Source organism: Misgurnus anguillicaudatus, chromosome 14 (genome assembly GCF_027580225.2).
Source record: "Misgurnus anguillicaudatus chromosome 14, ASM2758022v2, whole genome shotgun sequence".
NCBI lineage: Eukaryota > Metazoa > Chordata > Actinopteri > Cypriniformes > Cobitidae > Misgurnus > Misgurnus anguillicaudatus.
This window is the reverse complement of record NC_073350.2, coordinates 1,838,932-2,127,204: the sequence shown is the minus strand read 5'-3', so window position 1 is coordinate 2,127,204 and position 288,273 is coordinate 1,838,932. Positions and strand designations below refer to the sequence as shown.

The 288,273-nt window shown below is 39.0% G+C and overlaps 4 protein-coding genes and 4 long non-coding RNA genes across 13 annotated transcripts; 6 read left to right on the top strand and 2 right to left on the bottom strand.

The window, feature by feature from the left end:
* Positions 1-8,332: 8,332 nt before the first annotated feature.
* On the top strand, positions 8,333-20,774 carry LOC141369429 (uncharacterized). Of its 3 annotated transcripts, none has more exons than XR_012373097.1 (6): positions 8,333-17,177; positions 17,941-17,988; positions 18,076-18,248; positions 18,339-18,561; positions 18,653-18,875; positions 18,979-20,774. It is a non-coding gene; the product is annotated as an uncharacterized lncRNA (long non-coding RNA). The 3 variants fall into 3 exon arrangements; XR_012373096.1 differs by having other exon boundaries at positions 8,333-17,988; positions 18,339-18,400; positions 18,483-18,561; XR_012373095.1 differs by having other exon boundaries at positions 8,333-17,988.
* Positions 20,775-84,964: 64,190 nt separating this feature from the next.
* LOC129427369 (taste receptor type 1 member 1-like) lies at positions 84,965-164,511 on the bottom strand. Its single transcript, XM_055183802.2, has 6 exons — positions 164,202-164,511; positions 163,790-164,087; positions 162,866-163,615; positions 93,892-94,104; positions 93,686-93,806; positions 84,965-86,886 (listed from the first exon to the last, which is right to left on the bottom strand). Exons 1-6 carry the CDS (start codon positions 164,381-164,383, stop codon positions 85,958-85,960), a joined length of 2,493 nt encoding a protein of 830 aa, XP_055039777.1. The 5' UTR covers positions 164,384-164,511; the 3' UTR covers positions 84,965-85,957.
* Positions 129,433-143,588, top strand: LOC141348988 (uncharacterized). 3 transcript variants are annotated; one of them, XR_012373098.1, is made up of 12 exons: positions 129,433-130,377; positions 130,537-130,618; positions 132,337-132,430; positions 132,509-132,629; positions 132,697-132,851; positions 135,214-135,350; positions 139,068-139,161; positions 140,652-140,978; positions 141,251-141,425; positions 141,524-141,650; positions 142,758-143,110; positions 143,281-143,588. XR_012373098.1 is itself a non-coding variant. In XM_073875732.1 (11 exons), the coding sequence occupies exons 4-10, from the start codon at positions 132,554-132,556 to the stop codon at positions 141,607-141,609; spliced, it is 1,050 nt and encodes a 349-aa protein (XP_073731833.1). In that variant the 5' UTR covers positions 129,433-130,377; positions 130,537-130,618; positions 132,337-132,430; positions 132,509-132,553; the 3' UTR covers positions 141,610-141,650; positions 142,758-143,588. The 3 variants fall into 3 exon arrangements, 1 of the variants encoding a protein (XP_073731833.1); XM_073875732.1 differs by having other exon boundaries at positions 142,758-143,588; XR_012373099.1 differs by lacking the exons at positions 129,433-130,377; positions 130,537-130,618 and adding an exon at positions 130,678-130,998.
* Positions 164,512-165,318: 807 nt separating the features above from the next.
* LOC129456079 (uncharacterized) lies at positions 165,319-175,630 on the bottom strand. Its single transcript, XM_055220910.2, has 6 exons — positions 175,444-175,630; positions 175,227-175,334; positions 173,467-173,566; positions 172,269-172,382; positions 170,147-170,373; positions 165,319-166,628 (listed from the first exon to the last, which is right to left on the bottom strand). The coding sequence occupies exons 1-6, from the start codon at positions 175,614-175,616 to the stop codon at positions 166,379-166,381; spliced, it is 972 nt and encodes a 323-aa protein (XP_055076885.2). The 5' UTR covers positions 175,617-175,630; the 3' UTR covers positions 165,319-166,378.
* On the top strand, positions 175,503-195,969 carry LOC129456076 (uncharacterized). Its single transcript, XM_073876466.1, has 3 exons — positions 175,503-176,001; positions 177,080-177,148; positions 195,860-195,969. Exons 1-3 carry the CDS (start codon positions 175,920-175,922, stop codon positions 195,967-195,969), a joined length of 261 nt encoding a protein of 86 aa, XP_073732567.1. The 5' UTR covers positions 175,503-175,919.
* On the top strand, positions 185,832-186,975 carry LOC129428043 (uncharacterized). The gene is made up of 4 exons (XR_008638827.2): positions 185,832-185,982; positions 186,079-186,200; positions 186,282-186,338; positions 186,666-186,975. It is a non-coding gene; the product is annotated as an uncharacterized lncRNA (long non-coding RNA).
* Positions 195,970-205,945: 9,976 nt separating the features above from the next.
* LOC129453734 (uncharacterized) lies at positions 205,946-209,114 on the top strand. 2 transcript variants are annotated; one of them, XR_012373333.1, is made up of 5 exons: positions 205,946-206,088; positions 207,154-207,217; positions 207,379-207,442; positions 207,834-207,989; positions 208,081-209,114. It is a non-coding gene; the product is annotated as an uncharacterized lncRNA (long non-coding RNA). The 2 variants fall into 2 exon arrangements; XR_012373332.1 differs by lacking the exon at positions 205,946-206,088 and having other exon boundaries at positions 207,046-207,442.
* A 55,960-nt stretch (positions 209,115-265,074) lies between these two features.
* LOC129427881 (uncharacterized) lies at positions 265,075-281,189 on the top strand. Its single transcript, XR_012373094.1, has 3 exons — positions 265,075-266,972; positions 267,095-267,176; positions 276,817-281,189. It is a non-coding gene; the product is annotated as an uncharacterized lncRNA (long non-coding RNA).
* Positions 281,190-288,273: the final 7,084 nt, after the last annotated feature.

Genomic DNA, 288,273 nt, shown 5'->3' with positions numbered 1-288,273 from the left:
AGGATGTACATCACCTGACCTTGGTCCACGGCGGGAAACAGGTAGGACGGGGAAGTAATGTCCGTAACGGACCTGGCGCTTTACTCTCCCTCGGGGACAACACCCAATGCCTACACTGGTGAGACCGACGGCTGGACTTTCTCGCTTCGCACAAGGTTGCACACAACAGACAGTAGGTCTCTCCACACTGCTTCTACTTCCTGTAATTTCCACTATGGTCCTTCCCTCAGCATGCAGGCTCAAGACACGTAGGCGGGGGGGGGATAACAGGTGCGTCCACAATGATATAATGCACTCTCACACACGGCACTTCACACTTCTAGTAGTGAAAAATAAGGCTCATACCTCCACACTGGGTCATTACACTTCACTGGGGAATTTATGTTTACACCCGCGGCCGCAGGCGCTCTGGACGGATGACACGGGTCCCCGCACTACGCTCTGGATATCCTCTGATCCACGGGCTCACCCACCGGCTTCAGTTTCCACGGTAGGGCCACTATGTAACAACACACTCTTCACACGGCAATGACTGTCTATAACTCCAAGTTTTCAACGTAATACATGAGGCATTGGTACTCACAGTTCAGTTGTGGTTATCTCTCCCCTTTAGGGTTGTCCTCTCTCCTCCAGCGATCTCCCAAGAAGTTGCCAAACTGCACACACTCTCCTTCAAAGAGCGTACTTTGTATCGGCCTTCAATGCAGATAAGCACATTCTAGTGAACACACATCACTTTAATCAGATGTATGATACTTCAAACCTGTTTCCATAGCCAGTTCCTCTGTCTTTGTTTTCTCCAACAGGTCCTCTCTCTCTCCAATTCCTCTTCGTCCACTTCACCACTTCAATGTCACTTGCCACAACGCCCGCTTCAACCACCGTCAATATTGGGACAAACAATGCACAACAACTGGTGTTTCACATGCTCCTTATATACCTGCTCTTCCTCTGAATCCTCCAATCAGCGTTCGCCACGCCGACGCTCTCACCTGTCGCTGGTTTCCGCTGATTTCGTCGCCCGGGGTAACCCGGAAGCGCCGGTGTTTGAATAAATCGGTCTGGGCCCATAAAATAAAAATAATAATAATAATAAAATAATCAGGCCCCATATTTACAAGCCTCCACAATACCACGCTTTCAACCAAATGAAAAGGACGAGCAGAGACAAAAATCACAGACTACAATTTTATTGATTAAGTAGTTACTAAAACCACATTGAGCTCAACATTAATAAAAATCATAAAAAGACACTTTGGGCCAATGTGAATAAATTAAGCAAATAGGCTTCATTGTGGTTGGCTCACATGGTCCGTCCACCATAGACTGACCAACACACATGAAAAACAGAAGGATACAAAAAACAATCAAACAAAAAAAATAAACTAACCAAGTTGGTTTTGTTCTCCGATTGCATAAAATTTCTTCTCCGATTGCATTTCACCGCTCAAATAATAAATACATATCAAAACACTTCAAATTGTTTCAAAGGAGGACGCAGACATTTGCGAATGTTTATTAAACACAAGCCAATCTAGTAGACAAATCCAAATCGTAAGGCAAAAGGGGTAAACAAAGGCAGGCAAGGGAGTTCAACATTAAAGCAACACTAAAGAGTTTTTGCTCTTTGATCCCCCTACAGTTCAATTCAATTCAATTCCATTTAATTTTATTTATATAGCGCTTTTCACAATACTCAATTGTTTCAAAGCAGCTTTACATTAATAGAAGCCGTAAAAGCACAGAAAAACGACAGATAGCATAACATAATACACAATAGCATAAGCAGTCAAATTTGCTGCGGCTATGACACGACATTATGAGCGAGCATATTACTAATGTAACGTCTAGAATAAGAAGCTAAGTTAAGCCCAAGCAGGCTACCTCCCCGGGGTAAAACACCCCCTAGGAGAAAAAACCCGGGTTGTTTAGCCGAGGAAATAAAAATAAAAGTCCTAGGAGGGAAAAACCCTTGGGAGATATACATGTATATACACACATATAAACGGATAAGGAGCTTAAGCGGAGATTAAGCAGAGATTAAGCGGATATTAAGCGGGTCCTGCCGGTGGTCGTTGGTCAGGCATCAGCTGGGCATCACATTGAAGGACGACCAGTAGATCAGAGGTGTGCCGACTTTCACATCTACCGGAACTGGGTCTGTTTGTCCCATTGTCCTCAGGGTCAATGGGACCCAGGGACGAGACAGGGAGAGAAAAACAAAATCATATTAGCGTAGGGGCCGTTCACATGTAATGCAAGTGTCACACAGTGATGTGGTTTAATCAGGTTAGAAGCGTAATCGTCCATTTCCATTGTCGTAAATACTGCAGCATAGCTGGCTCTGATTGGATTGTAGGTCTGCCGTAAAGCAAGTTTTTGTAGTTTTCACTCGAACTACAGGACCGCGACCCGACGGTTGGAAACTTCTATAGTACGGTTTTGGCCCCTAGAGGGCTGCAAAGCGATGTGAAAGTGCCGTTCACCCCGTTTCGAGTGGATGAACGACTGAAACTTTTTTTGGAAACATTATTTTAAGGTTAAGAAAAACCTGGTCTTGCTTTAAGAGGCAGTCCAATCCAAACAAACAAGTTACAGGGGTAATCCAAAGACAATAAACAAGAAAACATGCAATGGTCATAAACAGGCAAACAATATACTCAACAAATAAATGCTTGGTATGCAGTGTTAGCTGGCAATACTTTGCGTCTATACTATGGTAGGGTGAGATTAAGGCTGTTTCTCAATTCCAAGAATGCAAAGAACAGACTTGCGTCCTCGTGGAAATCGAACTTGCCAGGCGACCTTGGAAGGTGGAACACAGAACGCACCTTGGAAAACAGAACGCACTTATGAGAATTGAGATGTGTGCGATCTTCCTGTTGGTCACCTGAGCTCCGCCATTGTTTTGCCGCAATGACTTCTGGGGCGTAAAGCGATTTCAGCGCGCAAGTCTGCACTCGATGCATCCTCGATATCAAGAACACATCCGGGTATTTTTATGCGTCCTCTGTACTTGCGTTCTTGAGAATTGAAATGAACTTCGACTATTAATGATGACGTAGAGCGAGGACACGAGAACACAAGATCGCTGAAGAACGCATATTGAGAAACAGCCTAAATAAGGAGCAAACAGGAAATGATGAGAGAAGCAGAGGGTGGCGCCATGTCAGAACTCCGGTGAGGGCTCCCTCTGGTGGGGTGGCGGTATGGATGTTACACAAACCAACCAACCAACAAAAAAAAATCCCAAAAAAGCAAATCACCCACAATGACAAAAAAACTAAACACACAATTTCAGTTCAACACACACAAAATACAACCAGCAAATAAACACAAATCAATAAGATTACATCATAATTAATCTGCTCCGTAAGTGAGAAGTTATCAATGTAAGTGAAGACAAAAGAAATACAACAAATCCCAAAATAACTATTCAATTAATAAACAAATCCATAAGATTGCGGCAGCGAAGTGGCGAACACCATGTAAAATCAAAATCACAGGGTTACAGCGTCTCCAACATGAGCATCGTACAGGCAATAGCAAACGTTCAATGAACTTGCAAGCGCTCAATACAACCATGAGCGTTCACTGCAAACTAATCCGGCGTCTCAAAAGGGGAACGCTGATTAAACCACAGCAAAGCAGCAGCTGGCACTCTGAAAAACATAGAAATACATTCATTTGCTTTTCTTTTTCCTCCCCACTCCTCTCTCATTTATAATCATACCAACAGGGTAGGGAAAAATAAAATTACCTTTTACACTGTAAACCCAGATATTGTCTTTACTCAAACATTCAAGGAAACATCATTAATATTTTTTGTTTTGAAGCCAAAGCTTAAAAAGTTTAGTTGATTTAACTTTTTAGCTTACAAAATCTATTAAACTAAAACATTCAAGTAAAATGAACTTAAAATTATTAGTTCATGTTGTGAGGAATACCCATAATCCTTTGCGCATGAATATTTTGATTATTTTCTGCTTTTTCACTAATTAAAAACTGATAAGAACTTTCTCTACTCAAATATTTGTTAATAAAATGTCATAAAGGTTCAAGCTCTTATATTATTGATGTTGTTTTGTTGTAAATTATAATTTTGTGAAGTCACCGTTCAGGTGATCAGTGTTTCCGTACATGAACCCTGTTCAGAACATTTTATTGTATTAGTCTCCACAGTACTGACAATGTATGTCGAAACACATTTTTTGTGTGTTTCTGTGGAGAATCAAGTTTATTCAATGATTGACTTTAATCAGTCATTAATTTTTGTTATAATACCATTTATAACATCAAAAGTAATATGAAGTGATAAAAACTAAAGTTACATGCAACAGGTTTCCTCACAAATTTCTAGTAATGTCAACTAATCCGGGTTAAGAGTGCAGTAATATTGGAAGAAATTAAAACATTAAGTACATTAAACTTAAAATTAATTGTTATTTCAACCAGGCAAAATTAACTTTTTTAGGGCAACGAGTTTCCATATTTTTTTTTTAATTCAATCAACCTGTATAGGCTTACTGTCATGATTTCGGTCTTACCGGTTTGCTGTGTGCCTGTTTTCCTTTGTTGTCTTGTGTGTTTGTTTCACAGATCCACGTGCATGCCTCTCACAGGTGTTCCCGTTCTCTGTGATTTTCTCACTACTTCATCATCACCTGAAGCTTGTTTGCTCCCCAATCAGCTTTGCGAGTCCGTCATTGAATGTACTAGTGGTGCTTCTGATGCATATCGCCAGATCTTGTCCTGTCTTGTCTATTTCCTGTTATATAATATATATATTAGTCTCTGTTATCTGCTGTCTCACTTTTGCAGACTTCCAGCTGTCCTTGCCCCTCAGTCTTCCCAGCTCAGCAATCTGCCTGCCTATGTATTAAGGAATCTACATCGCTGTTTGGCTATTGGAATATTACAAGTCTCAGTCCACCTGCTCTACTGCTGTGACACAGCTGAGTTTGACTTTGTTACATTGGATTACTGTCACCGCTGAACTGAACTTTGTTATTGAAATACGATCTCAGACAGATTTGACTTTGCTGCTTTTGGAAACCATCTCTGCGCTGTCCAGTACTGTAAGCGCTGTCCAGCGATTATCGTGCTGATACTTTTACTAACTCTGTTCCCTCCCTCTGTCACAGCTCCGGACTGTTTGCTGCTATTGAGCTGTCTAGCGAATCCCTTTTGGGTTTGTGGCCGTGGTCCAGTTCGCTGGTTAAATCTCCATGGCGGCTTAAATCCCCCTGTCCCTGTGGCTCCCTTGACGCGGCGCTCACGGGAGCGGTCTACGTACCCTGCCCCACATTGGGGGCTCCATACTATCATCCCGATTCCTGAGCTGCTTTATTCCAAGCAAACCTGGTTTTAGTTGAGGTGAGAACTGTAAGTGGCTGAGCAACCTGGCTATAGTTACGGATAAATCGCCGATAAAAGTTGGCGAAACCAAGAAACCGTAATAGCTCCTTACAGGATACGGGGACGGGCCATTCAGCGACTGCCTTGACCTTGGCGCGGTCTGGACGTATCTCACCAGCGGCTATGATAAAACCCAGGAACGAAACCGACTTCTGGTGGAACTCGCACTTCTCTGCCTTAACATACAGCTGGTTTTCTAACAGGTGTCTAAGGACTCTGCAAACGTGTTGAGTGTGTTCCTGCATAGAGGGAGAAAAGATGAGAATATCATCTAAAGACAAATTTATTAATCATGTTAAATTCAATTTTTTTATTTATATAGCGCTTTTCACAATTTGGTAATTGTATCAAAGCAGCTTTACATAATAGATGCAGTGAAAAGCACAGAAAATCGACAGATAGCACAACATAATAAACGATAGCACAAGCAGTTAAATTTGCTACGGCTATAAATCAACATTATAAGCAAACGTATTACTAATGTAACGTATAGAAGTTAAGCCCAAAAAGGCTGCCTCCCCGGGTTGAAAAACCCCCTAGGAGAAAAAAACCCCGGAATTTTAGCCGGGGAAGTAAAAAAAGTCATAGGAGGAAAAAACCCTTGGGAGGTATATATATATATATATATATATATATATATATATACATTGAAACGGAAGGAGATTAAGCGGAGATTAAGCGGGTTCTGCCGGTGGTCTTTGGTCAGGCATCAGCTGGACATCACGTTGAAGAACAGCTAGTAGATCAGTTGTGTGCCGACTTTCACATGTACCGGAACTGGATCTGTTTGTCTCGTCCTCGGGATCAAGGACGAGACAGGGAGAGAGACACAAAATCTTATTAGCGTAGGGGCCGTTCACATAGAAAACAAGTGTCACACAGTAATGTGGTTTTAGTCAGTTCGGTTCCGGACAGGCAATACTGCTCTTCACAATTATTTAATTTTGTGCCAATCACTACTGTCCAGGTTCATAAGGCTCTAATGAAATTAGATACAAAGAAAAAGGCAGGAGTAGATAAAATTGAGCCTTATCTCCTAAAATTGGCAGCCGATTTTGTAGCGGAACCTATAGCGTCAATATTTAATTTAAGCCTTGTCTCCAATACTTATACCTAAAATGTGGAAATCAGCAATGGTAATTCCTTTATTTAAGGGCGGGTGATCATGAAGATCCAAATAATTATAGTCCAATATCTAGATTGACAGCTCTAGCAAAGGTTTTTGAATCATTAATAAATGATCAATTAAAACAATATCTGACGGCTAATAATATTCTCCATGATTATCAGTCAGGATTTAGAACCGGACATAGCTGCATTACTGCAGCCATGCTAGTATCAAATGATATTATAACATCACTAGACAGCAAAAAGTCATGTGCTGCCTTATTTGTTGATCTTTCAAAGGCATTCGATTCCGTAGACCATAAATTATTGATACAGAAACTTCAGTCTATAGGCTTTAGTGAAGCAGCTCTGAGTTGGTTTGAAAATTATTTTTCTGATCGTACTCAATGTGTGTCCGTGGAAAATTATAATTCACCATTCCTTCAAGTAAATACTGGAGTCCCTCAAGGATCTGTTTTAGCTCCTCTTTTATTCTCTATTTATATTAATGATTTAGGTTATGGAATAGATTCCGCCAAATTACACCTGTATGCCGATGATACAATTATTTATTCGACTGCATCTTCCTTAAACCAAGCAATAAAACAATTACAGAACGCTTTCCAAATACTGCAACTAACATTGTCGCAGTTAAAATTGGTTTTAAACTCGAAAAAGACAAAATATATGATTTTTAGCCAGGGTCGCTCTAACGTATCGGATATAATAATTACAAATTCAAATGGTCAACCATTAGAAAGAGTAACCTCCTATAAATATTTATGTATATGGTTGGACGAAAGACTAGCATTTGACGTACATATCGATAAGTTGCTAAAGGAGCTCAGGCCAAAATTTGGTTTCTTTTATCGTTTAAAAAATTGTTTCCCCTTTGAGGCTCGAAAGAAAATAGTAGAGAGTGCTTTTTTATCAATAATTGATTATGGTGATCTTCTTTATATGCACGCAACTACATCGCTACTTACAAAAACTAGACTCTGTGTATCACGCAGCTTTACGCTTTGTCTCCGACGCAGAGCCACGGACGCATCACTGTATTTTATACACTTCCCTAGAGTGGTCATCGTTACATCAAAGGAGAAGATTACATATGTACTTATTCATCGCAAAAGCTCTTTTAGGCAAATTACCCTCTTATATATCAAATCTTCTTAATTATTATACAAATATTCATGGTACTAGATCTGGTTCTTATATTCGCTTAAAAGTCCCAAGGGTATTGTCTGAATTCGGCAAATGTGCTTTCTCTTCCTATGCTCCTCGGGCTTGGAATGAATTGCAAAATACTCTTAATTTAAATGCACTTCCAACTCTAAGCACTTTTAAACGTCTTTTACAAAAGGTTTTAATGGATACTTGCAATTGTTTTAACTGATTTGTTGTATTTGCGTTCTTGTTTTAGATCTTTCATTATGTGATTGTTGTAAATTGTGTTGTTGTCTAATTGTACTCTTTTTGTATGAAACTCAATGTGCCGTCGTCTTGACCAGGTCTCACTGGAAGAAGAGATAGAAATATCTCAATGTGATTTTCCTGGCTAAATAAAGGAAATAAATGCCCCTTCCTGTTCCGTCTCATCCCTGGTCTCATATTGCCATTGATTTTGTTACCAACTTACCCAGTTCTGAAGGTAACACTGTAGTGTTAACTGTAGTAGATCGCTTTCCCAAAGCGGTTCATTTTATTCCTTTGCCCAAGCTTCCCTCTGCCAACGAAACTGCTAATGTCATGATCAAACACGTCTTCCGCTTACATGGTCTGCCTACAGACGTGGTTTCTGATAGAGATCCCCAATTTATTTCTCGTTTCTGGCAAGAGTTCTGTAGACAGATTGGTTGCACGGCCAGCTTGTCTTCAAGTTATCATCCCCAGACTAATGGGCAATGCGAACGGGCTAATCAGGATCTAGGTAAAGCGCTCCGCTGTCTGACATCTCAGTATCCGAATTCCTGGTGCCAACAGTTACCCTGGGTAGAGTACACACACAATTCCCTTCCAAGGCTTCCCTTAATATGTCCCCTTTCGAGGCGTCCATGGGGTTCCAGCCTCCTCTTTTCCCGTCTCAAGAACCCGATGTGGCAGTTCCGTCTGCGCTAGCCTTCGTCCAACGTTGCAAACGCACCTGGAGGAGAGCTAGAAATATTCTTCTCCAAGCTTCCAGACGAACCAAAGCCGTGGCTGACCGTCACCGCCGACCAGCCCCTCACTTTATTTGTGGGCAGAAAGTATGGCTTTCTTCCAAGGATCTGCCTCTCCAAGAGCTTTCTCATAAGCTGGCACCCCGTTTCCTTGGGCCATTTATGATTATTAAGGTCATTAACCCGGTGACAGTTAAGCTCAGATTGCCACCTACTCTCGGTCGGGTCCATCCGGTTTTCCATGTCTCTAAGTTAAAACCGGTATTTTTCTCTCCCCTTAATCCTGTTCCGTCTGCTCCCGCCCCTCCCGCTCCTCGGCTTATAGATGGTACCCCGGCTTATACTGTTAAGTCTCTTCTAGATGTGCGCCGCCGGGGTAGAGGCTTTCAATATCTGGTGGACTGGGAGGGCTACGGTCCGGATGAGAGGTGTTGGGTACCGGCCCGGGACATCCTGGATCCTGGCTTGATAAGGGATTTCCGCCGGCGAGGAGGTGAGCCTCCCGATGGCCCGCCAGGTGGCGACCGTGGGGGGGAGTAATGTCATGATTTCGGTCTTACCGGTTTGCTGTGTGCCTGTTTTCCTTTGTTGTCTTATATGTTTGTTTCACAGATCCACGTGCGTGCCTCTCACAGGTGTTCCCGTTCTCTGTGATTTTCTTACTATGTCATCATCACCTGAAGCTTGTTTGCTCCCCAATCGGCAGTAGTATAAAGCTCTCCCTTTCCCCTCAGTCTTTGCGAGTTCTTAATTGAATGTACTAGTGGTGGTTCTGATGCATATCGCCACATCTTGTCCGGTCTTGTCTATTTCCTGTTATATAATATATATATATATTAGTCTGTGTTATCTGCTGTCTCGCTTTTGCAGACTTCCAGCTGTCCTTGCCCCTTCAGTCTTCCCAGCTCAGCAATCTGCCTGCCTATGTATTAAGGAATCTACATCGCTGTTTGGCTATTGGAATATCACAAGTCTCAGTCCACCTGCTCTACTGCTGTGACACAGCTGAGTTTGACTTTGTTACATTGGATTACTGTCACCGCTGAACTGAACTTTGTTATTGAAATACGATCTCAGCCAGATTTGACTTTGCTGCTTTTGGAAACCATCTCCGCGCTGTCCAGTACTGTAAGCGCGTCCAGCGATTATCCTGCTGATACTTTTACTACCTCTGTTCCCTCTCCCTGTCACAGCTCCGGACTGTTTGCTGCTATTGAGCTGTCTAGCGAATCCCTTTTGGGTTTGTGGCCGTGGTCCAGTTCGCTGGTTAAATCTCCATGGCGGTTTAAATCCCCCTGTCCCTGTGGCTCCCGTGACGCGGCACTCACGGGAGCGGTCTACATACCCTGCCCCGCCTCGGGGTCTCCATACTATCATCCCATGCCTTCATTGCCGGGGAACACATCTGGTGGCTGAGAGACTTTATTCTTGCATATTGTTAATAAACATCTCTGCTTTGGAATCCTGTGTTTTGTGTTCCTTACACTTACAGTGTAGCTGGGTTAATTCCAAACAGTGTGCGCCCTTTCAAGAAAGGGGACGCATGCAAACAGACGCCCTATTTGCCAAGTGTATTTTAATTGGCCACGCTACGAGACAATGACTGCAACTCCCCCAAAAGTTTACACATTCACGAGACCAAAGACTGCTGGTTTGATCAGCCCAAAACAAATAAAATTACGGAATATTTTTTATGGTATTATATGGGTTTATATTGCAGATTAGATTGTGACACTGCCACACAAGACTCATGTTTTAACCGCTCAATATATATCTTTTATGATTTTATGTATATTTGAGTTTTAACTAGGTTTTAAATGTAGTCTTAGCCATTTTATCTCTTATTTTAATTTGTGTGTATGTCTTTTATTTTGATATGATCTACCTGTCAAGTAGCAAAGAGAACATGGGGAGCATATGCTAAAGCTAATCCACTGCTGGATTGAGGAGTTTCTTTCATTGTGGATTTACCCTTCCAGACATCTTTTGTGGATTACACTATCATTGGATTGTATATACACTGGAGAACACTTTGCACATTTGGACTTTTAACATGCTTGAACTTTTAGATTGATTTAGGTTTGGTTTTCTTGTATTCCTTTCTTTTAACAGTCTTAAGTTTTAATGTGTTGTTTTAAGTTCATTGTGATCCTTATAAATACACTTATTTTCTTTCATTTCACTTGTTTGTCATTCTTTTAACATTGTTTTAACCTCACACAGTAATATCTGACCCCTTTTAACTATTTGTAACTCAGCTGATAGGTCTGATCGTTACATAGTGGTGGCCCATACAGGGATATTTAAAGATTGTAAACGCTGTGTTGAGAATTGTTAAAAGATGATGAATAACTCTGTAAATCCTGCTTCTTTTAAAACATCTGCTGGTTTTAAGGATGAACAGGTTTTACACAAATGTGAATGTAAATCTTTGCGTGCTGAAGTTTCATATCTTAAAAGTATTGTTTTAAAACTGGAGAAGGATTTTAAAGACTCTGTTGAAAGTAATCTTAACCGTGAAGTGCGTTTTAGAGAGGCTGTGGATTTTAAATTCTGTAAGCTAGAGGAATCTGTGAAGGATGCTGTGGCCACGCTGGAGAGAGGTGGTTGATTGTTTTAAACGGCGAGACAAGAAATGGGCAAAGCTACTGGAACAAAGCAAGCATCCAGAAGCCGCTGTCTCCCCACCTTCATCAACTGCCTGCCCAGCACCACCCACGATCTCCCCTGGTAATCCTCCTGACACCACTCCCACCACCTTGAACACTTCATGAACCGTCAACAGAGCAACTGACCGAGAACTCTGTGCCACAACATCAGCAGGGCCAGATTTCAACTACATCTTCTCCATCCTCCCCTTCTCCAGAGACACATTCAGCAGCACACAGGTTGATGATGCCATGCTCCAGGAGCTGGGGCCTGTTGCACAAAAGTAGAATTAAGACATCCAGGATAAATGACTGAGCTGAGCTCAATGAAGCCAAAACAAGTGCATCCAGGCTTAATTGGTTGCACAGAGACCGTCTCATTTCAGTTCTCTTCGCGAACTTCTGAGCGCCTTGAGAGACAGAGTGCTCACCTTTTATCGCATGCTTAGTAGGGTGCAGCCCTTGAATTGGAACACAGCTTGTGAAGCTTGTGACAGGGACTGCGCTCTTTGGTCATATACTGTTTGTTTTCTGTTGGATTTAAATGATACACAGGATTAAAGGAAGATATTTAATCAGAAAACGGAGTAGGCTACATGGATTGTTTTGACGGACGGACACAGAGCGAGTGGATTGTTTTGTCAGACGGACACAGAGCGAGTGGATTGTTTGTTTGGATACGGAGAGACTGAAACTAAAAGCGAGCTCACACATACTATGGAGTTTTAACACGGGTGTACAGCGCAGTGTGAATATTTTAGTGGAAACAACAATCGCGGATCGTTCTCTTCCATGAAGCCAATGTAAACATCTAAGAATATATGAACATTTGATCTGCATTGCCTAGTTTTGAGTCTTTGCCGGAGGAAAGAAGGATTTATAGGCTACTGTTGGGCTCACCTGATTCCAAACATTTGATTTCAGATTTTGTAATTGTGTTCTCTGAAGAAGTGAATTTTACCACGCACCTTTTAAAAAATGCTTGGCAGGAGGAATTGGGTATCCAGATAGAAGATGAAGTGTGGGCGGAGTGCCTTCGTTCCTGTTCTATTAATTCTAGACATCAGTTAATTCAATTTAAGGTGATGCATAGATTACACTATTCAAAATCTAAATTGCACAGGATTTTTCCAACCATCTCCCCTACATGTGATCGGTGTAAATCTGCAGAGGGCTCTCTTACCCATCTTTTTTGGACATGCCCTAAACTTTATAATTTTTGGTGTGATATATTTAAGTGGTTTTCTGACATGTATGGTTTAATGTTTACACCTGACCCAGAAATTGCATTATTTGGATATTCTGTTTCTTTGTCAGACCATACTGTGTCTGTACAAAGCACCATTATTTAAGGAATGATTATTGCAAAAAGTATCATTCTGAGACACTGGAAATCAGATACTGCTCCTCAGTTTAAGACCTGGTTGACTTGTCTTACGGGGAGTATTACACATGGAGAGAGTCCGGTGGAATTATGGATAACCTTGATAAATTCTACAGTATATGGCAACCATTTCTGGATCATCTTAACCATTTAAATGCTGACTCCGACCAGTTATGTACGGTTTAATGTGCTGTCTGCTCTGCCATCTATTGAATGTTTTCTTTTTGTTAATGCTTTGCCATTTGTACTGCATATCTGTCCTGGTTTTTTTTCTCTTTGTATATTATTATTATCATTATTATGGTTGATGATATTAATAATTTTACATAATCATTTACATCATTTTCTCTTTGTTAATATTATCACTCACTATTTTTTTGTTCTTTTCTTTTTCCTTTAAGCTTTTTTGTAAAATGTAAAATTCTAATAAAAATACTTATAAAAAAAAAGAATACATCCATCACGCACACTACGGTCGCAAAATTCTGGTCACTTGATTATCCCTAGAATATGAAAAGTGTCTAAAGGTGGAAGATCCATAGGTGTGATTGGCAAGGGACAAAAAAGCAGGAACATATACGGCACACCTACCATGACGTGGCGACATACATACGCACGCACGCACACACACACACATATATATAATGAAATACAGTTGAAATATAATTTGAGCTCAAAATTGATCGATCTGGCCAATCGTCAATCTGCGTGGGCAGGTGCCACCCTGATCATTATGTAGCCTTGCCACTGCATCAGACTGAACAAAATCATTTTGTGCATTTAAAGGTAAATACATCCATGTAAGAGTAAAAATAAGTGAATAGATCTATGAGGATTTTTATGTTTTTGTAAACAAATTTGTGCCCTTTTAGTAAAATCTTTGGTTGCATATGATGATAATAATAATAATAAGGCACACAAACCACACAACTTGATAAATGAGATTTGCCATTGGTCAAAACATGTTTAATGTTTAAAGAATAATTAGTGGGGGCATTTAATACAGATTAATTTACAACATTTGAACGCTGAATTTAAAGTAAATACTGTAGATACATTAAAGTTACTTAATTCAAATTATGTTGTGACTTTCTGGAAAGGCAGTCAAGTGCATTTGTCTTATTCATAGTTCTTTTGGCACAGTCGAGCTACGTGTTTCACATGCACACACGCGTGCGCGTGCACACACACACACACACACACACACACACACACACACACACACACACACACAGGGAAACCAGATCCATGAATGTGTGTGTTTGTCATTATATTATTCTGTAATCGCAAGCATTACTGCCAGATTCACAAACCATTAAGAGGAGCAAATACAGGCGTGTGTTCGTCAGGATGACGTTGGATCTGATTCGCGTAACTTATATGCATGCATTACCGTGAGTGATTACAGAATAATAATGCAAGCAAACATTTTAACACAAACGCAACTTTATATTGATATTGCGAGACAGCATTTCACCTCGACGAGAAATCTGATATTTACATTACTGGCATATAATAAAGAACCTATTGTCAATGAAATAATTACAGACCAAAACTTAGGTGCACTCTGTTTAACAGAAACCTGGCTTAAAGCAGACGACTACATTAGTTTAAATGAATCCACCCCACAAGACTATTATTATAAACACGAACCTCGATTAAAGGGGAGAGGGGGTGGTGTAGCTACAATATACAACACATTTTTTAAAGTAAACCAAAAATCTGAACTAAAATTTAAATCATTTGAACTAATGTTGTTAAATATGGAAATAACTGATCGTAACCACAAACAGCTCTCTTTTGCCTTAGCTACAATCTATAGACCTCCGGGCCACCATGCAGATTTCCTTAAAGAAATAGCAGATTTCCTGTCTGAGCTTGTAGTCACTGTAGATAAAGCTCTTATCGTTGGTGATTTTAATATTCATGTGGATAACCCAAAAGATGCATTAGGGCGTGCGTTTATGGATGTTCTAAATTCTCTCAATATTAGACAAAACGTGACAGGGCCAACGCATACTCGTAAGCACACATTAGACTTAATTCTGTCACTCTGACTCAATATTAATGACATCAAAATATCACCTCAGAGTGATGCAGTTTCTGACCATTACCTTGTGTCATACACTTGTAGCCCAGCTAGGGTTATATTAAGTTTAATTTGATTTTTTTATGTGATTGTGCATTTATGATTGTTGGCTGTCCAAATAGTATCATAATTGGGTCTGTGTATACTGTGAAAATAATTGTGTACTTCCCCTTTAAGAGTTTTTGCATGTATAAGGTTTGGTAGTAATGCACTGGCTCAAAACGTGTCCGTGCCTAGCAAGTTTTTTTATTTTTTTGTGATTCGCCGTTTTACCTCTTAATCCCGCCTCTCTGCATATACAGAGAATTATGATTGGATAGAGGGAGAGTTGAGGACTGCCGATCGAAGAGAGAGGTCTGTTTTTGTTTGCTCCTGTAAGTTTGAGTTGGATATAGATTAATAACCACTAGCAAAGTGTGTTAAATGTCTATATTTGGGGGAAAAAGTGTTATCTACGTCGACTATCTACTTTATTTAGTTGTTTGCTCTGTTTAAGAGTAAAAGTTACGTTTACTTCTTCTGAGTCTGCTGTACAGCGTAGCCCGAAGCTACGCTATTTATAGCGATTTAGCACGAAAACATTGTACAGGACTGCTTTTCAACAGTACTGCGGTGCATTCAGTTCATTTAATTATCGTGGCGAAGAGAAATTCATGGACCCATTGTGACGCTACGTTGGACACGGTTCGGAGTGTCGTTGCCATGGTAATAGAGGATCGCGGTGCTGTTCTGTAGAGGAGGCAGAGAAACTACAGACAGATCTACTGCTTTGTAAGAGAGGATTTCGTGTTTCAACCACCTTGGAAGCTATTCAGGTGATTTGTTTATTGTTTTATTTTAGCTCGTAAGAGTGAAGAGGCCATTTTCAAGTTTTAAAGGCCACCACGCCAGAGTCCTGCACGGGTCCATTTTTGGAGACCCGTGTCCGTCCGTACCCGCAAAGTTCAGCACCAGATCCGACCCGTCACCCGTGATAATATCAAAATTAAATCCGCGCCCGCCCGGACCCATTAATATTTGGCCCGTTACCCGACCCGTACCCGCATAAATCACACACGCTAAAATCATTCCAATTAAAGTGCTTTATTTTTTATCTCGTACCTCTCTCAACATCACAACAGTGTCATGAATAGGCTAATGAAACAGGCTAAAGTGTTTTGTGCCATTTAAGTAGCCTATCGGCACAAATGGAACCTGATAACTATACAGAAATAGACATATTAATAAAAAAACAAGAAAAAAGAACAACCTACCTACACAACCCCTGCTGTGCTCCTAAGTCTCGTCTCGAAATGCTTTCTAAGAGAAGACGTTCAGCTTCCGGCTATCAACAGCAAAACTTTATGCCAGAGTCCTGCAACGCTCGCTCCAACTAGGCTACGAAAAGAATCAACAAACTGGTCGCGCACTGTTGTAGTGGTGATGACGTGATGGGTCAAAGGTCATATGTTCCGCGTGTAATGGTAATTAAGCCGGCGGTCAGCGTTTTTTCCGCGCTCGGCGATGAGGGTCGAGAGTTGAAAGAGATTAAAGTTTGGGTGAAATGCTCCGCTCGTCAATGTCAGTTGTCAGTTGTCACACGGCCGTCCAATCACAGTGGAGGAAGGGCGGGACAAGTATCACATCAACCAACCGGCTCACAGCTTAAGTATCACAGCTAAAAAGCGCTTGGCTGAAAAAACAGCCGTGTTTCAAAGTTTGGTGTGCACATCCTTAGACATACAAATTTTGTACATATTTTCATTTGCACTACTACCCGCCCGCGCGGAGTTAATTATCCGCCCGCGGCCCCGCCCGTGAATTTTAGGAATGTCACAATCCACCCGTTGGAGACACTTTTATGCGGGTACCCGCGGGTACCCAACCCGTTGCAGGACTCTGCACCACGCTCCCCAGCAACTTTACAGGCCTGCTACAGGTTAGGGTTTTTGACTGGTTTGTGTGTGTGGGCCCACGCATATGATTTTGACAGAGTTACAATATTGTGTATTCTATTTACCTGGGGCCTGTTGCACAAAAGTAGAATTAAGACATCCAGGCTAAATGACTGAGCTGAGCTCAATGAAGCCAAAACAAGTGCGTCCAGGCTTAATTGGTTGCACAAAGACCAAGCCAGGATGATCAGACACGGATTCATCAAGCCAGGTGAAACCAATCCTCGATAGGTGCGCGCTCACGGCTCACTCAACTAGACCCCGCCACCGATCACAGATTCACCGATTCACCATGGCAACTAGCGGCGTTCTTTTCCCCGTCAGAGGCGCAAATCCATACGAGGAGGTAAAAGACATAATTAAGAAGAAAGGCAACACCGCCACAGTGATAAAGCAAAGAGAAAAAGCGTGGCAAAGTATTGCAGACCGCCTGAATGCGTAAGTAGTGCACAATTACACACTCCCCGCTCCGCTGAAACATCACAATTACAATTAAAATATTTAATTCACATCTCCAAAAACACAATTGTACTCTGATTATGAAACAGTTAATTTTTTTATTGAAATGGACTGCAAATATGAGTGAAATTGTGTAAAGTAACTCCATCACACTGGATAAGGTTTCAATAAATTATAATGAAAGCCTTACATTATTACTACGCTCATTATGTACTCTGCTTCTTATGTTGTCCACCGTTGACTTTTTTTCTGCTTTTATTAATGTAAAGCTGTTTGAAACAATTGTGAAAAGCGCTTTATAAAAATAAATAAAAATGTAATTGAATAAATAGATGAGCTATTAATAATAATCAATTTAATTTATAAAGCGCCTTTCAAAGGACCCAAGGTCACTTGCTCATTGCACTGCAAAAAAATGACTTTCTTCGTGTGTTTGTCTTGCTTTCAGTTAAAATATCAAAAAATTCTTAAATTAAGATGTATTAAAAGTTTTCTTGAAATATACTTTTTCATAAACACTTAATTTAAAACAAATGTTCATATTCCATTGGCTAATTTCCTTATTTTCCTAGGTCATGTTGCTCATCAAGAAAATGCATCTTAATTTAAGTTTTTTTTTATATTTTTACTGAAAACAAGACAAAAATACAAAGCAAGTCATTTTTTGCAGTGTGACTCCATTGAATGTTCTTGTGTGATAAAGAAGGTCTCTCTTTTTGTGTGTGGTGTGTGTGTGATGTAGATTAAATATGACAGGTCAAAATCAAATACAAGAACATTCTGCAGAATGGTAAGGGCCCTGACTAATACTTAATAATGCACAAGCATAGATTGTACCCAGAAGGTGCCTGCTTACACATTGTCTGTACTGTTTTAGCAGTGAAAAAGAATACCCAGAGACAAGGCACGGGTGGTGGGTCACCAAAAGCTGACCTCACCCCAGCAGAGGCCAGCTTTGGAGCTAAATAAAGGCAGGCCTGTTGGAGGGGATCCCTGGAGGAAAAGAGACAAGCATAGGTCCCTCCCAAGATGCCACCCGCTTCATACAAGGTATGTTCTTCCATCTCTACATGGGACACAATCACATTCATATTGAATCTATTTGGACTGTCTGACTTTGGTTTGCCTATTGCCCTGCAGTGTCTGGCAGCACTGTGTTACTATTAAAGCCACCAGCACGAGCACCAGACGATGCTGATCCAGTGAGTACTCCATCAAAGGCATACTATAGGCCTGGTACGTCTTTTCTACTAGCTTCAATATGAATCTGATTAAATGTGATAGGGTTTAAGGCCCCATTTCATCAGCACATAACGGCGATGATGATGAGGAGACCATCTCTCTGGATTCCAAAAGGCATAAGGTATCATGTCAAACTTGTGAAAGTACTATTCAGTCTACAATGGTGAGTAGTCATCATTTGGAGCCATCACAAAATCTAATATCTTTTACAGGACCCAGTGTCATTGGTGCACTGGACTGCACACACATAAGGATAAAAGCCCCCTCAGGTGCCCATGAGGCAGATTTTGTAAATATGAAATCTTTTTACAGCATTAATGTTCAGGTGAACATAACTTTTTGATCTTTTCCATTGAACACTGGCAAAATGGCCTGCCTCAGTCCATGACTCCAGAATCTTTCGGACCTCTGAAATCTATCAGCGCCTATCACAAGGTAAGCCACACAACCCCTATTAATAACCACTTTTTACATAATGGCTGTGTCAAGAATATCACTCTGTTTATGAGGTATTAATGATGAGATTTTGTGTTGACAGGTGAATTATCTGGTGTATTGCTGGGAGACAGGGGGTGTGGCTGCCAGCCTTTTTTCCTGACACCTTTCACAGACCCCCAGGTAGCACAGCAGGCCTACAACTATGCCCATGCCAGGACCAGAGTTGAAATGACCTTTGGCCTCCTGAAGGCACACTCTCACTACCTTCACAAATTAAGGGTCAGCCCTGTGAGGGCATGTGACTTTACTGTGGCTCGTGGTGTCCTCCACAATGTGGCCTGCCTGAGGAAGGAGAGGGCCATGGACTGGGACAATTCGGAAATCTTCCCTGATGACAACAGTGGTCGGCTGCTGAGGGACCAATATGTGTTGAATTATTTTAGTTAGTATGTGTGCTTTCAATTATTATTATTTTTTATTTGGCCTCTTTTGATGTTTGTGCTGTATACTGTGTGTATACTGTTTGTAATACAAGCTTGCAGGGAGGCTACTGCATCCCTTAATTGTCTTGTTTTCAGTTGTCTGAAATTGTCTGTTCAGTTAGTGTGTGTATGGATTTGTCCTGCATTTATATCAGTTGGCAGACATGCAGGGTGTGTTATATACAGACCTTTGAATGTGTATTTATCCTTTGGTTGTATAATTTGCTTTGATTCTGTGCTTTCCATTTTGTAGAGTCACTGTGTGACTTCAGTTTGGAAAGGAGCTGATGGTTTACCTGCTTTGTTTTGTCCTTATTCAATAAAGGAACATAATGTTTCACTTTGTGCTTTTATATTTATATGGAATGTGTATTTTATACGACAGGGTATAAGGGCCACACCGAGGAAAGGAGAAAATCATACATTTGAGGCTGGTTCTTTCTGTGGAAAGATGCATATTGTTTTTACAGTCCTGATACTTATAACAATTCGATGCTGATGTGCCAAAAGATTAAGTATGTCCTTGTTTCTGAAACCATACTAAAGTACAATTCCACGAAATGCCCCACAACTGTTATTGTAACAACTGTCCTCCTCTAAAACAACAAGTTACAATATTACGACTTCATTCTCTGTCTGTTTTTTTCCTCTGTGGCCCTAATGGTCTATCATTTCATATATAGCCTTATAGTCTTTAGGAAACTGTAAATTATCTAATAATAGCAACATCATTTAAAATCATAATTTATCCAAAATTATTAAAATTAATAATCACAAACATTAAAAAAATGACAGTGTGTGTAGTTATATTTGATAACAATGTATATTGGGCAGTGAAATAACTATTGGTTTCCGTTTGTGGTGACTGCTGACTGACAAAAGGGATGAGATTAGATAGATCCTGGAATTTAGCCTGGTCCGGAGCAGGCTAGCTCCACAGAATAGATCTCCATGGTAATTTATACCATAACATATCCTCCTGCCCCCTATCCAGCTTTAGTGCAACCGGATCACGGATCAGTTGAGCCAGGATCACCAAGATATTCCGGCTTAATCCCTTATCCTAGTTTTGTGCAATAGGCCCCAGGAGTTTTGGTTATCAATACTTTTGTTTATGTTCCTGAAGTGATCTAACTATATGTGTAACACATCTGATCACATTGTTTACTTGGGGTTTGATACTTTTAATGCTTGATGCAATTTATTGTAACGAATCAGACATCTTTTGTGAGTATTGTGAAATATAACCTGTGAACCTCTGAGCAGGTAGTTTAAAGGTTTATACAGAGAAAAAAGAAACACACAACAGGTTTACTTTTATTTTTGCTTTATTGATTTTTTTGGGGTACCTATATACAAACAATTATTTTTATATTTCATTTTGTACATAAATAAATGTAATTTAGTTTACTTACCTTTTGAGTTTGTTGAAGTCTGGTGATAACTTACTGCAGCTAGTGTGTACATTGAATAATTTAGATTACCAGTAGACAAAAAATACTTTAGGAAGGAGAGTAATATCCCATTTAAAGAGACAAAAGAGAACCCGGTCCTCCACCTAATTATAGTTTACGGGTAGGGGGCGCTACACACTATACCTCTAGATAGGATCACTCAATCCACAACATGCTACAGATTAGCCAGAACAATAATTTCCACCACTAAAGATAGCTTTATTAGCACTATTCCAGACCTGTCCCAAATTAAACATGTAGCAGATAACTGTGACGATCTAGATATTGTAATAGAAAACCTAAACAATGTCTGTTCTAACACATTGGATGCCGTTGCTCCCATTCGAAAAAAGAGAATCAAACATGGATTAAAGTGAAAAAAATTCTTCTGACTGAAATTTTTTTCAGGCCACGTCATATTCCTTGTAAATAGGCGACACCAATAGCATTCTAAGGGGAGATGTTTTTTTGCCATTAATGCCATATTGAAGTCTACTGTGGCATTTATAGGGTTGCCAACTGTCACTATGAAATGCAGCAGCGGTGCGAGTATGTTTTTTTGTGAATAAACAGTGTTAACACTTAATTACAACATATGATAGGTTTATTGATAGTTTGTTAATTTACAGCTTTACTTTTAACACAGTCCTTTAATTGAACCATTACCTTTAATATCTGTCTAAAACAAAACACTTGTGACTCCTGCACTAACAGTTAAAAACGTTATCCCGTCATGTTAATCTACTTGTGACAAACTAAAAGAATTTATTCTGTAAGATGTAGTTTGCAGGGCATTTCAGATTAAGGTGAAACTGCTAAATAACTCACTATATAAAAATAAATATGAATATCACAACCTTTAATGAATCTTAATTATTTATTAATTGTAAATCTTATTAATTTTGGCATTTACTTATACATTTTTTTTAAATCAAGGTTGGAACTGTTAACATTAGTTTTATGCACCATGAACTAACATCAATTACTTTAATGACATAAACATGAATTAATAAATGCTTATATACTCTATATTTTTCATAGTTTGTTCATGTTATATAATGCATTTAATAATGTGAACAAATACAACTTTTTTAAAAGTGGTACAGAAATGTTTATATCATATTGTTCAGTACACATAAACGAATAATCCAGGGTCTGTTCTGCTCACACAACAGCTTACAGTCACAGCTCTAATACAGTATGTATGAATATAAACCCTGAACGAGCAACTCGAATAAAACTCGTGTAAATAAAATGGTGGCCAGTACGGGGATTTTTTCCTTCCTTAATCCTGTAAAAGCACAAAATACATAGTAAAAGTAAGCTCTAAGTTACCCTTTGAGCTCATTTAAGTTGATTGATAAACACCTGCCTCAGGTTCAAGCATGGCCTTTAAAAGTAACCCTCTTTTACTTGCTGAGCTTTCTAAGTGGTGTAAGGAGGCAGAAATTGAGGAGGCGCATGCTATCTTGCTAGTAGGAGTACCAGCAAACACTGAAGTGTCATACATTGAAGATACTGTGCAAACTGTAAAAGCCCTAGGAAGAGTAAGAGTTAGAGACACTAAATTGGGGCCTAGTCCTGGTTCCCTTTTGATTTTATGTGAGTGTAAGGAGGTCATAGACCCAAACCGTGTTCCAGCTGAACTGATGCTAGCAGATGGAGAACAGTCATGGAAAGTGATAGTGGCGCCTGTTGACATTCCCACTTCTGAGTTTTCCAAAAAATTTGAAATGTTCCTAACTGCTGAAGGAAAAACTATGACTGACATACAGGCATTATTTGCTCCAACCCATGCTGCCTCCCCTGAGTCCATTATACGTGCGGTGGGCGAGCTTCTGGAAAAGACCTCTAAACCTCCCGGTGAAACCAATGCTTACCGACGTTTGCGTACCTTTTCAGGCATTATTCCAGCCCCAGCTGGAGAAGAAAGCCTAGAAAATTGGATAGAACAGGCAAGGCTAATGGCTGATGAGTGTGAGTGTTCAGAAAAAGAGAAACGTAGAAGGATTAGGGAGAGTTTAAAAGGTCCAGCCCTTGACATTATCAAAGCTGTTCGTTTTTCAACTCCTGCGGCAAGCGCTTCTCAATACTTGGAGGCATTTGAAAACACATTTGGAACTTCTGAGTCAGGAGAGGACCTCTACTTTGCCTTTCGTCTCTTACGTCAACACCCTGGAGAAGCTTTATCTGATTTTCTGTGTCGGATAGAAAAATCGTTATCTAAAGTTGTAAGAAGAGGAGGATTGACTCCCCAGATGATGGACAGGACCAGACTTGAGCAGCTGATCCGAGGAGCAGTTGAGGCTGATCTGATGCTTTTGCAGTTAAGACTGAGGGAGAGGAGAGAACAGCCACCCACTTTCTTAGCACTGCTTAATGAAATCAAAGAAGCGGAGGAGAATGAAGCTGCCCGGCATAAAATCAAGGCATCGGTGAAGCAGATACAATTAAAGAGTGAAACTACACTTGACTCATCTGTGGTCAGACAACTCCGAGCGGAGATTCAAGAGTTAAGACCAAGATTTGTGGATGATCCAAAACCAGTTTCTGTTTCTGTGATGAGAATTAATCAGAAAGACAAGCAGGATAAGAAAAAACCTGAAACACAAGAAGAATCAGAGGTACAAATGTTAAAGAAGCAAGTTCAGCAACTGCAACAACAGTTAACAGTTATGAGCATCAGCTCCTCTAATCAGTCCCAACAAGCTCTGACAAATCCAAGGTCAGTTCCAGGGTACAACAGAGAGATGTCTGTTAAGAACAAAGCTGATTTCTTCTGTTATCGATGTGGTGAGGATGGACACATCGCCACTAAGTGTCAAGCACCAGAAAACACATCCCAAGTAATACAAAAGTTGGTTCGTGCGCTTCGGAAAGCTAAAAATGAAAAGAACCAGATGACTGAAGCCAGTACTACTCACATCAGTTCAGACTGTTTCTCTAAAAGAAGTCAAATTGAGGTATGTGGGATAAGTCAAGTTCCCAGGGGTTTAGTGTCACGGTCTTGTCAGACATCTGTGCTAGATGTAGGTCTGAGTGCATCTGACAGGACCGTGGCAGTATCATGTTCTGTGTGGGGGCATGTGGAATCACATTGTTTGTGTGGCTTCCACATGTTCCCGGTGTCTTGTTGCTGTCGTGATCTTGCCAGACCTTAGTATAGGTTCAGGTCTATGTTAGAGGGCAAGATCACGGCAGCATTGTGTGTACGTGGGAACACGTGTGCTTCACATCATGTATGTGTGACACGTGTTCCCAGTGTTTTGTGGCTGTCATGGTCTTGCCTGACTTTGGTTATAGTCCAGGTCGGATGTTGGCAAGATTATGGCAGCATTGTGTTTGTGTGGGAACACGTGTGTTTTCACATCATGTATGTGTGACACGTGTTCCCAGTGTCTTGTCACTTTTACCCTACTCCCTTATGTACTCGTGTCTTAAGTGATTAATTATGTTCACCTGTTCCCCATTGATGTGCTGTCTATATTATGCCCTTGTGTTCTCTGTGTGGTGTGCGTGCGTTGTTGTTAACTCAGTGTTATGTATTCAGTGATTTGTTCCAGTTATTTCTCGTGTTCTACTTTGTGTTCCACCACAGTGTTATTATTTCATATTCTGTTTTACCCCCACGTGGGTTTGTTTTGTTCCGTCTGATTAAAATACATAGTTATTTTCTTACATCTGGTCTGCGTTTGGGTTCTTCTTTTGTTTTCACTTCCCGGTGTTTAACCGGTCGTGACATTTAGTGGGCCCTGCCTCAACCATTTCTGTGGAGTTAAATGGATGTCCTTGTCAAGCTTTACTGGATAGTGGGTCCCAAGTAACCATCGTGTTTGACCAATGGTACTCAAAACACTTATCACAGCTACCACTGCACCCACTCACTGGATTGTCCATCTGGGGACTGAGTTCTTCGAGTTACCCATACAAGGGGTACATCATAGTTGATGTTTTGCTTCCTGCTTCAATCACAGGAGGGAAAGAAAAGGTTTCCATTCTCGCTTTGGTCTGAACCCCAAGGCCCTCAGCAATGTCCTGTAATAATTGGAACGAATGCAAGCTTCTTTAAACGTCTGACCTTGCTCAACCAGGATGTTAATGACAATCAAGTAAATTCAATGAGAATCCAGCTCTCAACCCCCCAGCCCTGCTTAAAAGAGGAAGTTTTTGAGACAGCTGAAGGGCAAGTAAAGTGGAGAGGACCAGGAGTCCTGACTATCCCTTCAGGAAGTGAAAGGTATGCAGAGTGTAAAGTGGAGAGTGAGAAGCCACTGAGAAAAGAAATTTTTCTTGTGGAAACCCCTGCAGAGAGTTCGCTTCCAGCTGGACTGTTTATTCCTCCGACCGTTCTGCCGTCCTCTGCCATTAATGTGAACAACTTCAGAGTGCTGATCTGCAATGAGACCTCTAAAGACATTAGTATCCCCTCAGACACAGTTATCGCAAAGGTTTTTCCCACTGATACTGTTACAGTTACCCCAGAGGTTCCAGCTGTCACAAAAAGGTTAGGTCCTAAAGTATTCAACTTTGAAGATTCGCCGATTCCTGCTGATTGGGAAAAAAGACTTAGAGAGAAACTAGCAGAACGTGGAAACGTGTTTTCAGTTGAGGAGTGGGATGTTGGACGTGCCAAAGGTGTGAGGCATAACATCAGACTAAGTGATTCCCGTCCATTCAAGGAACGATCTAGACGGATTGCCCCCGCAGATATTGATGATGTCAGGCGTCACATAAAGGAACTGTTGGCTGCAGGCATCATTACAGAATCCAGGAGTCTGTATGCCTCCCCAATAGTTATTGCAAGGAAGAAGAATGGAGCCATTCGTATGTGCATAGATTATCGGACATTGAATGCTAGGACAATCCCTGATCAGTACACCACTCCAAGAATGGATGATGCGTTGGACTCTCTCTCTGGAAGCAGATGTTCTCTGTATTGGACTTGCGCAGCGGCTATTATCAAATTGAGATGGCCGATGAGGACAAAGAAAAAACAGCATTCATCTGTCCTCTAGGTTTTTATCAGTTCAAACGCATGCCGCAAGGGATCACTGGGGCTCCCGCAACATTTCAGCGGCTAATGGAGAGAGCTGTTGGAGATATGCATCTGCTCCAGGTCATTGCTTACCTTGACGACCTCATTGTCTTTGGGCGTACTTTAGAAGAGCATGAGGAGAGACTGCTGAAGGTGTTGGATCGGCTGGAAGAATACGGGCTCAAGTTGTCCATAGACAAGTGTCAGTTTTGTCAGCCGCAAGTTAAATATGTGGGACACATTGTATCTGCTGCGGGGGTAGCTCCTGACCCTAAAAAAGTGAACGCCGTGTCAGATTGGAAGATGCCTCATGATTTGAAGTCATTAAGATCCTTTCTAGGATTTTGTGGGTTCTACAGACGCTTTGTTAAAAACTACTCTGCCATAGTGAGACCCCTCACTGATTTGACCAGAGGCTATTCCCCGGCCAAAAGTGGAAATAAAGCAGTACAGAAAGGCAAGTACTACAGTGAGTCAAAGCCATTTGGTGAACGTTGGGACCAACAGTGCACAGAGGCCTTTCATAATATCATATATTGCCCTACACATGCCCCTGTACTGGCATATGCCGATCCAGCTAAACCTTATGTCCTACATGTTGACGCGAGCCTGAGTGGATTAGGTGCCGTGTTGAATCAGGAACACCCAGAAGGCCTGAGGCCGGTCGCATATGCCAGCCGAAAATTAAGTGTGGCCGAAAGTCACTATCCAATCCATCAGTTGGAATTTCTGGCCCTCAAATGGGCTGTTGTGGATAAGTTCCATGATTATTTGTATGGGGCCAAGTTCACCATCCAGACCGATAACAACCCCCTCACTTATGTGTTGACCAGTGCTAAGCTTAGTGCTACAGGACATCGGTGGCTGGCTGGCTTGGCCACTTACAATTTCAGCCTTCAGTACAAGCCCGGCCGTCTCAACATTGATGCAGATGCCTTGTCTCGCTATCCTATTGAAACATCTCAAGAATGGGTGGACCTACCACGGTCGGGGGTGAGGGCCATCTGTCAGCTTGACGATACTTACCACTCTGAAGAATCTAGTGGCAGGTTAGTGGATCAATTGGGGGCTACTTCAAATGTCATTCCGTCAGTATACGTCAGTGTTTCTCAAACTTTTTTAGCCAAAGGACCACTTTATTTTCCAATTTTTTTCTGAGGACCACCTAACAGAATCTCACTCTAACACTCCCCCAAAAAACAACAAAATAGGAATGATAAGCTAAGTTTAAGTTTAATATGCAACTGTTTCAAGTCAAAAACTAATTTATTAAAAACAAATGCAAATATGTTCAGAAATTGTTATATGAATTTTATTTCATTTGAAAAAGTAAATGTGAAATGAGTTGCAGCTTAATATGAACAACAAACTGCACATGTGTAGAAAAAAATGCAATTAAACATACTAAAACTGAGGTGGTGGGTATATGAAGTCTATGATTGTAACTATGGTAACAATAAAATACTGGAAAAAAATGTTCCCCTTAATGTCCAAAATCACTGAAATTACAGGGATTTTACACATGAACAAAAACTAGTACATTACAAAACTAATAGATCTGTGGATTTTAGCTGCTTTCAGTTGATGCTTGATCTTTTATTTTGACTACTCTTTGGTTTAGCCAACCGATCCATTTTTATGTTATTAAAACAGAAAGGCAAGAACTGATATCACAGTTTCGCAAGTGCATTAAAAATCTACTTAAATAAGTGATAATTGTATAAACCAGGGGTTCTCAAAGTTTACATTCAAAGTTCCAAATCTGAATTCTCATCATTTACATACGTCCGGAAAAACTTTATGTAAATAATTTGTTTATATAACAAATCAACACAAATAGTTTGGGAAAAACATAAGTGTATTTTGCTTTTAAACTTAAAATAATTTTTTAAACATAAACACAAGAAATAATGCTTACTATTGCTGCGTCCGAAACCGCCCACTACATACTATATAGTACGCGAAAAGCAGTAGGCGAGGCGAGTAGTATGTCCGAATACATAGTATTCGAAAAACAGTATGCGAAAAGTACCCGGATGACCTACTACTTTCGGTTAGATTTTGCAGTGTGCATGCGATGGACGCTTCACTATCCCATGATGCCCCGGACGAGGAGTTATCCAACGAAGAAGAAGAGGCACGCGCCTGTTTTTGCGCTAAAATGACACGACGTGATGACGACGTATGTCACGTGATGTAACAACATGGCGGATGTAGTACGTCCGAATCTCATTAATACTACCAGGATTCAAAATATACAGTACATACTGTTTTAACGCCAAGTATGTAGGTACTTCATCTAATCCAGTACCTACTATACAGTATGCGGTTTCGGACGCAGCCTATGCTTCTCAATGTCTCAATGAATTACGGTGAAATGACGCTACATCCATAAGCCAGGGGGCGCTCTCGTGCAGAAACTCAATATGCGCTGCAAACGAAGAACCAGACACACGCAGCTTCAGGAAATGTCTTAAGGATATATTTATATTGCTGTTTTTCAAACGTTTTCAGGTATTTTCATGATAATAAAGAATATGTATAGTGATTATGTTTGACGAGTGTTGCTTTTTCAAATGCATGTTTTAAACCACTCAAACCAACAGTGATTTCAGATTGATATGGACTTACTGATCAAAAGCCGTAGTGCATGAAGTAGCTATGCATAATATCTGGGTGTGATGGCTACAGCGTCACACAGGAAATTTTTTAATAACTCGTTTTATTTTCGGACCAGGAATACTCTTAAAGTAGCAAATGCACACATTTAGCAATCACATAGAAATTAATGCACTTGTAATATGAAGTGGACGCGGATCCGGACCGCAGTTTGGACTTTGAGAACCCCTGGTATAAACACTTGCCTAGTTTAGGTCATCTTTTGGCGGACCACTGGGGGGGGTTTGGCGGACCACCAGTGGTCCGCGGACCACACTTTGAGAATTACTGGTATACGTTTATCCTGTGCAGTTGGAAATGGGACACAAGGAGCAGTTGACAAACTCTGAATTGACACTAGCACAAGAGAAAGACTCCATCATTGGACCTGTGAAACGGGAAGTGGATAAAGGAAATACCCTTACTGTAACAAAGAGTTCTAATCCTCGGGAGACTCTTTTACGGCAACAAGGTGCAAAGTTGGCTATTCGACACAATCTCTTGTTCAGAATTACCAAAATTTCCAATGGAAAGAAGAGACAGCAGCTAGTTTTGCCAGAAAAGTATCATATGCAGGTGTTACATTCTCTTCATGACGAGTCAGGTCACCTGGGAATAGAAAAGACTACAGAGCTTTGTAAAGATCGTTTTTACTGGCCACACATGAACAAAGATGTGGAACAATATGTAAAGGAATGTGGACGATGCATTGCTAGAAAGAGTTTACCACAACGCTCAGCTTACTTGAATCATATAAGCAGTAATGGCCCATTGGATCTGATTTGCATTGATTTCCTGTCTATTGAGCCTGATGCGAAGGGAATTGGCAACATACTGGTCGTAACTGATCACTTTACCCGCTACGCTCAGGCCTTTCCTGCAAAAGATCAGCGAGCAGTAACAGTAGCCCAGATTCTTGTGGAAAAGTTTTTTGTACATTATGGCTTGCCAGCCCGCATCCACTCAGACCAGGGGCGGAATTTTGAAAGTAGTCTTATCAAAGAACTTCTTGGAAACCTGGGAATTCACAAATCTAGGACATCACCGTACCACCCTCAAGGAGACCCCCAGCCAGAGCGTTTTAACCGGACCCTCCTTTCCATGCTGGGAACTCTAGATCCTTCCCGGAAGAGCCAGTGGAGCCAAAGCATCAGTCAGTTGGTACACGCCTACAACTGTACTAAAAATGAAGCTACAGGTTATTTACCGTATTATCTGTTGTTTGGCAGAGAAGCTCGTCTTCCAGTGGACATATGTTTTGGATCTTCAGTGAATGGTGAGGATGAGGTAAAACATCAGCAGTATGTTGAAAGATTGAAAAGAGAGCTGCAGCATGCCTATCAGCTGGCATCCGAGAGTTCTTCAAGGCTACAACAAAAGAACAAGAGACTTTACGACAGGAAAGTGAAACATCAAACTCTGCAGAGAGGAGATGGTGTACTTATTAGGAACTTGGCCATAACCGGAAAGCAGAAGTTACTGGATCGTTGGAATTCCTTACCTTTCATTGTCATGGAGAAACTGCCAAACTTGCCTGTATATAGAGTAAAACCCGAGACTGGTACAGGAGGTGTCAGGACATTGCATAGAGACCATTTGTTGCCTATTGGAGATGGAGTGAGGATAAACTTACCTGATGAAAGGAAAGATGTCCCGAGGACAGTGAGAACCAGGGCACGAGCTGTGGAGAGAGCACAAAGAGAGCAATCTGCACAAAATCATTGTCAGTCTGTAGAGCAGGCCTCTGATAGTGATGAAAGCAGCCTGAGTGACTATTTCATAGTGGAGCAAAGGAGACCACTTAACCCAATATTTACCACAGAACTGACCAAAGACAATGTAGAAGTCAGTAACAGCCCTGCTAGGGACCCTAATCAAAGGGTAGTGATGAGAGAAACCCCTGAATGTGAGGCTGAAAACCGCTATCTGCCAACTCCTGAGAGAATAGTAGATCAGGAATTAGAAGGGGGAGAGGGTCAATGCATAAATGTCCCACTAGAAGTAGAAGCTGATAAAGTTGAACTTCGTCCTAAAAGAGAAGTAAGACCAGTTAAAAAACTAAGTTATGATGAACTGGGTAAATCCTCAGACAGGCCCTTAACTCTTGTATATAGGGGTATGATAGTACAAATTGAAAATTCCCAAAGAGTGAAACAGGTTTGCAAAACATGGTGGTGCCACTCAATGGCCCAGTGTTCTCTATGTTCTAGTTTAACTGCAAATCTAAAGTCACAAGCCAAAATGAAAATGCAATGAGTTAGTCTCATGAGGACATGAGTCAATTAGAAGGGGGAGAGTGTAGCCCAGCTAGGATTATATTAAGTTTAATTTGATATTTTTTTATGTGATTGTGCATTTATGATTGTTGGCTGTCCAAATAGTATCATAATTGGGTCTGTGTATACTGTGAAAATAATTGTGTACTTCCCCTTTAAGAGTTTTTGCATGTATAAGGTTTGGTAGTAATGCACTGGCTCAAAACGTGTCCGTGCCTAGCAAGTTTTTTTATTTTTTACCGTTTTACCTCTTAATCCCGCCTCTCTGCATATACAGAGAATTATGATTGGATAGAGGGAGAGTTGAGGACTGCCGATCGAAGAGAGAGGTCTGTTTTTGTTTGCTCCTGTAAGTTTGAGTTGGATATAGATTAATAACCACTAGCAAAGTGTGTTAAATGTCTATATTTGGCGGAAAAAGTGTTATCTACGTCGACTATCTACTTTATTTAGTTGTTTGCTCTGTTTAAGAGTAAAAGTTACGTTTACTTCTTCTGAGTCTGCTGTACAGCGTAGCCCGAAGCTACGCTATTTATAGCGATTTAGCACGAAAACATTGTACAGGACTGCTTTTCAACAGTACTGCGGTGCATTCAGTTCATTTAATTATCGTGGCGAAGAGAAATTCATGGACCCATTGTGACGCTACATTGGACATGGTTCGGAGTGTCGTTGCCATGGTAATAGAGGATCGCGGTGCTGTTCTGTAGAGGAGGCAGAGAAACTACAGACAGATCTACTGCTTTGTAAGAGAGGATTTCGTGTTTCAACCACCTTGGAAGCTATTCAGGTGATTTGTTTATTGTTTTATTTTAGCTCGTAAGAGTGAAGAGGCCATTTTCAAGTTTTAAAGGCCACCACGCTCCCCAGCAACTTTACAGGCCTGCTACAGGTTAGGGTTTTTGACTGGTTTGTGTGTGTGGGCCCACGCATATGATTTTGACAGAGTTACAATATTGTGTATTCTATTTACCTGGAGTTTTGGTTATCAATACTTTTATTTATGTTCCTGAAGTGATCTAACTATATGTGTAACACATCTGATCACATTGTTTACTTGGGGTTTGATACTTTTAATGCTTGATGCAATTTATTGTAATGAATCAGACATCTTTTGTGAGTATTGTGAAATATAACCTGTGAACCTCTGAGCAGGTAGTTTAAAGGTTTATACAGAGAAAAAAGAAACACACAACAGGTTTACTTTTATTTTTGCTTTATTGATTTTTTTGGGGTACCTATATACAAACATTTATTTTTATATTTCATTTTGTACATAAATAAATGTAATTTAGTCTACTTACCTTTTGAGTTTGTTGAAGTCTGGTGATAACTTACTGCAGCTAGTGTGTACATTGAATAATTTAGATTACCAGTAGACAAAAAATACTTTAGGAAGGAGAGTAATATCCCATTTAAAGAGACAAAAGAGAACCCGGTCCTCCACCTAATTATAGTTTACGGGTAGGGGACGCTACACACTATACCTCTAGATAGGATCACTCAATCCACAACATGCTACAGATTAGCCAGAACAATAATTTCCACCACTAAAGATAGCTTTATTAGCACTATTCCAGACCTGTCCCAAATTAAACATGTAGCAGATAACTGTGACGATCTAGATATTGTAATAGAAAACCTAAACAATGTCTGTTCTAACACATTGGATGCCGTTGCTCCCATTCGAAAAAAGAGAATCAAACATGGATTAAAGTGAAAAAAATTCTTCTGACTGAAATTTTTTTCAGGCCACGTCATATTCCTTGTAAATAGGCGACACCAATAGCATTCTAAGGGGAGATGTTTTTTTGCCATTAATGCCATATTGAAGTCTACTGTGGCATTTATAGGGTTGCCAACTGTCACTATGAAATGCAGCAGCGGTGCGAGTATGTTTTTTTGTGAATAAACAGTGTTAACACTTAATTACAACATATGATAGGTTTATTGATAGTTTGTTAATTTACAGCTTTACTTTTAACACAGTCCTTTAATTGAACCATTACCTTTAATATCTGTCTAAAACAAAACACTTGTGACTCCTGCACTAACAGTTAAAAACGTTATCCCGTCATGTTAATCTACTTGTGACAAACTAAAAAAATGTATTCTGTAAGAAGTAGTTTGCAGGGCATTTCAGATTAAGGTGAAACTGCTAAATAACTCACTATATAAAAATAAATATGAATATCACAACCTTTAATGAATCTTAATTATTTATTAATTGTAAATCTTATTAATTTTGGCATTTACTTATACATTTTTTTTAAATCAAGGTTGGAACTGTTAACATTAGTTTTATGCACCATGAACTAACATCAATTACTTTAATGACATAAACATGAATTAATAAATGCTTATATACTCTATATTTTTCATAGTTTGTTCATGTTATATAATGCATTTAATAATGTGAACAAATACAACTTTTTTAAAAGTGGTACAGAAATGTTTATATCATATTGTTCAGTACACATAAACGAATAATCCAGGGTCTGTTCTGCTCACACAACAGCTTACAGTCACAGCTCTAATACAGTATGTATGAATATAAACCCTGAACGAGCAACTCGAATAAAACTCGTGTACTTCACACAGAATGCCTGTAATCATAGTGACAGTTACATTAAATGACTGTACCCTTTATCAACAAATTATTATTTTACAATAGAGGCAGAGCTGAGGTGCTATTTTCGCAATGTTATGCACTTAAAACAACGCATTGTGTGCAACGTGCGTATATTACACAAGAACAAAATTCAAGCTCACTAAGGATAAACAGTCAGTGATGAAATAAGGATAATAAACAATAATGTATCTTAGTAAAGGTAAAAATTGATTTAGTCAGTGAAAGATTAATTGTTTGATTAACATTAGTGACAGATATAAGCAAAAAAGGTAACTTACCCTTTTTTCTGCTGTTTACTTTCTCCTAAATCCTAAATGGTCGTGTTTGAGGATACTTGCAAAGAGGGGATTTTTGACGCATAACCTTATGTGTATTTAAGGCCAATAAAGCGGCAAAAATACTCACAAGCTCAAAGAGAAGCGAATGCGCGACTTGCTTATTCCCCTCATACAGAAACAGCGCGCACATTTAAGACTGTTGTTATTGTTTCAACTTGCTTTTATATGCGGATACATGTACAAACGTCAAGATTTCCTGACCACGCGCACATGCAACTGCAAGAACTGACAGGTGGGTGACATCAAAGTACTGCGAGAGCATTTCGGAAGCAGTCTCGTCTAATGAGTTCTTGGTTCGCTCTCACGGGATTTTGATGTCATCTTTGCGCCACGTGAAGTTTACCCATGAGTTTAACAAACTCGTTGTATCAGCAAGTGGTTAGATCAGCGTAGCAGTAAAAAACAATCACGTACGAGACAAATCAATTACCCCCAAAATACAGGACCCTAGGCTTACTGTGCAAAGACACGTAAATGGCTGTTTGAATTTCTTAGCCCACGAACTGAAAGCTTGCCAATCTTCCTCATTTCGCTAAGCCATGTTAATCTCCATTGGTTTTATACACCTTTATCGATGTACAAAACATCAGGTCCATACCTTTCTGCATTACAAGTATGTCCATGCTAGCAGAAATAAAGTTACCTCAGTTTAACGTGAGATACAGCCAGAAAACCCGGAATGGATCTGGTGTGTAGTGATTAGAACGCTTACAGTGGAGAGAGGAACGTGATTTGGCTCCACTCCAGGCTTTGATCACATTCCACTTAACAAGGTGAATACACGGCGTCTTTATGAAAAGATATTTTAATAATTTTGCAACTGATGGAAATCCGTCGTAGACTCGCTGCAATCGACGGAAATCCATCGCTACGACGGAGAACTTTAATACATGATCAAAGAAAAACCGCCAGCTCCATGGTACAGTATGACCATCACACCACAGCACTCAAAAAGGCAACTAGGAAAATGGAAAAGAAATTATAGAAGCACAAAGTTAGAGGTATGGCGTGCAGCACGGAAAGAGAGTATTAAATACTACAGACAGGCTATTAAAACCACCAGATCTACCTATCTTAGCAAGCTTATAAATGAGAATCATAATAACCCTCGTTTCCTCTTTAGCACAGTTGCAAAACTGACTAGAAACAAAGAACAAACAGAAACCAATAGTAAACTTCAACACAATAGTAACGACTTCATGAACTTCTTTTCTAACAAAATTACGGCTATAAGGGAAAACATCATAGCTACCCAGGCAGCCACCACTCTACCTATTAGTTCACTTAACACTAGACTACCATACGAACATCTTGATTCATTTAAACCTACTACAATAGATGAGCTCTCTAGACTAGTTACATCATCCACATCAGCGTCCTGTATATTAGACCCCGTTCCCAAAAAACTACTTAAAGAGGTATTCCCTGTAGTGTCAACCCCGGTTCTAAATATCTTTAACTCATCGCTAGAAATAGGATACGTTCCAACAGCTTTCAAACTAGCAGTTATTAAACCGCTGATTAAAAACCACAGCTTGATCAGGGAGAGCTTAATAACTTTAGACCAATCTCAAATCTCCCTTTTCTTTCGAAAATATTAGAAAAGGTAGTGGCAAGCCTATCCTATCCTGTTCTCGTTATACATGTTACCCCTAGGAGACATTATCAGGAAAAATAACATAAGTTTTCACTGCTATGCGGATGATACCCAGCTTTACATCTCCTCACATCCCAGCGAAACACACAAGTTTTCTAAGCTAACGGACTGCCTTAGCGATGTTAGTGACTGGATGGCACATAACTTTCTTAGGCTGAACTCCAATAAGACAGAGATACTTATTATTGAACCGAATCGCTACAAACATAATATGTCAGATTACAAGTTGCACATAGATTGCTGCACTGTGGTGCCATCTTCCACGGTTAGGAACTTAGGTGTGATGTTCGACAGCAACTTATCCTTCGATAGTCATATCGCCAACGTCTGCCGCACAGCATTCTTCCATCTTAGAAATATCTCGAAAATACGCCATATACTGTCTACATCTGACGCAGAGAAGCTTATCCATGCTTTTATGACCTCTAGAATAGACTATTGTAACTCGCTACTCGGGGGATGCCATGCAAATCAAGTAAACAAGCTTCAGCTAGTTCAAAACACTTCCGCAAGGGTACTTACTCGATCTAAAAAGTACGACCACATAAGCCCAATTCTGGCATCTTTACACTGGCTACCAGTTAAATATCGCATATAATTTAAAATATCACTAATCACTAGGGCTGTCACTTTTGTGAAAAAATCATTTTCGATTTTTAATATATAAGGGTTCATTAAATCGATTGTAAAATCGATTTTCCATGTCTAAAAAAGACGTTTCCATTTAACGCCAAATAACAGACAAATGTAAAGAGAGCGCCTGAAACGCACAAGTCAGCAATAATTCTTATTCATTGTCATTAAGTTTCGTGCAGAATAAAAAACAGCAACAGTAGTGCAACATTCTCTAAAAGAGTGGACTGCTGCCATAAATGAAAAACATTACTGCAGGTTCAACCGGCTGCTTTTATGATTTAGGCAATTCAAAATTTATTTTAAATAATGATTCGATCCATTTCAAAGAACTGTTCAAAAATGAAACTTTAAATAGACTTACTTGAAGTTGAGAACATGCTGTGTATTTTATTAAACGTAACCGACACTTAGGCGGCACTAGGCAGGCATAATGAAATGCGCAAAAAGACTAGGGCCATTACAAATTATTGGTCAGGAAAACAAGTCGATCAACATTTTAGGGGTCAAGAGCAGAGCGCTTTTCATTCACTATGTCCATCTGTTGAGAAGACGCACTCCGACCGCACTGATGTCCCAGGGAAACTCGGGTACTTCGTTGCCAGCTGCGTATTTCGTACTGCCAATCTTCCATCTCAAAAGCGGGTCGCTGTCAGCTCGCAAGGGTGGCTCCATGTCATAACTCATCATCTCCTGTAAGGTCACAATTTCAACGCTGTCTCGTGTTGCACAGGTTTACTGACGTTGTCCTCCATTTTCTTTGCAAAACACTAGATGCAGCGATTGAAAGCGTGAAACTATAGGTGCGTAAAATTGCTGGGTATTTTCTGTTTAGCTTTCGCACACCTACTGCACTTTCGGAATTCTTTATTTTTTTTCTGCTTGTTTGTGAGTTTTGTTACTCTATATTTTTAACTGTTTAATTATTTTAAAATTAATAGTGTACATATTTGGTCAAAATCGATTGCCTATTTTCGTTTTCGAAACGTTTTTTGGTTGGTCCGATCGATTGTGCAATCGATTTTCGAACGAAAAGTGACAGCCCTACTAATCACCTACAAAGCCTTAAATGGCCTAGCACCCTCATATCTTAGAGAATTACTCTCAGAATACAATCCATCACGCACACTACGGTCGCAAAATTCTGGTCTCTTGATTATCCCTAGACTATCAAAAGTGTCTAAAAGTGGAAGATCCTTTTCCTACTTAGCCCCTAAGCTCTGGAATGATTTACCAACCGCTGTCCGAGAATCAGACACAGTCGATCATTTTAAATCTAGACTTAAAACTTTTCTCTTCAACAAAGCATTCGCATAATTTGTCTAGTAAAGGTATTTAACTCGAAATAGTTATTTGTACGGAACAAAGCACTCGCGGTCATAACACAGACCAACCAAATAAATAAATAAAAACCTTATCTTAACATATGGTCGGATTGCGATTTTGGAACTTTCGTGTGTCTTGTGAATAGGATGCCATACAGACCCGTTTGCCACTGAACCTGCATTAACGACGACAGTGGGGCCTCCAGCCTTAGTCAAACGGGTTGGCACGTATGGTTGGGTTGTGATTTTGGCATTTTCGTGTGTCTTGTGAATAGTTTGCCATACAAACCCGTTTGCCACTGAACCTGCATTAACGATGACAGTGGGGCCTCCAGCCTTAGTCAAACGGGTTGGCACGTATGGTTGGGTTGTGATTTTGGCGCTTTCTTTGTATTGCGAATAGTATGCCATACAGACCCGTTGGCCACTGAACCTGCATTAGTCAAACGGGTCGACAGGTTTCATTTTCTCTTAAAGATCGGAAGGTGACCCTTAGTTACCATATATACCGTCGCAGTGGGCCCCCAAATTGCAAAATCCTCAACTGTGGATAATATAATTATGCCGCAATAGTTAGTCTGTCTGAAACTAAGCTGCTTAAACCACATCACTGTGTGACACTTGCATTACATGTGAACGGCCCCTACGCTAATATGATTATTAGGGGAGGTAGCCTGCTTGGGCTTAACTTAGCTTCTTCTTCTATACGTTACATTAGTAATACGCTCGCTCATAATGTCGAGTCATAGCCGCAGCAAATTTGACTGCTTACGCTATTGTGTATTATGTTGTGCTATCTGTCGTTTTTCTGTGCTTTTACTGCTTCTATTAATGTAAAGCTGCTTTGAAACAATTAAGTATTGTGAAAAGCGCTATATAAATAAAATTGAATTGAATTGAATTGAATAGCGGTCTAATTTGAAACGGACAGTTTTGTAAAAGCAGCAAACACCTGGCAGGTTCTCTTAATTTCTTACTACTAAAATGCTGTTTGTCTCTGCCTATTCCTTCTATCCATGCCCAGCGCCACTGATTTAAGTCCTTTATCAAATAGGTCGTCTTACCCAGCCTAAGCTTCATATACATACTCTTCATCCTGCTGACAACGTTAACTTGTTATGACATCTCCGCGGCCGCGCGGCATCTGCAGCTGGATCTCAGCCACACCTCAAAGACCCCTCCCCATTCTACTTCTGATTGGCTAGTTTGTTAGTTTGGTTGAGAGTGAAAGATGTGTTCCTCTCATTCTATTTGTAGGCAAATGCATGATTTTTTTTATTCGCAGCCAGAGCCAACACCACACGCCGGATCTGACTGCAAGCTCTTTGGTGAGCTCTGCTTTGAATTGAAGTTCGATCGTGACTTTGCTTAGCCTGTGGTTAAAGACAGCCTGTGCCGGTGTTGCTCCTCTGTTTTCAGGGTATGGTTTCATTAACCATTTCAGTAGAGGATATCATTATCGGCACATCAACATCTTGAAATCTTTCTGTGCTGTTAGGAAACAGTGTACCACTTTGGCCCCTCTGATAAAGTGATGAATTTCCAAAGACTCTGGCCAGCCTACATTGATGTCCCAGAACCTCATTCGATGGTCTACCACCCCTTGTAGAATGACAGAATAAAAGCCTTTACGGTTGTAGTAGTCTGCTGGGCTGTCTGGTGGACATGAAATACCAATGTGGGTTCCATCAATAGCCCCAATGGACACGAAAACCCCAATGGACACGAAAACCTTGAATAATGACCTTGAATTCATCTTCAGAAGGTGTTTTGATGTACACTTGGAACAATTCCTGTACAATGACCAATGTTACATGTTTTGTTACCATACAAGCAGTGGACAATCCAAATTCTAAATAAATGTGAAATTGACCTGAATTTCAGGTTTGTAGCAAGCCTCCAGATACATATTGCAACTTGCTGTTCCACAGACAATGGTCTTCTAAATGTGGTGATCTCTCTTTCGAGATGTGGTCTGAGGATATCACATAGCTGCATGAATGTGGTCCTCTTCATCCTAAAATTCTTGCACCATTCAAAGTCTCTTCAGGTGATTAGGACATCCATCCACCACACACACCAGATCAATGACGTATCCAAATTCTCCTATGACATGAAAGAAATGAAGCATTACACAACCTATTCTACAAACAAGAAGTTATAATCATTATTTAAGCTCATGTATTACATTTTATACAGTATGATATCAGTACATATAATTATACATTTTATAAAAGTTAAAACTACACAGAAATAAACAAAAATATTAGAGATACTACTCAACACAGTTGGTGACAGTTAAGTGTAAAAAAAAATGTTTTGGATAAACAGCTCTTACGTGCATGCGTTTGGATATATATATGGAGAGAGAGACTGAGTGAGAGTGAGTGTGTGTACCTGCTAATTATCACGTTGTGGGGACCAATTGGCCCCACAAAGATAGGAATACCAGTATTTTTGTGACCTTGTGGACACATTTTGAGGTTGCAGTAGGGGTAGTGTAAGGGGGATAGAATATACAGTTTGTACAGTAAACAACCATTAAGCCTATGGAATGTTCCCACTAAGATACCAAAACAAATGTGTGTGTGTGTGTGTGTGCGTGCACTTACCTTGACCACAAGCGTGATTGATGAACTGCAAGCAGAGAGATGATTTCTGAATGCCTCCGGATAAATTGATGTCGGCTGAGAGCCCGTTGTCTTCGAAAAGACTTTATATAAGTATATTTGGGGCAGACAGACGCAAGTGCGTTTCGGTATTATTTCTTTGAAAACAAAAGTAAAGATTTAAAAAAATAAGAACAAAAGTCAAGCAAGCAATTCTATGCATTTTGGCATCTTCTCGTTTACAGCGGTTGCCAAGCAACATGAGTACGTGCCGGCTGCAGCTTGATGATGCAAGCGCACCACCAATTTATGTTAACTGGTTAACTGAGCATTGCATTCACAAGTCATAAGCATATTACAACAACGTGATCAACTAAATACATTTAGTAAACTTTATCATTCTTAATATTCCCTAATAAGACAGTCTTTATGACGTATATGCAGTCTACTAATTAATTTGAGAAACGGCCAGCATTTCACCTCCACGAAAAATCTTGTGACATGATTAATTTCGCAAGATCTCGTCACACCCCTAATATTTATTATTGATCTAATATTTATTACACAATCTTTGCACCCTTCATTTGAAGTGGATAATGTAACATTAAAGTTACTTAATTCAAATGATGTTGCGACTTAAACATTCCTAGGTGTCTGGAAAGCCAGTCAAGTGCACTTGTCTTTTGCATCAGAGCTCCGCGTCCGCCAGCTTTTTGTCATCATATTATTCTGTAATCAAACGCATGCATGCACCAGAATAACGAACCATCAAGAGGCGCGAATGTATGCGTGTGTTCATCAGGGTGATGGTTTGTGTGGCTGCGTGCGTTAACGCATTACAGAATAATATAATACAAGCAAACATTTTGACACAAACGCAACTTTATACTGAAATCGCGAGACAGCATTTCAACTCGACGAGAATTCCTGTAACGCTTTTATACACTCCTTATATTTACATAGTCAAAGCCATATCTATGGTCAAAGCAGCAAGCAAATGTCTTCGGTCTCCGCTGGGCATCTGCAGCTGGCTCTCATCCACACTTCAAAGACCCGCCCCATCCTACTTCTGATTGGCTAGTTTGTTAGAGTGAAATATGTGTGGCTCTCATACTACAGATATTTGTAGGCGAACGCATGAACTTAAACTGATATTTTTTTACATTCGTCCCCAACGCCGCACGCTGGAGATCCGGCACGGTGCCGGAAAACTTTAAGCCCTGATACTAGAACGACATGTTACGTGCTCCTTTTTAGTTTTAACAATGTCAGACTATGTAATTTGCTCTGGTCCCCTCCCCGCCTACCGGGGGGATGAAACTTACAGTAGATTAGTGTCTCTTCATGGCTGGATGTCAAAGTGGTGCCCTCAGCATAACATAGGGTTTATAGACAATTGGAAGCATTTCCGGGGAAGACCTGACCTGCTTAAGAGAGATGGCCTCCATCCGTCTCCGGAAGAAAAGTGCTATACAGTGTCGGCACCAGAGAATACAGAATGAGGGGGCCTCCTATTTTATTGGTGGGGCACCTGGTTCATCTTATTATTTTATTATTATTATTATTACTACATGGCACTGTAAAATGCTTGGTACTGATTGGCCACTGGCCACTCGCAACATTCAAAGGTATTTTATTCCTTGAACAACCGCCTGAAACACAGCCTCACCCGGGTACTGCGAGTGCGAGCGAGTCACGTTAACAGGGACAGTTTAATACCTACGAATTAATACAGAATAAATATGCATAATTAATAACGTATATGAGATTGTATTTACAATGATTAAACCGAATGTTCCTCTTTTGACTTTTAACTTGTTTTAACGCGTCTGGAAACGTTTTGCCAGAAGGTTTGCATTTCTTAAAAATAAGCTAATAAAAGACATCAAATCAAAATGTTATGTCTATATATTTACTCATATAGCAACTAGCCGTGAAATTAGCAGGATTGATACAGCCAGCCAAGTTGTTGTCGCAAATAAATCCCTCACTATAGTAAAACCATAACTTATAATGACGTTAAAGTGCAAGACTGGATAACTCACGCAAATAATAAAGACCAGTACATAACCAAATAACAGCAAAAGAAAACAATGTTACTGACATATCTAACACCAGAATGAACTATGCGTTTACCTTCAGAAGAGCTGCAGGCGACGAGAGGACTTTTTAAAACTTTTTAAGAAGGTCCTTTTATTTGTCGCAAAATTTCTTCGTCTTGCTCAAATGCCAAGACTTACAAGTATACATTATTTAGACATAAAATGAGTTGGCGATTGAGCCCCCGAACGTGACAGTAACTTTCAGTGCAGACAAAACACTGGGGATACCTTTAAGAATTTGTGATGTTTAAATGTAGTGGCTGCCTGTATGTAACTGGCTGACTATGTTAGCATTTGTTACCTTTTTATCATCCGCATCGGCTATATTTGTTTACACGCAGTGATGAGCAGACAATGTGGTTCCGAAGCACATTTTTTTATTTCCAACGAAACAGTCTCCATCGCTTTCTTATCAGGTTTACATCATCTGAACACCCGGGTGGCAGGGCAAAACTTGCAAATAAACTTGAGATAAACATGAAAACAGCTCGTATTTCCTTCTGTGTATCACTATTAACAATGCACATGCGAACACAGCGCTCCTCGACTACATTACCCAGAGTTCAGCACGGTCTGCACTACAAGCCCCACATTCTTAAACATTGTGGGTAAGTATTTTAATTATTATTTTTTATTAATTATACTCCGAATTTTATTCAGTATTCATTGTATAACCAAATGTATTTGCAGCACATTTTTTTAATTATTAAGTTCATTGTTATTTTGAGAAGTAAGGGGGCACAGTGACTCAAGTGGCCGGGCCATGCCCCCTAGGGCCCGCTCGTGGCGCCGACACTGGTGCTATACTCTCTAGAAATCTGACCAATAGTCTTACTTTTGATATTGTCTGACTATCCAGGGCCCAGGTCAGGAAACAGACAGATCGGTTACCCATCAGTCTGTTAGCTGCCTTTGAAGAAGTTTTATTTTAATCCCAATCTACATTAATATGATGAATATGAGTTTACCATTATAATCACACGTAATTTGTTTACTATGAAGTTATGCAGGTCATGTGTTATGGTGTGTGGATCAGGAGTTTGTTTGCCATGGGATTGCTATTGGAACCCAGCTGTGTGTCTTCATGTTTCAGGGCACAAAGGATTTTAGTATTAGCAAATAGCCAAGGGTCAAATAGGTTAAGGAAAGGAGACACTGGTCTGGTCTGGGGACTGTCATGTGATTCTTCAAGTTACAAGCCTGAACAGAAACATATTGTTAAAGCATATGGAGGGGAGGGACAAAGACCATATATATTTACCAAGCCTGGCTCAGAGCTTCAGACTGATTTGGAGAATGCCCCCAGAACTTCACTCGGGTTCTGGGGAGATTCCTCAGGCAGGCTCGGCTTCTTATTTTGTCCGGAAAATAAAAGTCTATCTCTTGAAATCAGAACCTAAGACTGAAGATTGTTTAATTTGAGGAAAAGGAAAACCACAACATTTGGTGCCGAAACCCGGGATAGAAAAGAGCTGGACAGTCACACCGCCTGGGCAAATCTGACGAGCAACACAAACAGCGTATGGCCATATACAGAAGGTAAGCACTTTTTGCTTATTAAATTAGGTTTGTGTTGTTTGGCAGACTTTGCTCAACGTGGTGAGAAATTTAAGCTCTTCTAAATTTAAGAACCATACATGTGAACTGGGTTTTGATTTCAAGGGTACAATCTAATTAAGGCATGCATGCATGAATCTGTGTTAATTACTTTGGCTTTGAGGATCAAGGTGAATTGAAACAGATTTTAAGTTAAGAGAACGCGTAAGAGTTTTGTATGCAAGGTTGCATATGCTGCGTCTATCGGGGAAAAGGATGACGTAGAGGTTTAAGTTAAGAGAACGGATAAGAGTTTTGTATGCAAGGTTGCATATGCTGCGTCTATCGGGGAAAAGGATGACGTAGAGGTTTAAGTAAAAGAGAACGCGTAAGAGTTTTGTATGCAAGGTTGCAAATGCTGCGTCTATCGGGGAAAAGGATGACGTAGAGGTTTAAGTTAAGAGAACGGATAAGAGTTTTGTATGCAAGGTTGCATATGCTGCGTCTATCGGGGAAAAGGATGACGTAGAGGTTTAAGTAAAAGAGAACGCGTAAGAGTTTTGTATGCAAGGTTGCATATGCTGCGTCTATCGGGGAAAAGGATGACGTAGAGGTTTAAGTTAAGAGAACGGATAAGAGTTTTGTATGCAAGGTTGCATATGCTGCGTCTGTCAGTAAGTGGATGACGTAGAGGTTTAAGTTAAGAGAACGGATAAGAGTTTAAATCGTTATGTGAATTAACGATTGGTTATTTGTTGAATGATTTGTGTTTGAGTGTGTATGTATGCAGCTGCATAATGTGTGTTAGTGAGAGAAATGTGAACGTGAATCTGGTAAAGCAGGGAGAGGCTTTCCCTTGGGCAGTTGGGCTGTTAAGGGGGGTATATCCTGTGAGTATAGGGTAAATTACTGTGTTAGAGTGTGGAAGAATGAGCCCTAAAAAATAAATAAATAAATGCTAATTGGTTATTACTGAAAAATGGTTGGGTTAACAATTTGGTTTATAGGTTATCAAACATACATTTGAAAATTAAGGTTTGGTAAAAACAATTGACACCAGATGGGACATCAAAAGGAGCACAGAACCTGAGACCACAGCTGGCTTTCTCAATGGACAATGCAATCAGGTGGCCACCTACAGAGATGAGCAGTTTTGCTTGTTAAAAGATTGTATTGTTCACCTGAGATGGCTCGGGGTGGTCAAATCACAAGTGCTGGTCAAATCACAAATGCTCTTCCAAATTTAAGAATAAAAAGGGGAAATTAAAGATTACTAGATTAAATGATAAGAATAAAGGGTTTCATTTTCAAAAGGAATGTGTGCTAGGACAGTCGATGGTTTGTTGTGTGAATGAGTTGTATTGTATTTTTGTCATTGAGTGGCTTGGATAAAGAGTTAATGTTAAGTTGAGAAAATGCCTAAGAAGTTTCGCGAACCTGAGTGTTACCGTGTCGGGGCAGACACGTTGGGGTTCGGAGAGAAGAGTTATTAAGTCCTGCAGGTCAGGTACGGTCTATGTGTTATTTGTCTTGTTGTTTTGGAAGGCCCGGGCTGAGGAGAGATATTGTTTTTGTTTTATTTGTCAGGTCGGATTGGTAAATTGTGTAAGTGAATCTTTTCCATGTTGATGGAAGTGAAGTGGAAAGATGAACTTGGCCAGGTAGTCTAGATAGAGTTGTTTTATTTTATTTGTGTGAGAATGCAATGTGTCTGGGATATAAGGAGTCTGAGTGTGAATGTATGAGATGGAAAGAGTGGGGGCTGAGTGAGTAGTGGGTGTGTCTTTCTTCTGTTGCTCTGTAGAGAAGCACAGAGAGGTGTTGTGTTACAGGAGTGAAGATTGTTTAAAACTATAAAAAAGGGGATAAAGTTTGAAAGTATGTGAATAAGAGTAAGAATATGATTATGGATAAGAGACAGTTACAAATGCTGGGTATTAAAGATTAGAATTGCAGACATTGTGGTTCTGAGGTATTGTAGCCAAAAATATTAGTTATTACAAAAAGTATACAGCTAATTCTAGAAATTAAATAATTCATTTAAAGGATTGATTAAAATAAAGAAATTGTCCTCAATAGGAAAAGATTGCTGTCCAAAAAAGGACAGATGTTGGTGATGTATTTGATTCTATTTGACAAAACACTACAAAATATTATAAAGGAAATTTTATTTTAAAGACACATTGGAAATCTAAGTAACAATTTGGGGAATATATAAATTGGATAAATAAAAACAATAAGTTTGTGAAGGGGTTAAATGAGAAATAATTATAAAATATAAGGTGTGTTATATTGCAAAGAAAAGATTATGGCAGTCATATTAATGAAAAAATAAGGATTAAACAATTGTTGTGTGGAGAATTAGAAAATAAAATAATTGGAGTTCAAATGAGGAAACATTTGATGTGGCATTGTGTGAGGAGAAATACAATTAAATAAAAATATAAAGTAATGAAAGATAAGAGGAGATAATTAACAGACAAAGAAATGCTCAAAGGGAGAAGGAGAGAAAGAGAGAGAGAGAGAGAGAAAGGGAGGGGGAAGGTCAACTCCCATAGCTCGAGGGAATTGTGAGATTAAAATCTAGCAGGAAGACAGAAGTAAAGCTTTGAAAGAAAAACAACAAATTAGAGAAAAAAAGAGACCAAGTTATTAAAGGTGGAAATAAAGAGGAAAATAAAAAGGACAGGAAAATTATTAAAAGGTGAATGACAGAGATAAATTATACAAAGATAAATTATTACAAAATGAAGAGGAGTCTTCATCTGATGATTGAAGGTGGTCACAAAATAAAATTTATTTTAAATCAAAAGGCAATATTTTGCATGGGTCAAGCTGAAACATTGAGGGGCTGATCATTCCCATCCTTTGACATTCAAGAAAAGTGAATAAAAGCTGGCAAGAAACAGACAATGAAAAACTGTGTGCAACAAAGTGTTGGAGGAGCAAAGAGGACTATGTGAAGCAGTGAAGGGGGGCACTGCGCTGACAATTACAAAGACAAACACCAAAAAGACTGAGTGGAATCCAGAAGGAGACTCACAAAGACAATAATGTTCTTGGAGACAAGAGAACAACTGGACTATACTTTTTCTTCTTCATACAAGCCTTTGAGTGAAAGAGGGGGAGAGTGAAAGCAGCCGTCCAATGTTTAGTTTGTAATTATAGGGACACAAACAATCTTTAGGGGAAAATCAGCTAGTCAAATTTAAAGGCTGATCAAGAATTTATGTTGTTAGGTGTGACTACCTTTTCTGAAATCAAATCAGACTCCTATTAATCTGACAGGAAGAAATGCATAATGAAAATTGGGGGGGTTTGAATTTGGTATTCTAACGAGGAAGTTAGAACTCCAATGATGGTACTAAGCTAAAAAGCAAATATAAATGGCATAGAACAGCTATGGCAGAAAGGAAAATAAAATAGATAAAAGAAATAAATTGAAAAAACACCATAGGATATTATAAAAGGTAAACAAGAAAAAGCTGTGAGAATAGAAAAAAGAAATAACTAATTATTGTAACAAACATACGATTTAAGGAAATAAAACTAAATTGTATCTAGTCACGATTTAAGAGCAATTAATGACAAGAAAAGATTGATGATCCAAAAAATTACATAATTTGCTTACAAGTGTTTCTCCATTTGATAAACATTTTTACTGTGAATTAGGATTTGCATAAGAAGTAGATACTTGCATTTACGTATTTAATTATAAGGGAAAATATTATACAGGTTTAGAATGGATGAACTACTATTACAACATGCGGAAAGTTAATTTGGTTGATTAATGCTAAAAAGTTGATAAAATGATTGGTTGTTATTGAGTTATAGGGACACAGGAGAACAGTTGATTTGCCAGCATGGGCAAACAGATGTGGAAGCTAAAAAGGGTCTCAGAGTGTCAGGAGATCTTTTTAGATTGTATAGAAGTGAAAAATCTCAGTCATAAATATTATTATCATAGATGTACATGGGGCAAATAAGTGGAATGAAAATAAATAATTTGATTCATGAGAAGAATAAGGATTTTGAGTTGAGATAAGAAGGGAAAAATTGATGTGACGGATAAGAGAGAAGAAAAATTTGACTATCATCTATAATCACAAAGGATGGTGGATAAAAAGGTATAGAAAAGGAATAATCATCAAAGCCATACTTAACAAAATGTGTGAAAATACTAATCATAACAGAACTTATGTTTTACCTAAACTAACAAACGTACACCTTTAACACTGCATGAAATATTCGCCGATAGACCTATGCGTATTGTAAAAACATCTGGAATTAAGTGTTATATGAACAAACTAATTGTCTATGTATTGAGTTATTTGTATACAGAAAAAGCTGAAAGGAGTGGAGGAGGAGATGAGAAACATGACTCCTTGTGCGAGATGATCTAGCTTATCTGAGGTTCGAGAGGTCGGAGGAGGCCAAACACGGCCACAGGGCGCCTAACTGGGGGAGACAAGATGAGACCAGCTCCAGAATGTCCAAGTGGGAGGAGCAGCCACTGTATAGCAGAGCTCGTAGGAAGGAGAGAAGGAGAAAGAATGCCAATGATATGAAAGAAGAAACATCAAAACCAAATCAAAGTTAAAGCAATTCAAGTATACCGACGGATGGAGAGCAAAGTTTTGAACACCGAGAGGAAAAAGAGAAATTGTCAAAAGAAATTGAATTGAAAAAAAAACGAAACTGATTACTACAGAAGATTTGCATTGCTACAGTCAATTAAAAAATGAAGCTGATTACTACAGAAGATTTGCATTGCTACAGTCAATTAAACTTCCTGGCGATGGACTTTTGCCTTAAACGAGGCACAGTGAAAGATCTGCAATAATTTCAAAGGAACAGACTCTGAAAGAAAGACTGAAAACATAGAGACACTGAACAGAGAACATAAGGTGGACATTTTATGGGAAACATCCCAAAGATAACAATGATACAAATGGGGAATATTTAAAGTTAAGGAAATATGCTCACAAAGTTGCTTTTTATGCTTTAAACTAAACCAGCTTTTAATAAGGTAATAACAATTTAAAGTCCACATAAATAGGGTGATAAATTCAACAAGAATTCTTATGGGTTACGAGAAAAAGTTTAAGGTCAATTTATCTGGATAATATTTAGGTCTTTTGGGAAATTCTGAGTTTAAAAATACATCTGGTAGGCCACAATTTGAAAATTTGTGTCAATGGACGTAAATAACAAAACACTAAAAATAAAAAAGGAAGGATAGATATTTCAGAATGGTACAGTAAAAATTCTAAATGGTACAGTAAGATTACAATCAAGAAAATATAAGCCTTATGGAATTATAGACTTAAGGAAATTAAATAGGAAATGTTTTATAACAAGAATTTTGAATGAATCAACTAAAAAACCGCTAGATCTATTGTGAAGACATAAGTATAACTTAAGGTGTAAAAGGGAGAAAAGAAATGCTATTAGAAGAATATTATAATCAAATCAGAGCAACATATACAATGAAGATATTTGAAGATCAAATAATATCGATTGGGAATTATTCTGGATTGGTAGAAAAAGAAAATATTTGACCTCATTGGGAGGGAGAGAAAAAGTACTTAAATATGAGGGAGACAGGAAATCACTACAAAAGAAGGGTATTTAGAATCTTTATAAAAGGATGACCAAAACAATTAATCATAAATTATATGTAGATTCTGTTGATCAACCAAATGGATACCAAATTAGATTAAGACATGGGTTTAAGCTAAATAAGGAATTTAATAAAGTTTTGTCAGAATAAGAATACAGAACAAATAAATTATGTACAGTACTACAATCAAAAAGTAGATTATTAAGTTTACAAATAAGGCATTAATTAACTTAGGATAACAACTAGATGCAGCCATTAAAAATACATGATAACATATACTGAATCAATTTTAATTAGAGGTTAGTGGGTAAATGAGGCATTGGTGTCTGGTTAGAGAACCAAATGAAAGTTAAAATATGATGGAAAAATTTACTTGAAATCAACAAGAATGTTATCAGGAATTACGTTACAAGACAGTAATGAATTTACAAATAGTAAACGAGAATTCAAGCACCTCCGATAAGGATGGAAAAAATTAATTTAAATTGTGATCAAGAATTATTATGGATGATTTACTTAGTTATATTATGGGTTATTTCCATTTACTAGTTTTATTTGAATTAATTACATGTATGCGTGTAATATGCAATCTTTAATTAGTTTATTATTGGTTATTTACATTTAATTGTTTTATTTGGAGTAATTTACTTTCATTTGTGTTGCAATCTTTACTTAGTATATTAGTGGCTCACATTTTCTTATGTTATTTGAATTAATCTACATTTATTTGTGTTTATTATGCCATCTTTACTTAGTTTTATTATTGGTTATTGCTCTTTACTTTGTTTATTTGAATGAACTTACATTTATACTTGTTTATTATAATTAATTTTTACTTTTTATGCTTCAATTCAGTATCAATTAGTTATATTTACTTGTTTTGAATTTGAACACTGAATCTATAACATTTAATTTGTGTTTATTATGCATACTTTACTTTTGTTTTATTATTTTTTACTTGGATTCATTAACGTTGACTTTACATTTACGATGCTTTATCATATACTCTACATAGCTAAAACGATAACTGTAAGCGTAGAACCAATTGCGCACAAACTGTTTAGGGCTTAAGTACTTTTACTTTTACATTCAAGTCAAAATGAGAATGGAAAGATGTTTGTCTTATTGTCCATAGTTCGAAGTGCAGTGGCATAATTTAGTAATTGGTAAGGTATAGTGGCTTTTTTTTTAGCCACAAGATATTAATAATTGAAACGCTGAATTATGAAACTGCACTCCGGATTAAAATAAACAGGAAAGGTGAGGCTAAATTAAGCCTCAGAGCGGGGATTATGAAGAAGTTTTATTTTAATCCCAATCTACATTAATATGATGAATATGAGTTTACCATTATAATCACACGTAATTTGTTTACTATGAAGTTATGCAGGTCATGTGTTATGTTGTGTGGATCAGGAGTTTGTTTGCCATGGGATTGCTATTGGAACCCAGCTGTGTGTCTTCATGTTTCAGGGCACAAAGGATTTTAGTATTAGCAAATAGCCAAGGGTCAAATAGGTCAAGGAAAGGAGACACTGGTCTGGTCTGGGGACTGTCATGTGATTCTTCAAGTTACAAGCCTGAACAGAAACATATTGTTAAAGCATATGGAGGGGAGGGACAAAGACCATATATATTTACCAAGCCTGGCTCAGAGCTTCAGACTGATTTGGAGAATGCCCCCAGAACTTCACTCGGGTTCTGGGGAGATTCCTCAGGCAGGCTCGGCTTCTTTTTTTGTCCGGAAAATAAAAGTCTATCTCTTGAAATCAGAACCTAAGACTGAAGATTGTTTAATTTGAGGAAAAGGAAAACCACAACACCTTGACATGTCACGATCACATATATCCCAGCACATAGAGCCTTTTTTTACCAGAGTACCAACACATCTCGACTGTGTCTGTTCCTCGAACAAATAAATACAGAGCACCGTTTACCTCGTCTCATACAAATCTTATTAACATAAAATTAGAACACAATACATTAACAGATGAAACTCAAATGTTAAAATTCGGCCTTCTTAACATTAGATCGCTTACCAATAAAGAACCAATTATCAATGAAATAATTACTGACCAAAACTTAGATGCACTCTGTTTAACAGAGACCTGGCTTAACCCCACAACTGTCACACCACCCTTTTGAGTGGGGGGGGGTGAAAAGTTGATTTGCACTTCAAATGAATATAACTCTGGCATTTTTTGGGCTAGAAGCCTAATCTTGGTCTTGTTTTAAAGAGCCAGTAAGATGACAATTTTAAGCATCCTATCACTATTCATAAGTCCCGGCATGCAAGGTCAAAAAACACTGTAATTTTCTCAAAATATAAATTGGTCACACTTTATTTTACGGTGTCACTGTTACAGTCTTATTATACATTTAAGTACTAAGTAATAATCATTAATAACATGTACTTACTATAGGGTTGGGGTTAGGATAAGGGTTTGGTTTAGGGTTAGTTGCATGTAATTATGCATAATTAACTGTTATTACATTAATAATTACATGTATCATGTGTAACAAAGACACCGTAAAATAAAGTGTTACCTATAAATTTAAAATTACCCCATTTCTCAGAGATCCCCAAACGATTCGTGTGAAGCCATTCAACGACTCAGCCTGCCTAAACCCCACCTTTCAGTAGCCTACTCTGCTCTGATTGGTCAACTGACAGAGTGTCTTTGCACACAATGCACAGATCACAGATCAGTCTCACAGACCACAGATCAGTGGCACAGACCATGGGCGAGGCTAGCCCCTTTTTAGGGGTGCTTCAAGCACCCCTAAAAAAGAGCTCAGCACCCCTAAAACTTGGGGCAAGAAATTGTATTATTCTAAAATGTTCGTTCGTTTTTGACCAGGTTAAATAATGTCCAAAACATACTCCGTAGTTTGTGGTTTAAAATGTATAATAAGGTTGAAAATAAAAACCTCCCCGCTTTTGGTGTCATCCTCTTCTTCTACTTCTCTGTACCTGCATCGCTTAGCCCGAAACACACGCAGAGTGAGAATCATTTAAAAGTGTTGTGATACAACTTTTTTGTTCAAATCTTACAAAATGTTTACGTTATGTTTATAATGAGCGAGTACATCACGAATCAATCTTTCAAGCCGTGTTTTTGTCTTATAATGAATCACCATGGTACACGTATAATAAGTGTTTATTTTCGGATTATTTTAGTCCGGCGGGTACCCGCGCGCTGCGGAGTAGCAAAGTACCTGGGTGATTCGTCCATAGACTTAAACGGAGAGAAGTAGCGCCGGTTACAATGTTCTTCCGTAAGACGCATGCAGTGCGTCTCAGTGGGTAGTTGCATACGTGTGTCTCCGTTGTTAAAGTTTATTTTATGATTTATCGTTAATTTGAGACTTATTTTAACAATCGGGAGTCATGTAAACATGACATCACGTGCGTCTTTTCTGGTCAGTCGTCATGAAAACATGGCGTTTGGAACAGAGTGAAAACAAACTACATATCACTATATACCACCAGTAGGCTACCGGTAAGTTATGCGTGAAATCACTAACTGTCTGACTATCAAACTAGACAACAAATATTTTTTTAGTTTGTCACATGTAGACTAATATGAAGGGGATAACGTTTTTAACCCTTAGTGCAGGATTCACAAGTGTTTTGTTTTAGACATATAGTAAAGGTAATAGTTCAATTAAAGGACTGTTAAAAGAAAAGCTGCAAATTAACAAACTATTATTAAACCTACCATATGTTGTAGGCATAAAAGTTATAAATTAGGAGATTTGTCATTTTGACAGGCTTAAAACACTGTATATTCACATAAAACCATACCTCTAGCTCACCATTAATTAGTAATAAAAAGGTTGGCAAAAAAAATGCATCTGAAAACTCATCAGATTGATGCTTTAAAATATGTTATTTTAAAAAAAATTCTAAGGGGGAGCATGCTCCCGGACCCTAGAGGGGTAATATTTTTCTAATCTTTTTCACCCCTGACCCATTTTCATGCCTGAAAGGTCTCCAAAAAAATCTTTATTTTGGAGTTAGTTGAACCAATGTTAAAATGATAGCTATTTTACAATAGACATATTATTGGTTTCTGTAGGAAAAAAGAGCGGGTGGTGGCAGCGGAGCTCATTGGGTGCTCAGCACCCCTAAAGCTCTAACCCTAGAATCGCCTCTGGCACAGACCAACAACAGTGCAACATGTATTGACCTCGTGCTAACATGATTTACTGAGAAGACATTGTCAACATCAATACACATCATTCATCATTAATCCAAGCAATAAAAACGACGATTCAAACTAACATTTTACACTCATTTAAGCATTTATCTAAACTAACCGGGTCATAGCAAAACCGTAAATAAGCATGCATTAGCCGTTTGCTAACATGACTCTCTGACAGTAAATTAATAGTTTAAACACACAACATCATTCGTCATTAATTCAAAAAATACAAACGACGATTGAAACTAACAATTTTACACTCATTTAAGCATTTATCTAAACTAACCGGGTCATAGCAAAACCGTAAATAAGCATGCGTTAGCCGTTTGCTAACGTGACTCTCTGACAGTAAATTAACAGTTTAAACACACAACATCATTCATCATTAATCCAAACAATACAAACAACGATTGAAACTAACAATTTTACACTCATTTAAGCATTTATCTAAACTAACCGGGTCATAGCAAAACTGCTTGCTATCGTGGCTCTGACAGTATATAAGTTAGAGTTTAAACAACGATATCATTCATCATTAATCCAAGCAATAAAACGACTATAGACATTTTACACTCATTTAAGCAAGTATGTAGCTATAATCATACTTACAGGTTGTGGTTAGGATACGCATGTTGTTCCAAATAAAGTGGGTACTGAACCATCTTTCATTGCCAAACGTCTAAATCCCTCCGTTAAAAAATAATTTTAACCACTGATTCTTCACAGCCAGACACGTTTAGTATATCCCTCCTTGAAAAAGTCTCCTTTGGTAGTGAAAACAACAAAAGCTGAAAACAGCGTGAGCTGATGTTTACACTCACACACTAGCTAGCTAGTGGGCGGGTCATAGTTTTCGTTTCTCCCGCAGGCAAGGCTGTAGGCGGAGATTAGTATCTCATGTGACGTGGATAAGTTTGTGTGACATGGATAATATCAGGAAGAAGACTCACTCCCTATAACGACTCATTTCAGCGATTCAGAGTCGACTCCCTGCTTTAGAAGCCAATGACTTTATTAATCGTGCACTTTTTGGTTCAACTGCTTTACACGTTGTTTACATTGATGGACAGCTACACGACACACTGCAATAAAGGTTAGTTTCGATTTTGGATCTGTGTGGCTCTTTAAAGAAGACAATTTAAGGGGACATGTGACATATAGTAGGATTATCAATGTTTTAGACGCACTCTTAACATAAATGAATCAATTACTCTCCCTACATAATTTATTTTATAAAACACTGAAAATATCTGTATTCTAGAGGCTTAGACCTTTCCAAAGAAAAACCGCCAGCTCCATGGTATGACCATCATACTGCAGCCCTTAAAAAAGTAGCTAGAAAAATGGAAAGAAACTACCGCAGCACAAAGTTAGAGGTATGGCGTTCAGCATGGAAAGAGAGTGTTCGACACTACAGACAGGCTATTAAAACTGCCAGATCTACATATCTCAGTACACTTATTAAAGAAAAATCATAACAACCCTCATTTCCTATTTAGCACAGTTGCGAAACTGACTAGAAACAAAGAACAAACAGAAACCAATAGTAAACTCCAACACAATAGTGATGACTTCATGAACTTCTTTACTAACAAAATTATGTTTATTTGGGAAAACACAGAAAATATGCAAGTGTCACGCCCAGGGGCTGGCTGTGCTTTGACTCAAGCCACGGCCCTTCTCAACTTCCACCTCGAGGAGGTCCCCAAAGCCAACCCAATGACCAGACAACAACGAGAGCAGGTAAAATTTAAAACAATCTTTATTTATTAAATATTTAAAAGAAATGGGGAATTGGGGAAAGGGCAATTTAAAACTAAATGTTCCTTCTGGCTCTTCCCTCCAGGGGATCTGTAGTGCTGGGCCAGGCAGGGGCAAGGGGCAGCGGGGATGTAAGTGACCGCAAGCCGGGGGAAGGGAACGTCAGGCTCCGACCTGGTCCCTGCTAGCCGTGGCGCCCTCCTTCTTCCTTCCTGGAGGCAGAATAAATATTTGTGTGACTGGTGAATGGATTCTTCACTGCTTGCGTACCTTTCTCCGTTCGTTTTCTCTCTTTCTCTCTCCACAGACAGCAGCTGGGACACAAGACACAGTTAATTCAACTTGGCTTTCTCACCTCTTCGCTGCCCACAGCCTACGGTAAGTATGAGGTTTGTTCTGTTCGTTTTCCTGGCGTTCACTTTCTCTCTTTCTCTCTCCACAGACAGCAGCTGGGACACAAGACACAGTTAATTCAACTTGGCTTTCTCACCTCTTCGCTGCACACAGCCTACGGTACGTATGAGGTTTGTTCGGTTCGTTTTCCTGGCGTTCACTTTCTCTCTTTCTCTCTCCACAGACAACAGCCGTGTGCGGTGCCCTCCTATTCAAAATGGATAACAGACCTGGGGGTTATTTGGTTTAATCAGGTAAGCTCGGCGGACTTACGGTACTGGATTTCTCTCAATAGGTCAGATGGGACATGTAGTTTCCCAGGCAACGTCGTGGGCGAACCCTCTCGACGGGCGCGTTAGTCACAGAGGGGTGTACACGTCGCACCGTCACACCAAGGCCGAGCGCTGCCCTCTCACGTCACCGTAAGGCGATCTTCCACCGGACAGGGGCGCCCCTTTGTAGGGACCTCGGGACGAGCGAGATTCCCTACACCACGTTCTCTTCACAGTAAGTATTACGTAGGTCAAAATATCCACAATGACATTCTCTAGTCGTACTCACATATCCACTGGTTTCCCAGCTCTTCACCGCCGCTCTTCAGCAACCCCCAGGTGTCTCAACAGGACTCGTTTCAGGGCACCACTCCGTCACTCGTAGCTAGAAGCACACTCACGACGTACAGTATAATAATGTTCCACCAGGGCCGACAGCCTCTTCGTTCTCCCAGACAAAGTGTATGAAGGCGGGGGTTTGTCTGACAAGACACACACAGCAATACACAGCAGAATACACAGCACCACGCTATAGTGAAAGTTTCCAGAGCACAAAGACTCACCCACCACAATCGTGTACACACAAAGGACACCCGTCTTCGCCCACTTTGCCCGAGTCCGATTGGCGATGGATCTCGCGGCCTTAGTGGTGGTCTCGTCACTGTGGCTGGCTTCAACCGAAAAGTCTCCTCGGCTCACCCACCACGCTTCCTTAGGGGTAGGGCCGCTCTCCTTTTCCCGGAGGGGTTTACTAGAAGACAGGTTAGTAATATACACAGTGTTTGTACAATAATACGGTTACTCACTCATCAGTTTAAAGTGTTTCTCTCTCCTTTTTCTCTGTTCCCTTCGACCAGCAACATCAATACTGCAACAGTACGTCTCTTCAAAACACTTCTATAACTTCTCCACAGTTAGTACTCACACAGCTCCGTTTCTTCTCCTCTTAATGTGTCTTCCTTTGCGTTGTTTACGTTCGTCTTTCAACCTTTAAGGTTTACACTTATTTCCAAAGTCTGCTTCAACTTGAGAGAGAGAATCCGACCGCCACCAGTAGCGCGTCGAGTGAACCCACACAATGCCAACAGTCACAATGCCTAACAGTCACAAAAAGCACCCCTAACTGTGATTAAAGTTGATCTTAAATACCGTTTGGTTTGGCGTATCCTCCAATCGCCGACCGCTGTGGTTCACTAGGCACAGCTGTACTCAATTCGCAGATTTTCCTCCTCGCGGCGCTACCGGAAGTTCCGGTGTTCTCTCTTTCCGGTCCGGGTGGAAACACTTCCGGGCGGAACCAAAATTCCCAACTTTTGGTTCCACCCCTAAAGATCGTCACCTTGTGACACAAGCAGCCACCACTCTACCCAATAGTACATTTTCCACTAGATTACCAAACGAACATCTTGAGCCATTTAAACCTACTACAATAGAAGAGCTCTCTAAACTAGTAACGTCATCCAAATCATCGTCCTGTATACTAGACCCCGTTGCCACAAAATTACTAAAAGAGGTATTTCATGTAGTGTCAGACACGGTACTTAATATCTTTAACTCATCTCTAGAATTAGGATACGTTCCAACAGCTTTCAAACTAGCAGTTATTAGACCGCTCATTAAAAAACCAAACCTTGACCAGGGAGATCTTAATATCTTTAGACCAATCTTAAATCTACCTTTTCTTTCTAAAATATTAGAAAAAGTAGTGGCAAGCCAGCTACGCACATTCGTAGAAAATAATAATACATATGAAAAGTTCCAATCAGGATTCAGGCCCCACCATAGCACAGAGAAAGCGCTGCTTAGAGTTACAAATGACCTCCTATTAACATCCGATCGTGGTATAATCTCAATCCTTATATTACTAGACCTTAGTGCAGCCTTTGACACACTAGATCACAGAATCTTACTCAATAGACTAGAAAACTATGTTGGCATCAGTGGTCAGGCGTTAGCCTGGTTGAGATCGTATCTAACCAATCGATATCACTTTGTTTATGTAAATGAGGAAGAGTCATATCACTCCCCCGTTAAATACGGCTTACCTCAGGGATCAGTTCTAGGCCCTATCCTATTCTCGTTATATATGTTACCTTTAGGAGACACTATCAGGAAACATAACATAAGTTTTCACTGCTATGCGGATGATACCCAGCTTTACATCTCGTCACATCCTAGCGAAACCCACCAGTTTTTTAACCTAACAGACTGCATTAGTGATATTAGTGACTGGATGGCACATAACTTTCTTATGCTAAACTCCAATAAGACAAAGATACTTATTATTGAACCGAATCGCTACAAACATAATATGTCAGATTACAAGTTGCCTATAGATGGCTGCACGGTGGTGCCATCTTCCACGGTTAAGAATTTAGGCGTGATGTTCGACAGCAATCTATCTTTTGATAGTCATATCGCCAACGTCTGCCGCACAGCATTCTTCCATCTTAGAAATATCTCAAAAATACGCCATATGCTGTCTGCATCAGATGCAGAAAAGCTTATCCATGCTTTTATGACCTCTAGAATAGACTATTGTAACTCGTTACTCGGGGACTGCAATGCAAATCAGGTAAACAAGCTACAACTGGTTCAAAACGCCGCCGCAAGAGTGTTTACTCGATCTAAAAAGTATTTAATCCGCTTACCCGCCTCCTATCCCTACTAGAGCCCGACCGATTTATCGTTTTGCCGATTTTATCGGCCGATATGAGCATGTCGCAGATATATCTGTATCGGCGTATAAGCCGCAGATATGCGCCGATATGAACGTTTGTTACAGAACACATTAAATGCATTTGAAAGATGTAAGTACTTGTTTGTCCAGCAGAGTGTGCCATACTGGTTGCTAATGGCGACCCAGATCACTCACTGTAGTGACACCAGCCAATCCCCCACCCCCTTCACTTCAGTCAGTCAGTCTCTCAGTTCAGGTGGCTGCAGTCACGCAGTGTCTTCTTCACAACATTTTTACACCTGGTATTAAGACGCGCTTTGGTCGATTGGATTATAAATGGACAAGAGAGACGCATTCCCGCTTACATTTGGTGTTTTTAATCTGTCTCTTTGTCGACTTGCGAGTTAAAACGCAAGCGGGAAAAATGACGCGAGACGGAGAAATGACACGTTTAAACTACGCGCAGCCGTGCACTTATATAACACTATATGAGATTACTGCTGCTTGTGTTGTTAGTTAACACGCTCATTTCAGAGCAATTGATTCAATAAGCTTGCGCAACTCTACACCCTTGCTAAATAAAAGAGGCGGAGCAAAGACGCATTAGTTTTATTAAAGTCTAAAGTTTGCACGGAACCCTGGGTTTGTGTTATAAAAACGTTGTGCACAAGCACAACATTAAACATAGCGTACATTAGTATGTGCTCCGTCAAGCATTGTCTTCGTAACTGTGAGTGGCTAACTAATTTGTGAAGTACACAACTTACTGTAAAGCTAATATTAATAAATGACTTCATACGTTTCTCTTTATAACGTTATTCTCGTCAAAACTGCAAATGATGCAAGTTTTATGTATTTTGTTCTCTTTGTGTTTTAAAGTTATTTATAATAAGTCAAGTTTACTGTTTAGTGCACTGATATCCAACTAATTTTGGATAATAAAGTTTATTGTTAACTTCTTGCCTATAGTACATACTGTATCTTTGTCACATCAATATAAGTGTTGGATCACCACATTTGTGAGTGATCACCACATTTGTAAGTGATCATTGCATTGCATTGTATTTATTCATAGTATATTATGTTAAAGTATATAGTGTATTCTATGTACAGTACTTTAGTATAATATACTGTAGTATATACTGAACTATAATGTACACATAAAGAATATCGGCCGATATATCGTTATCGGTCTTTTTTTACTCCCTAATATCTGTATCGGCATCGGCCCGAAAAAACGCATATCGGTCAGGCTCTAATCCCTACCGTATATAAATATATATTCATTCCTCCCAAGGGTTTTTGTCCTTCTAGGAGTTTTTCCCATTGTGTTTTTTCCTAGGGGTTTTTTTCATCCCAGGGAGAGTCAGCCAACTTTGGCTTAACTTAGCACATTACTGTATACGTTACATTATTAATATGCTCGCTTGTATGGTTTAACCTTAGCTGCTATCTCTACTGCGTATATTATCTATTGATTTTCTGTGTTCTCCTCTACATCTTCTCATGTAAAGCTGCTTTGCAACAATTAACACTTGTGAAAAGCGCTATATAAATAAAATTGAATTGAATTGAATCATAAACAAAGTCAGTGGTGGAGCCAGAGGGCTGGTTGGGGTGGCAATTGCGGACGTGAATGCTTCAGCGGTGCCGCAAGAACCGACAGCCAGATGACGTCAAAGTTCCGCGAGATCGATTTAAAAGCAAACTCCTGCGTAGGATTTAGCGAATCGCTCTCATGGTACTTTGACCTAATCCAGCTGTCGATTCTCCGCATGAAGTCAAACAAGCCTATTGGTTAAACTGACACACAGCTCCTTTGTGCTCCAAAACATAATGCGGCAGCACACACAGAATCGATGAAGAGCGTTTTGCTGGTATGTACGGCTTTTATTGGTATTAAATTAAACGAAGTACTGTTTTAAACGGGAAGTAAGGGAGACGTTGCACTGTACTTCAATACTTCAATGAGCATAAAGGGCTCGTTATAGTTGTACGTAGGTCCTACAGCCTAGCCGCGATGGCGTAGGTTCAGCGTTGGTTTTTATTTACACTTTTGCATCGTCGTCCGCGTCGACGTGCAAACACACGCGCAGACCGCTGGTTGGCAATATCCATGCGTGTAACCACAGCAGCACTACTCTTCTTCAAAGAAGAAGCTTGGCAAGTTAACCCACAAACGAAGAAGAAACAGCAACTTGTTGTGTATGATTTGAGAAAACCAGCAATGATGGAAGTAAATAAACAGCGACTTTTGTTGCAGTTTGAGTTAAATCACTTCTCAACTTGACCATTCTTTGTTTTCACCATCGCAAAATGGAAATACCTATGACGCAGTTTTTTTACCTGACGGGAGGGGTTCTGGTGGACCAATCACAGCGCTTACGGTCCACGTAGAACTGACGCGCTGTTAAAATTTTTGCGAGGTGCATGTCAGGCTACGCAGAGCTACGCACAGGCTGCGGATAGGCTACGGCGTAGAACTTACGCACGACTATAAATCGGGCTTTACTAGTCTTGTGAAACTGACTAAAGGTCTTTACACACCGGGACGTTTTTCGTGCGCGTTTATCGTCGACGTCTAACGTCTCGTGACTCAAGAACGAGCGCCAATGTGAGTGCGCACACCCACGCGAAAAGCGCGAGGCGCAAAAGCGTAATTTTCAGAAAAGCGCCTTGGACGCGTTTCTTTGGTTTGACGCGGCGCGTTAAAAGTTGGCCGACCAATGAGATTGGCGGTTTTGTTCACATGCCTGGCACTGCTGAAGTTCCAGTAAAACACGACTTGGTGGCGCTCAAGCACAAAATGGTCTTGCGGAGCACGTGGAACAGGTAAACACACAAAGAAGATGCATCGAGGCTGTGGAGGTTTATGAAGGTGTCGGAGTTCCTCACATCATCGACTTAATTTCGAAGGTAACGTGATATTAGAACATTACAATACATAGCTGTGTGGGCTATATGATTAGATTAAACTTTTTTGTCATTACACAAGTACAAGGCAACGAAATGCAGTTTAGGTCTAACCAGAAGTGCAAAAGCAGTATAAAAAGTGCAGGGTATCAATAATAATTGCATAGGTGCAGGATTATGTAATACGATGTAACAACTTACTATGGGTGGTACTATGAACATAATACTATGAACATAATATACAGAAATGTACAAATGCATGTGTACATAATAAACTAAACAGAACAGTAGTGAAATTAATATATTAAGTAGTGCATGAATGGATTTGGATTGTGACTAGTCAGTTAAGAGTGCAATGGCTTAAGTTATTGTGAAAAATTATTCTAATATTCTGTACACAGGGGTGCAAACGATGCAATTGAAGTAGTCCAGCAGTGCAAATGAACAGGGAGTATGAAATAGACAGTCCAGTAGTGTACTGAACAGACCAGTAGTGCAAATCTACATTATAACTATGCAAGTAATAAAAAATTATTATTGGTGCATTACATTACGATATGTAATGCACTGACATTGAACACTTCATACCATGGCATGTTCCCTGTACACAGTGATATCACGTTTTGTTGTTTGCACCATAGTATTTCATTGTGTGTAACTGGAACCTGTTGTACACAAACGTGGACAATTACACTGCTTCATGTTCAAAGAAAAATATTTGGTTATTATATTCATTGCTTCTTCCTAATCCCAAATAGCTTGGAGAAATCTAAAATGCAAGCCAAACCAAAGGTGGGATTTTAGGAGGCTAATTTGTGTTCTGTGTATAGGTAACATCTGCTGCATTTGTTCAGCCAGATAAAATACCATGAATCTAAATTGCATTTGTAATCAAATATTGACCTCATGGATATCGTGGCATGGCCCTCAGTGTGAAAGATTGTTTCTGATGAAAACTAAATTTATCTTTACAGTGTTCACAGCAATATTTCTGCTAAAATGATGTGAGCAAAAGCGAGGAGGCCCCAGCAAGCAATCTTCAGGATCATCCAGCACCAGCCGTGACAAGGTCCAATCTAAACAAAAGAAAACAGTCCGAGATGAACCTCTGGAGATGTACCTCTTATCAAAAGATGCTAAAGGGAAAAAATTGAAAGCGAAGCACAGAAGAGAGAAAGAAGAGCACAGAAGGAGCGCTCTGCCAGTTTTGGGTCACACCTATAGATGTTTATTATATTCCATTTTATTTAGTTATTTTTTTAATGTTTGTACATTCAAGAAATACAGTTTAACATAGGGCTGGGCCAATAAACGATATCACATCGAATCGCGATGAAATTCAAATCGATAACGATTATAATCTCCTTATCCATTTATATGCGTGTATATACATGTATATCTCCCAAGGGTTTTTCCCTCCTAGGACTTTTTATTTCCTCGGCTAAACAACCCGGGGTTTTTTTTCTCCTAGGAGGTTTTTAACCCGGGGAGGTAGCCTGCTTGGGCTTAACTTAGCTTCTTCTTCTAGACGTTACATTAGTAATACGCTCGCTCATAATGTCGAGTCATAGCCGCAGCAAATTTGACTGCTTATGCTATTGTGTATTATGTTGTGCTATCTGTCGTTTTTCTGTGCTTTTACTGCTTCTATTAATGTAAAGCTGCTTTGAAACAATTAAGTATTGTGAAAAGCGCTATATAAATAAAATTGAATTGAAAAAAAATTTGAATTGAATAAGCTCCGGACATTTTCACTCGATATGGTTGATCCAAGAGCCAATCACACAGCAGAATGCTACAGCAACGTGCACGTGCACGTCAGTACACAGTCCTACTACCGCACTTTGCAAGCGAACTCGAGACGACGACAAAAGTGAAACTAACCTCGGGTTAACATCAAGAAATGATGAAATTGTCGACAAAAAAGGTAGCACGAATTCCGTAATATGGAAGTGGTTTGGTTATCTGAAAAGTGACGAGGCTCAGATTAAAACGATCTGTAAAATATGTCGTCAGTTTGTAAAAACCAAGACTGGCAACACAACCAACCTATTCCATTATGGAGCGAGATATGCGTCTTTATTACATGCGATAAATTAAATGATCTGAGAGAAATAAAACGATTTGAAAGAAAAAGTTATCACACTGATAGCAAAGAAGCATTTCATGAGAAAAAAAAGAATATTTGAGAGAAAAAGTTTTCATACCAATAGCAAAAAATAATAATATTTGAGACTAAAAAGAAGTTTTGAGAGAAAGTATTTAAAAAATATAGAACATAAAAAATATAAATTTGAAATTTTTTAAATTATTTCTGAGAAAAAAATCTCTCAAGTATATGTTTTTTGCTATTAGTGTGAAAACATTTTCTCTAAAAAAAAAAGTGTTTCTATCAAAACGCTTTTCTTTGCTCTCGATGCAATTTCTTGCTCTCGTGTCAGGATTTTGCTTTCTCTGTGAAAATTGTGTCATGGGCGGGGCCACGTTCCTATTGGCCAGTCGGGTAAGCATCGTCTTGTCTTGGGAATCGAACAGAATCATTACACCATTGTTCGGTTCACCTAGATAGATGCCGTCTCTGCTTTTTAGTTTAGAACGGACAATCTAATGTTTGAGCAAGATGATGACACACAACTCGATGGACAGCTGGCTGAGCAAGCCCACAGCACCGAAGACCAAACACAAAAAAACGAAATGGCACTCCCATTCATGAACGAATGTGCACTACATTACCAGCTTGCTAATCGCTAACTAGCCATCATGCTAGGCAAACCCGCAAATGTCAAATGGATGTCCTGATTCACTCCTTATTTAGCGAGCAGTGATCTAGTTTCTACCTTTGCACTTGCTAGCCTCAAAGCACCTGAAGAGTAATTGCTTGTTCATCATATACAACCTCCTGTTTAACTTTCAACCAACGTTATTGTGCATGGAAGGTGGCAATGCCACCCGTCCCGTATTTACAGGCAAAATGACGCGTATCAAATCAATATGGGACGCAATTTGTCCCGTATTTTACATACACTCTTAAAACGAATGTGTTAAATTGAGACATCTTTCTTATAAGAACAACACATCTGTGTTTTATTTACATGAACTCAAAATCAATACAAAATAACACATAATGTTTTGAATAGTTTAACACAAAACAATGTGTTAAAATGAACACACCCAGTGTTGTTACAAACATAACACATTATTGATATTGATATTTGATGATCCGATAGGTGAACACAGCTGTCAATCACCTTGTGCCACTACATGTCAATCACCTTGTACCACTACATATGGATCTGTTAATTTAATAAGTTAAATCTCACAAGTTCCTCCAAAGCTTATTTTTTGTGATGGTGGTTGAGGAGATTCCCCCTTTTAAATGTAAAGCGCTTTGAGTGTTGCAGAAAAGCGCTAAATAAGTGTAACAAATTATTATTATTACTTTGTTACCCTATTTATTATTGTCATAGCTGTGTATTCAATATGACCACTTAAGTTGTGATATTGAGAGACTGAGTGCATCTGTTCACACTGATTTCAATAGCAGCTATCTTATTATAATGGTATCAATGTTAATATTTTTATGAAAACAAAAAACACATTTAAGTTATGATACCACCACTGGCACGTACATCGGGACTGTGGTCACCGGCGTAGCCCCGACGTGTGTGGCCCCCCGCGCTGCGGCAGCTATATAGGCGTCCCTTATTTTTCTGTACTTCCTCCATGCACACTAACGTTGGTTGAAAGTTATACAGGAGGTTGTAATATGAACAAGCAGTTACTCTTCAGGTGCTTTGAGGCTAGCAAGTGCAAAGGTAGAAACTAGATCACTACTCACTAAATAGGGAGTGACTCAAAACATCCATTTGGCATTTGCAAGTTTACCTAGCATGATGGCTAATTAGCGATTAGCAAGCTAATAATATAATACACATTCATTCATGAATAAGAGTACCATTTCATTTTTTAATGTTTAATCTTCAGTGCTGTGAACTTGCTCAGCCAGCTATCCATCGAGTTGTGTGTCATCATCTTACTCAAACATTAGCGTGTCCGACCGTGCTCAACTAAAAGCAGAGACGGCATCTATCTAGGTGAACCGAACAACGGTGTAATGATTCAGTTCGTTTCCCAAGACAAGACGATGCTTACCCGACTGGCCAAAAGGAACGTGGCCCTGCCCATGACACAATTTTCACAGAGAAAGCAAAATCCTGACACGAGAGCAAGAAATTGCATCGAGAGCAAAGAAAAGCGTTTTGATAGAAACACTTTTTTTTTAGAGAAAATGTTTTCACACTAATAGCAAAAAACATATACTTGAGAGATTTTTTTTATCAGAAGTAATTTAAAAAATTTCAAATTTATATTTTTTATGTTCTATATTTTTTAAATACTTTCTCTCAAAACTTCTTTTTAGTCTCAAATATTATTTTTTTTTTGCTATTGGTATGAAAACTTTTTCTCTCAAATATTCTTTTTTTTCTCATGAAATGCTTCTTTGCTATCAGTGTGATAACTTTTTCTTTCAAATAGTTTTATTTCTCTCAGATCGTTTAATTTATCGCATGTAATAAAGATGCATATCTCGCTCCATATTCCATCACCCAGTGCTTTAAGTGGCCCAAAAGAAGTGCCGGTACTCTAATTTTCTTATTTTTTGCTGACTGGACTTCTATATTGAACGGGTTTTATATTCAGCAGTCAACAGACGAGCTTGTAAAAAAATAATAAATCCTTATATAAGTTTGTGGATTTGCTTGAGCTAAAATAGCTATTGAACATACATAAAATGTGCAAAAGGTAGATATATAAGTACAATTTTCAGCATGGTCAAATGCTAAAACTAGTTGTTCAGATAGAAAGAGCTTAAAAACAAAAACTTTAAAATGACACCAAGACCATGTCTATGGGTTCAAGAATAACAAAATACTGGCAATTTAAAACTAGAAAGTCATCACTTTATTTTGTCCCATTGTTTTCCATTTTGCGGGTGGTAAAACTACTGTGCGCGTCGTTCAAATTCATTGAAATTTCGTTGGGCAGTGTCCCAAACCAAAAAGGGCACCAAGGGGGGTGGTACTATTAGTTATATTACTAGCATCAACTTAGACAAGTGATTATAATGGGAAATATAATAACAAGAATTAAAGGGTGACAAAAAATATTCAATATGATTTACCTGCTGGGTTGATGGATCTTTGAATCCATGTTTGCAATGTTGAACTGCCTTTAGAAGCAGCCTCCCTTTCCGTTCTCTGTCTTTATTTTGTGAAGGCATTTGTGGTTTTTGTATTTTTGCCTACAAACTGTGCCAACAACAGCAAATTTAGTGTTTATATTAACTTAGATCTGATCGGTAACATTAAATCCATTAGACAAGCGATAATAGTAAGAATGTGGATATTTTGTTGTTGTTTGCTTGCTAAGTTGTTAGCACTTTTACATTTTACAAATACATAAACAAACTCCCAAATGAGTAATTCTGCGGTTTAACAGCTGATATAATGTAATAAATCTACCTGTTAATGCAACGAACTTCAGAAACTGTCGTCCAGGCAGAGAGTGGACACAGAGATGCTGCAGAGCGGGCGGGAAAACACGAAGTGGATTAGCGGAATCAGTGGATCTTTAGCGATCTTTAGGATCTTTTTATAGATCACAACCTTTGCGTGCGAAATTATGGAGGATAAAATACGGGAGATTTAAGGGAAAATACTAATACAGGAGGACGGCAGGAAAGAAGGGTAAAATACGGGACTTTTCCGGCCAAAACGGGATACTTGACGGGTATGAGTCACACCTCTCCACACCACGTTGAGGCTGACTGACAGCAAAGGCGACGCATGCGCTTTTAACTTGTAAACTCAAGGGTGTATGGGTAATGTAGTCTCTGCTCTCGGTGGGACGAATAAGGAAGTGTACATTGTGAAGAGCACTCTGAAAAGCGGCAGCGCAGCCAAAGGATTAAAACCTATGATTTAAACAGATGTGCAAATGAGCGTTCCGGTACGCTAAAAGCACGTTCTGGGCTCAGGTAGAGGTGGTGGTACGCTCAAGAGCTATTTTTAGAAGTGGCGGTACTGAGTACCGGGGCGTTCCGGCCCACTTAAAGCACTGCCATCACCTAAAGAAGTATCACCCAAACGACCACGCCGAGAGCATGAAAATGCGGGCCGATGCTACTCCGTCAACAAGCAGGGCTAGCAGTGGGGCTGTACCGAAGCAAAAATCGATCGTGTCATCCTTCGTGGCTATTACCCCCTATGAGAAGAGTTCCAATAGGAACAAGGACATAACCAGGGCCGTTTCTTACTTTTTAGCTAAAGAAATGATGCCCCTAAGCACAGTGGAACAAGACGGGTTTAGGAAATTAGTTAAAGTGCTTGACTCACGGTACGAACTCCCTGGCAGAAAATACTTTTCGAAAACCGCACTGCCTCAGCTATACGAATAGTGCCGCGAAAAAATGGAAAATTATCCAAGGAACGTGAAATATTTTGCCACTACCTCCGACCTATGGTTGAGCAGAACATCCGAGCCATACATGAGCCTCACTATTCATTACATTAACGAGGAATGGTGTCTGCAATCAAGATGCTTGCAAACGCATATTTTCCGGATGACCATACTGCGGAAATACTTTCTGCGGGTCTGGAGGATGCACTCGCATCTTGGGGCCTTAGCGAGGACTGCCAGGTGTGCATCACAACAGACAACGGCGCAAACATCGTCAAGGCGGTCTCGCTTAAAAACTGGACTCGTCTGCAATGTTTTGGTCACCGGCTACATCTAGCCATTGGTAAGTTAACCATCTAAAAAATTTAAAGTTTTCAGTGCTAAACAGCATATGAGGATTTATAAAACATCCTAATTGATTTCACAGCATTTAAAGCTTTCACGTTTGACTGCATAATTTAGAAAATGCTGTCGTATTCACACTGTCCTTACAAACACCAACTTGCGTGTAGTTGTGTTCTGTAAAGGCATTGATAAATAAATAAATGGTCGTGTAGCCCTGTTTTACGCCATTTGATAAATATGCATGATATATTAAGTATGTTAAGTGCCGTTAATGTTTTAAAATGTAAGTAATGCATCTATTCCACAATATTATGTAATGTGAATTTCTCATAATTCATTCCGTTTTGATTCAGCTTCATTTCTGTTGGCATTAAAGTTATCATGGCATGCTTAAGCCGTTATGTTAGTTTATTGTTGCAGTAACTAACCTTTATTTAACCCAGATTTGTAGGATAAAAGACAGCCCTAGTGTGTAATGTCTAAAAAATATTAAAAACATCATAAAATAATTTTTATCATCACAAACAAGTCATTTTTACACTCATCTTTGCCTTTTAAAGATTCTAAACATGTGCCTATATTGTTTTCTTAATCATCAGAGGGGAGTATGAGAGACCAGAGAATTCAAAGAGCCATGGGTGTGTGCAAAAAAGTGGTCAGTGCTTTTTCCTTCTCATGGAAAAAGAAACGAGAACTAGCGGTCACTCAATAGGAGCTCAAGCTGCCAAGGCACAAGTTGATCACAGAATCACCCACCAGGCAGGACATCGACGTTCTGGAGTCTGTGTGCAAGGCTCTAAACCTACTTGCTGATTTCACTGATGCCCTTTCTGGTGAAAAACATGTGAGTGTGTCGTACCTGAAACCTGTACTGCATTTTTTCAGTGAGGAGGTCTTGAAACCTGTAGCTGATGACTCGGAGCTCACCAAGACCATCAAGGCTACTGTCCTCAGCTATCTAAATGAGAAATATGAAAACGCTGCCACATGATCTTCTGAGCATAGCATCCCTTGTTGATCCTCGTTTTAAGACACGCTACATCAAAGATGACAAGGTTGAGACTCAGATGCTGGATGATTGTCAGACTCAGAGCACATCGCAAGCTGCTCCTGCATTCCCATCCATTGCACTGGGAGGAGGCAAAGGTGATGGTGCTGCTGCTACACCAGCCAAATTGCAGATGATGACACTAGGCAGCTTTTTCAAGAAGTCCTACACCAAGTCTACTGCAACATCTGATCTCACAGAACAGCAGGCTATTGAAGCTGAACTAAATGGCTACCTGCAAGCTCCTGATGCAGACAGCGAGACCAACCCCCTGGAATGGTGGAAGATTAATTCAGCAATATATCCCAGAATGAGCCTCCTGGCAAAACGTTACCTGTGTATTCCTGCCACCAGCTCACCCTCAAGGTCTTTACACACCGGGACGTTTTTCGTGCGCGTTTATCGTCGACGATTAACGTCACGTTTTTCTGCTTTCACACCCAAACGATTTTTACTGGCGCTGACCCGAGTGAGGTGCAATTTCACTCCCTGGACACTAGATGGCGCCTAATACAAAACAGATATATGCCGGTACACAGGGTGGCGCTGCGAGACGTTATGCGTCTGTTCTGACACTCACTTGTCACACAGAAGAAGAGAGCCACTCGCGTGTAGTCAATAACCATTCATATACGATTTTTGGTAAACGGGCAAACAAACAAACATGGCTCTTGAATATATATATAATCTTTGTACAAACAATATCTCCGTGAACTTGAATACATTTTTAAATGAAATCTATTTGATTCGATTCTTTTATCATCAGTTAATATATCAGCATCTCCAGATAAAATTAACTATTTTTGATAGAACACGTTATATCAAAATTAAAACTCTTTCACAAAATATAAGGTAATGGGTGATCCGATGTGTGTACTTTTAACAAATCTTTTACAAGCACTTTCTCTGTTAAGAATTTTCTCAAATTTCCTGCCAAATGTATTGTATTTTGTGATTTGGCTAAAGATTTAAGTTCTCATTTTAACCAATATACTCGTTTTATAGAGGTTGGGTGGGTAGAACAAGGAACCACCATTTTTGTTGTGCCCCAAAATTTTAATACTCCTGCAAATTGGTAAGTGTTGCCTATAAATATAATGATGCAATAATTAGGTATGTAGTTATTACAATAAAAGGTCAACAATACTAATGTACAAGCATAGTGCCAAAATGTCACGTTATTTACAATTAGTTTTTTTAATCAAACATTTATTTTTGTGAATGAACTGCAGTTTGCAATAACAATCAGAGACATGACAGTTTAAATTAAATAAAACAGGATTCAGAAATGTTGGTCCACTCCAGAAAAGTCACAATGACTGTAGTGCAACTGAACGGTAGTGCAAATCAACATTTAGAAATTAGACATTTTCAAATGTATTTCTTAAATGTAGAAACACTTAAAATACATAAGTAAAATGGTATATAATAAACATTAATTTGTGTGAACAAGAACTGGCAGAGCTGTAGAGCAAATAAGTCACAATGATAGAAGTCTAAGTGAACTGTAGTGCAAATAAACATATCTATGAAATGTACATGTTCAACTGTATTTCTTGAATGTATAAACATTAAAAAATAACTAAATAAAATGGTATATAATAAACATCTATAGGTGTGACCCAAAACTGGCAGAGCGCTCCTTCTGTGCTCTTCTTTCTCTCTTCTGTGCTTCGCTTTCAATTTTTTCCCTTTAGCATCTTTTGATAAGAGGTACATCTCCAGAGGTTCGTCTCGGACTGTTTTCTTTTGTTTAGATTGGACCTTGTCACGGCTGGTGCTGGATGATCCTGAAGACGTGCTTGCTGGGGCCTCCTCACTTTTGCTCACATCATTTTAGCAGAAATATTGCTGTGAACACTGTAAAGATAAATTTAGTTTTCATCAGAAACATTCACACTGAGGGCCATGCCACGATATCCATGAGGTCAATATTTGATTACAAATGTAATGTAGATTCATGGTATTTTATCTGGCTGAACAAATGCAGCAGATGTTACCTATACACAGAACACAAATTAACCTCCTAAAACCCCACCTTTGGTTTGGCTTGCATTTTAGATTTCTCCAAGCTATTTGGGGTTAGGAAGAAGCAATGAATATAATAACCAAATATTTTTCTTTGAACATGAAGCAGTGTAATTGTCCACGTTTGTGTACAACAGGTTCCAGTTACACACAATGAAATACTATGGTGCAAACAACAAAACATGTGATATCACGGTGTACAGGGAACATGCCATGGTATGAAGTGTTCAATGTCAGTGCATTACATAACGTAATGTAATGCACCAATAATCATTTTTTATTACTTGCACAGTTATAATGTAGATTTGCACTACTGGTCTGTTCAATACACTACTGGACTGTCTATTTCATACTCCCTGTTCATTTGCACTGCTGGACTACTTGAATTGCATCGTTTGCACCCCTGTGTACTGAATATTAGAATAACTATTCACAATAACTTAAGCCATTGCACTCTTAACTGACTACAATACAAATTCATTCATGCACTACTTAAATATTAATTTCACTACTGTTCTGTTTAGTTTATTATGTACATATCCATTTGTACATTTCTGTATATTATGTTCATAGTACCACCCATACATAGTTAGTGTTTACATCGTATTACATAATCCTGCACCTATGCAATTATTATTGATACCCTGCACTTTTTATACTGCTTTTGCACTTCTGGATAGACCTTAACTGCATTTCGTTGCCTTGTGCTTGTGTAATGACAATTTAATCTAATCATATGGCCCACACAGCTATGTATTGTAATGTTCTAATGTATATATGTTACCTTCGAAATTCAGTCGATGATGTGAGGAACTCCGACACCTTCATAAACCTCCACAGCCTCGATGCATCTTCTTTGTGTGTTTACCTGTTCCACGTGCTCCGCAAGACCATTTTGTGCTTGAGCGCCACCAAGTCGTGTTTTACTGGAACTTCAGCAGCGCCAGGCACGTGAACAAAAGCGCCAATCTCATTGGTCGGCCAACTTTTAACGCGCCGCGTAAAACCAAAAAAACGCGTCCGAGGCGTTTTTCTGAAAATGACGCTTTTGCGCGTCGCGCTTTTCGCGTGGGTGTGCGCACTCACATTGGCGCTCGTTCTTGACTCACGAGACGTTAAACGTCGACGATAAACGCGCCCGAAAAACGTCCCGGTGTGTAAAGACCTTCAGAGCGTGCATTTAGCACAGGTGGTAATATAGTGTCCTGCCACAGGGCAGCTTTAAAGCCAGACACAGTGACAGATTAGTGTTTTTGGCAAAAAACCTGTAACAGTTTTATCAAATTGTGTGCACTAGCTAGAAGTTTAATATTTTTGTTTACGTTTTGCAAATTTAATCTACCTCTTAAAGCCAGACGCAGTGGACAGATTAGTGTTTCTGGCAACAAAAAAATGTAAAAGTTTTACAAATTGTGAGAGTCAGAGTGAGCGTCGTGCATCAGAGCTCCGTCGAGTTTATCATCCAAATCCTATTTTCTGACTACCTTGTTCCTATTTATATAATATAACATATTCGTTTATCTCAAGAATACTTTACCGTGACGACTATTGAGCAGTACTACCACGTGAAACGATTTATCACTGCTAAACACCCAGTGTTAGCATATAGCCCGCTAGCATCAACAAACAGGTGCCGGTTTTAGTTACCATTTTGCCGATCTAATGGCGGACTCATCCACTGTATGCTATTCAGACCTGTCCTCACCTGAGCGGGAAGCTGTGGAGCAGTTGATACCCGGTTATCGCAGATCCTACGCGAAGTACAGCGCCCAGTTCACCCAGGCTCCAGACATCCACAAGCGACCGAGAAGTGCAAAAAGCGAACACCCTACGCGGTGCAGCTTCAAGGACCGCGCTCGAGGGAACGGAGACGCCATCGCCCAGAATGAAAGCGATCGGGAAGCCGTGGAGGAGCCGCTGCCCGGCCGTCGCAGATTCAGCTTGCCTCACATCACACTGGCTACAGACGTCCGCAGGCGATCGGGGCGTGCTGCGAGTGAGCTTCCCTCGCGATGTAGCTTCACGGACCGCGTCCAGGTGACCGAAGACGCCATCACCCAACATGAAAGCGGTAAGACTCCGCTTGTTATTGTAACCTGCATTACTTGCCACATGTACAGTTTAGCTTCTTCCATCAGCACAGAGGGGTTTACTTGTGCTAAGTGTATTGAAGTAGTAAGGCTGACGGAGAAGATTGCAGAACTAGAAGCGCGCATCCAAACGCTAGTTGATGACAGCAATACCGCTAATGCTACAAACGCTCCATCATCTGAGTCAAGGGGGCCGACTAACTGGGTGACTGTCAGGCGGCAAAGTCGTTTCCAGTGCCCACCCAAGACCCCCCTGGTAATTTCAAACAGGTTCGATATTCTAAGCAACACACCGACTGAGACGTCTGTTAAAAGTGCCTTGGTCATTGGAGATTCGATACTTAGGAACGCAAACATTGAGGCACCAGCCACCATAGTCGATTGTATACCGGGAGCCAGGTCTTCAGACATTAGATCAAAACTTAAAGTGCTGGCTAATGCTAAGCGTAAGTTTTCTAAAATTGTTATTCACGCCGGCACGAATGACAACAGACTCCACCAGTCGGAGATCACCAAAGATAATATTAAAGAGATATGTGAAATTGCTAAAACAATGTCAGACAATGTAATATGCTCTGGTCCCCTCCCCGCCTACCGGGGGGATGAAACTTACAGTAGATTATTGTCTCTTCACGACTGGATGTCAAAATGGTGCCCTCAGCATAACGTAGGGTTTATAGACAATTGGAAGCATTTTCGGGGGAGACCTGACCTGCTAAAGAGAGATGGCCTCCATCCATCTCAGGAAGGAAGGGCGATTCTCTCTATAAATCTGACCAATAGTCTTACTTCGAATACAGTCTGACTATCCAGGGTACAAGTCAGACAACAGACGGATCGGCTTAACCGTCCATCTGTTAGCTGCCGTGATATGTCAAGATCACTTATATCCCAGCACTTCGAGTCAATCTTACCAGAATATCAACACATTTCAACTGTATCTGTTCCCCGAACAAATAAATACAGAGCACCGCTTGCCACATCTGGTACAAATCTGATTAATATAAAATTAGACAACAATACTTTAACAGATGAACCTCGAATGTTAAAATTCGGCCTTCTTAACATTAGATCGCTTACCAATAAAGAACCTATTGTCAATGAAATAGTTACAGACCAAAACTTAGATGCACTCTGTTTAACAGAAACCTGGCTTAAAGCAGACGACTACATTAGTTTAAACGAATCCACCCCACAAGACTATTATTATAAACACGAACCTCGATTAAAGGGTAGAGGGGGTGGTGTAGCTACAATATACAACAAAATTTTTAAAGTAAACCAAAAATCTGAAGTAAAATTTAAATCATTCGAACTAATGTTGTTAAATATGGAAATAACCGATCGTAACCACAAACAGCTCTCTTTTGCCTTAGCTACAATCTATAGACCTCCGGGCCACCATGCAGATTTCCTTAAAGAAATAGCAGATTTCCTGTCTGAGCTTGTAGTCACTGTAGATAAAGTCTTATCGTTGGTGATTTTAATATTCATGTGGATAACCCAAAAGATGCACTAGGACGTGCATTTATGGATGTTCTAAATTCTCTCAATATTAGACAAAACGTGACAGGGCCAACGCATACTTGTAAGCACACATTAGACTTAATTCTGTCACTCGGGCTCAATATTAATGACATCAAAATATCACCTCAGAGTGATGCAGTTTCTGACCATTACCTTGTGTCATACACTGTACTTCTAGATAGGATCAGTCAATCCACAACATGCTACAGATTAGCCAGAACAATAATTTCCACCACTAAAGATAGATTTATTAGCACTCTTCCAGACCTGTCCCAAATTAAACATGTAGCAGATAACTCTGACGATCTAGATATTGTAATAGAAAACCTAAACAATGTCTTTTCTAACACATTGGATGCCGTTGCTCCAATTCTAAAAAATAGAATAAAACAAAAACCGCCAGCTCCATGGTATGATCATCACACCGCAGCACTCAAAAAGGCAACTAGGAAAATGGAAAGCCTGGTTTAGGTCGTATCTAACCAATCGCTATCACTTTGTTTATGTAAACGAGGAAGAGTCATATCACTCCCTGGTTAAATACGGTGTACCGCAGGGATCGGTTTTAGGTCCTATCCTGTTCTCGTTATACATGTTACCTCTAGGAGACATTATCAGGAAACATAACATAAGTTTTCACTGCTATGCGGATGATACCCAGCTTTACATCTCCTCACATCCCAGCGAAACACACACGTTTTCTAAGCTAACAGACTGCCTTAGCGATGTTAGTGACTGGATGGCACATAACTTTCTTAAGCTGAACTCCAATAAGACAGAGATACTTATTATTGAACCGAATCGCTACAAACATAATATGTCAGATTACAAGTTGCACATAGATGGCTGCACTGTGGTGCCATCTTCCACGGTTAGGAACTTAGGTGTGATGTTCGACAGCAACTTATCCTTCGATAGTCATATCGCCAACGTCTGCCGCACAGCATTCTTCCATCTTAGAAATATCTCGAAAATACGCCATATACTGTCTACATCTGACGCAGAGAAGCTTATCCATGCTTTTATGACCTCTAGAATAGACTATTGTAACTCGCTACTCGGGGATGCCATGCAAATCAAGTAAACAAGCTTCAGCTAGTTCAAAACGCTTCCGCAAGGGTACTTACTCGATCTAAAAAGTATGACCACATAAGCCCAATTCTGGCATCTTTACACTGGCTACCAGTTAAATATCGCATACAATTTAAAATATCACTAATCACCTACAAAGCTTTAAATGGCCTAGCACCCTCATATCTTAGAGAATACAATCCATCACGCCCACTACGGTCGCAAAATTCTGGTCTCTTGATTATCCCAAGACTATCAAAAGTGTCTAAAAGTGGAAGGTCATTTTCCTACTTAGCCCCTAAGCTCTGGAATGATTTACCAACCGATGTCCGAGAATCAGACACAGTCGATAATTTTAAATCTAGACTTAAAACTTTTCTCTTCAACAAAGCATTCGCATAATTTGTCTAGTAAAAGTACTTAACTCGAAATAGTTATCTGTACGGAACAAAGCACTCGCGGTCATAACACAGATCAACCAAATAAATAAATAAAAATCTTATCTTAACCTATAGTCGGATTGCGATTTTGGAACTTTCGTGTTCTTGTGAATAGTATGCCATACAAACCCGTTTGCCACTGAACCTGCATTAACGACGACAGTGGGGCCTCCAGCCTTAGTCAAACGGGTTGGCATGTATGGTTGGGTTGTGGTTTTGGCGCTTTCTTTGTATTGCAAATAGTATGCCATACAGACCCGTTTGCCACTGAACCTGCATTAACGACGACAGTGGGGCTTTTGGCCTTAGTCAAACGGGTTGGCACGTATGGTTGGGTTGTGATTTTGGCGCTTTCTTTCTATTGCGAATAGTATGCCATACAGACCCGTTTGCCACTGAACCTGCATTAACGACGACAGTGGGGCTTCCGGCCTTAGTCAAACGGGTTGGCACGTATGGTCGGGTTGCGATTTTGGCGCTTTCTTGTGTCTTGTGAATAGTATGCCATACAGACCCGTTTGCCACTGAACCTGCATTAACGACGACAGTGGGGCCTCCAGCCTTAGTCAAACGGGTTGACACGTATGGTCAGGTTGCGATGTTGGCGTTTTTTCGTGATCTTGTAAATAGTATGCAATATAGACCCGTTTGCCACTGAACCTGCATTAACGACGACAGTGGGGTTACAGGCCTTAGTCAAACGGGTCGACAGGTTTCATTTTCTCTTAAAAATCGGAAGGTGACCCTTAGTTACCATATATACCATCGCAGTGGGCCCCCAATTTGCAAAATCCTCAACTGTGGATAATATAATTATGCCGCAATAGTTAGTCTGTCTGAAACTAAGCTGATTCAACCACATCACTGTGTGACACTTGCATTACATGTGAACGGCCCCTACGCTAATATGATTTTGTTTTTCTCTCCCTGTCTCGTCCCTGGGTCCCATTGACCCTGAGGACAATGGGACAAACAGACCCAGTTCCGGTAGATGTGAAAGTCGGCACACCTCTGATCTACTGGTCGTCCTTCAATGTGATGCCCAGCTGATGCCTGACCAACAACCACCGGCAGGACCCGCTTAATATCCGCTTAATATCCGCTTAATCTCTGCTTAATCTCTGCTTAATCTCCGCTTAATCTCCGCTTAAGCTCCTTATCCGTTAATATGTGTGTATATACATGTATATCTCCCAAGGGTTTTTCCCTCCTAGGACTTTTATTTTTATTTCCTCGGCTAAACAACCCGGGGTTTTTGTTTTTTTCTCCTAGGGGGTTTTTTACCCCGGGGAGGTAGCCTGCTTGGGCTTAACTTAGCTTCTTCTTCTCGACGTTACATTAGTAATATGCTCGCTCATAATGTCGCGTCATAGCCGCAGCAAATTTGACTGCTTATGCTATTGTGTATTATGTTATGCTATCTGTCGTTTTTCTGTGCTTTTACTGCTTCTATTAATGTAAAGCTGCTTTGAAACAATTGAGTATTGTGAAAAGCGCTATATAAATAAAATTGAATTGAATTGAATTGAATTGCACTTTCTAGAAGTTTAATATTTTTGTTTACGTTTTGCAAATTTAATCTACCTCTTAAAACCAAATGCAGTGGACAGATTAGTGTTTCTGGCAACAAAAAAAAAATGTAAAAGTTTTACAAATTGTGTGCACTTTCTAGAAGTTTAATATTTTTGTTTACGTTTTGCAAATTTAATCTACCTCTTAAAGCCAGACACAGTGGACAGATTAGTGCTTCTTTTACAAATTGTGTGCACTTTCTAGAAGTTTAATACTTTTGTTTACAATTTGGAAATTTAATCTGCCTCTTAAAGCCAGACACAGTGGACAGATTAGTGTTTCTGGCAAAAAACTAAAAGTTTTACAAATTGTGTGGACTAGTTAGTTGTATATTTTTCATGTTTACGTTTTGCACATTTAAAATACCTCTTAAATCCAGACGCTGTTTACAGATCAGTCTTCCTGGCAAAAAAAAATACAACTGAAAGTTTTACAAATTGTGTGCACTTGACTTGCTAGAAGTTGTATATTTTAATGTTTATATTTTGCACATTTAATGTACCTCTTAATGCCAGACACTGTTGACAGTTAGTCTTCTGGTGGGAAAAAACTGTAATTTTTACAAATTATGTTTACAATAGTATTATGTTTACATTTAGAAAATGTGTAATCTTTTTTTTAAAATAAACTATACAACTTTAAAGTGTAATTTAATGAACCCTCAAATTTTTGTGGCTTCAGTCATTGTTGGCATACTGTTTTTAAGCTGGAAGCATTAACAACTTGTATCGAATATCGAAAATCGTTATCGTTCAATATGGATATTTTATTTCGAGATCACATTTTTGTCATATTGCCCAGCCCTAGTTTAACATGTACATTTCATATTTATGTTTATTTGCACTACAGTTCACTTAGACTTCTATCATTGTGACTTATTTGCTCTACAGCTCTGCCCGTTCTTGTTCACACAAATTAATGTTTATTATATACCATTTTACTTATGTATTTTAAGTGTTTATACATTTAAGAAATACATTTGAAAATGTCTAATTTCTAAATGTTGATTTGCACTACCATTCAGTTGCACTACAGTCATTGTGACTTTTCTGGAGTGGACCAACATTTCTGAATCCTGTTTTATTTGATTTTACTGTCATGTCTCTGTTCATTCACAAAATAAATGTTTGATTAAAAAAAAAAACTAATTGTAAATAACGTGACATTTTGGCACTATGCATATATTTGCACATAAGTATTGTTGACCTCTTATTGTAATAACTACATACAGTATTGTTCAAAATAATAGCAGTACAATGTGACTAACCAGAATAATCAAGGTTTTTAGTATATTTTTTATTGCTACGTGGCAAACAAGTTACCAGTAGGTTCAGTAGATTCTCAGAAAACAAAGGAGACCCAGCATTCATGATATGCACGCTCTTAAGGCTGTGCAATTGGGCAATTCGTTGAATTAGTTGAAAGGGGTGTGTTAAAAAAATAGCAGTGTGGCATTCAATCACTGAGGTCATCAATTTTGTTAAGAAACAGGTGTGAATCAGGTGGCCCCTATTTAAGGATGAAGCCAACACTTGTTGAACATGCATTTGAAAGCTGAGGAAAATGGGTCGTTCAAGACATTGTTCAGAAGAACAGCGTACTTTGATTAAAAAGTTGATTGGAGAGGGGAAAACCTATAAAGAGGTGCAAAAAATGATAGGCTGTTCAGCTAAAATGATCTCCAATGCCTTAAAATGGAGAGCAAAACCAGAGAGACGTGGAAGAAAACGGAAGACAACCATCAAAATGGACAGAAGAATAACCAGAATGGCAAAGGCTCAGCCAATGATCACCTCCAGGATGATCAAAGACAGTCTGGAGTTACCTGTAAGTACTGTGACAGTTAGAAGACGTCTGTGTGAAGCTAATCTATTTTCAAGAATCCCCCGCAAAGTCCCTCTGTTAAAAAAAAGGCATGTGCAGAAGAGGTTACAATTTGCCAAAGAACACATCAACTGGCCTAAAGAGAAATCAGGGTTTCCGCGGGGTTGTAAAAGGTAGTAAAAGGTAGTAAATTTAATAATGCCAAATTAAGGCCAGTAAAAAGTAGTAAAAAGTAGTAAGCGTCATCTGACGAAGTAGTAAATTTTCGATTGCCTTTTGTAATGTTATGATGCCTGGAAATTAGTTCAAATCACCTGCATATCTGGGCAAATAATCAAAGATCTTGGCTTAGCGAAATGATGAAGATTGGCAAGCCTTTCAGTACGTGGGCTAAGAAAACCAAACAGGTAATTGCGTGTCTTTGCACAGTATGACTAACGTAAGGGGTCCTGTATTTTGGGGGTAAATGATTTCTCACGTTACTGATCATCCTCGGCACGCTTTTTAATGCTATGCTGATATAGCCAGTGGCTGGTACAACGGGTTTGTTTAACTCGTGGGTAAACTTCATGTGGCGCCACAACAACCAAAAGGCAGATGACATCCAAATCCCTTGAGAGCGATTGACGAGGAATCATAAGAGGAGACTGCTTCCGAAATGCTCTCGCGGGACTTTGATGTCATCCACCTGTCGGTTCTTGTAGTTGCATTTGCTTGTGGTCACAAAAACTTAACATTTGTACATATATTTAAGCACAGCAGTTTAAAAACAAGTGATTTTAAGCCATTCAAACACAAACAACAGTGAGTCCGCTGTTTCTGTGTCAGAGGAGCACGCTAGTCGTGCATTCGTTTGTCATTGAGCTTGTGTTGTACATATTTTTGCCGCTTTATTGGCTTTAAATAACACGTATGCCTCAAAAATCAAAAATCTATATCCTCATATAAACACGACCATTTAGGTCTTAGGAGAAAGTAAACAGCAGAAACATTGCGCATAAAATAGCACATCAGCGCCTCTATTGTAACAATATTTTGTTGATAAAGGTACAGTCATTCAATTAACAACTGTCACTATGGTTACAGAGATCCTGCGCGAATTCTACACGAGTTTGACTCGAGTTACTCGTTCAGGGTTTATATTCATACATAACGTTACTGTATTAGAGCTGTGACTGTAAGCTGTTGTGTGAACAGAACAGACCCTGGAATATTTGTTTATGTGTACTGAATAATATGATATGAAAAAGTTGTATTTGTTCACATTAGTAAATGCATTATATAACATAAACAAACAATGAAAAATATAGAGTATATAATCATTAATTAATTCTTGTTTATGTTATTACAGTAATTGAAAGTAGTTCATGGTGCATTCACTAATGTTAACAGTTTCAACTTTGATTAAAAAAATTATTAGTAAATGCTAAAATAAATACATTTACAATTAATAAATAATTAATAAAAGATTCATTAAAGGTGGTGATATTCATGTTTTCTTTTTATACAGTATAGTGAGTTATTTAGCTGTTTCGCCTTAATCTGAAATGTCCTGCAAACTACAGCTACCTATATGCCACATGAGACTTCAATATGGAATTTATGGCAAAAAAATCTCTCCTTAAAATGCTATTGGTCTCTCCTACATAAAGTGTTAGGTAAAGGAATATGACTTGGCCTGAAAAATATTTCAGTCAGAAGAATTTTTTTCACTTTAATTCTTTTTTGTATGTTATATATGTCAAAATATGTGTAAATAATAGAAAGGTCGCTGATTAACACTTGCAATTCAGTGTCGTGATGGTTTTAAAAAATATTCTAAAGGTAGTAAACATGGTAGTAAAAAGTAGTAAATTTAACTTAAGCATTTCTGTATAAACCCTGAGAAATGGAGGAGCATTTTGTGGACTGATGAGAGTAACATTTTTCTTTTTGGGTCCAAGGGCCACAGGCAGTTTGTGAGATGACCCCCCAACTCTGAATTCAAGCCACAGTACACAGTGAAGACAGTGAAGCATGGAGGTGCAAGCATCATGATATGGGCATGTTTCTCCTACTATGGTGTTGGGCCTATTTATCGCATACCAGGGATCATGGATCAGTTTGCATATGTTAAAATACTTGAAGAGGTCATGTTGCCCTATGCTGAAGAGGACATTCACTTGATATGGTTGTTTCAACAAGACAATGACCCAAAACATACTAGTAAACGGGCAAAGTCTTGGTTCCAAAACATCAAAATTAATGTTATGGATTGGCCAGCCCAATCTCCAGACCTTATTCCATTTGAGAACTTGTGATGTGATATCAAAAATGCTGTTTCTGAAGCAAAACCAAGAAATGTGAATGAATTGTGGAATGTTGTTAAAGAATCATGGAGTGGAATAACAGCTGAGAGGTGCCACAAGTTGGTTGACTCCATGCCACACAGATGTCAAGCAGTTTTAAAAAACTGTGGTCATACAACTAAATATTAGTTTAGTGATTCACAGGATTGCTAAATCCCAGAAAAAAAAGTTTGTACAAAATAGTTTTGAGTTTGTACAGTCAAAGGTAGACACTGCTATTTTTTTGAACACACCCCTTTCAACTAATTGCCTAATTGCACAGCCTTAAGAGCGTGCATATCATGAATGCTGGGTCTTGTTTGTTTTCTGAGAATCTACTGAACCTACTGGTAACTTGTTTGCCACGTAGCAATAAAAAAATATACTAAAAACCTTGATTATTCTAGTTAGTCACATTGTACTGCTATTATTTTGAACAATACTCTATATATTCAAGAGCCATGTTTGTTTGTTTGCCCGTTAACCAAAAATCGTATATAAATGGTTATTGACTACCCGCGAGTGTAAATACTGGCTCTCTTCTTCCGTGTGACAAGTGAGTGTCAGAACAGACGCATAACGTCTCGCAGCGCCACCCTGTGTACCGGCATATATCTGTTTTGTATTAGGCGCCATCTAATGTCCAGGGAGTGAAATTGCACCTCACTCGGCTCAGCGCCAGTAAAAATCGTTTGGGTGTGAAAGCAGAAAAACGTGACGTTAAACGTTGACGATAAACGCGCACGAAAAACGTCCTGGTGTGTAAAGACCTTAATATTGTCACACCTGCGTGAAGATGCTTAAAACAATAAAAACATGTCATTAATGTTCAGCAACAATCACAGACATTAGGTAGGCTGATGTCACGGAGTGACTTTACACCGGCGGAACCAAAATGGCGGAACTAGTACCGCCCGGGCCATTTCACGTAACACCAGGCCAGTTCCGGCCAACTCCGGGCAAAGAAATCAAGGATTATGGGCTCAAGTGTGCACAGTGAGCGTGGCGAGGAGTGATTGGCCACTGAAGGGAAGGAGAGGCTCATAAATACACTGCCCAGAATACCGGAAGAAGCGTTGTTTATCCTGGTGATCACTGTGAGTGTGGCAGAGGATTGAGGTGGACTTGGAGAGATGTTTTGTGTGGATTTGCAGACTGGGCAAAGATAAGAGCGAGGATTGAGCTGAAGCAAAGATGCAGATAAGTGGGGAAAGTCGATCATACTGTGGGTGAATATTTTGAGAGTGTACACTTGGATTATTGGAGTGCTGTGCATATTCAGTGTTGTCAGTGATCACTTCCTAGGCTGAAGAAAGAGCGCTGACTAGGAAGAGCAGAGTGGTGGCATGGGACAGCTGTCTTTTATATCGGACACAACTGCATCGCGACCGGTCGCTCCACTGACGGGATACCAGTGTACCCCTTGGCATCTCCACCCTCGAGAGAGGTGAGGGGTGAAGGCTGAAATGGCCGGTTCCGGGCGGAAAACGGGGTTTTCCACGACCGCGTCAGCTCTTCATGCACCTCGGGAAAGAAAGGCACCGGGGGCGAGGACTGAGAATCCCTGGCACCCCCGAAGAACCAATCATCGAGGCGGGACGGTTCAGGTGGGGGAGGTTTAGTCCACTCCAAGTTGACCGCCTCCGCTGCCCGAGCAAGCATGGCTGCCATCTCGGGGTCGAACGCAGAACCCGCAACCTGGCCCGAAGGTGGGAGCGGATCCGGATCGACGTCCGAGGCTGACAACCCCCCCTCCGACGTTACGGTGGATATCGCGTCAGGTGGAGGCTCGACAGAGCACGAGGACACCGTAGAACACGGGCCGCTCGACTCCATCGGGACCTCCGCTGGCAACGGATCAGGGCGCTGGGAGCTGCTGGACGAACAAGCAGACCGACCCAGCACCGTTATACGGAGATCATCCTTCGCGAGTCTGGTAGGTCTGCAGATTGTAGCCAAGACAAAAGAAAGCTGTTTGTTGTTACGATCAGCTATTTCCATATTTAATAACATTAGTTCAAATGATTTAAATTTTAGTTCAGATTTTTGGTTTATTTTAAATATTTTGTTGTATATTGTACCTACACCACCCCCTCTCCCCTTTAATCGAGGTTCGTTTTTATAATAATAGTCTTGTGGGGTGGATTCGTTTAAACTAATGTAGTCATCTGCTTTAAGCCAGGTTTCTGTTAAACAGAGTGCATTTAAGTTTTGGTCTGTAATTATTTCACATGACAATAGGTTCTTTATTGGTAAGCAATCTAATGTTAAGAAGGCTGAATTTTAACATTCGAGGTTCATCTGTTAATGTATTGTTTTCTAATTTTATATTAATCAGATTTGTACCAGATGTGGCAAGCGGTGCTCTGTATTTATTTGTTCGGGGAACAGATACAGTTGAAATGTGTTGATATTCTGGTAAGATTGACTCGAAGTGCTGGGATATAAGTGATCTTGACATATCACGGCAGCTAACAGACGAACGGTTAAGCCGATCCGTCTGTTTCCTGACCTGTACCCTGGATAGTCAGACTGTATTAGAAGTAAGACTATTGGTCAGATTTATAGAGAGAATCGCCCTTCCTTCCTGAGACGGATCGAGGCCATCTCTCTTTAGCAGGTCAGGTCTCCCCCGGAAATGCGTCCAATTGTCTATAAACCCTACGTTATGCTGAGGGCACCATTTTGACATCCAGCCGTGAAGAGACAATAATCTACTGTAAGTTTCATCCCCCCGGTAGACGGGGAGGGGACCAGAGCATTAATAATCCGCTCACTAGTATGGTTTAATTTTAGCCGGTGTATGTTGCTACCTTTATTGTCCGGACAGATTTTTCTATGCTTTTTCTGTTTTTTAATAATGTAAAGCTGCTTTGGAACAATCGCCCAATTGTGAAAAGCGCTATATAAATAAAATTGAACTGAATTTTGCATGAAGTCCAGACTATATCATTTTTTCATTTAAATGTATACTGGTTCACAATATTTAATTCTAAGCCCTTTGTTACCTTCAAAAAAACATCTGCACTCGCACAAAAACTATCATGCCTTTTTTGATCAATGTTGGGATCTTTACTAGGGAGTTTTACAGTGTTTGACCAGTGTCTTTTGCAATTTGAGCTCTTGCTCTTACCTCCTATACAACCGCTATGAGCTCTTGACCTTGGCATTGTCAGAAATGTTGTCAAGCTAGTAATAAAATTCCATTAATTCTAGCAGGGTAGAGCTGGAACCCTATGTTTTAAATGCGCAATCACCGTCTCTTCAAGGTCGAAGTAGTCCGGTCAAGGAATCCCCTTTTTGACACCAAAATTGTTGTGGAAAAATTCAGAATGACAGAAAACGTGTCTTTTAACATTTTATTTAAAGCATTAATATGATAAAGGTCAACAATTTTACAAGATCTTAGGATGTTTACTGTGAATTTCTGTCCTCAAAACTCTCATTCTAATACTTCACAATACTTAAGAACTGACCTTGTCTTTAGCAGAAAATTAGTCAGACAGTAAAAAGTGTACATGAACCCTTTTAAATGACTTATAAAATGTAACAGTAATAACAAATACTAATAAAATATAATTATAACAAATTCCACACCCTTATTGTCTTATTTGTTGCTTAATAACTCAGAAAATTGATTCTAAAATGTCTAGTATTGATTTCTCTGTAAAATAACTAGATGTGAATTTTAATATCCCAATTAACTTTTAATTTTCCTTTAGATGATTTTATCTGCATCTGTACAGCATCATTGCTGTGGCTTAACTCCTGCTAATGGTTTGGGTGTAATTTTGAATAGATGCTTGAAAGTATGCAGCGGTGTTCATTTTTGGTTTAAATATCATGATGTAAGATTTAGGTATGAAATAGCTAAAGAGAATTGCATAAACGCTCATTACCTGTGCCAGTGCATTTAAAAGCAAGACATATTTGCTTTTGATAACAAGGTAAGCTGTGAAACACACAATCCAAATCACATAGAACAAAATTATACTAAAAGTTATTGATTTAGCCTCATTGTAATTTTGGGGGAGATCTCTTCCTGTGTAAGAAAACAAGATACACAGGAGACCAAGAAACCAACTCATGAACACAATTATGCTAATGAATATATCATTTGCTTTTTCACAGGTGAGCAAAATATGGTCTTTAAAAGAAAAGTCCATAAAGGCTTTGGTAGGAGAGATAGTTATCCAAAAAATACAAGCAATTAAAAAAATAACAGAAAAAGAAGAAACAAAGATCCACTGGCCATTGTACTTTACCCACAACCTGTGCACATTAGGGAACTTGGTCATTTTAAAGACACAAACTATTTGAAAAGAACGAACAGTCAAACAAGAGAGACAGACAGTGTAGAAATATGTAAATATGACATTTCTTAAGCGACACTTAACAGATGTGGGTTCTCCAAAGAAAAAGAACATACTTAGGCAAGATAAAATCAAACATGCTAACATGAGGAGACACATGCTGCCACCAGCAGACCTCACCACTGGTGTGTTGTAATTTTGTGCAAAAATAACAAGCATGATGATGAGAAGAATAAACAGACATAAAGTAGAAAATATAACTGCGATGGAGGGGATATCTGTGACCTGAAGATAGACAACATAACGCTTCTGACATGTTGTGCTGCCTTCATCAGACCATTCACTCTCTGCACATGGAAAACATGTATAAGGGTCACCTGGAGCAAAGTAATATAATTGTTTGTTAACATTGCCAAATTCAGATTTTTGTGATTATCAAAGTAAAACCGTTAATAAGTCAAAAATGAGTGCAGCACTGTTAAAGACCCATACTAGTGCTTTAAGTGGGCCGGAACGCCCCGGTACTCAGTACCGCCACTTCCAAAAATAGCTCTTGAGCATACCACCACCTCTCCGTGCGCCCTGAACGTGCTTTTAGCGTACCAGAACGCTCATTTGCACATCTGTTTAAAAATCAGAGGTTTAATTTAATCCTTTTCAGAGCGCCCTTAATGTACGCTTCCTAATTCGTCCCACCGAGAGCAGAGACTACATTACCCATACACCCTTGCGTTTACAAGTTAAAAACGCATGCGTCAGTCAGTCAGTGTCAACGTGCTTTGGAGAGGTGTGTGTTTGTGTGTGACACGCGCAACCATAGCTGCTCGGTTGAAGATACAATTTGTATTTATCTGGCCGCTAGATGGTGCCAGATCAAACAATAACAATGATGTTGTTTACTGATGCTCTGAAGCAACGTGGAATTATGGGATTTGTAGTCTTTAACTCAACCGCTGATGGCCATCAATCAGATGAGAACGAGAATTCACGTTGACTGATAAGCAAAGTTGGGTATAACATACTATGTAACGCATTACTGTACTCTAATTACTTTTCCTGATAACGCAGTAACGTAACGCTTTACATTTTAAATGTATGTAATTTGATTACAGTTACCAATGACAACAAAATTACGTTACTAGCGTTACAAATTAAGTGTTGAAAAATTAATTAAAATGTATTTTAAAATGACGTTTTGCCGTTGCTCAGCAACGTCTGTTAACGAGCATGCTCGCAGAGTCAGTTAACGAGCATGTGCATAATCACTCGACGGAGATGCAAGCAAATGGATGCTGTGCTGTGTGAGCGGTGGTTGATCATTCAAGTGGAATACAGACAATACATGTCCAAAAAAGTGGGCTTTGCGCGATGACATCTGGTCTGCCAGAAGCGATTGTACAGGTGTGCTTTTAAATTACTAATGTACAATAAGGTTTTCTTTGTTTAACTATGTTATTTAATCATGAGCTCAATGCGTGCACTTGCATTAATTAATCATATGTTTATTTAAACAATTACCAAAACAACTTTTGATTGTTATATTTAACGAACTAACATGAATATTAACATTCTTTAACTTGACCAAAAAGCCCTCGCGAATGCGATGACGTGTTAAAACTCTAGTTTCTGTCTCCGCGACCGCGAATGTGCATAGATAGATAGATAGATGTTAATAAATGTAGAATGTTTAATGAGAAATGTTAAACATGTGTAACTTATTATAAAAGCTACAAATATTTCTGCATCATTATGTCCAGCAATTTTAGAAGAGTGCAAATCACACCAAAATAGCTTTAAGCATTCAAATATGACCTTCGGTGTCTCGTCTCTTGTCTCCGCCCCCTTCTTCTCTCTGTTAATAGTTTAATCATTAGTTCATTACCCTCACTTGTTTTCTCCTTATCCTGTTTAGTTTTTCATATTTAATGCCATTGTGTTCTTAGTCCTGTGCTCATTCATTTTGTACTGTTACTGTGTGATTCTGTCTAGTGTTAGAATCATAGTCAAGTCTAGTTTAAGTCATCTGTCAGTATGCCGTGTTTGTTCTGCCCCCACGTGGGCTCTTGTTTTGTCTGTGTTATAATAAAGTGTTTTCAGTTCACCCCCGTCATCGCCTGCGTTTGGGTTCATCCGTCCTTGTTTCTGACAGTTTCACTTTGTAGCCTTTTTACATTTGATGTTGTCAAAGTAACTTAAAAGTAAAGTAATTAGTAGTTAAATTACTTTTTGCATGTAGTAATCAGTAATGTAATCAAATTACAATTTTAAAGTAGTAATTTGTAGTGGATTACTTTTTTAAGTAACTTACCCAACACTGCTGATAAGGTAATCAAGTCTTATAAATGTTGCGTTTGATGACATCGTTTATTTCATTATGTAAGTTTATATGTGATGTTCAAAATGAAATTGTTAGTCATATATATAACAGTATTAGTCCAAATTCGATGGTAAACACAGCACAGAATTAAGTTTTCAACTTACAATCTACAGTGATTTTTCACATAATGTATTGACAGTACAAATCTTATTGTGAAGTGTCTTAAAATGACCATTTATATTGCTGTACAATACCTTTTGTTGTGCATATCGTCCGCGGGAAGACGCGCTGATTACAATCTAACTTACACACTAATGTTGTGATCAATATAATAGCATACGTTTTTTGAAGGGTTACGAATCAAAACAACTCACCAATCGCGTAAAACACAAGCAGGATCAGAATCTCTGTCTAGTTAAATGTTGTCGTGAAGCTCTCTCCATCCAGATAATGCAACAACAAATTGATCCTCTCTGGTTTTGTTCCAAACTCTTCTTGGGTCGTTTGGTTGGCCCGTACGCTTACAGGAGCTGACACAACAAGCGGCAGACGGTAAAGAGTTATACATAAGTTCATAAGCAAGCGTGCCGCGTAGCCCGACAGGCGCTATCGCATAGTTCCGCATTTGTCCACAACACTGGCTGCGTCCGAAAACTCAAGGCAGTGAGGACTGTGAGGACTTGCCTCGCTGCCTCATGAGGAAATGACTTCGGACTCGGAGGCCTGAAGGCAGCTCAGAGAAAGGCTTTCCGACGCACTTCAAAGGCAGCGTGTTTGAAATATAAACAGAGAGCGCCTTTGTGATAACTAATCACATATTTGAAAACTACAATACTAATTTCTCGCTAGAAATGCAATTCAAATGTGTAAAAAGTGAAAATATACGTTTATTTACACAAAATTTGTGCTCCAGTCGCTTCCTTGGCCGCCATTTTATTTTTTCGAACTTGACCACTGTTGTCATGTGGTTTATGTCAGTAAAGGCGGTGACAAAGGGTCACATGAATATTAATGTCATTGACAGGAGACTGCACTGCCCCGTAACAATGTTTTTAATGTAATTTTCTCACGATTTACAAGTAGTTGAAAACATTACAGATATTGATAGTAATCAGCTGGACAAAATATATAACACTGGCCTAGTGGTTTTTGGACATTTTACTGCAAATTATGAAGTAGTTTATTTTAATCCAAATATGTGCATCATGAGTTTACTAATATAATCCAACTATGCAGTAGTCTAAAGAACCATCTGGACCAGCTGTGTGTATTCAGGTTTCATGGTAGTTTAAAGAGCCATCTGGACAGGCACAAAGGGTTTTAGTATTAGCAAACAGCCAAGGGTCAAATAGGTCGTGGGAAGGAGACACTGGTCTGAGGAATGTCATGTGGTTCTTTAGATTGCAAATCCTATATTGTTTTAACCAGGGTCTTCAAAGTTTTTTGGGTCGGGGACCCCTTAGATGAGAGAGGCATGGAGCAGGGACCCCCTAATACTAATGTGTGAAACAGAGATATTTAAGTAAGCAGTAAGGTACGAGAGGCTGCCTTTTCGTATTAGGCACAACGCAAAGTGGAGTAAAGTACAACTGATGACAAATCAGAATGAAGTACTGGAACTGTTTTATAAATAGAAACAAACCATATTGTCACACAGCCATACTATATTAACATGCACAATTTTTTTGTTAAAGTAGATTTTGTTTTTATATTAATATAATAATAATAATAATAATATTTTAAGAGATTTGCAGTGTAATATATTTTCATTTTACTGTGAATTGGATAAGGGCTTTCAGTTTATAAAAATGACTGATCATGGTGAATGGCACAAATACTCTCTATTTTGGTGGGGATAGAGGTTGTGCTACTTTATAATTTTGAGGTCTGTTGCCTTGCTCGTGTATCATCATTGTCACGAGTTTGAGTAACGCAGGTTTATTTTCTGAATAGCTTCATATCAGACACAGGAGAACAACATGCAATGAGTCCGCGCGCATCTCTTTGGGGCAACTTTTTGAGAGGCGGATTGCAACTTGACTATGAATCTTGCACAAAGCACCATCACGGCACGCGTTTCATTCATTTTTAAATGCGAGCGATAGTTTTGTCACAGTTTAAAATGCAGACGCGGTGTGTTGTACATTTATTTGCCTGTTGAATTTGCGCTTTTTAAATCTGACCCTGTGAAACTCCGTTCAAGTTCAGAAATATAGATAAGACAACATGTCGCATTAATTCTAAATTAACATTCTGAAAGAAAGACACACATAAGATTTACCTGTTTTATGTTGACTTTTCTGTCGTTACTGCTGCTTCCTGAGTGGACATTTATAATCTTTAGATATTTTATTTTGGTCTGCTGGCTAAACTGAAAGCGCGCCTGCAAACCTATGCGGCCACGCACGTGCACAACTTAAAGGGGACATGTAACGTTTTGTACATATATTTTACATTTTTAATCAACAAATAGCTTGTCGTTAAACATCATTTGGCTGACCCCCTGCAGTTCCGTCACGGACCCCCTGGGGGCCGCGGACCCCCGGTTGAAGACCCATGGTTTTAACCATGAGGGGAGGGAACAAAGACCTATATATTTACCAAGCCCTGGCTCAGAGGGTCAGACTGGTTTTGGAGGATCAGAGTGGAGTCCTGGGAGGATTCACCAGGGCGGCCTCGGCTTCTTATTTTGTCCGGAAAATCTCTTGATTTTCAAAACCTCTCTTGAAATCAAAACCTAAGACTGAAGATTGTTTCATTTGAGGAAAAGGAAAACCACAACATTATCCTTACTGAAAAATCCAGCTAAGACCAGCATAAGCTGGTGAGCTGGTTTTAGCTGGTCCCCAGCTTGGTTTTAGCTGGTTTTGCTGGTGTAGGAAGCTGGTTTTGCTGGTGTAGCAAGCTGGTCTAGCTGTGTTTTGGTCACATTTTAAGCTGGACTTAGCTGGTCATGCTGGAATACCAGCTGGCTCACCAGCATGACCAGCTTTGTCAGGCTGGGAGGACCAGCGTAAACCACCTTAAACCAGCTAAAACCAGCTACCAGCTTGTGCTGGTTTTGGCTGGATTTTTCAGTAAGGATCTTACAAATTGCACCTTTAAAATGAAAATACAATGAACACTTAATATGCCCTCCTTGTTTTAGACTCTGAGTAGTAAAAGAACAAGGTCAGAATCAGAGGACTCGCTGACTGACATCCCACCAAGCCAGAATGATAGCTGCAGGTCAGACGCATGCCTTGCAGGTATGTGATAATCTCCACTGTCGCGGCTGTCAGTTTGGTTCACCTCGACGCAACTTCGGATTTCCTCAGGCGATGTGCAGAAAACATTCTTGAAATTGTAATATACATTTAGTTTGATTGCTAAACTACAAGTGAACGAAATTTCAATGAATTTGAACGACGTGTACAGTAGTTTACCACCCGCAAAATGGAAAACAATGAGACAAAATAAATGACTTTCGAGTTTCAAATGGCCAGTATTTTGTTATTCTTGAACCCATAGACATGGTCTTGGTGTCATTTTAAAGTTTTTTTTTCAAGCTCTTTCTATCTGAACAACTAGTTTTAGCATTTAACCATGCTGAAAATTGTATTCACATATCTACCTTTTGCACATTTTATTTATGTTCAAAAGCTCTTTCTACAGTAGCTCTTTCTAATGGTATTTTTTCAAAATCCTTTTGCACATTTTATTTATGTTCAGTAGCTATTTCTAGCTCAAGCAAATCCACAAACTTATAAAAGGATTTATTATTTTTTACAAGGTCATCTGTTGACTTCTGAATATAAAACCCCTTCAATATAGGAGTCGAAAAAATATAAAAAAATAAATAAATAAATAAATAGAGTACCGGCACCTCTTTTGGGCCACTTAAAGCACTGACCCATACCTAGAATAAAGTAGGCAGGTGGTTGCATAAACTTAAATGCTAAGATATTAAGGTGTCATTGATCACTACTTGAGGTACACTCTAAAAACGAATGTGTTAAAACAACCCATGTTGTGTCAAGTTAACTCTTTCCCCACCAGCATATTTTTTTACGTTGCCAGCCAGCCTGAAACATACAATATATCAGTTAACTCATTCACTGCCATTGACGAGTTATCTCGTCATTTATGAGTTCATATTTAACTAATAAATATGCCTTTTTGGACGAATTTCAAAGTGAAAGTGTAATACCGCTTTTACCACCAGATGGCGCCAAATCGAATTTATCAAAAACAGAAGTTAATAAGAGTTAATGTTTTATTTTAACTGCCTTTATGTTTGATAGTCATTCTGAGTCTGATCTCTAACATAAATTCGTTTACAAAAACGCAATTTTTTAAGCTTTTTGCTCAAAATGTTGTATTTTTGAAGAGAAATATCCATATTTCAGTGGTTAAATTAAGTAGAAAAAGTAAATATATAATGAAACGTTTTTTCCCCATTTTGTTTGTTTGTTTGTTTGTTTATTGTTTGTTTGAAAGCAGAGGGTGTGTTCTTTAATTTGATATAATTTGTATGTTTATATATTTATAGATAATTGCATTTTTGTGAAGGAATTTTGATAAAGATCAGATTCAGTGCGATGATCAAAACATACACAGAGTTCTAACTGTTTGACCTAAAGGGGTTGCACTGGAAAAACCCGTCATTGGCAGAGAAGCATTTTCTCTTAATTGAAGAGGTAATATATCAATGGCTGGGAAAGAGTTAAGGACAAAACATTTAATGTGTTGTCCTTAACTTGACACTTTGTGTTGTTTTAACACATCTTGGGTTGTCCCTTTTATTTATTTGAACACAAAATCAACATGAAATGACACATAAATAATAATTAACACATCATTTCTTAGGATGTACTTACGAGAATCATTAACATAGCTGTTTTGCGGGCATTTTTTACACAGAAAGCAGCAATCATGAGATCCCATATGTTCTCTTGAAAATCCCTTCTCACACTCAACAGAGCAGTTTGAGAAAGGAACCTTAAGAGATAGAAAATATGTCATTCAAGACAGATAAATGTTAATATAAAACCTGCAAGGATATATAATGTACAAGGTAACTCACAGAAGCCTTGTTATGCCAGGGCAGAAGAGCATTGTAGATGGTAAAGTTAATTTCTGGATATGTGTCATAAGTGCCCACAAACTCAATCCACTGAGGGTTTGTTTCAGTGTGCCAAAGCACAACTGCATAGCTGACATCTGGATCACCATTAGCATCATATTTCACCTGACGTCCATTAAGAGAAAAATTCACCTTCTTAATTTCTTCCAGAAGCTGTTGTGAAGAGTAGTAAAAATAACATTAAACATAATTCTAGAAAATTGCAATTTGCTCGGTAGGTCTGCAACAGCAAAATCAGAGTAAATATTATGTAGGGCATCACAGATTAGGGGCACACAGGTACTTCAAGTGTATACGTATACATATTTGTTATTTTCCTTTCGAGGGAACTTGAGCTGCATTCCCAAAGTTACGCAACAGGAATGTCTTCTGTGTGATCGCATCTAACACATCATCTGACCATTCACATACATGTCACAGGCGGCCGTTTTCATTTTTTTGTGCCTCAGTTTGTCAGTCGTCAAAGATTGAGCGGTATATTTTCTAAACAGCAAGGATTAATTTGTGCCGAACCTGGCACCTTTCAGATTAGATCCTCTGGTGCTACTAAACACGCTCATGGTGAATTGTAGCTTAAATAGATTAATGAAAAATCAAGTATATTAACAATAACGTAATCAAAAACGTTCTATTCCCCTTTGAAATATATAAAAACATTTAAATTAGCTATACAATATATCAATGCCATGTTTTAGAGGTGCTCATAAAATGTTTACTTATTTGCTATTTCCATGATAATAACCAACGTGTGTGAGTGAAAAGGGAAGCTTGATGCTTAATTCAAAAGTGTGCACCAATGGCGAAAATATCTTAATTTCTAATTATTTTAAACATGGACAAACGTTTGAAGATAAAGAGGCCAATTAAAAAATATCACAGAAAACAATGGTGTGCTGACACTTTTACCCGAAGATGTTGTTAACATAGAGCAAGGAACAAGGAACAGAGGTACAGTCTTGCAAAATTATCACTGCCAGAAGAAAATTTGATATACCATGTGTATATATGATTATGATTATATATATGTATATATGAAATATGATTTATGGCCCCTGATTTACGACCTAACACCTAGGTGTGAAATTTGTCACCTTATGAGTTGTTTGCTTCCTGTAATAAAGTTTTATGGCGGCAATTGATGTTTATAATCCAGTGTTGTAATGTAACGAAGTAAAAATACTTCGTTACTGTACTTAAGTAGAAATTTCACGCATCTGTACTTTACTTCGCTATTTAAATTTATGTCAACTTTCACTTTTACTCCACTACATTTTCTAGATAAAATGTATACTTTTACTCCGATATATTTTCACTAAGCATATTCGTTACTCGTTACAACAAAATAAAATCAGAAGAAATGTGTGCGACCTCAATAAAGGAGGTTTTAGCGAATCAGTGCTTCTAGATTGATTTACGCTCCGCACACTCTATTTCACGCGCACTCTATTTTAGCATAGTGTTGCCAAAGGATGAGGAAGCACAACTGTAACTGCAACGAAAGCACCTCCCGTTATCGTAATCGACCACCCCGACGATGAACAGGGTGAGAAAGCTAACGTTATACATCCGTGGCTGTATTTGTAAGAAATGTTTTTTTTGTACATTGGAATTAAAGATTCCGGATTACCAAATAAAGTGCCTCTTATGCCTAGCGAAAATCACTTACATTTTGTCATTTAAAAACTCCCCGTCCAACCTGAAGAATCACATCAAGGTACGTTAAAATAATAGTTATTAAGTAAAGCCACAATGTCAATGTGATTAAACATTAGTTATTATAAGCCGTATCATGTATCAGATCTGTCTAATGTGATGGCCAGGCGCATGTTTAATAAACGTCAACGTTAACATTACACCGCTGATTTTCCCATGGATTTATTTAATTCACAGAGAACTCTCAACTGAAACACGCTTAACTGTTTATGGTAACATTATTGCATAACTGCAGGCCGAATATTCCCTCCGGTAGGCTAATGTTAGATTGAGAAATATTTGTTAAAAACATGTTAATCAGTGGCAGGTTAGAAAGAAAGTGTTAAGCACTGTATTCACGTCTTCAAAAGCATCATACGTTTTGTCAAACTTGAGATTTCCTTTTATGTTAATTAACTTAAAACTCAGTGGTTATAGGAAAATGTTGTGCTAATGTTATACATTGTGAATGTACGCTTGCATTGTTGATAAAAGTCACAGTGCTTTCATTACCACACAACGAGTTGGCATTTTTTCTTAGAGTTAGTAGAGCAGCTAACTTAAAGGGATACTCCACTTTTTTCAAAAATATGCTCATGTTTTGAAAGAAATAAGTTATGTATTTTTCATTTTTACCTGAAGTTCATACAAAAGTGAAATTTCTGCTTTTTTATTTGATGTCAGCTCTAAAAAATATGCTGTTTGCTCTTTGAACTTAAGAGAATTGTGCCTGAAAAGTCCTGGAAAAGACAGATTTTTATTTGATGATTGAGATTAAGAAGATAATGGGAACCCTGAATATGCTTTACTATAAGAAAGCCACAATAAAGTTCACAATCAAAGTTCTAACCGCTTGCTTTAAAAAAAAAAAAAAAAACATCTGATATATACTGTACTTAAGTATCAAAAGTAATTTTCTGATATTTAATGTACTTAAGTAATATTTTAAAAGACAACTTTCACTTCTACCAAAGTCTTTTTCTAGTACAATACTTGTACTTTTACTCAAGTACTGCTTTCTAGTACTTTATACAACACTGTTATACTCAGGAAATTACTCAGGACATGATGTTTATCCAGGTGTCCTGTAGTCTCTGTTGTTTCACGCCTCCCCTCTCCTACGTGAGTGTTTAAAGAAATCATAAGTCAGTAAAAAAGATAACTTAGAATTTTGTTTGCCAGAATGTTTTGCTTTTAAGCATAATGTCTGTGAATAAATCAATACACATGATTAAAGAAATAAGAAGACTTGATGAAGAAACAATGTTAAATTAAAACTGCAAGCAGTGATGGAAGGGCCCTCGCACACATGACACCGCCACGCCGTGGCATAAGAATTAAAGGGAACAGTAGTTAAATAGGCATTTAAGCATGTAAACATATGTGAACCATTTAAAAGTGTAGTATAATGTGCCACATTTCCTGTTGCTAATTACAAATGACAGCAAGGTAGCAACGTGTAAGATAGCATGAGAGAGAGAGAGAGAGAGTGAGTGAGCGAGTGTGTGTGAGTATGAGTGACTACATGTAAATATTGGCACGTAGATGTGTCAGTCCAGGACTCTTATCAATCATGTGAAGTTTGGGACAAATCCGACATTGCATTATCATTGTAAACATGTTACTTCCTGTTACCAGCTGGTGGCGCTATGACCATAACTGACTATTGGCATCATAAGTGACTATCAGTGATGGGAGTAACGCGTTTCTGTAACTCCACTACTTTTAGCAGTAACGAGTATGTAACGAAGTATTTTTTTTAATCAAGTAACGCAATTACAATTACTGAGATTTAAATGAGTTCGTTACTCGCGTTACTCTATTTTGTAAAAAATAGACAAGACATATCTGACGTCGCAGGACCGTAGTTGGCAGCGCAATGATTCATTACACTTCATCATAGCTGACAGTGCATATAGAATGAACATGAAAAATCTAAACGGGACAACATTTGTAAATAAACACCTTTGTTTAAAAATTGTGCGCAAGTCATAATGCATTCGGTCTCATGTTTGTAAATTATCTTCACCAAGCAATCACAGTATGACATCAACTTGCATTTGTAGTCCACAAAGGTCATAAATCTAAGAAATGTTCATATATTCTTAGATTTTTACATCGGCTTCATGGAAGAGAACGATCTGCGATTGTTGTTTCCACTAAAATATTCACACTGCGCTGTACACCCGTGTTAAAACTCCATAGTATGTGTGAGCTCGCTTTTAGTTTTAGTTTCAGTCTCTCCGTATCAGAACAAACAATCCACTCGCTCTGTGGCCGTCTGACAAAACAATCCACTCGCTCTGTGTCTGTCCGACAAAACAATCCACGTAGCCTACTCCGTTTTCTGATTAAATATCTTCCTTTAATCCTGTGTATCGTTTAAATCCAACAGAAAACAAACAATATATGACCAAAGAGCGCAGTCCCTGCGGCAAGCTTCACAAGCTGTGTTCCAATTCAAGGGCTGCACCCTACTAAGCATGCGATACAAGGTGAGCACTCGGCCTTTCAAGGCGCTCAGAAGTTCGCGAAGAGAACTGAAATGAGACGGTCTAACCTTCGGAGGACCCATAATTTGCCTCATCTGCTGCACGCGCATCGCGCCTGTCAGCAGGACACAGCGGAGACGTTTGTAACTTATTAAAATAAATATGAAATCAGAAAAATTATAATTTATTTTAGAAAATATGACATGTTGACACAATTGTCTCCAAATTTTTAAAGAGACACTACACAATTTTAACACATTATATATTTTTGTAAACATGCAGAATATATGTCTAAATGGTCTAAATGATATACATAAATAAACTAAGTTTACATATTAAGATAATTTCTAACAAAAATATTCAAAGGTTGAATCTAAAGCAAAATAGGATCCTACAGTATGTGACATATTAGTGTCTTACGTGTAAAATAGCTCATCCATATCATTTTACTGTTTGACTGTTCAGTACTGTTCATATTTACATTTAAAAAGCAGACATAAAAGTCTTAAAAGTTACTTTTCTAAGTAACTAATTACTTTTGACATACATTAGAGTAATTCAGTTACTTTTAAAAGAAGTAACTAGTAACTGTAACTAATTACTAATTTTCAGTAACTTGCCCAACACTGGTGACTATTGACATGTAGATGTGTTCAGTCCAGGACTCTTATTAATCATGTGAAGTTAGGGAAAGATCGGACATTGCATAATCAGTGTAAACATGTCACTTCCTGTTGCCAGCTGGTGGTGCTATGACCATAAGTGACTATTGACATGTAGATGTGTTCAGTCCAGGACTCTTATTAATCATGTGAAGTTTGGGACAGATCAGACATTGCATAATCATTGTAAACATGTCACTTCCTGTTGCCAGCTGGTGGCGCTATAACCATAAGTGACTATTGACATGTAGATGTGTTCAGTCCAGGACTCTTATTAATCATGTGAAGTCAGGGAAAGATCGGACATTGCATAATCAGTGTAAACATGTCACTTCCTGTTGCCAGCTTGTGGCGCTATGACCATAAGTGACTATTGACATGTAGATGTGTTCAGTCCAGGACTCTTATTAATCATGTGAAGTTTGGGACAGATCAGACATTGCATAATCAGTGTAAACATGTCACTTTCTGTTGCCAGCTGGTGGCGCTATAACCATAAGTGACTATAGACATGTACAGTGGGGCAAAAAAGCATTCAGTCAGCCACCAATTGCTCAAGCTCTCACACCCAAAAAGACGAGAGAGGCCTGCAACCCCCGTCAAAGGCACACGTCAACCACGAGAGACAAAATGAGAAAAAAAAATCCAGAAAATCACATTGTCCGACCCCCCAAGAATCCACTTGCAAACCATGGTGAAAAATAAGTATTTGGTCAATAACAAAAGTTTATGTCAATACTTTGTTATATACCCTTTGTTGGCAATGACAGAGATCAAACGTTTTCTGTAAGTCTCCACAAGGTTTTTACATATTGTTGCTGGTAGTTTGGCCCATTCCTCCATGCAGATCTCCTCTAGAGCAGTGATGTTTTGGGGCTGTCGCTGGGCAACTCAGATTTTCAACTCCCTCCAAAGATTTTCTATGGGGTTGAGATCTGGAGACTGGCTAGGCCACTCCAGGACCTTGAAATTATTCTTACGAAACCACTCCTTCTTTGCCCGGGCGGTATGTTTGGGATCACTGCTATACTGAAAGATCCAGCCACGTTTCATCTTCAATGCCCTTGCTGACGAAAGGAGGTTTTGAGTCAAAATCTCACGATACATGGCCCCATTCATTCTTTCCTTAACTCGGATCAGTTGTCCTGGTCCCTTTGCAGAAAAACAGACCCAAAGCATGAGGTTTCCACCCCCATGCTTCACAGTAGGTATGGTGTTCTTTGGATGCAACTCAGCATCTTTCTCCTCCAAACACAAGAAGTTGAGTTTCTACCTAAAAGTTATGTTTTGGTTTCATCTGACCATATGACATTCTCCCACTCTTCTTCTGGATATTCCAAATGCTCTCTAGCAAACTTCAGACGGGTCCGGACATGTACTGGCTTAAGCAGGTGGACACATCTTACTGATGTTACTGATGGTAGCCTTTGTTACTTTGGTCCCAGCTCTCTGCAGGTCATTCACTAGGTTCCCCCATGTGGTTCTGGGATTTTTGCTCACCATTCTGGTGATAATTTTTACCCTACGGGATGAGATCTTGCGTGGAGCCCCAGATCGAGAGAGATTATCAGTGTTCTTGTATGTCTTTCATTTTCTAATAATTGCTCTCACAGTTGATTTCTTCACACCAAGCTGCTTACCTATTGCAGATTCAGTCTTCCCAGCCTGGTGCAGGTCTACAATTTTGTTTCTGGTGTCCTTTGACAGCTCTTTGGTCTTGGCCATAGTTGAGTTTGCATTCTGACTGTTTTAGGTTGTGGACAGGTGTCTTTTATACTGCTAACAAGTTCAAACAGGTGCCATTAATACAGGTAACAAGTGGAGGACAGAGGATCCTCTTAAAGAAGAAGTTACAGGTCTGTGAGAGAAAGAAATCTTGCTTTTTTGTTATTGACCAAATACTTATTTTCCACCATAAATTGCAAACAAATTCTCAAAAAATCAGACAATGCGACTCTCTGGATTTTTTTCCTCATTTTGTCTCTCATAGTTGAAGTGTGCCTGTGATGAAAATTGCAGGCCTCTCTCATCTTTTTGAGTGGGAGAGCTTGCGCAATTGGTGGTTGACTAGGTACTTTTTTGCCCCACTGTAGATGTGTTCAGGTCAGGACTCTTAGCAATCATGTGAAGTTTGGGACAGATCGGACACTGTATGCCTGAGTTCCAGCAACCTGTTTCATAGCGAAACATCAAACTTTGGCTGGCCGAAACAGACACAAATTTTAATATAGAATCAAATCCTACGCAATTTAGCACCACAAAGGCCTTAAGATGAGACTCGCCAAATATGATGATGATCCGACGAAAACTGTAGGAGTTAGTTAAAGTATGACTGCTGGAAATGAGAAAAACTGAGCCAAAATCTGAGAAATAATTCAAAATAGCTGACTTCCTGTTTGGTGTAGGGCATTGCTCCAAGAGACTTTTTTGTAGGGCTTGTAATAATACATGAGCATACCGAAATTCGTACATGTAAGTTAAACACAGTCCAAGGGCTGCTTCATTCAATATTTGAAAGTGGCGCTAAAACATGTTCCTTCGGGTTGCCAGCTGGTGGTGCTATGGCTATAACTGAAAATTGTTATGTAGATGTGTTCAGGTCAAGACTCTTAGCAATCATGTGAAATTTGGGACAGATCGGACATTGTATGAATGAGTTTCAGCAACTTCCTGTTTCATTGGAAAACATCAAATTTTGTCGGGCCAGAACCGAGACAAATTTTTACGTAGAGTCAAATCCTTCGCAATTTAGCATCACAAAGGCCTTAAGATGAAACTCACCAAATATGAAGATTATCCGACGAAAACTGTAGGAGGAGTTAGTTAAAGTATGACGCCTGGAAATGACAAAAACTGCGCCCAAATCACAAAAATAACTCTGAATAGCTGACTTCCTGTTTGGTTTACGGCTTCGCTACAAGAAACTTTTTTGTAGGTCTTGTCATGCTACAGAAGCGTACCGAATTTCGTAATTGTAGGTCAAACACAGTCCGAGGGCTGCTTCATTGAAAATGTGTAGGTGGCGCTATAGAGCCATTTTCCCACGTCTAATTCCAAAGCCTACACCACATGTAAATTTTCATCACTCTTGACATCTGTGCAAAATTTCATGAGTTTTCGAGTATGTTTAGGCCCTCTAAAGTCCCGCTGAAGTCGGAGAATAATAATAATAAATATAGCTGCAAGCAGCAATGGCGGGCCCTCACACGTTTTTTTACCGCTACACGGTGCCTCCGAGAAAATGATGCACGGTGGGCATGTGCATCAAGTGGGTAAATATCAGTGGACTATTTCATGTTGCTACTGATCCATTTAGGTACTGTAGGTAAAAGAAACCCCACATTTTAGACAAACGGGGGTGCTAGTGAGACACTAAATTGACACGCCTTTATCTGACGTTTTGTCAACACTTAACAGCCGACAACTCTGATGTGTGTGCCAAATTTAAATTTAATCTAAGCACGCCAAGAGCCTTAAATATGCCTGAAATAAAAGTAAAGTTTGACGTGTTGCCATGGGAACAGTGTTCGAGATGTCAAAAATTCCTTCGGAATTTAGCATCTACAATGTCTCAGCATCATGTTGACCACTTTTGGTGTCAATCGCATGAATCCCATACGAGGAGTATTCAAAAGTTCACAGCATGTAACTGTCAGTCTTAAATATGTGTAAAAATGAAAGTAAAGTTTGACACATTGCCATGTGAACAGCGTTCGAGATATCAAAAATTCCTTCACAATTTAGGGTCTACCATGTCTTAGCATCATGTTGGCCACTTCTGGTGTCAATCGCATTAAATCCCTAGAAGGAGTATTTAAAAGTTCACTGCATGCAACTGTAAGGCTTAAATATGCCTTTAAAATGAAAGTAAAGTTTGACGCGTTGCCATGGGAACAGCGTTTAAGATATCAAAAATCCCTTCGCAATTTATCATCTACAATGTCTCCGCATCATGTCGACCACTTTTGGTGTCAATCGCATGAAAATCCTAGAAGGAGTATTTAAAAGAACATCACATGGAACTGTCAAAAAAATCCAGCCTTGTGACTGACACACTTCCTGGTGCCTGGTGGTGGCGCTATAACCGGGAGTCACAATAGGCACATCGATGCGATCGGAATCTTCAGACGAACAAACATCCCGCATGGCATCACAATAAGAAATGTTTTGCCTTAGATATTAGACACTTCCTGTTTCTCTGATTTCGCCACAACTTTGTCGCCTCGCCATGGCAGAACCATTCGAGATATCAAAAATCCCTTCACAATTTAGCAAGTACAATGTGTCGACATCATGATCACCACGTTTGGTGTCAATCCCATGAATCCCCTGGGAGGAGTATTTAAAAGTTCACCGTATGCATTTTTTAAACAATCCAAAATAGCCGACTTCCTGTTGGGCGGAGCTTAAATGTTAGAGGGTGAAAGTTGTTTGGGTCGATGAGATCTATATGCGTACCAACTCTCGTACATGTGCGTACATTTTTGCCCGATCTGTGCCCCAATGTTTGTTTTTGCATTACAGGGGGCGCTACAGAGCTCCCTTGCCACGCCCGAGTTCCAGCCTTTGCCGGGTCCTAATGGCCGACGACTCTGACATCTCTGCCAATTTTCAATAGTTTTTGAGTATGTTAAGGCCCCCAAATTGCCCCGAAACGTAAAAAAAAATAATAAAATAAAATAAATATAGCTGCAAGCAGCGATGGCGGGCCCTCGCACGTTTTTTTACCGCTACACGGTGCCTCCGAGAAAATGATGGACGGTGGGCAATTGCATCAAGTGGGTAAATATCGGTGGACTATTTCATGTTGTTACTGACCCATTTGGGGACTGTAGGTAAAAGAAACCCCACATTTTGGACAAACGGGGGTGCTAGTGAGCGACTTAAGAGGCACACCTTTGTCTGACCTGTTTGTCAACACTTAACAGTTGACAACTCTGATATGTGTGCCAAATTTGAAGTTATCTAAGCATGCCAAGAGGCTTAAATATTCCTGAAATAATAATAAACTTTGATGCGTTGCCATGGCAACAGCGTTCGAGATGTCAAAAATCCCTTCGCATTTTATCATCTCCAATGTCTCAGCATCATGTTGACCATGTTTGGTGTCAATCGCATGAATGTCCTAGGAGGAGTATTGAAAAGTTCACTGCATGTAGCTGTCAGCCTTAAAGGAATAGTCTACTCATTTTCAATATTAAAATATGTTATTACCTTAACTAAGAATTGTTGATACATCCCTCTATCATTTGTGTGCGTGCATGTAAGCGCTGGAGCACGCTGCAACGCTTCGATAGCATTTAGCTTAGCCCCATTCATTCAATGCTACCATTTAGAGATAAAGTTAGAAGTGACCAAACACATCAACGTTTTTCCTATTTAAGACGAGTAGTTATACGAGCAAGTTTGGTGGTACAAAATAAAACGTAGCGCTTTTCTAAGCGGATTTAAAAGAGGAACTATATTTTATGGCGTAATAGCACTTTTGGGAGTACTTCGACTCGCCTGAAAAGTCTGCTCCCCTTCTCACTCTCAAATTGGGAGAGGGAGGGTGTTACTGCGCCGAGTCGAAGTACTCCCAAAAGTGCTATTACGCCATACAATATAGTCCCTCTTTTAAATCCGCTTAGAAAAGCGCTACGTTTTATTTTGTAACACCAAACTTGCTCGTATAACTACTCGTCTTAAATAGGAAAATGTTGATGTGTTTGGTCACTTCTAACTTTATCTCTAAATGGTACCATTGAATGAATGGGGCTAAGCTAAATGCTATCGAAGCGTTGCAGCGCGCTCCAGCGCTTACGTTCACGCACACAGATGATAAAGGGATGTATCAACAATTCTTAGTTAAGGTAATAACATATTTTAATATTGAAAATGAGTAGACTATTCCTTTAAATATGCCGGAAAATGAAAGCAAAGTTTGACATGTTGCCATGGGAACACCGTTTGAGATATCAAAATTCCCCTCGCAATTTATCATCTACAATGTCTCGGCATCATGGTCATCATGATTGCTGTCAATCGCATGAATATCCTAGAAGGAGTATTGAAAAGTTCACTGCATGCAACTGAAGGGCTTAAATATGCCTTTAAAATGAAAGTAAAGTTCAACATGTTGCCATGGGAACAACGTTCGAGATATCAAAAATCCCTTCGCAATTTATCATCTACAATGCCTTGGCATTATGTTGCCCATTTTTGGTGTCAATTGCATAAACATTCTAGAAGGAGTATTTAAAAGAGCAACCTTTGTGACTGCAACAATTCCTGGTGCCTGGTGGTGGCGCTATACCTGAGACTTACAATAGGCACATCAATGCGATCGGAATCTTCACAGATGAACAACCACCCCGCGTGTCATCCCTATAAGACATTTTTTGCCTTAGATATTAGACACTTCCTGTTTCTCTGATTTCGCCACAACTTTGTCGCCTTGCCATGTCAGAACCGTTTGAGATATCAAAAATCCCTTCGCAATTTAGCAGGTACAATGTCTCGACATCATGCAGGCATGAAAATCCCTCACCTTTCGGCAAAATTCGCCGTTTTGAAGGCCAAAAAAGTGACCCACGTGAATAGATTCGATGAGAAAACATTTTTGGGGGGGAGGGGGGGGTATGCGCGCGGTGTTTGAAGACGCGCCCTTCGCCGTCATCCAAACATGTATCCCAGACATTAGATTTGTTTGTTCATGCTGCGCTGCAAAAACCGACAGGCAGGCAGGTGACATCAAAGTATCACGAGAGTGAATCGAGAAGCCATAAGGAAGTCTGCTTTCGAACGGCACTCGCGCTACTGTGATGTCATCCGCATTTCTGTGTTCTTCGTCATACAAGCTTGTTGAAGATGTGTAGAGCGACTGCCTTCGGGACGTAAAGTCAACACAAAACGCTGTAAAACTATCATTGTAGAATTCTAATGCGTCAATCAATTAAAACAACACATCTACATAGACTGACACTGCAAAGTGACCTAAAAGATTTTTGTTGGAATGGATTGGAACGAATTATGGACGTACTCCACATTGGTCTACTAGTCTACGGCTGTAAGTACTTAAATGTAAATATGGTGAAACTGCAAAAATATTCCATGAAATGCTGTAATAAGAACATACTGTTACTAATACAGTTCATAAGAAAGTTTGCCGTTTACAGTAACATTTAAGCGATTTTAGACTATTTGAGCGACAAAGATGCTAAAGTGAACTGTTTTCAGTGCGCATACGCGCACAAACTCAAAAATCACGCAAACGCATATTGTTTTGGGCTTGACAGGAGATATACGCACAAACTATATTGTAATACCACAGTCTCTGAAAGTATTCTCATAAAAACAGTCGTTTATTATAAGTGAGAAGTTGATCATGTGTCAGTGTATAGATCGCTTCTCCGTTGTTAAAGGGACAGTACGTCGTATAAGAAATGCTTATGTTTGAGTCATTATGTTAATCATACTACAAAAGACAAAAGGAAATCACTTTTATAGCTTTAAAAAGATTAATTATATTTAATTTATAGTATGAAAACAGTGTTATGTTAATTTGATACTGTTTTCTACCTAATCAATAATGTTAGATCTTACTTTATTCGTAACTTTGTTCTTTTCTATTTTATATGCTTGTAATGTCTTGATTTGTTCTTATTTTATTTTCCCACATTACTTTTTTGCTTATCTGAAAATTATTCAACCCATGACTCAAAACCATAATGTAATTCATTTAACCAGTACTATATTGTAAAATTAAGTCATTTTAAATTAGATGTAGGCCTTCAGGTCCCCCCTATTGCAAAACCAACTTAAAATTGTATGGCCTTGTGACTGATGGTCTGATTATGGCAAAATAAAATTATTGCAGATGTAAAATAGTAAGGGAATTCTACTTGTTACAGCTTTCCACATTTATCAACCCATTTAATTAAATATGGTTTCTGTTACTAGTCAAATGTTTACATTTTAAATCTAAGGGGCTTTTTACACCTGGTCACTTCATGCGTTTTCTCTGATCGGATAGCTATCTGATCGTAAAAAGACAAGGTGTAAATGCCCTCTGAAACGATTTCGAGACGGATTTTAATCCGATCGCTCAAACCACTTCAGGAGGTGGTCTGGGACGCATTTCAAAGAAGTGTAAATGCATCTGGTTGATGAAACCACATACGTCGCTCTTTACTCCTCCCAAACGTAAACACGTCACTCGCAAGTAAGCTGGAAAAGCGCCAAACAAACAAAGATGACACGCCTATTGCTTTATGGAGTGATGACAGCGGGTAAAAAAGCTTCCTAGAATCAATATGACAAACTGTAATGATATTAAACAAAGAAATAAAACTTTAAGAGAGTTTTGTGAATGCTTTTCCCGTCATGGACCTGCATTAAATCACCGCGCTGTCACTCTCCTGCTGTGCTGTACTGCGTGCTTCAGCTCATGAGCAAGGAGAAACGCGCGTCCCCTGCCCAACATACAGTAAAACATACAGTAAGTGCTGCATATTGATGCATAACGTCATCTTAAGTTTTTTAAGGCGGAGTAATAAATAGTGTATTTGCATTTTGGGCGGGAGTAAACGATCGGATTCATATCTGTTTTGCCACGACGCATTTATGTGGCCAAATGTAAATGGAACAGTTCTAACAAATCAGATAGCTATCCGATCAGAGAAAACACATGAAAGTGACCAGGTGTAAAAAGGCCTTAAATTGTCCGTCAGAATTAAATAATTGAAATAATGGTCATGTATGTTATGGTGGGAATTTTGTTTCTGCGCATGTGGAGGGATGTTGAGTTCCTTCCTTCTTTTTTGTCCTTGGCCATTCACATGCCTGAAGAATAAATAAGTTAAGTTACAGCATGTTCCCTTATGAGCCCATAATATTTATTCTGGGGGGGTCCTCCCACCTCGCGGCACCATCAGAGGCCACATCGCCCCTCGAGTGCCCTTCTCACCTTTTTCACCCCTGACCTGTTTTCATGCCTGATCATGATCACCACGTTTGGTGTCAATCCCATGAATCCTCTAGGAGGAGTATTTAAAAGTTCACCGCATGCATTTTTTAAACAATCCAAAATGGCCGACTTCCTGTTGGGCGGAGCTAATAGGTTAGAGTGCAAAAGTTGTTCGGGTCGATGAGATCTATATGTGTACCAACTTTTTTACATGTGCGTACATGTTTGCCCGATCTGCGCACTCCTGTTTTCATTTTGCATTACAGGGGGCGCTACAGAGCCCCCGTGCCACGCCCTTGTTCCAGCCTTTGGCTTTCGGCGATCACGGACGACTCTGATGTCTGTGCCAAATTTCAAGAGTTTTCGAGTATGTTAAGGCCCCCAAAATGCCCAAAAGTGTTGAAAAAAAATAATAAAATAATAATAATAAATATAGCTGCAAGCAGCGATGGCGGGCCCTCGCACGTTTTTTTTACCGCTACACGGTGCCTCCGAGAAAACGATGCAAAGTGGGCATGTGCATCAAGTGGGTAAATATCAGTGGACTATTTCATGTTGCTACTGACCAATTTGTGTACTGTAGGTAAAAGAAACCCCACATTTAGACAAACGGGGGCGCTAGTGAGCCACTAAATAGACACACCTTTATCTGACCTTTTTGTTAACACTTAACAGCCGACAACTCTGATGTGTGTGCCAAATTTAAAGTTAATCTAAGCAGGCCAAGAGCCTTAAATATGCCTGAAATTAAAGTAAAGTTTGAAGCGTTGCCATGGCAACAGCGTTCGAGATGTCAAAAATTCCTTCGCAATTTAGCATCTACAATGTCTCAGCATCATGCTGACCACTTTTGGTGTCAATCGCATGAATCCCCTAGAAGGAGTATTCAAAAGTTCCATGTATGCATTTTTTAAACCATCCAAAATGGCCGACTTCCTGTTGGGCGGAGCTAATAGGTTTGATTGTGAAAGTTGTTCGGGTCGATGGGATATACGTACCAACTCTCATACATGTGCGTACATGTTTGCCCGATTTGTGCATCAATATTTTTTTTGCATTACAGGGGGCGCTACAGAGCCCTACTGCCACGCCCTTGTTCCAGCATTTTCACAGTCCTAATGGCCGACAACTTTGAGGTCTGTGACAAATTCCCTGTGTTTTCGAGCACGTTAAGGCACCCAAAGTGCATGCCAAGTGCTTAAATATGCCTGAAAATGAAAGTAAAGTTTGACGTGTTGCCATGGGAGCAGCATTCGAGATATTAAAAATCCCTTCGCAATTTATCATCTACAATGCCTCAGCATCATGTTGACCACTTTTGGTGTCAATCGCATGAAAATCCTAGGAGGAGTATTTTAAAGAACATCGCATGGAACTGTCAAAAAATCCACCTTTTGTGACTGCCACACTTCCTGGTGCCTGTTGGTGGCGCTATACCCGAAACTCACAATAGGCACATCGATGCGATCAGAATTCTTGGCCGAACATACACACTGCGTTTCATCCCAATATGACATTTTTTGCTTTAGATATTAGACACTTCCTGTTTCTCTGAATTCGGCATAAATCTGTCGCATCACCATGGCAACACCGTTCATGATATCAAAAATCCCTTCGCAATTTAGCAAGTCCAATGTCTCAGCATCATGTTCACCACGTTTGGTGTCAATCGTATGAATTCCCTAGGAGAAGTATTTAGAAGTTCATGAATTACACATTTCCTGGGGCCTGGTGGTGATGCTATACCCGGGAGTCACAATAGGCACATCGATGCGATCGGAATCTGCAGACGAACAAACACCCCGCTTGGCATCCCAATAAGACATTGTTTGCCTTAGATATTAGACACTTCCTGTTTTTCTGAATTGGCCATGAATTCGTCGCCTCGCCATGGCAGAACCGTTCGAGATATCAAAAATCCCTTCGCAATTTAGCAAGTACAATGTCTCGGCATCATGATCACCACGTTTGGTGTCATTCGCATGAATCCCCTAGGAGGAGTATTTAAAAGTTCACCGCATGCATTTTTTAAACAATCCAAAATGGCTGACTTCCTGTTGGGCGGAGCTAATAGGTTAGGCGCAAAAGTTGTTCGGGTCGATGAGATCTATATGTGTACCAACTTTCGTACATTTGCCTACATGTTTGCCCGATCTGTGCACCAATGTTTTATTTTGCATTACAGGGGGCGCTGCAGAGCTCCCTTGTAGAGCCCTGCAAGCCCGTCGGGGCCCGACGGGGCCCGACAGGCTAAGCCAATTTGGGCCGGGCTCGGGCCGTTTATTTTTTTACAGACCGGGCTCGGGTCGGGCTTGTTTTAGCGTCTCTCCTCATTGTGTGTGTGTGTGTTTGCATGTGTAGCAGAGACAGCGTGCATCTGAGAGTGCACATCCGAGAGAGAGAGAGCACGCATCAAAGAGGGCATGCATCAGAGAGAGCTTAAAAGTGATTGATATTGGTCTCGGGTCGGGTCGGGTTCGGGCTGAAAAAATTGCAGGCATTGTCGGGCTGGGGTCAGGTAGGGCTTGAACACTACGGGCCAGGGCCGGGTTAGGGCTGGAGTTTTTGGCCCGTGCAGGGCTCTACTCCCTTGCCACGCCCGTGTTCCAGCCTTTGCCCGTTCGCAATGACGGACGACTTTGACGTCTGTGCCAAATTTCAAGAGTTTTCGAGTATGTTTAGGCACCCAAAATGCTCAAAAGTGTTAAAAAAATAAAAATAATAATAATAAAAAAAAGAATAAATCCGAGCAAAAACAATAGGGCTTCGCACCTTTCGGTGCAGGCCATTCTGGCCTGCTCCTCGGTGCTCGGGCCCTAATAAAAAGAATAATCCGAGCAAAAACAATAGGGCTTCGCACCTTTCGGTGCAAGCCATTCTGGCCTCCTCCTCTGTGCTCGGGCCCTAAATATAGCTGCAAGCAGCGATGGCGGGCCCTCGCACGTTTTTTTACCGCTACACGGTGCATCCGAGAAAACAATGCACGGTGGGCAAGTGCATCAAGTGGGTGAATATCAGTGTGCTATTTTATGTTGTTACTGACCCATTTGAAGACTGTAAGTAAAAGAAACCCCACATTTTAGACAAACGGGGGCACTAGAGAGCCACTTAAGAGACACGCCTATGTCTGACCTTTTTGTGCACACTTAACAGCCGACAACTCTGATGTGTGTGCCAACTTTTAGGTTAATCTAAGCACGCCAAGAGCCCTAAATATGCCTGAAATAAAAGTAAAGTTTGGGGCGTTGCCATGGGAACAGCATTCGAGATATCAAAAATCCCTTCGCAATTTATCATCTACTATGTCTCGACATCATGTTGACCACTTTTTGTGTCAATTGCTTGATTATTCTAGAAGGAGTATTTAAAAGTTCACTGCATGCAACTGTAAGGCTTAAATATGCCTTTAAAATGAAAGTAAAGTTTGACACGTTGCCATGGGAACAGCATTCGAGATATCAAAAATCCCTTCGCAATTTATCATCTACTATGCCTCGGCATCATTTTGACCACTTTTGGTGTCAATTGCATGATTTTTCTAGAAGGAGTATTTAAAAAAACATTGCATGGAACTGTCAAAAAAATCCAGCTTTGTAACTGACACACTTCCTGCCGCCTGGTGGTGGCGCTATACCCGGAAGTCACAATAGGCGCATCAATGGGATCGGAATCTTCAGACAAACAAACACCCCGCATGGCATCACAATAAGATATTTTTTGCCATAGATATTAAACACTTCCTGTTTCTCTGATTTCGCCATGACTTTGCCGCTTCGCCATGGCAACACCGTTCGAGATATCAAAAATCCCTTCGCAATTTAGCAAGTCCAATGTCTTGACATCATGATCACCACGTTTGGTGTTATTTGCATGAATCCCCTAGGAGGAGTATTTAAAAGTTCACTGCATGCATTTTTTAAACAATCCAAAATGGCTGACTTCCTGTTGGGCGGAGCTTAAATGTTTGAGGGCGAAAGTTGTTTGGGTCGATGAGATCTATATGCGTACCAACTCTCGTACATGTGCGTACATTTTTGCAGAATCTGTGCCTCAATGTTTGTTTTTGCATTACAGGGGGTGCTAAAGAGCTCCCTTGCCACGCCCGTGTTCCAGCCTTTGCCCAGTCCTAATGGCTGACGACTCTGACGTCTGTGCCAAATTTCAAGAGTTTTCGAGTATGTTTAGGCACCCAAAATGCCCAAAAGTGTTAAAAAAATAATAATAAAAAATATAGCTGCAAGCAGCGATGGCGGGCCCTCGCACGTTTTTTTACCGCTACACGGTGCCTCCGAGAAAACGATGCACGGTGGGCAAGTGCATCAAGTGGGTAAATATCGGTGGACTATTTATGTTGTTACTGACCCAATTAGGGACTGTAGGTAAAAGAAACCCCACATTTTGGACAAATGGGGGCACTAGTGAGCAACTTAAGAGGCACACCTATGTCTGACCTGTTTGTCAACACTTAACAGTTGACAACTCTGATGTGTGTGCCAAATTTGAAGTTAATCTAAGCATGCCAAGAGGCTTAAATATTCCTGAAATAATAGTAAACTTTGATGCATTGCCATGGCCACAGCGTTCGAGATGTCAAAAATCCCTTCGCAATTTATCATCTACAATGTCTCAGCACCATGTTGACCACGTTTGGTGTCAATCGCATGAATATCCTAGAAGGAGTATTGAAAAGTTCACTGCATGCAACTGAAGGGCTTAAATATGCCTTTAAAATGAAAGTAAAGTTTGACGCGTTGCCATGGGAACAACGTTCGAGATATCAAAAATCCCTTCGCAATTTATCATCTACTATGTCTTGGCATCATGTTGACCACTTTTGGTGTCAATCGCATAAACATTCCAGGAGGAGTATTTAAAAGAACATCACATGGAACTGTCAAAAAAAATCAACCTTTGAGACTGCAACACTTCCTGGCGCCTGGTGGTGGCGCTATACCCGAGACTCACAATAGGCACATCGATGCGATCGGAATCTTCAGATGAACAAACACATGCGTGTCATCACTATAAGACATTTTTTGCCTTAGATATTAGACAATTCCTGTTTCTCTGATTTCGCCATGACTTTGCCACTTCGCCATGGCAACATCGTTCGAGATATCAAAAATCCCTTCGCAATTTAGCAAGTCCACTGTCTTGACATCATGATCACCACGTTTGGTGTCATTTGCATGAATCCCCTAGGAGGAGTATTCAAAAGTTCACTGCATGCATTTTTTAAACAATCCAAAATGGCGGACTTCCTGTTGGGCGGAGCCAAAATGCTACAGGGCGAAAGTTGTTCGGGTCGATGAGATCTATATGTGTACCAACTCTCGTACATGTGCGTACATGTTTGCACGATCTGTGCATCAATGTTTTTTTTTTCATTACAGGGGGCGCTACAGAGCCCCTGTGCCACGCCCGTGTTCCAGCCTTTGTCTGTTCGCAATGACGGACAACTCTAACGTCTGTGCCAAATTTCAAGAGTTTTCGAGTATGTTAAGGCACCCAAAATGCCCAAAAGTGTTAAAAAAAGAAAGAAAAAAAAATACAAATAAAAAAAAATAAAATAATAAATTCGAGCAAAAACAATAGGGCTTCGCACCTTTCGGTGCAGGCCATTCTGGCCAGCTCCTTGGTGCTCGGGCCCTAATTATAAATCCGAGCAAAAACAATAGGGCTTCGCACCTTTCGGTGCAAGCCATTCTGGCCTGCTCCTCTGTGCTCGGGCCCTAATAATAATCCGAGCAAAAACAATAGGGCTTCGCACCTTTCGGTGCAGGCAATTCTGGCCTGCTCCTCGGTGCTCGGGCCCTAATAATAATAACTCCTTGAAGAACAATAGGGTCCTCACACCCCGGTGTGCTCGGGCCCTAATAAAATAAGTTGTAATAGTATTTAGGTTAGGTTTTTTAAAAGAGGTACCGGTTAGGAGCTCAATTGAATAAGCTGTCGTCTTCCTGTCTTGAAAGTTGTAATGTAAATCTTTCCTTCCAAGCCAGTCATCGTCGTCTATCCGGGTCACACCCCAAGACCTCTGATACGTCGGTACAGTTCAATAGAATAAAAGTTTAGGAACTCGGTTAGGTGTTAAGACATTTTCCCTACAGACATGCAGTCTCTGTCCCTGCATGATGTCTAAATATTACTTCCTTGCAGTCTCTGCCATCTCCAGCCAACATGGTGCCATGGCTTTACAATAATCAATAGATGGAAGCTTTAGGACCTCTGCTAGGTGTTAAGACATTTTCTTCCCTGCAGACTTAGTGGCTACTCATGCCAAACGGTCCATGCTTGATATTTAAATTCAACTTATACTGTCGTCATCATCCAGTATGGGGCCAAAGAGTTGGCTCGTTAGATCAACGTTTCAGAACAATGCTAGGGCGTGTAGACTTAGTGGCTACTCATGCTAAATGGTCCTTGCTTGATATTCAAATTCAACCAACACAGTCGTTTTCATCCAACATGGAGCCAAGGAGCTAGGTCGTTAGATCAACGTTTCAGAACAATGCTAGGCCCTGCAGACTTAGTGTCTGCTCATGCCAAACGGTCCTTGCTTGATATTTTAATTCACTCTTTCTTAAACACACACCTTTTTCTTGGGGAAAACAGATCGTTTGATTTGGAATGTTTCAATGTAATTTCATTTTAAAAAGTAGATTTAAGCATAGCATTGCTTATTCCTTTGTATTTTAGGTGTTTACACAAATAAAGTCGTATACATATCGCTATAAGTTTGTGTTCGCTATAGTTCGCTATAAGTTTCGCCCCCACAACGAATTAAGCAACAATTTGTTGATCGAGTGACGGGCAGGGTTATTGCAGATCTTTTCAGGATCGAGCTGAATACCCTCTTTCTGGTAATAGTCATCAATGTATGCATGTTTATCCTCCTTTGTGATGACATGTGAAGGATAACCGGAGGCCTGATGTTTAAACTGTAAAAATGTTTTCACATAGCCACAAAACAGTTAGTTACAAAACATAGCTAATTCTCTCCTCTCCCCCTCTGCAGCTGTGTGTTACAGATTGTAAGCATTTGTACGACCACCAAACAGAGCATCACGTGGTTTCAGTCTTTCTGGTGCAGAATAAGAAGACATAAAACTATCACATCCGGGTCAGTCTGTTTAAGCTTTCGCCACTGACACTCCCACATCACCTCCATGTCAATATTGTAGGATTCTTTCAAAACCTCATTTCTGTCGTTAAACGTATGGTAGAGGGTACCATATGGTATTTTGGACTTCTCGTTTATGCTGTCAGGTTTAAAACAAGACTTACAGCCGTGAAAGTGACATCCCGCGTATTCACACCCTTTCTGCACACCATCGCTTTGGACATCTATCTATCGAGGTAGAAATTACCAAATTTCATTTCACCGTGATTCAGAGCGTGATGCATGTTGACATCACGTGTCTTTTTCACTCAATCGAAGCATTCGAGAATGTCTTGTGCCGGGGGTGTCCACTCCTGCTCCTGGAGGGCCGGTGTCTCTGCAGAGTTTCATTCCAACCCTAATCAAACACACCTGATCCAGCTAATCAAGGTCTTACTAGGCAGACTAGATACTTTGAGGCAGGTGTGTTGAGGGAAGTTTGAGCTAAACTCTGCAGGACACAGGCCCTCCAGGACCGACTTTGGACACCCCTGTCTTGTGCTGATGCATGTATGCATTGTTATGGGTCAGAGCTATAGTATCAGGTTTTAGAAAGTGAGTTTTGAACACACCCATACAACATGATGCTAAAGTCGTAAATCTGAAGGGGTCTAACTTTGTACATGCAATGAACTCTTTCCTGTACTTAATACATGCATCCCGAAGTAAGACAACATCATTCATACAGTACAATCCAATCTCTTTTCTGAAGTCAAAGACCTTCCCTTCAAGTGTGTCATACCATTGATCAAACTTTAGCCTGGCACTATCAGTCATTGTAGCATAGCCGTAGTAGTTTTTTGCAGGGTATGGGCCTACATAGTATTGATTCTGCAATGTATTGAAGAGATGGGGGAAGTAACCCTTCTCTGTAGTGGTCAAATTAAAGGCCACAGGTGTCTCTGACAATGCCATAGGCATAAAACTGAACGAGTCAATGAATCGTTGTTTGTAAGTCTCATCGTACATGAAGGTCAATCTACAACCTCGCATGATAATGTTAAGTTTGAGACCCGCCCTGCAGAAATATTCTAGGACTAAGAAGTTATCAAAACCTGCCCCATTGTGAGCCACACATGTGTGGTTTTTATATCTTGGCTGTCTGAATCTGCAAATTAAGTTCTCTACACAGCCTTCACCTGCACTTTCAAATTTCTCACCGTTAAAGGTCAGGGCACAGACATTAACAACATGCTTACCATTATCACAACGGGTTTCAAAGTCATAAAATATGTAGCATTCGTTAACCTCTTCGACAGATATAGGATGTATGAAACATTCATGTTCACCATCGTGACTTACATCCTCACCGCAATAGAAGCAGCAATCTGCGGGACATTCATGTGCCTTGTCAGGTTTACTTGCTGCTACATGGTACCGTCTACCGCATTTAACGCAGTATTTGGTGGTATCACAGGGCGATCTCCCAAATGCATCAGCAGAGGGCTTTTTATGATCATAAAAACAATATTGCGATTTACAAATTCTCAAACAGTCTGGACAGTGTATTGTCTTTTTAGCATGTTTGTAGCATTGATTGTCATTACATACAGAACATGTATATTTGCAACCGTGACCCTGTCTGTTTGTGTACCCTGTGTAACAGTACTCCCAGACATACGGTGATCCAACAAATGCCTTAATACGCGTTATCATGTGATAATGGCCATCATGCAAGTACAAAAACACTGTCTTTGTATGGGGATCATCATGGGTCTTATGCTTCTCTAACTTGCCCTCACTTGACCTGTAAAACACCACAATCTTCACATCCAGCACACTCTCAAACTTTGTAATGTGATTAAAACCCACACAGTCTTGAGGGGTTAGACCTGCAGCAGTCTGTATATCCATGGCCCTAAGTTCTAACTCCTCATTCTCTGCATCGGGGTCAAGAAAGCTTGCTAAACATTGCAAAACACAACTTGTTTGTAAAGTTGGTAGATGAGAACAAATTAGGGCTGCACGTTTTCAAGTTTTTAATTAACCGTTAAACGACACCCTTAGCGGTTAAAACTCAGTTAACCATATTATGCGCAAGGCAACCCAGAGATACAGACACACGAGAAAGGGGTAGTTATTAATTTTTAACACCTTTAATAACTGGTTGGACCACATTTAAAACTAAATTAATTTATAGAAATAAAACGCACTGGTAAGGACAGAGAGCTTAAGTATGTCACTGACTTTTGCGTTCGCGGGGATGGTAGGTTGGGCGAAGGTACTCGCAGGCTCCGCGGCCGCCTCTCTATGATGCCCGGGTGTTGGCTGGGTTTGTCGCGATAGTCTGTGAAACGGTGATTGCCGGTGCTTTAGCCTCTCACCGGTTAGATCACTTGCCCACCCCAACACCGTCTTTCACCATCGTTTTGATATTTTCTTGTAATTAAATCATTTAGCTTCGTTAGAGAGAGCAAACACTTATAACTTAATGTGTCTGCTGCATGAATTCACAGCGGACCTGAACGCACGTCACAGAGCAGCAGGTGTCAGATTTCATTTATTTCTGTCAGAGTTTGCGAGGCGAGCTGAATACCAGACGATAGCAGAAGCCTCGTGCTTACTCGTTTTTGTTATAATGCACATATATGATGTTTAATATAAGCGAGATAGTTTTGTTGTATTTTTTATCAAGAAAAATAATAAACCCATCATTCAAGCAGTGCTTTATGGAGGAGTAGCTGGTTGCACTGCTTTGACGAGTTCTGCGAGAATTACCTGCACACATTGACTCAAGCACTTAATTAAACCAGCTGTTTTTTCACAAGCACGCAAATTCATACGCGATTTAATGCAGCTTACGCAAGCGCTGCATTTAAACAATTGCGTAATTCAAAAGTGAAAGTAAAATGCGCACGTCTGCATGCATTAACCGGTGGGAAAATTCTGTCAACGCAGCAACCCTAGGTTGTACATGAAGTATATAAGCACTGCATTGCAATACTTGCATTTTGCCCTGTCATTCTCGATTTTAAAGTGCTCCCACGCTGTGCTTTTCTTTGCCCGCTTCATATTAGAAAACTGCTACTACTTGTGAACAAGAACAAGTTTTGTTCTTCAGACATCTTCTGGAGCACTTCAAATATAAGTCTGTTCAATGCCTCTTGATCTGTAGACCTCGAAATTAAGGCAGCGATGCCTTCAGTCTGTCTTCTCCCTTGCGCGGTCAAACCCATCAACAACTCATTGTTGAAATGATCCAGATTTGCAGGTAGAGATGTTTCAAAAATCACAGAAGATTCATCCTCAACACCGGCTCCAACCACACGCAGCAGATTAACCACCGCAGATGTCTGCGGGTCCAGAGACGATGTCAGTACGGTAGTAGCTACCGGTACTATCGCATCACCGTTAGCTTCTGAGACCCTTGCCAACGCTGCAGACCAGGAATTTGTGTCATCTCCTAACAGGTTTTCTGTATAGAAATCTGTTTAAATACAGTAAGATTAGTACACTACAACACAGCAGTATTTAAACGTCAAATATTTAGCTACATAATCACACTTACCAACTGTTTTAATAAAATCTGTGGTAGTATCCCGAGGTTGCGCATCAGTTGCGCATCAGAGCACAGAGCGAACGGGCCTGCTTTCGTTTCTGACTAAGACTAAGTCTTGAAGATTTTGTAGAGGTATTCTGTGGTACAAACCCTGGCTGTGTAACTAGTAATGCTGCATCTACATGTATAAAACAGAAAGAAAAGTTTTTCAAAAAGAATTAAGACACATGTAGCAGTCAAAAATACAGATTAAAGAGAAGTAAAGATCACATAATATAGTTACCTTGCAGTTTACAGCCCTCATTAACGCTTTGAGAGCCCTCATTTATTGCTGGGGCATTTACTATTTGGTATAAAAGTGTAAAATATAAGTATCACATTTTCAGAAAAAAAACAGAATGTATAATTAAAATAACACAGTATTACCTTGCAAATCGCTGTTCCTAGTGTCGCTTTGCTCTTCAACATTTATCAAAGTAGAATTCACTAATTTGGAATAAAACGTGTAAAATAAAATATACATATATAATGTATAAATGTGTTTATATAATCATTCAGGAAATTTACTTGAAAATATACTTAAAACACTTACAAAGTTGGTCGATCTGGTCAAAATGTTGGTAGGTGGGCAGCGTTTCAAAAATTCCTGCATCGTATACATATACATTTAAAAGCCTGTTAAATGTTAAAAATAAAAACAAAATAAGAAAAATGAAGATAACTTGGTATATCAAACTTCATAAATAAACATATAAAACAAACAAAAAAAAAAACTTACCAGTGAGTCCTGAGTCCATTGTTTGAAAAAAAAAACAAGGCTGCTTTAATATAACCGAGAGAAAGAGATGTCCTTGCGAAAAACAGTTACTGCTGTAAGGGCCCAAATGAGAATCCGACCTTTTGAACTACGGAGGCGGGGCTTACCAGACTCAGGAGGCCGTACCCCACATATTTGCATGGCACAGACCCCACCCTATATTTTATTTGTTTTTTTAAACCTTTTACAAATAAGATTATCAACTAGAAATATAAGCTTCTCTAGTAAATTATAAATACTTATACATTTATAATGTAAAGAATATATCTTCATTAAAACTGATGGGAAAAAGAATGAACTAGACAAATGGCAGAACATTTCACCCACGCAAACTTATAGCGATATGTATACGACTTTATTTGTGTAAAAATTACATTGAAACATTAAAAATCAAAAGATCTGTTTTCCCCAAGAAAAAGGTGTGTGTTTACGAAAGGGTGAATTAAAATATCAAGCAAGGACCGTTTGGCATGAGCAGACACTAAGTCTGCAGGGCCTAGCATTATTCTGAAACGTTGATCCAACGACCTAGCTCCTTGGCTCCATGTTGGATGAAGACGACAGTATTGGTTGAATTTAAATATCATGCATGGACCGTTTGGCATGAGTAGCCACTAAGTCTGCAGGGAAGAAAATGTCTTAACACCTAGCAGAGGTCCTAAAGCTTCCATCTATTGATTATTGTAAAACCATGGCACCATGTTGGCTGGAGATGGCAGAAACTGCAAGGAAGTAATATTTAGACATCATGCAGGGACAGAGACTGCATGTCTGTAGGGAAAATGTCTTAACACCTAACCAAGTTCCTAAACTTTTATTCTATTGAACTGTACCGACGTATCAGAGGTCTTGGGGTGTGACCCGGATAGACGACGATGACTGGCTTGGAAGGAAAGATTTACATTACAACTTTCAAGACAGGAAGACAACAGCTTATTCAATTGAGCTCCTAACCGGTACCTCTTTTAAAAAACCTAACCTAAATACTATTACAACTTATTTTATTTAACATTGTTTCTTCATCAAGTCTTCTTATTTCTTTAATCATGTGTATTGATTTATTCACAGACATTATGCTTAAAAGCAAAACATTCTGGCAAACAAAATTCTAAGTTATCTTTTTTAATGACTTATGATTTCTTTAAACACTCACGTAGGAGAGGGGAGGCGTGAAACAACAGAGACTATAGGACACCTGGATAAACATCATTTCCTGAGTAATTTCCTAAGTATAAACATCAATTGCCGCCATAAAACTTTATTACAGGAAGCAAACAACTCACAACTAAGGTGACAAATTTCATACCTAGGTGTTAGGTCGTAAATCAGGGGCCATAAATCATATTTTGACACATGGTATATCATATTTTCTTCTACTGACCCCACAAAAAAGCAGTGAAATAAACAGGCCTGTTTATGCTCTTTATTGTTTTTGATACATGTAGCCCTAATAAATAAGATTATAACACAAAAAACTAGTCTACCTCATACATTTAATTTAAAGCAATCAAATGTAAAATAATACTGCATAGTCTGCATAATTTGTGCAAATGTAAATGTTACAAAATAATACTGCATAGTCTTCACTGTATATTTTATAAATAGATTAATCCTTAACATAGAAGTGAATCAGTCAAGTAGAACAGTGAGTGATTTGTTCTTTGTCAGTGAGGGATTTGTTCTTTGTCATTTGTTCTTTTAATAATTTACACAAACACCAATGCAAGATTTATTTATGCTTCTTTAAGACCTAACGCGCACTGAACCAACACTGTAAGTACCTACACTGTTTTTTTGAATTTGTAAATAAAGGTAGCATTATCTAAGTATGTTTTACTACCAAATACTATTTTGTCTTTCTGCTTCAAAATGTCACGTTTATTTTAATGTCTTACTGGCAGTTTCTTTTTATTGTTATTCATGTATATTATGTATATGTATATTATTATTTGTGCTCAAATACATTAGTAAATTGAAATCAATTGGTGGAACCAGGGAACTACACTAACCTTTTCCACTGGTGGCACTTGCGCTACCAACTTTTTCAGTTACTGGCGCAAAATATGATTTGGTCGCACATATTTTCTTCAAGTTATCTTAAGGCGCTCTGGATAATAATGAGCAATAATGAAACTGTATTGTATACAGATATGCTTTTTATTTTACTTGCCATCTTTTAAACCACATGCCTTCTTGTTTTCGTAAACGTTGCAGTGTTTCCCACAGATCTGAAATGTACTCGTGGTGGTAGCCGGTGAAAAGGGCAATCATTACCCACTGACAAATAATGGTCTACTATTCAATTCAATTCAATTTTATTTATATAGCGCTTTTCACAATCGGTGATTGTATCAAAGCAGCTTTACATTAATAGAAGCAGTGGAAAGCACAGAAAAATGACAGATAGCACAACATAATACACGATAGCACAAGCAGCTAAATTTGCTCCGGCTATGAATCAACAATATAAACGTGCGTATTGCTAATGTAATGTAAAGAAGAGGGTGCTAAGTTAAGCCCAAGAAGGCTGCCTCCCCGGGTTGAAAAACCCCCTAGGAGAAAAAAAAAAGTCTTAGGAGGGAAAAACCCTTGGGAGATATATTTATATATACATTGAAACGATTAAGGAGATTAGGCGGAGGTTAAGCGGGTTCTGCTGGTGGTCGTTGGTTGTGCATCAGCTGGGCATCACGTTGAAGGTCTGCCGGTGGGTCAGAGGTGTGCCGACTTTCACATTTACCGGAACTGGGTCTGTTTGTCTCATTGTTCCCGGGAGACAAGGACGAGACATGAAGAAAGAAAAACAAAACCCAATTAGCGTAGGGGCCATTCATATGTATACACATGTACATATACACATATACACATATATATATATATATATATATATATATATATACACACATACACACACATGTACATATACGTATTGAAGATACAACGTCATCCCAGTGACAGACTCTGCACAGTTTGGTTTAGGGAGAACGAGAAAAATGCACGGGACGGCGAATGTTTTTGGAAATGGATGCAGTGACACCCTTTTAAGGACTGAAGTCCTGCCCCCGACTAGTGGGCTTAACACCACAAATCTATACCCACCGAGCTTTATTGAAATCCGGACGAGCAAGGGAGTAAAGGGGAGATGGGGACGTGACTGCGCCAGCCATCTCCCTGATGCCTGTCTGGGCTTCACAGTACTCCCCTACTCGACTCAGAAACCTCAGGAAAAGGGCAGAGCAAGTGATAACATAATGCCATACATAACTTTCAATCACTCATCTGCGCTTGGCAATTAATGGCCCGATTCGGGGTTTTATTGGTCTAGTTTTGAAGTTTTGGCCTTGTATTGTGGTTTGTATGTGCACAGAGTAGCGTTTCATTTCCTTATATGTAGCCTTTTCTATTTTATACGTGACAATTGTTTTTGAAAGTTTATGCCCGGCTCATGGTTTGCTGCACATATGTAAACGAGTAAGGAGAGATTAAACATTTTTCTTAAGAATATTAATAGCATTTATCATGCTTTGAAGTGTTAACGAAAATGAGGATTTAGTTTATTTATTTATTAGGTTGTACAAGCTATCTATTGTGAGATGAGTACCATTACTAAAACAATTATGTGAATGCCTTGTTAAAGAGAAAAGTTTTAAGTCTAGATTTAAAGATATCTATTGTGTCTGATTCTCGGACAACGGTTGGTAAATCATTCCAGAGCTTAGGGGCTAAGTAGGAAAAGGATCTTCCACCTTTAGATAGTAATTCTCTAAGATATGAGGGTGCTAGGCCATTTAAGGCGTTGTAGGTGATAAGTGATATTTTAAATTGTATGCGATAATTAACTGGTAGCCAGTGTAAAGATGCCAGAATTGGACTCATGTGGTCATACTTCTTAGATCGAGTAAGCACTCTTGCAGAAGCGTTTTGAACTAGCTGCAGCTTGTTTACCTGATTTGCATGGCATCCCCCAAGTAGTGAGTTACAATAGTCTATTCTAGAGGTCATAAAAGCATGGATAAGCTTCTCTGCGTCAGATGTAGACAGTATATGGCGTATTTTTGAGATATTTCTAAGATGGAAGAATGCTGTGCGGCAGACAATATGACTATCGAAGGATAAGTTGCTGTCGAACATCACACCTAAGTTCCAAACCGAGGAAGATGGCACCACAGTGCAGCCATCTATGTGCAACTTGTAATCTGACATATTATGTTTGTAGCGATTCGGTTCAATAATAAGCATCTCTGTCTTATTGGAGTTCAACTTAAGAAAGTTATGTGCCATCCAGTCACTAACATCGCTAATGCAGTCTGTTAGCCTAGAAAGCATGTGGGTTTCGCTGGGATGTGAGGAGATGTAAAGCTGGGTATCATCCGCATAGCAGTGAAAACTTATGTTATGTTTCCTGATAATGTCTCCTAGGGGTAACATATATAACGAGAACAGGATAGGACCTAAAACTGATCCCTGCGGTACACCATATTTAACCAGGGAGTGATATGACTCTTCCTCATTTACATAAACAAAGTGATAGCGATTGGTTAGATACGACCTAAACCAGGCTAACGCCTGACCACTGATATCAACATAGTTTTCTAGTCTATTGAGTAAGATTGTGTGATCTATTGTGTCAAAGGCTGCGCTAAGGTCTAGTAATATAAAGATTGAGATTTCACCACGATCGGATGTTAACAGGAGGTCATTTGTAACTCTAAGTCTAAAGTTTATTAAGCTCTCCCTGATCAAGCTGTGGTTTTTTAATCAGCGGTTTAATTACTGCTAGCTTGAAAGCTGTTGGAACGTATCCTATTTTTAGCGATGAGTTAAAGATATGTAGTACCGGGGTTGACACTACAGGGAATACCTCTTTAAGTAGTTTTGTTTGAACGGGGTCTAATATACAGGACGATGATTTGGATGATGTGACTAGTTTAGAGAGCTCATCTATTGTAGTAGGTTTAAATGAATCAAGATGTTCATATGGTAATCTAGTGTTTAGTGAACTAATGGGTAGAGTGATGGCTGCTTGGGTAGTTACGATGTTTTCCCTAATAGCCGTAATTTTGTTAGAAAAGAAGTTCATGAAATCGTTACTATTCTGTGGAAGTTTACTATTGGTTTCTGTTTGTTCTTTGTTTCTTGTCAGTTTTGCAACTGTGCTAAAGAGGAAACGAGGGTTGTTATGATTTTCTTTAATAAGCGTACTGAGATAGGCAGATTTGGCCTTTTTTTCCCTTTTTTTATAGCCTGTCTGTAGTGTTTAACACTCTCTTTCCATGCTGCACGCCATACCTCTGACTTTGTGCTTCTATCATTTCTTTCCATTTTTCTAGCTGCCTTTTTAACTCATTCACCGCCAGCCTTTTTGAGAAAAGTTGCCCACCTGTATTTTTGTGATTTTAACAAAATTTTCACAAAATTCCTTGCAGGAAAAATCATTTTCTATAAATATATAAACATACAAATTATATCAAATTAAAGAACACACCCTCTGCTTTCAAACAAACAATAAACAAACAAACAAACAAACAAACAAAATGGGGAAAAAAACGTTTCATTATATATTTACTTTTTCTACTTAATTTAACCACTGAAATATGGATATTTCTCTTCAAAAATACAACATTTTGAGCAAAAAGCTTAAAAATTGCGTATTTGTAAAGGAATTTGTGTTAGAGATCAGACTCAGAATGACTATCAAACATAAAGGAAGTTAAAATAAAACATAAACTCTTTTTAACTTCCGTTTTTGATAAATTCGATTTGGCGCCATCTGGTGGATAAAAGCGGTATTACACTTTCACTTTGAAATTCGTCCAAAAAGGCATATTTATTAGTTAAATATGAACTCATAAATGACGAGATAACTCGTCAATGGCGGGGAATGAGTTAAGAGCTGCGGTGTGATGGTCATACCATGGAGCTGGCGGTTTTTCTTTGATTTTCTTTTTTCAAATGGGAGCAACAGCATCCAGTGTGTTAGAACAGACATTGTTCAGGTTTTCTATTACAGTATCTAGATCGTCACAGTTATCTGCTACATGTTTCATTTGGGACAGGTCTGGAAGAGTGCTAATAAAGCTATCTTTAGTGGTGGAAATTATTGTTCTGGCTAGTCGGTAGCATGTTGTGGATTGAGTGATCCTATCTAGAAGTACAGTGTATGACACAAGGTAATGGTCAGAAACTGCATCACTCTGAGGTGATATTTCGATGTCATTAATATTGAGTCCGAGTGACAGAATTAAGTCTAATGTGTGCTTACGAGTATGCGTGGGCCCTGACACGTTTTGTTTAATACCGAGAGAATTTAGAACATCCATAAACGCACGTCCTAATGCATCTTTTAAATTGTCCACATGAATATTAAAATCACCAACGATAAGAGCTTTATCTACAGTGACTACAAGCTCAGACAGGAAATTTGCTATTTCTTTAAGGAAATCTGCATGGTGGCCTGGAGGTCTATAGATTGTAGCTAAGACAAAAGAAAGTTGTTTGTTGTTACGATCAGTAATTTCCATATTTAATAACATTAGTTCAAATTAATTAAATTTTAGTTCAGATTTTTGGTTAATTTTTACCCTTTAATCGAGGTTCGTGTTTATAGTAATAGTCTTGTGGGGTGGATTCGTTTAAACTAATGTAGTCATCTGCTTTAAGCCAGGTTTCTGTTAAACAGAGTGCATCTAAGTTTTGGTCATTAATTATTTCATTAACAATAGGTTCTTTATTGGTAAGCGATCTAATGTTAAGAAGGCCGAATTTTAACATTCGAGGTTCATCTGGTAATGTATTGTTTTCTAATTTTATGTTAATCAAATTTGTACGTGATGTGGCAAGCGGTGCTCTGTATTTGCTTGTTCGGTGAACAGATACTGTTGAAATGTGTTGATATTCTGGTAAGATCGACTCGAAGTTCTGGGATATATGTGATCTTGACATATCATGCCAACTAACAGACGGACGGTTAAGCTGATCCGTCTGTTTCCTGACCTGGGCCCTGGATAGTCAGACTATATCAGAATTAAGACTATTAATCAGATTTCTGGTAAGAATAGCACTTCCTTCTGATGTCAGATGAAGGCCATCTCGGGTTAGGAGGAATGGTCTCCCCCAGAAATGCTTCCAATTGTCTATAAACCCTACATTATGCTGAGGGCACCACTTTGACATCCAGCCATTGAGAGACACTAATCTACTATGTGTTTCATCTCCCCGGGGGGGGCAGAGCATATTACATTGTCTGACATTGTTTTTGCAATTTCACACATCTCCTTAATAGTATCTTTGGTGATTTCTGACTGTCGGAGTCTGGTGTCATTTGTGCCGGCGTGAATAACAATCTTAGAAAACTTCCGCTTAGCATTAGCCAGCACTTTAAGTTTGGATCTAATGTCAGACGTTCTGGCTCCCGGTATACAGTTGACTAGGGTGTTTGGTGCCTCAATGTTAGTGTTCCTGAGTATAGAATCTCCAATGACCAGGGCACTTTTAACAGGTGTTTCAGCTGATGTACTCCTTAGGGGATCGAATCTGTTAGAAATTACCATAACGTTATGGGTCTTAGATGGACGCCGTATATGACTATGCTGCCTGACAGTCACCCAGTTAGACCGCCGACTTGACTCTGATGTCGGAACCGAGCCATGTGTATTTTGATAAACACTATGCGCGCTCGATACAGTTTTAGTAATGTTTACATTAGCATCTGATGTCGGAACTGAGCCATTAGTCTTTTCGCTCGATACAGTATTTACAACAGTAACATTAGCGGTTTTGCTATCCTCAACTAGCGTTCGGATGCGCGATTCTAGTTCAGCAACCTTCTCAGTTAATCTTAATACTTCAATACACTTAGTGCATGTAAACCCCTCTATGCTAACAGCAGAAGCTAAACTATACATGTGGCAAGTAGTACATGTTACAATAACAAGCAGGGTCTTACCGTTTTCATGCTGGGCGATGGTGTCTTCATTTACCCGAGCGCGCTCCGCGGAGCTGCATCGCGTGGGGTGTTCGGTTGTGGCACGCCTCAGTCGCCTGCGAACATCTGGGTTCAGGGTGATGTGGGGCATGCTGAATCTGCGAAGGCCGGGCAGCGGCTCCTCCACAGCTTCCCGATCGCTTTCAGGTTGGGCAATGGCGTCTCCGTTCACTCGTTCATGGTCCGTGAAGCTGCATCGCGTGGAGTGCTTGTTTGTTGCACGCCTTGGTCGCTTTATTTAAAAGCTATAAAGTATCAAAAATGTTAGTAAATTTTCTTTTACTTAGGTTTAACTTAGTCCACTGGACATCGATTATTCTCATCTTTGGAAGCTCCTGTAGGCTTCATGTATGAAACTTCATGTATGAAACCATGTCAGCGTAGAGCATACAGAAGCGGAAGTGTCGTACTATGTGGAAGTATACATGTGACGAAGAACTAATAATGTGTGACACAACACAATACTTTGTAACAGATTCGATCCCCTAAGGATTGTGGTGTTGTGATTGACGCAGCTGGGAAGTCGCAACGTGTGGAGTCGCAACATTCGCATTTAAACTACGCTAAACTACGCTATTCGGATTTAGATTCTCAATTTACCAAATCTTATTGTGCTTGTCGAGAGAGGAGAGCAAAATGCCCAAACCATCAAAAACAGAGATTAAGCAGCAGGTAGATTTGGCAACGGAAGAAGAGTATGTTAGCCTCAGTCGAGTCATTGGGCTAATGGATCAACAGAAGGATATGTTCAAGGAACTACTCCAACAACAACAGGAGAACTTCAAAGGTTTCATAAAAATTATTGTGGAAACTACAAATATCCGAATGGATGCAATATTAAAGGACATTCAAGAACTTAAAACAAGCCTACAGTTTACACAAGGTGAGGTGGACAATCTGAAGGAAGAGAATGCAAAGCTATCTGAACGTAACAACAAGTTGCAATCTGACGTCTATAAAGTTTGCGACAGTATGCTCACCATCACTGACAAAATGGAGTACCTGGAGGGGCAAAGTCACAGAAACAACTTGGTATTTGAGGGAGTGAAGGAATCGGCAGGGGAAACCTGGGCCGACGCGGAGGAAAAAGTTAAAAATCTTTTGGTGGAGAAGCTACAGCTGCAGCACACGGTGGAGGTGGAACGGGCGCATCGGGTAGGGAAACCTGACGGTGGGAGAGACCGGCCAAGACCCATCATTGTGCAGCTACGACACTGGAAGGACCGCGAAATTATTTTGCACCATGCAAAACGTCTCAAAGGAACTAAAATTTTTATAAACGAGGACTATACGGACACAGTTAAAAGGAAGCGAAAAGAATTGATGCCAGAGTTGAGGGCCGCAAGAGAAAGGGGTGATATTGCTTTCTTGCGATATGATAAGCTAATAGTTCATCAACGCACCAGCACACCAAACCTAGGATAAACATCATGATAATCTGCATAAGTCTGGTATGTTGAAGCACTTCCTTACATATGGTCTCTAATATGTCTACTATAAGAATTTCCGATTTGAACTCTCATGGAAAAATTATGGAACCAAATGATATGGATTTTGTATATTCACAATATGATTTACAGAGCACTGAGATTGAGATTGACCCTGAAAGTAACTTCTTTACGAGAACTGTTAATGATTGTCAATATTATACAGAGGATCATTACAATTGTAAATTTAAAAATGTCCATACATTCTCTGTAATCCACTTTAACAGTAGAAGTCTTTATGCAAACTTTGATTATATTAAGAGCTATTTAAAACAGTTTTCAAATTCATTCAGTGTGATTTTAATAACAGAAACATGGATACATAATGATAGAGAAATGGATTTTAATATTGAAGGTTATGAGTGCATAAGACTGAACAGAAGAAATAAGCATGGTGGGGGCGTAGCTATGTTTGTAGATGTAAATTATGGTTATAAAATGATTGGAAAATGACGATGGTGGTGGATGATATACTAGAATGTCTTACTATTGAAATTTTAAGGGCAAAAAAGAAAAATATAATTGTAAGTTGTATCTATAGAACACCGGGGTCTAATATAGATGTGTTTAATAGGTGGATGGAGGACCACTTTTCACATTTAAATCAGAAACTCATGTTTGTTGGGGGTGATCTTAACATCGATCTGCTTAACCCAAATAAACATAAAAAGACTGACGAATTTATTAGTAGGCCTACTCTATTTAGTATAGGTTTTTTTCCTCTAATAACGAAACCGAGTAGAATTACAAACTATAGCGCGACTTTGATTGATAATATTTTTTCCAATGACATAACACAGTCAGCGGACTAATGATAAATGATATCACCGATCACCTTCCAGTTTTTGTATTAAATAAAAATGAATTTCAAAAAAATGAAGAGGATACTATGTATTGGTTTAGAAGGGTAAAAACAAAGAAAACTACTGAAGCACTTAAAAAAGAATTACTAATGCAAGATTGGAGTAGTGTATATAGAGAAAATGATACTATTAAGGCATACGATTAGTTTATGCGAATATTTCTAAAAGTTTATGATAAAAATTGTCCAATAAAAAAATACTGTAAAAAAAGAAAGTGCAAAGAAAATGAGTGGATGTCTAAGGGATTGTTGAATGCTTGTAAAAAAAAATTCACTTTACAGAAATTTTATAAAATATAGATCAAAAGAAGCGGAGGATAAATACAAGAAATACAAAAATAAATTGACTGGTATCATAAGAAAATGTAAACAGGATTATTATAATAAATTGTTAGATAGCAATAAGAATAATAGTAAAGGCTTATGGAATATTTTAAATAATTTAATTAGAAATAAATCTGGAATGATTAATTACCCACAATATTTTAGAGATGAGGATAAAACGATAAACAATATGAATACAGTAGTTGATACACAGCAAAATCACCAGAGTTAAAATCCTGGTGTTACGGTGTTTCAGAGTAAAGAGTTAATTTCACAAAGTGGAATTTTCAGAAATCAACACAACTGGTGTAAAAATTACTCTCTGACTGGTGAGACTATGAGGAGTTGAACCTCATTAACACGGGTTTTGTGTTAAGTTACATCCGGGACATTTACAAGCTGTTCGCGCCTACACTCGAAACTTTTCTCTCACAGACGCCATTTTATCTGACTGGATGTGCGGAGGAGACAGCATTATATTTACTGGTGAAACACAAAGTAAGTTATTTATTTAAGATTGTATTTTTGTTTAACCATGTTTTTGGCATCAAAAGCTGTTTTATCAATCAAATTTGATTAGTTAAATGTTTTTACGTGGCATCCGGGACTTTTACATGCTGTTCGCGCCTAACAAGCAAATTTTTACCTCACACACAGATTGTATTTTCTTCACTCCTGACGCAGCAGAGCGACAAGATTCTTTGTCAGTAAAGATAAGGAAAAACAGTAAAGATAAAAGGTACGTAGTAAATCATATTTTCCAGATGTATTTATAACCTCACATTGTATTGCATATGTTGTGTAACGTTAATTGATTCACGAGCAAAGGATTAAAATCACCCACAAACTGATTTTCTAGACTTTTCTCTCACAACCCCATTTTCTAGGAGCCATGACGGTTAACTTTTAACTGTTAACTTACTTGTATTATTACTATAATTTATTATCGAAAAACAAATATTAATAAAAAAGTTGAAATATATATTACGGTCACGTGGCATCCGGGTCTTTTACATGCTGATCGCGCCTAAGCTAAATTTACCTCACACGCAGATTGTTCCTTCACTCCTGACGCAGCAATTCGACAAGATTCCTTGTATTTAATAGTAAACATAAAAGGTGCGTATTTTTGACAACTTGTTTTAATATATTTTTTACATCAAAAGATGTTGTATCGATAAAATTTGATTATCAGAACGTATTTTATATTACGGTCACGTGGCATCCGGGACTTTTACATGCTGTTCGCGCCTAGCTAAATTTACCTCACACGCAGATTGTATTTCCTTCACTCCTGACGCAGCAATTCAACAAGATTCTTTGTATTTAATAGTAAAGATAAAAGGTGCGTAGTAATTTAAATCATATTTACCAGATGTATTTATAACCTCACATTGTATTGCAATGTTCTGTAACGTTAATTGATTCAAAGGATTAAAATCTCCCACAAAATGACTGATTTTCTAGTATCCATGACGATTAACTTTTAACTGTTAACTTACTTGTATTATTTCTATAATTTATTATCGAAACAACAAATATTAATAAAAAAGTTGAAATATAACAACTGGTTTGATCGGCCAATTGTTAGTTTTTTGATCAGTGATTTACACGCTGTTCGCATCTAACAGACCCCATTTTGTTGTGTGTGCGGGCAGACAGGATTGATTTCATTTACTGGAGAAACGCACAAAAAAATGATTTATTTAAGACTGTATTTTTGGCAACTTGTTTGATTTGATTTGACTTGTTTTGTCATCTAAATTTTACCTCACGGATTATATTTTCTTTAACGTTAACTCCTGATGCAGAGGGGCAATACTCTTTGCATGTAACAACACCAAAGATAAAGGTTTGTGGTTAATCATATATAACATGTGTATTTATAATCTCACATTATTTCGCAATGTATTGCTTCGCGTAAAGAGTAAATTGTTCTCACAGACCGATTTCGGGGTGCGGAGGAGTATTTTACACAGGTGGTAACGTTAATGGCGTGCATCATGTTCTAATTAAACCGACTGCAGTTAAATACTCCGGAACACGGTTGCCACGTTGTTTTAAATGTTTTAACTCGATACATTTATAAGGTATCTGTCGTGTTTGTAGGACTAATTTCTTGCGCATCTCATCTAAAGCCGTTGTTGCCTAATAATGTATTCCCTGTGCCTAAGGTAAATATTAAAGAAATACTGTATATGAAAAAATCTAAAGCCGTTGTTAACCCTGCATGTGCAGTTACCGTGTGCGCTAGAGATGGGACGACAGAAAGTCAGATTAAAGAACACGTGCGCTGTCTGGGAAGACGGACAGCGCACATGTGTTTGCTTCAGTAAAGCCTACTATATCTCTTTTTCTTTAATCTGACTTGCATTCTATATTTCTGTAACTCGCTGTTTTTTATGGTGTTTGCAATTACCTTCTTAGTACAGCTGTCACCAGAATGTGTTTTTTTAGGTGAACGTCATGTTTGTAAAAGTGCAGTTCCAAGGCTCTAAGAAATTCATCAAGCTGAACGATGGATTCACTTTCACTGATTTTATAACTGAAGGCAAGTGATTAAAAGTTTTTAGCTCATATAAAAAGAGGTTTTGATTCTTATACTTGGAATGCTTTTTTTGGTTTGCAGTGCAAAGCAGATTTGAAATGCACACTGGAGCAGACTTGCGGATATATGATGAATCCCACACCGAGAGAGTTGCTTGAAGCAGACCCAAAATCAACGTTAATCATTGAAGAACTTAGTAAAGGTATTTTAATATTTCCAATTATAAAATCAGAATCTTTATTTGTTCTTATAATTATATTTTATTTTAGTTTGTGTGTCAGAGGAAGCAGCCAGCTCCTGCACAGATACGCAGTCAATTACAAGTCCTTCATCTAGTGAACTTCATGTGTCCTCTGGAAGATGGTCCAAGAAATCCAAAATGTCAGAGCAGAGTGATGAATTTGGGGCAACATCAGCTAAGGAGGTGACATAAATTGCATATTTGCTTATGTTGGTTTCTTGTTTCATTTCCACAATTTGCAAGAATTAAAATAACACGGTTAAAATAAATGATTGTAAGAGGTGTTGAATAATGCAGCCAGAGCTATGATACATCTATCTTTAAGCTAGATTAATATTATCCTCATGTTGTGGGCTTTTACTACATGTCTGTAGTAGGGATGTTAACAATTAAGCAATCTTTGATTGGTGAAAAATTATACAAGTGCGGAGAAGTTAAACTGGCAAAGATCACAATGATGCTCGATGCCAAACACACGCTTGGGCTTTTTATCCTCTAGGCTGGCTGCTAACGCAACGAAATGGCATCCGCAGTGGATCTGAGAGGGTCCGATGCCGAAAATCTAAACACAGTTAGGATACTGAAAGCAAAGACCCTCTTCAGGGAAGCCTGCAAGATTGGCATAGCAACGCTGCAAAACACAGGGAAGGAGACCAGAAGCCGTTTTTAATAAACAGATTAAAATGTAAAACTTAAATTCTGGCAAGAAACTGTTAAATGTAAACTGTAACTGACTGTCGTTACACTCTGAACGCCCGCAACATATATCATTGATCATTAGGGCTGGGCGGTATGACGGTATATTCCGTTACCGCAGAATAAAATGTCAGACGTAACAGATTTTTCTATTCCGCGGAATGCAAATAAGTGGGCGTGGCTAACTCTGCCCTCCAGCATGTTAGACTGAGTGTGACGGAGAAACATGTAAAATAGTTCACATATAAAAAATGAACGAGTTATTTGTGTAATTTTTATAATAAGTGCCAGTGAATCCACCGCGGGTCACGCAGCGAGACTCTTGCTTGCTCGCTCTCGCGCTCTCTCTCTCTCTCTCCTCATGCAGCAGCCGGCCGGTCTCTCGCGTGCAGAGGTCTCTCTAGGCAAGCGCAAGGAGCTGTGACGCCAAATAAAGAGTTCTTCTCGCACATAATGCTAATGTTGTAAAGTTTTCTGAACTTTAAGCATGCTAAGACAAAACTCGCGTTTATATCAGTGACACGTGCGAAGATGGAGCGATGTAGTTTGACGCGCCATTTGCTTGTACAAACATATTTGATCGGAAAGACGAGAGAGAGATGCAAGTGTTGAGGTCTTATAGAAAGTAAAGGGCGTCAAGACCTTAAAACAAACTTTATGATCATCACATCATAGCACCAGTCACATTTATAATATCTAGAGCTTCTTCTCTCATATACAGGTATTTATCCTGTCTGTAGGTTTTTGCATATATTTATACCTGTTCATTTTACATATTGCATATGTTTAATGTAATGTATGCATAAATTCGAAATACAATGAAGCCATACTATAGCTTCAATAGTCTATAAAGTTAATTACTCAATTAAAAACAAGATTCTGTCTAATCAAGACTTATCTGTTATCTTTTCACGTTAACATTATTAACTTTAAATTGCTCATATTTTAAAATTGTGGTGAGCATTTAGTTAAAAGCTATAGTGAGTGGTGTATTTCTGTACATTTTTATCATCAAAAAACAATATAAACTGAAAAACATGTATACTGTGAAATATTCCGTTCCGTGAAATAAAATGACTCATTCTGTGGAATAGATTTTTGGTCATTCCGCCCACCCCTATTGATCATCATTGCTGTTTTATCAAAACACCAACTACATTGACTCATTTTACAATCCCACTAGCATGTTATTTAGACAAAATAAAATCTTTTAATTCGTGTGAGGAAGCTGGCATTTTTACGCACACTTTTATGTCATTGGCTATATGCCACTGCTGTAATGGCTTATTGCACCATTACTGTTAACGATTATTCGATTGATTGATCGTTAATTTAAATGATCATCTAATATGGGAAATTGTATAATTTGACATCCCTAGTCTGTAGCTGTTGGGACAGCAAAGTGTGTTGCAGAACCTTAACTGTTTAGCATAACAAGCAACATTCTCTAACTAATACAAAAAAAGTTAAACTTGGATGAGCAACAACAAATTATGCATAAACATAAAATAGCACAGAACCTGAAACTGATAATTACCTTACAGAAAAACACATGTGAATGTGTGTGTTTGGAACAGGTTTGTATGAATTCCATGTGAAACGCATGTGCATAATGTGGTGACAATTTTTTTTTACATGTGATCCACAGATTTCACATGGGATTCACATTAAAATGTTCCCAAAACACACATTTCACATCTGAATTTGCACATGTGAAATCCATGTGACTATTCTGTAAGGGTTGGCCCATGCACTGACAGTAAATATTGGAGTAACTGACAGCACAATTTTTGTAGGCTAGATAACATTGTTTTAAACAATTTTCTTTTACTGTTTTTTTTTTACCTAGATGGTTCTTACTGCCATAAAAGAAAAATCTAAAGGAGATGACATTCTTGAAGAGTACAAGGCCACCAACACCTTATCAAATGAGATGAGAAGAGCTCTTATTAACATATTAGTGGGACACATGACAGAGAAACATGGGTAAGTCACATTTCCATGTTTAGGAGTATGTAATTGTTGTTCTGTTTTGTGATGTATTGTTGCGCAATGTGCCCCATAGCAGGGCTCGAAATTGCAACTATTTTGGTTGCATATGTGACTGAAATTTAATCTGTGCAACCTTAAAATATATTTGGGAGCATTTGTGCGTCTGCCCATTTTGTTGTGATTTGAATTAATTAAATCAAGCCTTGATTTAAATTAAGTCGCACCACAACAAAATGGGCAGCCGCACAATTGTGTATGCTGTGTGCTGTCCCAGGTTCAGTGTTTTCTCCAACGTTACATAAGTTAATGGTGAAATTTGATTGGTTCTTGCGTTTAATGAATGCCCGCAGATTGGCTAACATGAGCGTCAATCATTCCTTTTCGGCGTGCTACGTTGGTGCGCAAACAAATCACGAAAATGTGAAAAGCCAACCCGTGAGTATGATGAGAACGAGCCGACTACAGCCAATGTTAATTCAATTCAATTTTATTTATATAGCGCTTTTCACAAAAGTCAGTTGTTTCAAAGCAGCTTTACATAAATAGAAGCAGTGAAAAGCAAAGAAAAACGACAGATAGCACAACAAAATACATGATAGCATAAGCAGTTAACTTGTTACTACTGTAATTGATAGCAACGATCCGGATTCAAATGCACCTCCACCACCACCGGAAAAAGGCTTAACGTTAAACCTTTCGGAGAGATTGGCTCCGCTATGAAAATGGCTCAATGTACTGCGTTTACTGTAAATCCTGTGAAACGGAGGTTGCCCAAGTTGGTGGCGAAATCCACACATTTTATGCACGAGACCTTGCTTAAACATGGCGTAAGTGCCAAAAACACAAGTGTCATGACAAATGTGTTCATTATTGATGGAGACACTGACCTGTTTGTCAAAGAGTGTTTAATAGTATATGTGTGCATTAGGGTTGTGCCGATAGACGATAGTATCGTGTATCGACGATCTTCAGCCATATCGCCAATGGCAGGCTTTCATGGCGATAGTCAAGACGATAGTTGGCGAATGGTTATTATTATTATTATCATCATAGTTTTATATGTTATAAGTTTTACCCACAATGCATGCTTTTCCTCACATGAGGGTTTGTGGGCTTCACTTTACGCGGAGAGCTTGTAAAGAGAGAATTCCTTCTTGCACGTACCTGCACTTAATGCGCGCGTCTTGGTCTCCTTCTACCCCTAATCCAGCGCGCCGCGTCATGAGCAGCTGCGCTTCTCTCTGTCTCACGTCCACGCGCTCTCGCGTCTGTCCCCAGTCTAAACATAAACTAAAGTAGTAATCCTTATTTGTTCAGTTTAATGCGTTTCATGCGAGCTGATGCAAACTTTACTTTTTGTTTAAAATATGACCCGCTGCATATTAGCGCCTCACTCTCGCGTACGTGCAGAGAGCTGCGCTCTGTCCGAAGTCAGATCACTAGGTATTAATCCTGTTTATGATATGCATTTCAATGAGTTGTAGCAACACGTCCCTCGTGTTTAATATATGATTGTGTTTAAAATATGATCGCGTTCCGCTGGATCGATGCGTTTAAAAAGGCACCTCATGAGAGCACCACTGCTTGACACGTGTAGTCTTCTGCAACAGCACTAAATAAATGCATTGAATAGTTTGTATGTGCGCGCACGTGTGTGTGCGTGCGCAGATGCATGTTTTTACAGTTATTAAGTAATCATGATAGGGTTTTAATGATGCGCTCGCTTTAATGGCATCAGTTTTAAGAAGGTTGCGGTCATGACGGTGTTACGGTCTTGTTTTTTTGGTCCACCCATCAAGTGACTTGTTATAATGAGTAAAAATTAACAAATAAAAAATAAGAGTAAACTACTGCCACGCCCCCCGATAATATCGTGTATCCCCAATCTCACAGGCTGACAATAGGATGATCTGAAAATAGGGCATATCGCCCAACACTAGTGTGCATCCTGCTAGGCTGGGTTTACACTTTGCGTTAACATGCGATCTCGGTGATCTGATCACGCAGATCGGATCATCGGGATATCAGGACACGGCACGTTTACATTTGTCAACATCAAAGTGGCTTCTGTATCTGGATGACTGTGTGTGTGTAATCGGATCCCGTGTGGGGAGACGCGCTGGATGAATAGCTATCAAGAAGTAAAGTAATGTAATTTACAAACACATTATTCACAACAGTGAATAAATGTATTTGGTTAATGTTATTATGGTTTGTATGTGTTTTCAAGTAACTTAAAATGTGTTAAATGAGAGCGAAACAGACGACTGACCAAAAAGAAGCGCAACATTCATGCAATGACCTTGATATGTCGCCATGGAAACTCAAACATTATAACGATCCATTAAATTCTGACATGAAATATTAAATCACTACATGAATATTTGGAACATATTAAACATTTACCTGAATAACTTAAAAATACAATCAGCAGTGTTAAAATGCTCTTGTATATCGATTTTATTTCAAGATACTTTCAAGCTTAGCTAGCTAAGTGTGTGTGGACAACATCCAGATACAGGTCGCATGTTAATGCAAAGTGTTAACGCAGCCCTTAAGGGACATCCGACAAACATGCTTGTAGTCGATGTTGAGTTGGGACAATGCTGATGTTATGTTTATGTTGTATTTTTTAAATCATTGCCTTTTTAGTAGTTATAGGATACTGGTAATGCAGTTATCAATTCTCATATATATTAGCCTTCTATATTAAGGTTACTTTTGTAATGTAATAATTAATCAGTGTTTTATGTGTTTGTTAGATTTTCTATTGTAATCATGTTACCTGTAATTGTTCAATTAGTATTGCTGCTATACTAATTAAACAGCATTTGGATAATATTTTAGTTATCTATGCAGCAAAAGTAAAATGGACCAAGCTCACAAAGCGCTCACACAGCTAACTGTCAACACAAGCGTGATCACTAAACTTAAGTTTTCTTTGTTGTTTAAAGCCTGGAATACACTGCAGGATGTTTGCCCTTCTATAAGATCATTAGTTTATCACACTGTGCGACATGGATCATTTAAACTCTGGTACGACAGGCATGTAGAAAGTACGATGATGACACGGAAGCTTCGGCGGCAGCGTCACGCATTAGCGCGACGTCACCAGCATGCGCTCGTGGTAAACAAATACCAGCATGCAGGTCGTAGCAGCAAACGCACTGTGCGGTGACCATGCCGAATTTCTGACAGTGTCAGAAAACTATCGTAGGCTATCTTTGGATGCAAGACCGGGAAAACGTCCGTCTTTGAACACTCTCACTGTAAGACATGGGACCACTGATGAAGAGCCACGATCACAGAAATCGCGACGATTGTTTCACAATGGCAATCTTTAGTCTGGGACAGCTAATAATCGTGCAGTGTATCCCGGGCTTTAGTGAACATAAACGGCTGTATGTTTATCAACATATTGAAGCATTGAAAATTCAACATTTTCAACAATGTGTCCACCCCGCCCCTGGAAAATTTTCATTTTTGGTTTTCTTTTTTTTCTTTTGCTTTAACCCCTGTATTCAACGCAATGAAATGTTAAAGTCCTTTCTCAGTTACCTGCCTGTTTGTGTGATAAACTGTACTTGTGGATGTGGTTTTTGAGATTACGTTTTTATATGTTACGACATTTTGTCTGTGCAACAAAACTTAAAACCTCTGTAGCACCAGTGCTAAAATTGACAGCGTTTTGCATGTACATTGATTTTATAGGAGGATTCCACCTGTACAGCAGAGAGAGCAATATGCCCTTGGAATAGTGACTTTGTTTCCGTCATTGAAAGACCCATTTTCTAAGAAGGGATATGTGAGTTGATTATTTGTATTTTTTATGAATGATAAAAAAAATACCCCATATCTTATTTGGCTTCAAGTAGGGCTGGGCTATTTTTTATTAATTTGAATTGACGTTTTTATGCTATTTTATTTAAATCGGGATATCGATTTTAAATGGACATTCTTTACAGTCAAAGTGAAACAGTGCTGACATTCTGATTACACAGCAGGGTTTTCCTTCATTGAAAATTAAATGTCAGCCACCCAGGCAAAATTTTGGAACTTCAATACCAAGTAGGCTATATTATTTTATGCGCTTTTGTTCTGTGTACGCTGTGGGATAAGTAATGGAGATTGTCGTTATCCTTTTGTGTGCATTCCCACTCTTCCTCTTTTTTAAGCGATCTGTCCCTAAGCTCTATTCGTCAAAAAGTAGGGATGTTAACAATTAATTGATTTAAGATCATGCACTTAATGTGTGCCACAATTCTCAATATAATATTGAACCGTTCTGTACGCGCATGTGAATTGCGGTTTTTCGGTTTATCCATCCAAATCTGTCAGTTTTATATTTGTTGACAAAATTATTTATTAAAAAATGAAACAAATCATAGGAGAATGTTATGAATGGTTAAAAGAGAAATAATAGTTGAGTTTCGTTTAACGTGTTACTTAACAAGGCCTAATTTCTGCATAGATATTTAAAAAGTTATTTGAATTTATTTTATATTTATACTATGTTGATAACACTCTTTAGTGCACTTGAATTAGAACTTCAGTTTTTTTAACCAGATGAACTTCAGTTTTTTTAACCACCTTGTGAAAAGAATGTTAGTGGAATGAGAAAGTTACTGCAGTATTGTTGTAGTTATGCATTAAGTTAACTAGTAAAAAAATAGAAAATCAGCGCTGTAAATCGGTCAAATGTTCTGAAAAAAATCTAGATTTTAAAATCGACATGAAATGGAAGTAACAAGTGTCTTATTTACCCCGTGGTGATGTATATTCGAGTGAAACCAGAGAACTGGTTGGATCTGATTGGATGATTTGAAGTTGGGTCGTGTTGCTAATTGCTGCGATCTTCTCCCGGACCCCGCCCACTTGCCATACCATATGACCGGAAGTAAAGAGATATCATTTTGAGGAGGGGAGGAGATTTGCGTTGTTGAATAAAGATTATGAGGGCATATGAATTTTTCATAAAATAATGAAGCTCACAGATCATTTGTAAAAAATACCACAATATTCCAAAACAAATTAAAGTTTTTCATTTTTATTTCATTGAGACTTTAATTTTTTGCCATATCTCCCAGCCCTATCTTTATGACATTCTACGTATATATGCATTCTTTTCCTTAGCCAAACATGGTCAGAGTTATATAAAATAATATACTTACTGAAGTCACATTATTATTTACTTTGCAGTCTCTCGCTAACTTATACTTTAACCAAAATAAAACCTGAAACATTCACTCATTTCACCTACTCTGATTTTTGACAATCTTATTTTTATACATATAGGAGCACTTCTATGATGCTGCAAGTGGGAGTGGATATCTTGCTTGGCGTCTAAAGACTGTCCTTAGAAACACTCGTCGCACTGAAAAAACTGCGCCTACATCTCTACAAGGTGGTCCAAAGGTCAAGAGAGCTATTAGCTTAGAACAACAACTTGATGGCGATGCTGCTTTGGAGGCCATTTCGCTTCTCGCTCATACAGAAGTTGAATCAACTATTTTTGAGAAGATGAGACAGACATTTCGTCATCGCCAGGAACTTGTTCAAAATGCAGATACAGCAACAAATGTTTTAAAAACCTTCCCAAGGTTTTTAGATACCAAAGGATTGGTAAGTAAATTTAAATTGAGTAACTGTTGCTTCAATGCAGGGGTATCTAAAGTATGTCCCGGAGGGCCGGTGTCCTGCAGAGTTTAGGTCCAACTTGACTTGACACACCTGTCTAGAAGTTTGTAGTCTGCCTAGTGACACCTTAATTAAGTGCTTCAGGTTTGTTGTTTAGGGTTGAAGCTAAACTTTGCTGGACATTGGCCTTCCAGGACCGACTTGGGACATCCCTGCTTTAATGCATGGGTGTCTAATTCTAATGACTATTTTTTAAGGTGAATCAAGATTTTGAACTTCTCTTCAATTTGGACACATCTTCAAAGTTAATGGAAAAGTGGGACAGAACCTTAAAGCCAAAAATTATCCAGGAAGCGAAAAACTTGACTCAGACCCCTGCTGTTCAGCGTTTTCTTCTGTCAGCTGAGAAATCCTCAGAAAAAGCCAATTCAGGTGTGCTAAAATGGTTTATTTTAAATAAGTTAAAATTATTGTCATAATCATTTCACATAATATGGATTATAGGTTTTTTACTTTTTCTTTTACCACAGCCTGGGACAGTGATTTGTCTACGCTGCTGCTGCTTGTTCACCTTCGTCCACCATCTGCTGGGCGGAAAAGATGGCTGCAAAAATAAGTGCCACCAATGCAGCTGACAAACTTGTTCTGTTTCATAAGGTATTAAACATATTTTTTCTTATGTACCTTTTAGGGATGCACCGATAGGATTTTTTTGGGCCGATTTAAACAGACAATTCTGGCCGATACCTATATTAAACACTTGTATACAATACTATACAGTTGTTCTATTAGCTAGTTTATTTCTGCATCAGATTATTTTTACTGAACATGGATTTGATCTAATTAACATTCAACTGACCAACATAATAAGAGAGGCACAAGTTAAGCTAAAACAAATCTAATAAGACAGCATGACAACCTTCAAAGGTGGTTTTTGCTATTCAGCATTTATTTTATTAACAACATTAACTCATTTTTTTTTACATATAATGGATTTCTTTATGCATTTAATTAATAAACAATCGGTATCGGCCTTTCTTGTGCTATTGCCGATATGCCGATGGTTTCAAATTCATCAAAAATCGGTGCATCACTGGTACCTTCTTATGTCTCTTTCTATTATTCTACACTATTGTACTATATTATTAAATGTAACAATAATTTAAATGTGAGTCGAGGAAGTTATCTGTGCCACCCTGGTGGATAAATTAGTGTCTTTTATATTAAAACAATAGTGAGATACACTACCAGTTTTGATGGGTAACACTTTATTTCGATAGTCCACTTTAGACATTTTACTAATTATAAGTAACTTTGCAACTACAAATCTTTAGAGTATTAGTAAATGGTCTGCGTAATATCTGTTAACACTTTATTGTGATGATCCCTCAACAGACATTCAACTGTCTATAAGTATCTTTGCAGGTGCATGTCAACTTATTTCACTAACCCTAACCTCTTCCCTAATCCTTACAGTCTACTTGTATTCTAATGACAGTTAGTTCACATATAGTTGCAAATGAGTAAAAGTTAGTTGCCATCTAGTTGCGAAGTTATTTGTAGCTGGTAATCTTTTTTTCCAACCCCAATTTGCAATAATTAGTTTTATTATTTTTTTAATAGAGTAGTGGTTCTCAACTCTAGTCCTCGGGTCCCCCCTCCCACAATGTTTTAGATTTCTTTTTATCAGTTTTCTATTATCATTACAAGGTCAACTCATTACCTTGCAAATTTTGCTTAAGACTGTTTGTTTTTCCTTTGTAGTCATGTTGCAGCATTGATGAGCATCTAGGGAAAGTTCAAAGTCACCAACCATATCTTCTAGCTGTGGGGAGGAGTCAAGATGAGATTGACAACTACTACATTGCTCTGGATAGTAAACTTATACCATGTCAAACAGCTAGTTCTCTGGGTGCTTTGGATGAGCTCTTCAAAGTGCACTATGTTTTTAACATTTCCTATGACAATGCTCTCGACAATTTCTACACATTTCTGCAGACCACTGTCTACAACATAGATGTTGGGAAAACAAAAGAGTCTCCACGAGTGAAAGAGCTGCGAGCCAAATTCCTGAATAACACCTAAACTGAAATTTAAGAGAGAATGCTGCTGTCACGGTGGGTAAATACACTGCTCTCTCTGTGTCTCGTGTATAGTGTTTACTCACTTGTGATGGCATGTGCTCGTTATCCTGATTCCCTTCACCTGTGTTGATTGTCTCACTCCAGCTGCTCATCATTACAGACTCTCCATATATATACTCACTCTGCTCTCTGTTCCTCGTCAGATCCTCGCTCTTTGTTTGGCCTCCGTGTCTTTCTGGTTTGTTTGTACAGCGTGTGTGGATTGTATCGTATCGTGTCGTCTTCGTGTTGGATGTTCCGGTCTCCGTTCCTGGATTATATTCCCTTCAGACCTACACCACCAACGACCACAACCACCATCACACGCTTTACCACCGTAGTCCTTCGTGCACCATTACCATCATCTGGACATTGTGTTGTTTAAATCCCTGTGTTTGTCTTCATCTTAAAATAAACCTGTGTTATTTTCCTGCATCTGCTTCCAGCGTGTTCTATCGTCACAGAAGGATCTGACCAGAAATGGAAGCAGCGGGAAATCACTCCCCATCTCCTCTCGAAGAGTTTCTCCAGCGGGCGGTTCAGAGGATGGACCGTCAGGATAAAGTTATAGAGGAGATGGGTCGAGGAGTCCAAGTAATGGTGACGAAGGTGTCCGAGCTGACCCTACAACAACAACAACTACCTCCCACTGCGCCTCCCACACCCCCAGCTACATCTTCTCCACCAGAGGGCGCCTCTCAGTCGGAGCCAAGACTTCCCATTCCGGACAAATACGCGGGTGAGCCGAGTTTTTGCCGCACATTTTTGTCTCATTGTTCTCTCCATTTTGCTTTGCAACCCAGAACTTTTTCCAGTGAGCAAACCAAGGTGGCGTTCGTGCTCTCTCTCCTGACTGGGAAGGCTGCCCTCTGGGGGACGGCGGTGTGGGAGAACCGTGACGACTGCTGTTCTTCGTTCTCCGCTCTATCTGATGAGATGAAGAGGGTTTTTGATCGCTCCGTCGCCGGGAAGGAAGCCGCGAGACGTCTCTCAGAGCTCCGTCAGGAGGATAAGACCGTCTCTGACTACGCGATCGAGTTTCGCACCCTGGCGGCGGAGTGTAGGTGGAACGAAGAAGCGCAGTGGGACCATTTCCTGCATGGGCTGGCTGACCGCATCCAGCAAGAAATCCATATGGTGGACTTACCCACGTCCCTGAATGCTCTCATCGACCTGGCCATCAGGGTCGACGCCCGACTCAGCCAAGCAGCACGCCGGAGAGCTACCACATCGTTACCCGTAAGACTGGATCCTCTCCAGACCAGCCACAGCGGTGCGGTCAGCCCCCCCAACGATCTCGAGCCCATGCAGGTTGGTAGAGCTCGGCTTTCCCGGGAGGAGTAGCTCCGGCGGAGGTCCCTTGGATTGTGCCTATACTGCGGTAAAGCCGGGCACCAGATCCATCAGTGCCCGGTAAAAGACCAAGCCCGATAGTAAATCTGAGGCTACTATCGGGCGGGATCTCCTCCATGAAGACCTCATCGACATCTACGCTCCTCCCGGTGAAACTACGGTGGTCCACTCATTCTCACGACTGTCACGCACTGTTGGATTCGGGAGCTGAGGGGAGTTTCATCGATCACGTCACTGCACGTAAGCTTCAGATACCTCTCACACAGCTTACTCACCAGATTGCCCCGTTCGCACTTAATGGACACAAGCTTCCTACCATCACCCACATCACGGAACCTGTGTCACTCATCACATCGGGCAATCACCACGAGAACATTTCCTTTTACGTCACAGACTCCCCTCTCTCACCCATTGTTCTTGGACACACCTGGCTTCACCAACATAATCCGAAGATCGACTGGCGTCTTGGGACGGTCATCAGCTGGAGTGAGGGGTGTCACAAGTCTTGTCTTTTGTCTGCGTGTCTAACTGTTTCTGAGTCTGTGTTTCAGGGGGAAGCAGTGGATTTATCTAACGTGCCCGCAGAGTACCATGACCTATCCCACCTCTAAGTGTAGACTTGTTTGTGCTCAACACGGTTGCCGAAAGCAGTTTTCAACGTACTCTGGTTTTAGGAAACATCTGGACAATATTCATGTTCCTCGTTCAGTTTTTGCAAACTTTCCTCATGCTGATTGTTTAAGTCAGTCAGATGCAGTTCAGACTGGACCATCAGATGAAGAATCTCTTCCAGAAGCTATTTGTTTTGAAAGTAGGCCAGTTCCTTCTAAAAAGGATGTGAAGGACATGTGTGTCTCAATTGTTGCAAAACTACAGGGAAGTGGTGCTTCTAATACATCAGTTTCATCAATTATATGTGACCTGGAAGAGTTTACCACAGAGTTACAATCATTAATGAAGCAAAATTGTGTTACAGAAGACTCCTCTGAAATGTCAGCACAGTGTTTTGAAAATCCATTTACCAGTTTTAATTCTGATGCTAAACGAGCAAAGTTCTTCAGTGAAATGTGGGGAATTGTTGAACCGTTGGAAATAGTTCTTGGTGTTCGGTATGACAGTAGACGAAACAAAAGAACTGGGACCTATAGGAAGTCACTGGTAAACACTGAGTTTGCAGCGAAAAGAGTTTGGACCAATGAACTTTTTCTCTCTTAATGAATATAGCTTGAGTGACCGGATGGAATTCAAGCGTAGTTCAGGCAGACCACTGATCGCTAACTACTCCAGCTGACGCTCAGCTGCTTAATCACTCTCACCTGCTTTAATCAACAGTATTTAAGCAGTCAATCAGACGCTCTGTAGCTACTCTGTCGCACAGACAATTTCACTCTGTCGCACAGACAATTTCACCGAGTCTGTCGCACAGACATTTGCATAGCAGATTGTAGACTGAGCCAGTACTCATGCGATCGATAGAATTTTATTCCTTACCCTTTTCGGCGTTACCATGGCTTGCTCGGAATCGGAAGATGTTGCAATACTCTCTGTGGAAGTGCCGGAAGACATCCATTCCGTACAGGTATTAAGATAATTTGTGCGTATATCTCCTGTCAAGCCCAAAGAACTTATGTTTCCGTGATCTTTGAACGCGCTTTTCAGTGCGTGAGCTTTGAGTTTGTGCACGTATGCGCACTGGAAAAAGTTCACTTTAGTATCTTTGTCGCTCAAATAGTCTAAAATCGCTATGTCACTGATAACTTTCTTATCAACAGTATAACAGGATGTTCTATTAACAGCATTTCATGCAATATTTAGCAGTTTTACCATATTTACATTTACGTATTTACAGCAGTAGGCCAGTAACGTTAGACCAATGTGACTACAAGCAAGGAGTATGTCCGTCATTCGTTCCAATTCATTTCGATATAAATCGTTCAGGTCACCTTGTAGTGTCAGTGTATATATGTTGTTTTAATTGATTGCCTCAAAATTCGTCAGTTAAAGTTTTACAGCATTTCGTGTCTTACACTTGATTTAACGTCCCGAAGGCAGTCGCTCTACGCATCTTCAACAAGCATGTAAGCATAAGAAACCAGTGTTGCCAACTATTTTCAATGGAAAGTAGCTAAAGCTTGCTTGGAAAGTCGCTAAATGTCGCTAGATTACGTCATTGCGTCATTTGCATAACAGTGACGTCATCACGTCACATTTGCATTCTTACTACACTGGCTTACTGCATTATTTCACGTTTCTCTTTCTCTCTGAACTGTCAAAAATGTTATTTTAAGACACATGAATGCTTGAAAATGTTTTCTCGTTTGTTTATCTGCTTATGTTCTCATAAAACGAATGTGTGTATGTTCATGTTTATATGGCCAAACAGTCCAGTTTCAAAACATACACTGATAAATGATGGAAAACGTTGTTTTGTAGGTAAATAGCCCATTAACGCGTCAGCTCCGTACAGTTTGTCTGTTCTAAATGTGCTGCTGCTCAGCTCCCTCAAGTACATTTATTTTATGTTCAGTGATTCATTTTTTTTCAAAGACCATTTTATATTTATATCTCGCCATTAATGTAAGCCATCGCGGGATCCGCCTGCTCCGGCTTCCCGCATGCACGATTATGCCGTCTGGACGCGGATAGATAACCACTTCTCCTGCCCTGATTGCAACTGGGAGAGACTCTGCTCTGCTGCGCAAGGACTAGACCGCCGGTGAATGCTTTGGGTCGGGGGTGGAGCCCACAGAAGCAGCGGTAGCTGCTCATTGAGAAGAGTGAATGTCACGTAAAAAGTCTCCAACAATGCCAAGATGTAAGAAACATCTTGCACGCGTTATCTTGTGTTGGGGGTCCGTTAATTAATGATTAACTAATGTCAGCCTCAGCTGTCCTTCATTTTATTTCTCTCCTCTGAACCTGCCTATTCCAAATCTGATGAATATCAGGGAACCGCATTCCCTTTTGAGGTATGCTACCCAACATGCCAGGAGCCGCGTACTCCGAGACAAGCAGTCTCTAGAAGTTATGCACTCAACTACGTTGTTGTGTTTGGGGGATACATGCAAAGGATGCATCTTAAAGGTGCAGTATGACAACCGAGCCCCTTGATTCCTCAGCCTTTGGCCAAATTCAGATATTTGTTATAATATATAAATATATTATATAATTTGGTATTCTTAAGTGGTCCTGACTGAAATATAGCTTGAGTGACCGGATGGAATTCAAGCGTAGTTCAGGCAGAGCACTGATCGCTAACTACTCCAGCTGACGCTCAGCTGCTTAATCACTCTCACCTGCTTTAATCAACAGTATTTAAGCAGTCAATCAGACGCTCTGTAGCTACTCTGTCGCACAGACAATTTCACCCACCACCTCCCCTTCACCTCCAATATCTCAGTTTTCACAACCATTGCACCCCTTTTTAATTATTGTATTTGTAGCATACTAAAATGTTGGTTATGTGAGGCTGGGGGATACATGCAAAGGATGCATCTTAAAGGTGCAGTATGACAACCGAGCCCCTTGATTCCTCAGCCTTTGGCCAAATTCAGATATTTGTTATAATATATAAATATATTATATAATTTGGTATTCTTAAGTGGTCCTGACTGAACTGTGATAATGGTGAAGATTTAGCCAGAGCTTTACAAGTCACAGTGCAGGCTGACATTTACTCTACCCGTTGGGTAAAACTTGATGGCACTGAATATAGACCTGGTCTGGTTATATGCACTAATATAAAAAATGAACTTCCATTTTTTAGTAAAATAACAAACATTCTTGTGTTGGGTGAAAAAGTGTATTTTTTGGTTGACAAACTTGTTACAGAGTTGTTCAGTGAGCATTATAATGCATTCAGAGTAGTTGATGGTAATGAATTTGATGCAGTTGGTCCAGCTGATGATCTTAAGCATTACAAACCCTATGACCTTCAAAGTGCATATGGACCAAATGTGAATGTGTATGTTGTGCCTTTACAGAGTTTTGTAATGTTAGAAGATTGAACAATTTTTTGCACTCTTGGTTTCAAAATAGTGCATATTTTTTCATGTTATTAATTATACTGTTTTTATAGGCAGTGTTTAAACTATTGTAAGACTAAAAAACATTGTTCCACTTGATGTTTATTTCTTGAAACCATTGAGTACATTATGTACATTTGGTCCAGTTTTTAGGCAGTGTAAGTTTTAAACCATTGTAAGACTAGAACACCTTGTTCTACTTGATGCATGTCTATTTTACTGTTTTTATAGGCAGTGTATGTTTTGACAATGTATTTGCCTTTTTAATGTTTAAACTAAATTAAATGAGTTTTCAATTACAACTTCTATCTGAACTATTTGTTTGTTAGATTGAAATTAAGCTAATTTAAATCTAGGGTAGTGTTGTTTTATTCTCTAAAGAGTTAGATTAAATTTTTTGAGATATTTGATTAACTCCCGTAAGAGTGAAATATTGACCTTGCAGTCAGTGTTAATTCATTAACACTTTTAAAAGTGTTAATATTACTATGGCCAATGTGGAATATATATATACACCAAAAAAGTGTTAAAATGACTCTCATAGAGTTAAATTAACACTGGTGATTTTACACCCGTTGGAGTTAAATATTGAACTCACAGTCAGTGTTAATTCATTAACACTTTTAAAAGTGTTAATATTACTATGGCCAGTGTGGATTATATATACACCAAAAAAGTGTTAAAAATAACTCTCACAGAGTTAAATTAACACTGGTGATTTTGCTGTGTAGGTTTAATAAATTCTTTGTAGATGTTGGCCCAAACCTTGCTGCAAATATTGCAAATGTTGAGAGATACAATTTTGAGTTAATAGATACAAATCCTAAAACGCTGTTTCTTATACCTGTTGAGGAAAATGAGATACGGGACATTGTTAGAGGGTGTAAAAATAAAACCTCGACAGATCATTATGATATGGATATGAAGACCTTAAAATGTATTATTGAAAGTATTAGTAAGCCATTAACATTCATTTGTAACTTATCATTGCAAACTGGCCAATTTCCTGAAGGTATGAAAATAGCAAAAGTGATTCCTTTGTTTAAGGCAGGAGATAAGCATCTCTTTACTAACTATAGGCCGATTTCACTTTTACTGCAATTTTCAAAAATTTTAAAGAAGGTTTTTAATTCTAGACTCAGTAGTTTTATTGAAAGAAATAAATTACTCTCAGATAATCAGTTTGGTTTTAGGAATAATTGTTTTACTTCGCATGCACTCTTTGATACAATTTATGAAATAACTAATGCTGTAGATAACAAGAAATATGCAATAGGATTATTTATTGACCTAAGTAAGGCATTTGACACAATAAATTACGATATATTTTAATTAATAAGCTAGAACATTATGGAATTAGAGGAGTCGCATTACAGTGGATGATCAGTTATTTGGAAAATAGAAAACAATATGTGAAAATAGGAGATTATCAATCAAGTTATCAAGAAATCGTGTGTGGTTTTCCTCAAGGTTCAATACTGGGCCCAAAACTGTTTAACATGTATATAAATGATATTTGTAAAACATCTCAAATACTTAGATTTGTTTTGTTTGCAGATGATACAAATATTTTTGCGTCTGGAAACGACTTAAAACAACTGTGTCAAATAGTTACTTTGGAACTCAAACGTGTTAATAAGTGGTTCAAAGAAAATAAATTATCATTAAATCTGGGAAAAAGCAAAATGATGATATTCGGACCTGGTAATTCTAATGCTCAGGAAGTAATTCAGATAGAGGACGTTGTTATAGAGCGGGTGCATAAAATTAAATTCCTTGGAGTTATTATGGATGATAGAATTACTTGGAACTCTCATATTAAATATGTAAGTACTAAAATTTCAAGAAGCATTTCGGTAATTGCAAAAGTAAAGCACATTTTAAATACCAAAGCTTTGCATACTTTATATTGTTCTCTGATTTTGCCTTATTTACATTACTGCTCTGTGGTATGGGGTAGTACTTATAAAAGTACATTAAAACCAATAGTAATGTTGCAAAAAAGAGTTATCCGATTAATTCACAAAGTTGGGTTCTTGGACCATACAAACTCATTATTTTTAAAATCTAAGATCATGAAGTTTTATGACATTGTTGAGTTTCAATCAGTACAGATGCTATATAAAGCAAGGCACAAATTGTTACTGTCACGGTAGGATAAGTCCATCGTGACTTTCTGTGTTGTGTTTGTCTGTATGACTGAAGTGTGTGTGTGTGCGTGTCTGATCGCTTATGATCTGAGTGAGTGCAGGTGTGCGTGATTGCTTTGCTCCAGCTGGTGGTAGTTACCCAAACGGCATATATACTCACCCATTCTCTCTTCTCACTGCCAGATGATTATGCTACGTTGTCTTACCTGTGTTATCGTGTCGTGTGTTCCTGTGGTCTCGTCTTCGCTTGGAGTTCTGCCTGTCTGTGTATCCGGTTTCATCCGTCATCCTGACTTCACCCACGAGCACTTGGATTCGTCACCGCAGCCTTTGTCTGTCCAACTTACCACCATATCATCTGTGTCATCTGTTCATATCATCTGTTTCATCTGGTTAATAAACCTGTTTCATTTATCTTGCATTTGCTTTCTGATTTTTCAAACCAGTCATCACAGAATCATCTGGCCAACATGGAAGCAGCAGGTAAAGGATCCCCGGCTTGGTTTGAAGAGTTTATCTCCGCTGCCATACATCGCTTCACCACCCAGGACAGTCGGATTGAGGAACTGAGCCGGGGAATGAAGGATATGACAGACAAAGTGTCCGAGCTCACCCAGGCGATCCAACAGCTGACGCTACCCACTGCGCCACCCGCACCGTCTGTTCCTCCTACACCACCCGCGAGCGCGTCCCGTCAGGAACCTAGACTTTCTACGCCCGAGAAATATGCAGGTGATCCAGAATGTTGTAGACCATTTCTATCTCAATTCTCTCTCCATTTCTTTCTTCAGCCCCAGACTTACATCACGGAGGAGAGTAAAGTGGGATTTGTGTTATCCCTCCTGACGGGAAAGGCGGCGCGTTGGGGAACAGCGGTGTGGGAGAATCACGACCCGTGTACCCTGAGTTTCGAGGCGTTGTCAGCCATGATGAGGAAGGTGTTCGATCGATCTGCAGTTGGTAGAGATGCGGCTAGGAAGTTGGCCGATCTGCGTCAGGGTACACGGTCCGTTTCAGACTACGCCATTGATTTTCGCACTCTAGCGGCGTACACGAATTGGAACGAGGAAGCGCAGTGGGATATTTTCCTGCATGGGTTAACCGGCCGCATTCAGCGCGAACTTCAACATGGGGAGATTCCCACTTCTCTCAATGGACTCATTGACGCGGCGATCCGAGCGGACATCCGTCTGAGGAGTATTCCCGCTTATGACGATTATGGTGGTTCTCAAGCTATTTCTGAGGGAAGACCGTCGTCGAGGGAGAATGCGGTCGGTTCCTCCATGTCCGATCCTGAGCCCATGCAGGTGGGTCGAGCTCGGCTTTCCCGGGAGGAGAGGATCCTTGGCTGCTTAAACACAACCCATCCGTCAACTGGAGATTAGGAACTATCACCGGTTGGAGTGAAGCTTGCCATAAGTCTTGTCTTGTCTCTGCTTGTGTATCTGTCTCTGCGTCTGTGTTTCAGGAGGAGACGGTGGACTTAACTAACGTGCCCGTGGAGTATCAGGACCTGAAGGGAGTGTTCAGTAAGTCTCGGGCCGATTCTCTACCACCTCATCGTCCCTATGACTGTGCCATAGAGTTAATGCCAGGTACGTCTCCGCCTAAGGGCAAGCTTTACTCTCTATCTGTTCCTGAGATGAAGGCCATGGAGAAATACATTTCTGATTCTTTAGCAACCGGGTTCATCTGCCCTTCCTCATCTCCAGCGGGGGCGGGGTTCTTTTTTGTTAGTAAAAAGGATGGATCTTTGCGACCTTGTATTGATTACCGAGGGTTGAATAACATTACGGTAAAGAATACCTATCCTTTGCCGTTAATGTCTTCAGCTTTCGCGAGGTTGCAAGGAGCATCAGTTTTCACAAAATTGGATTTAAGCAATGCTTATAATTTGGTTCGCATAATGGAGGTGGACGAATGGTAAACTGCTTTTAACACCCCTCGTGGCCATTTTTAGTACTGCGTTATGCCTTTCGGTCTATCTAACTCGCCGGCAGTTTTCCAAGCACTCGTTAATGACGTGTTGCGAGACATGGTAGATCAGTTTCTGTATGTTTACCTGGATGACATACTGATTTTTTCTTCGTCTCTCCAGGAACATGTGCAACACGTACGACGAGTGCTTCTTAGGTTGCTAGAGAATGGGCTTTTTGTCAAGGCGGAGAAATGCGAATTTCATGCACAGTCTGTTTCTTTCCTAGGGCACATCATTTCGACTGAGGGCGTCCGTATGGATCCGGAGAAGGTTAAGGCTGTGGTTGATTGGCCATCCCCAGAGTCTCGCAAGGCCCTGCAGAGATTTCTGGGGTTCGCCAATTTTTACCGGCGGTTCATTCGCAATTTCAGCCAACTAGCCGCACCTCTGACTGCCTTGACCTCCGCTAGTACTGCGTTCAGGTGGTCGGAGGCAGCCCAGACTGCTTTTTCCAAACTGAAAGGCTGCTTTGTTTCAGCCCCAATTCTTGTGGCCCCTGATCGTAAGCGTCAGTTCATAGTGGAGGTCGATGCGTCAGATGTGGGGGTAGGAGCCGTGTTATCTCAACGCACGTCCTCAGACGGAAAGGTGCATCCCTGCGCGTTTTATTCCCATCGTTTATCGCCTGCCGAACGTAATTACGACATTGGTAATCGGGAATTGTTGGCTGTTAAACTAGCACTGGAAGAATGGCGTCATTGGCTTGAGGGGTCGGGTGTGCCTTTCATAGTTTACACTGATCACAAGAATCTTGAATACATCAAATCTGCTAAACGTTTGAACTCTAGGCAGGCTCGGTGGGCTTTATTTTTCGGTCGTTTCGATTTCACTTTGTCCTACCGTCCAGGTTCTAAAAACACCAAACCTGATGCTTTGTCCCGCATTTTTGAGCGTTCCGATCGTGCCTCATCTCCCGAGCCCATTTTACCGGAGACTATATTCATCTCCGCGCTCTCATGGGAGATCGAATCGAAGGTGACCAAAGCCTTAGAAGGGGTAACGCCCCCGGCCCGTTGCCCACCGAACCGGTTATATGTGCCAGAGGGACTGAGATCAGAGGTACCTAAATGGAGCCATAATTCCAGTATAGCTTGCCATCCAGGGGTCAGTCGAACCAAGTTTTTGGTTAAGCAACGATTTTGGTGGCCAGGGATGGCTCGTGACACACACGATTTTGTATTGGCTTGTTCAGTTTGTGCTGTGTGTAAGGCGTCTAATCGTCCTCCTGACGGGTTACTTAGACCGCTGCCGGTCCCTTCGAGACCCTGGTCCCATATTTCGCTCGATTTCATTACCACCCTCCCAGGGTAATACGGTGATTTTAACCGTAGTGGACCGATTCTCGAAGGCGGCTCATTTTATTCCCTTGCCCAAATTGTCTTCAGCCAAGGAGACAGCGGTCGCTATCGTTGACCACGTATTCCGGTTACATGGCCTTCCGACAGACGTGGTTTCCGATAGGGGTCCCCAATTTATATCTAAATTTTGGCGTGAGTTTTGCAAGTTGCTAGGGGCTACGGTTAGTCTGTCTTCGGGGTTTCATCCTCAAACCAATGGTCAAACCGAGCGAGCCAATCAGGATGTGGAAAGAGTGTTGCAATGTTTGGTCTCCAAGAATCCTTCCTCCTGGAGCCAACAACTCTCTATGGTGGAGTACACGCACAATTCATTACCAGTGTCAGCTACGGGCCTATCTCCGTTTAAGTGTAGTTTAGGGTACCAACCACCATTAGTTCCCAGTCTGGAGTCAGAGGTCGCGGTCCCCTCCGCACACGCTTTCGTCCAGAGGTGTCGTCGCACTTGGAGTAGGGCACGTGAGGTCATACTCCAAGTGAGACAGCGCACCAAGGCCAAGGCCGATCGCCACCGGTCAAAGCCTCCCGTTTACGTCGTGGGTCAAAAAGTGTGGCTTTCTACTCAGAATATTCCGATGCGTTCCGTCTCGAATAAGTTGACTCCCAAATTTATAGGTCCATTTTCTGTTGCTAAAATCATTAATCCAGTAACGGTCCGCCTTAATCTCCCTCCTGTGTACAGACGAATTCATCCGGTTTTCCACATTTCCAAAATCAAACCCGTGTTTAAATCTCGTCTTAATCCGCCTGTCCCGGTTCCCCCCCCGCCTCGTATCGTAGATGGGGAACCAACCTATTCGATTAATCGTATTCTGGACTCTAGACGGAGGGGACGCGGATTTCAGTACTTGGTGGATTGGGAAGGTTACGGTCCGGAGGAGAGAAGTTGGGTTCCGGCTCGGGACATATTGGATCACTCCCTTATTGATGATTTCCATCGCAGGTCAAGGAGCCCGGGAACGTCAGGTGACGTCCGTGGGGGAGGGGGTACTGTCACGGTAGGATAAGTCCATCGTGACTTTCTGTGTTGTGTTTGTCTGTATGACTGAAGTGTGTGTGTGCGTGTCTGATCGCTTATGATCTGAGTGAGTGCAGGTGTGCGTGATTGCTTTGCTCCAGCTGGTGGTAGTTACCCAAACGGCATATATACTCACCCATTCTCTCTTCTCACTGCCAGATGATTATGCTACGTTGTCTTACCTGTGTTATCGTGTTGTGTGTTCCTGTGGTCTCGTCTTCGCTTGGAGTTCTGCCTGTCTGTGTATCCGGTTTCATCCGTCATCCTGACTTCACTCACGAGCACTTGGATTCGTCACCGCAGCCTTTGTCTGTCCAACTTACCATCATATCATCTGTGTCATCTGTTCATATCATCTGTTTCATCTGGTTAATAAACCTGTTTCATTTATCTTGCATTTGCTTTCTGATTTTTCAAACCAGTCATCACAGTTACCAAGCCAAATACAAAGAAGGTTCCATGGTTATGCATTACGTGATGAAATGAATTTTGGGGTGCAAAAACATAGTACAACCTTAAAGTTTTAGCCTTACAGTTAATGGGGTGCGACAGTGGAATAATTTGGAGATGAAATGTTGTCCAAATATTAATCTATTTAAATATAAATACAAACAAAAGATTTTTAAAAGGTATAAAGAAGAAGAACGCGTTTATCATTAGGAGTATTGTTATTATTGGACATTGCAAGTGTATATAAATTTTGTCTGATTGTATATTGTTTGATTTGTTTTGTTTGATGTTGTATTGTGGTCGTGTTGTTTTGTATTATGATTTTTGTATTACTGTATTATTAATTTTTCAGGAGGGCGTTTATAAGCTTTTTGCTTCTGCCTACTCCTTTTGAGCAGAATAGCTACTGCTCAAATAATAAATAAATAAATAAATAAAAATACTTTGATTTATTGAAAATTAATATTAATTTCACATTATATTTCATTAATCTAACCACCCCAAACTTTCTTTGCCATTAACAAAGCTGACACTGTTTGTCAAAGCACCATGAAAACACTTACTGTTTTTGCACTGATATATGAAGCAATTAGACCCCTTTTATCAAACTCAATATAATACAATATTATGTATAGTATATTAATAGACAGTGCAGGTCTATAGATTATAAACGTGACTGATGTTATGACTGATGGGTAACGCTTTAGATTGCAGCCCGGAAAGTACAGCGAATTTACAGCGTATGTTTCTGTAGTTGTGGTTTACTTGTGGGGTGCGTGCATGTAGTTATGAGGGAGCAATTTGTAATATTTGGGAAATAGGGGGGTGACAACCAGGAAAGATAGAAGTACTAAGTACTGAGAAGTACAGCGAATTTACAGCATACATTTCTGTAATTATAGTGTACTTATAAAGTACATACGTGTTATTTTAAGGGAACAATTTATAATATTTTGGGAACAAAGGGGTAACAAGCAGACCCGGCGCCAGACACAAATTCACGGACGGGCATTTAATTTTTCAGGGGGGGCACAAATGAGAGCAATGTCACTGCAATGCATAATATCATTAATTATGGACATTAATTGTGGACAAAAAAGCGAGGAAGAACTAACATACCTCTCCATTAACGCAATACAACGGAGAAGTCGTAAAGATTGGACCTAGCTTTCTGAAGCAGTCTAAATGCAAATAAAACACGTCGCAGGGCTCGACATCAACGCTTGTCCGGTTAATATCAGAGACAAGTGGATTTTTTAAAAGGCCAAGTGAAAGAGAATTTTACTTGCTCGACCGAACAAGTAGCCTAGTCTGATTAAAAACGCCAATAAACAATCACCAAAACAGGATAATGATTCTGCATCCTTTAATCAATGGCGACCGAAAGTGCATAATGTAAAAACGCAAAGTTAAAAAAATAAGCACAGCAAACACAAAGTGTGTTAACAAAGTGGGTTAAACATACTGCAGTAAAAATTTGGATTTTGTAATAACATGATACAGTTAAGCAGCATCACATCACGGTTGAAAATGTGACAGATTTAATGACAGTTCACTACAAGTAATTAATATTAAGCCACTTACATTTTAGATGCAATGTTGACTGTTTTTGTTGTTTCAGCAGCGAAAATAGTGAAAGATAACAGCAGAACCATAACGTGTCAGTCTCACTGCAAGCAGCACTCAATCGTGTCTTAACATTAAGGGGTGGCGCGCTTAGCAAACAACCAAACATTTCCGCGCTCACTACTGACAAACCAATCAAATTCGTTTAAAATATATATATTTTTAAATTAGACCAAACACATTTTTATTTTTATTCATGAGTTATATGTACAAAACAATAACTTTTAATTAATAACAGTGGCCTATTGATAAAAACATGGAGCTGGTGAACAGGTGAAGGGAGACCGCAGGTTCTTCCAGGGCGGGCACTAGTGACTCACAGGGCGGGCCCGGCCCCCTAAAGCCCGCCCATGGCGCCGGGACTGGTAACAAGTGCCACTTTAATTTACAGCCCGCAGATGTTGTATTTACTCTTTAACTATGTGAAACAAGGGGGTAACAAGTGCCACTTTAATTTCCAGCCCGCAGATGTTGTATTTATTCTGTAACTACGTGAAACAAGCGGGTAACAAGTGCCACTTTAATTTACAGCCCGCAGATGCTGTACTTACTCTGTAACTACGTGAATACTTAGCCTATGCCTAAATATATTTTAATAGCCTACCTATATTATTCCAAAAATATATGTGGTGTATGACTATGATTGAATGAAGACCCACTGTTTGCTGAATCCATGTGAAAGCAGCCATGGTATGACGCCAGTGCGATCACCACGCACCAGCTATATGTGGAGAGGAGTCTGATCGAGCCGATTTAGTGAATGTGTGTGTTCTCACTAAATTACTCTCAAACATAAGATTGTTTTGCATGTAGCCTACGCCATATCACGTAGGCCTAATATTTGAATCGTTATGAATTACTTACTGTTTAAATAATTTTTTTAGCATATAAGTCATACATACCATGTAATATTAAAATAGCTAGCCCTTAGTTATAAAAAAACTTACTGCATATATTATTTGTATTTTTCCTGGTTGTTGCCCCTTTGTTGCCCGAATGTTGTAGGTTGTTCCCTTATGATTGCCTGTGCATACTTCATGGGTGTACTATAGTTGCAGAAACATACGCTGTAAATTCGCTGTGCTTACACGGTACTTTCCGGGCTGTGATCTAAACCGTTACCGACTGATGTTATAATGGTAATAATTTCTATTAGATTTCTATTAGAGCACTTTTACTGCTTCTGCTCTATCTTTCTATTTCTTTGTTGCCGATTTAAAAACCTTAATCCACTCATTATTTCAGATTTAAAAGTCTACTTGCTGTCCCGGTGACAGACTTTACATTGCTTTGCTCGTTCAGTGCAATGGGCTTGACATTAGCACTGCTTTTTTGCTACAATCTTTGTGCAAACTTAATATGGATATGGTTTTAGAAAAGATATGGTTTATTAATAATAAGATTATTAAAATAATGTGAGAAAGAAAATGCAGCGCGTGGTCGTAACAAGAGCCATCGCCATAGAAACCGGAGGCACGCTGAAACTGCACTCCAGCTTTAGCGCGGTAGCGCTCATGGCCGTTTTCCGATCGACTCGGGTTATAAACACAATATTAATCAGACTTGGGACCCAAAGTAATTAAACTAGGACCTAACTGGACCCGACAGACCATTTAAAATATAAACCCGGAACCATACGGGTCCCGCGTCCTCAGTGAAGAAAGACCTCTGCTCAAGTTCAGAAACATGGAAGACACTGCGCTTGCTTCGCATGCCATTCAATTCACTGGGAAACAGAGAGCAAGCGAACGCACACTCATAGGGAGAGACACGACGTGCTTTCACGCAAAATGAAGCCAACGTGTTGAAGGCTCAGAGCATGTTATAAAACATATTCTTAAAATCCACATTTCTGTTTTAATAAATGTTCATAGTAAATCATAGCATATTGTCTAAGACATTAGGTAGCAAATTTGCGACCCATTGAAAATTAGGGTCGCAACGACAGTTCAAAAGGTCGCATATGCGACCATTTTGGTCGCAGTGTAGTTCCCTGGGTATGGAACGATATTCCGGACAATATTAAAAAGGAATTGCAAATTGTATTTGCAATTGCGTTTCCTACTTGTGGGTGTAAAAACTGTAACTTAATTCAAACGCAAATGCAAACTGTTTGCATTTCTGTTTACGCGAACTTACAATATATGCCAAATTCAAATGTAAAATCAAAGTCCATTTGCAATTTAATTTCCTATGTCTTTCGAGTTATGACCCTGCCATATTTCAATCTCAATTGCAATTCATCATATGCTATTTCACTTCCTCTAGCGTCGTGTACTGATCTTGCCAAAACTCAAATGAAATCGCAATCCTCTTTGCATTTGCGTTTCCAATGCCTGTACTCAAACTTGTCAAACTTGTTGGGGGTGGGGTTATATTATAGGGCGTGTTTGGAAGCGACGTCACTTACAGTCGACCACGCTTCACTGCGCTTAAACGGCCACAAGGGGGAGCACAAGAAAAGCTAAAATGATAACGCAGAAAATATTTTATACATTAAATTATATATTACCTCAGTTATATTTCAGCAATTAATCAAATAAGCTTAAGCACTGTTTATTAACTTGCATAAATTTGCATTAACTTGCTAGTAAAGAAAGATGCCATTTTAAAGCATTTTAATAAAAAAAGAGCTCATTCTGTGTTAATCAGATGTGATATGAGCTAGTGAAGTATCAAGTAAATGTGGGTACATTGCTTTAATTCATGCTAATAACATTTTATTTTAATAGTGATTGGTTATGGAAGGACGGGGATGACTGGCTTAATGCGTTTTAACTGAGAACAAAAAACACCCGCTTCTTGCGTTCTCCTTCAATAAATATTCTTTCTTCAGGGTTCTAGAGCATCAGTCCACATACATTTCTCTCACCCTCTCCAGAAAGATCGGATTTGCAGCTTTTATCCTGTTTCCCCACGACGATTATGAAGAGAAACATCTCATGCTGAACCTGACCCTTACGAAAATTAACCATGGTTTTACTACATTTAAAAAAACATGGTTTTGACAGCCATGGTTTTCAAAAATCATAGTTAAACCATGGTTTTGCTGATAGTAATCAATACACCAAAAACCATGGTTACTACACTTTTACCACAATTAAACCATGGTTAATTTTCATAAGGGGAACTTTGGGACCGCTCGTCTTCCGACTCGCTTTCACTCGTTGCTGACTCTGTTGAGCCACCGACCACTCTTTGTTTTGTCAGACAGATTAACATTTTTATACTGTTTTACTAAAAATACCAAAGTTACAAAATATTTGTTAACCTTTTGAAGAAATTTAGGTTATATGATATTTGATACATAATAGACGCCATTAATTTTATAATACATTTAGTATAAGTCAGCTAAATGTTCATATATTATTTTTCTGATCGAAATATCATTTAGCATACTTCATTGACTGATTTATAAAATAATACCTTTTCTAATAAAACACAAGTGTTTAAAATAGGGCTGTGAATCGATTAAAATTTTTAATCTAATTAATTACATACTCTGTAATTAATTAATCTAAATTAATCGCCTACATAATTTTTGCTGTGAAAGTATTAAATATTTTTTTTTTAAATAAATCAGTGAATAATCAGCATTAGTGACAATGAAGCTCAAAAACTCTTTTATTATTACAGTATTTTCACTGTTCAAATAATGGCCATAACAATCAACAAAAATAACCTAAAGTAATATGCTAAGGAAATAAAGTGCTTCAGGAAGATTGTTTACCAAAAGTTTAACAGTGCAATATCAATTGCAGGGCTTTTTTGTGCAATTGAACATAAACCTTAAATAAAGAACCCGACAGGTGGATGACATCAAAGTACCGCGAGAGCATTTAGGAAGCAGTCTTCTGTTATGATTTCTCGAACTGCTCTCACGGGATTTGGATGTCATCTGCTTCTTGGTTCTTGTGGCGCCACATAAAGTGTACTCACTAGTTTAACAAACCCGTTTTATCAGCCACTGGTTAGATCAACGTAGCAATTTGCAATTCCTTTTTAATATTGTCCGGAATATCATTCCATACCTGGGTGGAACAAAATACAAATGCAAGTAAAAGATATTTATAACTTGAGTTAGTAATAAGAGATGCGCATGCCCAGTTAACAGGGAAAAGATTTAGATGTTGATGTTTTGTTTTATTTAAAGTCACCACTGTGGTGATCACTGTTTGTTTTAGTTGGACTCTTGAACCTTGAGATTTTGTTTGCTCATTTTTCCCTGGTTGCATTAACTTTGTGTGTATAAAGCACATTTGTTGTGTTAATGTAAAGTTAATAGTGCAATTCTGTCATGATTGTTATATAATAAAGATCATCATCTAATTACTGTAATTACTGTAATTGATGTACTCACTCATCAAAAGTTTGCTTTTTGTCAACATGAGATCCAGCACTCTCACAGAAGTTTGTCATTAAGGAATTTTAGGAACTATGGTCAAAAATAACCAATGTGCATTTGGGATGCAGAGATATCAAGAATCAGAGTATGTATCTCAACAATGGTGACAATTAAATGGAAGAATTTCATGCTGCAATGCATGCTGGATATCAACAAATTACTTTTCATCTAGGACTCCCAGCATCTAATGCGGCATGGATAAACCATTTTCTTTGTCACCAGTGTTGAGATTCATATTCTGATTCTTAATGTTTGCATCCCAGATACATTACTCAAAAATCCCATTTAAACATTACTAAGAAATTTTTACTTAAAGCTGCTAAAAATTGTGTTTAGCCTTTACTTGACAATTCTTTTCAATTTTATATATTTTGTTTTAGTTGGACTCTTGAACCTTGAGATTTTGTTTGCTCATTTTTCCCTGGTTGCATTAACTTTGTGTGTATAAAGCACATTTGTTGTGTTAATGTAAAGTTAATAGTGCAATTCTGTCATGATTGTTATATAATAAAGATCATCATCTAATTACTGTAATTACTGTAATTGATGTACTCACTCATCAAAAGTTTGCTTTTTGTCAACATGAGATCCAGCACTCTCACAGAAGTTTGTCATTAAGGAATTTTAGGAACTATGGTCAAAAATAACCAATGTGCATTTGGGATGCAGAGATATCAAGAATCAGAGTATGTATCTCAACAATGGTGACAATTAAATGGAAGAATTTCATGCTGCAATGCATGCTGGATATCAACAAATTACTTTTCATCTAGGACTCCCAGCATCTAATGCGGCATGGATAAACCATTTTCTTTGTCACCAGTGTTGAGATTCATATTCTGATTCTTAATGTTTGCATCCCAGATACATTACTCAAAAATCCCATTTAAACATTACTAAGAAATTTTTACTTAAAGCTGCTAAAAATTGTGTTTAGCCTTTACTTGACAATTCTTTTCAATTTTATATATTTTTCTGAGTAAGATTTGAATGTTTAACACTTTAACATCTTTGGACAAGACATAACACTGTTGCAAAATCACTAGATATTAAATAGTGCAGAAACATCCGTGTCTGAAAACGAAATCTTAGATCAAACTGTATTCTGAATGGTCTAAAACCAGGATTATGCAGATTTATAGCGAGAGTATTTGATAAATGCATACTACATGCTGAGAGCATTTGGTCAATATCATTATCTAATTTTTGATGGAGGTGGCGTTTAGTGGCTTTAGCATCTGAACTCTTCATATAGTAATTTAACAGATTAAAACCTTAAAACAATTTTAAAATTATATTGTATTTTTATAATGAAAAAATAAGATAATCTCAATTTAATTTTTATTTATAATTGTTAATTGTACCAAAGCAGCTTCACATTAAACTTACCATGTATGGCTTAACTGTTGTATTTGCATTGCATTCATTCATGTTACACTGTAGAACTTTATGTAATGCATGAGCTATGGTATATATAATAGCGTAGATGGGAAAAGACCATGTGGATTCTTCATTTACATTCTCTTCTGCGGTGAGTAATGTGCAGTTGTCACAGTCTTGATTACATGTCTTAGTCTGGAGTTTGCTTTCAACATTGTCATTTTCAGTATAAATCTTAGTTGTTCCTTTGGATTTGTAGATAAATTCATTAAATCTTGGCAATGACAATAATCTCTCCGTAATGCCAATTACTGTTCCAATATTCTTTATTCCTGGCTCTCTTAGAAGCTGTTGATTCATAGACCACCATTCACTTGCTATCCAGACTTTGCCTTGGATGTTGCTTGCTATGGCTGCTTTAATTATGATTTTTGCATATTGTGGCACAGTGAAAACCACAATGACATTGATGTTTAGCTTATCAATCTTTTTAAGAGTTAGATTGTAGTTTGCATTTTGACTGAGAGTCTCTTGATAGGCCAAACAAATGCCAGTATTTCTGATGTACTTGTTAAACAGTTGTAAGCCTTCTTCACTGTTATTGTCTGAGCCTCCAAGAAAAGCAACCCAGTTCCATCCAAACCCCTGTATAATGTGAATAATCATCTGTATCAAATCTTTGTTGCTAGGGATTGTTCTGATAAAAGAAGGATACTGAAGCTTATCGCTTAATGCATAGCTGGTAGCTCCATAATTAACCTTTGATAAAGAAGAAAAATACTATTAAACACTTACACATTACACATTATATGTACTCAATTTATTTGTTCTATGCACACAGGTACTTAAATGTGTTTCTGGGTCAAAATGGTGCAATTTGCCCTGCTTTATATTATTTCTGTACCAAATAACATTATAAAACACGTTATTTACCATTGGTATGAGGTCCATTGTGACCAATGGTGCAACAGAAATAGTTCTTGTGCTTCCATAAGGTCCTGTTAAAGCAATAACTTTAGGCTGATGGCTGTTGAGCTTTTCTTTAGGTTTAATTGACCCATTCTGTGAAATAAAACTGAAGACTGAATGGAAGTTTTTAGTGTCAGAACAATGGTCAAAAATGTCATAGCCCAGAGAAACATTGGGCAGCAGGGTGGTGGAGTTATTAATCTCCTCAACAGCAAACCTCATTACTTGAAGCATCCTATAGCCAGATTTTGAGAAAATGTGCCTAAGACATCAATAAAGAAGAACTTAATTTTAGTTTTGTCTTAAAAATATTATTTTAAATAAAATACTACTAAAATAAACCTAATAAAATTTAAATAAAATTGTACTTGCTTACCTAAAACATTCAGTGGACTCTGGGAAGAACAGAGATGCTGCATGTTCATTTTCAACTTCATGTACTGGAAAAAGGCCACCCAATATGTAATCTCCATCCAAGCTGAATTCAGATGATGACCAGGAAACTTTAAACAAGACACCAAAGCTCACGAGGAAAGAGTAAATGTGACTCAGATGCATGATTTAAAATGGACTGTTGCTCATGAAATGGGGGTGATGTGTGGTGGTTCTTATACTATTGTTTAATTTGCTTAAAACACATTTTAATTTGCTTAAAACACTTTTTAATTTGCTTAAAACACATTTTATTTGGCTTAAACCACAGTTTACTCTGTGGGCTTCACTCCCAATGTAATAACATTGGGAGTGATACCCAGACTAAACTGTGGTTATACATATTATTGTTCTTTTGGCTTTATAGAAGAATTTGTTAAAAGTGGGTAATGACAAATCTCTCTGTAATGCCAATAATTTAGTATCAATTTGATCAATTCCCTGCTCTTTATGAAGCTGTTGATTCATATACCATGTGTATCTGCAACCCAAATTTTGTCTTGGATGCCATTCGCTGTGGCACTGCAGTTAGACTGTACTTTGCATTTTGGCTGAGAGCCTCTTGATAGGCCAAACAAATTAGGACATAAGGCCCTTGCAAAACCATGCAAGATTAACCATGGCAAAACCATTTAGGTCCCACTTTATATTAAGTGGCCCTAATACCTGTGAACTTACATGGTAATAAGTTATACAACTTAACTACAATGGTAATAACTTAACTACAATGTAAGTACATGGTGTTACATAGTACTTACAGCTGTAATATTTGTGTAAATACATACATGTAACAATCCACTAAATGGTATGTGTAAGTACAAATGTGTAACAGGATTTTGGTAACAACGTTTTTTTTTACTTCAGTAGGTACGCATGTGTAACATGAGTTATGTAACTACATTTTGTGGTGGCATGTTTTTCGGCTTGCGCACATGCTGCGGTTGCCAGTTTGGGATGCATTGAGCCTTTGTGGTTCCAATGTGTGTATCATGTATTTGTGACCTGCAGGAGTGATTTAGACTAAAGTTTCAACTTGTAATACCAGTGTACTTGCGGAGTAGCTCTTCAGGAACTGTCCACTCAATATAAAGTGTAAAACGCTCACAACTAACTAGTTAATATGTAAACCTTAAACCCTGTAATACCAGTGTACTTACAGAGTAACTCTTCAGGAACTGTCCACTTAATATAAAGTGTAAAACGCTCACAACTAACTAGGTAATATGTAAACCTTAAACCTCTGTATAACCCTGTAATACCAGTGTACTTACAGAGTAACTCCTCAGGAACTATCCACTTAATATAAAGTGTAAAACGCTCACAACTAACTAGGTAATATGTAAACTTTAAACCTCTGCATAACCCTGTAATACCAGTGTACTTACAGAGTAACTCCTCAGGAACTGTCCACTTAATATAAAGTGTAAAACATTCAAAACTAACTGTGTAATATGTAAACCATAAACCTCTGCATAACCCTGTAATACCAGTGTACTTACAGAGTAACTCCTCAGGAACTGTCCACTTAATATAAAGTGTAAAACGCTCACAACTAACTTGGTAATATGTAAACCTTAAACCTCTGTATAACCCTGTAATACCAATGTACTTACAGAGTAACTCCTCAGGAACTGTCCCCTTTCGGTTACACTTTATTTAACGGCACCACTGTTACACTGTATTTATATATTTAAGTACTAAGTAATAATCATGAACAACATGTACTTACTATAGGGTTGGGTTAGGGTTTGGTTTAGGATTAGTTGCATGTAATTATACATAATTAACTGTCATTACTATAATAATTACATGTAACATGTGTAACTAAGACACCGTAAAATAAAGTGTTACCATGTAATCTTTTGGAAAACAGCTGTGTATAATAATTACATGGTAAAACCACTAAATTGTTTACTTAATATAAAGTAACACTTTATTGACCAATAATATGTAAAGCTCAAACCATAGGGACTGTGTAACACTGGTGTAGTTACATGGTAACTTCATAGGAACCATTAATTGAATACTAATTATTAAACACTTTTCACTGTGTTAAAAACTATGTAACAGCATGATCAGATAATTAAATAGTCACCAGAATCAATCTGGGATAATACACATTTAATTAAATCTAAACCTGTATGCATTTCTAATGTCATGGATCAGCTGTGCCAAGGCACCTTTCCTATTTCTTCTTGCCAGCCAATAGTGCCACTGGATGAATTTCAGGTGTTCCCTTAATAATTTTGTAGTCTTGTTACCCCTGAATCTTGATACCTGCGCCTTGATGGCTAGCCAGGCCCGTTCAATATGCTGTGTGTGGCAGCCAGTTTGGGGATCAACAAAATTTTCGCTGTGATTTACAGTTAGAGACATAGCATTAACGCAGACGTGAGAGGACGCTGGCGCTGTGTATTCGCCGCTTCTCTGTCTGCTATTCTTATTTTTCTGCTATTTTTCATTGTGTTCCTATCTGTTTGTGTTCGCCGTATCCCTACCTCTGGACAGCCTTTCTCCATCTGGCCAGTCGAACTAATCAACTATTCCATTCCATCCTGCATCACAGTCATAAAACAGCTCGGACTTCTACGTCGATCCCGTTACATTCACAGAAGCTTACGCCGCAAGTTTGTTTACTTTCACCACGGACTATCCATTCCATCCATATGGTCACCTGCACGCTCTGTCGCACCTCTCCCACGTCATCGGAACGCCTTCTCTGCTGGATTACATAGCTCTGAGCGCACCGACAGGCTGAATAGAAAACCTGGACTGGACTACACAGCTTTTAGCACACCTACTCATTATCGGAACGTTTCCCTCGCTGGATTACATAGTGCTGAGCGCACCGACAGGCTGCACAGAAATCCCGGACTGGATTACAGTACTTTTCACTCAGAAATTCTCCAATCAAACGCAAATAAACTCACTGTCCCTCCAAAACTGCATTACCATCACACACGGACTGTTAACTGGGACAACCTCAGATCTTTTCAGCCTGCACCCATTTCTGCACTCATCTCTTCACCCTCTCACCAGGCCAACTTTGCCCTACTCAACACCCGGTCGCTTAACAACAAAGCCCTTGCTCTACATGAACTAATCCTTGAAAACACATTGGATTTCCTTCTGCTCACTGAAACATGGCAACAACCCAATGATTATTTCTCACTCAACCAAGCTTCCCCCACAGGCTACAATTACATCTGCAAACCCCGCCCCTCCCGCCGTGGAGGTGGTCTTGCTGTTATTTTCAACCACAACTTCCAGATCACTGAACTCACTCTCCCCTCTGTATCATCATTTGAATATCTCGCCTTCAAAGCTCTTTCATCCATGACAGTTATTCTCATTTATCGACCACCGAAACCAAATCCGTCCTTCCTTTCTGATTTTACTGAACTCCTCACACTAGCTTCATCTTTGTCTCCACGTCTGCTGCTACTCGGTGATTTGAACATCCATATTGACTCTCCTATCTGCACACTGTCATCGGAATTCAATATTATACTGGACAACTTCACTCTCACCCAACATGTCTCATTCCCCACACATGAAAAAGGACACATCCTCGATCTGGTCTGTTCCTCTAACCAACCCGCCTCCGCAGAGAAATCACCTTCCGTAACCTTAAATCTATTGATCACCAACATCTCTCTGACCTGATCTCCACCACTCTCAACCTGGAGCCAACCCTCACTTCACCTGATGATCTCACAAATCACCTTAACTCTGCTTTGTGTAGCTCCCTTAACACATTGGCCCCCCTCAAAACAAAAACTGTTACTTTTAACACTTCATCACCTTGGTACACACCTGCACTCCGTAAAATGAAACAAACTGGTCGCCAACTAGAATGTCTGTCAAAAAAATCAGCTCTTACCGTACACCAAGAGGCCTATAAACTCCATCTCACTGCCTACAAAGACGCCCTCATCCTTGCCAAATCTACCTATATCTCCAGCATCCTCACCAACCCCTGTCAAAACCCTAGAACCCTCTTCTCCATAATGAACAAACTCATCAAGCCCCGGACCATCACCCTCCCTACCTCTACTCCTGATCTGTGCAACTCATTCCTTCACTTTTTTGATGAAAAAATCAGCATAATTTATCAGTCTCTATCCTCTCCAAAAGACCTCCCAGTAACTACTCCAGCACCGGGCACGGCTGCCCTTCCCTCTCTTGATTTAACTCACCCTCCTCCACATTGCCTCCTTTCCCAGTTTAACTCGGTCACCACTTCTGAAATCCATAAACTCATCAGCTCCTCTAAACCTACTACATGCTCACTTGACTACCTCCCTACTCCACTTCTGAAGTCCTGCCTCCCTGTCCTTTGCCCTTACCTCACTAACCTCTTCAACTCATCACTGTCTGTTGGATCTGTCCCCTCTGCATTCAAAACTGCTGCTGTCGTCCCAATCCTCAAGAAACCGGGATTGGATCCCTCTTCACTAAATAACTACCGCCCAATATCCAACCTCCCCTTTCTGTCTAAAACCCTGGAACGCATAGTCGCCTTACAATTACAAACCCATCTTCATGCCAATAATCAATTTGAACCCCTCCAATCTGGCTTTCGCCCCCTACACAGTACAGAAACCGCTCTCCTCAAAGTCTTCAATGATCTCCTCACCTCTGCTGATGCTGGTTCCCTCACCATTCTTATCCTTCTTGACCTGAGTGCAGCCTTCGATACCGTGTGCCATAACACACTGCTCACCAGACTTAAAAACATTGGTATCGAGGGTTCTGCACTCAGCTGGCTACGTTCCTACCTCTGCAACAGATCCCACTTCATCTCCCTCCATAACCAGACCTCTGCCACATCCACAGTCACCCAAGGGGTTCCCCAAGGCTCTGTACTATGCCCCCTCCTCTTTATCATCTACATTCTTCCCCTTGGTCAGATATTTCGCCATTTCAACCTGAACTACCACTGCTATGCCGACGACACCCAGATTTACCTCAGCACAAACTCCCCCCACAATCCTCCCCTCGCCCACATCAATTCCTGTCTGTCAGCTACTAAAACCTGGATGCAACAGAACTTCCTCAAACTCAATAGCAATAAAACTGAATTCCTCATCATCGGCTCCAAATCTACACTCAGCAAAACCAATAACCCCACTCTCACTATCGACGGCACCACTGTTTTTCCATCTCCCCAGGCACGCAACCTTGGCGTGATCTTTGATTTAACCCTCTCCCTTGAGCCCCACATCCGTCAGGTCATTAAAACATCCTTCTTTCACCTCCGCAACGTTGCTAAAATCAGACCCTCACTTTCACCTCCTGCTGCTGAAAGACTCATTCACGCCTTCATCTCCTCACGACTGGACTATTGCAACTCACTACTCCTTGGTGTAAGCTCAACTTACATAAAAAGATTACAACTGGTCCAAAACGCAGCCGCACGACTCATCACCCGCTCCAAATCTTGGCACCACATTACTCCAGTTTTAAAACAACTGCACTGGCTTCCCATTTCCCACCGGATCAAATACAAAATTTTGGTTCTTACTTAGAAAGCCATCCACCACCTTGCCCCATCATACCTCACTGATCTCCTCTCCCCCTATCAAACCTCACGGTCCCTAAGATCCACCTCAGCCGGTCTCCTCTCCATCACCAAGTCCAAGCTCTGAAGTTTTGGGGACAGAGCTTTCTCGAGGGCAGCCCCAAGGCTCTGGAACTCCCTTCCCCTTGTGATCCGCACCTCTGAGTCCCTTACCATCTTCCAGTCTCACCTCAAGACCCATCTCTTCGCCTCTGCCTATCCATAGCCCCCCCCCCCCTTTTTTTTTTTTTCCCCTCCTATCTGCCTTGTAAAGCGACTTTGAGTTCGAGAAAAGCGCTATAAAAATGCAATATATTATTATTAGATGTTTGTATCCTAGTGGTCGTAGTGCATTCAGATATGCCCTCCAATTGTCACTATAAACAGTCGACCCTCTTCTGATGTGCTTTGTGATAATGGGCATCAATGTGTTCCTGGAACGGTCCTTTACCATCTTTAACAATGGTAGGCAGCGAGCTCCTTTAACCTCCATCATCCCAAACACCCAACCTTTTCTTCTCTGCCAAGTAGTACTTAAGCGGCCTCGATTAAACTGAAAATGCATAAACACAAGAAACATGACAAATGTTAAGAACAGTTAAACCTGGTACTGTATGTTTCAGATAAATCTCACTTTTAGTCGGATCTCCCCATGACCTAAACATTAAAGTGATAGTTCACCCTAAAATGAAAATAATGTCATGTGAGACCTCCGTTCATCATCGTAACACAGTTTAAGATGTTTTATATTGAGTCCGAAAGCTTGCTGACCCTTCAATGAAAATCTATGTACGGTATACTGTCCATGTCCAGAAAGGTAATAAAAACATCATCAAAGTAGTCCATGTGACATCAGTGGGTCAGTTGATAAAGCATCAAAGATACATTTTGGTCCAAAAATAACAAAAATTACAACTTTATTCAGAATTGTCTTCTGTGTCTGTTGTGAAGTGCATGCGCGAGACTAAAGTCACGTGACTGCAGTGACGAGGCTGACCTGTTATTCTCAGTTATTTTATTTTCAAACTTACAGCGTGCGTTTCCTTCAGTATTTTCGATGCTTCAACACTTTCTAACTGACACACTGATGTCACATGGACTACTTTGATGATGTTTTAATTACCTTTCTACACATGGACAGTATACCGTACATAGATTTTCAATGAAGGGTCAACAAGCTCTCGGACTAAATACAAAACATGTTAACCGTGTTCCGAAGATGAACAAAGGTCTTACAAGTTTGGAACAACATGAGGATGAGTCATTAATGACATTATTTTTATTTTTGGGTGAACTATCCCTTTAACTCTTTCCTTGGCAGCGTTTTAAAAAAAAGATGCCAGCCACCGACAGCATTTTTTTTATGATTTTCACGGAAGTTTAATGCCTTCCAGAATTTTTTTTTTTAAAACTATACAATATAATGAAAGAACATACCCTCTGCTTTCAAACCAAAACATTTTTAATCATATCTTCATTTGTTCTCTCTTATTACCTCTCAAATATGGGTGTCACGGTAGGATAAGTCCATCGTGACTTTCTGTGTTGTGTTTGTCTGTATGACTGAAGTGTGTGTGTGCGTGTCTGATCGCTAATGATCTGAGTGAGTGCAGGTGTGCGTGATTGCTTTGCTCCAGCTGGTGGTAGTTACCCATACGGCATATATACTCACCCATTCTCTCTTCTCACTGCCAGATGATTATACTACGTTGTTTACCTGTGTTATCGTGTCGTGTGTTCCTGTGGTCTCGTCTTCGCTTTGGAGTTCTGCCTGTCTGTGTATCCGGTTTCATCCGTCAGCCTGACTTCACTCACGAGCACTTGGATTCGTCACCGCAGCCTTTGTCTGTCCAACTTACCACCATATCATCTGTGTCATCTGTTCATATCATCTGAGTCATCTGTTTAATAAACCTGTTTCATTTATCTTGCATTTGCTTCCTGATTTTTCAAACCAGTCATCACAATGGGTAGGTTTCTTCAAAAATGCCAAATCGTGAGCAAAAAGCTGAGATAATGAGATTTAGTATGACTTTTGTTAGAGATCAGATTCAAAACAATTATCAAAACATACACGGAGTATTTACTATTTTGCTTCAGTTAGTAGACAATAGCGGAAATATTGCCATAAAAACTTGTCATTGGCAGGGAAAGAGTTAAACATCTAAATAACAACAAACTGAAGAGAACTTAATAAAGCAATAAGCCCCAAGAAGCAGTGGGTTACAGTGCATTTTATAACAGCCATAAGGGGTGTTAACTTAATGGAATTATAATGTTTAAAAAAAATAAACATTATGTTTTTTGTACTACATTGTGGAATTTTATTTGATATTAAGTATTATACATGATATTAATGCTGGAATTATTAGTGAATGCAGCTTTACCCACTTTAGTATTTTTCAACATGGTAGAAAACTACCTTTCTATTTCTCATGTCAGATTTACCTTTCTCTTGTGAGCAAACTTAGACTCATCTATGGCCACAAACTTCTCCCTTGACTTCCCTCCAACTCTTAGACCTGTTCTACTTTTCAGTTTCCTCAATGCCTTGATGCAAACCTGTAAAAAGTATGTAGCCATAACAAATTGTGACAAAGGGTATTCTTATAGACCATTTTGCAATATGTAAACAACACTGGTCCAAAAACACTTCCTGTTTCAGTTTGTAACTGTTTTCCTTACCTCACCTATATCTTAAAGATGTTTAACTTTTTGATTCAGTTCTATCCACCTTATTTTTGAACGCAGTGAAGTGACATATTTCCCTTCTTTGTGCACGACGTCCATTTCAATAGGCAGTCGGTAGAAAACAGTGTAGTGAGACCTTGCATAAAACATGATTTTTGGTATGGTAAATATTTACTACACCTGCTATGTATGAACCAGTGTGAGGATGAAATTAAGATATCGCCTGAAATATTATATGAAAATATATTCAATCATTGCTCGTGGGTGACGGGTCGTCAATGCGCATATATAAAAGCATAGAGGCATACCAGTGTCTTTACAATGGGAAAGTCAGTCGAGTGTTTGTACCTGGAATATACCAAGACTTTGTGTTTTTAACATTTTCAGGTGATGGATTAAAATGTCACAACTGATCCTTCATGCGATCTGACAGTCAGCAGTATCTTTCTCATTCTACACATTGTAAGTTATTTAAACAAACCATAATAAACATATTAAACTACAATTACATGTATTCAGTATTGTTTTCATTTTATGAAAATATTATTGTGCAGTAGATAAGACATGAGCTTAGAAAATTATTTGCTTATAAAAAAAAATATTTTTTTATTTAAAACATAACAAAAGTATGTGCAAACACATTAAGAACTATTATAAACATTAATTTATAAGCAGTTTATGTCGAATATATTCTGTACTTACATCAAATTATTGTTATAATGTATAGTAGTAGAATAAATCAGCTAAATCAAGAAGAAGTCTTACACAATAAAGCTCAATTATGGCGGCGCCCGCATTTATGTCAAAAATAAGGTGGATATGTTCTGTTGGTTGTATTTTATCCCGACGTTTATGCAGTGTTAAAAAACTGAAACATGAAGTGCAATCTAAACCAGTGTTGTTTACATTTAGCAAAATGGTCTCTATACAAATGCTTTGGGAAAAATGAAGCTACCTTTCTGAGCAGTTTATTCATTCTGGACAATGTTGTTGATGTTTTGGCAACACAGTCTTCCATAAAGTCAATTTGTCTTAGTTGTAGACCTTGGGAAAACCTTATAAGAAAATTATTTTCATTAATTAAAAATAATAGCCAAAATGTCAGGATGTACAGAAAAGACTATCAAAAATAAATATTTCTTTAAACAATGGTACATGTCATTTTGAAAACATTGCATTATTATTATTATTATTATTATTATTATTGTTGTTATTCTTGGTAGTAATAACTAGTTCTTAAATTTGCCTGAAGCCACAATAGTCCTTTTTACACACTGTGTAATAAGGCAACTTCATGAAAAAAATAACTGTACTGTAAAAATATGAAAACTGAGATTTTACAGTTGTTCTCGATTGCTAAAACACTAACCAGGCTTTTGAACTAAAATTTCAAAACCATAACGCCATTTTTCAAGAAGCACAATCATTTTGCTGAACTATAAACACTACTCCCCTGCTTCAACACATGAGTCAAATTTTGTGAATTGTTACTTTAAAACTCTACACAACAATCCCTACATTTCTCAGTGCTTACACCATCTGGTCATATGGAAAGCACTAGCATTCAATACTGTTCACTCAAGTCAGCACAGCTTAGGCTCAATTAGCAAACAATTACCAAGGTGTAAACACTAAAATAAACACACATCAATCAGATCCTTCAATATATAGATAAAAGGGGCAGAATCGGTTCACTGAGCTTTGGAACAATGGATCCACAGAGAAATGAAGGAATAGGTCCAAGAGAAGGAGAAGGAAGAGGAGGAGGCAGAGGAGGAGGCAGAAGAGGAGGTAAAGGAAGAGGACATGGTGAAGGAGGAGGAAGAGGACATGGTGAAGGAGGAGGAAGAGGACATGGTGGAGTAGGAAGAGGAGGAGGACGTGGTGAAAGAGGAGGAGGGAGACGTAGGGCAAGGTGACAAGCAGTCTCAGATGAAACTCGAGCCACTTTAGTTGACCATGTCCTTGTCCATGGTATGACTATGAGAGAGGCTGAGCAACGAGTAAAGTCTAATTTGAGTCGCTTCATTGTTGCCTCCATTTTCAGCGCCTCGTGAATGTGTTAGCATTTAGCCTAACCCCATTAATTCCTATGGCTTCAAACAGAGATAAATTTAGAAGCCACCAAACACTTCCATGTTTTCCCTATTTAAAGACTGTTACATGAATAGTCACACGAGTAAGTATGGTGGCACAAAATAAAACTTAGTTTGGAGCCATAGGAATGAATGGGGCTAGGCTAAATGCTAACATATTCACGGCTCGCTGTACAAAGATTAAAAGTGCATGCATTGAAAAAAGATAGCTATGTATTTATTAATCTAAGTTGAGGTAAGAACATAGTAAAATATTGAAAAACTGTGGTGTTTTCCTTTAAGGCACAGTAGTGTGTTTAGTGTAGGTAGCCTACTGTGTTAATAATTTGAATAAAAAAACTGTACAGTAAAAAACTGCTGAAAAGTACTTTGTTTTGAGAAAGAGCTACATACAAGCTGCATGTCTAACATTACTTTGCAAATAAAGTTACATGTAACATTAGTAGTACAACAGGGCTCATTCTAAGCATGAATGTGTAAGGTTAGTATCAAACAAACCCGTAAGTTAAGATTCAACTTCGTACAGACTTTAGATTTTGGAATAATTATGTAACTACATTAACTGGCTATGTTGTTACAGAGTAGTAAATGTGTTAGGTAACTAGCTACTATACATTACCTGTATATGTATTCCATCCACTTAACCAGGGGAATCCTAGAGTTATTAAACAGTGATCTATTGCGAATGCAGAGCCTAACTCTGCGATGCGTGTTTCTTCGACATATCCTTAAAACAGTCCAAAATATCAGCAAATACTGTATAAGAAGCAAGCTGCATAAAATCAAGATTAACGTTAGATGAAAACAACGAGTTAAACGTGCCTTATGCGACTTACCATATATAACCATCACGTCCGTTGTGGGCTGTAATTCGCATCTTTTTTCCACAGTGACGACAACTTGGTGCTTTGCAAAGCAAGCCTTTCTTCTGTAGCCATTTGATCATTAGTTTTCTATGTTTCCCATCACTGCATAAACGTATCAACTTATTTAATTTTTGTGAATACATATCTAGATACAGCTCATTTACAATAACGCTTACTGTGCTATTTGAATTTTTGGCACCTTGCTGGTAATTGGCTGTCTAAAACGAAACGCGCAGTTGTCACATGACGTAATGTAAGCTTTGATTGGCCTGCTTAGTGAACCGCCAACTTTAGCCCTATCAGGACTCTTTTTTTTTGCCCTATCAGGACTTCTGTAATTTTAGACAGCAAACAGTGACGCAGAGTCAGACAGTTGCTTCTCCATCTTTTGCAAATAACAAGCATCTTCTTTCGTCACTTTTTCAAAGCGGAATTTTTTTTACACTATGCCACGAAAGAAAGTGGGTTCTTTGAAGAGGAAATGCCCCCAGCGCATCGCACCTGACGCCATGGACCTTTCGAACGAAGGTAAGTTAGCTATAACACATCGGTTCTTATGATCTAAGCTGTTAGCTGTAGATAACGTTATTACCATGATTATTCTGTCACTTAACCAGTAGGTATGTACTTTTTACTAGCAACGTTAGATATTAGCCCACCTTCGGTTTAATATTGTCAGGTAACGTTACTGCAAAGGTCTTTCTAAAATGCTTAAGGTGAGAAGGCTTAACATGGATCAGTGCCTCAAAACACTGATAAATGATCATAAGATTTGATCAAAATATCACATCAGTTAAATGATTTAAATGGGAGTGAGATGATGACAAGTGTTGAGTGACAGCAATATTGTGATCATAGTTTTGATTGGGCTGTGCAATTAACGGTACAATAATCTTTTTTCGATTTCAGTTTCGATTTTTTTCACAATTGCAAAAACACGATAATCGTGGTAATTCTATTAGTGTGACGCATTCAGTTTCTGTCATTTTGTCTTTGTGTTAAACATCAATCACGTCATGAGGAGCTGCGTCTCTCTCTCTCTCTCTCTCTCTCTCTCTCTCTCTCTCTCACATAGATAGAGGGAGAGACCCCACATGGATCATAACAGTTTCGAAAACTAATATAATATCAACTATTAACAATTCTATCAAGGTTTCTGTTTTTCCAGCAGCTTTTGCATTAACCGTTTTAAAGGAAAAGCCATATTCCTTGGATTTCTGATTTGCTTTTACATGAGGAAATTTTTAGTGTTTATGACAAGCATTTGATGTTCACCCTTCGCTATTATGAGCTACAATTAGCCTTTAATTCCTGAATTATTAGTGTTCGTGCCATGGACAGAAAAATGTTTAATGCAGGATAGTGTCCATACTACTTGGTTTTCATATTATTATTATTTTTGACAGGTCATGTGAAAGTGTTTATGAAAGATGTTTTAGAGAAATGTAATGATAATTGATTGTAGTTTTGGTACACTGAGCACAATAAGCCTTTTCATTTTAGGTGTTTTACATTGGCATTGCTGCAGTGTTCTATTAGTTTGACACCAATATTAACCTTTTTCTTTAATGTTTTTACATGTTTTTTGATGCGGCTCATCACTTAGATGAAGAACATCCGGGTAAAGATGTCAACAGTGACCTTTCTATTGATGCAGTGGCACCTCCAGAAGCAGGTGAGTTTGTATTTACTTAATTGAGAATTAAACGGGTTGTCTTAAAGATATTATATATTACAAGATTGAGCACTCCTATTACTATGAATAAGGCAAAACAAAGAACATATACTGACAAGAATTGAAACTCAATGAAACGGTCCATTGCAACACCAGCTCCCAGCAGCAGCCCTATGGTATGTCTCCGCCATTTTGGGATGAAAGTCCTGTAGCTTATTCCTGTGGCATTATCAGCTGCTTTGTTTAAAAAAGAAATGTACATTATAGCTGAAATTCAACCTGAATGTTGACAGTAACAACACATAATAATGTAAAATCACTTAAAATAACACTAAGTTTATTTTATCAACTTTATGTTTTCTTCCATGTTTTTTTTTTTCTCTAGAGACCATGTCAATTTTGGTTACAATTCTTTTATGTTCAAGTATTAGCATTATAAACACCAAATTAATACCAACATATTAAGGACATGTATCAGATAAATTTTGTCAAATGTTGTCAATAATAGGCTTTATGCCCAGCTGAACTACTTTCTGAACTTCAGCCAGCTCCTTGTTTCCTGTCTGCCATTGTTGGACAAACTGATTAATCCAGGTGTGCCTGACCTCAGAAGTCACAAACAAACTGATTAATCCAGGTGTGCCTGACCTCAGTAGTCACAACAACAATAATCAGACACACGTGGATTAATCAGTTTGTCCAATAATGACAGACAGGAAACAAGGAGCTGGCTGAAGTTCAGAAAGTAGTGCAGCTGGGCATAAAGCCTATTATTCAACGAATCTGTAGAATGCTTGCGCTTTGCGACGTTATAGGACAACTGACAAACGAGCAGACACTGATTAGCTACTTGCTCTATGTTTATGTAAAATTAACCGCAAGACAACTAGCAGTGAATGTGCTTTTGCCGCTATCCTCCAATGACACCATAAACATCTCCCTCTAACCCGTCTTTTAAAACAATTGACCCTTCGCAGGGAGCTTGATTGACAGGTAATCTGACCAATCATACTCCTTCGCCATCCAAAACAGTCAGGGGAGTTAGAAATGTTAGATTAACATTGGAGAATTTGAACAATTGGAGTTATTGTTTAATATCAAAAGTAACCAAAAAGTAACCTGGTCTGTCCTGTTTGTCAGCGCATTGTCAGTGTCCTCTCTGCTCCGTGATGTACTTTTCACTGCGTGAGAACATGGTGGGACGTGAGAGTTGTAGGACATAGCGACAGTAACTAAGGGGGTCGGGTTTTTAAGAACGGTCAATTGACTTGATATATTCACCATGTTCATGAGTCATCTGCACATCTCACTTATGTTTTCCAAAGAATCAATTTGGGAACCAAGTAGATCATTAATAACACAGACTATTAACAATTGTTTTTAATCAGTATTTAAAAATTTTCTATGATAATAAATGTTTTAAAAAAAAATATATATATATATATATATATATATATATATTTTAATAACACGGTTTTGGCGGTTATAGAGTTCTAATGACGGTGTTCAACTATAACCGTCGGTCTCACGGTTACATAATAACCGTCACACCCCTATCTGATTGTATGCATTTTGAATTTGAGATCTGCTCTATATGAAGCCTTGAACAGATTAGGGGTGAATTCCAAACTAAAATGATCACTGACCTAATTTAATACAAAGTAATTATGTTAGAGAACAACATTCAAGTACATTTTCATCTGTGACCCAAACATACAACACAAGCTAAACACACTTTTGTTCCACTGCATATATGGGCCATATTAAGCAAGGAAAGCCTATTGTATTGTAGTACATCATGTTTAAAACAGAAGAAAAGTTTGCACTGTTGAAATTATGTGAAACTATGTGATGGGCATGTGAATCTATGTGATACAGCTGCTCATCTTTTGTTCATAAAAATACTGGTGATCAGTGATGCCACAGTTACTTTGAAAAAGTAATCTGATTACTGATTACTGATTACTCCTTTAAAAAGTAACTAAGTTACTTTACAGATTACTTGATTTTAAAAGTAACTAAGTTAGATTACAATTTACTTTGTTAGTTACATTCCAGTAGCTGCCAACACCCCCACTGCCTCAACATTAAAAATGACAATCGGTTTTGCCAACACTCACTTTATTGGAAGTGCATTTTAACAGTAATGTCAACAATGTATCTCCTGACATTTTAAGTTGAACTGTTGTGTTTTAAAAAACTAAATATATATATGAGTCTTTCTTGACTTCACTTAACATAAATAGGGGTGAGCAGGGGCCATTTTCAGAAAAACTTAATTTTAAAAGCTAATGTTTTAGACAGAGATATATTTTTGCTGTGGTCAATAACTCACAAGTGTGGTCTATCAAAACCAGCTGGAATTTTGAACAAATGTAAAACGACTTCTGTATAATTTCACTTTAAACAAGAGTAGTGGATTGTTACTTTTGACCTTGACAGCAGGGACGAAAGTAACACACAGGTGGGTCAAAATTAACACAACAAAACATGATAGATTTTTGTGTTACACTTGTTTTTATTAAATATATATGACTATGACCTCTTTAATACGGAAGCCGAGAGAGGACATGCACTATTATTTTTTTTCTTGCTTGTTTTCTCGTGATCACGACTTAATTTCTCGTGATCTCGAGATAACAAAAGTTGTTTTCTCGTGATCACGACTTAATTTTCTCGTGATCTCGAGATAACAAAAGTTGTTTTCTCGTGATCACGACTTAATTTTCTCGTGATCTCGAGATAACAAAAGTTGTTTTCTCGTGATCACGACTTAAATTTCTCGTGATCTCGACATAAAGAATCAGAATCCGATGACGTATATTTTTTCGGGTTGGGGGCGGTTTCAATTGACTGCTAGAACTGTACACACACGATGCATCGTCTTCTCCGCCATAAAACAATAATGTAATATCCGATGAAAAAGATGGACTTTATCTCCGCATTGAGAGAGAGGGGTGTTCCAGAGGAGAACCTCACAAAAATGGAGGAAGATAAGGCAAGTTGCGATATGATTAATGTTAAGTGTTGTGGTTTTTGGAATCCTAAGCTTGAGTAGGCCTACGCACGTTAGCGTTAATAACACTGAATTCAGTTTGTACTGTAAACGAAGATCAAATGTAAGCTCTTGACTGTCAGTTTTTTGTAAACTAGATCTGCTGTAAGTTTCGAGACGTTTCACAGCTCATTGTACTATGAATATGTACGTGGGTTAGGCTAATAGCCCTTACGAAAATTGACCATATTTTTACTTAAGTTAAAACCAAAAAGCCATAGTTACTGTAGTAAAACCATGGTAACCACGGTTATTTTGATGTTACCATGGTAAGTGTAGTACAATGGTTGCTGATAGTAATCTATACACCAAAAATGGTTACTACACTTTTACCACAATAAAACCATGGTTAATTTTCGTAAAGGATGTAATTACTATATTCATAATGTTAAAAATCTAGCATATTAATGCTGTTTCATCTTCTGAGCTGGATGCATGCATACAACACTAAAAATGTTATGTTGATGTGTTTCAGATTGATCCTAATGTTGCCAAACTACTGAATGATAAAGAATTGTCAAAGTATATTCCTCGATATGGTGACAGGGTCTTTGCACAAAACTGGCTGGAGTTTAATAGAGAAGAAAATGGATATGAAGAAAGAAAACAGAAATTGATTAACCGATTTAGAGAAAAAAAATGAATCTACCAGCAATTTCCAATCAGAAAAAAAAGTATGGACATGGCAATAAAAATGCTGAAACCAAGACAAGGAAAATTGAGCTTGGCTGGATGCACTACCAAAATTGTAGCTACAAACAGGTAAGAAGACCCAATGGAGGTGGAACACGAGAAATTGTTGTTAAAAAAGAAGACACTGTGTCATATGTTCTGGATATTGGAAAAAAACTTTTTTTTCCTGAAGGTGAATCAACAAAAGGGAATGCTGATGATTTAAACTTTATGTTGTGTGTCAGTGGCTCTGAAGAACCTCTTAAAGAAAACCAGACAATTGTCAGCTTGTACGAGGCAACACATTATAAAATCCTTAGACTCTACGTGTGCACAAGACTCAGAGATCAGGATTGTGATCAGAGTAAAGAAAATGACAGACATTTAACATTAAAGCAACCCCAGCTATCCTCCACCCCAGATGTAGCTCCGAGTACCTCATGTCAATATCTGCACACTCCTCCCTCTACGTCTATGAACTTAAATGATGAAGATGAGGTGGTGGTGTTTCTGGGTAATGATTTAGACACTTCCTTTGACATGGTCTCTGACACGCTTGTATACTCACCTGTACATGTTGATCATGTGGTGACTGACACATTTCTTGAAAGTGTTCCATCTGAGTCAGGTTCAGTCTGCATCCTAGAAGAGGTCATGCCAGTAACAGAAGATCCACTCCAGCCAACTGTCTCCCAGGAACCAATAAACAATTACACATTCTTTGAAAATCCTAGAAATGTGACTGAAAGTGAAACAATTGTTGTACGCAGAGTTCACTGTGTAAATGATATGATTCAGGCTTTCTCAGACAAAAACATACTAAACGCCAATATAACATTTAAACGTGTACTTGAAAATGGTGAGGAGGAAGCAGGCATTGGAGATGGAGTGTTCCAAGACTGTCTTACTGAATTCTGGGAGACATTTTTTGCAACAAGGACTTGTGGAACAACGTATAAGATACCCACTTTGCATCACACATATCAAGACAGAGAGTGGGAAGCTGTTGCACGAATTTTTGCCATTGGATGGCTGCGCTTTGGCTACTTGCCTATTCAGCTTGCACCTCCTTTTCTCAAAGAAGCACTTTCCCTTCCATCATCAGAGACCTGTCTAATGGAGGTGTTTTTCAATTACATTAGCCCAACAGAGAAGGATGTCTTAAGTGAAGCGCTTCAAGACTTCCAAAGTGCTGACATGGATGAGGTCCTAAGTGTACTTAGCAGTCACAACTGCTCTGTGCTTCCAAATCAAAATAATCTTCAAAAAATAATTGAAGAAATTGCACATAAAGAGATGATGCAGCAACCAGCTTACATAATAAAGTGTTGGCAACCCATTCTGCAATCTATTGGGGAGACCATGACTGCAGAAAAACTGGACCAGATAACTGAAAATCTCCAACCAAAAGCAAGAAGTGTAGCAAAGTCAATTAAATTCCCACCAACAATGTCTCCATCTGAAACAGCTGTATCACATCATCTCCTGCGATTTGTTAGGGAAAGAGACCAGAGAGAGCTTGGTCTTTTTCTCAGATATTGCACAGGGTCCGATTTATTTCTTTCCAAGACAATTCAAGTAACATTTAAAGAAATGAATGAGTTTTCAAGAAGGCCTATTGCCCACACTTGTACACAACAACTGGAACTGGCATGTGACTACAGCACCTATGCAGAATTTAGGTCAGAGTTTTCCTCAGTGTTAAACACTGGAGTTTGGATAATGGATATGATATAGATGCATACATACAAGTGTTTAGGCTAAAGTGCCAGCACCAAGAGTGTTTAGTTTATTGTTTTCTTCATCTTAATACATTATATCCTGTTAATGAAGTTTCTGTGAACATTTACTGTTAATGGAAAAATGTGGTTTTATAGGGGTTTTCCAATGTTGTACTATTTCTCAGTATAATGTGTACATACTAGTGTTATGCCAATGAAGTTTTATTTGCCTATGAAGTTTTATAAAGCTAATGAAGGTTTATTTGCAGCAACTGAATATTTTTTATGTACTAAACCATCCTACACTGAAAGTAGTTTTTGTGTTTAAACATTTTATTGTTTTATTTCTAATAGGAATAATTTTATTTTGACTGAAATAGCAGGCCTATGTTTGTATTTTCCGATCAGTCTTTTCCATTTACAGTATACACGGGTATCTGTCTTTTTAAGCAGAACAGTTGCACTTGAATTGTTTTATTTGCATCAACTCATATGTTTGCACATATTTTTGTTTTAAGTTTTTATAATAGGGTGCAAGTAACATTTTAATGTTTAAACATATAAATCCTGTTTTCAAAGGCTTTTCCAGTAATGTATGTGTGTACATCAGGTAACTCATATGTTATCGAAGCAATACATTTGCACAAGAATTGTTCAGTTTGCTTTAACTGATTTATATTTTTGAACACTACAAACTGTGTATGGATCTTTCAGTTGCTTTTATTAAAACTCTTTAATTTGCCCTTTGTTGAAATTACTTTGCTATTGCTTTAATAACATATAAAAATGAAACGTTTCTTTTAATGAAATACAGCTAATGAAAACATTACATGACATAAGAATGACTACATTTTATACACATACACTTTTCATGATTGGTCTTTTTCTCAGATATTGCACAGGGTCGTAAGGGTGTTGTACTATTTCTCAGTATAATGTTTACATAGTGTTAAGCGTTATTAAGCCATTGAATTTGTATTTGCCAATGAAGTTTTATAAAGCTAATGAAGCTTTATTTGCAGCAACTGATTATTTGTTTATGTAGTAAAGCATCCTACACTGAAAGTAGTTTTTATGTTTAAACATTTATATTGTTTTTATTTCTAATAGGAGTCATTTTATTTTGACTGAAATAGTAGGCCTATGTTTGTATTTTCCGATCAGTCTTTTCCATTTACAGTATATGGGTATCTGTAATAATCTGTTTTTGAAGCAGAACAGTTGCACTTGAATTGTTTTATTTGACTCAACTCATATGTTTGCACACATGCAAGTAACATTTTAATGTTTAAACATATAAATCCTGTTTTCAAAGGGTTTTCCAGGAATGTTTGTGTGTACTTCAGGTAAATCATATGTTATCGAAGCAATACATTTGCACAACAATTGTTCAATTTGCTTTAACTGATTCATATTTTTGTAAACTACAATCTGTGCTGTGTATGGATCTTTCAGTTGCTTTTATTAAAACTCTTTAATTTGCCTTTTGTTGAAATTACTTTGCTATTGCTTTAATTACATATCAAAATAAAATGTTTCTTTTAATGAAATACAGCTAATGAAAACATTATATACATGACATAAGAATGACTACATTTTATACACATACACTTTTCATGATTATGCCATATAAGCATCATCTATATACCTAAAAGTTCTCTAATCAGAGGGCGAATATTTTTATAGAGTCTCAATGCCTCTGGAGCTGTTGCACTTGGTTGTAAATTATTCTCCTCCATAACAAGAACACAGAGGTCATACAAGTCACGGTCACAGGGTATGTCTGATTTCCACAGGCAGACATTTTCATTGATGATCACATCCAATTTTTCAGGATCTATAGGATTCAAGTAATCTTTTGATAGATACAGTTCTGGTAAGTTGTACATGAGGAAGGGTTTCCCATGTTGCAAGTCACGGCCATTGCTACGTCGAATTCGGTGGTTGTTCCACATGTTTACCACAGTGTCCAGTTCATCCTAAAAACAAAGCACATTAGGGATAAATAGAGTAACCTAGTACAATACAGTACAATGATACAAACATACTTTGATACTTTGACCAACAATTTGTAAATATCATACATTTTTATATTGAAAATTGTTAATCTGGAAATTTGTAAGTAAACAAAACTCTCACTGGTACATGCGCCTTACGAAGCAAAAAATATATCGCAATATACTAGAATTTATTGCAATGCATTCAAAAATATATTTCAATGTATCAGAAACTTCCTCACATATTTGAAAATATATAGAAATATATGGATGGACAACCTATTGCTATATATTGATTCATATATTAAAATACAATGATATACAAACAAAACTGTATTACATTATTGCATGTATGTTTATTGAAACAAAGTATTTTTTATGAGTTAAGCAAGCTCATGCGTAGGTTTAGAGAGGATGATTAACAATAGTCAAAATCAAATTTTTGCATGACATTCATTATATTTAACATTATATAGCCATATGGATGGACCATATATGACTATGTATTGATTCATATATTGTAAAATGTACACTCTTAATCTTTTGTCTTTACATAAACAATGAAGTAAATATCACTTAATATTTATTTTTTTTTGACCAATGCTCAAAAAGTTTAGTTCATTTAACTTTTTAATGTACAAAATTACTAGTTAGTTATGTGAGGAATACCCATAATCCTTTGCACCTGAATATTTTGATTGTTTTCTGCTTTTTCACAGAATAAAAATTTATAAGAATTTTCACAAATTAAATTTTTGTTAATAAAATGTCATAGAGGTTTAAGCTCTTATATTATTGATGTTGTTTTGTTGTAAATTATAATTTTGTGAAGTCACCGCTCAGGTGATCATTGTTTTCAAACATACACGCTGTTCAGCACATATGGGACCCTATTTTAACGATCTAAGCGCATTGTCTAAAGCGCACAGCGCAACGTGTAAATGGGCGTGTCCGAATGCACTTTTGCTAATTTAACGATGGGAAAAATGGTTTGTGCGCTGAGCGCATGGTCGAAAAGGGTTGGTCCTATTGTAATGGGAGTATTTTGGGCATAACGTGCAGTAAACCAATGAGAGTCTCAGCTCTCATCCCCTTTAAAATCAAGTTGCGCTGGCGCTATGTCTAATCCCTATTTAGATGACGAACTTTGTAAACTGAAAAACTAAGCGGAGGAAGAAGATCCCCAGTTTAAGATTAATGTTAAATAATTGTGTTGTTTTTCACTTGTGTTGAAATTGTTATTGTGTATACCAGGTGTAACGGGTGTGTTTTGGGAACTACAAATCCCATCAGCCTTAGTGCTATAAAAGGAAGTGGTATGATTCGTTCTTTCACTTCCTCCTTTGGTCCTTCCGCTAATCCATGAAAGGTAGCTACGACAAAGCTAAGGTATGGCATTGATATTATATGGGAAATTATCAGTCATCGAGTTATTTTAAATAATGCTTTTCTGTCTCTCGTACCCTTTGTGTGGTGATTAAATAGAAAACACAGCGCGATGTATTGCGTAATGGCAATAGACCAGCAGGAGTAAAGATCGTTTGTCTGCAGTTGTATATCAAACACTAGTGATATTAGTGTCAAACATATGAGGCATCGTTTGGCAGGTAGTGATTTTATTGTTTGATTAAAATGAACCACATGTATTTTATTGTATTTTTTATCTATATTTTGTTTGTTGTTTTTAGTATTAAGGACTTGCTGGTTGCCTGAATATCACTAAAACAAGATAAAGGATGGTAGAGGTATTGTTTATTTTATTATTTTTAAAGGGTTTATAAAGTTTTAATTGTTTTATGACTATTGATATGAAGGTTGAATGTAAATCTGGGCTTCTCTGTTTTATTTATTTATTTAGTAATGGATTGTGTTTTCCCTTGCAGGGATGCACGGTTACCGTTTATTTGATATTTAATTTTCCTTTTAAAGTGTTGTTTCTTTAGGTTGACCATATAAGAACTAAGGTCACAATCAGAGAACAAACCGAATGATTTCTAGTTTATTTAAAGTGTTTATGTACTTCATTTGCAGTACCCACTGTTGCTAATATTGGTTTTTGTTTCCTTTTGTAGATTTCATTTTGACCCATCGGTGGCTGCGGGGTTGCCTTCACTGGTGGATGATGGTGTGGTGGTTTGGTCACTCTTATGTCTTTTTCTTTAGGTCTGCAGTGTGATTTGCTGTAAGTGGATTGCAGTGCGAGCACATTTGTCTAACACATTATCTTCACACGAATAGGTAACCTGTGGCCATCCGGGGGTCGCTCTGTTTTATTTTGTTTTATTTCTTTTGATTTCTTTGTGGGTATCTGCATTGGAGATTTGCGTTACATCCTATTGTCTCTATTTGTTTGAATAAAAATGTTGTTGAGTTAAAACTTCACCACTGCCTTGTGCCTGGTCATTTACCACCTTTTATGGGGTACCTGTAGGTTACACAGGTTTTTGTTGGTCAATGGCGTAGTCTATTTTAGTTGCCTCAAAATAGCAACGCGCCAACAATGCGCCTGAACACACCTCGTTTTCAGACCAGAACGCCCATGGAAGGGAGCGCAAATGCATTTGCTATTTAAACAACGCGGCGCTAAACGTGAAAATGTGGGTGGAAACTAGCGAAAGACACTTGCGTCGCGCAAGAGCCCAAAAACTAAGCGGAAGAAGAAGATAATAATTGTAATAAATAATTGTGTTGTTTTTCACTTGTATTGAAAATGTTATTTTTTATTAAAACCTTTAAAACCCGTTTTCTTTTAGTCATAGAAGTAAAAAAGCAGGCTTTTGATTGTTTTAAATGTATGGCAATCCAATATCATCAAAAAATAATATACAAGTATGGAAGAAAAGGTTTATACTCTAAAAATACTTTATTTGTAACAAACAGGAGATAAAGAATTTACAAACGGCTCTCTGCGCGTTTCAGCACTTGGACAGCGTCAGTTTTTTTAAGCATTACTTAAAAATGTTTCTCATCTCATCATATCCACAGGTACAGAGTCATCATATACAATAAATCCGTGAGGTACCATTTAAAAAAAACATTTAAAAACATATGCATTTGTTTAAAGCAAAGCATTTATTTACTTACCAGGCTGCAGGTGAAGCAGCTCTTTGTGCCTTCTAACGTCTCATAATCGGTCCTCATTTATGTCCAATAATTTATGTACTCAATAATAATCTTTTACATTTTAATGCTTTAATTTTTAATATTTAAAAGCTTTAGTGCTGCTGCGTATCCACGTGTGTGATTAGCAAATCCGCGTTGTCCTCCCGTTTATAGGCGCATATTACTAATGCGCTCTTTAAATAACAAAAAAACATATTGCGCCATTGACTTTAGACTTTAGACCAGGGGCCTCATTTATAAAAGTGCGACGTAGGAACTATCCTACATTTCATCTAAGACCATTTCTGAAATGATCGTACGTGTGATTCAGAGAAAAGGAGTGTGCGCACAAAAAACATGTGTACGCCTCTTTTCCAGATGTGCAGTTTATAAATCACAAATGATCTTAAAATTGTGCGCAGCCGAATGCTCTTAGAACTCCGCCTTGTAAACGCCCCTAATTTAATTCATTAGCATATAAATATTAAATTATCAAAGGCCAAATTCTCTGATTACAATGGCAGTGGTCAAAAAAAAACATCTTTGTTGTTGATTGCTTAAGTTTTTAATATTTCTAAATTCTACTGGGTAGCAAACTTTATTGATATCACTCGAGTTAAGGCGATTATTAGTGGACCTTAGTCCACTGTATTAGTGGAATACATTTGTTACAGCATTTATTCATCTTTGTTAATGTTAGTTAATAGAAATAAAGGTTTTGTCCATGTTAAAAAAATTAAATTCGCATTCACAGTGCATTAACTAACGTTAACAAGATTTTAATAAAGTATTAGTAATTGTTGAAATTAACATTAACAAAGATTAATAAATGCTGTATAAGTGCAGTTCATATAGTTAATGTTAACTAATGTAGTTAACTATTATTGTAAAGTGTTACCCATTTAAATATATTTTTTACTCTTAAACGTTTTGTTTCAGTTTGCCATGCCTCCTGCACGGCGGTGTAAAAAAATAGATTTTTCGACTTTAAAATTCAAAGATCGTATCATAAACTGTCTGAATATATTCCATATGGATTAATTTGGATTTACAGATGTTTAACATTAAAATCGATGCATGGGAATAATTTATATGAATTTTTAAAATACCCATCACTCTTAAATGTCGCATGTCCCTTATTGTAGGCTACATCGAGGCTTTAAAATGTAGTTCCTTTAACGTCCTTTTAATCATTGAATTCTTTTTTTTACTTTCATTTCATAAGCACGTTTTGTAACATTTACATATGCGTTAAACACCGCGAAACAATTTTGCTATATTTGTTTTATATTTTTTGAACAGATGACGAACTAGAAAATCGTTTCCTGAACCTATGGACACATTTTTGCATCGGATTGCCATACATTTTAAAATATCAAAATAGGCCAACATATTTTGTTTAAAATATATTCTAAAATCTTGTTAAATTATTTTGGAAAAGTATGCCTTTCCTTCTTGTTCATTTTCTGTGTGCATCATTGTTGCATGTTTTTTATTATGTTCCTATTCTGAATAAACCAACAGCGCGGTTTGCATGCTTCGTCCTTGTTGCATTAGTTCATTAAGAGAATTCTAAACAGATTTCTGTGGTTCAAACAAATCTGGGCCCGGTTCCCCAAAACGTTCTTATCGCTAAGTAGTTCTTAACCTATTCCTTAACCTCTCTCTTAACTCTATGGCACGGTTCCCAAAACGTTCGTACGCTAAGTATATCTTCTGTAAGTCACACTTTCGTAAGGTTGGTCTGGACCATTCGTAAGTTCTCTCTTAGCGTTGTTTGAGCGCAAAACGCTATCGCCGCAGTCTTTAGAAATCAGTGCAGCGCAGTCAAACTAGTCAAACTAGCTGACAATGATTTTATGTTATGGACATTTTTAAGACTTATAATAAAATATTTTGCAATGGAAACAGGACTATTTATGCAGTTGACTTTATTTGGTATCAGAACTAATGAATCAAAGACGGCACCGGTGTTTGTTCCTCATTGAAGTCTGTTCCCTCTATGTTTATAGCGTTTTCATCACGTTATATTTATAATTTATTTAGAAAGATCAAAGATTTCAATTGGTTATACTAAAAAGCAATAATATCATGTATTCTATTACACAATTTATTAAATATTTCATATTTGACAGTTATGTCTTTTAACATATAGCCTGTCATTTTCTTTTCTTTTTTCTCTACTGTTTGTTTTAAAACTGTTATGTTTCCAAACATAATAAATATATATAATACATATAATATGATTCATACTGTAAAAATAACTGACTTACAATCAAGAACAGTCAAGATACATTACATAAATGCACACATATACATCTCAGTAGCCATTAAAACTTTCAATGTATAAAATGAATAAACATATAATGTGATAAAAACGCGATAAAAAGACTAAACTAAAGGGAAACACAAGGGGAACAGACTTCGACACCGGCCGTGTAACCGTTTGACAATTTTATTATTCGGCAACACTTATGACATTTTGCCTGACGTGGCTAAATAAAAAAAATTGCCTCCCAAGACAACCCATTATGGAGCTGCTGGATCTTCTCAGACCATAATTCTGTATCTAATTCTCTCTCTCTCTCTCTCTCTCTCTCTCTCTCTCTCTCTCTCTCTCTCTCTCTCTCTCTCTCTCTCTCTCTCTGTTCATTGTAGATATTGCTTTTTATTGAAAACATTAAACAATGGCCAGCAATACCGCATTAAACAGAAGTAACTGCAGCTGCTTGACAATCAATTCTGATCGTAGTACATTACCATTAGTATAAAAGGGTATTAAATATTTTTTTTAAGTCGTTAAACCCATGTTTAACGTGGATGATTAGCGAGGAATACCCGGTTCGTCTACCCGTATTACTGACAATTTTATAATTTAATTAATAGTCTATATTTGACGGATAACTTAAACTATGTAAAAATAAATGTTACTGGAATAATTTGAGTAATGTTCCATTTGTATAGAGCATGTTGTCTTTCTTAACGCCGTAATGCACCTTCGCGTGAAGTGGAGAATCGATCCCTGAGCGATCGATCACAAATAATTCAGCATCTTCACTCGGGACAGCGACATTGTTACGTCGTACTTAGAGGCAGCGTGTTAAGAAGCTTCCTAAGAGACTCTTCGGGGAACACACTTAGGAACACAAACAACTTTGCTAAGATATATCTTTTTGAGCCTTCTTAGTGTGCTAAGAGTGAGCGTTATCGGGGAACCGGTGTTGTGTCGAAGTCTGTTCCCCCTATGTTCCCCCTATTTTTCCCTTCAGTGTAGTGTTTTTATGGCGTTTTTATCACGTTATAGGTTTTATTATTTATATATTTAAAGTTTTAATGGCTACTGAGATGTATATGTGTGCATTTCTGTAATGTATCTGTATTGTTCTTAATGGTAAGTCAATTATTTTTACAGTATGAATCATATTATATGTATATATATTTATTTAATTATGTATGCAAACATTACATTTTTAAAACAACCAGTAAAGGAAAAAAAGAGAAAAGACAGGCTATATTTTAAAAGAAATACCCTAATAGAAAACTGTCAAATGTATGAAATATTTAATAAATTGTATTATAAAATACATGATATTATGCCTTTTTAGTATAACCAATTCAAATCTTTAATCTTTCTAAATGTAACGTGATGAAAACGCTATAAAAGCACTACACTAAAGGGAAACATAGGGGGAACTGAGTTCGACACAACACCGGGCCCTGGGCTGCGTTCCCCGAAACCTTCTTAGCTCTACGTCGTTCTTAAGTTGTACCTTAAGCTGTACCTTATCGTTAATACGTGTTTCCCGAAACGTTCTTAGTTACGTATCACTTCTGTAAGTCGTTCGTTCGGAAGGTTGGTCTGGAGCCCTCTTAGCTATACCTTATCCCACTTGACTCCGCTAGGGGCCATGACTGTGATAAAAGCTTGTGTATATTGCAGTCTATATAACTAAATATCTGTTAAAAAAAAGTTGAAGTACACTCCGTGTTAAATTAGGCATTTTTTATTTAAAGAATAAAACATTCACATAATTAGACATTATTACACTGATGGTTGTTAGATTTTTAATATTTTTCCAAAGGAACATCAGCTTCAAACTATTATTACAGGCTAAAGAAACCATTAAAAAAACATTTTGGGTGAAGGAGTTGGCGAAACCATGGCAGGTAGCAGCCACACAGCGAATCCCACTTAGTGCATTTCAAATCCGTTAAATCTTTAGTTTACCGACTATTTTAGCTGCAATAAAACAAATCAAGTAAAATCGCATGCCACGGGAGCACATTCATCACAAAATCATAATTGTTGATTTTCCTAAATATTATTATTGATGTTAGGTCGACTTTGCATCGAAGTTTTTAATGTTAGGCAGCTGCATGCCATATTCTTTATAAACATTCAAAAGAAACTCCACTTGATTATTGCTTGTATACGGTCAACAAATTTCAACATTAAAACTAATCAAAGCTAAAATCTAAAGCAATCATAATATATATTTATATATCACATATTTTATGTTATATTTAAGGTAAACAGACAGGCGCGGCTCCAGAAATGCGTCCATTAAGCATTATCCGCATTGTAAACGCGCTGTTGCGCATCCACTGTCCAAGCACATAAACGCGTGAACTAATGAACAACAATTTGTTTTTATATATTTTAAGTGTAATGCCAAGCCAGGTGACTTGCACGACCCACCTTATTCCCCTGTGCAACGCATTTATTGGGAAATTATCCTTTAAAGTGAAGGAATAATGGATGCATTGGAGCAGTTTATGCATTATACGTTTGGACATGAAGTTGCGGGTTTTGCATGGGTTCGATATAAAATAAAATATACAAGGTTTATATTTAGTTGTTTGCAATTTGAAATATTTTTACCAGATATTCCTAATAAATGCAACTTGAACTATTTCTGAAATGTTTCTTTAATAAATAACACCGCTCTCTCATAATGCAGCGAAGTACCTATTACATAAAGTGAACAATTGAATGTCGAGCAATCGATATCAACCTATTCAGCACCATCGCCATGGACAGCACCTGGTAACGTCGTATAAGAAAGTATACCTAAAGAAACCCGCTAAGGTACAGTTCGGGAAACACGCCTAGAAAAGGTAAACCTGTAGTTAAGGTTTAACTTAAGAGTCTTCATAGCGCGCTAGGAGAGAACGTTGTCGGGAAACGCAGCCCTGATCACACTGTCGGGGCTTATTTCCCATTAACTACCGGCTGCCTCTACATTATCCCTTACATGTAGTATGCGTCAATAATAATATGTATAGTAAATTTGATCTTTAATTTGATCCTTCGAATTGGGACGGCCTTACTGACTTAAAGGGCGTGTTGCAGGGTAAATTAATATTTTCTCATTTTATTTGGTTTACCTTATTATTTTAGTGGGAGGACGAAGGCTAAAATATCTTTTAATCCATTTAAACCATATTTGGTAACAAGGAAGCCCCACCCTCTTGATAATCTTCGATTAAGTTTATTGAGGCGGTTTGTCTATACATTTAATTACAGTAATTTTAAAATTCAAAACGGTATTTAAGTCGCAATTTGTTAATTTGTTAAATACGAATAGGCTAGAAGTTTTTACTTTTCGAATAATAAGCTATAAATTACTCTCTTGTCTAATACAATTTAATACCAACAACATAGGCGTGTGCTATGATAAGTTGTTTTATAAGTTATATAAATTGTAATAGCCCTTACGTAAATTAACCATGGTTTTATTGTTGTAAAAGTGTAGTAACCATGGTTTTTTGGTGTATTGATTGTGGCTACCCCGGGTTTACTACAGTAACCATGTTTTTTTGTGTGTTTAACCATGGTTAATCTTCGTAAGGGAAATAAGCAAGTTAAACAATGTGCAGTTACCTGAATTAATGAGAGAAAACAAAACTGTACAAGGCCTTTGTCAGTTGCATCGCCAGTGAAATCCCCAGTTGATTGCAGCTCTTTGAACATGTCCATCCAATATTCTGCATTTTGCCGTCTGTATATACCCCACCAACTTTCTATTCTTTGGTTCGCCTGGCTTGTTCCTTGAAAGACACAAGGTCCATGAACACTTCCCGTCGAATCTTCACGGAGAAACTGCTGAAGCCTGTTAACGTGTACATTTTCTGTACCAAAATCTGACCTGATTATTTGAGGACAACCGACTCTTTCAGCAACGGCACGGATATAATACCCAGCAATTACTCTTGGGTTGTTATTGGTGAAGTAGGCTTGCATCCATATGATGTGCCTTGAGAAACCATCAATGCAGCCATTAATTCCTATGCCATAAGGCTTTATCTTGTCATATGAATCCAAATGCCACAGATAGTTAGGGCCAGGTACTCGGTAATGTCGCCTCCGCAACCTTCTACCTCTTCTTTCCTCCACACCTAATGGATCCAGACTTAACTGTATATCGCTCACCATTTCTCTGGTAAGCCGCAAACCATTTAAACGGCATCTTTCAAACATCATTCTGTAACCATGCAGACGTCCCGGTCCCTCAAGTTGCCTGGCAATGAACCTGACAACACGTTCAGGGTCGCTATATTGTCTTCGACGATAAAGATGTAAACTTGACAGCCTCCTTCTCAAATGTCGAACACTAATGTGAAAATTGTCAATCACTGACAGACACAAAGCAATTTCAGCTTGAGTGAGTCCCTGATCAAAATAGTAACGAATTTGTTCATCCATGTTGATTTCGCTTTGGTCGCCTTCCAAACAACAAACACGTTCTGAATGGTTGTTATCAACTTATAATCTCGAGATCACGAGAAAATTAGGTTGTGATCACTAGAAAACAAACTTTTGTTATCTCGAGATCACGAGAAATTTAAGTCGTGATCACGAGAAAACAACTTTTGTTATCTCGAGATCACGAGAAATTTAAGTCGTGATCACGAGAAAACAACTTTTGTTATCTCGAGATCACGAGAAATTTAAGTCGTGATCACGAGAAAACAACTTTTGTTATCTCGAGATCACGAGAAATTAAGTCGTGATCACGAGAAAACAAGCAAGAAAAAAAATAATAGTGCATGTCCTCTCTCGGCTTCCGTACTTTAACATGTAACTGCAAACTTATTTTGTCATTTATCTTTGTAAAAAATAATTAAATTACATTTTTATTTTAAATTTCAGTTTTATCAAATGTTTCAAAAGCAACCAACAGTACAAACTTAAATTGCTGAGACTAAAAAAATAATTCAATAGTTTGAACACTATGAAAATAAAATTAAATCAAATTAGAATAATATAATTTTTTTACCATATTATACACAGTATTAGCAGCGGGACAAAACTAACAAGTGTTACTTTTGACCCGACAGGATCTATTTACTCTATAAACTCGACTTACTTTTATTTTGAAAAACTGAGAAGTCTTCAGGATGTTATATACCTTGTAGATTTATCAGTATTGTAACACATGAAACGAGAAACACAACGCGAAAAAAGAAAAAAAGACCGCTTTTGGAATGTACTTATCATGGTTGAAAACACAGTTCTGGATCTACACGTGGAAATCGGTGAGTAAATAACGCGATATTTGTCAACTCTTTCAGAGGTTATGTGCTAATATGCTGTCATAGTGAGATGCAGATGTTATCAGGCTTGGAGAAAATCGCTTTGTTACTTTCGTTTTTCAACTCTCCCACACTTACTGGTTTGCACTGAAGTCCAGCTTTTGTTGTTTGGGTATTGGATGACCTCCTGCTCACTGCTTCTCACCACCGGGTGGGACTTGCTCTTAGTTTCACTGTCTGCGCCGTGCTGCGACTCCAAACACTAATTTGACGTAGTGTTTTTGTAGCTGCATCTCTCTTCTCTCTCCATTGTACGGTGTTTACGTTTGTGTCGCTTACACGTGACCTGAATTGTCCTCGTGCTGAAAACGTGACTTGTCGCACATCTGACTTTACTTCCCGAGACGCAAGAAGAAATATACAAGAAAATATATATTTTACTGCGGAAAATTTCAAAAATAGTAACGCACAGTGACTTGGATAAGTAACTTTAATCTGATTACTGGTTTGGAAATATTAACGCGTTAGATTACTCGTTACTAAAAAAAGTGGTAAAATTAGAGTAACGCGTTACTAAGTAACGCGTTACCGGCATCACTGCTGGTGATGATCTTACTTTGTTTTAAAGGACAATTTGGTGAGTCTACCTCCTTGGAGGAAAAAGAAAAGCTGAAGGTCATGGCCCAAGAAATAAAGGCACTTGAAGAGGAGCGAGATTTTCTCTGTCAGACTGAATAACTCATACAAAGTATTGGTTATTGGTCTCTTTGACTAAAACTGGTGCTATCTACTATGTAGGGATGCACCGGTTGACCGGCCATAAATCGTTTTTTTTTGTCTTTTGTGTGGAAGTATTTTGAAATCTGTTGCTAACTGAAATCGCAGGACATGAAGGTTGCCAGTTTATCGCGGAGGAACAACAGTACATTTGCAGGGCTCTCAAGTCTCACACATTCAACAGAGTCTTAAAAGTCTTTTAAAAAAGTATTACATTTCATTTTCCCATATTAAGGCCTTAAAAGGTATTGAATTTCACCTCAAAGTCTTGAATTTTTCGCGGAGGTCTTAATTTTTCAAATGATCAAAAGATTTTTGTATGCTTTTAATTCAGACATAAAACTTGCGTGCACGAAAACCACGCGCGAGCGACAGATACGAGCGCAGAACATTATCCATGTGCGGAAAAGCTTCTTAGCGAACGCGCAGAACACTATTCGCGCGCAGAAAACGTCCTCCCGAGAGCGCACCTCAGTTCAAAGCGCACAAACGCAGTCACGCGAGCAAAAGGCGTCACTCTCGACTCTCTCTATTTGCTTGCAGCTGCACAACACGCACTTGCTCGATCAAGATGATTTGGGACTGGGGAGGCGGGACAATGTCTGGTGTCCTCGCACCTGTGATTGGTTGTTTGATTTAATCAGTGACACACACACACTCGCTCTTCTGTTCCACAATGTCTCTAGTAAATCTAGGTAGCGAAGACACATTTTAATATGATCATTATGTCGGAGAAGGTAATTATATGTTAAACAATAGTCTTGTGTGATCCATGGAATAATAAGCTGCAAACAATAAAACACAGTTTTAAGCTATTAGCCTATATATTTTGTTTACTGTTTAATTAGATAATATCATCTTGCAATATATACTATAGGCTACATATTGACATTGTCATACTAAGTTAGCATTAGAAAACTTTAGTATGGTCCTGTATAAAGATTAACAGAAATATATCTATTAGGGGTGTAACGGTACGTGTATTCGAACCGGACCGTTTCGGTTCAGGGCTTTCGGCACGGTGCGCACGTGCACCGAAAGGCCGAATGCATTTTGTGTGCGCCTGTGCGGAACATAATACGTGCGTTTCCGCACGAACATATTAAAGGGTGATTTATAGTCGTGCGTAGGTCCTACGGCGTAGCTACGGCGTAGGCTATCCGTAGCCTGTGCTTAGCTCTGCGTAGCCTGACGCGCACCTCACAAAATTTCTAACAGCGCGTCGGCTCTACGCGGACCGTAAGCGCTGTGATTGGTCCACCAGAACCCCTCCCGTCAGGTAAAAAAACTGCGTCATAGGTATTTCCGTTTGAGACGGTGAAAACAAAGATGAGCCAAGTTGAGGAGTGATTTAACTCAAACTGAAACATAAGTCGCTGTTTATTTACGTCCATCATTGCTGGTCTTCTCAAATTATACACAACAAGTTGCTATTTCTTCTTCGTTTGTGGGTTAACTTGCTTAGCTTCTTCTTCTGTGACGACTTCTGCTGCTACTGTGGTTACACGCGTGATTACTGCCAACCAGCGGTTTCGCGTGTGTTTGCACGTCGTCGCGGACGGCGACGCACAAGTATAAATGAAAACCGACGCGGAACCTACGTCGTCGCTGCTACGCCGTAAGACCTACGCACGACTATAAATCGCCCTTAAGTGGCGGAAGTCTCCGCGTTCAGCGCAAGTCTTCTGTCAAACATATAACATAATTCGGCCCGCAGAAAGATTTTTATTTACTTAGTTGTATATCCGTTTGATTATTGATATAAACGTTTACGTGTCGTATCTAAAAGCGCATGTTAAACGCGTGTCAACGCGCTGCTTTGTTCTTTCAAAAGTGCGTGAGAGGATTGAATGCTACGCATTTATGAGACGCGCTTTCTGTGACAGCAAGAATAAGGAATGCGTGATCAGATTTTTCATCTGCATATCACGTCAATCATATCATTGTCACAATGCGACCAGCTGGTCGGGACAGAGAAGAGCTGTAACCCGGGCTTACTCAGCTGTTACTCAGCTGCGGAGGGGTTCGTAAGTAAAGTCACAGCTTACATTGATGACACAAGCAAAGATTAGGAGAAACGTGCAAAAGATCAAAGATGGCTATGTATGCAGCTCACTAATCTCAAAAAAATGAGTGTATAATAAGTATATCATCATGTTGCTTGCTATGCAGTTACACATAGAGCAGTAATATTATTTTTATACAGAGATGGTACATAGCCAATTCAATTCTGTGAGTTAAACAATCCAAAATAAATCAAAACAGAAAATTTTTAGTGGCAAAAATGTAGGCTAATAGTTCATAAATGTATTCAGGAATTGAATTTGTTAGTTCAAGGTTTTAGTAGAAAAAGTTTAAGAGAAGGTTAAGATAAGAGTTACCTTCTGTTATAAAATAATGTAAAAAATAACTTTGCAGTAGTATTTTATTTATTATTTTTTCATTGTATATATATTTTATCTGTTATATTTTAATAAAGTGTTTTAAAAAGTGTAAAAAAATTGTAAAAAAAGTTTAAAGTAATAAACAACCTGCAGTTTAATGTTTGCATTTCTCCCTTACTGTACCAAAAATGAACCGAACCGTGGCTTCAAAACCGGGGTTCGCACCGAACCGTGATTTTTGCGTACCGTTACACCCCTAATATCTATATATGAGCTTGTGTCTGGTGCAGTGAACAGATCTCGCCTTTTTAGGGTCAAAATAGCATTACATTTTAATTTGTTGTTGTGTTTGAGTATCCGAATAAGGGTTTTTTGTTTAATTTGCCATAATATGGTTAATTTTGTTTGTCAGTATTTTTCTGTTTTAGAACATTACAGATGAGTGTTATTCAATGTTGTTGTTGTTATTATCTTAACTATATTAAACATGCAAAAAATAATACCTTAAAATTGGTGTTATTGTTTGGTTTGGAGCTTATTGCATGGATCAAACAAGACCATTGTTTTAACATAAATTACCTTCTCCGACATAATGGTCATAATAAATCGTGGCAGGCTCCACAAGAGCGCTGAGCGCTGCATGTAGCCCCTGGCCCTACAGTTGCCCATCCCTGATATAGGGATTTTCAAATGTACAATAAATGTACATTTTAAATCTATTTGATTGTTGGGTAAAGATAAGGGTTAGGCCGTTTGGGCCTTGGACTCAGCCTTTCAGAGGCATGTTGTTATGAATGTTCAAACACTTAGATAAAGTAATTATTTTAGGTATATTATGTTATTTAAAATTATTTATTCTACCCGAATGGGTGCGATGTAGGTATTAAATTTCATTTGAAGTTGTATAAAAAAGGTCTTAAAAAGTTTGACAATCTATGCATTTTAGTCAGTTAACCCGCTCACATGCCACACCTTGTATTTCTCACGCTGAGAAGAAACGTATAACTTTTCCTGCTATATACAATTCATCGACAAGGCGAAGGGAAGTTTTCTGCCGAGTTCATAGTTATGTTTAACTTTACCCGACATGCAAGAACTGACATGCAGATGACATCAAAGTACCGCGAGAACGATTCAAGAAATCATACAGAGTCTGATTTCAAATCGCTCTCACACTCCTCTGATCGATGTCATTCACTTGGATGCATGGCACGCATGCACAGAGTGAAAGTTAGAAGAGCAAGATTTGATAAAAGCGTTAAAGCAACACCAAAGAGTTTTTTTTACCTTAAAATAACGTTTCCAAAAAAAGAGTTTCAGTGGTTCATCCACACAAAACAGGGTGAATGGCACTTTCAAATTCGCTGTGCAGCCCTTTATCGGCCAAAACCGCACTAAAGAAGTTTCCAACCGTCGGGTAGCGGTCCTGTAGTTCGAGTTAAAAACTACAAAAACTTGCTTTACGGCAGACAATCCAATCAGAGCCAGCTATGCTGCAGTATTTACGACAGTGGTAATGAACAATTACGCTTCTAACCTGTAGGGGGAGCAAAGAGCCAGAGTTCTTTAGTGTTGCTTTAAAATGCAGGTTTCTTGAACATAGCCAAATTCATGCTAAATTATGATTTATTTATTAAAAAACTGTTTGCAATCAGAAGCTTTAGCTTGCATGCAACTAAGAAAAAAATAGAATATAGGCTTCTTGAAATTAATGAAAGAACTAGATATGTATTTCATTATTATTCCCATGTAGTACTGAACACCTCTCACACACAGCTAACAATACATGCTGATAGCGAGTTAATAATAATAATAATAATTATTATTATTATGATAGCAAGTTCTGCAATCCTACTGTATACAATACAGATCTTATTTTAATTTTGATACATTTGTTTTTTAATATATATATAGAACAATTTATTTAATTTGTATACATTTGTCTGTCTTTTATCAGACTTACCAATTGTTAACATTTTTATTTCTGTTGGTCAGTTATGAACGGATAGGTAAAATTCAACTGCTAGCAAAAACTTGAGAATTTGGTGGGGCAGAATGTTTTCAGACAGTTATTGTTTTCAATAGCCAAAACTCAGTTTAGCCTGTTTAATACCAAATAAACATCTTGAAAGTAATACATCTCTTTTCTCAATGCTTTCCCCTTAATTGTTGTACAGGTATATACCTGGGGCGTTTATTTCAATTCAACATTAAAATGCTAACACTCATAATGCAACCACAAATAAAACTGAAGCTCACCTGCTTGGACTCTGAATCCAGCCGACGCCTTTAATGTTTTTCCTCCTTTCATCCCAACACTTCGCTCGTTCTCTCGGTGATCCGCTTTAGATCTTAAGTATTTCTGTAAGCGAGTAACGCGACTCTGCACATCTTTAAATTATTTTGTGGAGTTCCGTGACCCTGCATTAGCACTCGTTACTACTCTGTTATTGCATCTGCGTCTATGAAAAGTTTCCAACTGACAACCTGTCAAACAATGTAATAGTTCCGGGTGGACTCATTTGGACCCGGTTCCGCTGTGGTTCCGGTACTTAAAAAAACCTGTTACTGATGAGGTACTTTTTTATTTTTTAGCATGACACCAAGCTTTTATTGTCAAATTAGGAAGCTGACTATAGATGGTCATACTCATTTTATATGTAATATGAAATCTGAAATTATTGAAATATTAAATTATATTAAAAATAGAATGACACTTTTATATAGACAATTAAAATTGCACTGACTTATTCATAGTTCTTAAATAACCATATGTGAGCTGGTGTGGCTTCGGATCATAAAATAAAACAGAAAATACACTCTTTTTGTATTCTGCACAGTGCTAAAGGCTATGTTAATGAGTGTTGCATTATATTAGATATAATGTATTGGTTATTAAAATACCCGACATGACTGGAAGGACACAGATACACCATATATACTCCTAATCAAGTTTATTGTCTTCTTGTTTTGTCTGTCAAAACATTTTAATGTTTTTAGCAGCAGGGTGGCTATGCAAGGGTGCATCATGAATTTTCATTTTTGGGTGAACTATCTCTTTTAAAAATTACTTGCTCTAGTTTTGGTGTATTAAGCCTGCTGAATAAAATACAAAACTATCACTGAAGTTCTAGTCTTTTCACAAAAAAATACCATTAGAAACTTTACAAACCATGCATTTACAACCATGTTGGTTTTTCCCCTGCATATTGCAATTTTATACTGTATATTCTACCTGTTACACATTGCGATAGATTATTAATATTTTGGGAGTGGGGCCTTTGAGCTCCCTTAAAGGGATAGTTCACCCAAAAATGTTAATTATGTCATTTTCTGACTCTCATGTTGTTACAAACCTGTATACATTTCTTTGTTCTGATAAACAGGATGGAAGATATCTTGAGGAATGTTTGTAGCCAAACCAAGCATGAGCCCCATTCACTTCCATTGTAGGAAAAAAAGAACACCATGGAAGTGAAAAGGGCTGATGAATGGTTTGGTTACAAACATTTCTCAAAATATCTTCACTGCCACAATCCATGCTAGTCAAACTATAGACTTTTTATCAAAAGTTTGTAGTGAGATTACTTATGTTAGTGTTAAAGTGCACCTATTTCATTGCTAAAAAACAACTAGAGTTGTTCCGATTCCGATACCAGTATCGGAAATGCGGCCGATACCACAAAAAATTCTGGCATCGGAATCGGCGAGTACTTGTGCCCATGTACCGATCCGATACCATTTTCTTACTAAACCTAGTTATGCCCGTTATAGCTAACACTGCAAAGCAAAACTCATTTCTTCGCTGCTCTGAATGCAAACACCAGGAAGTTACCTCATGCGTGACGCAACCACTGTTTACTTAGAGCGGCAAAGAAATGAAAGCATGCAGCCGTATGTCCGCTGTTTGTTAGTATTTCAGACTAATAAAACAAAACATCGACTTGTCTCAACGGAATCCGCGCCCGCAGATTTTGGCGGAGTACTCAACGGAGTTAATGCCCATGATTGACAAGCACACATACCCCGCGCTTGAGCGCGTTTGTGAGTGACCAGTACTGTCATTGACAACAAGTACACATACATAGCCTCGCGCGTTTGTGAGCACCATTGATAAGTACATAAACCCTGCGTGTGCTGTTTGCTGTGATTGTTTTTAATGATAAGAGCATGAACCGTTTGATATTTGAGATGAAATAAAACTTACCACTGAGTTTTACCGCAGATCTTACTTGTCTCTGTCGTCTATGTGACGCGACAGTCAGCACAGCACATCCATAATTTCAAATCCGTTTACAAGACGAATGCTCTTGTTATGTTTAATATAAAGTTTACATTGCGTTGTAAAAATGATGAAATTATCTACGTGCTTAATTCATAATGAGAACGTTTACACAAGCTTTTTTATTCTGCTATAATATATATTAACAATAATATATGTCATTTTATATAGGCTACAAACTATAATTCTATCTTGACATGCACATTATCTGGTTCATGTTGGGCCAGTTTAATTCAGAGGACTCATTGGTTTGGTGTATTCATTTTAATTGTAAGCCTTTAAAAAGTAATTATTTTAGATGCAATTTTGTAATATTTAATAGCTTAAATTCTCTAATTTCTTCTAAAAACATTTAAAATCATCCCACAGAATTCCACAGATTTTTCAAATTATTCTAAAATTAAAATACCCTTTCAGTGTACAGTGTTAGATTTGTGGCTCGTTTTCTCTTAGGAAAAATAAATATTACTGTCAAATGTCTTTCAGATAATAAAAATACCCTAGTTCACTGTATGTATTTGTTCATGTTTTATACAGGAATAAGTCTGAAGCACACCATAAAACCGTTATATCCATTTATACAGGACTAGTAGTATGTATAGCTGTATATTTTACAGATATACACCCAGGTATCGGATCGGTACTCGGTATCGGCCGATACCCTGAGCCCAGGTATCGGAATCGGTATCGGGAAGAGAAAAATAGTATCGGAACATCTCTAAAAACAACATTAATTTGTAAATATAATAAAATGTGTTTGCGTTGTTTATGGTTAAAAAACACATTATTTTACACATACCGTACATTTTTTGTAAGTCTAGATATCCTGCTTTCCTCAAACGGTTTAATTTTGTACAAAACTCTTTTCAGAAAGATTTGAAAAGCGCTGTGTCTCTGATTGGCCAGCTAATCTGTACATTGTGATTGGCCCGAATACCTCTGACATCAGCTGGAAATGTGACGCTAATGATTCGCTAACAATGCAATGCTAACAGTAGTTAACTTACAGGCTGTGAGTCAAAGCGGGAGGAGTTATGATAATGTTAGTCTTAGGGGCCAGGGAGTAAACTGTTGCCTACAATCGGTGTGTTTTTTGTAGTCCAAGAAAAGAGATTTATGTTGGAGACAATAACTTGTGTCATTGTTTACTTTGGAGTTTGTACCTTTTGCATATCGTTAACATGTACTAAGAAACACACTTACATGCCAAAGGAAATTTAAAAACGTGAATCGGACAATAGGTGCCCTTTAACAGTTGTTGTTGTTCTTGATGTTTGGATGGTTTGTGCCACTAGGCTGGCCACTGGAAATTCGTCAATTGGATGCAAGTTTTTTTGGTTTTAGTTTGTCTTATTTAATTATGCTTTGATCTTTCTACAGCAACAACCCCAGATGATGTACTCAAGCGGTACAATCGAGTTTTTCATGCCTTCAAGAAAGAAGGGAGCATCAGTAAGGCATGCACCAAAGTTGGAGTTGACCGAAATACACTTGCATTAACAGCTGTTCTTGCTGAAATACAGCTTGTTGATCCAGAGTTTTATCGAAGCATCCCGAAATTTAAAGCCAAGGAGGAGAAACTCTGCGACTTTGCAAAACGGTGCCTGCAGTCACTGACAGCAGACCTGAGGTCTACCATAGAAAATGCCAAAAGAGAGCGTAAACTGCTGCCGATAACATATAAGTTGAGATAAAAACATGCAACCTCCAAGCTGCTTTATCATGCTTAGATGTTTTTGTATGAGGTATATTTTATAATTTATGTGTAATTCATTTAACATTTCTTGCTCCACTGCCATTTCACTTATAACTGTTTTGATTTCATTACTGAGGTACAAATGCGTAATAACCTGAGTATAAAAACATTTTGGTTGTTTCCAACAAAATCAGTATTACATAATTAGTTTCACAGTGGCAGAATTATTCTTTTTAGATTTTTCTATTTTTGTTATAAGCAGTCTAATGGACCTCATGCTGTTCTAGTGTTAACCCTGCAGCAGATACACTAAAATTTTACCAAAGAATGTGTAACACGGTTGAGTGTGATATGTTATTAAACATTGTTCAGTTTTACTGCATTTCCTTCTCTTTTTTCAGTCCTCTATACTTTCTTACTGTAATCAGGGTTTAATACTTGTGTTTTTCAAGCAATTGGAATTAATATGTATACTTTCACATTTTTTTGTGGGAAGTTCCTATGAAATTATCATGTAATGAAACTGATGGTACACAATAATGACCCTAATGATTACACTTTATATTAAGTGGACAGTTCCTAAAGAAGTTACTCTGTAAATACACTGGTATTACAGGGTTATACAGAGATTTAAGGTTTAAATATTACTGTACCTAGTTAGTTGTGAGCGTTTTACACTTTATATTAAGTGGACAGTTCCTGAGGAGTTACTCTGTAAATACACTGGTATTACAGGGTTATACAGAGATTTAAGGTTTACATATTACCTAGTTAGTTGTGAGCATTTTACACTTTAAGTTGACATTTCCTGAGGAGTTACTCTGTAAGTACACTGGTATTACAGGGTTATACAGAGGTTTATGGTTTACATATTACACAGTTAGTTGTGACTGTTTTACACTTTATATTAAGTGGACAGTTCCTGAGGAGTTACTCTGTAAGTACACTGGTATTACAGGGTTATGCAGAGGTTTAAGGTTTACATATTACCTAGTTAGTTGTGAGCGTTTTACACTTTATATTGAGTGGACAGTTCCTGAAGAGTTACTCTGTAAATACACTGGTATTACAGGGTTATACAGAGATTTAAGGTTTACATATTACCTAGTTAGTTGTGAGCGTTTTACACTTTATATTGAGTGGACAGTTCCTGAAGAGTTACTCTGTAAGTACACTGGTATTACAAGTTGAAACTTTAGTCTAATTCAGTCCTGCAGGTCATAAATACATGATATATACATTGGAATCACAAAGGCTCAATGCATCCCAAACTGGCAACCGCAGCACGTGCGCAAGTCGAAAAACATGCCACCACAAAATGCAGCTACATAACTCATGCTACACATGCGTACCCACTGAAGCAAAAAAAAAGCTGCCACCAAAATCCTGTTACACATTTGTACTTACACATACCATTTAGTGGATTGTTACATGTATGTATTTACACAAATATTACAGCTGTAAGTACTATGTAACACCGTGTACTTACATTGTAGTTAAGTGTTAGGTACACATCTTATTACCATGTAAGTTCACAGGTATTAGGGCCACTTAATATAAAGTGGGACCACCATACTTAATTGGATACCATAAGGTGCAATGCCAGGTGTTGCGCATGCGCTTGATTACCTAAACTTCCGGTGGCGACAAGGAGGCATGTGGACGACGGCGCAATTCTGATTCAGCAGCAAGGAATATATTTGAATTATTCATAGAAGGTAAGATGTTTTTTGTATCTATAAATGATTTAAATTCATTATCAACTTGTAATCATTTAATCAAAGCTTGTTCTAACTAAAATCTGAACTTGCCCGGAATGCACGAATTAACTTAATATTTCCGGATATCGTTTTTTTTTTTTAAACGACGTACTGTCGATTGGCTGTGTTTATTATTTATTTATCTAGGCAGGTAACGTTAAGCATGTATTATTAAAAAAAAAAAATACAAAAAAACCTTACTGAAAATTACAGCTTCATCATCTCGATGTTTATTGCCATTATGCCAAAACGTTGCACACACGAAACACACAAAATCGATCGTATATGAGAGTTAAATAAGTTACATTTGAAAGTTTATAGGATATCTCGTTGAAACAAATCTCTTTGTTTAACTGATCCTTAATGACATTAAAGTACCGCGAGAGCGATTTGAGAGCTGTGCTCTTACAACTGTCTCGCGGGACTTGATGTCATACTATAATGGTTCTGCGCATCAACGGTTAACGCCATCATTGAGCTTTGTCTCTCGATGTACTTTTTCAGAAATATCATTTGCACATATTCAGAAATGTTCTACAAGGACATTATTGAGCGCATTCGCGTTATTTGCATGCAAAGGTGTTTAGGATTTTGCGTTTAAACTTGTAAAGTGTCGAGTCCACGACTTCATGAAGTGGCTCTCCTGATTTTGCCAAGTGGATGATGTCCTCAGGGCAACATTATGTTGACCCTGGGACAACATTTCAATCAACCAATCAGATTTCAGAAATAAGTTTACAGTTTGTTTTAAGTTTAAGCTTACAACTAGGATTAGCTGTTTCTAGACCATTGTTTTTCACTTATCATATCCCTCTGATTTTAGGGTTTGGTTATGGTTAGTGTTGGGGTTTGGGGTGGGTTTAGGTTTTATTTAGAAAAATGTTGTCCTTGGATCAACACAATATGTTGCCCTGAGGACATCAACCACTTGGCAAAATCAGTTCGAGAGCTTAATGAAGTGAAACATGCATTCTTTTTAATGGTGAGTACAAGAAATCTAATATGCCGTTTTTACTATTGCAGAGAACCCATTAGTGTCATTATTCCAGCATATTTTGACTACGTTTGGGACAATCACTCACTTAAGGTTTGTGTGTTTTTTGTTGCTGTTGCTTTTTAAGGATACGAGTTGTTTACATGGACATGTGTATAGGATTTTACGTTTAAACAACTCCATGAAGGGAAACATGCATTCTTTTTAATGCTGAGTACAAGAAATCTAACTGTATGTTGTCTTTACTATTGCAGGGACCCCAACAGTGTCATTATTCCAGCATGTTTTGATTACGTTTAGGACAATCACTAAGTTAAGGTTTGTATATTTTAGTGTTGCTTTTTATTTTAAGGATATGAGTTGTTTACATGCAAACTTGTATAGGATTTTGCATTTTAAAAAATCCATGAGGTGAAACATGCATTCTTTCAATGCTGAGTACAAGAAATAGAATGTCGTCTTTATTGCAGAGACCTCATTTGTATCATTGACCCTGTTTACATGCACTATTGGATTTTGTCAATTGTGATTATACTTTACCCCATGTAAACACAATACTTCGATAAAAATAATGCCATTAAGTTATAATCACAGTAAGTAGTTGTATTAAAATGGGTGGCATATGCAGTTTTTAATCGCAGTATGTGGCCATGTAAATACTTTAATCGCATCTGTATATCGCTCTATAACTGAAGTGCTTTCCTATAAGATAAACGCTGAATTCATGCGAATAACAAAAATGCCACTCCTGACCAAGTTCTTGGGGCAGCTGGATGGATACGCGGTAAACCTACATAAGGTTTTCAAAAGCAAAGGAGGTGCTGCTGGACAGAATATATCACGCATAATGGCAATTGCTGACAAGGTGTGGTAAAATGTATTTTGTTTCTATTCAGAACTAATTACAATTATTGCACTATAATCTTTTTATTTAATATTGTTTTATTATTTTCTAGCATGATGACGTACATCTCGAACGAGACTGTGTCATAAAGAGTCTGTGTGTGTATCTCAATGAGGACATCACAACACTTGTGAAAGAATTCATGGTTTGTATATGTTCTTTATATATAGATATAAACTCATTTCTAACCTGTATGTGTCTAATATTTCAGTTAAACTGAATCGGGTTAATGTTGTTTTTTTCTTCTGGCTTTAGGACTGCAACCCTAAGCTGAGAGACGAATTTCTGAGACTATGGGGCTTTGTGATCCGTAGAAGGTGCTGGTGCTGAGGAGAAACTAGGGGATGTTGGAGTAGTGATAGAGGGTGTGATGCTGCTTCAACGCTTGAAAATCTTTCCTTTGGATTAGTGATCTTGTTCGGACTGATCTACGCTCTCAACTTAAGCTATCCTCAGAGCCTCATTCATATTTGAATTCTTCCAGAAGGTACTGATGAATTTGGATGACAACAAGCTGCCCTCAAAAGTTTAAGCTCTTAAAACCAAAATTTTTAGTGAAAATTGCATTTTTGGATTGCTTGGATTTTTCCAACAACTGTAAGGACACTTGAAAACTTGTGAACTTTTGGATTTGTTATACAAACTGATAACAATAATGCACCTTGTAGCTCTGATACTCTTGACACAAAATTTGTTAGCTCTTGTGCTATTGAGCCAATAGGAAACACATTTTTTGCCCTAAATGTTTAAACTTGTCTTGCCAAAATTATGGCAAGATATGTTATGTACAGTTATATATAAATGAAAAGGAAAGTAACCTGTCCTAAAGAATGTGTTTTATTTTAAATGGTTGCCTTAATTTGTTAAGTACCTTTATTACTTGCTCAGAGTGGATGTTACCTTTGACTTGTTGAGCAATTGCAACACAATAAATGCATACAGTAATAAGTAAACATGTTTTGCCCATTTATTTAACAGAATTAACAGAAACAAGAGTTATATAAAGCAATAGCAATAAGTTATTTGAAAAGAATAAAGTTTATTTATCACACAGTCTTAAAACCCAGTTCATTGATTTACATAAAATTTATTTAATCTTTCAGATCAACTGAACGTGATGGTGTAGCTTAAACCAAAATGTTAACATTTACATTAGATTTATGTGAATAAATTGGATGGAAAATTGACATGCAATTGAAATACATAAGTTTGAACTTTTGGGGTTAAATATTTTTTTGAGTGTCTACCTTCTGTCTACAGTAGACAATTATGACAGATTTGGTATTTCTCAGATTTATGGAGAGTTGTTGACTACCCAATCCTTACCGGAAATTGCGTTTCAAATGGTAAAAGAGACGCTCACGTGTAATTAGAGTTTAGTGTAAAGTTAGTGTCTTGTGAGTATTTTCTGAATGTGAGCATCTCTTTTATCAAAAACCCAGGCATTTGACACATGATGCACACGGGTTCACATGACACCAAACATATTTTTACATGATGAGCCATAGAACACATATTTTAAATTTGTGCCCTTCGGAAGACAAGTCAATGATAATTATGAAATGATGATGTATTGTTGTGTTCTAAATAATGAATAAAATAAATACATAAATAAATAAACGTTTTGGCAAAATATATCAAGGTTAATATGTGGGACACATTACAGTTTTTCTCAAATGCTAAAACACAAAAGCCAATCCTCTTAACCAAATGACCAGTTGTCTAAACACATTTGCTAAATCTAGCCATCATTTTCCAGTATCATAAACACATTTCACATGAAGACACAATCCTCCATTCTCATAAATCTTAACACGTTTTTCTTTGCTAAAACACAAGTTGCAAAATAACTTGTTCTCAAATGAAAGCTCATGTGATGCAAAATGCTTGCCACAGTCTGCAATATTTGAACCATGAACACACCTGGCGTCATTCATTACACACAACGACTCACAATTGAAGACACTTGTTGCTAATGCTGTGATACCACATGTATAAAAGCAAGTTCAGAGTGCACAGCTTGCTGAAGATTGCAAACAAACACAATGGATGAAGGCAGAGTGAGGGGAAAAGGAATACGAGTCAGACAAGGGAGAAGAGCTGGCCATGGAAGAAGAGGAGCAGACCAATGAGGACGAGGAGGAGGCCAACAAGGGAGAGGAGAAGGTCTAGGAGGGAGAGCAAGACAACCTTGCACCATCATTATGGACAAGATGTGAGCAACAGTCATTGACCATGTCATGGTCCATGGTATGACAATGGCTGAAGCAGGACTAAGAGTCCGTCCAAACCTGAGTAGGTTCACCGTGGCCACTATCATCAGGGCATTTTTTGAGTTGAAAGAATGTCACATAGAGGTGTGAGGGTTGCCATATTGACAGCGGCACAAGAAACCCTTATTGTGGATATGGTTCGTGAGAACAATCTCATCAGACTACTGGAGATCAGAGACAAAGTCATTGCCGATAATGTCAGCTTTGAGAGCATTGATAATGTCAGCTTGGCCACAATAGACCGGATTCTCCGGCGCTAAAAGATGCAGATGAAACGGGTCTATAGGGTTCCCTTTGAGCGCAACTCTGCGCAACACAAAGACCTACGTTATGAGTATGTGCAATATAACTCTTTGTGCGGCAATGGGTTTGGAGGGGCTTGTCCACCGGCATGCTGTCATTGGGTCTTACAACACCCAACGTCTCCTCACTTTCCTAGAGGAGCTAAAAGACATCCTCCTGGACGTTTTCAAGAGTACTGTTGTGTGCAATCATTCTGTTTTTGCATTGAGTTGTGTAACAGTGTACATGCAAATTTTACTATAGATTTTTACTCTTCATATGAAACTCACAAATCTAAATCCTCTGCAGAGATCTAATAACATCCATTACTGTAAAGTTTTTAAAAATATGCATTGGCTCTTATGAAACAAAAACCTTCTCACAAATTAAATTGAGCATTGTGTTTTCAATTGTTTTGCTGTAGTGTGTAATGATGTGTAGAGTGTTTACATTTTTGAAAGCTTCGAGCCTCTCTTTTGGTGTGAAAGTTTGAGTTTTGAAGTGAGAAGGTGTGGTTGTGTTTATGTAGCTTTAGAAAAGGGTGTTGTGCTTAGACATTGGGGAACATGGAGGAAACGTTTGTGAAATGTGTTTTAGCATTTGAGACTAAACTAAATCACAGCGTCACACAACGTTGTGAATTCATGTTGTACACTTACCGAACAGTGGTCACCCCAGACGAATTATCATTTTTACCAGCATGTGTTAACCAACATCAGGTCAACCTATAGCCAATTGAGGTTAAACAGTCACGTAACCCACTTTAACAGCACAACGAGGGCACCAGCACGCTGGACAAACGACAGACTAAAACCAACACAACCCTTAGTTTTAAATGACAAACACAGATTAAAACTAACCAGACATGGGGACTTGTGACTTGATGACTTGGACTCGAGTCGACTTGAGTCGCTATTTTTGTGACTTGACAAAAAATAAAATACTTGAGACTTGACTCGGACTTGGAAGTTAAAGACTCGGGACTTGACTTGACTTGAGACACAATGACTTTAATGACTTGAGTGTTAATCACATCATGTTTTCAGTTTGAATATAAAATATATAAACTATTTAAAAAAATAAAGTTGACCCAGCTGGAGCGCAGGCTGAGAATGGCATTGTCATGACTGAATCACGACACTATCATCGGTCATGCCCTCTCGTACCTTCCGCACACCACGCCCACTTAGAACAGATATCAACATGTCAGCCGGAGGGGTAGCGAGGGTCATTGCTTTCGGCTTCAACAAGATGGCAAAAGATGAACAGTGCTTTGCAAGACATGCAACGTTAAAATCACGGGCTGCCAGACGACAACCTCCAATTTCGTTCGTCATTTGAAGAGCCATTCTGCCCAGTAAGAGCTTGTCAATTTGTTCATATCTGGTAAGTTGGTAGTTAGCTAATGTAATAATAGCTAAAGTAGCCATTAACCCTCATCATACCATGTTGGGAACAAATGTGGACAAAATAATTTTGATTTATTTTTTTTAAATACTTCCCTTGATCTGAGCGGTACGAGACTTGGCTACTTTTTCTAAGTTTGCCACCTGAACACACACACACACACACACACAGAAAAATGACTGGATTCTACAAGGGCCGGTTCACATTTTGCGTCTTTTGCCCGCTCAATTTCGTTATTTCAAATGCAGGCGCGTGAATGGAAGAGATGACAATTTTGTTTGATTCCATGATGTATTTTACTGAACATGAGTATTTCTTTATATTTTTACATTCTATAAATCTTTATTAAGATCAGATTCTGCAGGTAAAATTACAATAATAAGGTGACTTGACTTGACTTGACCTGCTACAGGACTTGACTTGGCTTGACTTGACATAGCCTGTGACTCGACTTGACTTGCCCAAGAAAAAAAACACTTGGGACTTACTTGAGACTCGAAGGTTCAGACTTGAGACTTACTTGAGACTTGCACATGTGTGACTTGGTCCCATCTCTGAAACAAACCGTAACATGTTAGCAAAAACTCACCTGCCGCTAACGTTGCAAACACCCAGGGGGAAACAGGACATGATGCATCCCGGGCAGCATCCACTCGGCTCTTAAAAAGAGACTGCCCCTTCCTGATAGGTGAAATCAGCTGTCAATCACAGCTCACCTAATCCTGCTACACTGGCAAGAGACAATATAGTCTGCGATGTGGATGAGGTGATGTGGCCCGATGCAGCTCAGCAACATGATGCCGCACAGTGATTGTGGTGTGTGTGGTGTGAATAAAGTAAATAAAAAAACTTCACACCCTGATCATGTTTTCAAGAGTACTGTTGTGTGCAATAGATTCTGTTTTTGCATTGGGTTGTGTTACAGTAGTGTACATGCAGAATTTACTATGGATTTATACTCTTAATATGAAACTCACAAATCTAAATGCCTAATCCTCTGCAGAGATCTAAGAACATCCATTACTGTAAAGTTTCTAAAAAGATGCATTGGCAGTTATGAAGCAAAGAACCTTCTCACAAATTGAGCATTGTGTTTTCAATAGTTTTTCTGTAGTGTGTAATGATAGTGTATAGTGTTTACATTTTTGACAGCTTCGAGCTGCTCTTTTGGTGTGAAAGTTTGAGTTTTGAAGTGAGAAGGTGTGATTGTGTTTATGTAGCTTTAGAAAAGGGTGTTGTGTTTGGACTTTGGTGAACATGGAGGAAACTTTTGTGAAATGTGTTTTAGCATTTGAGAAAAACTGTAATAAGCACACAATGTGTCAACTACACACTGATGGTATGAATAAAAAAACACATATGGCTTTTTCTTTCTCTGTGCACAAGGTAATGTGTGTCACTTTGAGGTTATACTTTGACATAGTTCTGTAAACATACAGGGATTCAAACTTCATTTTCAAAAATCGCGCAGATGATCCTGGTTATGTGGCTGTCCAAGGAAAGTTCTGTCATTGCACTGATTTCACGTTGTTGTGCTGTGACGTGGTTTTTTTATGGCTGATAATTTAATGACAAACCACTTTTTTATTTCTAGAAGTGTTCTCATACCCAACGGAATTAAACTCACTGGTAACATGTTCCCATGCAGATTTGTTTTCTTTTGTTAGTCATTGCTCCCGCACTAAGTGAACCAAACAGGATGTGTTATTGGGATTTAACCTTATCCACCAGTAACTCAATTTCTGTGTCTGTAAAATTTCTTTTTTAAGCTCTCTTTGCCATTATTGCGATGAGGGGAAAAGCACAACCACATGACTTATAACGGGAGGTGTTGTCACCATATATGGTTCATTGGAGGCGTTTCGTAATACAAATGACCATGAACATGCACGAGCATGGTGCTTAAGAACACATGAGATTTATTATCAAGGTTTACTTACTGATGTGCATACAAACCACGTGTGCACGTTTGATAAATCCCAATTTTTTGTACTTACGCACATACTAAATTTCATTCGTAGGTAAAAAATATAGAACATTTTCTACGCAATGTTGATAAATGAGGCCCCAGGAATGTAATAATGTGTGCAGTGTTATATGTGCCTAGGGTTGCATGATGGTGAACAACACCATTTTGACTTATACACACAAATAGTTATGTTACTACCACGTTGTCCTGGGACATTGTTTATGGCACGTGTCCAATAACGTTCCTGTCATGTCTCCTTGTTTTAGTGAGGTTAGAACCTGCCTCATCCTCATCTCATGACCCATGGCATCTGCCATCTTACTTCACCTCCTTGCTCTTGTCTTCCCTCTCACATCGTGACCTCCACGTCCTCTTCCTCCTCCTCTTCTTCCTACTTCACCACCATGCCCACAAGACATCATTTAGACGTTGTTTTTTGGGCTAAATCACGTCGGCCCGTCATGACCTTCATTTAGTCCAAAAAAGACGTTGAAAACTGGTCTTTGTTTGGTCCGTCTAATTCAGTCCAAATTTAGCCTACAATCAGACGTCTTTTTCGGACCACTTATCTACTACAATAGAACCATGTGATTTTCATAAAGTGTCTGTCCATTAAATAATAATCCTAACAAAATATGCATGAATGTATACATAGAAACAATATATACTGAGCACATTGAACGATAATGAAACATATGCTTTATTTAAAGTCTATTAATATTTCTGTTTATTTTAATGAAATAAATATGTTAAATGTGCTCTAAACAGGTCATTTCGGTCCCGTACAGCACTGATAGAAGCACTTAATTTTCATTCAGAGGCGCGCGTCTGTCTCATGCTTTGTGATCACGTGATTATTCAAACCAGGAGACGCCCGATTTACAGACTTGCTCCTCAGAGAATTGTTTCTGTTTTGTGGTCGATTCTGGGGTAAGTTTCCTTAAATTCGTGGTTACTTTATTGAGATTAGTTCACAGGGATGTTAATTCAGTTGTTAGTATATTTCGATACGACAAATAAATGATCAATTTGAATGTTTATCGTTTGTAGCTCGAGCGCTGCCGCTGACAGCTTGACTCGTCGCGCAGGTGTGAGCTAATCAGTTAATGGAAATCTTTTATTTGTCTTTATATCTTCTATATAATCGTGTTATGCTTGTTTTTAAATGTATTTTAAAGTGTTTAGTTAATTACAATGCAAGTTAACTCCAAGTATTGTAATGTCTTTTTCAGCGTACGCCTAGCTTGATTGAGCTCGTGGCACAGCTGTGAACTAACAGTTAAGGTTAGAGATATTTTATTTGTTTTATATCTTTTATAAAAACGTATTGTGCTTGTTCTTAAATGCGTTATACTTTTTTTTAAATACAAGTTAACTCCAAGTATTGCAATGCATGTGCAGTTTGTTCAGCTTCCTCCTATCAAAATTACATTAACATTTTAAAGTAGACGAGTTAAAGGCCATTCTGAATAAATAACTGTTGTATATTTATTGTTACTTCTTTCAGATCCTTTTTTTTGTGTGTCTTGATGTTTTGGCTAAAGAGTAAGTATTACTTTGTTTATATTTTCACAGCCACCAGATTCAGACTCAAGTAACGTGCTCAAAAGGGAAATAGCATGTTGGTCTCTTCAATGCAATGATAAATAAAATAGTTATTACTAATTAAATAGTCAGATCTCAATTTGACTTGATGTACAGTTTGCTCGAGGTCAGAACACAGCTCATTCATACAAATCAAATAGTGACACTGGCTATATGTCTGCTTTCTTTTTTTTATAGCAATCACAGCCGTGATGATATAGAGCTATATCACACGACTCAGAGAGCGATATTGCTTTTATACAACAGTTCGACCGCACACGTTTGAAAAACGAAAACTAGTAAACAACAACGGAGTAATTTTAAAAGCCTCTTTTTTTGAGAACTACTTCTTCCGCCACGGATTTGAGGGCGGCCAGAATGACAGGTAACACTTTCAGCTGCTTTGAATCTCATATTAACTCAATGGACGGATTCACCGTTTTTAAATATTACAATTTCTTGGTCACAAATTGTAGATTTAAGATTAGTTCAGTCGAGAGTATATATGTATTATATTTAAATCTACAGTCGATTATTAAAGATAGCGCCTGTTTGAACGTTTGCTTAGTGAGATTCGGTACGTATGAGAACCAAAGCATGAGCGGACGTCATTGTTCACTCGCCCCGCTGACCACCGCCCTCTCTGGGCTACATCTCTGACAGGGATTCCCTGGCTGTCATGCTGGCCTGATGGTCAAAAATTTTATCAAATCACCAGTATTTGGTGTCATGATGAAACTATTACTTGTTTACTTATTCTTATTTAGTGTCTTTTGTGTTGTTATTGTTTTGGCGCGAGGTAAAAGTTAATAAAACTATACTTCTATAATGTTACTATTGGTTTACCATTTCATCTTAACGCGATATGAGCACTCGGTTATTATTAGACTTCGTTCTTGTCAGTACTATATAAAACTATATTTATAAGTGTCAGAGAGATGTTTTTGCATGCTGCTTATAAATATACCAGTGGCGATGTCTCATAACATGTTTTAATAGTCACATCACGATTAAATAAATGATCAATGTCCACATTTAAAAGCTGCGGTGCTTACCTGCAGTTCCACTGTGTTTTCGCGTTCTGATAAGAGATATAGCTCCAGAAAAATATTTGTGTGTACATTCCTCTTTCCAAGTGTTAATCGTCCACACGATGTGACAAGACATTACTCCCATTAACTTAAACGTAACATCCAAGAGCGCTGATCTTTGACGGAATAATAACTTCCAATTGGGGATTCACAACTGATTTATGAGCTAGTGAACTAATGAGACACACGGAGAGTGTTTAAAAACAGGGCGTCTGTGTTTTTCCATTCAGAGATTAGCCTGTTTAGGACCTCCATTCACTAGGTGGCAGAATGATACGAAAGGTGAAGCGGTTACTGTGCCGTTATCAGCACAATATCGCATAGCTCTTAGCCAATCAGATTTTAGAACCAGAAAAAACTGATGTTTTTTGTAGTGAATTCCACAGGACGTGCAGGTGTAAATAAGGAGACTAAGAGTAAGTACAAATTGAGCTTTTACTCATAATCTTGCAGCAGTATATTCATGTCACATACAACTGTGCTAAACCACATCTTACGACCACTTTCTAATGTATATGCCATAAACTGGGGTTGCAAATATTCAGTACTTACGTGAATATTAGATCCCCATTCTTTTGAAAGAAATAACAGACACTTTGAATTAAAGTGGTATGAATACTTTAAATCACTGAAACATCTTGCATGAACAGAAGTTACTGCATTCACAGAACTTCTCAAACATATCCTAGCAGTATATGCAACAATATTTAAAACATAATGTCCATTCATAGACAGCCCAAACCAGATTTTGAATTCCATAACACTCAGAGGCAGCAATCAGCTTACACCTCAGGGGCCGGTTGCATCAGCTAGATGTAAAAAAGTTGGGTGTAAGCACTACGTCAGGCTTAACTTCATACGGCTTTTTGAAAAAATGACCAAGCTCAGCTATGCTCTCCTTCTAGATGCATGTGTAACGTGCAGACACATCAAATGTGTACGTTAACTAAACAAAAGCCTTTCTCGTTTGCACAAAAGGTATTAATTTGGCGATTAATTCTAACAATTCTGAATAAAAACAAAATAAAATGAAGCTTTTAATAAGTTTTATAGTCTGTCTTTGTTAATATTAAGTATTATATGATATATAAGAATTTATTGGTGATTTATTTATCAATCTGCATGCATGAATGCCCACTGCTCGCCTGTGCATTATATGCACCAATGTCTCCTCAATTTAAATATTTTTATTTTGCCATAGAAACAAGTCAAGACTTTATACTTACACCTACCTTTGACTAGACATAAGGTTTAGTCTCTAACGTATGCTGTGCCTAGATGGTGCAACAGGTGTAAATTCTACATAGGACATAATGCGTATTTTAAGTTCAGATTAGTTTAGCATCCGGCCCAAGATAATTTACAAATCAAGAGTGACTCTTGGTCGTACTCCATGACCTGGTCTGGTATTTTATGGGCTGGATCTCATTGCCTTTGAATGGTGTGCTGGTACTTCAGCATGTACCTGATTGCCGGGTTGCCAACTTTCTGAAATGAAGACTGGTGAAAATAGTGGAAACTAATTAATAACTTTAGATAAATATATTTCATACAACTTCTTAGGCCTAAATATTTAATGAATAGCAAAGTATGCCTAATAAGTATGCAAGACTGAACCACATACAGTATTGTTCAAAACAATAGCACCACAATGTGACCAACCAGAACAATCAAGGTTTTTAGTATATTTTTTATTGCTACGTGGCAAACAAGTTACCAGTAGGTTCAGTAGATTCTCAGAAAACAAACAAGACCCAGCATTCATGATATGCATGCTCTTAAGGCTGTGCAATTGGGCAATTAGTTGAAAGGGGTGTGTTCAAAAAAATAGCAGTGTCTACCTTTGACTGTACAAACTCAAAACTATTTTGTACAAACATTTTTTTTCTGGGATTTAGCAATCCTGTGAATCACTAAACTAATATTTAGTTGTATGACCAAAGTTTTTTAAAACTGCTTGACATCTGTGTGGCATGGAGTCAACCAACTTGTGGCACCTCTCAGCTGTTATTCCACTCCATGATTCTTTAACAACATTCCACAATTCATTCACATTTCTTGGTTTTGCTTCAGAAACAGCATTTTTGACATCACCCCACAAGTTCTCAATTGGATTAAGGTCTGGAGATTGGGCTGGCCACACCATAACATTAATTTTGTTGGTTTGGAACCAAGACTTTGCCCGTTTACTAGTGTGTTTTGGGTCATTGTCTTGTTGAAACAACCATTTCAAGGGCATGTCCTCTTCAGCATAGGGCAACATGACCTCTTCAAGTATTTTAACATATGCAAACTGATCCATGATCCCTGGTATGCGATAAATAGGCCCAACACCATAGTAGGAGAAACATGCCCATATCATGATGCTAGCACCTCCATGCTTCACTGTCTTCACTGTGTACTGTGGCTTGAATTCAGAGTTTGGGGGTCGTCTCTCACAAACTGCCTGTGGCCTTTGGACCCAAAAAGAACAATTTTACTCTCATCAGTCCACAAAATGTTCCTCCATTTCTCTTTAGGCCAGTTGATGTGTTCTTTGGCAAATTGCAAATTGCACATGCCTTTTTTTTAACAGAGGGACTTTGCGGGGGATTCTTGAAAATAGATTAGCTTTACACAGACGTCTTCTAACTGTCACAGTACTTACAGGTAACTCCAGACTGTCTTTGATCATCCTGGAGGTGATCATTGGCTGAGCCTTTGCCATTCTGGTTATTCTTCTATCCATTTTGATGGTTGTCTTCCGTTTTCTTCCACGTCTCTCTGGTTTTGCTCTCCATTTTAAGGCATTGGAGATCATTTTAGCTGAACAGACTATCATTTTTTGCACCTCTTTATAGGTTTTCCCCTCTCCAATCAACTTTTTAATCAAAGTACGCTGTTCTTCTGAACAATGTCTTGAACGACCCATTTTCCTCAGCTTTCAAATGCATGTTCAACAAGTGTTGGCTTCATCCTTAAATAGGGGCCACCTGATTCACACCTGTTTCTTCACAAAATTGATGACCTCAGTGATTGAATTCCACACTGCTATTTTTTTTAACACACCCCTTTCAACTAATTCAACTAATTGCCCAATTGCACAGCCTTAAGAGCGTGCATATCATGAATGCTGGGTCTCATTTGTTTTCTGAGAATCTACTGAACCTACTGGTAACTTGTTTGCCACATAGCAATAAAAAATATACTAAAAACCTTGATTATTCTGGTTAGTCACATTGTACTGCTATTATTTTGAACAATACTGTAGATGTGAAATACAAAGGCTATCATGATCATTTTGCCAACAATGAACCATGGTTTTGTTAAGTTTATAATACGCCCTCTTCAAAGACCCTACCTATTTTTAAACCTTGAGCTATCTAAATCCATAATTATTTAATAAGAAACCCATCAGAAATGATTGACACATTATGAGACGGGAGGGAGCGGGACACAGGAACAGAGTGAGAGAGATATTCAATGGAGAGATATTCAATTCAATTCAATTTTATTTATATAGCGCTTTTCAATTCAATTCAATTCAATTTTATTTATATAGCGCTTTTCACAATACTCAATTGTTTCAAAGCAGCTTTACATTAATAGAAGCAGTAAAAGCACAGAAAAACGACAGATAGCATAACATAATATACAATAGCATAAGCAGTCAAATTTGCTGCGGCTATGACGCGGCATTATGAGCGAGCATATTACTAATGTAACGTCTAGAAGAAGAAGCTAAGTTAAGCCCAAGCAGGCTACCTCCCCGGGGTAAAAAACCCCGGGTTGTTTAGCCGAGGAAATAAAAATAAAAGTCCTAGGAGGGAAAAACCCTTGGGAGATATACATGTATATACACACAAATAAACGGATAAGGAGATTAAGCGGAGATTAAGCAGAGATTAAGCGGATATTAAGCGGGTCCTGCCAGTGGTCGTTGGTCAGGCATCAGCTGGGCATCACATTGAAGGACGACCAGTAGATCAGAGGTGTGCCGACTTTCACATCTACCGGAACTGGGTCTGTTTGTCCCATTGTACTCAGGGTCAATGGGACCCAGGGACGAGACAGGGAGAGAAAAACAAAATCATATTAGCGTAGGGGCCGTTCACATGTAATGCAAGTGTCACACAGTGATGTGGTTTAATCAGCTTAGTTTCAAACAGACTAACTATTGAGGCATAATTGCTTTATCCACAGTTGAGGATTTTGCAAATTGGGGGCCCACTGCAACGGTATATATGGTAACTAAGGGTCACCTTCCGATTTTTAAGAGAAAATGAAACCTGTCGACCCGTTTGACTAAGGCCTGTAACCCCACTGTCGTCGTTAATGCAGGTTCAGTGGCAAACGGGTCTATATTGCATACTATTTACAAGATCACGAAAAAAACGCCAACATCGCAACCTGACCATACGTGTCAACCCGTTTGACTAAGGCTGGAGGCCCCACTGTCGTCGTTAATGCAGGTTCAGTGGCAAACGGGTCTGTATGGCATACTATTCACAAGACACAAGAAAGCGCCAAAATCGCAACCCGACCATACGTCCCAACCCGTTTGACTAAGGCCGGAAGCCCCACTGTCGTCGTTAATGCAGGTTCAGTGGCAAACGGGTCTGTATGGCATACTATTCGCAATAGAAAGAAAGCGCCAAAATCACAACCCAACCATACGTGCCAACCTGTTTGACTAAGGCCAAAAGCCCCACTGTCGTCGTTAATGCAGGTTCAGTGGCAAACGGGTCTGTATGGCATACTATTTGCAATACAAAGAAAGCGCCAAAATCACAACCCAACCATACGTGCCAACCCGTTTGACTAAGGCTGGAGGCCCCACTGTCGTCGTTAATGCAGGTTCAGTGGCAAACGGGTTTGTATGGCATACTATTCACAAGAACACGAAAGTTCCAAAATCGCAATCCGACTATAGGTTAAGATTAGGTTTTTATTTATTTATTTGGTTGGTCTGTGTTATGACCGCGAGTGCTTTGTTCTGTACAGATAACTATTTCGAGTTAAGTACTTTTACTAGACAAATTATGCAAATGCTTTGTTGAAGAGAAAAGTTTTAAGTCTAGATTTAAAATTATCGACTGTGTCTGATTCTTGGACATCGGTTGGTAAATCATTCCGGAGCTTAGGGGCTAAGTAGGAAAATGACCTTCCACTTTTAGACACTTTTGATAGTCTAGGGATAATCAAGAGACCAGAATTGTGCGACCGTAGTGTGCGTGATGGATTGTATTCTGATAGTAATTCTCTAAGATATGAGGGTGCTAGGCCATTTAAAGCTTTGTAGGTGATTAGTGATATTTTAAATTGTATGCGATATTTAACTGGTAGCCTGAATCCTGATTCGAACTTTTCATATGTATTATTATTTTCTACGAATGTGCGTAGCTGGCTTGCCACTACTTTTTCTAATATTTTAGAAAGAAAAGGTAGATTTGAGATTGGTCTAAAGTTATTAAGATCTCCCTGGTCAAGGTTTGGTTTTTTAATGAGCGGTCTAATAACTGCTAGTTTGAAAGCTGTTGGAACGTATCCTAATTCTAGAGATGAGTTAAAGATATTAAGTACCGTGTCTGACACTACATGAAATACCTCTTTTAGTAATTTTGTGGGAACGGGGTCTAGTATACAGGACGATGATTTGGATGACGTTACTAGTTTAGAGAGCTCTTCTATTGTAGTAGGATTAAATGACTCAAGATGTTCGTTTGGTAATCTAGTGGAAAATGTACTACTGGGTAGAGTGGTGGCTGCTTGCGTAGTTTCTATATTTTCCCTAATAAACATAATTTTGTTAGTAAAGAAGTTCATGAAGTCATCACTATTGTGTTGGAGTTTACTATTGGTTTCTGTTTGTTCTTTGTTTCTAGTCAGTTTCGCAACTGTGCTAAATAGGAAACGAGGGTTGTTATGATTTTCTTTAATAAGCGTACTGAGATGGGTAGATCTGGCAGTTTTAATAGCCTGTCTGTAGTGTTGAACACTCTCTTTCCATGCTGAACGCCATACCTCTAACTTTGTGCTTCGGTAGTTTCTTTCCATTTTTCTAGATACTTTTTTAAGGGCTGCAGTATGATGGTCATACCATGGAGCTGGCGGTTTTTCTTTGATTCTCTTTTTTCGAATGGGAGCAACGGCATCCAACGTGCTAGAGCAGACATTGTTCAGGTTTACTATTATAATATCTAGATCTTCACCGTTATCTGCTACATGTTTCATTTGAGACAGGTCTGGAAGAGTGCTAATAAAGCTATCTTTAGTGGTGGAAATTATTGTTCTGGCTAATCTGTAGCATGTTGTAGACCGAGCGGTCCTATCTAGAAGTATTGTGTATGACAGAAGGCAATGGTCTGAAACGGCATCGCTCTGGGGTGATATTTCGATGTCATTAACTCATTCACCGCCAGCCTTTTTGAGAAAAGTTGCCCACCTGCATTTTTGTGATTTTAACAAAATTTTCACAAAATTCCTTGCAGGAAAAATTATTTTCTATAAATATATAAACATACAAATTATATCAAATTAAAGAACACACCCTCTGCTTTTAAACAAGCAATAAACAAACAAACAAACAAACAAAATGGGGAAAAAACGTTTCATTATATATTTACTTTTTCTACTTAATTTAACCACTGAAATATGGATATTTCTCTTCAAAAATACAACATTTTGAGCAAAAAGCTTAAAAAATTGCGTTTTTGTAAAGAAATTTATGTTAGAGATCAGACTCAGAATGACTATCAAACATAAAAAGAGTTAAAATAAAACGTTATATTTTTTTAACTTCCGTTTTTGATAAATTCGTTTTGGCGCCATCTGGTGGATAAAAGCGGTATTACACTTTCACTTTGAAATTCGTCCAGAAAGGCATACTTATTAGTTAAATATGAACTCATAAATGACGAGATAACTCGTCAATTGCGGTGAATGAGTAAATATTAAGTCCGAGTGACAGAATTAAGTCTAGTGTGTGATTACGAGTATGCGTGGGCCCCGACACGTTTTGTTTAATGCCGAGAGAATTTAGAACATCCATAAACGCACGTCCTAATGCATCTTTTGGATTTTCCACATGGATATTAAAATCACCAACGATAAGAGCTTTATCTACAGTGACTGTTAGCTCAGATAGGAAGTCTGCTATTTCTTTAAGAAAATCTGTGTGGTGGCCCGGAGGCCTATATATGGTAGCTAAAATGAACGAAATCCGTTTGTTGTTGCGATCAGTTATTTCCATATTTAACAGTATTATTTCAAACAAATTAAATTTTAGGTTGGATTTATGGTTTACTTTGAATATTTTATTGTATATTGTAGCTACACCACCCCCTCTCCCTTTTAGACGAGGAACATGTTTATAATAATAGTCTTGTGGGGTGGATTCGTTTAAACTGGTGTAATCGTCTGCTTTAAGCCAGGTTTCTGTTAAACAGAGTGCATCTAAGTTTTGGTCAGTAATTATTTCATTGATAATTGGTTCTTTATTGGCAAGCGATCTAATGTTAAGAAGGCCGAATTTTAACATTTGAGTTTCATCTGTTAATGTATTGTGTTCTAATTTTATGTTAATAAGATTTGTAAGAGACGAGGTAAACGGTGCTCTGTATTTATTTGTTCAAGGAACAGACACAGTCGAGATGTGTTGGTACTCTGTTAAAAAAGGCTCTATGTGCTGGGATATATGTGATCTTGACATGTCAAGGCAGCTAACAGACTGATGGGTAAGCCGATCTGTCTGTTTCCTGACCTGGGCCCTGGATAGTCAGACAATATCAAAAGTAAGACTATTGGTCAGATTTCTAGAGAGTATAGCACTTCCTTCCGGAGATGGATGGAGGCCATCTCTCTTTAGCAGGTCAGGTCTTCCCCGGAAATGCTTCCAATTGTCTATAAACCCTACGTTATGCTGAGGGCACCACTTTGACATCCAGCCATGAAGAGACACTAATCTATTGTAAGTTTCATCCCCCCGGTAGGCGGGGAGGGGACCAGAGCAAATTACATTGTCTGACATTGTTTTTGCAATTTCACACACCTCTTTAATAGTATCTTTGGTGATCTCCGACTGGCGGAGTCTGGTGTCATTCGTGCCAGCGTGAATAACAATCTTAGAAAACTTACGGCCAGCACTTTAAGTTTGGATCTAATGTCAGACGCTCTGGCTTCCGGTATACAATCGACTATGGTGGCTGATGCCACAATGCCAACGTTCCTGAGTATAGAATCTCCAATAACCAGGGCACCTTTAACAGATGTCTCAGCCGGTGTATTGCTGAGTGGAGAAAATCTGTTTGATATTAAAACAGGAACGTGATTTGGATGCCGAATGTGACTAGGCCGCCTGACAGTCACCCAGTTAGTCAGCCGCCTTGACTCTGAAGTCGGAACCGAGCCGTGTGTATTACGCTTAACACTAGGCGCACCCGAAACAGTGTTTGTAACATTAACATTAGCGGTCTTACTGTCCTCAACTAGCGTTCGGATGCGCGCTTCTAGTTCTGCAACCTTCTCCATCAGCCTTACTACTTCAATACACTTAGCACATGTAGACCCCTCTATGCTGACGGAAGAAGCTAAACTGTACATGTGGCAAGTAGTGCAGGTTACAATGACAAGCGAAGTCTTACAGTTTTGTAAGGGGTGATGCTGGGTGATGGCGTCTCCGTTCGCCCGAACGCGGTCCGTGAAGCTGCATCGAGATGGGTGCTCGCTCGTTGCGTGCCTCGGTCGTCTCCGGGTGCCTGGAGCCAGGGTGATGTGAGGCATGCTGTACCGCCTGGTGCTAATGCCGGGACATAACTCCTCCACAGCTTCCCGCTCTGGTAAGGAAAGGTCTGAAAAACATACATTGGATGAGTCCGCCATTAGATCGAAAAGGAAGGCAGATTTACAGTAAACAGACAGTGAGCAAGTGCTAACTTCAATCGGCACGTTTGTGATGCTAGTGGGCTATATGCTAACACTAGGTGTTTACTAGTGATAGATCGTTTTACTTATTAACACTGTTCAATAATCGAAGAGTACTAGTTAAAGTATTCCTAAGATAAACTAGTACGTTATATTATATATATAGGAACGAGATAGTAAGAAAATAGGATTTAGATGATGAACTCGACGGAGCTCCAATGCACGGAGCAGCGTTTCCCCGTTTGCTAATGCTAGCGGGCTATATGCTAATACTGGCTGTTTACCAGTGATAAATCGTTTCACTTATTAAAACTGTTGAATAATCGTCACGGTAAAGTATTCCTAAGATGAACTAGTAAGTTATATTATATAGATAGTAAGAAAATAAGATTTAGATGATGAACTCGACGGAGCTCCGATAACAGTGACAGTCTTGCGTCTCTCTCTTGCGTCTCTCTCTTCAGATATATATGTGAATTGTCCGAATTGTTAGGCTAAACCTGTACTATCTCTTTTAATATAATCACTTTCTTATCAACTATATTTGAGTTTTAAAAATCCACATAATTACATACCATATGAGCCTCAGGAGACGACCGACGGACAATGAACCTTGACATTGCTCCATCCTGTGCCCGCAGGGCCTCTCGCTCCTCTTGTGATTATCTCCTCATGCATGCTGCTTAATATCACACACTCCGCCATGACAAACAGAAAAAAACGCGACGGCATATGTGACCCGTCACGGAAACCAGGGACACAAGTCGGCAGCACAAGTTTTGAGAAAATGAGAAACAAAGGTTTTTTTTCAAAATTTGTGATTTTCGTTTTATTGCAGAATCTGTTAGTTGAGATCACGAAGAAGCCTCTCCATGTTTGAGATAGCAGTTTTTGTATATTTAAAAGCGTACATTTTGCGGTTAAAATAGGCTTGTTTTTCCGGAGATTCTAGCGTGCAGCGGGGGGCGTCATTGTCTGTGTATATTTACATACTGTATAAGCTTGTGTTTTCGCCTCCGCCCCCATAGGGAACAGCGTGACTACTAAATGAGGATAGTTCGCCCAAAAATGAAAATAATGTAATAAATGACTTACCATTATGTCGTTCTAAACTCGGAAGACCTCCATTCATCTTCGGAACACAGTTTAAGATGTTTTATCGTTAGATTTAGTCCGAGAGCTTTCTATCTCCTTCATTGAAAATCTATGTATGGTTTCCATGTGCAGAAAGGTAATAAAAACATCATCAAAGTAGTCCATGTGACATCAGTGGGTCAATAAGATTGTGTTGAAGCATCGGAAATACAGTTTGATCCAAAAATAGCTGAATTACGACTTTATTCACATTGTCTTCTCTTCCGGCTCAAGCGTGAAGTCACGTGACTGTAGTGACGCAGCTGCCCTGTTCCTCAGACATGTTTGCTAAGTTTTTTTTTTCTCAAACCTATAGCGTGCATCTAACCCAGACTGTAAAGCTCGGGCGCACAAAACAAAAGAAAAATAAAAGAAGGTGGGGCGGAACAAATAACAGTCAGCCACATCGTACGTCAGCGCGTCACTGACTTTATGCGGCGCCGCAGTCGGATGACGTCAACGTACCGCGAGAGCTCTTCAAGAAATCTTACAGAGTAGTTTAATTTCGACTCGCTCTCGCGGTACTTTGACGTCATCTCTATGTCAGTTCTTGCAGCGCAGCATGAGTCCAAACACACAGAAATTACACAGAGATCGTTGTATTCTTTATATAATTGGCTACGTGCTTTGTCTATCAATATTGTCCATGAAGTTATTGGCTGATGGAGGAACGAGCGATCGATTAGTAACATCTCTAAAGGACGTCACGTTTTCGACGGCGCTGTTTGGATGATCTATTATACTACCTCACTATTTTGAATACAAACTTTGAAGGCGGGTTCATGTGTTTAACGGAGTGTAATCTCATATACCCTTACATGTTACGATGTAAATAGTCTTCAGATTGTATATTATATTGTATTACCAGACATTCATGCGAAATCTGATGTAAAAAATCTATATTTCACGGATTATACGCATTTGTGGACAAAATGGTCATTGGATAATCTGAAACAGACTGGATTCGACTTATGATCCCCACAAAGGTAAAACGAGTCAGGTTTATTTTTGCATGTTGTTATTTGGTCATAAAATACTACATATCATGCTAGAACAGCTGTATCTCAAAACGGCTTTACAGGGGGTATGGCTTAGCTAAATGAGATGTAAATGAGCCCGATTGTCTCCCCCAGTTGGAAAGAAGAGTCCCTTTCGTCTCGATTTTCTCGGTTTGAGTATTCCTATATTCAAATGGCCACAACTTCTCCAAATCTTATCAGATTTCCATGTGCTACACATCGTTGGAAAGCTTAGAAACTGCACTTTCAGAATCTGTGAATAACTCAAAATGTCCCAGATCCGACTTGTGTCCCTACTTTCCGTGACTGGTCACGTATGGTACAATTGGCCTTGCATTCATTGTCCCTCACGCATTCCAGCCACGGATAGTATTTTTCCCATTCAATTCTATGTTTTTGTGCTCGTTTCTTTTTCGCCGGCTGCTCAGATGCAGTCATTTTTACATTTCCCGCTGTTGTCACTTGCCGTCATCGTTGCTATGATACGTGACATCACAATGACTGAAACAACCAATTAAAAGGGCATTCCCTGATGGGGCTGCATGATGTTAAAAACACTACGCTGATCATAGACAAACAGAGGGAGAAATTACCGCACCGTCAGGGTTTTCTTATACATATCATGCGGTCTTCGTTCATGGCTGACATATAAGCTGTGTGTCTGTCATGTATTTGCACTGAATTAATTTTCATAAAATACGGAACAAACTGCGTTCCGTATCAGTTCAATATGTAACAAGAATTTTATGTGTCAAATACGGGACGATTCCGTATTATACGGAACGGTTGGCAACACTACCTGAGGCATTGGTGTTCTGTTCTTCCAACCTTACAGCCGCAGATGTGTATACATCTTCCGTGGGATCTTTATTTGTGCTAAGAACATGGCGAAAGTTTCTGCACTACACTTGACCCTCTGAACTGCAAACATGATGGGATTTTTGTGTATTGGCATGGTGAACAACACTGTAAAAAAAGTTTTGTCAGATCAACCTAGAAATTGTATTTCATTTGGTAACATCTGCATTAACTGAGCTTGTTGAAGGTAATATCTTATTTTAGATGACTGAGAATAACTCAGCCTGAGAATAAATTTCGGGTTGGTTGAATTAAGGCATGTCACAGGTCAGAGCGGACCCGAGATAGCTAAACAGGGTCACGCCCCTTCCTAATTTCCACCTCGAGGAGGTTCCCAAGACCACCCCAATGACCAGGGGTCGCTTGGGGTTAGGGTTAGATTCCGGGGTTTGCATTAGGATGTTATTTTTTGCATTGGTTTCTACATGTTTTTCGTCCACTTTTAAAACTATTCTCGCCTGGAGTTGGGGTTAGAGCTGGGGTTTGGGTTAGGAAGTCGCAGAAAGTGATTCTAACCCAAACCCCAAGCGACAATGGTCAAAAAATAGAAAACAACGATGAGAAAACAAAATATAAAATGACACGATAAAGAAAGTCGTGCCACAGACACGAACAGCCATTGATACAAATTCGTGCTGGGAAGGACGAAAAAGACATTCGTCTCCAGAGACACGAAAAACAGCGGAAATTCGTGTCTTCAAACACAAACAAATTAATCAAAATTTTCGTTACTATAACACGACTTGCCGTGAGACTGGGTTGAGTTATAACCCCGTCTGGCGGCTTGATGTGAATATAATTCATATTATAAACGAGAGTATTCAACTGCAATATGGCAATATCCTCACGAGTCACAACATTATTATTTCTCAAAACTTTGACAAAATTATTTTTCAGGATTAACTGTATTCTTACAGTTATTCAAAGATACACACATTATTCCGCATATGATTTGAATATTAGTCGAGAGTATATAACGGCAATTAACGTCTTATATGGCAATAAATATCCACATAACTTAAAATAACAGCATAATGAAATGAATAAAAGACAAGGAAGTAGGATTGGCATGTAAGTTGTATTATTATTACCGGAAAAACAGCAAAATAACTGAAATAAACTCTTAGGTAAATGCGCGAGGTAAACACGTTAAAATAAATGAGCAATCACAGTGGAAAAAACATTATTATCTCTCAAAACTTTATATGACAAAAATGATATTCTTACAGTTTTTCAAAGATGTAAAGAAAGTATTCCATATTACTCCAGTTTATGAGCACGTTCATCTCTGGTCTCGCTCTGTTATGTAATAGCTGATTGACAGGTGCGCATCTCCGTCTTTTAAATAGGTATCATTTTGTAAAGTTACTCATTTAGGGAAATTATCCATGATTTGATGATTTTATTATTATTATGAAAATGTTTTTTTTTTTTTTTTGCAGATTGATTGCGATTTGTATTACCATTTTACTACAAATACAAGACCTTTTTTTTCACGGAGGGCCGGTGGTATACGAAATTTCCCGGTAGATTTTTTGATCCTACTCCGCCCCTGATATATATAATGAATAATAATGAACAAACATTTAACAAATTTATTTTATTAAGAAATGGAAATATTTAATAATCAAACGATAAATATCAAATGTAGCCTACTGGGTAGGATTTTAAACGTCTTTGCCAAATATATTTTCGTTTAAAATATGCTGTGTGTTTAATACATTCAGAAAGTGAATAAAATCCTCACCTGCATATCCCTAAATCCAACACATCTTTGTAAGAACGTAAGTTAAGTGTCCATGTAATTTTTACATTCTGACTTTAAAGAACAATTTGGAAAAAGAGATCAGAGCAGAGGAGCGTGCATGCTGCAATTACACTTGCTCTGACAGCAGCTTATTTTTAAAAGACGCTGTATTTTATTGCTCTATTCGCCAAGTGTATTTTAATTGGCCACACTATGAAATTTATATATAAATTCAGAACTTTTTAAAATTTTATTCAATTAAACTTATTCAAAAACTACTTAAAGGAAATAAATGTGTTTGTTTCTAATTTTTTAAATGGTGGGTCTTCAGATTACCTGTTGGGTTGAAAAAGTTTGCAAACCCCTATAATACATAAGCAAGATTGATCAAAGCTTTATCAAATCTTTTAATTTTTTTTATTAGTAATTATATCATGTTATTCATGTATATAAGTAAATAACGTCGTAAAATACGCATACTTTGTGTCCAAAAACTTACTTTATTTTCCAATAAACTGATGAGTTTTGCATCAAATAGATTTTTGATACTCTTGCAATAGACGATTTATGACGATTCACAGACAATTCATTGTTACATCTATGACTTAAAAAAATACGATTTGTATATCCTTTTCTTTTTAGAGACCGTTCGCATCAAGTTTCCAAGTTTATTTTAAATCTTGATGTGCGGCAAGCGCACTCAAATATAGACGCGTCTGAAACAAAACCCGTATTTACAGGCGAACGCTTTGAAAAGAAGAAGAAATTCAGTGCGTCCTGCGTTTTCCATTCACTTTAGATGTTGAGTTAATGGACTCGAATGCAAAAATTCTTCCAATAAGTGGTCGGGACTCAGGACACAATCAATTTGGGCATAAAGTGGTGGGGCTGCTGTGACTGCAGGCAGCCTACGACAGCAACCTTCAACCTGGTGGCATGACAACAACCGGCCTCGTTGCCAAAAAACAGACCGGCCCATCAGGAATTCTCCTTGTCCGATTAGCCATCTGGGCCTGTTACCATGTATTGGTAAGGAATTATATGTGCACGCACGTTTTTTTAAGACCTTTCCTGAGACCGAAAGTAAACATCCATCCTGCCGGGCATTTGCGGGCGGGAGCGGGACTAAAAATTAAAAATCTTTGCGGGAGCGGGCAGGAGTGGGACTGAACATTGCGGGTGCGGGCGGGAGCGGGACTGAAAATTGTGTCCCGCGCAGACCTCTAGTGTCAAGCGCTTCTACTCACACAGTTTCACAGATGTAATCCCCCACTGCCCTCACTTGGGATCGGTACGGGCCGTCGCGGACACACCGGGAGTCCGACTTTTCTGGTACCTTTCCTTTCGCTGGCCTGACCACAACGCGCTGGTAACTTCCCACGGATTACACTGGACCGAGGGCAACACCTGTTTCTACAAGCACAGCACACACTGCAAGCTTTAGTGCACACACCCACAAAGTAAAGTTCAAGACTCACCCACAGCAGTCTTCACACATTTCACGTGACATAAGGAGTTACCCATCTCGGCCCAGGTCTCTCGGAGGGGAATTCGTTGGGCACTATTTCCAGCACAAGGAGAAAGGGTCGTAATATTTGTCATTGGATCTCCCCATTGCTCCAAATACACCTCGCTCGGCTCCCCCACACTTCTCTCATCCAGTGGGGCCGAACACTGGATCGATAAACTCACAATACAAATTAGAAACACAGACTGGCATCAATAATACTCTGTATGTCAATGGTTGGGGTACTCACGTATGGTAGGATTTATCCCCAGCAAGAGATTATCTCCAGCTTGCCTTCAATATTTGCTCCCGGCTCGCCTACATTTTTCTCCCCGTAGGGCCGTCACAATTTAGCACGCTCACAACACACTTCGAGTAAATCTTCCTTCGTAACGCTTGCAAAGATTCATACTGTTACTCACATGTTCATAGATCCACAATACACAGTGTTTCTCCCACTGTTTACTCAATCCTGTCTAGTTTCAATAAGTTTGCTTCACCCAGTCACCTCTCCTCTCTACTCCTTCTGGCTTCACCGTCAACAGCTTCCGCTTTCTTCCCTAAGGGATCGGTTTCCAGCACATACACAGGCCTGCGCAGCAGCGATCAAACGCACCAAAAAGCACCCCGTTTGAGTTTGTAAAGGTCTTTTTATACTCTACTTCTCCTCTTCAATGACCTGTCAGCAATCGCTGCACTTATCGCCCACACCTGTGCATAATATGGCCTGATTTTGCCCTCGGGGAAACCCCGAAAATTCCGGTGTTCGGAGTCTGTCGTACGGGCGAAACCATCGTCGGGCGGAACCCATCTTCCGTACTTTTGGTTCCGCCCTCACAAATCGTCACCCACACATAACTGTCATTGGCTGTAACTTGGTTTGTCCTGCAATTTTAAATCAGATTGCAAGTTTGACATTACCTATTTTGTCTTACACAATGAAACATTACGCAAATGTCAGTGTGACTTTAATGTAATTTCATGTGTAGCATAACTTCAAACCATGTTTTTACTTTGATGTAAAGTAATTTATTTTATAAGGTCAAAATATAGTTTCATTTTGTTGATGCTTCATATGTAGCATAACTTGAAATTACCTTTTTACTTTGATATAAGGTCATTTATTTTATAATGCAAATATCCTGTTTCATTTTAATGTAATTTCATGTGTAGCATAACTTCAAATCACGTTTTTACTTTGATGCAAGGAAATTTATTTAATGAAATTAAAATATGTTTTCACTCTTATGTAACATTATGCATAGCATAAAAATAATTTTACTTTGTTACATCATTTCTGTACTAAAGTGAAATGTCATTAACAGCTTCCAATACGTTTTCAAAAAAGCACTTTAATCAGTTTTTATTTTAGCAGGGCAGTAAGGAGGCAGGACACAGACAGATGCTTAAATGCACAAGTGGGGCATTTTATTAACAGTAGTGAAGGGAATGAGGGGCAGTGAGGGGCTGAGATGTCCTCCTGGGCTTTGTGGGTGCCTTGTGATTTTGGGATTCGGGGAATCGCTTGCTTCGTGCAGTATTGGATAGTTATGTCAGCTCAGCCTGGGTCTTATGCTGTTTTCCAGGCAACCTGTAACCCGTAAATCATGATTCAAAACCACGACTCAGGACTCTGAACTGGGAGTACAATGATGTAATACGAGTTCACAGGTAGGAAGTCACGGATTTGACTGCCGTTCCAGTGCACTTTCACAGGTAGAAGGTTGAGTTCTCAACGGGTCGGGCAAGCCCGACAAACCCGACGGGACCCGCGAATTCGGGCCGGGTTCGGGTCAAAAATATAAGCAACTGAGTTGGGGTGGGTAGGACCTCGGGCTTAATCTTTTACTCTCCGTGAAAAAAATTATTAATCATCACTGCTGTTCACCGTAAAGAAAGTCTGGTCTGGCTGCTGCAACATGCATCACAGAGAGGGGCGGGGGATAGCAATAAGCTCCGGGGTGGATCAGCAACGGATCCAGACCGGAGCTGCCGGCTTCAGAGCGGATCCGTTGCGGATCCGCTTCAGAGCAGATCCGTTGCGGATCCGCCCCAGAGCTTATTGCTATCACTGCGTGCACGCCTGTTGCCTGGAGAAGAAGAGATGGAGAAAAGTAAACTTGCCGCAGGTGAATTCACCGTTGCTTGCTACTACAGGAGGAGAAGCCCCTGGCTGGGTACATGTTTGAGTTCCTTTAATTTATTATTGTGTGATTTTTAGGCATATTTATATAGCCTATATTTAAAGTTTATTGTTTCAGTTGTTTGTATTGTTAAAAGGCGTGAACAATAAAGGTTGATTTAAATTCCCGTCTACTGGTCATGATAATAGCCTATGTGTATGAGAAAAAAAGCAGGGGAAGGGGGGGTCGGCGGCGTCGGGCGGCGGGTCGGGTTCAGACAGATAATTCACGTTGATGTGTCGGGTTACATCGGGTCCAGGCTTTAAAAGCCACGGGCCGGGTTGGGTCGAGTTGTAATTTTCAGGCCCGTTGAGAACTCTAGTAGAAGGTTGTAAAAACACGGGTTACAGACTGCCTGGAATGCATACTCCCAGTTCAGAGTCGTGAGTCGTGGTTTTGAAGTCGTAGTTCACGTGCTCAAAAATGCCTGGAACGCAGCATTAAGTCGCTTCCTAGGAAAAGGGGAACACACATTAGACCGGTTATTGTCAGGTATACATTCATACGACACCGATGTACTACATTTTTTTTCTTTGTATAGACAAAAATGTTGGCAAAAAAATCAGATCACATGGATCCGCGAAAACTACTATCATTGTACGATGTATGCCAGACCCGTAGTTAGTGCTTACAAGCTACAGTATGGACTACACACCTCATTACATCTGCATACAAACACAGCCAACATGAACAAGCGCACCCACACCGTCACAGTTTTCACAGATTTATTTTTGTAGTCTACACTGAGCGCATTGCAAGTTAGCAACATATTTTTTAAAAACCTTCACATTAAAACCCGTTTTCACAACCAGATTCCAGTTGAAACTTGTCTAGTGTAAACAGTCCCTCAGGGGTGCAAACTCATCAGAGGTGAAAAAGGTGACAAGACACAAGCGCTCTTATATAAGCGGATACGCTGCTTGCACGCTCCTCTTAAACAGAAACAGGTATATAGCGCATATAGCACTGCTGTCAACGGCTTAAAATAACTTAACTTAAAACTGCGGTGCGTGAACAAATGTTAAGCTTTATGACCACGCGCACAGCAACGTGACGTGGGCGCGTAACCTCAAATGAGAAAATACTACGAGTTAAGTATGTGCACTCAATCTGCAGACTGCTCAAACTTCGGCAGCAAATGAGGTGGCTATAAATTGTAAAACCTAACCCGCCACACTGGCTAGTAATTTGACAACGTTACCACAATAGCTGGACATGATTTTCATAATTTCATTTACTGCTACCATGTCGCAGACCCCCCTCACCCCTCATTTTCAAAAACTCATCGGATCTAGACGAATCACAAGAATGACCTATTTTGTATCAAAAAACGGCGAATTTCGCAGAAAGGTGACAAGTTTGCACCCCTGGTCCCTGCTACTTCTTGTGGTCTTTATATCGCTCTCTCCCTGATTACTTGAGTAGGGTCAGCTGTGCCCTGGCAGTTAGCGCAGGAGGCAGTCACACTCAATTATGGTTTGCTGCAGGTCGGAATGGGCGTGGTTTATCATTGGTCAAAGGTGCTCGGTTTACATGTACTTACAGTTAAATAGAACCCTGATATTCCCTGAATATCACAACACTACATTTACATTTACACTAAAGCAAAATATAATAAAACACAATCCTGCTTATTGTTAATGTATTTATATGTTTTAAAGGGCATCTAATCGGATAATCTTTATGTTTTTACTAAAATTAAATATGATACAAAACATTTTATTGAAAAATATAAAAAGTTTGTAACAGGGAAAAAGATTAAATCAAAAGTACACAGGCAGTGCTCCAAGCTAACATTGAAGTGAAAATATATATAGCTATAGTGCATGGATAAAATGATTAAACACTGCAGACAAATAATAATGACTGATGTCAAACAAATATTACATTCTATTAGACCAAAGACTGCCAACGGCAATTAGATATATGCAAGACAACTAATATCCTAGGTTCACCACTGAAGAAACATCTAAGCCAACTGCAATTTATGTGTGTATTTGCAGAGATCATGCGGTTCTCTGTGGCACCGAGCCAGATGATTGCACCTCAGAACTCGTCAAGGCAAACATACATGAAATAGTCTGAATCTCTGTAATACACCTTGCAAAAACATAGGTTCAGACCATGGTAACCTCAAAGGTGGATCTGGCTCTCCTAATAACTATATTTTGACACCATACGCATAACACTTGGTTTTATTTAAAATATAATGTAAGACAAACACAATGAATCACAACTTCATGTAACTGATAACTTCTTGTTTTTAATAATCAATTTATCAATGCCATTTTTTTCCTTTGCTGAGTCACAACAAATAAAAATTAATCAGCAACCTAGAGAAGAAAAGCTTGGATAACAAAAAGACTTCAGACAAACCAAAACAGTGTAGATGCTACATAATGTTAAACCATCGGTCCTTGATATCAAAAATATTTCAGCCAAATAATAATAATAAATTACTTGTCCTTCCACCCAAATGCTTACTCTGTTTGTAGCAACTTCACATAAAGATTGTGCACCTTGCTGGACTTTTTCTGACCTTCAAGGTCCATAAATAACTTTTGTATCATCTCAAATGTTTTAAATCTCGTGGGTAGCTGAGGTTTAAACAATTACATTAGGCCAAAAAGAAAAGAAAAGGCAGATGCAACTGATTTTAAATTATTCAACATCACATTTCCTTCTATGACGATTCCCACGTCATCTGGCATTTCAAAGGGTCTCTCACATGGTTTTCGTTTCACAAAGATGGCCATTGTCTGTTTAGAGAGGTCATCTGATTCCTGCTCATCTCGTTTATCCTGCAAAAGAAATTAAAAAAAGGGTAAATCACACATTATAATAATTAAAAGTTGTACCTGCCAAAACCAGTGCCACACACACACACATTCTGGTTTCCATGTTTTATGGGGACATTCCATAGGCGTAATGCATTTTATACCGTACAAACTGTATATTCTATTCCCCTTACCTACACCATTCCCTAACCCCAACCATCACAGAAACCCTTCTACTACTTCACATTTTCAAGAAACATCATTCTGTTTGATTTATAAGCTTGTTTCCTCATGGGGACGTCAAAATGTCCCCACAAGGTCACAAAAACACTGGTATTCCTATCTTTCCCACACCGTGATAATTACCAGGTACACACACACACACACACACACACACACACACACACACACACACACACAATGGTTAAACACTACACAACAGGACTTCGACATTTAAAGCATTTCTAATGTTAAAGCAAATATTAAAAATTATGTAACTTTAATTAAAAATGTTATACATTTAAAATGTTTCTAAAATGCTTAAAATATTCTACAAGTTACCATATTAGCACAGAACAGTGGCCATCATCAATATTAATATTAATTGTCTTTACCATGTAGTCTTTTATCAGGTTTTTGTCATCCTCACCAAGGTAGAGAATGATGGATCTAAGGATACACTCTCTCCTTATAGTTCTGTCACTAGTCTGAAAATTATTTAAAGATTTATCAGCAGTAAATACCAATAAATAAAAGGAGTGCAGCAAAAATGTAAACTAAAGCAGGCTGTGAATACAACAAAAACGGAACTCTGACGTTTAGTGTACCTCATCAAATGCCAACACATATTGGCTAGTTTTGGAACGAATGGCTCCACCTCTGCCTTTGATAACTTTTACAAGATTTGTGGAAAGTCTGTCTAATTCTGCAAAGAATCGAATCTGAAGGGGGACTGTTGTGATGCGGAGAAATTCTGCATTGATCTAAAAGATAACAGAAGTTCAATTTTTTCAATTCAATTTTATTTATATAGCGCTTTTCACAATACTCAATTGTTTCAAAGCAGCTTTACATTAATAGAAGCAGTAAAAGCACAGAAAAATGACAGATAGCACAACATAATACACAATAGCATAAGCTGTCAAATTTGCTGAGGCTATGACTCGACATTATGAACGAGCGTATTACTAATGTAACGTCTAGGAGAAGAAGCTAAAATTAAGCCCAAGCAGGCTACCTCCCCGGGGTAAAAAAACCCCCTAGGAGAAAAAAAACAAAAACCCCGGGTTGTTGAGCCGAGGAAAAAAAAAAAAAAAAGTCCTAGGAGGGAAAAACCCTGGGGAGATATATATGTATATAAACACATATAAACGGATAAGGAGATTAAGCGGGGATTAAGCGGGGTTTAAGCGGGTTCTGCCGGTGGTCGTTGGTCAGGCATCAGCTGGGCATCACAGTGATGGACGACCAGTAGATCAGAGGTGAGTCGACTTTCACATCTACCGGAACTGGGTCTGTTTGTCCCATTGTCCTCAGGGACAGGACAGGACAGGGAGAGAAAAACAAAATCATATTAGCGTAGGGGCCGTTCACATGTAATGCAAGTGTCACACAGTGATGTGGTTTAATCAGCTTAGTCTCAGACAGACTAACTATTGCGGCATAATTATATTATCCACAGTTGAGGATTTTGCAAATTGGGGGCCCACTGCGACGGTATATATGGTAACTAAGGGTCACCTTCTGATTTTTAAGAGAAAGAGAAAATGAAACCTGTCGACCCGTTTGACTAAGGCCTGTAGCCCCACTGTCGTCGTTAATGCAGGTTCAGTGGCAAACGGGTCTATATTGCATGCTATTTACAAGATCATGAGAAAACGCCAACATCGCAACCTGACCATACGTGCCAACCCGTTTGACTAAGGCTGGAGGCCCCACTGTCGTCGTTAATGCAGGTTCAGTGGCAAACGGGTCTGTATGGCATACTATTCACAAGACACAAAAAAGCGCCAACATCGCAACCCGACCATACGTGCCAACCCGTTTGACTAAGGCTGGAAGCCCCACTGTCATCGTTAATGCAGGTTCAGTGGCAAACGGGTCTGTATGGCATAGTATTCGCAATATAAAGAAAGCGCCAAAAAGCCCAACCCAACCATACGTGCCAACCCGTTTGACTAAGGCTGGAAGCCCCACTGTCGTCGTTAATGCAGGTTCAGTGGCAAACGGGTCTGTATGGCATAGTATTCGCAATATAAAGAAAGCGCCAAAAGCCCAACCCAACCGTACGTGCCAACCCGTTTGACTAAGGCCGGATGCCCCACTGTCGTCGTTAATGCAGGTTCAGTGGCAAACGGGTTTGTATGGCATACTATTCACAAGAACACGAAAGTTCCAAAATCGCAATCCGACTATACGTTAAGATAAGGTTTTTATTTATTTATTTGGTTGGTCTGTTTTATGACCGCGAGTGCTTTGTTCCGTACAGATAACTATTTCAAGTTAAGTACTTTTACTAGACAAATTATGCGAATGCTTTGTTGAAGAGAAAAGTTTTAAGTCTAGATTTAAAATTATCGACTGTGTCTGATTCTCGGACATCGGTTGGTAAATCATTCCAGAGCTTAGGGGCCAAGTAGGAAAATGACCTTCCACTTTTAGACACTTTTGATAGTCTAGGGATAATCAAGAGACCAGAATTTTGTGACCGTAGTGTGCGTGATGGATTGTATTCTGATAGTAATTCTCTAAGGTATGAGGGTGCTAGGCCATTTAAAGCTTTGTAGGTGAGTAGTGATATTTTAAATTGTATGCGATATTTAACTGGTAGCCAGTGTAAAGATGCCAGAATTGGGCTTATGTGGTCGTACTTTTTAGATCGAGTAAGTACCCTTGCGGAAGCGTTTTGAACTAGCTGAAGCTTGTTTACTTGATTTGCATGGCATCCCCCGAGTAGCGAGTTACAATAGTCTATTCTAGAGGTCATAAAAGCATGGATAAGCTTCTCTGCGTCAGATGTAGACAGTATATGGCGTATTTTCGAGATATTTCTAAGGTGGAAGAAAGCTGTACGGCAGACGTTGGCGATATGACTATCGAAGGATAAGTTGCTGTCGAACATCACACCTAAGTTCCTTACCGTGGAAGATGGCACCACAGTGCAGCCATCTATGTGCAACGTGTAATCTGACATATTATGTTTGTAGCGATTCGGTTCAATAATAAGTATCTCTGTCTTATTGGAGTTCAGCTTAAGAAAGTTATGTGCCATCCAGTCACTAACATCGCTAAGGCAGTCTGTTAGCTTAGAAAACGTGTGAGTTTCGCTGGGATGTGAGGAGATGTAAAGCTGGGTATCATCCGCATAGCAGTGAAAACTTATGTTATGTTTCCTGATAATGTCTCCTAGAGGTAACATGTATAACGAGATCAGGATAGGACCTAAAACCGATCCCTGCGGAACACCGTATTTAACCAGGGAGTGATATGACTCTTCCTCGTTTACATAAACAAAGTGATAGCGATTGGTTAGATACGACCTAAACCATGCTAGCGCCTGACCACTGATACCAACATAGTTTTCTAGTCTATTGAGTAAGATTGTATGATCTATTGTGTCAAAGGCTGCACTAAGGTCTAATAATATAAGAATTGAGATTTCACCACGATCGGATGTTAAGAGGAGGTCATTTGTAACTCTAAGCAACGCTGTCTCTGTGCTATGGTGGGGCCTGAATCCTCATTGGAACTTTTCATATGTACTATTATTTGTCAAAAATGTGCGTAACTGGCTTGCCACTACCTTTTCTAATATGTTCGAAAGAAAAGGGAGATTTGAGATTGGTCTAAAGTTATTAAGCTCTCCCTGATCAAGCTGTGGTTTTTTAATCAGAGGTTTAATAACTGCTAGTTTGAAAGATGTTGGAACGTATCCTATTTCTAGCGATGAGTTAAAGATATTTAGAACCGGGGTTGACACTACAGGAAATACCTCTTTAAGTAGTTTTGTGGGAACGGGGTCTAATATACAGGACGATGATTTGGATGACGTTACTAGTTTAGAGAGCTCTTCTATTGTAGTAGGTTTAAATGAATCAAGATGTTCGTGTGGTAGTCTAGTGTTAAGTGAACTAACGGGTAGAGTGGTGGCTGCCTGTGTAGCTACGATGTTTTCCCTTATAGCCGTAATTTTGTTAGAAAAGAAGTTTACTATTGGTTTCTGTTTGTTCTTTGTTTCTAGTCAGTTTTGCAACGGTGCTAAAGAGGAAACGAGGGTTATTATGATTCTCATTTATAAGCTTGCTAAGATAGGTAGATCTGGCGGTTTTAATAGCCTGTCTGTAGTGTTTAACACTATCTTTCCATGCTGCACGCCATACTTCTAATTTTGTGCTTCTATAATTTCTTTCCATTTTCCTAGTTGCCTTTTTAAGAGCTGCGGTGTGATGATCATACCATGGAGCTGGCGGCTTTTCTTTGATTCTCTTTTTTCGAATGGGAGCAACGGCATCCAATGTGTTAGAACAGACATTGTTTAGGTTTTCTATTACAATATCTAGATCATCACAGTTATCTGCATGTTTAATTTGGGACAGGTCTGGAAGAGTGCTAATAAAGCTATCTTTAGTGGTGGAAAATATTGTTCTGGCTAATCTGTAGCATGTTGTGGATTGAGTGATCCTATCTAGAAGTACAGTGTATGACACAAGGTAATGGTCAGAAACTGCATCACTCTGAGGTGATATTTTGATGTCATTAATATTAAGCCCGAGTGACAGAATTAAGTCTAATGTGTGCTTACGAGTATGCGTTGGCCCTGTCACGTTTTGTCTAATATTGAGAGAATTTAGAACATCCATAAACGCACGTCCTAATGCATCTTTATGGTTATCCACATGAATATTAAAATCACCAACGATAAGAGCTTTATCTACAGTGACTGCAAGCTCAGACAGAAAATCTGCTATTTCTTTAAGGAAATCTGCATGGTGGCCCGGAGGTCTATAGATTGTAGCTAAGGCAAAAGAGAGCTGTTTGTGGTTACGATCAGTTATTTCCATATTTAACAACATTAGTTCAAATGATTTAAATTTTAGTTCAGATTTTTGGTTTACTTTAAAAATTTTGTTGTATATTGTAGCTACACCACCCCCTCTCCCCTTTAACCTAGGTTCGTGTTTATAATAATAGTCTTGTGGGGTGGATTCGTTTAAACTAATGTAGTCGTCTGCTTTAAGCCAGGTTTCTGTTAAACAGAGTGCATCTAAGTTTTGGTCATTAATTATTTCATTAACAATAGGTTCTTTATTGGTAAGCGATCTAATATTAAGAAGGCCGAATTTTAACATTCGAGGTTCATCTTGTAATGTATTGTTTTCTAATTTTATGTTGGTCAAATTTGTACGTGATGTGGCAAGCGGTGCTCTGTATTTGCTTGTTCGGGGAACAGATACAGTTGAAATGTGTTGATATTCTGGTAAGATCGACTCGAAGTTCTGGGATATATGTGATCTAGACATATCATGCCAGCTAACAGACGGACAGTTAAGCTGATCCGTCTGTTTCCTGACCTGGGCCCTGGATAGTCATACTATATCAGAATTAAGAATATTAATCAGATTTCTGGTGAGTATAGCACTTCCTTCTGATGTCGGATGAAGGCCATCTCGGGTTAGGAGGAATGGTCTACCCCAGAAATGCTTCCAATTGTCTATAAACCCTACATTATGCTGAGGGCACCACTTTGACATCCAGCCATTGAGAGACACTAATCTACTATGTGTTTCATCTCCCCGGTAGGCGGGGAGGGGACCAGAGCATATTACATTGTCTGACATTGTTTTTGCTATTTCACACATCTCCTTAATATTATCTTTGGTGATTTCCGACTGTCGGAGTCTGGTGTCATTTGTTCCGGCGTGAATAACAATCTTAGAAAACTTCCGTTTAGCATTAGCCAGCACTTTAAGTTTGGATCTAATGTCAGACGTTCTGGCTCCCGGTTTACAGTCGACTAGGGTGTTTGGTGCCTCAATGTTAGTGTTCCTGAGTATAGAATCTCCAATGACCAGGGCACTTTTAACAGGTGTTTCAGCTAGTGTATTCCTTAGGGGATCGAATCTGTTAGAAAGTACCGTAACGTTATGGGTCTTAGATGGACGCCGTATATGACTATGCCGCCTGACAGTCACCCAGTTAGACCGCCGACTTGACTCTGATGTCGGAACCGAGCCATGTGTATTATGATAAACACTATGCGCGCTCGATACAGTATTTATAATGTTTACATTAGCATCTGATGTCGGAACACTATGTGCGCTCGATACATTGTTTGTAATGTTTACATTAGCATCTGATGTCGGAACCGAGCCATTAGTCTTTTCGCTCGATACAGTATTTACAACAGTAACATTAGCGGTTTTGCTATCCTCCACTAGCGTTCGGATGCGCGATTCTAGTTCAGCAACCTTCTCAGTTAATCTTAATACTTCAATACACTTAGTGCATGTAAACCCATCTATGCTAACGGCAGAAGCTAAACTATACATGTAGCAAGTAGTACATGTTACAATAACAAGCGGAGTCTTACCGCTTTCATGCTGGGCGATGGCGTCTTTGTTTACCCGAACGCGCTCCGCGGAGCTGCATCGCGTTGGGGGTTTGGTTGTGGTACGCCTCAGTCGCCTGCGAACGTCTGGGTCCAGGGTGATGTTGGGCATGCTGAATCTGCGAAGGCCGGGCAGCGGCTCCTCCACAGCTTCCCGATCGCTTTCATGTTGGGCAATGGCGTCTCCGTTCACTCGCTTACGGTCCGTAAAGCTGCATCGCGTGGAGCACTCGTTTGTCGCATTCCTCGGTCGCTTGTGGACGTCCGGAGACATGGTGAAGTGGGCGCTGTAGCTCGCGTTGGATCTGCTCAAACCGATCAACTCCTTCGCAGCTTCCCGCTCAGGCGAGGACAGGTCAGAAAAGCATATATCAGATGAATCCGCCATTAGATCGGAAAATGCTAGCTTCAGTCGGCAGCGTTTGTTGAAGCTAGCGGGCTATATGCTAACACTGTGGGTGTTTATTAGTGATAAATAGTTTCACGTGGTAGTAATGCTCAATAATCCTCACGGTAAAGTATTCCTAGGTAAAACTTAATATATAAATAGGAATAAGATAGTAAAAAAGGCTTTTAGATGAAGAACTCGACGGAGCTCCGATGCACGATCTGTTCAGCGTGAAACCGGAAGTGTGTTCTCATTAGACAACATAGCAATTACAGTAAAATCAAACATAAGCTTTACATGCCAAAAAAATACCTCATTCTCGTGGAAAAGAGTAGGCCATATATTCATAAAATCTGCTATTTTTGGCTGTTCTGTGACAATTTCATAACGCCTATAGGCAAAAGTCTTTGCCATAATTTTGCGAATTACTTTATCATTGTTTTTTTTCTTCGCTTCATTCAAAAGAGTTATGCGCAGTTTTTCAAGGCTCTCTCTTGTTTCACCAACTGGCAGATTAGGACAGTAGTTTGCCTCTGCTCGTCTTGGTCTTTTAATATTCTTAGATGGGTGAGCATCTTCATTACCTTTAGCTTTTAGTGAATTAATATTAATTTCGGCACAGCCATGTAATTTCAGCATGGTTCTGTAGTTGGCCATTTTAAATTTTAGCCTCTGCTTCCATCCATAGGATCCACAACAGGAACCGGGCTCCTTTAGGCAAGGATGTCTCTCCACTAATGCCTCTGCTACCTCACTAAAATCAGTGTCTAATGGATATGCTTTAAATTTGTAGATTTGTTCTGCCACTTTTTGTAGAATGTCACTTTTCATCTTCGACCCAACAGTCAACACCTTCTTATTAGCTTGATATTCAGCATTTCCCCTTTCTAATTGAAGCTCAGTCTCATATGAGAAGCACGGGATTGGGAAATTTGTTGGCCATGGATGGGTTCTGGACAAAACAGACTCAGGATGGGAAATGTTTGGGCTTTCTGTGCTGCATTCTGTATTGCATGAAATTTCAGATGTAACGTCATCCATCTCCATGGTCAATCCCATACCTGTCAAGTTTTGGATTTGAAAATAAGGGAAATTTTCCAGCGCCCACCGCGAACAGTCCCACCACCAACCCAAACAAGCTCCAGTATTCCTTACATTTTAAGACTGGTGAGGGCCGGATAATATTTTTTAAACCTAAGTGCTGATAATTGTGTTAAAATTAACTAAACAAACTAATTAATTAGCAAGAAAACTAGTGAAACACACAGCTCTGTAAAAACTACATTTCATAAGTCACGCTCACTATACTATACACACAAATTTGCATCTGTACAAAACCCAATGGCCTTAGGCTGAAAAGCCTTATTTTAACTTCTTTTGCATTATACCTTAATGCCAAAATTATTTATAAACCATTCACTTTTCTTTGTAATGAGAACAGTCATTTAGAAAATGAAAATGCTAGATGGGGCAGTGGCCCAAACCAAAAAGGGCACTTAGACAAGTGATTACAAGTGATTATAATGGGAAAATATAATAACAAGAATTAAAGTGTACAGTAGATATTCAATATGATTTATCTGCTGGCTTGATGGAGCTTTGAATCAATGTTTGCAATGTTGAACTGCCTTTACCAGCCTCCCTTTCGGTTCTCTGTCTTTATTTTAGTTCTATAGTAATAAAATACTTTTAATATTAGAAAAAACACAAATATATAAATGTATATGAAAAACTATTTAGAAATTTTACAATAATATTACAAATTATTGGCAACATGCCACTCGTTATTACAATCACGGCTTTTCAAAAAGCACAAAGGCACATCACATGAAGAACATTTTACAGTAGTCTTTGCATGGCAGTGCTGTCTCCACTATGCAAAGGCTTGTGATGTGCTCTGTGAAGTGGGCGATGGAGCGGGTATGTCAGCAGCCACTGCCAGCAACTAACTAGTGTCTCACTAAATGCCTTCTGGTGCATTGGCACCTCCCCTTTACCTTTAGTTATATGCTTGTAAATCAGGAAGGCATTCACATTGGCAATGTCTAAGAAATGATAAAAAAGGCCTTTACCACTTCTGGCTTTTGTGGATCACCTTATAATAGCTGATTAGGGCATTGAAATGGTCCACTCCACCCATGCACCTGTATGGACAGATAAGACAACATTGAGGCACATATTTTTTTCATTTATAATCTATATTCTACTATTTTTCTTGCATAAAGTAACGCAGAAGCACACACACAGACACACACACACACGCAAATACGGGCACAAATACCTGTGCATGAGCGCATCCAAACACACTCGTGCATGAGATCACCAAAAACGCACAAGATATCACAACACGCACCCAAACAAAGCTCTATTTTACTTGCATAAAGTAACGCAGAATCACACACAGACACACACGCAAATAAGGGCACAAATACCTGTGCATGAGCGCATACAAACACGCACAAGATGTCCAAATAAAACACGCACCCAAACACAAACCTCAGTACCAACAGTAAAATATGTTTTATAATACAATAAAACAGAAACACTTACTTGTCGAGAGTGAAGTCTCCCCCATCCAAAATATCTCTTCCTGCTACCGAGTCGACGGCGGAAACGCTCTCTTCGTCTGAAACGTCTTCCTCCAACAAATCACTTTCACGCCTGGTACACTGCTCGACAACTTCTTCAAGTGAAAAGTTTCTTTTACTTGCTCTTTTCGACATTGTAAAACTTTTTAGACGCTCAATGCTTTCCTAGCACAGCGCTAGCAGCGTTAGCGCACGGCTCTGAGGCACTACTGTGGATTTACGCACAGAGCGCAACCCAACGAATGATTGTTTGTGCACGGCCAATCGGGTTACAGGTTGAATCTTTTTTAGTCAAGCGGCATACCATTCTTTTCAGAATCTTATTGGCTATCAGATACGCCCGTCATTTGCAAACTCTGACGCGACAGGATCGATCTATTGTCAATCAAATAGAGGACGGTCCCATCCACGCTCCTGGGCGTTCCTTGTGCATTCCTCCCTGTTGTCACCTATGAGAAGCACCTATTCGCTCAAATGAGGTGTCAATCAAAAGGGCAGAGTTCAGCGGCCATTTTGACATGAACAAATCTGCAATGTTTACAAGTGAAGAGACGCTACACGACCGAATGCGTCGGAGATTTGGTAGCTTTGTTGGCTGTTTGTAAATGATACTACTATGTTCCTTGGATGTTTATTGACATATACATGTGCTGTGGACTAAATATTTCACTGAATTGGATTTACTGGACCCTTCGGAGTGTAACTACACCGTTTTTGTTGGAATTTTATGGATCTTTGGACTACAAGAAGGCGTTATAGGTCAGTTTACTCATTTTCATACCCTGTTTGTAAGCTGGTTTTTTGGTTGTTGGTTGTTTGACAAACACTCTGATTGCACTGAGTGTGTTGACTGTACCTAAAAATGGTTTACATCGTTCGAATCACAAGAATCTCAGCTTTTTAGTGATATATGATATGTTTAGGTTTGTCTTTTTTAAGTTGTTGTTTTTCCCAACGTTATCAACCAAAACACACGCAGTGTGCCGCCGACGGTACATCGGATTCGGATCAGGTTAGACAAGCATTGAAACGATAATAATGTGGATATTTTGTTGCTGTTTGCTTGCTAACTTGTTAGCACTTTTAGAACACCGACAGTAAATCATTTACCGAAGAAATACGTAAACAAACTTCCAAATTAGTAATTCTGCGGTTTAACAACTGATATAATGTAATAAATCTACCTGTTAATGCAACAAACTTCAGACAGAAACTGTCGTCTTCGCTCTCCAGGCAGAGAGTGCACACAGAGATGCTCCGGAGCGGGTGGGAAAACACGAAGTGGATTAGCGGGATCAGTGGATCTTTAGCGATCTGGGATTGGGAATGTTTTTTTATTACTCCGCCCGGGAATTATTATTTTTGTAATAACGCAGGTTAAAATACGGGAGATTTACGGGAAAATACTAATACGGGAGGACGGCGGGAAAGAAGGGTAAAATACGGGACTTTCCCGGCCAAAACGGGATACTTGACAGGTATGGTCAATCCTGAGGTGGCTGGAGAGCCTAATTCTTGCACTGGAAACATTTCATCCTGTAGCTGAATTACCTTTATGGTGCCAAGATGTTGTATTTCAGAAATGTGAGTTACATTAGCAAATTCACCAAAATCAGCATCCAAGTACTGCAGCCTTATGTTTCCTCTCAAATTAAAAGTCGTCTTTACTTTCTCAAGCATATCATCCAGGGATGCAGGCAAGCCATTAGGAAGGAACATTTTGTGTGCATCATCTTTTCCAAAAAGTACTCAAAGCTCTATGTTCTTTGTGCAAGCCATTGTCACAATCTAAAGAGAGAAAAGACATAACATTAATAATAGTCACTAAATAAAGTGAAATACATCAGTCAAATTCCTTATATACAAGTGGTTACATACCGTCTCGGGTTACGTATGTAACCCTTGTTCCCTGAGAAGGGAACGAGACGCTGCGTCGCCATAGAGACGCTTTGGGAACGCCTTCAGGTGTGAGTGCGTCTGAATGTGTATATCAAATCCAACCAATGGTGGGGCGTGACGTCACCGGCGGGGTGACGCAGGAGCCGGAAAGCATAAAAGGCGACGTACAACCACGCCCCCACTATCTGAAATATTGCCGAAGACGGCTTACAGGTACGCAGGAAGTATGGCAAAGGAGACGCAGCGTCTCGTTCCCTTCTCAGGGAACAAGGGTTACATACGTAACCCGAGACGTTCCCTTTCGAGGGAACTCGCGCTGCGTCGCCATAGAGACGCTTTGGGAACGCTATACCCAATATGCCAGACTACGAGTGCCTGTCTGTGTGTAAAAAGCACAACTAAGACCTAAGCACCAAAGATCCAGGAGAAGGAGTGAGATCCAACTCATAAAACTGTACAAAAGTGAGCGGTGAGGACCAGCCTGCCGCATCACAGACATCCTGGACATAGGCACCTGCCCACAGGGCTTTAGATGCTGCCATACCTCTAGTTGAATGCGCTCTGGCGGTTAAAGGAGAGGGCCGTCCAGAGGCTTCATAAGCAAAAGAGATAGCCTCGACTATCCATTTACTCAAAGTTTGCTTTGTGGCCGGGAAACCTTTCCGGGCCGAACCAAAGCACAAAAATAACTGCTCTGCTTTCCTGAACTCCGCTATTCTGAGCACATACATGTCCAGTGCTCATACTGGACAGAGTAAATTAAGCTTTCTTTGGCTCGCGTTCTAAAATGGTGGAGGGCAGAACGCCTGCAAGACTATGGAGCGTGGTATATTGCTCAAAACCTTCGGAATGTAGCCCGATCTAGGGTATAGAAAAACCTTTACCATGCCTGGAGCGAACTCGAGACAGGTTGGTGAAACTGAGAGAGCCTCTAAATCTCCTACCCTCTTAAGGGAGGTAAAAGCTAGGAGAAATATAGTTTCCAGAGTAAGAAACTTTCTGAAATTATACCAATGGCTCAAATGGTGCCCCTGATAAGTCCTCCAGGACCACAGACAGATCCCACGCAGGGATCCTAAAATGACTCGCAGGCCTCAGCCTCCAAGTGCCACACAGGAAACGCATGAATAGATAGTCTCTACTTAATGAGGGACTAACCACTAAGGTATGAGAGACAGATATAACTGCCACATAAGCCTTAATGGTCAAAGGAGGCAGCCCTGCTGCAAACTGCTCCTGTAAAAACTCCAGAACTGTACCAAGGGGCAGTTAACTGGGTCATATAAGTGCTCTTGGCACCACGTAATAAAAGTCTTTCTGCAAATGCGTATAATTTCCTGGTGGTGGGAGCTCTGGAAATAAAATAGTCTGCACAACCTCAGTTGAGAGACCCATTTCTATGAGTCTGTCCTCCTCAGAGGCCAGACCCAAAAACTCTAGGCAGGGGTAAAACACAGTGCCCCTTGCCTGAGACAACCGATCCCTCCAGATCGGCCCCTGAAATGGGGAGCCGTCCAGGAGGGAGACCAGGTTTGAAAACCACACTCGGGTCAGCCAACACAGGGCTACAAGCAACAGCTGTGCCTGTGCTGCCGGATTCTCTCCAGAACTCCCGGGAGCTGAGCAATTGGGGAAAAACACACAGGAGGCCCTCAGACCCTTCCTGTGTCAGGGCAACCAGTCCGAGTGGGACTGGGTGAAAGAGAGAAAACCAAAGAGTACAATGTGAATTCTCCTGAATTGCAAACAGGTCAGCTTTCGCTTGGCCGAACCTGAGCCAAATTTGCTCCCCCACATGTGGATGGAGTCTTCATTCCCCAAGCTCAACGCCTGCCTCAGCAGAACGTCTGCTCCATGTGGACTTACATAGATTTTGACCTTATGGTCTTCCATAGCCACTTCCCGGCCTTAGAGGGATGCATCCGTCGTAAGCCTGATGTGACGACCCTGAGCCCCCAATATTGGCCTTCATGGGAAAGGAACCATGGTTTCTTCCATAATACTAAGGCACAAAGCATCTGCGTGTGACCTTGATCATGAGAAACGGGTTGCCCCTCAGGGAACCCCATGGTTAAAGGATGGATTCTTTACGAGCAGGAGACAACCGTGCCTGCAGTTGTTGAAATCCATACCACGCCCAGAAAAGAGGTCCTCTTTGCTGGAGAAGCATACTTTTCCTGGCGTTTAGTTGATGGGACATTTTGGCCCTTTTGGCTTTCCATAACTGATCACAGCTAGAAAGGGATGCATCTGTCACTAATGTTATGCAGCGACAGACCGCACCTAACTTGGGGCCTGTAAACAAATACCCAACATTTTTTCCATATTCTTAGGGCACGAAGACATATGCGCGTAACCCTGAACATGTAAAAAAGCCAACACTGGCCTTTTGAGAAAGGAACCATAGTTCCTGCCATAATACTAAGGCACAAAGCATTCGCGTGTGACCTTGATTATGCAAAACGGGTTGCCCCTCAGGGAACCCCATTGTTAAAGGATGGATTCTATACGAGCAGGAGACAACCGTGCCTGCAGTCGTTGAAATCCATACTACGCCCAGAAAAGAGGTCCTCTGTACTGGAGAAGCACAAATTTCCTGGCGTTTAGCTGAATGGACCTTTTTGTCCTTTTGGCGTTCCATAGCCGATCCTCAGCTTAACAGAAATGCATCTGTCATTAATGTCATGCGACAACAGTCCGCACCTCACCCTGGGCCTTAGACAGAAACCCAGTATTTTGCCATATTCTTAGGGCACGAAGACATGCGCGCGTAACCCTAAACATGGTAAAAAGGCCAACACTGGCCGAAAGGAACCATTGTTTCTTCCATAATACTAAGGCACAAAGCATCTGCGTGTGACCTTGATCATGAGAAACGGGTTGCCCCTCAAGGAACCCCATGGTTAAAAGATGGATTCTATACGAGCAGGAGACAACAGTGCCTGCTATCGTAGAAATCCATACTACACCCAGAAAAGAGGTTCTCTGTACTGGAGCACCACACTTTTCCCGGCGTTTTAGCTGATTGGACATTTTTGCCCTATTGGCCTTCCATAGCTGATCCTCAGCTTAAGAGAAATGCATCTGCCATTAATGTCATGCAGCGACAGACCACACCCCCGAAATCTTTACATATTCTAGAGTACGAAGACATGTGCGCGTAACCCTGAACATGCAAAAAGGGTTGCCCCTCGAGGAAAAACCCTGATTTTAAAACCACCACTTGGTGTGTGATTGACCTAGCTTCAACTCATTCACTTATGTGAAAAATGGACATGACACGAGCAGGAGACATCTGTGCCTGCATCATCATTGAGTTCCATATTATCCCCAAAATGTGATCACCTGTGTTGGGACTAACATACTTTTCTTGGTGTTCAGTCTCAACGCTAGGTATCTAGATGTGCAAACATAACATCTCAATGCTGTGCTGCCATCTGTGCTGACTGTGCTAATATTAGCCAATCGTCAATATAAATAGTATGCAAATGCCCTAAAGATGCAATGGCGCCAGGGCAGCATTTACAAATTTTGTAAATATGTGAAGGGATAGATCTAGGCCGAAGGGAAGGCTGATATTGGTATGCCATGCCCCCAAAGGCAAACCTGAGATTCTGTAAGCAGGAAAAATCCATTAACAAAAACCAGTCCTCGGATCTGATTTGAGATTAATGTGACTGTCAACATCATGAACCATAATTTTGTGACAGTTTCGTGTAGCCTTTAAATAAAAGGAATTCCAATTCCTGCTCTAAAATTAGGGATAGCCTAATTTTCTGTGCATAACACCCATTGAGATATGTTTGGAATGTTTTTCCCTGCTATTATAATTTTTACCAAGGGAACCTGATTTACTGTGCTCTGTACTACAAGAGGTTGTGAGTGTTCACAGTTAATACAGGAGGGTACTGAGAAGTGTGGGGACCCGTAAATGGCGGATAAAACCCACACTCCCCAGGAGGGCATACCCTGATAGGGCTTTATATTTGACAATGTTGGAGGCTTTAGGGATGAAGCCACTCATGGCAACATAAAAACATCCTCTAAATATAGCCTATTATGTTTAAAAGCTAGCTGAAGTGCTTGTGTAAACATGATCAGAGAATGGTCAATGACTTGCATAATAATGGAGATCAGGAAAGAAAGAAAGCCTCTGGTGTTGAGATTGCACTCATTTTGTAAGAAAACTCATCTAATTTGCTGGATGATTTTTATATATATATATATATATATATATATATGCTGGTTCATACATATTAAAACTAGCAGTTACGAGAAACAACCTCGATAAACTTCTCATTTAATAAGACCGGTCGAGGCGGGCCTCGAACCGCAAGACACGCGAACATCGTCTGACACAGTCAAACAGTAAAGCACGGGCTACCGATCGGGGCGGGAGAAACCGACATGCGGGCTTCCGAATCCCTCCCGATAGCAATGATAAGTGCACACCGCCTTAGCGGACGCGGATCTGAACCGGTCGGTGAAGAAAAGGGCTGTGTTTACAACATATATCTCCTCAGAGGTAAAACATTGCATAGAGCTCCCGTTCGGGTTGGAAGTGACCGCAATGCGTGCTTCCAAACCCTTCCGAGGCAGAGCTTTCGGTCAAAGTACACTACACCACCTCAGTGGATGCAGGACTTAAGCTGCGAGAAACGCGATCATTGTCTTGACTCATCAAAACAACGACACACAGCCCGAGTGGTGTGTGGCTGAGTTTTAGCATTTTGGAAGGGCTCTGGCAGCTTAACGTGCGGACGCTCTTCCGGCCATTCGGATTAAACTTCGACACATGCAGCTCGTATATTGGGCTTGATTAAATCATTACATTGCGGAAGGAGGATAGCTTTGCGTCCTCACTACCCTGTAATCTCGAATATATCAACCCCCTCGGGGGAAGATTACACGAGATCACGTCCCTCTCAATGAGGGGAAGTAACTGCAGTGCAGGCTTCCACACCCAGCGGAGGAACAACGGAGCATTTTGAAAAGTAAGTTATCATAATGAACACACGTCACACCGCGCCCTCAAGAGCGGCGTGAGCGTGGTCAGCTCCTAAACTTTCTGATTTCTTATTTTTCTACATTATCAGCCACACAGTTAAACTATTCAGTCACACAGTTTTTTAAGCTATTCAGACACTCTTTGACACACACACACAGATAGCCGTCTGAGGCAATAGAGATAGTGGGGGCGTGGTTGTACGTCGCCTTTTATGCTTTCCGGCTCCTGCGTCACCCCGCCGGTGACGTCACGCCCCACCATTGGTTGGATTTGATATACACATTCAGACGCACTCACACCTGAAGGCGTTCCCAAAGCGTCTCTATGGCGACGCAGCGCGAGTTCCCTCGAAAGGAAACTAACCATGTATGTATCTCTTAACTGTTGTAAGATGCATCCCTGAAACACAGTAATCTGCAAGTGGGTACACATCCCTTAATTCATGAGGCTCTACAAATAACAATTCTGAATTCAAAGGCTTCTCCAAAACAAATGATCTGTAGTGTTCAAAGTACCATGCCTTCAGCTTCCTGACAATAAAACATAATCCGTCTAGCACAACAACCATTTGGACAATTTCCCAAAACTCTGGGAGTCCTGCTAGGGAGCCATGTGCCAAAATCATTCCAGTCTTGTAATTTAGGCCATTGTATGTAACATTTTGAGACAAACATGCCTCCTCAATATGCACATATTTTTGCTTCAGTGCTTGTGCAATGTTTTCATTTAGAACATCAAGTGGTAGTGTAGAAACATCTGTAACTTCAAAAGATGGGTTTGGGGACAGAGCTCACATGCAAATAATATGCTATCTGAAATTGATGTTTCATTGACAATGATTGGAGCACATTCTTAAAGCAGCTTGTGTGTCTGACAACTCTCTTAAAGAAGCTATGTTTGGATTCAAAACGCATCGCCCAAACTGCCACCAGTGGACCAAACTGACAAATAAGTTGGGGATAGTGCTCCAAGATAATGGTGCTTTGGCCGAAGTGTTGAATCTGGAAATCTCACTCTGTGTTCTGAGATCTTAAAATCAAGATATGCTATAGAATCTTAAGTGTGAACTGGAGTGACAACAAGGTCTACAATATCTTTCAAGTCTGTCAAGATATGCCATGCTTGTTCCTCACAGGGAACCTTACTGCCAATCAACAGAGGCAAAAATCTTATCAAAGCCCAATTTTCATGAGCATTTCCATCCACAGTTTTTTTGATGCAAAGTTGAGAGGGATAGAATGAGGGCGATTTGTTTTGTCAGTCCACTTAAAAGGAAAGTTGTGTATTGACTGATTTAGATCATCCAAAGTGAAATACTTCTTGGAGATAAGTACAGACAGGCACAGGGCAATTTCAACTGGCACAATTCCTTCAAATATGTCATGGACAATATCAGGTGGAAATCCAGAGGTTACATTGAAAAATGACAGTTTTTCTGACAATATGCAACTTTTCTTCACACCACAGTAACTAGGCAATGACTTTTGTCTGATTGTTTCAAGGTGCTCTGCATGAATTTCCTTTGTTCTGGAACAAAAGGTACCACTTTGCTGCGCAAAACGTCATTTTAAAATAGATTTTAATAATTTTTTCAACACTTTAATGTAACGCTAGTAACGTACTTTTATTAAAATTGGTAACTGTAATCAAATTACATACATTTAAAATGTAAAGCGTTACATTACTGCGTTACCAAGAAAAGTAATTAGATTACAGTAATGCGTTACACAGTAACGCGTTATACCCAACTCTGCGTTTAACCATATACCGACTTACAAAGATGATTTATTAACATAAAAATGCTGCCTTGTGTCCCTTTAAAGCAGCCAAATAAATTGATGACAAAGATGACTGACAATATGAGGGTAAGCTACCTAGAACCCAATAAACTCCACAAACTTTGTGTTTTTTCTTTGATGTGCCAAGAGGATTGCAGATTTCAAAATCATCCACATACAGTATCAAAGAAATAACTGAGGCTTCTGAAAGTAAAGTATTCTCTTTAAAATGTAGTCCATCACAAGATGATTTATACACTGGTGTTTTAGTGTGTGGTTCTGATGTTCCTTCTGTAAAGTTTATCACTTTATCCAAGATGGGTTGACAATTTAACACCTGCTGTAAAGATTTCAATAATGGTACATATTGGAATGTTTTGTTTTTCTTTGGGTCTAACACATGTTCAGTTGGCTCAACCACATTAAAATGACTCCTATAGTAAGCCTTTCGTCTCCATGAAGTGGACAGTGGACCATTGTCTGCAATTGCACAATGAATCGGATTTGACTTACAAAGTGTGGATGCCAACTCCTGCAGTACACTCTATCTGGTAGCTGTGATGCTGAAAGACCTGACTAACAATGCTCCGTGTAGCTGGCACACTCAGTGAGCCAATTAACCCTCTGGGGTCCGACCATTTTGGGACACTGTCAGAGGTTCTGACATGCTCTTACATGCTCTTACATTAGTTTTTTTTCAGTTGCTATAAAACATAATAATGGCAAGTGTCTCATACCACTGTGTTCAGCACAAACTGGGCTAAAATATTGTATGAGCTACATGTATGTACATGTTTGTATTTTTGAGAAAAAAAAAGGTTTATGTGTGGTTTTTAAAAAAGCTAAAATTTTAAGTCACTGATATAAGTTCACAAAACCCATACTAAACATGTTTTAACAAGACTTTCCTAAACAGAATCTAGTAGTCTAGAGTTTTTTCTTTAAAATGATGTGAAAATCATCCTGCCTACTGATTCACATAAACCAATATATTGATTTAGAAATTGTAAGACACTTTTTGTTTAGAGTGGCCGTATGCAAGAAGGATTGATTGACAGCTAGCAAACAAAGGCTTGCATAATGAGCTGCATAATGAGGCAGGAGGGAACTACAGTAAAGAATGTGAGGACAAATGTACATGTTTGTTTGAGGTTTATTAAGAAGTTAACAATATAATCAAAATAGAAATAAAGGTCTGTAGGACATTATCAGTTTATTTGGAAACGAACCCTATTCAAAAAACTTAACTTGTTGAAGAAACTGATAAACAACAGAGCTGTAAACTTCATGTGGCTCATGTTACCATACAACTTTATTTCCAGAGTGTGAATATGTTTTTCCACTTCATAGTTTTGTACTGATGAGAGGGATGCAGACCTGTAAGAAAGTTATGAACAGCTGTCAGCATAAATTGTCCACAGAAATACCCTTACATACATAACTGATGGGTAAATGATAGCACTACATTCAGATAAACTATCATAAACTAAATTAGTATCTCAGATAAACATCTGCAATGATTACCCTACTGAAAAATCCAGCTAAAACCAGCATAAGCTGGTAGCTGGTTTTAGCTGGTTTAAGGTGGTTTACCCTGGTCCTCCCAGTCTGACAAAGCTGGTCATGCTGGTGGGCCAGCTGGTATTCCAGCCTGACCAGCTAAGTCCAGCTAGACCAGCTTAAAATGTGACCAAAACACAGCTAGACCAGCTTCCTACACCAGCAAAACCAGCTAAAACCAAGCTGGAGACCAGCTAAAACCAGCTCACCAGCTTTTTCAGTAGGGTAGTTATATAAAAAGCTGTTTTCAGGTAACTGTTTTCAGATGCCCATCCCCTTATCATCTAGCTTCTGTTTTAAACGCGTTTCTGTAAGCGAGTATGAACTTTAAAAACACATCGCAAATGGATGTGCGTGAGCTCGCGTCTCCGTGTAAACAACGCGGAGCTCATAATAAAACGGTGTCGCGTGTAAAGCGCAATGTATGGAATGTGTTGCATGTAAACAATATCATATTACAGCAGTGCAGCATTACTCAAAGTTGCCATGAAGGATACGAAAGTGAATAACTGCGTCTAACACTGTACAGCATGTAACAATGACATCCGCCATTACGTGATCACGCTTACTAGTTTGTAAATAAGCATGTAAACAAGGAATCATATTACAGCACACACTTAAAAGATACAGCAGTGCAGCATTACTCAAAGTTGCCATGAAGGATACGAAAGTGAATAACTGTGTCTAACAGCATGTATCAATGAAATCCACCATTACGTGAAATCAGAAATGTCTGAATGCGCACCCTGTTTATTTTCTTTATTTGACAAAAACACAAATATCTCTTGTAATTGTGAATGTACACTAATTAAAGAGGACCCTTCAGAGTTTCAAATGATGTCAAACACGTAAGTGTTTGATTATTAATGATGGAGTATTTTAAGTTGATTCTGCTATGATAAGGAGAAAACACGTCAAAACGCGTCCCCACGTTTTTTGGACCCCTGGGGGTTAAGTACCGTAACTCACAGAGAAGATCATTAATAGCTGAGCTAGATACAAGATATATGTTTTCTAGCTATAATAAAAGTGAAGCTAGGTTTACTTCAATGTCATTCAACTGGTCTTGGTCTTTATTGGCAAAGCCTGGACTTGTACATTCCTTACTGGTTGATTCCTCAAATTCTGATGTATTAGCACTTTCTAATGGCAAGCCTGAAATTGGCCTTTGTTCAACAACTCCAGGCTTGAAGTCTTCCAATCGGAAATGTCTGTGTTTTCTGTATTTGTGGGTTTTAAAATTGTTATAAATGTTGGTTTCATAAGAGCAACCTAAAAACATACAATTGATAGTCTCATAGTTTTTAAGATGCACACTAATGTGTTGAAAGTACTCATTGTCTGATGAAAGCTGATTGCAGCCACAAACATGACATGTGTATATAACAGTTGCAACAGCTTGATGTTGTTGCTTAGATGGATGGCCTCTTGATAAATGGCTTTTTAAAGCATTCCAAGTTTTAAAGCGGCAGGGACAGTTCACATATGTGCATGGATACAAATGACCTCTTCCATGGTGGTTATGGTCCAGTCTGTAGTGTTTAAGAAGAACAGATCTTCTTTGAAAAGATGCATCACAATCTTTGCATGTCCACATTAATGTCCTAAAAGACAACAATATAAAACTATTTTAATGGACAACACTAAATGCTTTGCAATCAACAGTGCCTAAACGTTCAATAATCATACCCAATTTCACCTTAACTTTGCAATGTGCAACCACACCGCTAGATGCTGCTAAAATGTACACACTGCTTCGGGTTATCTAAACAACAGGATAAGCAGCAATATGTCTGACAACGAGAAAAGACACACATGCATGTGTCTGTGCGCGTGTGTGTCTGTGTGCGTGTGTCTGTGCGCGTGTGTCGCGTGTGTGTCTGTGCGCGTGTGTGTCTGTGCGCGTGCATCTGTGTGTCTGTGCGCGTGCATCTGTGTGTCTGTGCGCGTGCATCTGTGTGTCTGTGCACGTGCATCTGTGTCTGTACACACACACACACACACACACACACACACACACACACACACACACACACACACACACACACACACACACACACACACACACACACACACACAGTATATACAGTGCCCTCCACAAGTATCAGGGCAGTAAAGACAATTTTTTCTGTTTGCTGTGGAGACCAGAAATTGGTAAGATGAACCAGTATTTCAGAAGTACAGAATGTCACGTTTTATTAACATTTGATTATGTTTCAATCAACACATACATGCTTTACCAACAAAGAACAACAACCATAAATGGTGACTTGTGTGTTGTACACAAATGCAAGACTCAAGGATCAAACTGATAATACACATTCTTCGCTTTTTATGTGTGAACAACGAATGTATCAGGACACAGATCATCACTTAACACTTCTGAGCCAATGGTCTCAATATGCCCACATTAGTTAGAAGTATTAAAATACAAACGTGTTGTCGTGTCATTGAGCTGGAATATTGTGCATGTTAAAACATTCAAAATAAATGTGACATTCTGTACGTTTGTCTTATGTTCACCTTTTAATGTTTAGACATTTCTTAACTCCACAGCAAACAGAGCAATTTTGCCTGACCTGTATTGTGCCAATGCATATAAAGGACACTTAAACAGTATGTATAAAATTGCAACATACACAAACAGTAGAGATTAAAAAATATTTTATACTGAATAGACAAGCATATCTATAAAATTAACTCTAGTCTCAATGTTGATGTAGCGAAGCTTAAATATCAGACAAGTAGAGTTTTGCAAGTTAACTCAGAGAATCTTCTAAAATGGTCTGAGGACATCGACAGCTTACACTTAACTTAAAAATACTTAAAACTGATTTTAGACAAAACTCACGTTTTCTTTTGTTGTGAATCTCATGTCACGTGTGCGCTGTGGGAAGCACTTACATCAGTGTTCGAATTGAAGGGGGTCTGGGGGGGTCCCGGACCTCCTATAAGCCTTAAAGTGTATGTTGCAGGTTAACCACCACTGTCGATTAATGGGTACATAAATCACTCAAGATATGTGTATAATTTTTAAAATGTCTCAAAAATGGTCTTAAAGACCACTTTTTTTTTACGTTTTTGGTATTAACGGTTTTTTTAACGCAATTCTGCGATGACGTCACGTTGGGGAGAAGTGGAGAAAGACTCAGCCAGAGCCATAGAGATAGATGAGACATTTATTGCTATTTAATACTTACGTATATAATTTGGAAATCATATATACATCGTAGGAAATATATAATGTGTTATACTGCAAAGTTACCTTGCTAATTATTATTTATGATATATGTGGAGATAAATAAAACTTCGCAAATCTGCTGATTTGCTCCATTCATGTCCTGACCACCAGGCTAGAGATTTTTAAACATCCTTAATCCACACTTACTAGTCTATCAAATAATATTTCAAATATATTGTTTTGGGAAATAAAAGGATGCTTTGTTATATTGTTTATGCGATTATAACGAATCACACGATCATTTTATGCAGCAGCAGTCAGCAGCTGCAGCACACTCGGATCCGACCGCATACATACTGTAATAAACAGGCGTTCGGCGGCTTTTTACATCACGACAGACTATGCCATTTGAGGAGGAACCGCTCATTGATCACCGTATTTTTTTAAATCCTGTACATGTTTGGACCTGCCGAACAGGTTGAGCACTTTTATATACTTTATTGAGCAGAGAGGCTGCCTGCACAGTTTGACCAGCGGGCTGCGGGAACCGGCCGCACATCACGCCGCCAGACGGTGTTGCTAATATAACTCGAAATGTATAACTATTATCAGATCGGCCCGGGAAAGTCCCGACTCTCTCGATTGCCATTCCGCTACTGGCTGTAAGAAAGTGAGTTCGTTTGGGTCGCTGGTCCCCGCGAACAGACGTGACGTGCTTCACTCACCTTCCAGGATTAGAGACATGCTGCCAAAACCGTTTGTGCTGAAGATCGCATAAAGTTACACCCATTTCAGGCAGGATCATAGACCCCCTCAAGCCAGCATGCACGAGTATGTAAATTGTTTGTTTACTTTCTACACGAAGATATGCTAACGTTATGCTATCTGGCTGTCTGCCTATCTCTCTATACTATCTGTCTGTCTATCTGTCTGTCTATCTATCTATCTATCTATCTATCTATCTATCTATCTATCTATCTATCTATCTATCTATCTATCTATCTATCTATCTATCTATAATCTGCGCTATCAGAACTGTACTTTACTCGTCTTTCTATAGTCATTCTCAATGCTCTCAAGGGGGCTTTGGTCAATTCTCTCCCCAGCGTGACGTCATACAGTGCGTTGTGAGGGAAAGGAGAATCATTGCAAATTGCTGTACTTTTTCATACTTTTTCGGGTTTTGTGATACCCAACAACATAAAATACAATGGATAACAGTTTAAATGTTTATTATCAAAAAGCAAATTGCACAAATTCGTTGAAAAATTTTACCTGCAAAACGCCCTTTAAGGGACCGCCCATAAAGCACAAAAATATAAATTAGGGGGGTCCCCTGGTTTTTATTAAAATTAAAATACTACTTGAATTTAAAGGAATAGTGTACAAAGTTTTCTACGTTACATGCTTTTACCAGTAGATGGCAGTATTGCAAAGTCATAGGTCAGCAGGACGCATTATATACGTGCTTAAAAAATCTAGGTCATTCAGTTCTGCTGCAAGCACGCGTTGAATGTGCCAAACATCCCGTTGTGATTATTGGTTATTTGAACACTGTTTTGAGTTATTGACCAAAAAACTAAAACACTCATCAACATCACAATATTTCATACTGGATTAAAGTTCTGTTTGATACTCTGGATATCTGCACCCCCTTTTAATGGAAGAGATTGGCCAGGGGCGATACCAAGTTAAACACAACATTGCTAACAAATGGTCCTTCGAGCCGGATTGCCAACTGGGTCATAGCAACATCTAGAGACTACTATGATGGTCAGCAACCACTCAGTCCTCGGCCAGCCCGCACACGGAGGGTACCATACTATATGGAGGACTTTGTGTACAGCCATCTACCTCAACAGAACATCCCTCCTGAAATGATGGAATCCAGTCAAGGTAGAACAGAGCATCATATTCCGTATCAAGTAATGCGTGCCTCCTCCACACCAGCAATAGCTGTCCACAGTGAAAGTGAATTAGGGTTGCAGCATCTAGAGACACGGTGGAGGAAACTGGCTAATGATATGAGAGACTTGCAAATAGAGATGGACAGTGTGAGACGTATTTCATGTACAAAGAGTCCTCCTATGCTCTATGAGAGTCCCTCTTCGTTGCCTTTTCACCCAGCTAGTCATCTTAAAGGTGAACTTACTCAATCACCAGTTTCAGTTGTGCATCGCCTGAATCCTGATGTAGAAATGAAACATAATGAGCCATCTGATTTGATTCAGCCTGCCGTCCAAGCAAAGACTGTTCAAAACTCTGTGATTTCTAGTGCCTTACCACCCAACCAGCTTGCACACACTGTGCTGCCGCGGCAAATTTCCCGGTCATAATCAGTGCCTCAGCTGCCATCTCAGGGTGTAACTCAACCGCAATCACAGTTACATGCAACACAATCATTACTTTGGCCATCGGCAGTTCCAGCTACTCTGCAACCTTCTGTACATCATATGCAACAAACTGTACAGATGCCAAGCTCTCAAAGTCATCCATGACTCAAAGTACTTATTACTCTCCTCCACCACAGATTTCTTTTGCCCCATCGCAACCAAACTATCCTTCTCATTTTCTTCCTCCTTATGCTTCAGCTCAAGCTGCTAGCTATCCACCTCCCATGCAAGCAGCTATACCTACTAACTACACAAACCATTATGTAGCACCAGGTCTAATGGAGATGGCCATCGCTGCTTCTTATGGCATACCAAAACCTAGGCTGTTGCCTTTCACTTCAGGAAAAGAAAGTGATTTTCTCATACTGAGAAAGGGCCTTGATAGCATACTGGGTCCACACCCCCATTTAACTGAAGATTACAAATACCATGTTCTTTTGGATCATCTTAAATTTCCGACGGCCTATCAGGTTGCAAAACGATTTGTTAACAGTCCAATGCCATACACCTGTGCAATGCAAGCCTTACAGCAACGTTATGGTCAACCCAGACTGTTGGTTCAAAGTGAACTTAAGGAGATACTTACCGCTTCAAACATTAAACCAGGTGATGCTCAAGGGTTTGAAGATTTCGCCGCTGCTGTGAACACTTTAGTCGGTATGTTAGGCACCCTAGATGGCCCTGCTAGAGCTGAACTACAGAGTGGGTCTCATGTGGACACTCTACTCACTAAGTTGCCTGTTAATTACAGAGACTCATTTATTGAACATTGTCTCGCTCAGGGAATTCTACTAAGTGGTACTACTCGTACCTACACACTGTGTCACTTAGCTCAATGGCTAGATAAGAAATCTCAAGCTATCCAGATTTCTCGTAGAGTTTCAGAGACAACACATGTAGAGCCCACACGCCGAGAAACAAGACAGCCAAAGCCTCAAAGATTCAAGACCACCACTATTCTTCTTGGAAACAAGCACGAAACTAGTGATGCATCAAACCCTTCTCTCACACCTCCTGGTCCTACAGTTCCAGTAACAACGAAAAGAAGGGAGCGATTCAAGCCATTTTGTCCTTACTGTAGTAATCAGGACCATTATCTAAAAGCTTGTATTCAATTTGCCAAATTGAACCAATCAGAAAGGACAAACTGGATAAAGTATAAGGAACGATGTTGGCGGTGTGGGCGCGGACACAAACCTGAAAAGTGCACACTTAAAAAACCTTGCTCTGCTTGCGGCGGGCAACATCTTGATGTTTTACATGAGATCGCAACAGCAGAAACCCCCAGTGTTCTCACACTTAGTACATCCTCCCGTAACATCTACATGGATAAAGTCAGCCATTCAGGAAAGGTCATGCTAAAGGTAGTACCTGTTCAGATACGAAATGGCAAGATAACACTTAACACATATGCAGTATTGGATGATGGATCCGAGAGGACAATCTTACTGGAAGCAGCTGCTAAGCATCTCGGCCTGAACGGTACAGATGAGGTCTTGACACTAAGAACAATTAGACAGGACATTGTGCAACTAAAAGGGACTGCTGTTTCATTTGAAGTGTCTGCTATCTCCAACCCAAGGCTAAAACATCAGATACTACATGCTTTCACAGCAAGTGAGTTTAACCTGGCTCAACAGTCATGCCCAGCATATACCCTACAACAAAGGTATGACCATCTGAAAGGAATCCCATTGAATACTTTCAGTAAAGTGCAGCCTACCCTTATGCAACAAAAATATACTGCAGTATATTGGAAAATATCATGTAATATATTAGGCAATATATTCCCATATATCGAATTTTAATATTTATATTTCCCAATATATTGTAATATATGCATAGAAAATATCATGTAATGTATTAGGCAGTATATTCCCATATATAGGATTTAATATGTATATTTTCCATTATATTGCAGTATATAAATAGACCATACATGTATATATTGATACAAAATATATTGTAACCAAGACCAAAAAGGACACTATGTTTTTCCATGTAATAGTTTGTCTTTATATAATTTAATATACTGCAATATATGCAGGGGCGCCGGTAGATCCCTTTTACTGGGGCACATGCCCCAGTGTAAATCTTTTGTGTCCCGGTGTAAATCTCAAGTTTAAATTTGAGCAGTTAACTAGTGTATTCCTATACAAAGATAATCGCGGCAAAAACGGATGTATATGCAATGTAATTACCCAATTTACGCTTGCAAAAGCGACGAAGCAGTCGCATTGACTCGTGCACAAACGTATCCATGACCACGCACGTCTTTGCGTTCATCTGCACACAACCGCCACGCGAGTGACTTAGCTTATGAAAACAGACTTGTCTGTAGAATTGCATTGTTGCTGAGACAGCTGTAAGATGTTCTTAAGATTATTCACTGTGCTATTTTGAGGCATCATGAATATGAACTAAAATGCACTTTAAACATACACTTGTATTAAACTTGAACACAACTTTTATACAAAGATGGGTTCAAGTTTACTACAATGGTACCTAAATAAATTTTTTAAATACATTTTTAGCACATTTTAGTTCATATTTAGTTCATTAGTGTCTAAATATTTCCTATTGTTCAGTGAAGTACACTTAGATGATCTTAAGAACATCTTAAGAAGTACTAAGGATGAATTTTTAGTATATTAAATACAAAATTCGTATGTGAAAATAAAGCACTTTAAATACACTATGGAATATTAAATAACCTGGGATAACACATGAGTCAGGTTTGGTGAACTGTTACTTTAAAACTCTACACACAAATCCTTACATTTCTCAGTGCTTACATCATCTGGTCATATGGAAAGCACTAGCATTCAATACTGTTCACTCAAGTCAGCACAGCTTAGGCTCAATTAGCAAACAATTACCAAGGTGAAAACACTAAAAGTCCAAATTGAACACACATCAATCAGATCCTTCAATAGATAGATAAAGGGCCTGAATCTGTTCACTGAGCTTTGGAACAATAGATCCACAGAGAAATGAAGGAATAGGTTGAGGAGGAGAAAGAGGAGGATGGAAAGGACGTGGTGAAGGAGGAGAAAGAGGACATGGTGAAGGAGGAGGGAGAGGACATGATGAAGAAATAGGTCGAGGAGGAGGAGGCAGAAGAGTAGGGAAAGAAGGAGGACGTGGTGAAGGAGGAGGAAGATGACATGGCAAAGAAGGAGGGAGGGGACATGATGAAGAAATAGGTCGAGGAGGAGGAGGCAGAGGAATAGGATGAGGGAGAGGAGGAGGGAAAGGAGGAGGACATGGTGAAGGAGGAAGAGGACATGGTGAAGGAGGAGGAAGAGGAGGAGGACGTGGTGAAAGAGAAGGAGGGAGATGAAGGGCAAGGTGACAAGCAGTCTCAGATGAAATTCAAGCCACTTTAGTTGACCATGTCCTGGTCCATGACTATGAGGGAGGCGGAGAAACGTGTAAAGCCTAATTTGAGTCGCTTCACTGTTGCCTCCATCTTCAGAGCCTTCAGGGAAGAAAACAGATAGATGTACTTACAGTAAGACTGCTCTATACAGTTACTTTAGTGTGCATACACTGTTGGACTATGCTACTGGAATAAAGAAATGCATCAAATTGCCTTCCATACAGATCAACATATCAGTAGATGAATGCAAGGGGTGGATCAGGCAAGAGGATTTTACCCTTGATGTTTGGCTAGGACCAATATAGTCTGTGATGTGGATGAGATTCTCTGGCCTGACCCAGAACTAAGATGGGATTTTGAGGCGAAATAATAAAAAACATTACAGTTGTGCTGTGTATAGCACATTAATGAATAAAATTTTTTATTAGCAAATGCATACATTGATTGTGTCTTTTTGGTCATGTGAAAAGGTTTTTGAGGGGGAGAACCACAAGCAACTTACCAGTTTTGGATATATTGTTTTGAATTGATTGCACCAGTGTGTAATGCTATGTTGTAGTGTGTGTGTTTTTAAAAGCTTGTGTGTGTTGTCTGAGGGAAAAGTTTGGTATTTCAGTAAGAGTGAATGGTTTTGAGTGTAGAGCTTCATTTTGACCTGTTTGGAGTATTGTGTGAAACTTTATGGAATTGTCTTTACTGTTTTGAGAATATGAGGCATAGTTTCAAGAATTGTGTAAAAATGTTAGGTATAATGAAGATGTAGATTTTGCAGTAATTGTTGAACTGTAGAATAGTGGGTTAAGCAAAGGACATTGTATAGAAGTGTTGCACACTTCTTGCACACAGCAGGCTTTCAAAAAAAAGTCAGCAAAAAATGGGGGGCCTGTGCCCCAGTAGAGCTTTATATCTAGCAATGCCCATGAATATATGCATGTGCTATGTATGTATGTATGTATGTATGTATGTATGTATGTATGTATGATTTAACAATTTATACTTTCCAAATAAACAACTGCACCATATGCATGCATGTGCATGGGATATAGCCTAAAGAAAATATTGAAGACAAAAATCTGCATTACACAAATAACTGTTTTATTGAAACCGCAGAGACCTTCCTTTCATTTTCTACGTTTGTCAGTACTCTACTCAGCACCGACTGCTTCAAACACAATGCGTGCCAAAGGCGATGGAGCATAATCCCTTGAGTAGGAAGCTGAGATTCAGGTGCGAGGAGAGGACAGGACACGTAAGAGACACTAGCAACAAGGAGGCTGATAGGTCCTGACCTATAGTCCTAACTCATACTCCTAATCAGTAGGTGGCGGTACTGCACCTAAAAGTTGTTTGCTAACCACCAGTAAAACTCAGGAAGGAGACTGATCGTTGGCATGCTCTCAACCCAGGAAAAACTTCAAGCTTTACAAGGTACATAGTTTTCAGAGGTGGTGCTTTCCAGTTTTGATTGCATCTCTTCCAGGAGAGATTTTTGTGAACCAGAGGGGAAGGGTGAGAAGGGAGAGAGTAATCATTGTTGTTTTGTTCCACAGATGCTGTTTTAAACCAGTTTCCACGGCCAAAGCTGATGTTAGAAAATCCATCAACAGTAGAATATGCAAGCTAAGACACCAGGTGAAGTGCAAAAGCATGGGTATATATTAAGTCATTTAAATCAGTGAAGAGCCAAGATGGACTCCTAATCAGGATAAAGGCCTGTTCTTTTGGAAATTAATTTTTTTGCTTTTCCATGTTGCCAAAGCTCCTTGAAAGTTTGTTTATTATTTATTTATCTATTTTTGTCTGTGCATTTTGTTTATATTGTATTTTTAACTGTATATAACTGTAATCTTATATAATATATCATGATATATATTACTATGTAAATTTCACAATATATGGAGACACATTAAATATATTGTCATGTAATATATTGAGAAATATATTTTTGTTGCATAAGGGTATGGACACTTTTGATAGTCTAGGGATAATCAAAAGACCAGAATTTTACGGTCGCAAAATTCTGGTCTTTTGATTATCCCTAGACTATCAAAAGTGTCTAAAAGTGGAAGGTCATTTTCCTACTTAGCCCCTAAGCTCTGGAATGATTTACCAACCGATGTCCGAGAATCAGACACAGTCGATAATTTTAAATCTAGACTTAAAACTTTTCTCTTCAACAAAGCATTCGCATAATTTGTCTAGTAAAAGTACTTAACTCGAAATAGTTATCTGTACGGAACAAAGCACTCGCGGTCATAACACAGACCAACCAAATAAATAAATAAAAACCTTATCTTAACCTATAGTCGGATTGCGATTTTGGAACTTTTGTGTTCTTGTGAATAGTATGCCATACAAACCCGTTTGCCACTGAACCTGCATTAACGACGACAGTGGGGCCTCCAGCCTTAGTCAAACGGGTTGGCACGTATGGTTGGGTTGTGATTTTGGCGCTTTCTTTGTATTGCAAATAGTATGCCATACAGACAGACCCGTTTGCCACTGAACCTGCATTAACGACGACAGTGGGGCTTTTGGCCTTAGTCAAACGGGTTGGCACGTATGGTTGGGTTGTGATTTTGGCGCTTTTTTTCTATTGCGAATAGTATGCCATACAGACCCGTTTGCCACTGAACCTGCATTAACGACGACAGTGGGGCTTCCGGCCTTAGTCAAACGGGTTGGCACGTATGGTCGGGTTGCGATTTTGGCGCTTTCTTGTGTCTTGTGAATAGTATTCCATACAGACCCGTTTGCCACTGAACCTGCATTAACGACGACAGTGGGGCCTCCAGCCTTAGTCAAACGGGTTGACACGTATGGTCAGGTTGTGATGTTTTTCGTGATCTTGTAAATAGTATGCAATATAGACCCGTTTGCCACTGAACCTGCATTAACGACGACAGTGGGGTTACAGGCCTTAGTCAAACGGGTCGACAGGTTTCATTTTCTCTTAAAAATCAGAAGGTGACCCTTAGTTACCATATATACCGTCAAAGTGGGCCCCCAATTGGCAAAATCCTCAACTGTGGATAAAACAATTATGCCTCAATAGTTAGTCTGTCTGAAACTAAGCTGATTAAACCACATCACTGTGTGACACTTGCATTACATGTGAACGGCCCCTACGCTAATATGATTTTGTTTTTCTCTCCCTGTCTCGTCCCTGGGTCCCATTGACCCTGAGGACAATGGGACAAACAGACCCAGTTCCGGTAGATGTGAAAGTCGGCACACCTCTGATCTACTGGTCGTCCTTCAATGTGATGCCCAGCTGATGCCTGACCAACGACCACCGGCAGGACCCGCTTAATCTCTGCTTAATCTCTGCTTAATCTCTGCTTAATCTCTGCTTAATCTCCGCTTAAGCTCCTTATCCGTTAATATGTGTGTATATACATGTATATCTCCCAAGGGTTTTTCCCTCCTAGGACTTTTATTTTTATTTCCTCGGCTAAACAACCCCGGGGAGGTAGCCTGCTTGGGCTTAATTTAGCTTCTTCTTCTAGACGTTACATTAGTAATATGCTCGCTCATAATGTCGCGTCATAGCCGCAGCAAATTTGACTGCTTATGCTATTGTGTATTATGTTATGCTATTTGTCGTTTTTCTGTGCTTTTACTGCTTCTATTAATGTAAAGCTGCTTTGAAACAATTGAGTATTGTGAAAAGCGCTATATAAATAAAATTGAATTGAATTGAATTGGTTCTTATCGGATCTGATCATCCGCATCTGATAACTCCTATCAGCCCTATTCGTTTGGGTCCATCAGCGACTCCTGTTGCTGCCCATACAATGTTGGGATGGACAGTTCAAGGTCCTACCAGCTTCCTAAACCATCCAATAAGTCCAAGTTCTTGTCTGCACACCACGTTTCTTTCCCCTGCTCAAACTCTGCGTCAGCACATTGAGAAGCTATGGCAGCTTGATACATTACCATTTCAGAATACCAAGGATGTGACTCGTTCTAAACAGGACCAAATGGCTCTGGAAATTCTGGAAGAGAAAACCTTACCATTTTTGGTGGATGGAGTAGAACGGTATGCTACACCCAGTGTTTCCTCTAGGATTTTTTCCAGCTGTGGCGGCAGGGGGCGCCCATGATGATTATAAATGTACATTATTTTTTTAATTTAGAAAATAGGCTACAGTAAACTAACATGTATTTTTTATCATTTTCATGCTGTCATTTACTTTTTCTTATATTTATAGCATATTGCTTTTCTGTGTTTGATCTAAACTGTATTTTCTTAAAAAAAATATGCAAGTTTTATAGCTTCATACGGATCTTTCATTGTAGTTTTAATGTAGTGCGCAAGTTCGTGCTCGTGTTTAGCGTTACAGAGCGGTTGCAAAGTCACGCACAGTCCTATTTGATATTCCGCACCGCTGTGATTGACAGAACACCCGACCAGTTATCCGACATCAGCAGCAATTTTATTCCACAACCGGCCTATTTGACATAAAGACCCCGACCCGGTGTTGTGTCGAACTCAGTTCCCCCTATGTTTCCCTTTACTGTAGTGCTTTTATAGCGTTTTCATCACGTTACATTTAGAAAGATTAAAGATTTGAATTGGTTATACTAAAAAGGCATAATATCATGTATTTTATAATACAATTTATTAAATATTTCATACATTTGACAGTTTTCTATTAGGGTATTTCTTTTAAAATAAAGCCTGTCTTTTTCTTTTTTTCCCTTTACTGGTTGTTTTAAAAATTTAATGTTTGCATACATAATTAAATAAATATTATACATATAATATGATTCATACTGTAAAAATAATTGACTTACCATTAAGAACAATACAGATACATTACAGAAATGCACACATATACATCTCAGTAGCCATTAAAACTTTAAAAATATAAATAATAAAACCTATAACATGATAAAAACGCGATAAAAACACTACAATAGAAAATAGAAAACCTTTAATGCTCTTCGCAGACAGATCTTAAACACAAAGCACGGTGCCATTTAAAAACTGCTACCTATCGGAATCCAGTCGAATTTTGGTCTTGGATGTTAGACCCGCAGTTTACTCTCGCCTATTGAGTCCCGACCTGGTTCTACAACGCATATAACACGTTAATATTATTACACCCGTTACATCAAATATTAGGAGTTTCACCCGCGGTTACCCGACACTGTTGTTTCGTCTGAAAACAGATGAAAGAGTCTCACCATCTGCCTCAAGTTTTTATTACCAACGTCCTTCTCTTCCATAGGAATAATGTAAGTTTCCTTCCAAACAGATTCGACTATGAATGTCTTGCAGTCCCATTTAAGTAGTATTCAGTGTTTAGCCTTTTGTTTTTGGACAAACATCTTATCATTTAATGTGAAACTTTGTGAGGGTCGATCTAAAGCACAGAAGATTGACAGCTGAGCGGTCAGCAGCGCGCTGCGCTTATAGCCTATATTCTGAATAACTAATAAGTTGATAATATGAGTACAGTGATTACAAATTAATGTCCAAAAAACTCGTAATATGTTAAATCGATTTCTCGCAGCCCCGCGCTGCATCCGTGTATATGCGCCTGTGAAAAGCATACGCGTGATGACCTTGCAACTTAAATGACCTTTAATTTATTGCCATACAGATAAAAGTAAAATAACATTCGAAACTGTAAATTGTGTATTTTTTATTTGTGTAAACTTACAATAAAGAGAAAACCTTGTGCTTATTTAAAATCATTAAAAACACAACGTGTTTTCTGCTGTTTGGTTTAACAGCGCGTCACAAAATAAGAACAGCAACTCAAATACTTTTTTAAATCGTTTTGTTAATCTGATAATTATAACATATTTCGTGTTGGCTGTCGTGGAATTTTAGCCGCATCAAATAATACTCACTAAGAGTCAAAGTCAAGGATCACACAGACACACTGTCGACAGAATTTTCTTTGTCTGAATTTTATATATTCTGCAGAATAGGCTCTCACCCCCATGGTGCTAGAAGTTTAAAAACCTAAGAGCCCCGATTACATGGTTGAACACACATTTATAGTAAGATGCTGAAACATGTGTAGTCATCAGTTTCTACGTCATTTAGAAGATAAGCTTCAATTTTAATTCAAAAAATGTCAGTGATTAAGAACATAAACAGTTAAACACAAATCTAGTGAAATCATAAAACGTATGTCTTGTTCTCAGTACATGATGTTTAAGTCCTTGGACATTGTATTTTGCTCAAAAGACAGAAAGAGCATAATTCTGTACGTTAGCAGAAAAACATGATCTCCATATGAATCACAATTTGTGAGCTTATGATTGTTATTAAAAAATGAAAAATAGGATGAAAAATAAAACATAATAATATGAAAATAAGAGCATAATAAAAGTCCTCCACTACAAGGCTTATTTATTTTATTATTATTTCTCAAAACAGAGACATAGCCTAATCATCATCTGTTGATTTAAATCTATTGTGCATGAAACTAAACCCATGGAGGAAATTATGATATTTTAGGATATTTATTTATAAATGAGTGAACAGCACGCAATCCAGAAAGGAATTTATTTCTTTTAAGACAGCCAGTCTGGCAGGGCGGACATTTCGGTAACTTTATTTATTTTGCGAGCTGCCGCCGTGGGTTTTGTCTAGAAGGGATACAGAAAATGCCGAAAAGTTTAGGATTAGATTTGGAGGTAGGATTTTTAGGATGAAAACAGCGGCTCTGGCTAAATGAGATACAAATACATCCTACAATCCTGTGGAATTTTGTGTTTAGAGTTGGGTTTGGGTGAAGGATTATGATAAAACAGTGCTCATCCGGCGAGATTTCGTTTGCTGTATCCCTTCTATTCACAACCGCAGGCGTGGCGGGATGTTTTAGGCGTGGCGGCCCGCCACGGTTGAATGTATATAGCGGAAACACTGGCTACACCTCTTCTCCGCCGCAAGAATGCTGTACCTCTCCAGGCTCCTCCGACTGCTGTGATGTCTCTCCTCAGATCTATGGAACGCAGGCTGAGTTGTGATCCTAAGCAAGCGACACTATACAATGTTGAAATTGAAAAGCTAGAGAAGGCTGGTTACGCTGTAAAAATCTCTACAGATGATGCCAACCAATCCTCTGAGTCGTGGTATATACCACATCACATGGTATATCACAATGGAAAGGCCAGAGTTGTTTTTAATTGTTCGTATCAATATTAGCAAGCATGTCTGAATAACAACCTGCTACCAGGACCTACTCTTGGGCCTTCATTTCTTGGTGTACTCCTACGATTCAGAGAACATGCAGTAGCTATTAGTGGAGACATTAAAGCTATGTTTCATCAGGTGAGACTTCTACCTGAAGACCAACCCCTGCTTCGTTTCGTGTGGAGAAACATGGAAAGAGAACGCAGTCCAGACATATACGAATGGAGAGTTTTACCCTTCGGAACAACTTGCAGCCCGTGCTGTGCTGTCTATGCTCTCCAGCGGTACATTCGAGATCATTTAACTGGCAACGAGGATGTGATGGAGTCCATACTACACTCTTTCTATGTAGACTTTTGCAGTCGTTCCATAATCCAAACCAAGCCAAAGAATTCATCAGTAAGCTCAGGAATTTACTCGCTACTGGAGGCTTTGAGATACGGCAATGGGCGAGCAACGTCCCAGATGTTATAGCTCATCTTCCAACTGAAGCAAGATCACCTGAGTGTGAACTTTGGCTAATGGATGGCAAAGATGACCCCCAAGAATCTACATTAGGGCTGAAGTGGCATTGTCTCTCTGACACTATTGGTTATAAACACCGAACCCTGCCTGACATGAAACCCACCATGAGAAATGTGTACAAAACACTGGCAAGCCAATACGACCCTCTTGGGTTCCTTATTCCATATACGACTCGTGCCAAAGTTCTCATTCAGTCTCTTTGGAAAAAGGATAGAGGATGTGATAATCCTATTGAGGATGGTCTTCTCTCAGTATGGCAAACATGGCAAAACGAACTGCCCACTCTACAGAAAATATCTCTGCCAAGATGTTATTTTCCCATATGTGCTGACTTACCATCCATTGTTGCTGATCTTCACATCTTTTGTGATGCATCAGAAAAGGCATACGGGTCTGTAGCATACCTTTGTTTAGAGGATGAGCAGAGTCATGTTCATGTGTCTTTTGTAATGGCCAGGTCCAGAGTTGCCCCAAAGAAACCGTTATCTATGCCTCGTTTAGAACTTTGTGCTGCATTGACGGGAGCTCAACTAGCCAAAGTACTCCACACAGAACTCGACATTAATCTCAAGCAAACAACCATGTGGTCAGACTCCACAATAGTACTGAGTTGGATAAAATCAGAGTCCTGTCAGTATAAAGTCTTTGTAGGCACCCGAATCTCAGAGATTCAAGATCTTGTAGGAGCTGAAAATTGGAGATACGTTGATTCTAACAAAAATCCAGCAGATGACGTAACGAGAGGAAGGACATTGTTGGAGTTGTCTGTTCCCTGTCGTTGGAGAGATGGTCCTCCTTTCTTGCTTCAACCTCCAAATCAGTGGCCCACTTGCCCTTCACTTAACTTGGCAGGAAAAGAGGTGTTACGTAAGACTACCTTCTGTGGCAACCTCTCAGTTAGTGATGACCCAAAATTTGATCTAACAAAGTATGAAACTTGGGATGAGTTAGTTAATGCAATGTACCAGCACATTTATGGAGTAGCTGCACCATCCATGTCTGCAGAAGCACGCATAAAGGCTGAAACTGCCCTCTTGCGTATAGTTCAAGCAGATAGTTTTCCTGATGAACTCAAAGCCCTTCAAAATCACAAACTAGTCTCTACCAACAGTCACCTGAGACACCTGTCTCCAGTTTATGATCAGTCCCTTGGTGTAATCCGAGTTGGTGGCCGGCTTCGTAAAGCGGATATACTAGAGGAGGATGAAATCCACCCTATGGTACTTGAACCCAGCCATCCGGTCACAAAATTAATAATCAAGGACTTTGACAATTGCCTTCTTCATGCTGGTCCCGATAGGGTATTTTCTGAATTAAGAAGGACCTACTGGATTCTAAGAGGTAGACAGGCTGTCAAGAAACACCAACGCAGTTGTGTAGACTGTGTCAAATGGCGCAACAAGCCTACTGTGCTTAAAATGGCTGATCTGCCTAGTGCACGACTACGTCTGTTAAAACCCCCTTCTGGTCAACTGGCGTGGACTGTTTTGGTCCATACAATGTGAAAATTGGGAGACGACATGAAAAACGATGGGGAATCGTTTTCAAGTGCCTAACTACGAGATGTGTACATTTGGACCTTCTTTGTAGTATGGATACTGACTCCTTCTTGTTAGCACTCCGATGATTTGTGGCAAGGCGAGGGAAACCTTACGAAATCCTTTGTGACCAGGGTACAAACTTTCGGGGAGGAAAGAGAGAACTGCATGAGGCATTTGCTGATCTAGAGCCTGCATTGCAAGAACAACTAGCAAAGCAAAATATTATTTTCAAGTTCAACCCACCACATGCTCCTCACTTTGGTGGGACATGGGAACGGGAGATAAAATCCATCAAAGCTTCTCTCCAAGTAGTTCTTAAGGATTTGATACTTCCTGAAGAAGTATTAAGAACAGTACTCATCGAAGTTGAGGGCATTATGAACTCGAAACCTCTTGGATATGCATCTTCAGATGTATCTGACCCTGATCCCATCACTCCTAACTTGCTGCTCATGGGGCGGCGGGACGTGTCCCTTCCACAGGCAGTATACGGACCAAGTGAACTGTTGGGACGCCGGCATTACCGGCACAGTCAAGTGATATCTGATCATTTCTGGAGACAGTTCATAAGGAGATATCTACCTACTTTGCAGACACGTGGCAAATGGCAAAGTCCTACTCCTAACCTTGCAACAGGGCAAGTAGTTATGGTTGTAGACCCGCAACTACCCAGAGCATTGTGACCTATAGGACGTGTAAATAAAATAATTGTCAGTGATGATGGTAATGTACGTTCAGCAGAAGTGGACATTAAAGGGCGTACTTACACACGCCCAGTCGCCAAATTGGTGGTACTACCCGAACTGAGTAATGATGGTGACAAATTGTAAAAGAATGATTGAGCCCTTTGTTTAATTACAAATATAACAAGTATATTTGTGGAGCGGCTGACAAAGTTTTCTACGTTACATGCTTTTACCAGTAGATGGCAGTATTACGAAGTCATAGGTCAGCAGGACGCATTATATACATGCTTAAAAAATCTAGGTCATTCAGTTCTGCTGCAAATATCCCGTTGTGATTATTGGTTATTTGAACACTGTTTTGAGTTATTGACCAAAAAACTAAAACACTCATCAACATCACAATATTTCATACTGGATTAAAGTTCTGTTTGATACTCTGGATATCTGCACCCCCTTTTAATGGAAGAGATTGGCCAGGGGCGATACCAAGTTAAACACAACATTGCTAACAAAGAGTCTACTCATTTTCAATATTAAAATATGTTATTACTAGGGCTGTCAATAGATTAAAATATTTAATCGCAATTAATCGCATGATTTCATGAGTTAACTCGCGATTAATCGCAAATTAATCGCACATTGTTATCTGTTCTAAATTTACCTAAATGTAACATTTTTTAAGTTTTTAATGCTCTAATCAGCATGGATTTGGATTATATATATGCTATATGCAAATGTATGTCTACAACAGCCCGTTTACATTTTCAACAGAACCATCAGCCATAGTTTTATAAATGTTTTTGCCTTTAGAAGACCTTGTTCTTTCTCCATTTCTGTTTGCTGCTGCATCATTTGTGACCTGTGCTGGCAAATTGAGTTGGGATGAACAAATGTTCAAAAATGTGTCATTTATATTTTAACATTCTCTATTAAAAAACTTCAAAACAATTGGAACAATTGTTGGAATCTGACAAAGCATGACAGAAATACCTGTTAATGCAGAGCAGAAACAATATCAATACATATATGAAGAGAGAGAGAGACGCAAGAGAGAGACGCAACACTGTTATCGGAGCTCCGTCGAGTTCATCATCCAAATCCTATTTTCTTACTATCTTGTTACTATCTATATAATATAACTTACTAGTTCATCTTGGGAATACTTTAGCGTGACGATTATTCAACAGTATTTATAACTAAATCGATTTATCACTGGTAAACACTTAGTGTTAGCATATAGCCCGCTAGCATTAACAAACGTGCCGGCTGAAGTTTGTTTACCGTTTCCTCACTGTTTGTTTACTGTAAATCTGCCTTCCTTTTCGGTCTAATGGCGGATTCATCCGATGTATGCTTTTCAGACCTTTCCTCACCAGAGCGGGAAGCTGTGGAGGAGTTGTGGCCCGGCATTCGCAACAGCCGGTACAGCGTGCCTCACATCACCCTGGCTCCAGACACCCGGAGACGACCGAGGCAGCCAGCGAGCGAGCACCGGTCTCGATGCAGCTTCACGGATCGCGTTCAGGAGAACAGAGACGCCATCGCCCAAAATGAAAACGGTAAGACTCCGCTTGTCATTGTAACCTGCACTGCTTGCCACATGTACAGTTTAGCTTCTTCCGTCAGCACAGAGGGGTTTACATGTGTTAAGTGTATTGAAGTAGTAAGGCTGACGGAGAAGGTTGCAGAACTAGAAGCGCACATCCGAACGCTCGTTGAGGACAGTAAGACCGCTAATGCTAATGTTAATGTTTCAAACACTGTTTCGGGTGCACCTACGGTAACGCGTAGTACACATAGCTCGGTTCCGGCAACTGAGTTAACACGGCCGACTAACTGGGTGACTGTCAGGCGGCGTAGTCATATTCGATGCCCATCGAAGTCCCCCCTAGTAATTTCTAACAGATTCGACATTCTAAACAATACGCCGGCTGAGACATCTGTTAAAGGTGCCCTTGTTATTGGAGACTCGATACTTAAGAACGTGAACATTGAGGCACCAGCCACCATAGTTGACTGTATACCGGGAGCCAGATCGTCAGACATTAGATCCAAACGTAAAGTACTGGCTAATGCTAAGCGTAAGTTTTCTAAAATTGTTATTCATGCCGGCGCAAATGACACCAGACTCCGCCAGTCAGATCACCAAAGATACTATTAAAGAGGTGTGTGAAATTGCAAAAACAATGTCAGATAATGTAATTTGCTCTGGTCCCCTCCCCGCCTACCGGGGTGATGAAACTTATAGCAGATTAGTGTCTCTTCACCACTGGATGTCAAAATGGTGCCCTCAGCATAACGTAGGGTTTATAGATAATTGGAAACACTTCAGGGGGAGACCTGACCTGCTAAAGAGAGATGGCCTTCATCCGTCATCGGAAGGATATGCTATACTCTCTAGAAATCTGACCAATACTCTAAATTCTAATACAGTCTGACTAGCCAGGGCCCAGGTCAGGAAACAGATAGATCGGCCTACCCGTCCATCTGTTAGTTGCTCTGACATGTCAAGATCACATATATCCCAGAACTTAGAATCTATCTTACCAGAGTATCAACACATTTCAACTGTGTGCGTTCCTCGAACAAACAAATACAGAGCACCGTTTATCTCGTCTCGTACAAATCTTACTAACATAAAATTAGAAAACAATACGTTTATAGATGAACCTCGAATGTTAAAATTCGGCCTTCTTAACATTAGATCGCTTACCAATAAAGAACCCATTGTTAATGAAATAATTACTGACCAAAACTTAGATGCACTCTCTTTAACAGAAACCTGGCTTAAAGCAGACGATTACATTAGTTTAAACGAATCCACCCCACAAGACTACTATTATAAACATGAACCGCGTTTAAAGGGGAGAGGGGGTGGTGTAGCTACAATTTACAAAATTTTTTTTAAAGTAAACCATAAATCCGAACTAAAATTTAATTCATTTGAAATAATGCTATTAAATATGGAAATAACTGATCGTAACCATAAACAGCTCTCTTTTGTCCTTGCTACAATCTATAGACCTCCGGGCCATCATTTAGATTTTCTTAAAGAAATATCAAATTTCCTGTCTGACCTCGTAGTCACTGTAGATAAAGCTCTTATCGTTGGTGACTTTAATATACATGTTGATAACCCAACAGATACATTAGGATTAGCATTTATGGATATTCTAAATTCTCTCAATATTAGACAAAACGTGACAGGGCCCACGCATACTCATAGGCACACATTAGACTTAATTCTGTCACTCGGGCTCAATATTAATGAAATCGAGATATCACCTCAGAGCGATGCAGTTTCAGACCATTGCCTTGTCTCATACACGGTACTTCTAGATATGATCACTCGATCCACAATACGCTACCGACTAGCCAGAACAATAATTTCCACCACTAAAGATAACTTTATTAGCACTCTTCCAGACCTGTCCCAAATGAAACATGTAGCAGATAACCCTGAAGATCTATATATTGTAATAGAAAACCTGAACAGTATTTGTTCTAACACGTTGGATGCCGTAGCTCCAATTTGAAAAAAGAGAATCAAAGAAAAAACGCCAGCTCCATGGTACGACCATCATACCGCTGCCCTTAAAAAGGCTGCTAGAAAAATGGAAAGAAATTATAGAAGCACAAACTTAGAGGTATGGCGTGCAGCATGGAAAGAGAGTGTTAAACACTACAGACAGGCTATAAAAATCGCCAGATCTACGTATCTCAGCAATCTTATTAAAGAAAATCATAATAACCCTCGCTTCCTCTTTAGCACAGTTGCGAAACTGACTAGAAATAAAGAACAAACAGATCCCACTAATAAACTCCCACACAATAGTAACGACTTCATGAACTTCTTTACTAAGAAAATTATGATTATTAGGGAAAACATTGTAGGTACCCAAGCAGCCACCACTCTACCCAGTAATACATTTAACCCTTGCCTACCACACGAACATCTTGAGTCATTTAAACCTACTACAATAGAAGAGCTATCTAAATTAGTAGCGTCATCCAAATCATCGTCCTGTATATTGGACCCTGTTCCCACAAAATTACTCAAAGAGGTATTCCCTATAGTGTCTAACCCAGTACTAAATGTCTTTAACTCATCATTAGAATTAAGCTACGTTCCAACAGCTTTCAAACTAGCAGTTATTAGACCGCTCATTAAAAAACCAAACCTTGACCAGGGAGATCTAAATAACTTTAGACCAATCTCAAATCTCCCTTTTCTTTCCAAAATATTAGAAAAGGTAGTGGCAAGCCAGCTACGCACATTCCTAGCAAATAATAGTGCGTATGAAAAGTTCCAATCAGGATTCAGGCCCCACCATAGCACAGAGACAGCGCTGCTTAGAGTTACAAATGACCTTCTCCTAACATCCGACCGTGGCGAAATATCACTCCTTATATTATTAGACCTTAGTGCAGCCTTTGACACAATAGATCACACAATCTTACTTAATAAGCTAGAAAACTATGTTGGCATCAGTGGTCAGGCGCTAGCTTGGTTCAGATCGTATCTAACCAATCGCTATCACTTTGTTTATGTAAATGAGGAGGAGTCACATCACTCCCTGGTTAAATACGGCGTACCGCAGGGATCAGTTTTAGGTCCTATCCTGTTCTCGTTATATATGTTACCTCTAGGAGACATTATCAGAAATCATAACATACAGTTGACAACAGGTCAACAAGCTTCAGCTAGTTCAAAACGCTTCTGCAAGAGTTCTTACTCGAACTAAGAAGTATGACCGCATAAGCCCAATTCTGGCGTCTTTACACTGGCTACCAGTTAAATATCGTATACAATTTAAAATATTACTAAACACCTACAAAGCCTTAAATGGCCTAGCACCCTCATATCTTAGAGAATTATTATCAGAATACAATCCATCACGTGCATTGCGGTCACAAAATTCTGGCCTCTTAATTATCCCTAAAATATCAAAAGTGTCTAAAGGTGGCAGATCCTTTTCCTACTTAGCCCCTAAGCTATGGAATGATTTACCAACCGACGTCCGAAAATCAGAGACAGTAGATAACTTTAAATCTAGACTTAAAACTTTTCTCTTTAACAAGGCTTTCAAATAGTTGTTTTAACAATGGTACTTATTTCCTAATAGCTAGCTTGTACAACCTTTTAAATAAATAAATTAATGAATAAATTAAAACCTTTTTTTCGTTAACACTCCAAAGCATGGTAAATCTCATAATACTCTTTAGTAATATGCTGAAACTTTGAATTGGTTTTCGATTGAGTCTTAACTGCCAAATATGGCCGGCTTGCAATTTTGGCCTTTTCCCATGACCTTAAAATAGTATGTGATACAGAACCGTTTGCCACTGTACGTTAGTATTAACGACGGCAGTGGGGCCTCTGGCCTTAGTCAAACGAGTTCTGTTTCCGTTTCTAAAATCATCAACTATATGTAATACACTTAACCAGCAATAGTTAGCCTGTCCGGAACCGAGCTGACTAAAACCACATTACTGTGTGACACTTGTTTTCTATGTGAACGGCCCCTACGCTAATAAGATTTTGTTTCTCTCTCCCTGTCTCGTCCTTGATCCCGAGGACGAGACAAACAGATCCAGTTCCGGTACATGTGAAAGTCGGCACACAACTGATCTACTAGCTGTTCTTCAACGTGATGTCCAGCTGATGCCTGACCAAAGACCACCGGCAGAACCCGCTTAATCTCTGCTTAATCTCCGCTTAATCTCCTTCCGTTTCAATGTAAACTCCCAAGGGTTTTTTCCTCCTATGACTTTTTTTTACTTCCGGGTCCGGGTTTTTTTTCCCCTAGGGGGTTTTTCAACCCGGGGAGGCAGCCTTTTTGGGCTTAACTTCTATACGTTACATTAGTAATACGTTTGCTTATAATGTTGATTTATAGCCGTAGCAAATTTAACTGCTTGTGCTATCGTTTATTATGTTGTGCTATCAGTCGATTTTCTGTGCTTTTCACTGCATCTATTATGTAAAGCTGCTTTGATACAATTACCAAATTGTGAAAAGCGCTATATAAATAAAATTGAATTGAAATTGAATTGAATGTTTTTCTTTTATTGTTTAATTTTGACATTGAGACAGACCACTTTAAGACTGTAGGATAATGCAAGGGTTTAATATAATGACACAACAGATACTTTTTCCTTAACAGTTAACCAAACAATCACTTCAGATATAACAGATTATAGGTCATACCTGCGTGAATTCTTGTCAAAACAGATATTTTTAAACCTGTAATTTTGTGTTAGATGTCTATATATATCGAGCCCAGTCTCCTGAAGATGCGTATAAATAGCACGAAGTCTCACGCACTCGCGCATTTGTGTGCATGCGCTTCAGACGTCTGCGTCAGACATCGCTTTTGAGCCTTGTCACTCTTAATAACTTTTTTTAACATCAATCAGATCCCGAACTTTATCTCTCTTAATAATTATTTTAACATCAAGAAAGTCCTGCGGTCTATTTTCTATCATTTCTGAATGCTTTTTAAAACGAAACTAAAAAGTGAAAGAAGACGCATCTTCGCTTTATATGGATTTGGGACAGTACACCTCACAGAAAACGTGCAGATAAAGATCATTTTAGATGTTTAATGGCCCTTTAGAGCATTGGATTCGCTAGACGAGAGCTTAATGTTCTTATTTTTATGAAAAGCTCCGACTCATCTAGACAGCGGCAGTCACTTGCTGCGTCTCAATTCATCCAGCTGTGGGTCAAACAGAAATTACGTGTTGCGTTAATCGTGCGTTAATAAAATTAGTGCCGTTAAAATTAATTTGCGTTAACGCGTTATTAACGCGTTTATTTTGACAGCCCTAGTTATTACCTTAACTAAGAATTGTTGATACATCCCTCTATCATCTGTGTGCGTCCACGTAAGCGCTGGAGCGCGCTGCGACGCTTCGATAGCATGTAGCTTAGCCCCATTCATTCAATGGTACCATTTAGAGATAAAGTTAGAAGTGACCAAACACATCAACGTTTTTCCTATTTAAGACGAGTAGTTATACGAGCAAGTTTGGTGGTACAAAATACAACGTAGCGCCCTTCTAACCGGATTTAAAAGTGGAGTCGCGCGTTTCCTAAAGCATGCAAATACAAAATTATCTCGAAATACCACAGTCTTGGCACCTATTCTCATAAAAACATTCAATTATGTTTAAATTGAGTGCAAACAGAAATCAGATGTTTGTGTTGGTCTGAAAGTAGCAGTTCTTATCTGCTTGTGTTTCTGTCATTTATATTAATTAAACAACAGAAAACAAAGGAAAATCATTTATGTATCTAAAAAAGATGAATTATATTTCATTTATACGATGAAGAAGACAGTGTTATTATTCATTTGATTCTATTTATGTACCTAAATATATCTTACTTTATTTGTAACTTTGTTCTTTTCTATTTTTTATGCTCATAATTTCTTAATTTGTTCTTATGTTATTTTCCCACCCCCAGTTTTGCTGATCTGAAAAGTATTCGATCTATGACAAAAAAAATGCAATGTAATCCATTTAACCACTACTATATAGTAAAATTATGTAATTTAAGAATGAGGTCCACCCTATTTCACCCCTATTCTGTGTAAAATTTCTGGCCTTGCAGTTTTTCATACTAACTAATTTGAGGGGTAAAAATGTTTAGAGTTTGAGTTAAGGGTAATTTGGGGTTTCTTTGATTAAAACCAGGATCAGATGATTGTTGATCAAGGACGATCACATATTTGTCAAATCACAGCGACCCTATGATGAGGGGGTGGGGCTTAGCTAGGGGACCCTCCATAAGCTTTAACATAATTCGAACACTGACTTACATCATACAGTACAGTATACAGTAGGGATGCCACAATTCTCAATACATTATTGAACCGTTGGGTTCGACCCCCACGGTGCAATACGCGCATGTGAATTGCGGTTTTTCGGTTTGTCCATCCAAATCTGTCAGTTTTATATTCCCTGCACTTTTGTTAATGTGCGCGTCCGCATGATCTGCACGCTTATAAATGCCACCGCGAGTTGATATCCAGTCACTGTGCGTTACCTGCGTTAACTCTGCTTGCAATGCTGGTGTTAGATTTCATTCGCGTGCGCACACACCCAACAGAAATATGACAACAAAAAGCAGCAGAACGACTGTCTTTTAAATCTGAGGTGTGGATTACTTACTTGCGCTTGTAGGTTACATACAACATCAATGTAAAGATGCAAATTCGCGTTGGGCAATGCAAATGACGCAAATTGGGCTTGTTATTGATGCAAACACGCGTTATTTGCCTCAAACACTTCTTCCTTCCTCAAAAAGTTCAACTCAAGAAGAGAATGCGCCTAATGCTAAAATAAATCCCACCAGTAATCTTGATTGATAAACGCATTTTTGGTTTCTACAGACAGCATGATGTTGGATTTAACAGTAGTGCAGTATGGTATAGCCTTCGTTTACAATGTAAAGTTTAATTTACTAAGTACAGGTATATAAAATTTATGTAATGTAATGAATTAACATGTTCCCCAGTTTGAATAGGATATCATTTTTATGTATCTTTATTTAATTATATCTTATATTATTGTATCAATACACTAGAAATGTGTAAGATGATTTTGCATTTACATAAAATAAAGAGAACTGCAATTAAAACCAGTATTTTTGCTTCTTAACATCTCACTGTTCCTGTTACCTAAGCATAGAATAATTAAAAAAAACTTTAATAGGCCAAGGCATCACAACCGAAACCGAACCGAAAACCGTGGACAAGAACCGAAAATTGTATAGAACCGTGAACTAAGTGTATTGTTGCATCACTAGTATACAGCGAATCAGACATCAATCATCGATGGATTTTCTTCATTCTGTGTTTCAGTCACGTGTATACAATATTTCTGGAGGTTGTGCGAGTTTAACTGTGTAAGACGACGAATAGTTCATGTGTATATGACGATTCAGTTTTGGCAGTGATCTAACTGCGGTAAAGTTGGTTTGATATTCAGACATTCAGACTTTTAGGTTCATTTTTGTTGATTTTTGTTCATCTTTGTTGATATGCATTTAATAGTGATAATTTCATCAGATTACACTTACCAATCGAAATGTGCATATGTTACAAGCCGTATTTTAGTAAAAGTCGCGGTTTTTAAGAGTGTTTTAAACACGTTAATCTCTATGGAATGGTGTGACGTCATCAGTCTCTGAGGGACCGTCTACAAATTACATGATACTTTTACAACAACCTGCTAAAATTATTGTGAACTGAAAATTTCTGCTTGTATTGATTAAAAACGTTTCAGATGATGTCCTGTGAAGTTTTCATTGTATAACTATTTGCCTTAGATGAAGATTTTTTTTCTGCCACTGTGTTGTGTTGATTTATTAATGTCATAAAGAAGTTCAATAGGTTTGGAAAAGATGGACTGAGTGCTCCAATGAAATCCTATTTTGGACCATACAGAACAAGTTATACCCCAGTTTTTCGAGTTCTTATCTGTTTTTGTTAAGTGTAATAAAGAGTTGAGATCATTATAATAAAACGTATCAGTGTTCTTCATGTTTTAAATGTTGAATGACAGGGTATACCATCTTTTATATTTTCCTGTTGTATGAGATTTTCTTTAATTTATTTATTACATTAAACTCTCACAGTATTAACTGTTGTGTTGTGCATTACTTTATGATTTGATTATTTGATATTTACAGTGTTTCTGTCACGGTTAATCCGTGCCATGTCTTGTTTCTGTTCCGATTGTTATCACCTGGACATTAATTGATTAATTACCTGCCTCATCACACCTGTTTGTCATTTAGTCTGTGTGTATATATACCTCTGTCTTCTGTTTGCTCACTGCTGTATCATTGTCATTACTACCCTGTCTGTTCCCCGTGTCACATTTTGGATGTTCCTGTGTTTGCTACCTGTTCGTCATTTTACTCCTCGTGTTTTTGGTTTCCTATTTTATCATTAAATGTTATTTATTTTTGAACTTTGCGTTTGCGTCCTGTCTCTCCTTCCGTGTCGTGACAGAATGATCCAGCCAAACTGGACGCAACAGGTTCACGGAGGGCGGCTCCCCCAGGAGTTTCGTCGAGGGGGAGTAGTGACATCGGGGTTCATTCCCCATCAGCCCCGATGTCTCTTGGGGACCACCGTGAGCGATCGCTCGCTCCTGCGGGAGGAGGATCGGCCCAGGCGGTCCCCCAGCGGTTGAGTCGTCGTCGATGGTCCCTCGGAGGACCACCATCCTGCTCGCAGGGGGATCCGGAACGGACCACGCCCGATCATTTCCCCGGGGTGGCTACCGAGGGTCTCCGTTTCCGTGAGGGGATGGGAGATGATTTCCGGGGGCATCTGATTGTCAACGATTCCCAGGAGGGGGGTAATTCGTCTGCCTCGGTTCTCGGAGCGATCGCTCCGGTTCTCTTGGCGCAGTCCGGCCAACCGTCCTGTTGGTCTCATCCCGGCGGCTGCCGGCTTCGCCAGGGTCCCCAAGCCCTCCACCCCTCCCTTAGACTCTCGCTACCAGACTTTGTTTTTGTTGTGTTTTATGTGAGTGTCTGGTAGCCACTCGTAGAGGGGAGGGTAATGTCACGGTTAATCCGTGTCATGTCTTGTTTCTGTTCCGATTGTTATCACCTGGACATTCTTGATTAATTACCTGCCTCATCACACCTGTTTGTCATTTAGTCTGTGTGTATATATACCTCTGTCTTCTGTTTGCTCACTGCTGGATCATTGTCATTACTACCCTGTCTGTTCCCCGTGTCACATTTTGGATGTTCCTGTGTTTGCTACCTGTTCGTCATTTTACTCCTCGTGTTTTTGGTTTCCTATTTTATCATTAAATGTTATTTATTTTTGAACTTTGCGTTTGCGTCCTGTCTCTCCTTCCGTGTCGTGACAGTTTCACTGTCCATGGTACTGAACTCATCATGTTATTGACTACACGGAAAGCATGTCATCAAACAGAATGTTTATTTAATTATCATTCAATTCGAAATAATTAAAAATAAAATGTTGAAATGTTTTGTAAACAATTTATGTCTCAGATCATTTGGTCTTCGAGCACTGTGTTCTATTCACTTCAGTGAGATATGATCAATGGCTTTTGGAAGGAGGCACCTACTCCTCCAAAGCAAGTTGGAAAATGTGTATAATTATTTGCTTCAGGGCCGGCCCTGGGCATAGGCGGAATAGGCAAATGCTAAGGGCGCCGCCGACCCCTTGGAGCGTCCGTGCGCCCAAATTATTATTTTTTTAATATATGTATATAAACATTTAACTATAAATATTTATATATTTTATAATATAAATATTTTGCACAAGAAAACAGCAGTTATTAATGAATTATTACTAGCATAGTATCTCGGAAGATCGGGCTTGTTAAATAGCTCTGTGGCTATACTGCACTGAGCGGCAGTTTAAAATATAAACCCAGAATTCACAGACGTCAAGAACAAGAAAACGGAAACAACAATCAGACAGAGACGCGGAATTTACATAATGTTACACAGACCATGTTTAAATTCCAATGTTTCTGCACAGAAATACCAACTTGTTCACTTTGTTTGGTATTAATAAGCTGCACATTGGAGTGCTGGCAGCGGTGCTGAAGACGCGCTCGGACGGAGTACTGGTGGCAGCACAGATATTTATGTGCAGCCTATTGGAAACTATTATTCGTTATTATATAATTATTATTCGTTATTTTACTTTATTACTTCCACTTAAGAAGAGTTCTGCACTTTTTATTTCAATATTTCTCTTTATATAAATACTATTTTGTACTTAAATCTATAATTTCATTACTTTACTAACCCAACTAACTCATCTGCGCTTTCCGATAGGTTGCACGTAAGGGGAAAAGTATAGCTTTCTTCCCCTTGAGAAGAGTTCTGCACTTTTAAACTTTAAAAAAAATATCTCTTTACAAAATTTTTTTTTTCTTCTATTTAAAAGCTGTAATTTCGTTATTTTACTAACCCAAAGAATGACTCCTCCGCTTTCCAATATATTGCACGTAGATATCTGTGTTTATGTGCCATCACGCGTTTTCAGCACCGCGGGGAGCAGCCAGCACTCCAATGCGCAGCTTATTAATACCAGACAAAGTTGGTATTTCTGTCCAGAAACATTGAAATTTATACATGGTCCGTGTAACGTAATTTAAATCCCGCGTCTTGGCCTTATTGTTTTTTTTTTGTTCTTGACGTTCGCTGAATTCAGTGCAGTATAGCCACAAAGCTATTTAACAATGAGCACAATCTCCCGAGACACTACAACATGCTACTAATAATTCATTAATAAGAGCTGTTTTCTTGTACACAATTAAATATTTTAAGTTAAATGTACAGTGTTAAAACATGTAAAAAAGATCTATATAAGATTTTAACAATGTCAAGATCAAATGCCTGAGTAACAGGGTATTATGTGTATGTTTTCGTGTGCGTGTGTTTGTGGGTGTTTCCAAAATATTTTCAAAATAAAGAAAAACAAGACAAAGCTGTGCAGTTTGTTTCTGTGTAAGTTTATAAACAAAATGATTGGAACACAATTGTGATTCTGTGATTCTAAAGGGCACCAGGTGAAATCTTGCCTAGGGCAGCAAATTGGCCAGCAAATTGTGCTCATTGTTAAATAGCTTTGTGGCTATACTGCACTGATTTGCTTAATATGTCCAATTTATAATAACACAGTTTTCTGTAGGAATTCTGTATGCAACTCTATGTTTTTCTATAGCTTTAGAAACAGTATGGTCACTGCTCAAAAACATGATGGGAAATCAGCATTGTACTCCAAAGAACATATTACAACTTTTAA

Excerpts from the sequence above, each read along its gene's own strand:
- LOC141348988 (XM_073875732.1), top strand. The coding sequence starts at position 132,554 with ATGATGAATCCCACACCGAGAGAGTTGCTTGAAGCAGACCCAAAATCA. Across the intron at positions 135,351-139,067 it reads CACATGACAGAGAAACATGG|GAGGATTCCACCTGTACAGC; the intron begins GTAAGTCACATT and ends TTGATTTTATAG. Across the intron at positions 140,979-141,250 it reads TTTTAGATACCAAAGGATTG|GTGAATCAAGATTTTGAACT; the intron begins GTAAGTAAATTT and ends CTATTTTTTAAG.
- LOC129427369 (XM_055183802.2), bottom strand. The coding sequence starts at position 164,383 with ATGCATCTGAGTCACATTTACTCTTTCCTCGTGAGCTTTGGTGTCTTG. Across the intron at positions 164,088-164,201 it reads GAGTCCACTGAATGTTTTAG|GCACATTTTCTCAAAATCTG; the intron begins GTAAGCAAGTAC and ends TTGATGTCTTAG. Across the intron at positions 93,807-93,891 it reads CCTGGCATAACAAGGCTTCT|GTTCCTTTCTCAAACTGCTC; the intron begins GTGAGTTACCTT and ends CTATCTCTTAAG.
- LOC129456079 (XM_055220910.2), bottom strand. The coding sequence starts at position 175,616 with ATGTATTCACAAAAATTAAATAAGTTGATACGTTTATGCAGTGATGGG. Across the intron at positions 172,383-173,466 it reads TGAATAAACTGCTCAGAAAG|GTTTGCATCAAGGCATTGAG; the intron begins GTAGCTTCATTT and ends TACTTTTTACAG. Across the intron at positions 166,629-170,146 it reads CGACCACTAGGATACAAACA|TCTAACTGTAAATCACAGCG; the intron begins TCTAATAATAAT and ends TAATGCTATGTC.
- LOC129456076 (XM_073876466.1), top strand. The coding sequence starts at position 175,920 with ATGCCACGAAAGAAAGTGGGTTCTTTGAAGAGGAAATGCCCCCAGCGC. Across the intron at positions 176,002-177,079 it reads CATGGACCTTTCGAACGAAG|ATGAAGAACATCCGGGTAAA; the intron begins GTAAGTTAGCTA and ends CTCATCACTTAG. Across the intron at positions 177,149-195,859 it reads AGTGGCACCTCCAGAAGCAG|GACAATTTGGTGAGTCTACC; the intron begins GTGAGTTTGTAT and ends TTTGTTTTAAAG.